Source organism: Sus scrofa, chromosome 14, assembly GCF_054392235.1.
Source record: "Sus scrofa isolate SSC_HxYL_T2T_F1_AM1 chromosome 14, Sscrofa_HxYL_maternal_Yorkshire_Landrace_v2.0, whole genome shotgun sequence".
Lineage (NCBI taxonomy): Eukaryota > Metazoa > Chordata > Mammalia > Artiodactyla > Suidae > Sus > Sus scrofa.
Genome location: NC_139396.1, coordinates 45,201,121 through 45,489,478, shown reverse-complemented (window position 1 = coordinate 45,489,478; position 288,358 = coordinate 45,201,121). Strand labels below are relative to the sequence as shown.

Below are 288,358 nucleotides of genomic sequence, written 5' to 3'. Positions count from 1 at the left end.
GAAAAAGAAGGGCTAAATGTTTTCTTTCTACAATGTAAAATCTGGCTGTTTTTTTTTTTTTTGGCTTTTTAGGGGCCCCCCTGTGACATATGTTAGTTCCCAGAGTAGGGGTCAAATTGGAGCTGCAGCTGCTGGCCTGAATCTGAGATATATCTGTGAACTACAGCGTAGCTCATGGCAATGCTAGATGTTTAACTCACTGAGCAAGGCCAGGGATCATACCCTTGTCCTCGTGGTTACTAGTCGGGTTCGTCACTGATGAGCCACGATGGGAACTCCTGTTTGGCTCTTCTTTTTGAGAAATAAATTGTATTTTTGACTTGAAAATTTTCTTAAAAATGAAAATAACCATTTTTGGGTTACTCAGTAGTAGGTATTAATTATATTAAAAATTCCAGAGAATGTGTATACATATAAAAGCCATTGGAAATCACATGCTCTGAGACAAACACCTTTCTTGGCCTCATGGCTCATGTTCTTTTTATCTTGCCCTTTAAAAAAAAGGACATTTTGTTTTTCTTCCATCCTCCCCGACCCGCTGAGGAATCAATCGTGATAAACCATTAAGTTGTCCTTCCTGAGCTTTCTCTATTACTATACTGTGAGTGTGTAAATACATCTAATGAATTTTCAATACTTTTAATGCTTTGAACAGGGCATACATAAAACACTCCTTTGTTCCAAAAGTGAAAATGTGCTCAAAAGCATCCTGTTGAAAACTCTTCCATCCTGGTTATTCTTGTCTAAGCACAGTGGGTTACAGCTTTTATTAGTGTCTTATATATCCCACTGTAACTTGTTTATGAATAAACAAACATACTAAACTCTTATTTTTCTACCTTTAAAAAAAACACAGGCGAGAGCTCCCATTGTGGCACAGTGGTAATGAATCCGACTAATATCCATGAGGATGCACGTTGGATCCCTGGCCTCGATCAGTGGGTTAAGGAGCTGTGGTGTAGGTCGCAGAAGTGACTGGGATCCTGCTTTGCCATGGCTGTGGCGTAGGCCGGCAGCTGCAGCTCTGATTAGACCCCTGGCCTGGGAACTTACATATGCCAAGGGTGTGGCTGTAAAAAGAAAAAAAAAAACCTAAAAACAAAAACCACAAAAGCATTTATTTGGCTTTTTCCACCTAGACCTGTGTATGGAGATCTCTCTTTCTCTCTTTTATTTTTGGCTGCACCCAAGGCGTATGGAAGTTCCTGGGCCAGAGACTGAATCCAAGCTGCAGTTTCAACCTATGCCACGTGCAGCAATATGGGATCTTTAACCCACTGCACCACTGCAGGAACTCCAAGATCTCTCTTTAAATAGTTGCCTCGCCTTACAGCTGTATGGATGAAGGATGATTTATTTAACTTTTGTCCTGTTGAGGGTATTTATAGTGTTACTGCCACAAACACTGCTGCAAGTGTATCCTTGTGCTTTTGTTATTTTGTGTGTGTGCTAATGTGTGTGCAGGATAAGTTCCTAGGAATGGAATGTGTAATCGTGGTCACAGATGAACTTTGACAGCCAGTACTTACTTGCCTTCCGTAGTGGCTGTTCCAGTGGACATGTCCCAGGGAAAGTGAGCTCTTATTTTCCCAGAGTTTCAATAACAGCGCATGTTATTCAACTTGTGTCATTTTGTCATTATGATCAGTGAAAAATGGTGATTCGAGGTGGTTTTAATTTGCAGATCTCTTACTAGCAGTGAGAATGGACCACTTTTCACCTACAGCTGCAATCATGTAGCGTGGAGTCTTTCAGGACTGGCTTTTTCACTTAGTCATAAGCATTGGAGGATCCTCCGTATCTTTTCATGGTTGGATAGCCCATTGCTTTTTGGTGCTGGATAATATTCCATGGACTGCAGTTTATCCATCCACTGACATCTTGGTTGCTTCCAAGTTTTGGCAGTTATGAATAAAGAGGCTATAAATATTGTGTGGACATAAGTTTTCAGCTCCTTTGGGTAAATACCAAGGAGGGAGATTGGTGGATTTAATGATAAAAGAATGTTAATTTTTTTCCTTTTTTTTTTTTTAGGGCCATACCTGACACATACGGAAGTTCCCAGGCTAGGGGTTCAATCAGAGCTGCAGCTGCTGGCCTACACCACAGCCACAGCAAAGTGGGATCTAAGCCATGTCTGTGACCTACACTGCAGCTGGCGGCAACGCTGGATCCTTAACCCACTGAGCAAGGCCAGGGATTAAACCTGAATCCTCATGGATACTGGTTGGGTTTGCAACCGCTGAGCCACAACGGGAACTGCAAAAGGGTGTTAATCTTTGTAAGGAAGTGCCAGACTGTCTTCCACACTGGCTGCACCATTTTGCATTCCCACCAGCAGTAGAGGGGGATCCTGTTGTGATGATTTATCCTCTGAAATCATACTCACCTGAGGCCATTTAGGGGGCTTTTTCAATCTTTTTTTTTTTTTTGGCTGTGCCAGTGGCACTCGAAGTTCCCATGTCAGGGATCAACCCCTCACCATAGAAGCTGCCCGAACAACAGCAGTGACAACACCGCATCTTTAACCCACTCAGCCAACAGGAACTCTTACTTTCTTAAATATCATATTTCAAGTCTTACAAAAGTAGTTTTGTTAAATTACATTTTCTATGAAAAATAAATATTTCATTCAGGTCTTCTAGTTTATTTTCATAGACTTAGATTGTTCCCTCCAGAAATTCCTGGGCCAGGGATTGAATCCAAGATATAGCTGTGACCTATGCCACAGCTGCAGCAATGTCAGATCCTTAAACCACTGTGCTGGGACAGGAATTGAACCCATGCAGCAGCAGAGACAACAGCTGAGCGGGAACTTCTTGTTTTTCTTAGATTTAAAAAAAAAACGTTGAAGTTCTTGGATTTTTAAGATAGCTCTCCCATTGTTATGCTTCTTAATATTTTTTTTTACTCTTTATTCCTTCTTTTCCTGGAATTTTTTTTATTTATTGCTAATTTCTTTAACTTTAGCTTTGATTTAGACATTTAAAATTTTTTATTACTCAATGAATTTATTACATTAACAGTTGTACAATGATCATCACAATCTAGTTTTATAGGATTTCCATCCCACAACCCCCGAGTATCCCCCTACCCCCCAAACTGTCTCCTTTGGAGATCATAGGTTTTTCAAAGTCTATGAGTCAATATCTGTTCTGCAAAGAAGTTCAGTCTGTCCTTTTTTCAGATTCCACATGTCAGTGAAAGCATTTGATGTTGGTGTCTCATTGTATGTCTGACCTCACTTAGCATGATCATTTCTAGGTCCATCCATGTTGCTAAAAATGCTGGTATTTCGTTCCTTTTAATGGCTGAGTAATATTCCATTGTGTATATGTACCACATCTTCTTGGTCCACTCCTTTGTCGATGGACATTTAGCTTGTTTCCATGTCTTGGCTGTTGCAAATAGTGCTGCGGTGAATATCGGAGTACATGTGTCTTTGCGAGTCATGGTTTTCTCTGGATAGATGCCCAGGAGCGGGATTGCTGGATCAAATGGTAGTTCTATTTTTAGTTTTCTGAGGAATCTCTATACTTTTTTCCACAGTGGTTGTACCAATTTACAATCCCACCAACAGTGTACTAGGGTTCCTTTTTCTCCACCCACTCTCTAGCACTTATTGTTTGTAGACTTTTTGATGATGGCCATTCTGGCTGGTGTGACGTGGTACCTCATAGTGGTTTTGATGTGCATTTGTCTAATAATGAGTAATGTTGAACATCTTTTCATGTGTTTTTGGCCATCTGTATAGACATTTAAAAATTAATTCTTATTTGTTAACAAATTATGTGAGACAATATTTTTGTCTAATGTTTTAGTTGGTTTCCATTGCTTATGTTTCAAAGTTATTATTTTCTATGTAATGTGCAAATTTATTTTGTGTGAACTCTAAATATTTGAGATATTTTAAAACAGTTCCCAAATGGCGGTGGTGTTTTTATTTTTTTTACAGCTTTATTGAGATATGGTTGATATATAACATTGTGTAAGTTTAAGATTTATACTGTGATAATTTGATACAGGTACCCATTACAAAATGATGAACACAACAGGATTAGTTAACACCTCCACCCCCTCATATAATTACCTTTTCAAAAAAAATATTTTCTCGAGTATCATTGGTTTACAATGTTGTGTTAACTTCTCCTATACAGCAAAGTGACTCACTTATGCACACATATATATTCTTTTTCATATTCCTTCCCATTATGGTTTATCACAGGATATTGAATAGAACTCCCCATGCTATACAGTAAGACTGTATTGTTTATCCGTCCTGTATATAATAGTTTACAACTGCTAATCCCAAACTCTCAGTTCATCCCATTCCCTCTCCCTTGCCCTTGGCAACCACAAGTCTGTTCTCCATGTCTGTGAGTCTGATTCTGTTTTGTAGATAGGTTCATTTGTGCCATATTTTAGATGCCACATATAAGTGATAGCATATGATATTTGTCTTTCTCTTTCTGACCTACTTCGCTTAGTATGAGAATCTCTAGGTCCATCCATGCTGCTGCAAATGGCATTATTTCGTTCTCTTTTATGAGGCTGCGTAGTATTCCATTGTCTACATGTGGATTTTTATTGTTGTTTTGTGATGGTGACATTTAAGATCTGCGCTTTCATAGCAAGCCTCAAGTATACAATATAGTGTTGTTCATTATAGTCCCCATCCTGTACATTAGCTCCCAGAAACTATTCTTCTTATGACTGGAAGTTGTGCCCTTGGGCCAACATCTCTCCATTTCCCCCACCTCCTGCCACCACTCGACTCTGTTTCTATGCACCCCACAGTATATTTTTCCATTTGTGAAAATATTATTTCATGTCTTCCAATAGTATATATTAAAATTCATCTTATACTTTTTTTTTTTTTTTTGGCTGCATGCACAGCATATGGAAATTCCCAAGCCAGGGATGGAATCAGAGCCTGAGCTGACACCTATGCTGCTGCAGAGACAATGCCAGAGCCTTAACCTGCTGTACCACAGAGGGAACACCTCATCTCACCCCTGACTCCCCAGGTTAGGGGTCAAATCAGATATGCAGCTGCTAGCCTATGCCTCAGTCACAGCAACACCAGATCCTTAACCAATGAGCAAGGCTGGAGATCGAACCCGAATCCTCTTGGACATTATGTCAGGTTCTTAACTCACTGGGCCACAGTAGGAACTCCTTGTTTTATACTTTTATTTTAACTTTATTTTAAAATTTGTATCCCTTTAGACAAATGGAATGTTTTTCTCCATTTTAAATTTTAGCCACTTATTGCTAAGATGCAGAACATTAAAAAAAGTTATTGTTAATCCAGTTGCTTTAATACACTCCCTTATTTAACAGGTTTTCCCCCCTTCTTTCTAGGTATTCAATCACATTTAGCAAAAAGAGACTACATTATGATGTTTCTAATATTTATATTGATTATTGTATCTTCTCATATTTTTAATATGCTGGAACCACTAATCAAGTTGAATAAAAATGACAATTATGGATATAAATACCCTGTTCCTTATTTCAATGGAAAAGGCATTAGTGTTTACTGCTTTATTTATTTATTTTGTATTAAAGTATAGTTGGTTTACAATGTTGTGGCAATTTCTGCTCTATAGCAAAGTGACTGTATATATATGTGTGTGTGTGTGTGTGTGTGTGTGTGTGTGTGTGTGTATATACACATATTCTTTTTTTCATACTGTTTTCCATCATTTTCTGTCCCAAGAGATTGAATACAGAGTATGTACTGCTTTAAATTATTTTTGTTCTTGGTCTTTGGCAAAGTATTTGTAGCATATTTAAGAATTTTAGGAAGTTCCCCTTGTGGGTCAGAAGGTTAAGGATTCACGTTGCCACAGCCGTAGGGCAGGTTGTAATTGAGGTAGGGTTTCGATCCCTGGCCTGGGAACTTCCACATCCTTCAGGTGTGGCAAAAAAAAAAAGAAGGAGAATTTTATTAGAGATGATAACTAGACTTTAACAGGTGTCTTTGCAGCATCTATTCCTAATAATCTTCCTCCTTTGTTTGATGTAACTGTTTTTTAAGGGCCGAACCAGTGGTACATGGAAGTTCCCAGGCTAGGTAGGGGTTGAATCGGAGCTGCAGCTGCCTGCCTAAGCCACAGCCACACTGGATCCTTAACCCACTGTGACGCCAGGGATTGAACCCACATCCTCATGGATACTGGTTGGGTTCCCAACCCACTGAGCCACAACAGGAACTCTAGCTTCTGTCTTTTTTTTTTTTTTTGTCTTTTTAGGGCTGCATTCTCAGCACATGGAGTTTCCCAGGCTAGGAGTCAAATCGGAACTACAGCTGCCGGCCTATACCACAGCCACAGCAACACCAGATCTGAGCTGTGTCTGCAACCTACACCACAGCTCAGATCCTTAACCCACTGAGCAAGACCAGGGATCAAACCTGTGTCTTCATGGATACCAGTTGGGTCCGTTTACTGCTGAGCCATGATGGGAACTCCCTGGCCTCTGTCTTATAGGTCATTAAATTGCAATATATTTCAGAAAGATGGAGGTTTCTTTTCCTGATTTATTTAAGCTAAGAGAGTTATTCTCCAACCTAGGAGCATATTTGTGTTTCTAAAACGAAGTCTCATGCTCACTCAGCTTTCAATATAAGGTCATGTGTAATAGGGGAGTTAGAAATGGAGAATTCAATTTTAGCTTAGCTCAGAAATGTCTTACTTAACCAGACAGTAGAGTCAAAACATTTTTTTATCATTTGAAAAATTTTTTTCAATATGTTTTTTCCTTTTTTTGAAGTAGAGTTATTTTTTTTTTAATTTTCACTGAAGTATAGTTGATTTACAATGTTGTGTTAATTTCTGCTGTATAGCAAAGTGATTCAGTTATACACTTTTGGGGGGAACCACACCTGTGAGATGTGGAAGTTCTGGGGCCAGGTATCAAACCTGAACCAAAGCAGTGACTTGAGCCACAGCAGCAACAACACCAGATCCTTAACTGCAAGGCCATCAGGGAACTCCCAGTTATACATTTTTACATCCTTTTAAAAAATATTCTTTTCCATGATGGTTTATCATAGGACATGGGATACAGTTCTCTATGCTCTACAGGAGGACCTTGTTGAACAGTAGTTATTTTTGAAACAGGGAAGCTAAACTCTAGGACCTAGTCACTCCCGTTGATGTCTGATGTCTCAGAATAACATATAAAGTCTTATCTTGACTCCAGTTTATTGGCAGAGACTGGTACGGCAGCTGCCCAGCAGCTCTGCACCACAGCGAATCAGCTCTGGCGACAGCCCTGTGGCTGTAGGGTACCAGCTCCAGCAGCTCTGTAGCTGCAGTGGATCAGCTCTTTCACCCGGCGAGAAACCAAGCGAGCACTCAGAGAGTTGGAGAACTCAGGTTTATTAGGCCGGCGGGCTCTCTGGAGCCTGAGCCCCGAGGAAGGGTTTCACAAGGCTTTTATGGGCTAGCTCTTCTGGGTCCGTGCTTGGTGGACCAGAGTGAGAACTGGCAAAGTAATAGATGTGGAAACACGTTTACAGAAGCAGATGCATGGGGGAGGGGTGGTGGGGGCAGTTGGCTGGACTTTGCTTAGTCTTCATGGTCGGTGTCTCTCCACATTTTTATCGGGACATTTTCTCCTACATGTCCACATCATTTTTCTCTCTTTCTCATGAATAGGCCGAGCTCATATCCTTCTTTCCATCCCAGCTGCCTGCAAGGTTTTCACGTGGCTGGCTCTGCACAAATGCACCTCAGGAGGATCCTTTCTTAATTCTTCCGTCTTCCTGATGACTTTATCCCTAGTGCCCAGCCTGTGGGGGAATAAATTAATTAGCTCACAGGGAGTTCTTGTTGTGGCCTCCCCAACCTAGTGTCCATGAGAATGCAGGTTCTTTTTTTTTTTTTTTTTTTGTCTTTTTTGTCTTTTTTGCTATTTCTTGGGCTGCTCCCGCAACATATGGAGGTTCCCAGGCTAGGGGTCGAATCGGAGCTGTAGCAACCGGCCTACACCAGAGCCACAGCAACGCAGGATCCCAGCTGCGTCTGCAACCTACACCACAGCTCACGGCAACGCCGGATCGTTAACCCACTGAGCAAGGGCAGGGATCGAACCCGCAACCTCATGGTTCCTAGTCGGATTCGTTAGCCACTGTGCCACGACAGGAACTCCGAGAATGCAGGTTCTATCCCTGGCCTCGTTCAATGGGTTAAGGATCCGGTGTTGCCGTGAGCTGTGGTGTAGGCTGCAGGTGCGGCTTAGATCCCAGGTTGCTGTGGCTGTGGTGTAGGCCGGCAGCTGCAGCTCCAATTAGACCCCTAGCCCAGGAATGTCCTTCTGTCATAGGGGTACCTATAAAAAGAAAAAAAAAATTAGCTTAGAATGGCTACCCTGTATCAGCCAGTGTTTTACATGGTGGGAAGCAAAGTGTCATGCTCACTGCAAAGTTTTGGAAAAAAGTATTCTGTGAAACAGTATGAAATTACTGATAGTGTATATTCCAACCTATAAAATCCTCAAGTTCCTATGACTGACCCTAATAATTTGGCACCTTCTGTCTCTTCATTGAAATATTTCTCACCATTACTCTCACACAGAACAAACCTCTTCCCTTTTTCCACCCAGGTGTATTTTACTCACAAACTGACCCTACTTCCTCTCCAGATTTCAGACCCTTTCTTTTCTTCCCCCTCAACTAAATTTTCCATTTTTAGTCTGGCTAATCTCGGTGGGAAGCCGTCAGAAACAATTAGCATTAATATGACAAAGAATTGATAGCTCTTTGCTCTTACTGGAAGTATTGACATTTAAAACAAGAATCTTCAATTGACATAATTTAAGACACTTTAACAAAGTGAAATGAAATAGTTCAAGATGGGCAACCATATTTATCAGGTTTTCTTTTTTTCTTTTTCTATGGTATATGACAGAACATCTAAAAGTGGCTTAAAGAGTATGTATTTATATGTAACAAGAAGTCTAGCTTTCTGCTTCTACCCTAAAGGGAGTGAGGAGAGGCTGAATTCCACACTCCCCGCTCCCATCCCTACACTAACACTTGAAACAAGTGAGAAGTTCGACAAAATAAGAGTTCCCTGGTGGCCTAGTAGTTAAGGATCCGACATTATCACTGCTGTGGCTCAGGTTGGATCCCTGGCTAGGAATTTCCGCCTGCTGCAGGAGTAGCCAAAGGAAAAGAAAAAGGGGAGAAAAAAAAGTCCCATTGTGGCTCAGTGTGTTAACAACCCTACTAGTATCCATGAGGATTTGGGTTCACTCCCTGGCCTTGCTCAGTGGGTTAAGGATCGTGGCGTTGCCGTGAGCTGTGGTGTAGGTCACAAACGTGACTACGATTCTGTGTTGCTGTGGCTGAGGTGTAGGCTGGCAGTTGTAGCTCCGATTACACCCCTAGCCTGGGAACTTCCATATGCCTTGGGTGTGGCTGTAAAAAAAAAATCATTTTAAAAAAAAGAAAAAAAATTGGACAAAATGGATAAAACAAGTTTGTCAAACTTTGAACTTTTTCAAGCAGTGAAAACCGATGATTTCAGAGAGATGAGGAACAAATGAGGTGAGCCTCTCAAATACTCCAGCTCACTGCCTGTGTTTCCAGGCTGTGACCTAGGGAGGGTGACCAGGAGGAGCCCCATAGTCCCCAAATAAGGGACGAGGACTTGGGGGGTCAAGGGAGCAGAAGCAACTAGAATGTGAGGGCAGAGTCCTGATGTGTGCATGTAGGGAAACTCTCCGAGGCAAGGGAAGGGATCCCCACTGGGAAGGGATCCCCCCACCACTGCCCCCGCCCCGAAGCCCAGAAGGACCAGAGAGAGCAAATCTCAGAGCACTCGCAGGGCTGGCCAGAGTTCCTACCCCAGCAGCCAGAAGGCAAAGCGCATGGTTGATGGGCTTTATATAAAGCCCTCCAAAAGATTTGCTTCCGAAATTGCACAAAGTTGGGCTGAGACCTCAAAGCTTCTCTAATTTTGCTGAAACACTTGAAATCAAGGCTAGAAGAGGGGAGTTCCCATTGTGGGTTAATAATGCAGTGGCTCAGGTTTGATCCCTGGCTTGGTGCAGTGACTTAAAGGATCCGGCATTGCGCAGCTGCAGCTGTGGTTCAGTACCTGGCCCAGGAACTTCCAGCAGGTGTCAGCCTGCTGATGAACAGACTTGGTTCCTGACATGGCTGGCTGCAGGGCCCTTGGTGTCCCAAAGCTGATGAATGAGGCTGGATGCCGAGGTGTCTGGCTGAGGGACCCAAGGAGTCCTGGAGCGGGGGCTGACTTCTGGTGGTTGGGCTGGGTCCCCACATGACAAGCTGCAGGGCTGTGGTGGTTCTGGGGTTCCCGGGCTAGTGCCACTGAACAGATGTGCCACACGGGGGTCCTGGGCCCTTGGTGGGCAGGGCCATGTCCCTGGGTCCTGTGAGCTCAGGGAGTCTTAAGGCAGTGGCTATGTCCAAGCCCAGTTGGATACTTGGCCTGAGGTGTCCTGGTTCTGGTGCAAGATGGGTCCTGAAGCTAAGAAGGTAGGAGGAATCATGAGGTTTCCATGATGCCACATACCAGCACCAGTGTCCCCTGGCTAAAAAGAGCTCCCCCCAAATGGCTGTGCCAGTGTCTGTGTCCCCAGGGGCAGTGCCCATGGCCTCCTGCTTCCTTGGGAGGCTCTCCAAGATCAGCAGGTGGGTCAGTCCCAGGCTCCTTTCCAAGCCCTGCTTCTGCCCCGAGTCCTGGAGCAGGTGAGTTTCCGCCTGGTCCCTTTAAGAGTGGGGTCTCAGGAGTTCATGCTGTGGCTCAGCAGGTTTAAGAACCCGACTAGTATCTGTGAAGATGCGGGTACAATCCCTGACTTCTCTCAGTGGGTTAAGGAGCTGGTGTTGCCATGAGCTGTGGTGTAGGTCACGATGCAGCTCGGATCCGCTGTGGCTGCGGCTGTAGCGTAGGCTGGCAGCTGCAGCTCCAATTGGACCCCTAGCCTGGGAATGTCCATAAGCTGCGGATGCAGCCCTAAAAAAAACAAACAAACAAACAAACAAAAAAAACGAGCAGGATCTCTATTTCCCCAAAGCCCTCTGGGTCTCTTTCAAAACCGAAAGTTGGGGGCCTTGTTTTCTGGGTGAGGACACTGGACTGAGGAGCTCAATATGGGGCTTGGACCCCTCACTCCTTGGGGAGAAACTCTACAATTGCAGTTATTCTCTAATTTGTGGGGCACCCTCCTGGGAGTGTGGGTCCTTGTTTTTTTCGTTTGTTTTCTTAAAACCAACTCCTTGCTTTTTATTTTTGACTACGTCCACAGCATATGGAACTTCCCAGGCCAGGGATGGAACCCGTGCCATAAGAGGAACTCAAGCCTCTAAAAGTGGCAACACTGGATCCTTAACCAGCTGGGCCACCATGAAACTCCTGTCCTTTCATTTTTGATGTCTAATGTTAGTGATGCCTACATGTAACATTTACAATGTTTTGTATCATTCAAGGCACTATGTATGTATTTTTTTCTTTTTATAGCTGCACCTGTGGCATATGGAAGTTCCTAGGCTAGGGGTTGAATTGGAGCTGCAGTTGCCTGCCTACACCACAGCCACAGCAACGCTGGATCCTTAAACCACTGAGTGAAGCCCAGGATCAAACCCATGTCCTCATGGACACTATGTTGGGTCCTTAATCCACTGAGACATAAAAGGAACTCCGTATTTTTTTTTCCATGTCTGAACCCACAGAATATGGAATTTCCTAGGCCAGGGATTGAACCCAGGCAACTGCTTCGACCTATGCCACAGCTGCAGCAATGCCAGACCCTCTCAATCCACAGTGACCAGAGCTGCTGCAGTAAGACATCATTTTCTTAGTAACATTTTCTTTTCTCTAGCTTACTTTATTATAAGAATGTGGTCTATAAAACATATACACAATGTGTGTTCATCAATTTTGTGTTTTTAGTAAGGCTTCTGAAAGTAGCTAAGTTTCTAAGGAGTTGAAAGTGATGTGTGGAGAGGAGGGGGAAGGGGTTAGTACCCCCAACCTCTGTGTTGCTCAAGGGTTCAACTGTAATTTGCTTTTCCTGTAATGTCTTCGTCTGGCCTAGAATCAGGGTAATGCTGGCCTTGTAAGATGAGTTTGGAAGTGTTCCCTCCTCTTCTGTTTTTTGGAAGAAATTTGAGAAGAATTGGTGTTAATTCTTTTTTTTTTTTTTTTAAGGGCTGCACTGCAGCATATGGAAATTCCCAGGCTAGGGGTCCAGTTGGAGCTGTAGCTGCTGGCCTACACCACAGCCACAGCAAGGCCAGATCTGAGCCGCATCTGTGATCTATGCCAACACTTATGGCAACACCGGATCCTTAACACACGGATCGAGGCTGGAGATCAAAATCCACGTCCTCATGCATACTAGTCGATTCATTACCACTGAGCCACAGGGGAACTCCCTTAACACACTCCTTGGTGTTAATTCTTAAGTGTTTGTGTAATTTACTAGTGGAGCCATCTGGTCCTGGACTTTTGTTGGGAGGTTTTGAATTACTGATTCAATTAACAACCTTTCTCATGATTAGTGTGTTCAGATTTTCTATTTCTGAATCATCTAGGGCATGGCTAGAAATTGTCAGGTCCTACCCCTGACTTAGTCAGAACTGTCCAAGGATGTGTCTGGGTATCTGTCCTTTTAAAAAAAGTCCCCAGGGAGTTCCTACTCTGGTGCAGTGGGTTAAGAACCCAATGGCAGCAGCTGGGGTCACTGCAGAGGTGCAGGTTCAGTCCCCAGCCTGGGAACTTCCATATGCCACAGGTGTGGCCATAAAAAAAAAAGTCCCCCAGAAATGCCCACCATCAGTCAAATTTGGAAAGTCATTATGATGATTCTCTTCCATCTAGTAGGATGAAGGGCTTAGTTCATCACACAGTTTGCCAGTGGTTGTATATACACTGGGCCCCTGCCTGGTGTCCTTGTATGGTGAAGGCATGCAGGACTATAGTGGTGACTCTTTCATAAACAGCATGTCTCCCTAGGCCTGGAAACACAACCCCATTAAAAAAAGAAAACCTTGCAAGTACTCTCTTTGAAGTTTAAATTATCTCTGTGGAGTTCCCTGGTGGCCCAGCAGGTTAAGGATCTGGCATTGTCACTGCAGCAGCTCGGGCCAGTTTGATCCCTGGTCTGGGAACTTCTGCATGCTGGGGCATGGCCAAAATAAATAAATAAATAAGACTCAAAAAATAAATTTTAAATTATCTCTGTAACCCCACTACCAAAAGCCCCCTGCATGTGAAACCCAGCCTTTCCATGGTTAGGGGCACAAAGGCTTCCTGACGTGGCCATTGCCTACCTCTCCAGAGTCCTGCTCTCCAGCCTGTTTCTTGGTCCTCAGATGTGCCAGCCTCCTGGACACCCCAGGTCTTTGCTGTTTTTTCTGCCTCGCCTGTGTTTCCTTGTAATCTCTCTCTCTCTTTTTTTCTTTTTAGGGCTGCACCTGTGGCATATGGAACTTCCAGGCTAGGGGTCAAATTGGAGCCGCATCTGCAACCTATATCAACTCACGGCAACGCCGGATCCTTGACCCATTGAGAGAGGCCAGATATCAAACCTGCATCCTCCCAGAGACTAGTTGGATTTGTTTCCACTGAGCCATGATGGGAACTCCTCTATCTCTTTTTAGTAGCTTAAAATAAATTCCATCTCTTACAGTTCAGCAGTCAAAAGTCAATGGGTTCAGCAGGGCTGCATCCCTTTTGGAGGCTTCAGGGGAGGTTTTCTCACCTTTTTCAGCCTGGGGAGATCCTCAGTCTGGTTCCTTGGCCAGAGGCCAAGCCCTCAAAGCCCCACCCACCCCTCTGCTTCTCTCCAGACCCTCCTCCTCCCTCCCACAAGCAACACTGTGAGGACGCTGGGCCACCAGGATGGTCCAGGACCCTCTCTCCTTGTGAGCTCCTGCCCATCTCTACCCTGGGGAGGTGACACTTCGTTGGTCCTGGGGATGGTGATACAGACCTCTTTGGGATCACAGCCTGTGCTGGTGACCTGCACTGCCCCCACCCCCAGGAGCTCCCACCCCTGTCAGGGTTTCATGCTGGGATCCAGAATCCCAATCTCAGCTCATGGGTATCCGGAGGGGCTCCTCTGTGCCTCTGGTCCCCTCTCTCTGGTCACACTCTGCTGTGGCAGCCTTCACGTGGTTCTTGCCTTGTTTACTTTCATGCCTCCATTTACCCTGTGTCAGGCTCTGTTGCAGACACTCAGGACCATCTGTGAGCAAAGCAGAACTGCCCGTCCCTGGGGGAATGAACTGGAGTGTCCATCCTATTCCTGCCAAGGACCTACTGTTCCTTTCCGTGGGCGCAGGGGGTGGGGTGGGGCGGGGCGGGAGGCACTGACGGACTGGAACCCAGGCATAAAGAAGGAGTCACTCGGGCATTTATTGGATAAATTCCCCTAAGAGCCACCAGGGGGCACTCGCGCTCCATGCTTGTGGCCACACACTTGGTGAGACTGGAAAAATACCTCCACCCCCCAACCCCGCAAACTTAAAAACAGTCCGCAGTCCATGGCAGTCATTTCTCCAGTTTATCTTCTGGAAAGGGGATGTGAATGAACCCCCTTTACAAATAACCGCAAAAGGGATTTGTAAGCTATGAGGGAAGAGAAGCGCGCCCCCGCCCTGTGTGTATCAGGTGGAAGCAGGGCAGTATAGCTGCCTGGGCTGGACCTGAGGACAGTGTTCCTCTCATTGTCAATTTCCTTAGTTCTCCCCCAGCCTTATTTGTTCATTGCCAGTGAGACCAGTTGGTGCTCCAGGGCACCCGGCCCGGTGGTAGCGCTGGGTTGGGGTTAAGGGGACAGGCTGGTTTGTCTTCTAAAAGGCTGGGCGGGGGCATGGTGACTGGAGATACTTTACACTCGGCCTTTAGGGAGGGCGGGTGGCGTGGGAAGCCCTGGTCTTGCACACAAGGTTGGTAAAGCGCCCAGGAGGAAAGCCGGATTCAGGAGGAGGCACTGGCTGTTCTTTGATGCTTAGAGGGGAGGTTTTTGGAGAGATGATTGTGCACTTTGAACCTGTGTCCTGAAATAATTTACTGTCCTCTGCCTAAATGAAATTGTGTCTCTGGCACACTAAAATCAAAAGTGAGGAGTTCCCGTTGTGGCTCAGTGAGTTAGGAACCTGCCTAGTATTCATGAAGATGTGAGTTTGATCTCTGGCCTTGCTCGGTGGGTTAAGGATCCAGCATTGCCATGAGCTGTGGGTAGTTTGCAGATGTGGCTCAGATCTGACATTGCTGTGGCTGTGGTGTAGCCCTCAGCTGCAGCCCTGATTCAGCCCTTAGCCTGAGAATATCCATGTGCTGCCAATGTGGTTCTAAAAAGAATAAAATAAAAATAAAGTGAAACAAAACAAAAACAAAACATTGGCCCAGGGAGCCAGACTCTGCAGCAGCTCTTGGGGGGGGGGGGGTGCCTGAAGGGATTCATGGGAGTGTGGTCATCTGGAAGCATCAGGTGAATATTTGAAGCTGGAAAATCCTTTGAGGTATCAAGGTGCTTTGTAGGGCAACACAGCCCTACTGCCCAAGGCTATTGCTTTGGGGATTCCTAAGATGTTGGAGGATGTTAGATGCTTGGAAAGAAGAAAAGGGCCAGATTGCAGCAAAAGGACTTGGAGACCAAAGCTGTAGCTTCTTCCCTGTTTACTGTGCTTTTCATTTTTCTTTCCTTTCCTTTCGTTTCCTTTCCTTCCTCCCCCCCCCCCCAGCTTTTTGCTGATTAGGGCTGGACCCACGGAATATGGAAATTCCCAGGCAAGGGGTAAAATCAGAGCTATAGCTGTCGGCTTAAACCACAGCCACAGCAACGCAGGATCTGAGCCACACCTGTGACCTACACCACAGCTCACAGCAATACTGGATCCACAACCCACTGATCGAGGCCAGGGATTGAACCCACAACCTCATGGTTCCTAGTCAGATTCATTTCTGCTGCGCCACAGCAGGAACTCCCTTCCTTTCTTCCTCCTTTCTTTCTTTCCCTCCCTCCCTCCCTCCCTTCTTCCTTCCTTTCTTTCTTTCTCCTTCCCCCTTCCTTCCTTCCTTCCTTCCTCTCTCTATTTCCTTCCTTCCTTCCTTTCTTTCCTTTTTAGGGCCACACCTGAAGCATATGGAAGTGCCCAGGCTACAGGTCAAATTGGAGTTACAGATGGTGGCCTATACCAGTCACAGCAACGCCAGATAGAGCAACGCCAGATCGAGCTATGTCTGCGACCTACACCGCAGCTCACAGCAGTGCTGGTTCCTTAACCCACTGAGTGAAGACAGGGATCGACCCCCCATCCTCATGGTTACTAGTCAGGTTTGTAACTCACCGAGCCACAATAGGAACTCCTACAGGGACCTAACCTTCAATCCCACAGCGATGGAGCATGGAGGAGGGCTGCAGACACCTGCAACAGCACATGGCTCAGAAATCAGGACGGAAGCCTGAGGTCTTCAGGATTCGGGGTGATGTGCCAGGGGCATCGTTAGGTGATGGAGGGTGGGTGAGGGGAAAGAGGCAGTCATGAGTGCAAAGCCCTGGGCAGGAGGGACACTGGTCTCTTCGAAGAGCTGGAGGGTCCATGTGGTTGGGGTGCAGCCTGGGAGGGAACAGCTGGAACCCAGGCCTCAGGGACCTGGTGAGATTCTCCTCCCACCAGAGCACCCGGTGGTACTGCCCATGTGGTCAGTGTAACCCCCTGGGAAGGGAAGAGGTGTCTCTCAGTGCCTTCTCTTTATAGCAAGTACAGCCTGTCTGCACGGGGCAGGCTTATCCCTGCAAAGTGGTGAGTGTGGGCACCTCTCCCAGGCCCTGGGAACGGGGCTGCGGGTGGGAGTCTCCACATGAGGGCAGCAGAGCAGCGGGCTGGTGGCTCCGAGGCCGGAAGTTGCACGGGACAGGTGTTGCCACCACATCCTGGCGCTGAGGGTCCAGCTATCTTGGCAGAAGCCCTCACAAGCCACCCACATGCGCTGTTTCCAACTGTCCTACTTTATCCCTCATGTTGGCTTCCAGGTGAAAATACTGAGGGCTGGGTGGGTGAAGGGTGGTGTGGTGGCTCCCTGTGCTGCAGTGGCTGGTTGTTGCCATTGTGATATGTTGCAGGGGTCCCGGCAGGTGCGCAGAAGTTCTGCCAGATGGTAAAAGCAATTAGATCTCGAGTTTGCTCTAAGTTAGGGGGGCCATGTGGTTTGGGGACAGGTGGCCAAGTATTGGACGTGCTGGGTTCCATGCTATTTCAGGGGCGTGAGGCTGCCCACTCCAGCTCTGGGACTCCCATCCTTCCTCCATTTAGAGGAAGAGCAGATGGCCAGCAGCTCTCCAGAGAGAAGAGAGGAAACAGCTTTCAGGTGACACCACTGCCTGCCGCTGTGAATGTCAGTGTTGTGATAGGGATAGTTTTAACCAGCATTCGAGGAAAATGGTTTCCTTTCTTCCCTTCTCTTCACTTCCCTTTTCTTTTTTCTTCTTATGACCACACCTGTGACATATGGAAGTTCCCAGGCTAGGGGTCGAGTTGGAGTTGCAGCTGCCGGTCTACACCACAGCCATAGCAACGCAGAATCTGAGCCGCGTCTGCAATCTACACCACAGCTCATAGCAACACAGGATCCTTAACTCACTGAGTGAGGCCAGGGATGGAACCCGCATCCTCACAGACACTATGTTGGATTCTTAGCCTGCTGAGCTGCAATGGGAGCTCCTCTTGCATTTTCTTTTGTTTGGGTGTTCAGGTGGAGACAGTGAGGTGGCTCAGATTTCCCCAGAATCTCAAGGCAGTGAGGGTGCCGGTTTCCCAAAGGGTGTCATGTTCAGGTGGACGCCACCCCACCAGCCTCCCTGAGGCTCACTTTCCTGGCACCTCAAAAAACTGCCCTAAAATCGGAGTGGCCAGTTGTCGTTACTTCTCTGTCATCCTGTCCTGAATGTGGCTCCTTGGTGTGGACAGGTGGCTAGCGACGTGCCAATCTGGTCAGATCATGTGCTGCTTAGACTGGGTGGCAGGGAGCGGCTGGCCCAGCCTGGGGTCCTCTTGGCAGGAAGCTGATGCTGGTCACACCTCTCCCTCCTCCGAGCCAGGGTCAGGTGTCCTGGCTTCCCGGGCAGGCAGGTGTGGTTGATACAAGTGAGCAAACGCTTCCAGTCCTGATCTGGAGATTGTCCCAACCAGCGGCCATTTCCTGGATGTCCTGTCCACCGGCTTGAGAGGGGGAAGGGTCAGAGGGACAAAGTCACCCGGGTCCCTGGTCGCTGCACGGAGGGCAGCTACCTGCCTCAGTACATCCATCACTGGGGGTCCACGGGAGCAAGAAGAATATTGTGTCTGCTCCCGGCTGATTCTGGATTTCCTTGTTCCCACAGCTGCCATCGTCTTACCTAACACGGAGTTGGGCTGTTTTTCAGATTCAGAGACAGAGGGCCATGGAGGGTGTGTGTTGTCCAAATTCCCCCTGGACTCGTGTTGGTGATACCATTGCAGGGTGGTCCATGTGATAAAACTCACCATCATCGAGGGTTCAAGGTCATGCTCACCTCCAGGGGCTGGGGGGAGGGGGCGTCTTCAGCCTTTGGTGTGGAGGTGTGAGCTCTGCTGACCGTTCTCCCCCTGGAACCAGGCTTTATCACTTATGCTCAGAAACCAAACGCTGCTCGCTGCTCGTGGAATTCAGCGCCCCCTTCACTTCCAATATGTGCTTCCCTCCAATATGCGTTTGACAGCAGGGGACCTCGCCTGGCTGTTGGGGACTGTCATAAATTCACAAGACATGTTTCTGCAGACCTTGCCAAGGGTGTGCTGCTTGGCTGGGGCACCCCATCTCGCCGTGGGGAGGAGGGCAGGCCGGCTTGGCTGAGGACAAAGTATGTGTAAACATTTTTTTCTCCCCCCACCCCCATCGGATATCAAGTAGATTAGTCAGGTACTTGGTTGCAAGCCATAGGCTGACTCTGGCTCTCTTGTGCCAAAAAGGAACGTTTTGAAAAGATTTTGAGGGTTCACAGAGTCACTGGGAGGGGGATAGGGTGGGGGGGTGGAACATCGGTGTCGGAAAACAGAACCCACCGAGGGGGCTTGGGAAGACCTGGCCGCAGAAACCAGAGCCAGGCCAGGGTGTGAGCACACATTAGCCATCACTACTGAGACGCAGGGGCCTGGGGAGAGGGTCACGTTCACAGAGCTGGGGTCATGGGCTTCCCAGACTGTGCCCAGATGAGGAAGTAAAGGATCTTGTCCCCTTCAGCCTTCACCACACCCATGTACAAAGGCAAATTCCTCCCCCCAAATTCAGATGAACATGGAGTTCCCATTGTGGCTCAGTGGGTTAAGAACCCAACTAGTATCCACGAAGATGTGGGTTTGATCCCTGGCCTCACTCAGTGGGTTAAGGATCCAGTATTTCCATGATCTGTGGTGTAGGTTGCAGATGTGGCTCGAATCTGGCATTGCTGTGGCTGTGGTGTAGGCCAGTATCTGTAGCTCTGATTTGACCCCTAGCCTGGGAACCTCCATATGCCACAGGTGCGGCCCTAAAAAGACAAAAAAAAAAAAATTCTGATGAACAAAATTTCTTTCTTTCCCATGTAAGAGTCTAGATAAGTGTTCCTTGTTGGCGATGCCCCTCCACAGAGATTCAGGGATGTGGGCCCTTCCAACTTGGGGCTTCACTGAGTCTCAGAGTCCTCTGCCTTCACACACAGAGAGAGACGGGAGGTGTCGGGTGCCTCTTAAAAGCCTGGCCTGGATGGTAGCGGGGGCATGGATGACATGCCTCCCTTGTGCTCACATTCTCAGAACCGGTGACCAGGATAATGTAACTGCAAGGGATGCTGGGACTCAGAAGCAAAAGGATGCAGGTGAACATGATCAGGCTGTGCTAGAGAGAGAGAGAGAGAGGATGCTTGGCTCCTCGACAGATAAAAAGGAATCAGGGAGTTCCTGCTGTGGGTCAGCAGGTTAAGAACCCAACTAATATCCATGAGAGTAGGTGTTCCATCCCTGGCCTTAAGTGGGTTAAGGACTCAGTGGATTAAGGACCAGTGGGTTAAGGATCTGGCCTTACCGTGACCTATGGTGTAGGTTGCAGGTGCAGCTTGGATCTGGTGTTGCTGTGGCTGTAGCGAAGACCAGCAGCTGCAGCTCCAATTCGACCCCTAGCCTGGGAACTTCCATATGCTGCAGGTGCAGACATTAAAAAAAAAAAAAAAAAAAAAAAAGTGATCAGTATCTGCCCCCAGGGCTGGACACGTGCGTGCAGGCGTCTGGGCACAGATGTTTGTGGAGGGGCCATCCTGCATGAGGTATTTTGCTAATAGAGTCTCACTTAATCCCCAGCACCACCCTTTGGAGTAAATATTATTCTTTCCACTTCGCACACGAGAACACTCCGTTCACAGGCTGCCGAGGGGTTCCATCAGCCAGCAAGAGATGGAGCTGGGATTCACACCCAGGTTGTCTGCCCCAAAGCCCGGCTGCCTTTCCATCACGGCCCAGTTTCAGCATCCCTGGGCCCCAGCCTTGACTTGGAAAACATGTTCCTTTTCACTCGGAGGGTTTGGAATGAAACGCTAGATTTGGATCAAGATAAGCCATGGGCAGTACAAGTCAGCAGAGGGGGGTGTCAGAGGTTGAATTTCCCCAGGGAGACAGGATGGGGGGACAAGGCTGGAAGGGGTGGAGGGAGGAAGAAGGGAAAGGGGAGAGTCTGGCTTGAGTGTGGGCGGTTATCATCAAATGTTTCCCTAATTGCCAAAAAAGTGAAGGACCTGAGGGATGCCAAGAAAATAAAGTACGAGTGTACTAGGGCGTTGGCTTTTTGGCAAAGCCGATTTGTCTGAAATCACTTTTCAAAGATATAAAAGGGATTGCCTCACACAAAGTGATCACTTCAGCCTGGCTTTAATCTGTTTCTCCAGAAACATTGCATTGGAAGGAAGCGCATTAGCTGAAGATGGTGGATTTGTCTGTTAATTGCTTTCGATGATAAATCTAAGCGACGTGGAACACCACAGGGGAAGGCGAAATGATCAGGAAAGCTAAAAGTAGACACGGTCTTTTCCTGAGTCAAGACTGCTGTTTTCAAGTTGAGAATGGATGGGGTAGCGTTCACAGGATATGGTTTTTGTTTCTTTTGGTGAGATTATGGGAATGGGGATTATGAAGCTCTGAGAATCACTTGGCAGGTCTTACAAAGAAGAGTCTGTGGGGAGTTCCCCTTGTGGCTCAGCAGTCATGAGCCCAACTATATCCACGAGGATGCAGGTTCAATCCCTAGCCTCGCTCAGTGGGTTAAGGATCTGGGGTTGCTGTGTGCAGTGCAGATTGCAGAGGCGGCTCAGATCTGGTGTGGCTGTGGCTGTGGCTGTGGTCTAGGCCGGTAGCCACAGCTCCAATTCGACCCCTAGTCTGGGAATGTCCATATGCCATTGCTGTGGCCCTAAAAAAAAAAAAAAAAAAAGAAAAGAAAAAGAAAAAAAGAAAGAGTCTGCAGATAAGTTGGCCTCCTTGGCAAGAGCATCCTGGTCAATATCAGTTCAAACAAAAAGTATTTGAGGAGTTCCCTGGTGGCCTAGTGGGTTAAGGATTAGCATTGTCACTGCTGTAGCTTGGGTCACTGCTGTGGTGTGGGTTCAATCCCTGGCCTGGGAACTTTCACACATCCCAGTCTGAGGCCAAAAAAAAAAAATGTGATCCTGAGCCAGGAATGGGAGAGGGGAGGTATAGCCACCCCTCTGGTGGTTCCAGCCTTTAAATGTCTGTGATGGTCCTTGATCCAGGTAGTGTTACTTTCTCTGTCAAATCCCTTTTGTAAACTGGTCAATGTCACTCTCTTACCGAGATAGAAAACAGATGGCCCCCAGGCCTTTTTTGGCCTGCATACATCTTTTCAGAATTCATTGTCGAAGTTGAAAATCAAGAGAGTTTTCATACAAGTTAGAATATCCAGCCTCGGGGTTCCTGTTGCGGCTCAGCAGGTTAAAAACCCCATGTAGTGTCTGTGAAGATCCTGGTTGAATCCTTCGCCTTTCTCGGGTTTAGGATCTGGATTTGCTGTGTGCTCTGGCTTAGGTCATAGATGAGGCTTGAATCTGGTGTTGCCATGGCTGTGGCATAGGCCTGCAGCTGCAGCTCTGATTCAACCCCTAACCGGGGAACTTCCATATGCTGCAAGTGCTGCTGTGAAGAAAAAAAGAAAAAAGAATTTCCAGATGCTCCAAGAACCCCACAGAAATTGGAAGATCTTGCTCAACCGAGCCCCTCATTTCTACCTGGCAGAAAGGACTGCATCCTCAGGATCCCCACGCAAGGCAGTGTAGCCCCCAGAGCAGGTACTGATTCCTTTCTGGCTTCCTCCATCAGTCTAGCAGACACGGTCAGGACCCCGCAGCACCATCAGCTCATGTTCCCAGCACTGCATGAGAGTCCAGACAGTTCCGTGTCCTCGCCAACACTTGGGGTAGCCAAGCCCTGCCGTTTTAGCCATTCTGGGGGTGTGTGGAGTGGGAAATCACTGTTGTTTTAATTTGCATCTCCTCATGACTAAGGATGTTGAGCAATTGTTCATGCGCTTATTGGCCGTTGGCAAAACTCTCCCTTTCGAAGAGTCTCAGTGCCAGAAATGGCTCCTCATGTTGAATTTTCCAGCTTCCCCCTGCCCTTCCAGAAGCACCTCATCACACCATCTCAGGGACACCAGCCCTGGCTGGGCAGCCTCCGTGCTTAGAGCGCTGACTCTAGCACCTTGGGGACCCAACCCAAGCCGGAGGCAAGGAGATCCCTTGGCGACCCCATATTCGCTCATCAGCCTCCTTCCACATCAGAGTGCAGGGGAAAACACAGCCTTGAGTTTGAACCATGTTTTGATTTTCCGTTGGGTGGCTCCAAGCCTTTGTCTTTGGCCTGGGAGCAGAGAGTAGCTTGGAAAGCTCATGGCAGGTGGGAGCAGGGGGCTGATGGGAGAGTGAACCTGTGAGTGAATGCTGCAAATATGATCCTACCTAGTACCAGGGCTCCTGGAGCCAATGAAATCCTCTGCTGAAACTCTAACCTTTAAAGAATACCCTTTGCCCATCCCTCACTGCCATGGCATCACTCTTCTTCCTACAGAGGATGTGTCTTGAGCAGAGATGCCCTTAGGTTGACGGCCACTCATTACTGGCTGCTCAACCCGCACCCCTTCTTCCTGGATCTTTCCTCTCGTTCACCTGAGTCCACGTTGTCTTTCCAGCAAGGAGTTGTCTTTCAGGTCAGGAGGCATCTGGTATATGAATCCGTGTTCCTTCTGGTTCTCAACAGTGAACTGTCTGCCATCCTGGGTGCTTGTTTCCGGCTGATGGCTGATTCCAACACGTCCAACCAGGCAGTAAAAAGTAGGGACTGTGGTTTTCCAAACATAGATCAGTTTCTTACTAAAGAAGGCAGACGCTGCAACAGCGCAGCTGATGTTGCCCAAACAAGCAGTTATTCATCTGAAGAAGCTCGAGCTAAATATAGAAGTAAATAGAGGTCAGACGTTTTCAGAACATAGGCCATTCTTTCATCTGCTATTTTAAAGTCTTCAAATTGGTAAAGAATATTCTTTGTTTTCTGCTTCAGAGCGTAAGTAAGGGATATGTCTGGCTTGTGTGGTTTGGGAGGATGTTTCTCTGCTGTTGCTGGATCTCCTTCAAGTTTTTGAACCTCGTATGGATGAATTACACATATTTGGAAAAACAGAAGATTAGTGAAGAGTTGAATCTATAATAACTAGGAGAATCTATAAGAACTAGGAGAATCTATAAGAACTGTTCCTGCTGTGGTGCAGTGGGTTAAGGATCTGGTGTTGCCACAGTTGTGGCACAGGTTGCAGCTGAGGCTGGGATCTGATCCCTGGCCCGGGGAACTTCCATATGTCATGGGTGTGATAAAAAATAAATAAATAAATAAATAAAATTCTTTATGAAAGACGAGTGCCACGCAGTGGTTAACGAATCCGACTAGGAACCATGAGGTTGCGGGTTCGGTCCCTGCCCTTGCTCAGTGGGTCAAGGATCCGGCATTGCCGTGAGCTGTGGTGTAGGTTGCAGACGCGACTCAGATCTCACGTTGCTGTGGCTCTGGCGTAGGCCGGTGGCTACAGCTCCGATTCAACCCCTAGCCTGGGAACCTCCATATGCCGCGGGAGCGGCCCAAAGAAATAGCAAAAGGACAAAAAAAAAAAAGAAAAAGAACAGTGCCACAAGCTGGTTTCTGAAAACGACAAGTCCTAATATGTGCTCTAAACTTTCATGAGACAGGGTTTGAGTAAGGTCATCGGCTGGGTCCATTCTTCTTGTAAAGATGTGAAATATTACAGGTAAGACTAGAAGGCCTCTTTGCCTTCCAGCCCCCTCTCTCCGGTTTCCAGATGTACATTCTTTTCTGAGTCTGCTGCTTATTCTTCTGGAAGGTTTCCTATGCCTTTAGGTGTATTTATACGTACCATGGATAAAGAATGTCACCTGCCATTTCAGTAAACAAAGGTGTTGCACCGATCAAGCTATCTGCAACCACCCTGAGGGGAATTCAGATTGGAGAAAAGCAAGATACCAGCCCTAGATAGTTAAGATGCATCACACACACACACACACACACACACACACACACACACACACGATGCATTACAAATGAATAATTTCAATAAGCCTATAGGAAAGCACTAATCATTAACTTGAGATATCTGGGGTTTTTTGTGTGTGAATAGCCATTATCTTTTGTGTGTGTGTGTGTGATTTTTTGGGCCGCTCATTCGGCATATGGAGGTTCCCAGGCTAGGGGTCTAATCAGAGCTGTGGTCACTGGCCTACGCCAGAGCCACAGCAACGAGGGATCCGAGCCACGTCTGCAACCTACACCACAGCTCACAGCAACGCTGGATCTTAACCCACTGAGCAAGGCCAGGGATCGAACCCGAAACCTCATGGTTCCCAGTCGGATTCGTTAACCACTGCGCCACGATGGGAACTCCAACTATAATCTTTTCATGTTTAACAATATCCTGGATTCTTCCTGACCTCCTTGGAGTGGTTCCCCTGAGCTATCTGAAAGGCTGTCTCCTGGGCTATAGTCCTCAGTAAAGCCAACGAATAAAACATAATTTTCAACTTTTAGGTTGTCCTTTTTTTTTTTTTTTTTTCAGGCAGTACCCAGAGAGAAGAGATTGTGTGTGCGTGTGCATGTGTGTGTGTTTAATTTTTATCTTTTACGGCTGCACCTGTGGCATATGGAAGTTCCCAGGCTAGTGGTTGAATGGGAGCTTACACCACAGCCATAGCAACACCATATCCAAGCGGCATCTTCAACCTACACTACAGCTCATGGCAATGCCAGATCCTTAACCCACTGAGTGAGGCCAGGGATTGAACTGGAATCCTCATGGACATTGTGTCAGGTGCTTAACCTACTGAGCCACAATGGGAACCCTGTGTGCAGTGTTTTACACAAATAGTGTCACTTATATTAATGGTCTGTGACTTGATTTTTTCATGTGGTATTTCTTGGAGATCTTCTTATGTTTGAATCTATAGATCTTATGCATTTTTTTTTGTCTTTTTGCCTTTTCTAGGTCCACTCTTATGGCACATGGAGATTTCCAGGCTAGAGGTCTAATTGGAGCCATAGCCACTGGCCTACGCCAGAGCCACAGCAACAGGATCTGAGCCGCATCTGCAACCTACACCACAGCTCACGGCAACACCAGATCCTTGACCCACTGAGCAAGGCCAGGGATCGAACCCTCAACCTCATGGTTCCTAGTCAGGTTCTTTCACCACTGCGCCATGATGGGAACTCCAGATCTTACGCATTTTTTAAGCAGCTACACAGTACTGCAAAATGAACCATGAGCAGGCATCTGTTTATTTAGCTACTTCTAAAGAATTGGAGGAATTCTGGGGCCTCTAAAATGCATATAATTTGACAGCTAGCTTCCATTTCTAGGGAATGAGTAATCTTGGCCTTTTTTTTTTTTTTTGGCTATGCCTGCAGCATGGGGAATTTCCCAGGCCAGGGATCGAACCTGCAGCACAGCAGTAACAATGCCAGATCCTTAACTGCTAGGCCACCAGGAAACTACACTTTGGGAGGGATATTTTAATTTATTAATTCATTTATTTCTTTTTCAACCACTCCCAAGGCACGTGGAAGTTCCTGGGTTAGGGATAGAACCCTCGCTGCAGTTGTCACCTGTACTGCAGCTGTAGCAATGCCAGATCCTTAACCTGCTGTGCCACGCAGGAACTTCCTGCACTGTTGCCTCTTGACTTCTCCTCCTTTGTTTCTGCCTTCTGTCCCTTCCCTGATAAACACCTGTTTTGAATCTGTCCTTTGAAACTCAGGGAAAGTCAAAGAGGCTGAATGAAGCCTATTTTGTACAAACAAGAACCAGGGGACCTAGAAAGAATTTGTGCCCCGGGAGCCCCAAAGGGCCCTGCTCCATTTCATTCTCCCCTGGGAGTCCCCCTTGTTCTCCTATATGTTCATTTGCCTAAATTAATTGGTTGCCACGCCCTCTCCCATTTCTTGATAACCGAGATTTAAATGGTCACCATTTCCCTATCATTTTTGTCAGAAATTGGTCTGAAGACATAATCACAATGAATCAGAGAGGGAACCCAGGTCTGGAGCTGCCAGCATCTTCCCACATCTCTCCACCGAAGGGACAGGGTCTGAGGAGACGACTGACTTTGGGAGGGCAAAGTTGCATGACAGGACAAAATTCAAGTTCCTGGATACAGCTGTGCCTGCAGCGAAATCTCTCCACTGGCCTTTTCCTCCAGTGGACCAATAGTATGTTTTCCATTTGCGTCCATCAAATGGGTTGATAATTTATATGGAGCTCACTGGCCCAGCTTTCACGTCAGATTTTTTTCCCTATTTTGGTATTTTATTTCTGGTTTCAGCAACTTCCATGGCTTTTTTTTTTTTTTTTTTTTTTTTTTTACTATTCCTTTCAAGCCTGCAAAAGACTCAAAAGGTCAACAATCTGTATACAGCTTAAATCATTATTTATTTGACTGCATAATGTTTACTGTGGATATTGTATATTCATATTTGGCGTAGGTAATATGACAAAGGAAAAAACCCTCCAAATCCAGCCAGAATTCTTTTCTCTACAGCTATAGCATAACCTATTTGGCAACACATTTTACTGGGAAAGTACCATATGGAGAAGTTCTGCTGCCTCCTCATTACATTTAAGTTTTCTTGTATTCGTCATTTTTGAGTTCTTGCCAGAAGTTTACATCTAATTGCCTCTACATCATATTTTCCCCTTCAAATAAAAAAAATTTTTTTTGCCTTATAAATTGTTAAAAACATTTTCACTGCACGTTGATTTTGTTTTCTTGTTCCACTTGGACTCACAAATTTAAAATTCTTCATAAGGCACTTCACACTCTATTTCAGGCAAGGCAAAGTGTGAGTGGTACTATTTCTCTCTTAATGAGAATACTCCTGGGCATGTTGGCTACAGCTATTTCCATGGTTTATTATCGTGGCAAAGGAGAAGGGACTATTGTTAAAAGGTTCAGACAGGGATGGAATATGAAAGGTTTTTTTTATAGGTTAGAGGAAGAAGCATTCTCTTGAGAGGAAAATGCTATGAGACTGGGAAGATTTCCAAACTCTTTGAATCATTGCACATGAAATCACTAAAAAACCCTTAATGCTTCAGTGGTGCATGTGATTGTGAGCCTGTGTGTTTATTTGAGAAGGAATGAAATTATGGTAGGAGTTCCCATTATGGCTCAGCAGGTTAAAAACCTGACAGTAACTCTATGAGGATGCAGGTTTGATCCCTGGCCTCACTCAGGGGGTTAAGGATCTGGTGTTGCCACAAGCTGTGGTATAGTTTGCAGATGTGGCTTGGATCCAGTGTTGCTGTGGCTGTGACGTAGGCCCGCAGCTGCAGCTCTGATTCAATGCCTGGCCTGGGAACTTCCATATGCTGCAGGTGGGGCCATAAAATGAAGGGAAAGGAGAGAGAGGGAGAAATAAAGAAATAAATAAATTAAGGCAACCACAAGTTGTGTGTGTGGTTGTGATAACTATGTATTTGCGCACTAGTGGAATATAATATCAGGATGATAGTAACCCTTAAAAATGTGTACTTTTTTATATAATGATTTTTATTTTTATTTTTATTTTTTCATTAAAAATGTATACTTTTTTATAAAACACTTTTCTTTGGAATATTTAGGACATAGAGAGGCTGTACACTGTAGCTGATAAGAATGTGGGTGCTAGAATAAGACTTCCTAGGTTTGAGTCTTTAGCCCACTACTCATAAACTGTTTCATCTTGGGCAGCTTCAAGTTTTTGAGTTCCAGTTCCCTCATCTGAAAAGCAGGGATTAAAAATAGCATATATCTCCAGCATCCCACTCCTGAGTATATACCCAGAAAAGATGAACACTCTATTCAAGAAGATAACACATCCCAAGGTTCATAGCAACACTATTCACAGTAGCCAAGACATGGAAACAACCCAAGTGTCCATCAACAGATGACTGGCTTCAGATGTGGTATATATACGTACAATGGAATACGACTTGGCCAAAAAAAGAATGAAATATTGCCATTTGCAGCAACATAGATGGACCTAGAGATTATTATACTTAGTGAAGTAAGTCAGACAGAGAAAGACAAATATTACATGATATCGCTTACATATAAAATCTTCAAAAAATAGCACAAATGAATCTATATACAAAATAGAAACAGACTCACAGACATAGAAAACAAACTTATGGTTACCAGGGGGAGGAGGGATAAATTAGGAGCTTGGAATTAACAGGTACAAACTACTATGCATAGAATAGATACATGACAAGGATTTACTGTATAACACAGGGAATTTTATTCAATATCTTGTAATAACCTATAATGGAAAGTAATCTGAAAAAGTATAACTGAATCACTTTGCTGTACACCTGAAACTAATACGATATTATAAATCAACTATATACTTCAATTAAAAAATTAGCATATATCTGGAGTTCCCGCTGTAGCAGAGTGGGTTAAAAATCAGACTGCAGTGGCCTGGGTAGCTATGGAGGTGCAAGTTTGATCCTTGGCCCAGCGTTGTGGGTTAAGGATCCTGCTGCAGCTGTGGCATAGGTTGCAGCTCTGGCTCAGATTCGATCCCTGGCTGGAGAACTTCCATATGCTGCAAGGGTGGTCGAAAATGAAAAAAAAAAAAAAAAAAAAAAAGCATATATATCATTAGGTTTGTTTTAAGGATTCAAAGAATCATTACAGGCAGGTACTTAGAACAAGGTCTGCACAGGGTTGTTGCTTCGTAAGTGTCTGTGTTGAGGAGGAAGATGGTGATGGTGACGAAGATGATGAGGTCTATCAAATGATGAAAATGATGGTGACGAAGATGATGAGGTCTATCGTGATGAAAATGATGGTGAAGAATTTGATGATGTCCATGAAGATGATGATGTTGCCCATGGTGATGAAGATAAAGATAAGGAAGAGGACTGCCAAGAAGGAGTGAGAGCTAATCTACTTCTCCCAAGGCTGTACTCTCTAGTAGCCAGCCTGCTTGAGGAGTTCTTCATGACTGCGGAGACAAAAAGCCAAAGCAAACAGAAACTATGCTCAAAAGGCTATTCTTTCAGATATATTTTATCACTTTCCAGAGTGCACGAATGTATCATTACTCCGCTCCTTCTTCTGTGGGTCTCAGAGGTCTTAGATTCTGGGTTCCCCTGTATATCCAGTTCAGCAGCTGCATAGATTCGAGGCAAACAGGACTGGTTGTAGACACAGTCATTCTTCTGTAGCAGGGCTACAGGCAAGGGCTTTTTCTCCCACTTATATAATGGCTGTTCTTAGAAGTCTGAATAAGATGTGTGGTAGTCTGCTTAGTAAAGGTCAAACTGCTTTGCTGGTTTATAAGCTGTCATTTATTCTTTTCCCACACAATACCCTTGTAGCACTTTGTGCTCCTTGGAAGTATTTTATTCTGACCTGCATAGTAACATTAAGGTCTGATTCTGACCTTACTGATGCTTTTGAGAAGATTTTCCTGATGTTGTCAGTGGATAGATTGGGAGCGTTTTGCCTTAGGACATACTCCAATTTTTCAAATGGACTTTGGCCAATCCACCATCCTCGACTGCAGGAGACGATTTGGAACCTGCTCTCAGAAGAATATACTGTTGGAATTCCCATTGTGGCTCAGCGTATCCATGAGAACTTGGGTTTGATCCCTGGCACTGCTTGGTGGGTTAAAGATCCAGTGTTGCTGTGAGTTGTGGGGTAGGTTGCAGGCATAGCTTGAATCTGGCGTTACTGTGGCTGTGGTGTAGACCAGCAGCTGCAGCTTCAATTTGATCCCTAGCCTACGAACTTCCATATCCTGCAGGTGCAGCCCTAAAAAGACAACAATGAAAAAAAAAAAAAAAAAGAATGTACTGTTGAGTAGTTTAATATCATTAAATAGATTAGAAATAGTATTATTTTCTACAATTATAATTGCTATGGGTCATGCTCTTTGATAATCTCTGAAAACAAGTACAAGGGAAATAAAGAAAAGGATAGTTCCTGCCATTATAAGAATAATTTGATAGAGAGACAGAAGAGAAATTAGGTGCATAAATGATGCCCATGTCACCTGCATGGTAACATTAATAATAGGAATTAACTGGTTTACAGTAACCTGTAAGAGATTACATTCAGGATTCAGGAAACAGGATCTTTGATAATTGCCCAAAGAGCAGATTTTTCTTCAAAGAGGCGGAACAATTTGCAATTGTTCAGTATGAGACAAACAGATGAGTTCAGGGCATAAAAACTTTGTAATTTCAAAAATTCTTCACATTCTGAGACCATGTCTTAAGTGTGGTTTAGAGACATCTACAATTTAGGGTCAAGGAAAGAAATAATTCTGACGGAGCCACATGAACTATTAGGTATCTTGTTTCCATGACCTAGAATACCCTACTCTGTGGCAAATGTGAAAATATCTAGTCATTAACATTAGTGATCACTTGACATATTTTTTCCACTAAACTGACCTCTTTTTGACATATGTTTCCTATTATCTGTTGTCCCCCCTGAGGCCAAGGTGTTGGGCCTCGTTTCAAAAGTACAATTTGAGCACTAGCATGCTTACATATTTCCTCTTCCCTCATTCCATCTCCCTTGTACCCCAAATCTATAAAAGCACTGTGGCCTTTGGTCCTCAAAACCACCCCCCCCATCAGCAAAATCATTCCAGTAACAACATCGTTTTTACTCCCTTTCTTATGAGACAAGTGTCTGACCCATTAAGCAGTCAATGGCACTTGTCGCTTCATTTTAGAAACGGCGCTATGTGAAATAGCCCTTCTTCTCTGGAATTTTTCGTGGGTTGTAAGTCTTTATGGGAAATGATGTTGACCAGGATGAAACGTAACAGCTGGAAGTTTGTTCAATTCTTTTCTCCCAGGGTTTACGGAGGATTTTAAGATCAGCACTACGTGGGGATCTCTTAGCTGTATTAGCATCTAAATTCCAAATGAAGTTGTCTTTTTTGCTTTTTTAAAAAAAATGAGGTGTTCCCGTCGTGGCGCAGTGGTTAACGAATCCGACTAGGAACCAGGAGGTCGCGGGTTCGGTCCCTGCCCTTGCTCAGTGGGTTAACGATCCGGCGTTGCCGTGAGCTGTGGTGTAGGTCGCAGACGTGGCTCGGATCCCGCGTTGCTGTGGCTCTGGCGTAGGCCGGTGGCTACAGCTCCGATTCAACCCCTAGCCTGGGAACCTCCATATGCCGCGGGAGCGGCCCAAGAAATAGCAACAACAGCAACAACAACAACAACAGACAAAAAGAGACAAAAGACAAAAAAAAAAAAAAAAAAATGAGGGATCCTGGAGTTCCCATCGTGGCTCAGTGGAAATGAATCCGACTGGCATCCACAAGGATGCAGGTTCAATCCTTGGCCCTGCTCAGTGGGTTAAGGATCTGGTATTGCCAGGAGCTGTGGTGTAGGTCTCAGATGCGGCTCGGATCTGGCATTGCTGTGGCTGTGGTGTAGGCCATCAGCTGTAGCTCTGATTGGACCCCTGGCCTGGGAACCTCTGTATGCTGTGGGTGTGGCCCTAAAAAAAAAAAAAGAGAGGGGTCCTACAGTACAGAACAGGGAAATGTGTCAATTGGGTTATTTTGCTGTACATCAGAACTTGAAGAAACATTGTAAATCAACTATACTTTAATTAAAAAAATGAAGCTATAGATGATCTTCTTTGGGCTAAAGTGAGATTCCCAAATCAAACCAAACCAAACCAAAAACCAAAACACCCTGATGAGATTCCCGTCAGCCGGAAAGGGAGAGCTGTAAAAAGTTCGTTCTTCTCTTCCCGTTGACATATTCATCAGCCAAAATCACATCTTATCTACTGAATTCCAAGTGATTTCATTAAAGAACAGAGTTTGGTTTTGGATTTGAGACTCTGAGATTGATATTGGGTCTAAAGATCTCAGAAGAAAAGATGAAAGGAAGGTACCTTATTCTGGAAAGATTAGTGACAAAGGAAGGGACACAGAGAGGGTGCTTCCTCCTTGTTTTTTTTCGAAAGTTACTTTTAAGGAATGGACTGTGGTGTCAGCCGCCTCCTTTCCCATCCTGTTCCAGCTCACTTGGCGAGGAAGGCACATTCCACAGACGCTTCGCAAAACACCACACCGAAAACAAACAAATATGGGTGAGCCCCTTAAAAGGATCCTAGGGAGGGGTCTGAGGGGCCGTGAAAGGCTCTTTTGTTAACAGCTGGGACCCAGGGACAGACGTGGTGGGGACCACTCCACGGAAGTAGAGAGAAACCCTGAAAGCCAATGAGCCTGGCTGTCTCCACCCTTTTACATTATAATCCCCCAAAGTCAAGAAGGACCTTTTGAGGAGTTCCCATTGTGGCTCAGTGGTAATGAACCCGACTAGTATCCATGGGGATAAGGGCTCCATCCCTGGCCTTGCTCAGAGGGTTAAGGATCCAGCATTGCCACAAGCTGCAGTGTAGTTTGCAAAGGTGGCTTGGATCTGGTGTTGCTGTGGCCGTGGCAGAGGCGTTGGCTGCAGCTCCAATTGGACCCCTTGTCTGGGAACGTTCATATGCCACAGGTACAGCCCTATAAAGGAGTGAAAAAAAAAAAAAAAGGACATCTTGAGTTATGCAGGCAGTTTCTGAAGTGGTTCTTGTGGGCACTGTGTGAATTCACGAGAGCTTCACCAGCCCACAAGGTGAGGAGCCCAGGGAGCTGTGACCTGTGCTCCAACATTGAGAGCCCTCAGAAGTCCTGTGTCCCTTCCTCTGCTTCCCGGACACGTATCCCCGGGGCTCTCGGGGTTCAGGCCACTCCTTGAGGACCCCCACATGGTGGCGGGGGAGGATGTGCCGTCGATCCGCTGTCACACCAAAGTGCACAGCTCTCAACAGTCGCCCTCAAAGGCCCTTGTGGTCCCTGGCTGAGCGCGGAACACCATGGAATCTGCTTGTCTATTCCATTCGGGATTTCTGGTGGGGTCCATCCCTTCTTCCCCTTGACCCCCGTCCCCTGCTTCCACCAGCTGGTTCCCTTTCAGCTGCTGCTTCAGTTACACCACCATCTACCTGGTTGCTCAAACCCCAAACCCGGGATTTGGTGCTGACTTTTCAGATTCTCTCCTTGGTCTCATCCGATCTATCATAAAGTCCCATCAGCTTTATCTTCAAAAGTAAATGTTCGTTCTCATTGCTGCCACCTGTCCAAACCACTGTCACCTCCTTGTGAGAAGTCTCTGAAAGATTCTACACTAAATGTCCTGTATCTGGGGGTACCCTGCCCTCCAAGAGTCTCTCTATACAGCCGCTGGAGCAGTATTTTATGTATTTTATTTTATTTTTTTCTTTTTAGGGTTGCATCGCAGCCTATGGAAGTTCCCAGGCTGGGGGTCGAATCGGAGCAGCAGCTTCCAGCCTGTGCCACAGCCACAGCAACGCCAGATCTAAGCTGCACCTGTGACCTACACCACAGCTCATGGCAATGCCAGATCCTTCACCCACTGAACAAGGCCAGGGATCAAACCTGCATCCTCATGGATGCTAAAGTTAGGTACTTAACCCACTGAGCTACAACAAGAACCCCTGGAACCGTCTTTTAAAAACATAAATTAGCTCATGTTCTCTCCTCTTCAAAATCTCCCAGTGGCTTTCCATTCCATGATGAATCCAGTCCAACTTCCTTTCCATGGTTTTCAGAGCTGGTCACGGTCGGGCCCCTGAATCTTCCATCCTCTTTTTGGACCACTCTGCCTTGGCTTACTGTGTTCTTGCCAGCTAAGGTTTTCTAATCTTGTGCCTTAGGGGGTTTGATCTTCTCTTCATCCGGCATCCTCAGCCCTCAGAGTTTTGCCAGTCCTGTTCCATTAAATTGCTCAGGGCTCAGCGCAAGTATCACCTGTTCAGCCAGGAAGGCCCTCCCAAGCCATCACCTAGAGTCCTACTCCAGTCCCAAACACCAAACGGTATCTTATTTTCTCTAAAGCACTTATCATATGAAGTTCCCCTTGTAGCTCGGCGGGTTAGGAACCCAACATAATGTCCAGGAGGATTTGGGTTCCATCCCTGTCCTCGCTCAATAGGTGAAGGATCTGGCATTGCCACAAGCTGTGGCATAGGTTGCATATGTTGCAGATGTGGCTGGGATCTGGTGTCTCCATGGCCATGGCGTAGGCCAGCAGCTGCAGCTCCAATTCCACCCCTTGCCTGGGAACTTCCATGTGCCACAGGTGCGGCCATAACAAGAAAAAATATATATAAATCACTTATCAAAAATTTGTTTTATTTTTTTGTATTTTTCTGGCCATGCTTATGGCATGCAGAGTCCCTGGGCCAGGAATCAAAACACATCAGCCACCCGAGCCACAGCAGTGACAATGCAGATCCTCACCTGCTCTGCAGAGCCACCAGGGAACTCCCAGTTTTCTTATTTTTTGTTTACTTGTGTGTTCGGTGTTTCTCCTCCCCGTCCACTGGAACATACATTCTTTGAGGGCAGACATCTATTTTTCTTATTCACTGTCCCACCCTCAGTACTCGGAAGAGTAGCTGGTATGGAGTAGGTGCTCAATAAAAGTTTAATAATAAATCCTCTGAAAAGAGAGTGGCAGAAGGACTGCAGAGGATGGGGTGTTTTGTGCAGGGTCTGCTAAGAAGATGGGTTCATGACTGTACATGAAGTTTACCCACAGACCACTTTTCATAACCGAGGCTGTGGTGAGGGTGTGGATGCACTGAAACGCAGTTTTCTTGCTGGGAGGGAGGTAGTGGTTGCAAGAAAAAAGGCTCTTAGTGGTGGGGGGAGGGATAAATTAGGAGTTTGAGATTAACACTACATATATTGTATATTTTATATATACACACTACTATATATAAAATAGATATTCAGAATTCCTGGTGTGGTGCAGCGGAAACGAATCTGACTAGTATCCATGAGGATGTGGGTTTGATCCCTGGCCTTGCTCCGTGTGTTAAGGATCCAGCACTGCCATGAGCTGTGGTGTAGGTCGCAAATGTGGCTCGGATTCTGTGTTGCTGTGGTTGTGGTGTAGACCGGCAGCTGCAACTCCAATTCTACCCGTAGGCTGGGAACTTTCATATGCTGCACATTTGACCCTTAAAAGAAAAAAAAACAAAAAGATAATCCACTAGGACCTACTGTAAAGCACAGGGAACTCTACTCAATATTCTGTAATAACCTATAGGGGGAAGAATCTGAAAAAGAATGGATATGTGTATGTGTATAAGTGATTCCCTTTGCTGGACACCTGAAACTCACACAACACTGTAAGTTGTGCTAAGATAATAAAAAAAAAGAACAAAGGCTGATACTGAGCCCTATCTTCTGATGTCTCCTGTGAGCCTTTTCCTTGTAATAAGTCAATCTCTCTCCATATCTCTCTATCTCTATACATTTATGTACTTATGAAAATACAGACTATCCAGGTGCGTATTTATTTGTTCAGTTTATCTGGAGAACCCTGACCAATACACCTTCCTTCCCTCCCTCCATCCCAGGAGTCTGTAATAAGCTTGCCTTAGATTTAATTGAAAGTTGATACGACTTGGACTTTGTGCTCTAAGAACTAATCATCTAATAAGAGAGTTAAGATAAGGACACAAAAACTCAATATTCATGGCAGGATTTAAGAGGTGGCAGGAGATAGGTGTAGCCACGATACTCTGAGGATTCAGAGAAGGGTGGCAGACCGTCTAGTGGTTGTGAGGATTAATTCAGGAGCCAGGCTGTCTGAATTCAATGACCTGTTCTCCTTTTTATTACTTGTGTCATCTTTGGCAAGTTATTTAATGGTCTGGGCCTCACTTTCCTCACTTACAAAATACAGAACCTATTAGTATCTGCCTCATACAATTATCAAAAATATGAAGTAAAATAATGCATATAAGACACTTAAGACAGCACTTTTTTTTTTTTCCTTCTTTGTTTTACGGATGCTCCTTTGGGTATATGGAAGTTCCCAGGCTAGGGGGCAAAGTGGAGCTTCAGCAGCTGGCTTATGCCGGGATCCATGACCTACACTGCTGCTTGCAGCAATGCTGGATCCTTAACCCACTAAGTGAGGCCCGAACTTGAATCCTCATAGACACTATAATAAAACCTGCTGAGCCACAATGGGAACTTCAAGACAGCATCTTAATATCAAGTATCCGCTATGAAGGACTGAGGATGGAGACTTTTTTTTAAGGCTGCACCTGTGACATACGGAAGTTCCCAGGCTAGGGGTCAACTCAGAGCTGCAGCTGCCAGCCTACACGACAGCCACAGCGATGAGGGATCTGAGCTGTGTCTGTGACCTACACTACAGCTCACAGCAACGCCGGATCCTTAACCCACTGAGTGAAGTTAGGGATCAAACCCAAGTCCTCTCGGATACTGGGTTGGGTTTGTTACCACTGAACCACAGGGGAACTCCAAGGATGGAGACATTTTATCTGAAAGTTAGGTAGGACCTAAATATTAGGTGTAGATGGGCATGGAAATTCCAAGTGGAGCCACATGAATAAAGGGAGCAGGAAGGGGTGAGTGGCAGTAGTTGGAATATTCAGTTTGGCTGGAAAACAGGAAGGAAAAATGATGATATTGGGATGATAGGTGAGACTATCACAGAAAAAGACATATTAAGAACCATCCTCTTTTTGGTGAGTAATTAAATATCACTGAAGATTTCTAGGCAGAGAAATTTTTCAAAACGCCTTAATTTCTGCAACAATTCACTGGCTCAGAACTCGTCAGTGACCTATACTGTCTTAGCAAAACATTTCTTTCCTTCTGGTTCTTATGGGTTTATTTTGCTCTTTCTTTTCTAGTCTTCTCATGGAAGTTTAGTTTCTTGATTTGGGATCTTTTCTTCTTTTCATATACTCATTTTGTGCCATAAATTTCTCTTTCTGTACCAGGTTGGCTGTCACCTACACATTTTTATATGTTGTATTTTCCTTTTCACTTCACGCAACACACTTATTCATTTCCCTTGAGTGTCCCTCTTTTACCTATGGATTCATTGGGGTATGCTGTTTAATTTCCTGTGCTGTTAGTGATTTCTAGTTAAATTTGATTATGTCCAGAAAGTATACTTTGTGTGAGTTCTCTTATGTAAATTGGTTAAGATTTGTTTAATGGCCTAGGATTTGGTCCATTTTGCTGACTGCTTCATGTGCACTTGTGTGTTCTGCTTGTGTTGGGTGGAGTGTCCCATAAATGCCAATTAGATCCAGATGGTTCCTCATGTTGCTCATTTCTTCTAAATTCCTTGCTAACTTTCTGTCTCCTGGTTCTATCTGTTACTGAGAGAGGAGTGTTGAAATCTCCAAATCTTACTGTGGATTTGTCTGTTTCTCTTTTCCATTCTGTCAGTTTTGGGTTTTAGGGGGAGGGCTGAAGAAGAAAAAAAAAAACAAAACTGGATTTCAATCCAAATTTCCAGTTCCATTCCATTTGTAGGAGCTTTAAGAAATTCAGGATCAGAATATTTGTTGGTATAGGGTCTCCTGGAAGAAATCTCTTAAAATGGCAGCTCTGTCTTTGAAGGTTTTTTTTATGGAGCTTGACAAGGTTATTCACTGAGACAGACAGTGAAGTATTAATGAATTGCTAGTCTGGCTGGAGTGGTCCAGCATGATTTTCTACAAGGGGCGTGGTGATGATCTTTTTCTCGGCTGCCGATGTCCCTTCTAAGCGGCAAATCCTATTGTTTGCTAGATGCTGTGCTCATAGGATGATGGTGGTGATAATGACAAAGGATGATTACTAAGTGCCTCACTGGCACTGGTCCCATCTGTTAAGGTTCAGGGTTGTTTGTTCCTCAGTTGCAGGTAGAGGAACATGAACGTGAACTTGGAGATAGGTCACCATGCCTGTTTAAGTGGCCGAGTTCAGAGACAAAGTGGAAAACTCACTCTGGATTGAGAAATCACCTAAGATGAGTAATCAACATGAGGTCCAAATCAGCATGTCATCCTGTATCAACTTGGAGAGTGTTTTCAATTACACGTAACTGAAGCTAGACGCCAGGGGCTTAGTTCTAGGATGTCATCAGAGACCCAAACTCCTTCTCACCTTTTGCCATTACAAGTCTGCAGGACTTTGGAGGCAGGCAGGTTTATTAGATATAATTCTTATGTAGAAAAAAAATCACCCCTTTTAGAGTACAGTTCTATGAGTTATGAGAAACACACAGAGTCAGGTAACCACCACCGTAACAAGATATAGAACAAGGACACCCCCAGCCCCCAATTCCCTTGTGTCCTTTATAGCTGACATCTCCTTTCAACCCCACCCTGACAACCACCAGTCTGCTTCCTGTCTCAGCTGCTTTTGTCTTTCTAAGAGAGCCAGGAAAATGAACTCATTCTTTCACCTGGGATCACGAACTTGAGATTTACGCCATTGTGTGTATCAATATTTTTCCTTTTTAGAAAAAACTGAGAAGTAATAGCTCTTTTATGGAAATAGCTTGGCTATCCATTCACTAGTTGAAAGATATTTGGTTGCTTCTAGCATTTGGAGATTATGAATAAAGCTGGTCTGAACATTAGCATACAGGCTCTCGTGTGAACATGTTTCATTTCTCTTGGGTAAATACCTAGCAGTGAGATTGCTGAGTCATACAGTGGGTCTGTGTTTAGGTTTATACCAAACTGCAAAATTATATCGCCTGTATGTGGAGTCTTAAAAAAAAAAAAAAAAGGATGCAAATGAATTTATTTGCAGAACAGAAACAGACTCACACACTTTGAAAAACTTATGGTTACCAAAGAGGACAGGTTGGGGGCTTTGGGAGGGATGGACTGGTGGTTTGGGATTGGCTCATGCCCACTGTGGTATATGGAACAACTGGCCAACAAGGACCTGAGGTAGAGCACTGAGAACTCTACCCAGTATCCTGTGATCATCTATGTAGGAAAAGAAGCTAAGAGAGAATGAATATGTGTATATGTAAGATAGGGTGCAGCAGAAGTGGTCACAACCTTATAAATTAACTATACTTCAGTAAAACTTAAAAAAAATGATGGACCATTCTTCACAGCAATGTCTGATAGTTCCAGCGGATTTCTCCTTACCATGCTTGATCTTGTTTCCTCCATCCAACAAGGGCTTCACAGTATCTCTTTGAGGTTTTAATTTGCATTTCCATCACAGCTAACATTGTTGAGCATCTTTTCATGTGCTAATTTTCCATCAATATATCTTCTTTGGTGACGTGTCTCCTTAAGTTCCTGCATCCATTTTGGACTGAGCTGTTTTATTGAGATCTGAGAGAATTTTATCGAAACAAACATTTTGCAAATATTTTCTCCCAGTCTTTTGTCTTCATTTTCTTACCACTGTCGATCTAAGAGCTTCAGTTTCAAATTTTGTTTAATAGAATGAAGTCCAATTTCCCATTTTTTTCTTCCATGGTTTGTACTTTTTGTCTTTTCTAGTAAGTCTTTCCTTATTCAAGGTCGTAAAGATTTTCTCCTATGTTTGCTTCTAGAAGTTTTATAGTTTTAGATTTTTTTTTCCCTTCATGCAAATGTCCAGTTATTTCAGTTTCATATGTTGAAGAAAACTATCCTTTCTCCACTGTGTTTCCTTTGCACTTTTGCTGAAAATCAATTAGCAATGCAGGTTGGGTTTACTTCTGCATTCTTTCCTTTTTTTTTTTTTTTTTTTTTTAATGGCCACTCTTGCAGCATATGGAACTTCCCAGGGGCTAGGGGTCAAATCGGAGTTGCAGCTGCTAGTCTACACCACACCCACGGCAACGCTGTAGCTTGTGGCAATGCTAGACCCTTAACCCACTGATGAAGGCCAGGGATGGATCCTGCATCCTCATGGACACAGTGTTGGGTTTCTTTACCCCTTGAGTCACAAAGGGAACTGCTCTTCTATTAGAGCCATACAAATGTATAACTTTTTGCTAATGTTAAACTCACTTGGTGACTGCAGATTTATACTAAGTCTTGAAATCAGGTGTTAAAGTTCTCCAACCTTTTTTTTTTTTTTTGGTGTTTTTAGGGCTGCACCTGTGGCATATGGAGGTTCTCAGGCTAGGGGTCTAATAGGAGCTGTTGCTGCCGGCCTATGCCAGAGTCACAGCAACACCAGATCCAAGCCTTGTCTGTGACCTACACCACAGCTCACAGCAATGCCGGATCCTTAACCCACTGAGCAAGGCTAGGAATCGAACCCACAACCTAATAGTTCCTAGTCGGATTTGTTAATCACTGCACCACGATGGGAATTCCTCGTCTGCTTTTGGATTCATTCAGAATTTGCTCTGATTCCATTTTATATATTATGATTAGTTTATTGTTTATACCTCTGTAATATTTTCCCCAGTTGTTGTCCTAAGGTTTACTACATGTTTTGTTTTGTTTTCTGCTTTTTTTTTTTTTTTTTCTTTTTTCCTTCTTCTGGCCACATCTGCGGCATATGGAAGTTCCCTGGTTGGAAGTCAAATCAGAGCTACAGCTGCAGGCTTATACCACAGCCATGAGCACACAAGATCCAAGTCACATTTGTGACCTACACTGCAGTTTGCAGCAAGGTTGGATCCTTATACCACGGAGTAAGGACATGGATTGAACCTGTATCCTCACAGAGACCACAGGAACTCCTGGGATTTATCTCTTTAATGGATCACAGGCTACCGTCTAATCATATTACACCACTAGATGTAGTGCAGACTCCTCATAATTCTATGCTCCCAATTTCTCCCTTCTCCTGTGATATTTTTATATGTTATACTTTTACATATGCTACCAACCTATAGCACATTCTAACTCTTTTTCTTAGACTATTTAATTTTCATAGCAATTAAAAATTTTAAAATGTTGGAGTTCCCGTCGTGGCGCAGTGGTTAACGAATCCAACTAGGAACCATGAGGTTTCGGGTTCGGTCCCTGGCCTTGCTCACTGGGTTAAGGATCCGGCGTTGCCGTGAGCTGTGGTGTAGGCTGGTGGCTACGGCTCCGATTAGACCCCTAGCCTGGGAACCTCCATGTCATGGGAAGTGGCCCAAGAAATGGCAAAAAGACAAAATAAATAAATAAATAAAAAATGTCTTTTGTATTTACCTCAGTTGTAACCATTTCTGGATGTTTCCATTTCTGTCTGTAGATCCACGTTTCTGTCTAGCATCCTATTCTTTTACATTTCTTGCAGTGCTGTTCTGCTGATAATGAGTTCTTTCAGTTCGTGTTTGTCTGAAAAAGTGTTTATTTACCTTCCATTTTTATTTTATTACTACTTTTTCTGGCCGTGTCCAAGGCATGTAGAAGTTCCCAGGCCAGGGATCAAACCTGTGCCAGGGCAACATCCTAAACCACTTCAGTGACAACACTGGATGCTGAACCCTCTGCACCACAAGAGAACTCCCTCTCTTTCATCTTTAAAATTGAAATATAGGAGTTCCCGTCGTGGCCCAGTGGTTAACGAATCCGACTAGGAGCCATGAGGTTGCGGGTTCGATCCCTGCCCTTGCTCAGTGGGTTAACGATCCGGCGTTGCCGTGAGCTGTGGTGTAGGTTGCAGACGCGGCTCAGATCCAGTGTTGCTGTGGCTCTGGTGTAGGCCGGTGGCTACAGCTCCGATTCGACCCCTAGCCTGGGAACCTCCATATGCCGAGGGAGCGGCCCAAGAAATAGCAAAAAGCCAAAAAAAAAAAAAAATTGAAATATAGTTGACTTACAATACCGTATTAGTTTCAGGTGCACAACATGGCGAGTCACTATTTTTATAGATTATACTCCATGTAAAGTTATTACAAAATATTGCCTCTATTCACTGCGCTGTACATTACATTGTATCTTATTTATTTTATACATAGTAGTTTATACATCTCCCCACCCCTCCCTACTGGTAACCACTAGTTTGTTCTACATATCTATGAGTCTGTTTCTGTTTTATTTGTTCTTTTATTTCTTAGACTTCACATTTAAGTGAAAACATAGAGTATTTGTCTTTTTCTGTCAGACATTTCACAAAGCACAATATCATCTAGGTCCATCTGACTCACTGTTTTAAAGTGCAAGATTCAGTGATTTTTAAAATTTTTTTGGCTGTGCCCATGGAATGACGAAATTCCTGGGCCAGGGATAAAACCTGTGCCACAGCAGGGACCCAAGCCACAGCAATGACAATGCCAGATCCTTAACTGCTATGCCATCAGGGAACTCCCAGTGATTTTTAGTATATTCACAAGGTTCTGTGCAACTGTCAGTGCTGTCTACTTTCAGAACATTTTCTTTTTTTTACTTTGTTTAATTATAATTGATTTACATTTTTTTTGTCTTTTGTGTGTTTTTTAGGGTCACACCCGCAACATATGGAGGTTCCCAGGCTAGGGGTCTAATCAGAGCTGTAGCCGCCAGCCTACACCGGAATCACAGCAATGCCAGATCTGAGCTGCATCTGTGACCTACACCACAGCTCATGGCAATGCTGGATCCTTAACCCAATGAGCGAGGCCAGGGATTGAACCTACAACCTCATGGTTCCTAGTCGGATTCGTTAACCACTGAGCCATGATGGGAACTCCTGATTTACAATGTTGTGCCAATTTCTGCTGTCCAGCAAAGTGATACATATATACAATTTCAGAACATTTTCATCATCCCCCCAAAGAACCTCTACACCCAGGACCAGTCATTCCTCACTCTACTATTCCCAGCTTTCTCTTTCATTTTGAAAATATTGTTACTAGATGTAGAGCTCTGGGTTGCATAGTCCCTCCTCCCCACACCCCAAACACAAGGTACTTCACTACATTGTCTTTGACTGGCATAGTTTCTGATAAGAAGTCTACTATAATTCTGTCTGTGCGCCTCTGTCTGTGATGTGTATTTTCTTCTTGCTGCCTTTGTGGTTTCTCTGTTCATGGTCCTGTGTCTGGGGTGTGTGGTGTGTGTGTGGTGTGTGAGGTGTGTGTGTGTGTGTGTGTAGTGTGTTTGGGATTTATCTTTCTTGGGATTGTCTGAGCTTTTTGAGTCTGTGGTTGAATATATTTCATTGTTTCAAACATTCTTGGCTATTATCTCTTCAAACATTTTTTTTTTCTGCCTCATTTTCTCACTCCTGGAATTTCAACTACATGTCAGTTAGATTATACATACATCAGACACTGCTCCTTCCTGCTCCGTTTTTTTTTTTTAATTCCTTTTTTCCACTTTGAGCTTGGATAATTTTAATCAACCTATCACAAGGTTCACTGATTTCTCTCCTGCCTGTATTGTCTGCTGATGAACTCATGGCATGAGTATTTGATCTATTATCTGTTTTATTTTTAGCAACAGCATTTCCATTTGACTCCTTCATATAATTTCCATCTCTCTGCAGAACTTTCCCTTTTGTCTACATATGCTGTTAGACTTCCCACTAAAGCATTTAATATTATTAGTCAGAGTTATTGGAAACTCTGTGGCTTATAGTTTTGATTGCTTTGTCTCTTGACAGGGAGCTGGTTTTTCTTGCTTCTTTGTGTGTGTGAAGTAACTTTGGGCATCAAGTGCAAAGCAGTGGAGGTGGAGGTCAATACTATACATGCTGGGAAACGAGTAAAGCTCTTTTTAAAAATTAATTGAGGGGAGTTCCCGTCGTGGCGCAGTGGTTAACGAATCCGACTAGGAACCATAAGGTTGCGGGTTCGGTCCCTGCCCTTGCTCAGTGGGTTAAGGATCCGGCGTTGCCGTGAGCTGTGGTGTAGGTTGCAGACGCGGCTGGATCCTGTGTTGCCGTGGCTCTGGCGTAGGCCGGTGGCTACAGCTCCGATTCAACCCCTAGCCTGGGAACCTCCATATGCCGAGGGAGCGGCCCAAGAAATAGCAACAACAACGACAAAAGACAAAAAAAAATAAAAAAATAAAAAAAATAAAAATTAATTGATTAATTTATTTTTAGGCTGTACCTGTAGCATCTGTAAGTTCCCAGGCTAGGCGTCGAACTGAAGCTAAGCTGCCATTCTACACCATAGCCACAGAAACCAGATCCAAGCCATGTCTGTGACCTACACTACAGCTCATGGCTGGATCCCCCAACCCACTAAGAGAGGCCAGGGATTGAACTGCATCCTCATGGATACTAGTCAGGTTCTTAACCTGCTGAGCCACAACGGGAACTCCAAATCTCTTTAAAAAAATATATTATTATAATGAATATTATGTTTTTATTTTTTTAATATTAATTTTTATTTTTATTTAAGTATAGTTGATTTATAATATTGTGCCAATTTTTTCTGTAAGCAATGATCCAGTTTTATATATTTGGATACATATATATATATATATACACACACACACATATATACACACACACACATACATATACATTCTTTTTCTTATACGTCTTCCATCATGGTCTACCCCAAGAGACTGGATATAGTTCCCTGTGCTGTACAGTAGGATCTCATTAGTTTGTATCTACTAACCCCAAACTCCCAGTCCACCCCACTGGGTAAAGCTCTTTTCTGCTAGGCTGTTAGTGTGTGTGAATACACACACGTACACACATATGTATCTACACATGTGTATGTAGGTGTACATGCATGTACGCCTGTGTGCGAGTGTATGTGTATAAATGCACGCATGTGCATGCATGTGTGTGTTGTATGATATGCATGTGTGCGTGTATGCATATGTGATGCGTATGCATGTACACACATTTAAATGTATGTGTGTCCAATGTTTGTATATACATGTACACATATGCATACATACATGTGTGTATGTATGCATATATGTGCATGTTAAGTCAATAGGATCAGGAGTGGAGCTGCCTTGGGTTCTGTCACCACGCATAACTTCATCGCTGCCCTGGCTGCAGGCTCCTCTGACATAGCCTTGCACTTAGGGCGGGGTTTGGTTTGGCAGAGGGAGTTCCTCAGTGCTCCTGCTCCACTTTCAGTTTTAGGCCCTTCTCCTTGGCCAGAACATTTCCTGAGGCTCTCGCCTCCCCTTTACAAGGCTGCTGTGTCCTGCCGGCCTGGAAGTGGGACCATGGGAATTCTGCTTTCCTGGTTAGCCTCAGGCTCAGGTGGCCTGTGTCCCTGTGTCTCGGGTGGATGTCCTTAGGGGCTTTGCCCTGCCCCAGTAGAAGGAGTGCTATCTGCCCCTCTCTGGGGACAGAGGGTGGTGTCCCTGGTCCTTCCATGCCTGGGGTATGGGGTTGCTTGTTCTTCTCTTGTGACTTCAGGACTTTGTTCCCTGGGGCAGAAGGTCCAGGCAGGCGTCATGCCTTTGCAGTGGTGGCCACTCACTCTTCCAGGGAGCCCTGCTGAGAGGCTGTCTCCAGGCTCCCACCTGTCCCATCTTTCTCTGAGTACCCTCTGGGGTCACGGAGAAGGGCCTGGGGTGGTTGTGATCGCCCCTTTATCTGCAGTAGCTGAGTCTCCGTGCTCTCACCCTAGGTCACACCGGACTTTCCAAATTCATTGCAATTCTTTTGCTGACCTCTCCTTACCTGCTTGGGCCCCAGTTCCCCCATGCCCTGCCTTTTGTGAGCTAATGCTCATGACCTCTTGCCTTAGAGGGGTCTGTCTTGCTCCCATTTCAGGACAGGTGCTTTCTCTGATCTCTGCCCACTAATGCCCCCAGGAAAAGTCACGATTTTGTAGATGAGGGGGCTGTTCTTGTTGTGAAGGGGTAATGCTCTTTCCAGCTTTCTCATCCTTTGAGAAAAAGCATGGGTTTCCTATCCCCATATTGTGCCATTATGGGACAGCTGCTCCCTCTCTTCTTTTTCCTTTTTTTTAAAGTTTTTTGCAGTTCCTGTTGTGGCTCAGCAGAAACTAATCTGACTAGTATCCACGAGGATTCAGGTTCGATCTCTGGCCTTCCTCAGTGGGTTAAGGCTCTGGCATTGCCATGAGCTGTGGTGTAGGTTGCAGACATGGCTCGGATCCCACACTGCTGTGGCTGTGGTGTAGGCCGGCAGCTGTAGCTCTGATTGACCCCTAGCCTGGGAACCTCCATATACTGCGTGTGCAGCCCTAAAAAGACAAAAATAAAAATTTATTAGAGTTGGCATATAATATTCTGTCAATTTCTGCTGTACAGCAAAGTGACCCAATCACACATATATATGTTTTTCTCGCATTATCCTCTATTGTGTTCTGTGCTGTAGAGGAGGACCTCATTGCTCATCTACTCTAATGGAATAGTTTGCATCTACTAACCCCAACCTCCCAGTCCAACCCATTCCTTCCCCCTCCCCATTGACAACCACAAGTCTGTTCTCTACGTCTGTGAGTCTGTTTCTGCAGATAGGTTCGTGTGTGCCCTATTTTAGATTCTACATATAAGTGATATCATATGCTCTGTCTTTTCTTATCACCTCTATGCTTTGGCCAGAAAAAAGGTCAAGGTCAGCAGGCTGGAGAAAGAGCAAGATCGAAAGTATTTTCTCAGAACCCTGTGTCAGAGATATTTCCCTACATGTTGCTGTGTGAAGTCCTCTGGCCACCCCAGCTGCAAGGGAAGTGATCACTTTTACCTGGGTTTATGGGCACCCAAATACACGGGATTCTGCCTGAGAAGAAAGGAGAGACTAGATTTGGGACAGACAACCAGCAATGTCTGCCATGCCCAGTCTTGCTTGGAACCCTCCTTACCAACTCAATAATTTCTTAAGTTTTTTTTGTTTTTGTTTTTTAAAGTGGGCAAACCCATGGCATATGGAAGTTCCTGGACCAGGAACTGAATCTGAACAGCAGCTGTGACCTGTGCAAGGCAGGATCCTTTAATCCACTGGGCCAGGCTCCGGGTGGAACCTGCGACTCTGCCTCTGCAGCAACTTCAGCCGCTGCAGTTGGATTCTTGACCTGCTGTGCCACAGCAGGAACTCCTTAAGCTTTTACTCCTTACCCCACCCCCACCCCTGCTTTGGAAATTGGATGAAATCTATGGACATGCTCCCTGTAAAAGTTCACACATGCGCATTCAACTAAGTTGTGCATGTGACTTCAGGGCATTCACTGACTTCTTGAAGCCTGTGCTTGAATGCTGAGACCCATGGGACAGACCAACTGGACCGCGGGCCTTATTCTTGGTTTTCCAGAAGCAGAGCCCTAAGGCCCACGGACGTGGTGGGAGCCAATTCTGGGGAAGGGCGGGGACCTGTTCACAGGGGGCTTAAAACAGGCAGGGGGTAAAGTCAATTCAAGGAGGTGTTATTGAGTTGACCTCACCGGCGTGGAAGAGAAGGAGGGAGTGTTTATCCACTGGGTTCTGGGCCTCATTGGGCCAGGCCGATCCCTTCAGGGAGCGCCCCTTCCTCCCCCTCCCCTTCATTTCTAGGTCCTAATGCTCAAGGCCCCGAGGGTCCCCCTGGGCGGCCTTTGTGCTGAGCGGCAGAGACCCTGTGCCAGAGGCACATCCACTGTGAAAGTGGCATAGGCCAGTGCGGGACTGATGAGCCCCAAGCATGTGGGGCAAGAAGTGAGGCGGAGGGGAGCCCTGGTGAGGCAGAGAGTCTGGTATGCAGGGAGGTCAGGCCGATGCTGCCTGCCTCTCTCTCCATTCTCCCTCCGCTCCCGCCCTCTTTTGCGCCTGTGTAAATGAACGCTGCAGCCTCTCAAATCCACCACCTTCAGGGACACCTGACTGCAAGGAACAGAAACCAAGCTCAAACTTAACTTGAGGCAAACACGAATTGATCGGAGTCTATCAGGGGAAATTGGCTTTAGGCATTGCAGATCCAGGAGCCCAGCATACACCAGGAGCCCAGCAGACTCTCTCTCTCTTTTTTCTTCTTTCTTTTTTTAACGCCGCAATTTGGGTAAATGGAAGTTCCCAGACTAGGGGTTGAATCTGAGCTGCTGCTGCCGGCTGACACCATAGCCATGGCAAGACAGATCCTTAAACCACTGAGCTAGGCCAAGAATCCAGTTTGCATCCTCACAGATACTAACTTGGTTACTTAACCTGCTGAGGCACAAAGGGAACTCCATCTATTTATTTATTTACTTACTTACTTACTTATTTTTAGATTCCACGTATAAGTGATATTAGGGTCCTATTTTATTTTTAAAATTAAAAAAAAAATAAATTGGCTGCACCCATGGCATGTGGAAGCTCCCAGACATTGAACCTGCGCCACAACAGCGGCCGGTGCCACAGCTGTGGCAATGCTAGATCCTTAACCTGCTGTACCACAGGGAAACTTTCTCCAAGGTCCTGTTTTTGTTTTTGTTTTTTTCCCCAGCCTGTCCCACTTCCTCCAATTTCCTCGGAACTCCAAGGTCTCAATTTATATGCTTAACATCTACCTCAATACAAACCTGATCTACTTTTACCAAAGCATAACAGTTTTTCCTTCCCTTAAGTTAAATGCACATACATTGCTTAAAATGATTGTTTGATTACTGAATATTGAATATCTATTAAGTACTAAGTGTGGGACTTCAAGGCCCCTTCAAGGAGATAGATCTCAAAGCCTCTGGCCAAGACAAGAATCCTGAGACTCTTGTCATCCCCCCACCCATCTCATTGTAACATGTCTCCCCTCCCTTGAGCACCCTGACCTTCTCCTTCCTGTCCCTGCCAGGAAAGGTATGTGGCCCACTCCCCACCCTGCCCTATATGCCCCCAACCAACCAGCAAGTGATCATAAGATCCCTTTCCCCAGCCAATCATCAGGTCAGCAGGTGTATCCTGGGACCTCTCCTCTCTCCTCGAGTTGCAAAAACAGACATGACCACACACTTGGCGTCCGCTCTCCGTGATCGTGAGAAAATTGTCCTGCTGTATAATAGCATCTCTCTTTTATCTCAATAAACTCTTCTTTCTCTTCATCCTGCTCTGAGTGTGGAAATTCTTCTTCCAACACATGTGCACGAATCATGATACGAAGGCCTCTTCTGTGGGCTGAGGATACAGAGTAAACAAGACAGAAAAATTTCCGTTCTCTTATGGGGAGAGGTCAACAATAAATGAAATAAATATTTAAGATACAGAGGGTATCAGATAGCAGTAAGTGGCAATGAGAAAAATATAACAGGAAAGGAGGGACTTTAAGGAGGGGAAGCTTTACTGTCAAGATGATATTTGGGACAGCCTGGAGGAAGTGATGAGGGAGGCACATACACGGGTCCATAGTGGTGGCATCCCGGAACCCATGCTCCACCAGCACCCATTTCCCAAGCTTCCACATATGGGCTGCTTTACACGAAGGTGGGCTCGTCTCAGCACCTGGAAAAGGTAAGTGATGTGAACCAGCACAAACCTACAGTCTGAGATAGAGAGCAAAAGTCAGTCTGTGGTGAGTGAGTTCTGCTGTTGCAGAATTGTAATCAGTTTTTATTTAAGAATTTTTTAATTTAAAGTATAGTTTATTTACAATGTCATGCCAATTTCTGCTATGTACAGCAAAGCAACTCAGTAATACATACGTACGTATATATAATATATAATATATATATATATATATATATATATACATTCCCTTTCCTATATTATCTTCCATCATGTTCTATCCCAGGAGATTGGATATAGCTCCCTGTGCTGTACAGCAGGACCTCATTGCTTATCCATTCTAAAAGGAATAGTTTGCATCTACTAACGCCAAACTCCCAGTCCATCCCACTCCCTCCCTGTCCCCATTAAAAATTTTTTTTATTAAAGTTTAGTTGATTTACAATTTTGTGTCAATTTCTGCTGTACAGCAGAGTAACCCAGTCATACATATACATACATTCTTTTTCTGATACTATCTTTGATCATGTTCTAACCCAAGAGACTGAACACAGTTCCCTATGCTGTACTGCAGGACCTCATTGCTTATCCATTCTAAAAGGAATAGTTTGCATCCACTAATGCCAAATTCCCAGTCCATCCCACTCCCTCCACCTTGGCAACCACAAGTTTGTTCTCTGTGTCTGTGAATTTGTTTCTGTTCTGTAAATAGGTTCATGTGTGTGATAGTTTAGATTCCACGTATAAGTGATATCATATGGTATTTGTCTTTCTCTGCCTGACTTACCTCACTTCGTATGAGAATCTCTAGTTGCAACCATGTTGCTGCAGTGTATCCAGTTTTTATTACTGTTATGGTATTACCGTTATTGTATTGGGATGCCTTTGATGATGATTTTTCTGGTTAAAGGAGGTCAGTCTAGGAAATGGGAGAGGTCCATTTAAATAGCAATCTGTCTAATTCTTTGTAAATTAAGACCTGGTCAGAGAAAAATCTGCATCTGCTGCCACTCCTCAGGCATCTTTCCTTTACTAGCAGAGGGAGGCTGGATGGAATGAAAACTGATAAAATGCAGAGATAAGGGTTGTAAATTAGTTTTCCCCGAGGCGATCAGCCTAGGTGACAGGATAAAGGTTGTAATGACAACGGTGTAATTCATCATTTTTTTTTTTTTTCAAGTGTGAAGAGATAGAGAAACATGTGCAGAAAATTTCTGCAAACCTGCTGCACCTGTGCAGGGACGGTCAGGCAATCTAATTTTCCGAAGGTAGTACGCTGCAGGGCACAAGTTAAAAATAATCACCTCATGGGCTTGACATTACATTTTTTTTTCTCCCCGGTGGAGACCGGAGGTCATTTTCATATCCTCTTTAGGAAATACTTGGACTCTGTTCCCATTTAAAGTCAGGACTAAAAGATAATAATATTAGCTAGCATTTAATGGTGTTATTTTCTACTTTGTAATAATAATAATCACAGCTAACATTTATTGAGTGATCTTTTTCTTTGCAAAAAATAGCTAGCATTTATGGAGTGCTGCATATTTTCTAAGCACTGCGTTGAGAGACTTATATGTATCATCTCATTTCTTGTTACAACCCCGGGGAACAGGAACTAGTACCTCCATTTTACAGATGAGAAGTTTGAAACAGAGAGGTTCAGTAACTTGCCTGAGAACACACAGCTAGCAAGTGTCGGAGACAGTACGGGGAGGTAAGTGTTAGTTTAATCACATGGCACATTATAGCTGTGAATAAAATTGTGTGTGTGTGTGTGGACATGGAAGCATTGTAGATTGTGCAAAGTTTTGGTCTCTAATAAAGTGGGTTTAGGCTGGCAAAGGATCTGATGCCCTGCTATTATTACCTTGAGAACACTATCCTGGATGTGGAGGGGGTGTAAACCCACAGTGTAATTTGTAAATAGTTCCATTCACCTCTGAAAGGGTTAAATAGAAAATGTGGTTAGTATTATGTGGAGGGCACAGGGGTGCGGTTTATTTTCTTTTTCCATCCCTAGGTCGCTTTATTTCTTTTCTTTGGGCAAACAAGATTCTGCTCTAAGCTGAGTTTATGGTTTGCTGTATGTTTTCTATGTATTCATATTTATGCTGACTTTGAGGGTATGGATGGATGGCATCTTATTTTTTAAATTTCTATTTCTTTTTAATCTTTTTAAGGGCTGCACCTGCAGGACATGGATATTCCCAGATTAGTGATCTAATCAGAGCTGCAGCTGCTGGCCTACACCACAGTCACAGCAATGCCAGATCCTTAACCCCCCAGAGTGAGGCCAGGGGTTGAACCCGTGTCCTCATGGATACTAGTTGGGTTCTTTACCACGGAGCCACGAAGGGAACTCCATGATGGAAGGCATCTAACACACACACACACACACCCCATGTCTGTCTGGTCTGCCTCCAAACCTCAGATCCAGAAAACCTTCCCAGTGGTTCTTAACAGACCGGAGTTAGGACCCAGGAAGGACCAGCAGCGCTGGCCGGGCTATAAATAGAGAAGCAGAACAGAACAAAGTTTGAGGAGAGCTCTTTCACCACTCACTCTCCCCACCCCAAGCAGACAGAGGGACGAGGTGTCAGCCTGAGTCACACCAGAAGGAGTTGGGCAGCGACGCCCCAGCCCAGGAGCCCACGGGAGCTCCAGACAGAATTCCTTGCGCTTCAAGGAAAAAGGAGAAACATCCGACTCCGAACCTGGATGGAGACAGATGAATTGTCTTGACATAAAAAGAAAACCTTGAGGGAATCACGATTGCTCTTGGAGCCTCTGTGCTGCATCTGTGGCCCGGGATTGCTTCTCGGGACTGTGACGGGGGCTGTGTTTCTTCTCCCAGCATCCCAAGGCTGGTCTGGTCCTTCCAATGTGTCTGTGGATCACTGAGGACTTTCACGTTTGGAGACGAAGAAGAAACACCCATTAACTCCCCACTACTGCCTGCGTTCACTCCCTGAATCTCACAGACTCTAGTGAAATACATGTTTTTTCTGTTGTTGTTTTGTTTTCTTTCCGGAACCTGTGAAGATGTCCCTTTCCCAAGGAAGTGAAAGTTAAGGGGGACATTTTGTCACGGACCCTCAGGAATCCCCCTGGGATCACATTTTCACCTCTGGAAAAAAAAAAAAAAAATGAGGAAGCTGCTGCCTCTTTGCTGCTGGCACTCCTGGCTGCTGTTATTTTATTGCGATTTTCAGGTAATGTCCCCAGGTGATAATTGCTGAGATGGGACTGGATCTCCACTGGGAGGTTCCCCTTGCGTCTTACAATGTGGTGTTTTGTGTGCAGGTGCATGGAGCCGATGCCAGGTCACAAGCCCATCCAGGTAAGGCGGCTTCCCTCTCATCTTGTGAGCTGGGGGTCTGGAATTAGTTTGTTTATTGTCTGTAAGACTGTGGGGCCTTCTTGGGTGGGGGTTCCCCTGACCCCTGCCAGCTGCCCTGACACCTTGCCCTCTGGGTCACTCATCATCTTCCACCTCCGACTTGGTGGAGGACGCTCAGCGCCTGGAAGCCCCTGGATCTGGGGCATCTGGAACCCTGTGATTCAGGAAATGGGGTGTTCTCAGGTGGGCATCTTCTGTCTTTGATTCACATCATGGGTGTCCAGCGGGGATTCATGTGAACTGACCGAGTGCTCCCTGCCTCGTTCTGTCCCTGTCCCTCCTGTGGGAGCTTAACTCCTCCAGCCCCTCCGAGGAAACCCCTCGCCCACTCCCTGGGTCTGCTTTCCCTTTGCCAGCTTGAGTCTTGAGTCTGGAAGCATCACCATGAGGCTTTCTTTGGGGAGGATGGAAGAGGTGTGAAACCTTTCTTGCCCCTTTGCAACTGGGTGGGGTGTGGGTGTGTGTGTGTGTGATGGTGGCGGGAACTCTCTTTGCTGTCACTTTTCCCCATTTGCTGCTTGGCTGGCATGTGCGTGGTGCGGAGGAGACCCCATGCTAATGTCCCCAATTCCTTGCTCAGCCTCAAGGTGGGTGGGGGGGGCATGTCTTGGGCCCTGATTATTACCACAAACAGCCCTGTCTGTCTCCATGTCCCACCAGAGCTTGTGGGCACAGCATCCCTGGTCCCGTCCAGGTGTGAAGCCAGGACCAAGAGACAGGTGGGGTCTGGTGGAAGAACCAGCACTGTGCTGGGTGCCGGTAGACATGGGATGGAGCTCTGTCCCCTTTGGAGTGACCCGGCACTCATGGTGGGTGCTGACACATCCAGTCCTCATCACTGCCTTCACCTGCCCATCTCAGTGGTACAGATGTTGCTGTCTCTCTTTCTTCCTCACGTTCAAGTGAAACCTTCTGTTGAAAAGGATGCCAAGGCAGTGAATTTCCACGGGCTCCCCTTTCCTCAGCCAAAGTACTGAAAGAAAGGTCTGGGGATAAATAAATCATCCAGCATCGCATTAAAGAGAGGCAGTGTGTGCCCCTCCGATCCACGCCTTGTGGTTCACACTGGTTTTCCGGGAGAGATGAGGGAGAAATCCTGGCCAGCAACATCAGGCAGAGTGACAAGGCAGCCATAAGACCCCTGGCACATGGGTGGAAAGGAAGTTGTGCCTTGGCCATGCCAGCCACGTCCACTCGCATCCTTCACCCTCAGCTTTCAAACTCAGTCTTAGTTCCACAGAGAAACTTCTTCTCTCACATCCTAATGCAGGGTTGCAAAACCTGATTCCTCAGTCAGCTAGCTACCTTAGAGAAATAATAATAATACTGACAATCATAGAAATACTACTAAAAAGAAGCCGTACACACCACAAAGCTGGCATGGAAACCGGGAGCTCTGGGGTTTGGGGTTCTAAAACTCTGCGCTGCCTCATCAGTTTCTTTCTCCTTGAATTCTGTCTCCAGCCCCCTCGCTCTTGTTCTTGTCCTCCCTCACTCCCACTTTTTAAACCGCTACTTTCTTCTCTTTCTCCCTCTCTCCTTCCTTTTTAGAATAAAGATGAAGCCTAACATTTATTCAACACCTAGTTGGGTTTTTTAACTCCCTGTGGCTGAAACCCTCCTGCCTCCTCTTCTTTTCATCCCTCCCTACTTCCTTCTTCCCTCCTGCCATCTCTTTCTGCCATCCCTTCCTTCCTTTCTTTCTTTCTTTCTCTCTTCCATTTTTCTCTCTTCCATTTCTCTTTCTTTCTTCCTTTCTTCTTTCTTTATTTCTTTGTGTCTTTCTTCCTTCTTTCCTTCCTTTCTTCTGTCTTTTCTTTCTTTCTTTGTGTCTTTCTTTCTTTATCTCTTTCTCCCTCCCTTCCATCCTTCATTCGAGTTCCTCCCTCGTTCCCTTCCTCTCTCCTCCCTTTTCCTTCCTCCTTCTCTCCCTCTCTCCTTTTCTTTCCTGTCATTCTTTCCCCTTATTTCCTTTCTCTCCCTCTCCAGTCCTTTTCTTTTGTCTTCTCTTCCTCCATCTTGGACTCCGCTCAGCCCCTTTCTTGCTGACAAGCTGACCCCCGTCCCCTGTGCACCAGCAGTACCTGGGAGGCCTGATGCCTGTCTGCTTCTGCCCCCTGGAGCCTGCAGCATCTCAAGAGGAGCCCCCATGGAGGAAACCCGATCCCCAGCCCTTCTTCCCAAAAGCATACACCCAGGCACACAGTCAACCTGCAGTGACCCTGTCCCTGAAAGGAAGACATCCGACAGTGTGGGGATGGCTACCTAAACTGCAGTGATTTATCCTAAGGGGCACTAAATAGTGGTGAATAAAGATGCCAATATGATGGCGTATTGGATGCTTCTGGGTAGATTCCATACAATCCACCCCAGTTCTTGGAAGCACCCTTTTCACTCTCTGCAGGTGAGGAACTGTTCTTCCCCAGAGAGTAAGTGATTTGCCCAAGGTCCCACAGCTCATAAAGCACAGTGGGAACTTAAGGACTCATGATCTGGAGGGAGCTGGGAAAGTCAGACTCATAGAAAGATTGTCAACTCATAGAGTGTTTGTTGAGGAGTTCCCATCGTGGCACAGCAGAGACAAATCTGACTAGGAACCCTGAGGTTGCAGGTTTGGTCCCTGCCCTTGCTCAGTGGGTTAAGGATCCAGCGTTGCCATGAGCTGTGGTGTAGGTTGCAGATGTGGCTCGGATCCTGCGTTGCTGTGTGCTGTGGAAGCTGTAGCTCCGATTTGATCCCTAGCCTGGGCACCTCCATATGCCCTGAGTGTGGCCCTAAAAAGCAAAAAAAAAAAAAAAGAGTTTGTTGAAAAGGAGAACAGCATGGTCAGTGAAGGTGGTTGGTGGAGGTACCTGCAGACTCTTAGGTGAGCCTTAAGCAAAGGTCTCAGTAGAGGCTGGACCCCTAGGGTCCTGAAGCACAGCCTATTTTCCAGCACAAACGTCTGGTTTCCCATCTAAGGTTCTGACAGGACTCATCAGCGTTTCCTATTGTCCCAGGATGACGCCTTCCACAGAGCAGGTCCTCAGGGACTATCTGTTGGCTGGACGGTGCATTCAGTTGATTTTGCTGGTTCTCTGATGAGCTGAGTCTGAAATCTACATGATTTCAACTCCCAGCTGGAGGGCTTTGGCTTTCTTATCTGGCCTACCTGTCTACATTAGCCCAGGTAACTAGATAGTCCTCTGTTTCATCAGTAATCGAAAAACAACTTCAAATCATGTTGAACCTTTGCGTTATCTGAGTTTGTCTGTCATTCCAGAGAAATTACAGCATGCTCTAGTTTGAGGAACCATCGGAAGCTTTTTAGCCCGCCTCCCCATTAGATAGTTGATGGAGATGAAGCCCAGGGAGGGGAAACTAAGGACCCCACCCCACATTGGAAACTTTTTCTCTGGCCCCAGGCTGCCCGCTTTCTTGCTCTGGCCCCAGGACAAGGCTAGGGAGCGACTTTGGTCTAAATCCATAAATGGCAATGGCCAAGACATTGGCACGTCATTTAAAAAAAAAGTTTATAAACATGCCCTTTAACAGCTAACTTTTGTAATGAGCAAAGGGGACTTCATAAACCATGTCATTAACCAGAAGTTTCCTGGCCTAGGGTCCACTGAGTGACTGGTTCCATTTCCAGGAGGTGGGGGTGGCCCCATTTAGAGTTGGTGGGGGTGGTCAACACAGGTGATGATGGTAACTGTAATTCCCTCTATTTATACAGTGATTCATTTTTCTGTGTGAATCCACTGTTAGTTTTCTTTATTTTTTATTTGAGATATAATGGGTATATAAAATCATAATGAGTTTCAGGTGTACAAGATCATAAATTGATGTTAATCTATACTGTGCAATGGTTGGCACAATAATCTAGTTGATATTTGTCACCAACATAGTGTAATGTAGCTTAGAAGGGACCCTCAGACCCCTGCGGTCAGGGCAAAAATGTCGTTCTGCATCTTCCTAGTGTAAACACAAAAGTGTTTCTGATGCAGAGTTCCCGTTGTGGTGCAGCAGGTTAAGAATCTGACATACTGTCCCTGAGAATGCAGGTTCGATCCCTGGCCTCGATCAGTGGGTTAAGGATCTGGTATTGCTGCAAGCTGCAGTGAAGTTCCCAGATGCAGCTTGGATCCAGTGCTGACATGGCTGTGGTGTAGGCCTGCAGCTCCAAATTGACCTCTAGCCTGGGAACTTATATGTGCCATAGGTGAGGCCCTAAAAAGAAAAGAAAAAAAAAAGTGTTTATGATGGACTTTTAACAAATCATGTTTTTGTCCTATTGAACATGGAAATTTGGCAAATAGAGATCTGAGAGCATCAGAATGACTCATACGTCTGTGAGTCTGTTTCTGTTTCATAGATAAGTTAATTTGTGTCATATTTTAGATTCCATATATTACAATCTTTCTGGTTTATTCTCTCTTTTTTTTTTTTTTTTTTTGTCTTTTTGCCATTTCTTGGGTCGCTCCAGCGGCATATGGAGGTTCCCAGGCTAGGGGTCGAATCGGAGGTGTAGCCGCCGGCCTACGCCAGAGCCACAGCAACGCAAGATCCGAGCCGCGTCTGCAACCTACACCACAGCTCACGGCAACACTGGATCGTTAACCCACCCAACAAGGGCAGGGATGGAACCTGCAACCTCATGGTTCCTAGTCGGATTCGTTAACCACTGTGCCACGACAGGAACTCCTGGTTTATTCTTTTTGCATTCATTATTGCATTCATCATTCATTCATTCATTTCACCTATAATTTTTTTTTTTTGGCTGCACGCACAGCACGTGGAAGTTCCTAGGCCAGGGATCAAACCTGTGCCACACCAGTGACAACACTGGATCCTTAACCCACTAGGGCACCAGGAAACTCCCCTACCTATACAGTTTCTTTCTTTCTTTTTCTTTTTTTCTTTTCTTTTTTATGGCCACACTGTGTGGCATATGGAATTTCCTAGGCTAGGTGCAAATCAGAGCTATAGCTGCTGGCCTACACCACAGAGCCAGATCTAAGCCACATCTGTGACCTACACCACAGCTTGTGGCAATGCCGGATCCTTAACTCACTGAGTGGGGCCAGGGATTGAACACGCGTCCTCACAGGCACTATAGTTGGGTTCTGAACCTGCCTAGCCACAATGGGACCTCCTATAGTTTTAAAAAATTAATTGCTAACATTAAAATTGGGGTCGGATTTCAAATGCAAAAACCTGGATTTCTCTCACACACACACACACACACACACACACACACACTAGGCTTGCCCTTTTTTGGACATGGAGATACGGTGCAAACAGAACAAAGTCTCCACTCAAGTTGCAAACTGTCTGATGTGAGACAGACAATAAACAAATGTACTAACAACAACAACAAAAACCCTTCCAAAGGATAGTGAGTGCCATGAGAAAATGAAACAACGAGTGGGGAATAAGAGCAGAGTGATGGTGACAAGAGGTGATCAGGGAAGGCTTCTCGGAGGGGGTGTTCTGTGGCTGATGCTTGAAGCACAGAGTTGGTTATGTACAGCAAGAGAAGAGCTTCACAGGCAGCAGGGGTGGGGTGGTGGAGTTGGGGGCGGGTGGGGGTGTGTGTAGGGGGTGTGGCCTGCTGTGGAAATGAGCTTGGTGTGTCACAGGCCAAGCCCGAGGGAGCCAAGCTCTGCCTAACGATTGGCAGGGCCCCATTTTCCTCTGTGATGTACCTTCTGCACTATTCTGAACTTTATTTATTTTGTAAGACTTATTTCATTGATGTGTAGTTGATTTACAATGTTGTGTTAATTTCTACTACATAGCAAAGTGACTCAGTTTTATACATGCATGTGTGTGTACATACACACACATATTTTTTTCATATTCTTTTCCATTTTGGTTTATTGCAGAATATTGAATATAGTTCCCTGTGCTCTATAGTAGGACCTTGTTGGTTATTCATCCTATGTATACTAGTTTGCATCTTATAATCCCAAACTCCCAGTCCATCCCACTCCCCCCGTCCCCATTAAAATTTTTTTTTATTAAAGTTTAGTTGATTTACAATTTTGTGTCAATTTCTGCTGCACAGCAGAGTAACCCAGTCATACATATACATACATTCTTTTTCCCGTATTATCTTCAATCATGTTCTAACCCAAGAGACTGGATAGATTTCCCTGTGCTGTACAGTAGGACCTCACTGCTTATCCATTCTAAATGGAATAGTTTGCATCTGCCAACCCCAAGCTCCCAGGCCATCCCATTCCCTCCTCCCTCCCACTTGGCAACCACAAGTCTGTTTCTGTTTTGTAGACAGGTTCATTTGTGCCTTATTTTAGATTCCAGACATAGGTGATATCATATTGTATTTGTCTTTCTCTTTCTGACTTCACTTAGTATGATAATCTCTAGGTCCATCCATGTTGCTGCAAATGGCATTATTTCATTCTTTTTTTATGGCTGCGTAATATTCCATTGTATATATGTACCACATCGTCTTACTCCATTCATCTACTGGTGAACATTTAGGTTGTTTCCATGTCTTCACTATTGTGAATTGTGCTGCTGTGAACGCTGGCGTGCATGCTTTTTTTTTTTGTCTCTTTGCCATTTCTTGGGCCGCTCCCATGGCATATGGAGGTTCCCAGGCTAGGGGTCAGATCGGAGCTGTAGCCACCGGCCTATGCCAGAGCCACAGCAACATTGGATTTGAGCCACATCTGCAACCTGTACCACAGCTCACGGCGACACCAGATCCTTAACCCACTGAGCAAGGCCAGGGATCGAACCCACAACCTCATGGTTCCTAGTCGGATTCGTTAACCACTGAGCCGCGACGGGAACTCCAGCATGCATCTTTTTGAATTAGGGTTTTATCTGGATGTATGCCCAGGAGTGGGATTGCTGGATCATACCGTGATTCTAACTTTAGTTTTCTGAGGAACCTCCATAGTGGTTGCATCAATTTACATTCCCACCAAGGGTGTAGGAGGGTTCTCTTTTCTCCACACCCTCTCTAGCATTTGTTATTTGTAGATTTTTTAATGACGGCCATTCTGACTGTTGTGAGGTGGTACTTCACTGTTGTTTTGATATGGATTTCTCTAATAATTAGTGATGTTGAGCATCTTTTTGTGTGCCTATTGGTTATCTATGTGTCTGAAGAACTGATTTATAATCATGTGATAATAGGTTAAAACTCTCTCTCTCAGTTTATTTTTTAGGGCTGGGGGATGTTTTGAAGTCCCTGTGTGAGCTGGGTTGTCACTTGACTGTTACCTTGTCTAAGTAGACATTTAGTGTCTGTGAGAGTTTATCTGGTGAAAACCAGGGTGATTATCCAACCGAAAGATCTCACATCACCTTCTTTTGGGGAAAATAGCCAGAGTGTCTTCCTCGCAAAAGATCTAGACCTTCTCCTTCTGACATTTTTAGGGCCATGGGTTGTTTACCCCCCAGGTTATAAAAGGGAGTCTGCAGGCTCAATTCCATTTTCGGGGCCTGTCTTTTAGCACCACACAGTGTTTTAATTAAAAGAACCTTGATTGCTGACATTAACACTTGGGGAAATTTCAAATTAAAAAATGTGGATTTCTGATTTCTCCCCCTCCGTTTTTTAATTGAATTTATTTAGCTGATTTACAATGTTGTATTAGTTTCAAGTGTATAGTAAAATGATTCCAGTGTATATAATATATACATTCTTTTTCAGATTCATTTCCCTTATAGATTATTATAAAAATATTGAGTAGAGTTCCCTGTGCTTAACAGTAGGACCTTGTTTTCCTGTTTTATATACAGTAGTATGTTACTCTTAAATTCTTAATTTATCCCTCTGCCACCTTTCCCCTTTGGTAACTGTAGGTTTGTTCTCGAAGTCCGTGAGTCTATTTTGTAAATAGGTTCATCTGTATCAGTTTTTTTTTTTTAGATTCCCCATATAAGTGATATCATATATATTATCTTTGTCTGACTTACTTTGCTTAGTATGATCATCTCTAGGTCCATCTGAAACTGACAGCACTAACAGCCTGATCCTAGCCAGAACACAGATTGGCACTTGAACCCACGGCTTTAATTTTTTTTTTTTTTAATCTTTTTGCCATTTCTTGGGCCACTCCCACAACATATGGAGGTTCCCAGGCTAGGGGTCTAATCAGAGCTGTAGCTGCCAGCCTACCCCAGAGCCACAGCAACGTGGGATCCGAGCCGTGTCTGCGACCCACACCACAGCTCACGGCAACGCAGGATCATTAACCCACTGAGCAAGGGCAGGGATCGAACTCGCAACCTCATGGTTCCTAGTCAGATTCGTCAACCACTACGCCATGACGGGAACGCCACGGTTTTAAATTTGAATCACTCACCCTGTGTCTGGACTCACTGAGGTTCAGTTTCTTCCTGTCTCCACGCAGAAGGAATTCAGTTAGAGACAAAGTGATAGATTTATTAGGATAGGACGCTTGTGAGAGATGCTAGTGGGCAGGCACGGAAGCTCTGCCCTGAGGATCCGGTCGGCTATAGTTTTACCATCCAAGAGGATTAGGGGTTAGAAAAGACCGCCTCTTACTTTCTCAGAGTAGTAGCTCTTCCTTAGTGTCCGGTAAGGTGTGTATTCAAATCAGCAGAAGGGTGGTCCTCAAACTCTTGCCCTTGGTCTGAATCTGAATGCAGCCCTCATTCCATTCCCGACCCAACAACCTGAGGCCATTCTCATGCCACCTCTAGTCAAGCAAGCCTGCTTTGGCTGATGACTTTTTTAAGCAATTTATTAACTTACAGTGATCTCCCAATGTCCCCTAAGTTTCCCTCATTATCTGTGGTCCTTTATTGGAACTTTTAAAACTACCTGTGTCTACTCCATCCCTATCACATCCATGTTGCTGCAGATGGCATCGTTTCATCTTTTTATGGCTGAGTAATATTATAATATGGCTGAATATTATTCTAATGAGTAATATTCCATTATAGCTGAGATAGATAGATGGATAGATAGATGGATAGATAGATAGATAGATAGATAGATGCAGATATATCACATCTTTATTCATTCCTCTCTTCTGGCTTCTTTTAGAAAGTGGGAGACCTGTAGAGCTCCAGTTGTGGCTCAGCAGGTTACAAATCTGACTTGTATCCATGAGGATGCGAGTTCGATCCCTGGCCTCGCTCAGTGGGTTAAGGATCTGGGATTGCCATGAACTGTGGTGTAAGTTGCAGATGTTACTTGGATCCCTCATTGCTGTGGCTGCGGCATAAGTTGGCGGCTGCAGCTCGGATTCAACCTTTAGCCTTGGAGCTTCCATAGGCCACACCTGCGGCCCTTAAAAAAAAAAAAAAAAAAAAGTAGGAGACCTGGGAATCCTGGGAAAATCTTCCTACAGAGTCACAACGGTTAGGTCTGGGAAGCAGCCGCTTTTTTTTTTTTAAAGATTTCTGACCTGCCCCAGCCTCCTCTGCCCTGAGACTTGGGGTGCTCCCCGTTGTTTGTTTCCCGCATCTGTTCTGGTTGTGCCTGTCCCTTCCAGGTCATGAACCTCATCCCCGGCCTCTGTCCAGATAACTGTTCATGCCCCTGACCCTTGTGGACACTTCATTTTGCACGCCCTCCATGACATATCTCCAATCTGTTGGACAAACTCAATGTTAATAATTTCAAGACATCTGTGCGATTTGGTGGGTGTTTAACTTTCATCTGCAGCGCAGTGATGTGGGATGGCAGGCCCTTTCCTGATCATAGACCGCCCCCCCCCATCACTAGGCACTAGCTGGGGTGTATGTGTGGGGGGATGCCTTTCTGTGTGAACAAGGCAAGGTTCCTTGATTATGTCAACCTTTCTGCCCAGCATGGATGTGGCCATTTGCAAATGGAGCTGATAGGGAGAGATTTATTACCACAGGGCTTACTTGATAAAGCTGAAGGTGCTAAAAATAAAACATCTGTTCTTTGGTCAACAGATGTTATTTCCTTTTTTGATTTTTTTTTTCCCCAGATGAGTGGAATAACAAGTCCATGAGGTTTTTTTGTCCTCATAATGAATGTCCCAGATATTAGGGGAAAAAAAATGGTAGAAATGAAAATGGATATTTTTGCTTTTTGCTTTTCGTATTCTCACTCTTGCAGAGCTGAGTGAGAATATGAACTGTTCCCAGCACATCAACTAGGTCTTTGACTGGTACAGGAGAGTTAAGTGGTTGGACTGCTGCCTCTCTTTGGTCCCTATTACAGAATTAACTTTGCTCTTGGCTTCCACTTTGGATGCATGCAGTGCTTCATTTTTCATCTCAAAATTTAGTGTGGACATTGAAGTTTCTTTGTGATGCAGTGGGTTAAGGATGGCATTGTCACTACAGTGGCTTGGGTTGCTGCTGTGGTACAGGTTCAATTCCTGACCAGGCATTTGCCTGGGGTGTGGCCAAAAAATTTTTTAGTATGGACATTACCTATGGTCTTTTTTTTTTTTTTTTTTTTTTGCTTTTTTTTAGGGCCACACCCGCAACACATGGAAGTTCCCAGGCTAGGGGTCAAATTGGAGCTACAGCTGCTCGCCTACACCACAGCCACAGCAATTAGGGATCCAAGCCACATTTGTGACCTACACTGTAGCTCACGGCAAAGCTGGATCCCCAACCCACTGAGTGAGGCCAGGGATTGAACCTGCATCCTTATGGATATTAAGTGGTTTGTTTCCACCGCACCACAATGGGAACTCCCCCTTTGGTCGTTTTAGTTGTGAAAGCAAGTCTGAGAATACTTTTTAAAAGAATACAGATCCAAACATGCAAATAGAACAGAAATAGAAACCTTCTCGCATCTTATACCCTGTTCCTCCATTTCCGCACTTCAAAACACTGTTCTCAGTTTGTAGGGTATACATCCAAGCCCCCCTTCCCTTTTTTTTAAATTGAAAAAATGTTTGTCTTTCTATGGCAGCACCCACAGCATATGGATGTTACCAGGCTAGGAGTTGAATGAGAGCTGCAGCTGCAGACTTAACGCCAGATCCTTAATCCACTGAGCTGAGCGAGGCCAGGGATCAAACCCAAATCCTCGTGGCTATTAGTCAGGTTCTTAACCTGCTGAGCCACAACGGGAACTCCAAGCCCCGAATCTCTTTATTTATTTTTCTCTTCCCACCCTCCCTGCTCGACGAACAACTCTACTTTGTACAAATATGTCATAATACATACATTTTTTTTCTCACCCTTGATTTTCTTTAAGGTAACAGTATAACTTAAGGAACGTTCTATATTAGTACATGTATATCAGCCTCATTATTATTATTATTATTGTTTTTTGGCTGCCCTGTAGCAAATGGAGCTCCCGGGCCGGGGATCAGATCTGATCTGTAGCTGTGAACTTAAGCCGCAACTGTGGCAATGTTGGATCCTTAACCCACTGTGTCAGGCTGGGGATCAAATTTGTGTCCTAGCATTCCCAAGAAGCTGCAGATCCCATTGTGCCACAGCGGGAGCCCCTCAGCCTCATTATTTATCCCAGCTACGCAGGAGACCATTATATAGATGTTCTATATTTATTTAGTCAGCCCTCTGTTAATGAGTATGTAGACTGTTGGCAGATTTTTTGATACTTAAAAAAAAAAAACAAAAACCTGTAGAGTTCCCGTTGTGGCAGAGTGGAAACGAATCCTACTAGGAATGATGAGGTTTCCGGGTCAATCCCTGGCCTCGCTCAGTGGGTTAAGGATCTGGTGTTGCCGTGAGCTGTGGTGGCTCAGATCATGAGCAGACACGGCTCAGATCCTGTGTTGCTGTGGCGTAGGCCGGCGGCTGTAGCTCCAATTAGACCCTTAGCACCTCCATATGCTGTGGGTGCGGCCCTAAAAAAAAAAAAAAAGACAAAAAACAAGAAACAAAAACCCTGCAACAAATATGCTTGCCCATAGGTCTTTGATCATATGCATAAGTTTATCTCTAGAATAAATTCCTACGAGTGGAATGACTAGGTCAAATGGAATGTGTTCTTAAAATTTTGATAAATGTTTATTGCCATATTGCCCTCCAAAAAGGCATACTGATTTGAACTCCTGCCAATAAAGTGGTAGAACTTGCCAACTTAGTACATGTAACTTTTTGTTTGCCAACCTAAGTGAATAGACTAGTTCATTGTAGTTTTAATATGGTTTTTTGGGGTGTTTTTTTTTTTTTTTTTGTCTTTTTGCCTTTGCTAGGGCCACTCCTGTGGCACATGGAGGTTCCCAGGCTAGGGGTCTAATCGGAGCTGTAGCCACCAGCCTACGCCAGAGCCACAGCAACACTGGATCTGAGCCGCATTTGCAAACTACACCACAGCTCACGGCAACACCAGATCCTTGACCCACTGAGCAAGGGCAGGGATCGAACCCTCAACCTCATGGTTCCTAGTTGGATTCATTAACCACCACTGCACCACGATGGGAACTCCAGTTTTAATATGCTTTTAAACTTTAGAAGTGAGACCGAACTTTTCTTTCTTTTCTTTTTTTTTTTTTTCTTTTTCTTTTTAGGGCCACACGCACAGCATATGGAAGTTCCCAGGCTAGGGATCTAATTGGAGCTACAGCTGCCGGCCTACACCACAGCCACAGCAACGCCTGATTCAAGCCATGTCTGCGACCTACACCACAGCTCACGGCAATGCCAGATCCTTAACTCACAACTCACTGAGTGAGGCCAGGGATCAAACCCACAACCTCATGATTCCTAGTCAGATTCATTTCCGTTGTGCCACGTTCTTCTGGGAACTCCAGCACTTTTCATATTTCTGAAAATAATTTGCATTTTTTTTTGAACTCTATGTCCTTAGCTCCAATATTCTGTCAGTTTTAAATTGACTTTTTTTTTTTTTTTTTTTTTTTAGGGCTGCACCTGTGGCATAGGGAAGCTCCCAGGCTAGGGGTTGAATCAGAGCTGCAGCTGCTAGTCTATGCCACAGCCACAGCAATGTCAGATCCTTAACCCACTTAGTGAGGCCAGGGATCAAACCCGAATTCTCATGGATTCTAGTTGGGTTCTTTACCTTTGAGCCATAAGAGGAACTCCTACATTTTTTTAACAAGAGGAGTTTTATTAATATAATAAATTTAATGCATCTAAAAATAAAATCAGTACATTTCTGTCCTATGTATTATATAAATATCATTCACCAGTTTTATTTAGCTTGTTTTAGTTTTTTGGTCCAACTATAATGGAAAAAAATCATTATATAAAAATAAATAAATAAAAAATTTTCTGCATGGAAATTTGAAAAATTTAAATTAAAAAATTTGTAATTAAAACATTTAGAAAAATAAAATTCAAATGAATAACCTCTTTTCCTCAGAACCTTTTATGTTTTGTTTAATTATATTTAAAATTTGATACATTTGGAAATTACTCAGGTATACAGACTGAGGTAAGGATCTTAATTTTTTGTAGATGGCGGACTTTTTTTTTTTTTTTTGCTTTTCAGGGCCGCACCTTGGCATATGGAAGTTCCCAGGCTAGGGGTTGAATCAGAGCTGCTAGCTGCCAGCCTATACCACAGCCACAGCAATACCAGATCCGAGCCTCATCTGCAATCTACAAACACAGCTCCTGGCAACACTGGATCCCTGACCCACTGAGGGAGGCCAGGGATCGAATCTGCATTCTCATGGATGCTAGTCAGATTCGTTTCGCACTGCCACAACGGGAAGCCCTGGTTTTAATGCTTTCTGTTAAATAGTTCTCCTCTGATTTAAAATACCACCTTTATAATAAACTAAATTATATATTTGCTAGGGAATATTTATGGATTTTTCCCCCCCGAACTGTCTGTTCGTCTGTGGCACCAAATCATATTCATTATTGTGACTCTACAATATGTCTTTTTCCTTTTTTATTATTATAGTTGTTTTACAATGTTTTGTCAGCCTCCGCTGTACAGCAGAGTGACCAAGACATGTCTTAATATCTGCTAGTGCTAACCCCCCCCATTATCTTTTGATGGTCCTTCTCCAGATTTTCTTGGTTATTCTTATTTATTTTTCTATATAAGCTTCATTATCTGCTGTCTCTGACACCAAAAATTCTCAGCATTTTTACAACAAATTTTCCTACTATTTATATATGAATTAAAGGATAGTAGATATTTGTATGATTTTTGAGGTTTTTTTTTAATTTAATCAAGAATAGGTTACATCCTTCGTTTATTCAAGGGTTCTTTTACATCCCTCTGTATGATCTCTGTATTTCCATCATGAAAATGTGGTATAGTTTTTATTCTTTTGTTCTTAAAATGTCTTCTCTTTATTGGCTACATTTATTGATGAAACTTTTATTTTTCAGCATTATAAATTGGATGCAGGAGAGCTGTTGACATTTGCATGGTTAGTCTGTATCAGCCTCCATACCAAATTCTTATGTTTGTAACAGTTTTTCACTTACCAAATTTTCTTCTTATTTGTCATAGTTCTTCATTTTCATTATCAGGCATACCTCATTTGAAAATAAGGATCATATTATTTCCTCCGAAAAAAGAATCTTTTTAAATAATGAACACCACCAAGATATGTTTATTAATTTTTACTCTTCTCTGATCTGGCAGACACTTGAGGCAGTTGATTATTTAGTCATCTGGCCCATTAATTCCACTGCTGGGAATGGTTCATGGAGAACGCATCCAAGATAAGATTCAAGTTAGGAGAAAGGCTGAGTGCGTGATGGTGCTGCCACTCAAGGGACGATTACCAAACTCCCTTAGGAGGCTTTGGGAGAAAAAAATAAATGAAATAATTCATCTGGTATTATGTGAGGAGAGCAGAATAGGAAAGAACATATGTGCACAAAATGAGGTCTATTCCAAGTATAAGGATCATAAAGGAAATTCTGAAAAGATTAATTTGTAGTATGGAGAGAGATAACCGAGAGATCCGGAGCACACATCGGGAGACTTTACAGAGGACTGCTTCTCAGACCAGCCAGCTGAGCAATGGCTGAGGGGCCATTTTGCTCCTTGTTTTAACAGATAGGCTAAGAGTACGATTCATTATCTTCTAGATTATTGTTAGAGTGAAATGAGGAAGTGTCTGTAAAGAAACTCACACAGGAGTTCCCGTCGTGGCGCAGTGGTTAACAAATCCGACTAGGAACCATGAGGTTACGGGTTCGGTCCCTGCTCTTGCTCAGTGGGTTAACGATCTGGCGTTGACGTGACCTGTGGTGTAGGTTGCAGACGCGGCTCGGATCCCACATTGCTGTGGCTCCAGTGTGGGCCAGGGGCGACAGCTCCAATTAGAACCCTAGCCTGGGAACCTCCATATGCCATGAAAGCAGTGCTAGAAAAGGCAAAAAAGACAAAAAAAAAAGAAGCTCACACAGCGTTCTGCACAATTTTGGGGTTGGTTTCCTCCTCCTTTCAATCTTATTTTTTTTCTCTTATCTGATTGCATCAGCTGTTTCTTCTAAAATGCCTGAAGTGATAATAGGATGATGGACGTCCTTGCTTTTTTTCTGACCCGTGTATGCTTCTCATGTCGCACCATTAGGCATGGTGGCTTTTATTTTCTTTGGTTAAAAGTTATCTCTTGGGGTTCCTGCCATGGTGCAGAGGGTTAAGAATCCGACTGCAGAGGCTCTGGTCGCTGTGGAGGTGTGGGTTTGATCCTGGCTGGTGCAGTGGGTTAAAGGATCTGGTGTTGCTACAGCTGCCACATAGGTTGCAGCTGCAGCTTGGATTCAGTCCCTGGCCCAGGGACTTCTGTATGCTGGAGATGCGGTCATTTAAAAATTAAAAAAAGTCTCTCTCTATTCCTATTTATTATGTTTATCCTGTAGAAATATTCATTTTTAAAAAATTTATTGAGTTTTTTGTTTTTCTTCTTAGGGCTGCACCTGCGGTATATGGAAGTTCCCAGGTTAGGGGTTGAATTGGAGCTACAGCTGCCGGCCTGTGCCACAGGCACAGCACCGTGGGATCCGAGCCGTGTCTTCAACCTACACCACAGCTCACGGCAACACCGGATCCTTAACCCACTGAGTGAGGCCAGGGATCAAACCCGTATCCTCATGAATCCTAGTCAGGTTCATTAACCGCTGAGCCATGAAGGGAACTCCCCCTGTTGAGTTTTTTGAAAACCAAGAGTGTGTCTTGAATCTATTCAGATGCCTTTTGACTACATCCCACAGCCTCTGGGACACTTGAATTCTTCCCCCAATTCCTGATGTAGGTGGTAAGTGGTTCCTTATGTTCAGCCCTTTCTTTCCTAATGGTGATGTAACATTTTTATCCTTCCCCCCTCCCAGGGTTTGAGGTCTTGGCTTCTGCTTCCTATTACTGGCCGTTGGAAAATGTGGACGGGATCCACGAACTTCAGGAAACAACTGGAGGTAGACAGGGGTGGGGACAGTAACTGGGGCCCCAGGAATGGGCGTCTCCCTGGAATCAGGGACTGTCGGGAGGGACAAGGGAACAGCGTGCACTCTGAAGCCAGGATGACGGAGATGAATAGACATTTGCTTAGCTCCCCCCAGTCACTGCCGTGGCAAATGGTTTTTACTATGCTTTTATATATTTGTATATATTTTATGATTTATCAAAAATCATATAAGATATAGAAATCACATAATATAAAAATCATAAACTATATAGACACAAAAGTATAGAAAAGTATATTAAAATGTGAGCTCTTATGTATTTTTATGATTGAAGGACAGAATGTATGACTCGAAATATTATTAAGTTGTGCCTTTTCTCCAACTACCTGAAAACAAAAGCAGCTGTTTTCAGCTTGAAGCGGTCCATGACGGGTCAGTCTCTGTAGGAATCTGGATGTGTGTTTTCTAGATAGATGCAAATGTCGTAATCTACACGCCTGCGCAGACAGGGGCCCGTTGGAAGCTAGCGCCAAAAGTTGTGCTAGCAAAGACTAACCCCCCTGTTAACAGGGTCCCTGTTTCACTCAGCAAAGTTAGCCCCGCCTACCTGTCAGCGCCTCCACATTATCACCAGCAGTTCTCTTTTAAAAAGATCAGACATTCCCTGAGATTCTTCCAAGGGTCTCCAGCTCCCCGGGAAGTGGAGTTTTCCTGTGACTCAGTTTTGACCTTGGCCAGAGGAGAAATCTCAGACAGCCCTGAGCCCTTTTTTAAAGTCTAAGTGTAACTCCAATAAGAAGCTTTTTAGAAAGTCTAAGTTTTGAGTGATTTGGGATACTTTTCCATTTTATTTTATTTTATTTTTATTTTTATTATTTTTGCTTTTTAGGGCCACACCTGTGGCATATGGAGGTTCCCAGGCGAGGGGTTGAATCAGAACTACGGCTGCTGGCCTATGCCACAGCCACAGCAACACCGAGCCCTGTCTTTGAGCTATGCTGCAGCTTGTGGCTACACCAGATCCCTTACCCCCTGAACGAGGCCAGGGATTGAACCTGCATCCTCATGGACACTAGTCTGATCCATTTCCATTGCGCCACAGTGGGAACTCCCTGCTTTTCCATTTTAATTTTGATTTCCTTATTGCTCTTGATTATGTCCAATGGCTGATGGGTCCGGTAAGGGATTCTTGGACAGCTGTGCTAGTGCAGGCTTGAGGTGTCTATCCCGGTTCTTGGTCATGGATTACAAAAAAGAAAGAAACCTCATGTTGCTGATTACATGTTTGCCACATCAGCACACTGATATTTTCCTTATGGCTGACACCTAAGGTGCTGTCATAGATTACCACCTCAGATTCTGTAATGTTCCGAAAATCTGCTATTCGAGAAGCATTACAGCTGAAGTCTGGCCTTCTTGCAGTAGCTCAGTCAAGGGGATGAGTCAAAAGATGCTGTTCTCATCCTGCCTTCGTCCAGCACAGCCTCTAACTTGCCTGCCTCTTGGGCAGCAATGGTGGCCACAATGAAAACCTGCCCAATAAATCCATCTTTTCTTCCAATCGTCTGTACCATAGGGAATGTCCCCATGGAATTTTTTTTTATGACCAACTCACTTTAAAATCAGTGGTTTCCCCTTGTTATGATCTAATGTTCTTTTCTCTGGGCCTTTATTTTAAAGCCTTTGAAAGGAGATCATTCCACCACATGGAAAATGCACACCAGTAGGACACAGACGCTTGTATTTTAGGGATGACTTCAAACAAGAGCTCAAATGAAAAATAAAAATTGAAAAAAAAAAAAAAAGAGAGAGAGCTCAAATGATGATCAGGCTATGTGTCTCCTCACCCCCCTCAACTCAATTCAATGTTGTAGATTATCAGATACAGTCACACTGGGGTTGAGTTTTGTTCACCCAAAGCATCAATTTCTGGTAAAACTCCAACTAGATGGATGCATGCCCCAAAGCACTCAAATGATGAAGGTTTCACTGCCTTTTCTATTAGATCCATTCTTTATGCTATAATGCTATGCTGGCGTATTTTAATTTGATTCCAGGATTCTTAAGGGGGGAAAAAAAGGAAAGAAAGAATAGAATCCACCAGCATAATTTACCACTGGGGATAGTTGAATGGCACCGAGAGTCATTTCGTGGATGTACTGCTTTGCTATTTGTTGCTGAATTCTCTGTTTTGTCCATTTGTCACCATAATGTGCCATTGTTTTCATGCCATGCTTCTGTTTCATCAGTTTCTTGTGACATCACCATCATTAATCCTTTGGTTAAGGCTACTTGATGGCTTTGTTCAATTTCATATCTCTCAACTAAGTTTGGAAGTCGGAGCCAGCCAACTGGACCCACCATTTATGGCCAAGTGCCACAGCCATTGGCCTAGTTCTGGCATGGGACCGGGCCACTGGTGTCAGCCGGGGTGTCAACGGAATAAATAAGAGGGAGGTTGGGTCGGAAGAAAAAACCCAAGATGTCTGTTGGGAGAAAGGCACACTTCTCCGTGTGTGTTAAGTTGAGAGATATGTTGGTTCCATTTGTTTTTTTGTGTGTGTCACTCATTCATGGTGTTTTTTTCTTTTGTTGTTTCACCCAGCGTTGCGAACCCACAACCTCACTGTGCTTCCTTCTCATAACTCTACCTTTGTGTATACCAATGGCTCTGCCTACTCAAATTTCTCTGCAACTGTAGGTGAGCACGTGTTCCTTCTGTGTTCTGTCGTATTGGGATCTGCAATGAATTTAAAGGCCAGTCTAATTTGGATCTATCGCGAATTTGCTATAGCCTGAGTAGCAGATGAGCAAGTATCCCCGCAAAGAGCAGAAGATCCAGGCTATTGAAGATAAATGACTTTGAGTTCAGTCTAAAGGAAGTACAACAGATTGCAGTATACCAGGAGGAGTATATACATATATATACATGACCTCAAGCAACCAGGGTCTTCCAAACCAGCTACTTGCTTTCAGAACAATACAGACACAAGATGATATGTTTTCTAAAAAGGAACTTGTTTGGATTTTTTTCCCCAGTGTCAGGGATCAAACCTGAGCCATAGCAGTGGCAACATCAGACCCTTAACCACTAGGCCACCAGGGAACTCCTTGTTTGGATCTTTACATGGATTATATATAATTTTTCTTTTCTTTTTTTTTTTTTTTAGGGGCACACCCACAGCATATGGAAGGTCCCAGGCCAGGGGTCAAACTGGAGTTGCAGCTGCCAGCCTACACTGCAGCCACAGCCATGCCAGATCCAAGCTTCATCTACTACTTAAGCTGCAGCTTGTGGCAACACCAGATCCTTAACCCACTGAACAAGGCCAGGGATCGAAACTGCATCCTCATGGACACTATCGTGTCCTGCTGAGCCATGAAGGGAACTTCTGAATTATATTCTTTAGGGAAGGAAAAACATGCCCTCTTAATGGAAAATTAAAATTGATTTTCAAAATGCCTCATCAAACACTTGATCTCTTACAAACAGTAAAATCAGCATTTCTTCTGTAGCCAGAATTTTTTTAATTATTAGAAGCTGTTTTATAAAACACACACCCACAAGAGTCATGGTTAAATTATTATCTTATTTAATAACCTCCAGGGCCCATATGTTTCAGATTTTTCTAACACAGCACAGAGCAGAAGAAATAGTAACAATTTTGCTCTCTCTCTGATCAGTGACAAAAGTCAGTTCAGATAATTTAGGACCCGCTCCTGGTCTTTTCTCAACATATAACCTGATCGCTCTTTCAACTCTGGGGTGTTTAGCTTCCAAAATTAATTTTGCCAATTGAGCAGTATGGTGTAGGGTTTATACAGCCTAATTCAATTATGTAACTGCTATTTGCCCACATAATTAAAAAAAATTGGGGGGATGCCCCAAGCATGCAGATCCCAGGCCTGGGATTGAACCTGACCTGCAGCTGTGACGATGCCAAATCCTTAACCACTAGCCCCCCAGGGAACTCCTGACCATGCAATTTTATAATATATAGATTTTCACACACCCCCAGCAATAAAAGATATAGATAAAAAATGAAAGAGTTGAGGAGTTCCCACTGTGGCACAATGGGATCGGAAGCATCTCTGGAGTGCTGGGTTGCAGGTTCCCTCCTGGGGCCGGCACAGTGGGTAGGGGCTCTGGCATTGCTGCAGCTGCAGCGTAAGTTGCAACTGTGACTTGGATCTGAACTCCATATGCTGCGGGGCAGCCAAAAAAGAAAAGATATTAAAGAGTTTAAAAACAGTAAGGAAAAACGCTGAAGCCCTTCACGTTGGAATCCACATGCCCATGGTTGTTAGAAAACCCGAGCCTGGGAAGAAGAGGTCGGGTCAGAAAGCCCCCAGGCAGGAGGCACATCCCCACAGCTGAGGAGGCATCTGGGCAACCTTGACCCCAGTTAGCAAGATGTGACTAATCACCCTTGTTTTTATAGTCCTCACTTATCAGTTCTGTAAACCATTTATATCACACTCATACCATCAGAGAGGTTTGCTGTGGGGATGGGACCAAATAAGACCATGACGGAGCTCGCGTCCCCGCCGCCACTGCTGGCCTGGAGGTCTTGCTGGTGGGTTCCTCTGGGATGACTCTGAGTTTTCCTCCCAGAGTCTGAGAATACATTCTGTTAAAATCATGGGTTCCCATGTCTAGGGTCAGGGGCTTTCAGAAGGAGGGGGCGGGAGTTCCCATTATGGTTCAGTAGGTTAAGAGCCAGACTAGTAACCATGAAGTTGTGAGTTGGATCCCTGGACTCGCCCAGTGGGTTAAGGATCTGGCGTTACTGTGGCTGTGGTGTAGGGCTGCAGATGCAGCTCTGATTCAACCCCTAGCCTGGGAACATCCATATGCCTCAGGTGTGGCCCTAAAAGGAAAAATTTAAAAAAAAAAGGAGAGAGACTTCAAGTGTAGCTTTATGTTTGAACTTGAATCTAAGTGTTTCACTTGGAAAGTCTCCTCTGAAGGTGGGGGTGGAATGATGCAAGAGGTGGATGGAATGAAATTTTAGGACAGCAGGAGATTCTGATCCTATCAATCCTGGAAGTTCAACTCCCAGGGCAACTGTAGTAATTCTAATATCATATTACAGTGCATATTATACAGTGGCATGATATTCATATGATAACATATTAATAGGATAGAATATTTATATATATATCAGAATAATTAATAGGATAGAATATTTATATATATATCAGAATAATTAATAGGATATTTATTAATATTCACACTAATAATGTTTATAATTTAACAATTAATATTTAAATGATTTCACATGATATAATCAATAATGTTAGAAATGCTTTGTTATAAGTACAAATAATACAACATATTTAGAGGTAAGTTGTTTGTGAGCCTGACATAATCATGGTAGAATGTCTTTAAGACTAGTGATTCTTAAATTTTATTCACTTTTAAACCCCTCCTATAATTTTTTTGCCATGTACACATACCACTTGAAATATATTGTAATACTTTTTCTTTAAATTTTACTTACTTAGCGTCAATTGAAAAGGAAACTTTATACCACCAAGAATTGATAGAATAATTCATAGGATAGAATATTTGTTATTCAACATTCACACAAATACATACTGTTTAAATTGAACAATGAGTGTTAAATACCATTATGTGATATAATCATTGATAACATTAGAAAGGCTTAATTATAAGTACTAATAATACAATATATTGAGATGTTCATTGTCTGTAAGTCTGACACATCTTTGGACTTTTAATCTCATGAGATTATTAACCTGTGATGTTGACATTCTTCTCACTTAGATATTGTAGAAGGGAAGGTCAACAAAGGCATTTACCTCAAAGGGGAAAAGGGAATCACACTTCTCTATTTCGGAGAGTACAAACCTTCTTGCATCTTTAACCCAGCACAGTGCAGCCCTGAAGGTGAGTGATGCGGTCGGTTTGTTTGTTTTGTTTGTTTTTTTTTTTTTTTTTTTTTTTTTTGGTTCATTTCATTGTCAGGTGGCATCTGTTCCTGTGGGCTGTGGCAGATGTGAATGTGAAATTCTCCCCTGTAGGATCTGTGCAGACATCACACAGGGGACAGGAGAGGGGGAGGGGTGGGGATGCAGACACCTGAGAATGCTATTGGAGACAGAATTAAAACACCATCTCACGGAGGTGGGAGAGCAAAACATTTAGTCATGTAATGCAAAAACAAGCTGACAACAATTTTTTTTAAAAAAGAAAAAACCCGAAGAGAAAAAACAAAAAGTAACCCTCCCTAAAAAACAGACCCAGTGATGTCACAGTGGGGTTGGAGAGGGCCACGGCATTTGTGGGAAGTAAATTGATGGTGTGGTTGCTCACCAGTGATATTTCTGGCTCCAGGATGTTGGCCATGGGTCTGGGCGGGGCAGGAGTCTGTTAAGACTCCTGCCAGGGGTTTGCTTCTTTTGTATCCATCAAGGTAGGGGGAGGGGACCAGTGGAAACAATTGTTCAAGCAGAAAGTTACAAGCCTGTGGTTAAAATAATGTCCTGGGAGTTCCCTTGTGGCACAGTAGGTTAAGACCCTGGTTTGTCACTGCTGTGGCTCTAGTTACTGCAGTGGCACAGGGTCGATCCCTGGCCTGGGAACTTCTCTGTGCCACAAGTGTGGCCAATAAATCCCTTGGCTCAGCAGTAACAATCCCGACTAGTATCCATGAGGATGTGTGTGCAATCCCTGGCCCCACTCAGTGGATTAAGGATCTGGCGTTGCCATGAGCTGCGGTGTAGGTTGCAGAAGTGGCTCAGATCCTGCGTTGCTGTGGCGTTGGTGTAGGCTGGCAGCTGCAGCTCTGATTAGACTCCCTAGACTGGAAACTTCCATATGCCATAGGTGCAACCCTAAAAAGCAATAAATAAATAAATAAAATAATGCCATGGATAAAACACATAGATGCAAAAGAGAAGTTCTGTTCTTCTTTGTCTATGAAAAGTAACCTGCTCTCTAGTATTTAGACCTCAGACACTAGATGTTTGGGCCACATTTCAAAACTTTCTGGGAAATTGTTCTCTGCCATCCAAATCAGCTTCAAGTCTCCAAGTTTCATGATCCTAGGCAAATGAACATTTTTCTTTCTAGGGAAAAAAAAAAAGTTTTATGTTAGCTGGTCTGAAAGCCCTAAGGCTTTTTGGACATCTGATGGCCTTATCAAAACAGCGCTGTGATGAATGCATTGCTCTCGATGCTGGACCACATGGACTCCGTTCCAGTAAAAGTAAACAAAAGCTTAACAAGGCGATCACACATGGGAGGATGCATTTTGGACTTTGAAGAACCCGGAGTTTTGAGAAATGGTTTGAGGTCCAGAACCATGGCCAGATTTACAAATCTGCAGTTCGAGGTGTTCCTGAGTTCAAACAGCCCTATAAACACAGCAGGCTTGTTTACGTCTCTAAATTTAAAACAGCCTTGCCTCAGCTACAATGACTAAGGCAGCCAGGAGAGCCTTCGGTGCCTGGGGGCAGGGAGGTGGGAGTGGGGGAGGGCAGGGAGGGGAGCTCTTCCCTGGTTTGTCTCGAGGTCTGAGGGAAGGGCTTCTCTCTCAAAGAAAGGTGCCTCCGCTGTAACTGACTCACATGGAGGTCCCAGGAATCGATGATTAGGGATTATCACCAATGACCAGCCCTTGAAGGGTGACTACGATGGGACGAGTGGGGAAGCAGGGCTATTGGAAACCAGAACTACTTGCGAGTTTTACCCGAACTCTGAGATCGTCACCTAGAGGCCTCTGAACGACTCTGGCCTATGGCTGGGTTTGGTTTTGCCAGCATGGAGTTAACACTCTTGAATGAACTGCTGGCTTTGAAAAATAGGAAAATGGGACATAAAAATCTGGATTTCTGGGAGTTCCTGTTATGGCTCAGCAATAATGAACCCAACTAGGATCCATGAGGATGCGGGTTCGATCCCTGGCCTCGCTTAGTGAGTTAAGGATCCGCATTGCCATGAGCTGTGGTGTAGGTCGAAGATGTGGCTTGGATCTCGAGTTGCTGTGACTGTGGTATAGGCTGGCAGCTGCAGCTCCGATTCAACCCCTAACCTGGGAACTTTCATATACCACATGTCCTCAAAAGGGAAAACAAAAAAGTCTGGATTTACAATTTCTCCTGAGAAATCTGCACTTCCTCCGGTGGAACTGAATCTCAGGGATGGACCTTGCCCTTCCATTCATCACAGACTCCTGAGCCTCTGACCATGGGGCCAGTTGGACACAGAGCACCTTAATGGCCTGGGCTTTGGGGCCAAGCAGCCTGGATTCCAGTCCCCATCCTGCTCCTTTCTGCAGTGACATTAGCAACCACTTAACCTCTGAGTCCAAGTTCTGTATCTCTACCTTGGGTCCGTTGAAGTACCTTCTTCCCCATGGGGTTGAGCGCTGATGTGTTCCCAGCATGTGGTTGGTCCAGAGGTCATAGCCAGTGTGCGTGGCCCCAGACTTCCCTCCTGTCACTAGGGTCTGGGTCCTAACCCAGTCTGCCTGCTTGGGTATGACCCTCCTACAGGAGCTGACATGCTTGGACCAATCACAATAATGACCTACATTTGTGGAGTTCCCGTTGTGGCTCAGTGTGTCAGATGTGGCTTAGATCCTTCATTGCTGTGGCTGTGATGTAGGCTGGCAGCGGTAGCTCTGATTCGACCTCTAGTCCGAGAACTTCCATATGCCGCAGGTGCAGCCCTAAAAGAAAACAAACAAAAAACTTGTCCACATTGGATTAGCCTTTTCAAATACAACGACTTAGCCTCCTCCATGTTTTTTGGGGGGACATGCTGGTGGGAACAAATGTATAACCATTATTCTTTTTTTTTTTCATTTTCATTTTTAATTAATTTATTTCCTGGGTAGTAGTCAACTTTTATTTTGTATTATTTATTTTTTAAAAATTATGGTTGATTTAAAGTGTCGTACCAATTTCTACTGTAGAGCAAAGTGACCTAGTCATACATATATATATATATACATTCTTTTTCTTATATTATCTTCCATAATGGTTTATCCCAAGAGACGGGATATAGTTCCCTGTGCCATACAGGTTTTTTTTTTTTGTTTCATTTCTAAAAGTTTTATTGCAGTATCATTGATTTCAACCCATTATTCTTCTCAGAAAACCAGTGTTTAAAGAAAGAATGTTAAAGAAACCTTCCTCACACCCAGTCCAAGAGGTCAGCTCTTTTCCTGTTTGTTATTTCCCACTTCTCTGATGGTCTCTGTTGATATTTTCGACTATTTTGTTTTTTTTTTTTAAGAATGTTTCAGAGGACAGAGTTGAGGTTAGGGCTTGTCAGAAAAGGATAAAACATCTGAGCTATTTAGCTCTTCTATCTCCGAGGTCTTAGATAGAACGTGGAATCTTCTTTCTCTGCCAGGCTGCTCACTCCAAGCCCTTCTGCCCACACCCTGCCCATCCCAGGGAGTCTCTCCACCAGCTCTAGTCTCTGAATTGACTGTAGCACCTGCTTTTTGGTCAGTGGTGCCTCCTGGGAAGTTTTCTCATGGGCACCGGGTGCAAATGCAGGGGAAGTTTTTGAGATCTTTATGGTCTCAAGGTCTCCCCTTGTAACTACACAGCCATTTCAGACTCCAGCCAATCCTTGCTTAACAAGCACCGTCTTGCCAGCTCCAGTTCTCCTTCCTTGGCCTTTAGCTCTGTGGGGGCTGTGTCTTGGTTATCGCAGTATCTTCAGGGATGAATATCTGCATCATAGATGCTTGATCCACCATTGACTGAACAGATACTTCCAGTCTTTCTTTCTTGTTATTTTAAAAAATCATAGTTCACTTACAATGTTCTGTCAATTTCTGCTGTTCAGCAAAGAGACCCAGTCACATGTGTATTTATGTGTATGTATATATTCTTTTTTTCATATTATCATCCATCATGGTCCATCCCAAGAGACTGGATAGAATTCCCTGTGCTGTGCAGCAGGACCTCATTGCATACCCATTCTGAATGGAATAGGTTGCATCTGCCAAGCCCAAACTCCCAGTCCATCCCGCTCCCTCCCTCTCCCCCTTGGCAACCATAAGTCTGCTCTCCATGTCTGTGAGTCTTTCTGTTTTGTAGATATGTTCCTCTGTGCCATATTTTAGATTCCACATATAAGAGATATCATAAGGTATTTGTCCTTCTCTTTCCATTCCAGTCTGTCTTTCTGATGCTTCAGTTCCTTTGAATGCCTCTTCGGGGCCAGTGTCTGATGGGCCCCCATTTGAATAACACCCACCATGTGTCCTTCTCCATTCCTAAAGGGGCCTGAACCATTATTTGCATTCCTCTGACTTTCAGAAAGTTATTTCTTCTTTTTTTGGCCACACCCTAGGCATGTGGAAGTTCCCAGGCCAGGGTTCAAACCCATGCCTCAGCAGTGCCCCCAGCCACTGCAGAGACAATGCTGGATCCACAGCAGGAACTCCAGAAAGTTATTTCTGATATTGAGCTACATTGCATCTTGAGTCATTACCTCGAATGCAAGTTCAACTCTGCATCACCTTGGCTCCCCCCAAGAAAGACATTCTTCCTGTTTTACTCATTAGCTTTATCTTTCCTGCCTCTGGAGATTCACCCTTGGTTTTGTTCCCCTTCTCGAGCATTAGAGCTTCCTCCATTTGTAAACACCAAGAAGCCTGTTACAGCTCCAGGCAGCAGCTGGGAAATGTCACCATCCACAGTCCCTTGTCGGCGTGGAGAGGACTTTTTGCATTAGGTTACTAAATTCAAAATACTTCGACATAACCCTAAGACATGTGCAGGATGGAGTTTCAGGACAGAAATTTCCAGCAGGGTCTGGCAGAGACAGGCCAGCCAGGCAGGGAGTCAACTTCTGTCTTCCTTAGATGATCAGGGGTTACAGGGATGTTGGAATCTACGGTGGGGACTCAGAAGTATTCATTCAGGACACCCATTTCACAGATGGGGAAACTGAGGCCCAGAGAGGGCTCAAGACTGCCTAGAGCCACACCACGATTTAGTGCATAGTATCCCAGAGGATTGTTTATAGACCATCAGTAAAGGGTCTATTGCAGAGATTGTTAAAAAGGAAAGTTCTCAGGTTCCAGCCCAGGACCCACTGAAGCAAAAATCTCCATGGATGGGGCCTGGGAATCTGGGTTTTTAGTCAGGCCCTCCAGGTGATTCTCATAGACTGTAATGTTGGAGCTGACTCTAGCCCACAGATATGTTTTGTTGGCTGGATTATGTTGGTTCTCATAGATTTTACATCTGAAACAACTTTCTAAACTGTTTTTGGCAAAATGGGTGGATCCAAATAGCCTGGCTTACTGTTTGCAGAAACAGCCTCTTTCACAGTGATTAATTTCATTTTTAAAAGTTAATATCCAAAAGTTTCCTGTAAACTTTTCACTGGTTGCCTAGTGAAAAGGATCCAGTGTTGTCACTGCTATGAATGGGGTTTGATTGCTGGCCTGGGAACTTCTGTATGCCGTGGGTGCAGCCTCCCAAAAATGTTCATAAAATTAAAAACCAACTCCTCTGTAAGAGAAAATTCATTAAAAAACTCCACTTCTTTAAAATTTTTTTCTTTTTTTAATTGGAGGTATAGCTGATGTGTTAGCTTTAAGTGTTCAGCAGATTCAGTTATACATATACACACATGTTCTTTTCTGGATTCTTTTTCGTTGGAGATCATTACAAGATATTGAATATAGTTCCTTGTGCTCTATAGTAGGTCCTTGTTGTTTACCTATTTTATAGATCATAGCTCTATCTGCGAATCTCAAACTCCTAATTTCTCATTGCATTTCACACAGCGCTTGTTCTACCCTTGCAAACTCAACTATGGCTAGAGATGGAATTCCTCAGCGTTCACCCAGTGTCTCTTCTGTTATCCAGATCCTCAGCCACTATGACCGTCAGATCTTTTTCTCTCCAGATTTTGTTCTTTGCTAAGTCATTTTTCCTACCTCACTTAGTTGTTACTTCCTCATCTTGGAATCATGGAGCTGGGGGAAAAAGTCTAAGGATATGGTGCTGAAGCTTTACATCTTCCCAACTTCTCTTTGTCAAGTAAAGAGCAGACAGCATCAGAGAAGACAATGAATTCTGAGCCTTGGAGTTTATCTCTTTTAATGTTTCTACTTTAAGAGTAAGTCTCTCTTGTGTAGCCTCACCCTTTGCTCCTCAACTGTTCTGTGTTTTTTAGGATGATTGAGAAAGTCTTGGAAACCATTCTCTTTGTGTTTTTTGGCCCATGGGTCTCCACCATGTTGAGTGGATCATAGTAGATCATTTGAAGATTGTACCCAAGGGGACTGACACAGCCAGACATAATTCTATCCTCATAGTCCTAAAGTGGGCCAAAAATGGCACATCATCCCCTTAACTCAACTTAGGCAACTTAGGCTATCAAGGCATTGAGGCAGGATGTGTTTATGCCAAAGTCTTAGAGTGGATTATTTACTTTAATTGGTGGAAGTTGAAGGATGCAATTATCTAAATTTCCAATCATAATAGAATGTCTTTAAGACTCCTGATTCTTTGCTGGAGGTTGACTCCAACAACAACCTCATTGCTGTTCAGCAGGTTAAGGACCCAACGTTGTCTCTGTGAGGATGTGGGTTCAATTCCTGGTTTCGCTCAGTGGGTTAAGGACTTGGCATTGCCTCAAGCTGCGTCACAGGTCAGAAATGCTGCTCAGGAGTTCCTGTCGTAGCTGAGCGGAAACACATCCGACTAGGAGCAATGACGTTGCGGGTTCGATCCCTGGCCTCCCTCAGTGGGTTAAGGATCTGGTGTTGCTGTGAGCTGTGGTATAGGTCACAGACACGGCTTGGATCTGGTGTTGCTGTGGCTGTGGTGTAGGCTGGCAGTTACAGCTCCAATTAGACTCCTAGTCTGAAAACCTCCATATGTCGCCGTGAGGCCCTGAAAAAAAAAAAAAATGTGGCTCAAATCTGGTGTTGCTGTGGCAGCTTCAGCTCAGATTTGACCCCTGGCCTGGGAACTTCCATATGCTGCAGGTATGGCCCTAAAAGGAAAAGAAAAGAGTAGCAATTCTTAAATTATACTCTTAAACTGCTTTTTATGTTTTTTTTTTTATCCGTGTACCACAACTCTATTATAATACTTACTCTTTTTCTTTACATTTTACTTAGAGTCAATTGAAAAGGAAACTTTATATCACCAAGAATTGAAAACCAGTAATCATCCCCTAAGTGGAAGATACCTGTATTGTTGAATTCTGTTGGTTTCCCTTACCTGCCAGCAGCTCTCAATTTGAGCTGTGGCATTTCTTTGTTAAAATGGCAATTGTTCCTTACCATCCAATGGACTTTGTCCTTGTCACAATCAGAACTGAGAAGGAGAGGAACTTCTCACACTGCGATTTGTGGGATAAAGGCATATCTATATGCTAAAATTCCCTTGGAGAAAGTGTCCAAGACCAGAGTGGGTGGAATGATCAGCTCTTAGGAAGATGTGGGTAGAAACTGTCACGTCAGCCAGTACTGGGCTGAAATGCAGAGGTACAGAGTATACTTCAGGGTCCTACAGAATCAGAGTACACGTCTAGGGCCATGATCTTGGTTGATTGCCACTAGGTGTCTGGGTCTTTTCTCAGCTTATACAGAAAGTCTGAATCTCCCTCTCTTTCTCTGCCCCCCCCCCCTTTTTGGCTGCGCCTGTGGCAGGAAGAAGTTCCCAGGCTAGGGATCAAACTGCCCAGCAGCAGTGACCCGAGCCTCTGCAGTGACACCTGATCCTTAACCCACTGGGCCACCAGGGAACTCCCAGTCTGTGTTTGTGTTTACCCCCTCCGCCGCCCACCCCCCCAAGCCCTTGGCAGGATCTGCTCCATTACCAGATCCCTACACAGTTGCTTCTCTCTCCTCCCCAGTGGCCATACTGCATGGAAAACCCACTTAGAATCCTCTGGTTGGTAGATTCCCTTGACATCTTCTGTTCCTTTTACAATAAAGAAACCAAGGGCCCCTATTCTGGATAGCCTCTCTTCACCCCAAACTGGGAGAACATCCAACTCCCATGCCTGAGAAACGCTGTAATAAAATTGGAAGTGGAGCCAGCCAGATCAGATTAAAGGCCTTCCCGGCTGAGCAAGAGCTCCTTTCTCTTTTTATGAAATCTTTTTTATTTTGAGATAATTGTAGATTAACATGCACTTGTAAAAAATGATACACAGTGATCCCACATAATTTTTTTTTTTTTTTTGCTGGCCCTAAGGCCTATGGAGTTCCCAGGCCAGGGATCAGATTGGAGCTGAAGTTTCGACCTATGCCACAGCTGTGGCAATGTCAGGTCCCTAACCCACTGTGCAGGGCCGGAGATCAAACCTGCGTCCCAGAGACACTGCCAATCCTGTTGTGCTTCAGCGGGAACTCCTCTTTACCCATTTTGCAGTGGGGGAAGGTGAATGATTAAGGCACATGAGATGAGGAGTGTCCTGATTGGCATTTAGACCCAGGATCATCACAGGTATTATTATAAAGGGAGGGGGCAGGAGTTCCCGCTGTGGCTCAGCAGGTTAAGAATCTCACTAGTATCCATGAGGAGGCAGATTCAATCCCTGGCCTCTCCCAGCTGGCTAAAGATCTGGCATTGCTGTGAGCTGTGGTGTAGGTCACAGATGTGGTTTTGATCTGGTATTGCCATGGCTGTGGTATAGGCCGGCAGCTGCAGCTCTGACTCGACCCTGAGCTCCAGGAACTTTCATAGGCTACAAGTGCGGTCCTAAAAAGAAAACAATAAATAAAAAATAAAGGGAGGGGGCAGATAGGCAGAATCCGAGAGAGAAAAGTGATAATGGCTTTGAAGATGGTGGCAGGGCCAGGAGCCATGGAATGCAGGCATCTCTAGAAGGTGGAAAAAGGATGGAATAAATTCTCCTTGGAACTTCCCCCAAGACACAGTCCTGCCCACACCTTGATTTTAGCCCAGTGAGACGTCTCAGCTCCAGACCCCTGGGAGAGAGGACTATGTTCTTACGAGGCCCAGGTTTAGTGGGGGGATTGGGAGGAAAACCATACAGAGGTACAATCTCAGATTTCCCTTCTAACCTAACCCAGCTCTCAGACCCAGGTCTCTCCTGGCCCACACTTACCCCATGAGCCGAATTCTGCCTCCCTTTTACAAAACGTCCTCACCCCATCTGTTCACAAAGCTGGTGGGAAGTCTGTTCCTTAAAGGGCCTGCTGTCCTTCCTCCTGGGCCATCTGTCATCCAAGTAACACCCATTCCCTTCAGATCTCAGGCCTCAAAGCAACTGGCGTCTCAGGACCTTAAGGTTAGAGGGTGCCCTATTCTGTGCCTTGGGGCCCACGGGTCTCCACCTTAGCCCTTGTCACAGCTGTCCCTGTGGAGACTCCTGTGTGACCACTCATGTCTGTCTCTCTCCTGCCCTGCATGGTACCAGGTCCAGGAGTCCAGGAAGCCTGTGGGTCTGTTCACTTTTCTGTCTGCAGACCCTTGTTCATAGCGTCTGTCGTGTATCAGCCATGGAATAAATGTTTGTTGAATGAATAACTGAAAGACTGAGTGAGGTTTTTGCTGTGGACTGAATGTGTGCCGCGCCCCCCCATTCATAGGTTGATACCTTATCCCTGATGTGATCGTATTTGGAGGTGGGCCTTTGGGAGGTGGTTAGGCTTAGATGAGGCCTTGAGGTGAGAGATCAATGCCGTAGAAGAAGAGGAGGGAAGCCGGGCTCTCTCTCCCTCTGTGTGCATGTACCATGGGAGGCCACATGAAGATAAAACCAAGAAGCGGGTTTTTTTGCCAAGAACTCAATATGCTGGCAATCTGATCACAGCCTTCCAGCTTTCAGAACTGTCAGAAAGAGCTGTCACTTCAGCCACCTGGTCTGTAACATTCTGTTATGGCAGGCCAAGCTGACTGAGACAGGTGTTATCCGAGGGCAGACCTCAGCCAGGAAGTGAAATGATGGCTTTGGTTACGGTGTCCCCAGCTTCATACTCCAGAACGTCCTCAAGTCTGCTCTTGGGGCTCTGAGTACTCCTGGTGGACACTGGCTGGAAAGCCGGCACTCATCATCGACAGGTGTGGATAAGCCTGAGGCCCCTCACACCACTACGTGGAAGGTGGATGTGGGCCTCCCTCAGGTGGGGGGCCTCCCTCAGTTGGGGGGCCACCTCATGCTTGACCCCTGTCCACTTGGGAGCAGGAAAAGATGGAGTGGTTCCTTGCTACGGTCTTAACCCTGTAGCAGCCTCTCCCCCGAACGCGCTGCCCAGAGTAGTGATTCAGAGGGACATCCTTGTGGTGGCCTCTGGGAAGGACTTCGGGGTGAGGAAAGGGACTCATTCTCTGTGGACTGCCCAAGGTCTGCTGAAGACATGTAAGATTAGTTTTGGGGGATTTATCAAGTGGCTCCAGGTAAGATTATGTTCTGGTTATTGGCGGCTGTGCAGCAAACACCCCCTCAATTTAGCAAGTGAAACACAACTTAGGGAGATTCTGTTGTGGCTTAGCTGGTTAAGAACCCAGCTAGCATCCATGAGGACGTGGGTTCGATCCCCAGCCTTGTTCAGTGGGTTAAGGATTTGACATTACCGTGAGCTGAGGTGTAGGTCACAGATGTGGCTTGGATCCAGTGTTTCTGTGGCTGTGGCGTAGGCCAGTGGCTACAGCTCTGATTCAACCCCTTGCCTGGGAACCTCCATATGACAGGTGTGGTGGTAAAGGAAAAATAAAACATTTTTAAAAATGGGAACTATACTGACACCTACTTCATAAGGTTGTTAGGGGGATTAAAAGAGTTAATGTAAAATTCTTGGAGCACCTTGCCTTGCTCAAAGTAGGTTCTCCTTAAACGTTAGTGATCATGCTTTTCTTTATAAAATGTTCTTTATATAGTAAGGACATTCATTTCTTGTTTGTTAAATGTTTTACAAATATTTTTTTTCCTGGTTTGTCATTTGTCTTTTGATTTTGTCATGGTAAATTTTTTGCCTTGCAGAATTTTATAATATTTATGCACTCGAATGTATCCATCTTTTCTTGGGACAGCTGTATATTTCTTCCTTTTTTTTTTTTTTTTTTTTTTGGTCTTTTTGAGAAAGAACTTTCCTAACTTTTTTTTTGGCTGTGCCTGAGGCATGTGGAAGTTCTGGGCCAGGGATAGAACCCTTGCCACAGCAGCCGCCTTAGCTGCTGCAGTAATAATGCCAGATCCTTAACTTGCTGCCCCATAAGGGAACTCCCTCACTTTATTTTTTGGATGAATAAATTTAATGCTCATAAGGAAAGGAGTTCCCATCGTGGCTCAGTGATAATGAACCCTATTAGTATCCATGAGGACACGGGGTCAATCCCTGGCCTCGCTCATTGGGTTAAGGATCCAGCATTGCCAGGAGCTGTGGTGTAGGTCGAAGTCATGGCTTGGATCTGAGTTGCTGTGGCTGTGGTGTAGGCCAGCAGCTTCAGCTCCAATTTGACCCCTAGACTGGGAACTTCCATATGGTGAGGGTGCAGCCCTCAAAAGACAAAAAAAAAAAGAAAAAAAAAAAGCTCATTAAGAGGCAGAAAAGTGTTGAATCATCTTGTCAATATGGCACTTATTTTTCTTTCATATTTTTTTCTTCTTTGTAATGATAGTCCCAGGTGCATGAAGCAAAGTTCCTGAAAATAATAATATTAGGGGGCCCAGTGTGAATCTTTTAATACTCTACGAAGACGTAAATTGATATTTAAGTGTTAGTTGTGGAGTTCTCTTGTGGTGCAGTGAGTTAAGGATTTGGTGTTTTCTCTGCTGCGGGGAGAGGTCGATCCCTGGCCTGGGACCTTCCACATGTCCTGGGCGCAGTCAAAAAGATTAAAAAAAATCCAGGCTGTCCATCAGATAGAAATGATTATTATAAGCTGAATTAACAAAAATGAAAAGCTCGGCTTCTGATTTGTTTTGAATTTTTCTTACCTAACACCAAACCGAATGTTCGATTTTTATTTTTTCTTCCTGGACAGAAAGACATTTGGCCAAGACAGGATGGAGTGGATGGAGTGAAAGGAATTTTTAAATGCAGCAAAGTGTTTGGGAAAAAATAGGCTTTTGTGCATCCTACTGGGAATTTGTTTCATAACAGAAGTTTCACAATGTGCTGTGTCTGTTTCTCCATGAAATCGGTTGTTGCCGAGTGGAGGGGCCCAGCAGGAAGGTGTGGGGGGTTATTCTGGACTCTGCACCACTGCAGTGCAAGGCGGGCAGAGGTGCTGGGATACCCCCGGCCTGGAGTCCCCTCCCTCCACCTGCTGCCTTTGCAGGGAGTGGGCTGGAGAGGGATAGTGTCTGGGACAGCCCAGCAGCCCTTGGAGAAGCCTGTCAAGTCCCATCTTCTTGTTGGGGTGACCCCATCACAGGGCACGTTTGAGGACTTTTTCTCTCCTCAGTAGCCCTAAGAACATGTTCCGGGAGTTCACTGATGGCTCAGTGGGCGGGTTAAGGATCCTGGTTGCCACAGCTGTGGCTCTGGTTACTACTGTGGTGTGGGTTTAATCCCTGGCCTGGGAATTTTTCAATGTCATGGGTGTGGCAAAAAAAGGGGGGGGGGGGCGTTCGTGTTGTGGCTCAGTGGGTTAAGGACCTGCCTGACTTTGTCTCTGTGAGGGTTGGGGTGTGATCACTGGCCTCGTTGAGTTGCCACAAGTTGAGGGGCAGGTCACAGATGCAGACTGGATCCCTTGTTGCTGTGGCTGTGGTGTAGGCTGGCAGCTGCAGCTCCAATTTGACTCCTAGCCCAGGGACTTCCATGTGCTACAGGTGTAGCCATAAAAAAAAAAAAAAAAAAGACCATACTCAGCTAAAGAAAGGTCCAGACCCCATCCATTATCTGGAGGTTCCTCTTAATATTTTTTTTAAAATGGAGACATTCCAAACCAGGCTTATAAAATCATGCCATGTCAATTTTAATCATATTAAGGCTCTGGCCCCACAAAAGTACAAAGCAATGCAATTGTCACCATGATATCATCTGAAGACCTTTGGACAACTTGTAGCGAATTTGTCCACTCATAAGGCATTACGGCCAGGACGGTTGGTTTTTGGGACACACGTTTGGGACTGGGTGACAAATGCTTTCTTTTAATTCAGTGACTCAGACTCTGCCCATAACCTCAATTGAAGATAAGATTCAAACTGTGAATTTGGTGCCATTTATATAAATAAGGCTCAGGACACCCCTTCCACCCCCATTGTGGGCCTGCTTTGATCATCTCAGAGCAACATCTTTTCCCAGCATCCGTGAAGCTTTCCCATCCCCCGCCGAGCCACGTTGCTGGGGTAGCGCTGACCCTTGTCTTTCTAGCTTCCGCATGCAGCGTCCAGGCAGGCTGCGTGCATGCGTACGTCCGTACGCACGCATGCACACACGCACGGCATTTACTCAAATGCAAAGAAAGAGTAAATGTGACTGGAATCGGAGAAGCAGAGTGGAGGCAGTTAGGGAACTCCGAGGGACAAGGGCAGGAGCTTCCAGCCGCGTCCGGCCACCTTTACTCCTCCCTGGGGAGCCAGTCCCCAGCCTACCAGGTGATCATGGGTCAGAGCTGGCTCTGCTCCTCACGCGTGTCGTGTCCCCTCCTCCCCGCCCCCCCCTTCTGGTGATGGAGACACACCCACTGAGGAGCCTGCTCATTTACATTACCATCCGAGCCCAGACCACTTAGTCCTTGAGAAGTGTGGGTCCCCCCGCTCAGCGCTTGGGAGCCTGCAAACCAGGTGTTTTGAAATGAATGGCCGCCAGAACCCCTGTGTACCCCACTTTGTTGGAAATGAATGATTGTAGGTATCAAAACTTTTCAATGTGGTCTTCCTCTTTGCTGAGAAATTCTGTGCTGGGAATTTATCCTAAAGGCATTTAATCCAAGATGTGCAGAGAGGTTTAGCTTCCAGCTCTTTTTGGAAAATTAAAAAGTTGAAAGACATTTTAAGACCTAACCATGGGGGGGAGTGGCATTTTTTTTTTTTTAATTTAAATAACAGGAGTTCCTTGGTGGCTCATTGGGTTAAGGATCTGGCATTGTCACTGCTGTGGCTTAGGTCGCTGCTACTATGGCGCAGGCTCGATCCCTGACCAGGAACTTCTGCATACACACACACACCCACACACACCCACACACATATATATACACACACACAAACACATATATATGACAGTTCCTGATCAGAATGTGATGCTGTGTGGGTATAAACGATGACATAAAGGTGTACTTATGGACCTTGGAGGGAGTTTATGATGCAGTAAGTTTTTTAAAAAATGTGGCTTATAAACTAGTATGTGTAAGCTGGTTCCTTTCTTTGTAAAATATGTTTATGGAGGAGGTTTTGGAAGGTAACAGATGCTGTCTGTGGGGGTTGACTGAGTTTGAATCTCATTAGAGTCTGTCCTAGTTCACGGACTCTGGGCAAATGGTCCTCAGTTTCTTCATCTGCATAATGGGGGTGACAGCCAGGTTTTGTAATATGTAAGTGTAGAGACTGTTCATTTAAAACTTAGAAAAGTGTCTAGTACTTAACGAGCCCTTAATAAACATTACCTGTTCTTGCTGTCTGTCTTTTCTGAATTGAACCCGCATGGTTTCTAGAATGAGAAAAACAAACAAACCAAAAAACTGCTTTTTAAATGAAAAATGAAGAGCTGGGAGAGGGCTCTGCTTCTGTGAGGTGAAGTCCCTTTTGCTTTTCATGAATAATAACCCCAGGCCTTTCTTGTCCTCAGGGGTCACGTTCTCTTTTTTCTGGAAGATACAAGGAGAACAGTCCAGATCAGCTCCGTTTGCGTATGGGGGACAGGTCATTTCCAACTTGTTCAAAGTCTGCTCCAGAGGCGGCAAGGGCTCTGTGGAGCTGTACACCCATGACAACTCCATGACATGGGAGGCCACCTTCAGCCCCCCAGGTAAGGGTGCTGCTGCTGAGGGATGCTCAGGGAGGCGGGGGTGGGTGGTGGGGAGTGGGTGAGGGGGTTGGGGGGTGGGGGTTGAGGGGGAGCAGGGACAAGGCCCTTCCCAAGTTGGGAAGTGGTTGAACCCAAGGGCACAGAGCTCTCGCCCTTTGGCCTCTGGGCACATGAGCCCTTTCCTTCCTCTGAGGGGGTGCTTGGGAAGAATTACTGCAAAGGGCGAGATCATGTCCTTTGCTGAGATGTCCCCATGATGGTTAAGGGCCAGGGTCTCTTTGATTGCAGACTGTGTCACCACATCATGTTATTTACCACCCCAGCCTCATTGCTGCCATGTGAAGACATTAATAGTACTTACCCCGCAGCTTGGGGGAAAATAAATGGACTATCACATGCAAAGTGCTTTCCACACCTGGTTATTGTTTCTCTTTCTTTTCTTGACCCCCCATCTTCCTCCTCCCCCACCTCTTCTCTTCCTCCTCTCCTTCCTGCCCCTTCTCCTTCTTCTTAGTGGTATAAACTTGGAAATGTTTATAAGCTATGATGTACAAAAGCTTTTGGAAAAGAGGGAGGAGCTGACGATTGAGAGAAAGAAAAGATGCTGGAGGGGAGGCGTGTGGGTACCAGTGAGGGCCTGGGATTCCGGAGGGATGCTTGGGGACGTGTGGGGACCAGGTGCGTGCAGCTGTGGCTGAGTGTGAAGATGGGTGGTGGAAGGCCACACAGTTCTGTCTGATGATTCCACCTTGTGGGGAGCTCCCCTCACATCTCTGGGGCACAGGGTGATGGGTGGCCACCTGGCATAGGCCAGCAGCTGCAGCTCTGATTCAAGCCCTCGCCTGGGAATCTCCATATGCTGCACATTTGGCTATAAAAAAAAGAGAAGAGGGTTCTATGTCTCTATGTTAAAAGCATGGACTCTGGCTGGGACCACATCCTGCAGTGCACTTACTCTGCTAGCTGTGTGGCCCTGGGTGCCTTACTCACCCTCTGTGTGTCTCAGCATCTGTAATGGGAGGGAGCACAATAATGGGATTAGGTCGTAGGGTGGCTGTTAGTGCACAAGGAACCTGGAGTCGCAATGTACAGTGAGTACTGAACTGTATATGCTTGATTCTCTGGGTGCTGTGAGCATGGACCACGTTTCTACCCCCACTCTGGAAAAGGGGAACATTCAATGCACACTGAATGTTTGAAAGGATGAGTTGGAGAGGATCTGCCCTTTCTGATCTGGAGGCCAGAAGGCATCTCTGCCTCCCTTTCCTGGGAAGACCTGCTGGTCCTGTAGTTTGTTCTTGGCCCTTGTCACATCCTACCCACTACCAGCTTCTTATGTAAGGGCCTCATCCCCATGCTTCTTGGGGCTGACACAGCATCAGGCACCAGGCAGGTTTTTGGAACGTGTTTTAAAGTCAGGTCTGCTGAACCTTGGCTATTCCTCCACCCAGAGAAACAGGGAGAACTGTAAACATTTCTGCCTGGCAATGAGCCCTTTATTTGTTCATTGAAAGATGTGTTATCCTTGCCTTCACTCTCAAGGGCCATGATAACTTTGGACCTGTCTAGATCCAAGTGTTCTCGCGAGACTCACAGTTAGAAAGTTGCCCAGTCCCCAGTGGGAAGCCTGGCCTAAGTGCTGGGTGATTTAAGAGGAGCACCTGGCTTGGGTGACGGGCAAGTCAACACACCTGTGCGAGGAAGTGGGGCTCTTTGTGGATCAAGCTGCTGTCAAAGTCTGCCCAGCTTTCCTCTTGTGGGTGAATGTGATTCTCATGCCGGAGTGACCAGTCACTGCAGCGGCTCCTGAAGGAGGATCCTGATGGAGCCAGGGGTGGTCTGTCCTCCATGGTGCCGCCATGATGGTTGATGTCACATGGACAAGGTCAGGGCTGAGGTGGACCCCAGTACCCTGCAGGCTGCATGAGGCCCTCAGATAGGTCTCAGTGACCTGCACTGCAGTCACTGGCTGGATTAAAAGAATGTTTTTGAACAAGTTATGACCATGAGTTATTATTTCTTTTTTTGTCTTTTTAATTAAAAAAATTTTTTTTAAAAGACTTACAATGTTGTGCCAATTTCTGCTGGGCAGCAAAGTGACCTAGTCATATATATATATATATATATATATGAATGTGTGTGTATATATATATATATGAATGTGTGTGTATATATATATATATGAATGTGTGTGTATATATATATATGAATGTGTGTGTATATATATACATATATATATGAATGTGTGTGTGTATATATATATACATATATATATGAATGTGTGTGTGTGTATATATATATATATATATATATATATATATATTCCAAGAGACTGGAACCTCATTGCTTATTATTATTTCATTTAATTTAAAATGGAAAAGGGTTGGAGGTCCCTGGCAGTCTAGTGGTTAGGGATTCAGTGTTGTCACTGCTGTGGCACTCGTTCGATCCCCCGGCCCGGGAACTTCTACATGCCACAGGTGCGGCCAAAATAAAATAAAATCATTAAAGGAAAATCAAATGGCAGAGGGTCTCTGAACTGCTTCTGGGATTTGGGGGATGGGAGTGGTTTCTTTCCTGTGCACCAAAGAACTGAGGCAGGTCAGATGTATATTAGGACCTATCTTTAGGTCGCAACCAAAGGCAGCAGTGACCAGTCATCATAAGCAAGAGGGATGCGCTGAAAACTGGTAGGACCACCTCGAGTGCCGCTCCACCCACATCATCAGAAACCTGTCTCTGCTCTTTTTCAGGCCCCTACTGGACTCACGTCCTGTTTACCTGGAAGTTCAAGGAGGGTCTGAAAGTCTATGTCAACGGGACTCTGAGCAACTCAGACCCGAGTGGAAAAGAGGCTCATGCCTACGGGGAGCCCAATGCCAACCTCGTGATAGGGTCCGAGCAGGACCAGACCAAGCGCTACGACAACGGAGCATTTGACGAGTTCATCATCTGGGAGCGCGCCCTGACTCCGGACGAGATCGCCATGTACTTCACAGCCGCTGTTGGTCAGTGAGGGGCACCGGGCTGCGGGTGTGATGTTAGCTCCAGCAGGGTCGGGGGTGGGGTGGGGACCTTTGAACTGCCTCCCCTTCCCAGCATTTCTCCCCACTCTCCTGACACAGCTGTGTCCTAATGAATCTCATTAATACAGTGGTTTTTTTCTAGAACATTCGCTCCCTAAGATGAAGGAATCAACAACTTACCAGAAACATACTGAGATGGATATTCTTGCACTGGTTGGGGGGGGGGTGCTTCAAGGTGCACGTGACAGGTGGTTATTCACAGTTGTTGTGGGAAGTCAATAGTCCAGGCCCATTAGTGCATTTCATGCACAAATGTTTACCCTATGCCTCCCACGTGCTAGGCCCACCCACAGGCCCTTGGAGAGCCCCAAGGACGCTCAGCATGGAGCAGTGGTTCAGATCAGGGACTTGGAGGGAACCTGGGTTCACATCCTACCCCAACCTCGATAAGCCCTGGGACTTGTGAAGTGACTTTTAAAAACTGGTGGTGGAATTCATATAACACAAATGCAGCCATTTTACAGTGTACAATTCAGTGGTACTTACTATGGCCACAGTTTGTACGGTCATCATCCTTCAAGGAAGCAGCACCATTAGCAGTCACTCCCCGTTTCCTCCTCCCCCAGCCCCTGGCAACCACTCATTCACTTTCTGTCTCTGTGGCTTTGCCTATTCTGGAGAGTCCGTATACATGGAATCATATGTATGTGGTCTTTTGTGTCTTAATCTCTCCAAATCACAGTTTTTTCCTCTGTGAATGAATGAAAACACCACTTCCCCTGCCCTGGGATGTTGGGAAGATTAAATGGGGCAAGGGTGTCAGGCCATTGACTTGCCTGAATAAGGCACATTGTCAATACATTTTAGCTGTTTTTAAAACTAATATTTATACATTCCCTACAATTCCATTTTCATTCTGCCCACGAGTGAACACACTGTTTCCTACCTACCTATCTGCCTATCTATCCATCTATCCATCCATCCATCTATCTAATCTCAGAGCCGCTGTGCAAGCCGAGTCGCCTGTGTTCATTGCAGCCTTTCACTCAGAAAAGGGACTTCATTTCCTTTCACAGAAGTGACACAGGACGTGTAAAATATACCATGCCCTAGGAGAAGAAAGGACATCCGTCTCTTGCATTTTATTGCCCAAGATTCAGAGATTGGTCACTTTGAGACTAAGAAGTCATTCATATTTGTGTTAACTGAGAGCCTCAAACAGATCTTGCCTTCCTTATTTTTTCTTTAATTTTAAGTAAATTTTTGTTTGTTTGTTTGTTTTGGCTTTTTTTAGGGCTGTGTCTGTGGCATATGGAGGTTCCAGGCTAGGGGTCAAGTCAGAGCTATAGCTGTCAGCCTACCCCACAGCCACAGCAACACAAGATCCAAGCCACATCTGAGACCTACACCACAGCTCTCAGCAATGCCGGATCCTTAACCCACTGAGCGAGGCCAGGGATTGAACCCAAATCCTCATAGATACTTGTTGGGTTCTTAACCTACTGAGCCACGATGGGAACTCCCTTTTTTTTTTTTTTTTTCATGGTCTTACCCGAGGCCTATGGAAGTTCCTGGGGCTAGGGATTAAATACAAGCTGCACCACTGGATCTTTTAACACACTATGTGGGGCCAGTGATCTAACCCACAATTCCACAGTGACTTAGGCTGCTGCAGTCAGCTTCTTAACTCACTGTGCCACATGGGAACTCCCCAGTCCTGCCTTCTTGATAGCTTATTGTTTTACAACACTGGAAAGAGGGATTGGTGTCTCTGGCCCTTGTAGCTGTCCCAGCAAACCCCTGTCACAGGACATGTCTGGGCTCAGGGATGTGGTGCGTCATCCCCACCCCCTCCCGCACCCCACACTCGGGAGGGTGCTGAGTGATCCTTTCGGGGTTCAGGAGAGGTGTTCTGTTAACACTTTGGCATCTCGCGGGGTGGCGCACGCCCTCACTTTTGCTGAACCAGAGCAGGCCTCCTGTTTGTCCCAGCCCGGTGACAAACCACACTGTATTTTATCTCTAACTAGTCCAGAAGCCATGGAAATCCATTTCTTTTGCTTCTTTCTTTGCAATCAGTAAAAGTGTGTATCAAGCCATCTTTTTATATGATTAAGAGTGTTCCCAAGAGATTTAGAATCAAAATAGAAAAATAACTTGACCTGCGAAAATCCATACAGTTTACCCATTCAGCCAATTTCTGAGCCCTTTATCTTTCTGGCAACGTTCCTACTCAAGACATTCTTGGCTTCTCTTAGTTGGGGTATGAAGCTGGTCGATTTTTGAATGAAGACAGGCCTTCTTGAGGGTGGACCAGGGGACTGTGTTTTAGTCCTTAATTAAGCATTATCGATGTTTTTCCAGGAAAGCATGTTTTGTTGTCTTCAGCATCACCAAACTTCTTCATGACACCCACAGCAAACACCATGGTGAGCAGATGCATTTCTCTTTTGCCCTCCCCACCCCACCCCCTCACTGCCCCATCTTGGGATGTCTTTTTTTTGCTTAGACTATATGCCAGGAGAGTCTGGCTCACAGTTACCAGCCGTATACTGTCTGGGAAGATATAATAAATGGAGGAGAGGTGTTCCCATCATGGCTCAATGGTTAACGAATCTGACTAGGAACCATGAGGTTGTGGGTTCGATCCCTGGCCTCGCTCAGTGGGTTAAGGATCTGGCATTGCCATGAGCTGCGGTGTAGGTCGCAGATGCGGCTCGGATCTGGCATTGCTGTGGCTCTGGTGTAAGCCGGCAGCTAGAGCTCTGATTAGACTCCCAGCCTGGGAACCTCCATATGCTTCGGGAGTGGCCCTAGAAAAGGCAAAAAGACAAAAAAACAAAAAACAAAAACAAAAACAAAAGTAAATGGAGGAGAAGATAATGTGGGCACTGATTCTTGATGCTAGAGTGAGTGAAGGAAAGAGCCTCTGCTTCCTGTGGCCTGTAGCCTCAGGCCTATGTAGAGTGAACAAGCCTTCGCAGGGACCACTGGCCCCCAAGGCTGTTTCCTGGTGCCCTTGGCACCCTGGGCAGAGAGCAAGGAGGAGCTGATCTCTACACTTGGCTCCTCTCTGTGCCTCTTTCTTCTGAAGTTTGAGGAAAGGATCGATTCATTGGCAAAATGTTCCCCTCTAGAATTAGCTTTGGTGATCCAACAACAACTTTCCTTCCACAGAATTTTAACAGTGAGTGAACAGGGAGTTCCCCTTGTGGTTCAGCCGTAATGAACCCAACTAGTATCCGTGAGGAGGCGGGTTCTATCCCTGGCCTTGCTCAGTGGGTTAAGGATCCTGTGTGGCTGTGGCTGTGGCTGTGGTGTAGGCCAGCGGCTGCAGCTCTGATTCAACCCCCTAGCTGGGGAACTTCATATGCCCCAGGTGTGGCTGTAAGAAAACAAAGCAAAACAAAAAGTGAGTGAATAAATTCTCGAACTATCTGTGTGGGTTCAGATCCCAGTGCTCTCATTTATTTCCACGTCAGCCTCTCTGTGCTTAGTTTCGTCTACTAAGTGGGTGTGTATTTGATGGGGTTGGTATAAGGATGAAATGTTAATATATGTAAAATAGTCACCAGGGCGCCAGGTAGAGAGTAGGCGCCATAATCATGATTATTCTGGTGGAAGAAGCATGAGGCCCAGAGGAGGCATTGAACTTCTGGAGAACGTCTCGGCTTAACGTTCTTAATAGCAACTCATGTCGCTGAACTCTCTTCAGGTGCCCACTGATGCCTACCATCCCATCATAACCAACTTGACAGAGGAGAGGAAAAACTTCCAGAGTCCAGGAATTGTTTTGAACTACCTTCAAAATGTGTCGCTCAGCTTACCCAATAAATTCCTCTCGGAGGAGACAGCGCTGAATCTCACCAAGGTGAAGCCCTCTGATTTCTGTGCTGAGTGGACCAGGGATGGATCAGGGATGGTAAACTGCCAGATGTGTCTTTTTTTTTTTTTTTTCCCATACCCACAGCATGCAAAAGTTCCCCGGGCCAGGGATCAAATCCTTGCCCCAGCAGTAACAATGCTGGATCCTTAACCCGCTGTGCTACCAGGGAGCTCCAACTCAGACGTGTCTTGTTTGACCTACACAGAGTTTAAAAAAATGAGGAACCTGTATATGAAAGTCTGGGGTTCAAGGAGTTCCCGTCGTGGCTCAGCCATTAATGAATCCAACTAGCGTCCACAAGGACATGTGTTCTATCCCTGGCCTTGCTTAGTGGATTGAGGATCTGGCATTGCTGTGAGCTGTGGTATAGGTTGCAGACGTGGCTTGGATCCTGTGTTGCTGTGGCTCTGGTGTAGCCTGGTGGCTACAGCTCTGATTGGACCCCTAGCCTGGGAACCTCTACATGCCAAGGGTGTGGCCCTAAAAAGACACACACACACACACACACACACACACACACAAGTCTGGGGTTCTGAAGTCTCCTGAACAACCAGATGATGTGGCCACTCCAGCCGGCTCAACACAGCTCTGTGGTCTCTGCTGCATCCCCTTGGATGGGACTCAACTCTTTGTTTTCCTAGCGCCCAGACAGCCTGGCCCACTTCTCCATCTATCTGGCCTCTGGAGGCCTTTGAGTTTGAAACTCCCATTTTATTTTATTTCATTTTTATATTCCTCAACGAGTTTTTTACATTTATAGTTGTACAATGATCATCACAACCCAATTTTATAACATTTCCATCCTAAACCCCCGGCATCCTGCCAACCCCCCAACCTCTCTCCTTTGGAAATCATAAGTTTTTCAAAGTCTGTGAGTCAGTATCTGTTCTGCAAAGAAGTTTATTGAGTCCTTTTTTCAGATTCCACATGTAAGTGATGCAACTCCCATTTTAAACTCGGCTTACTTCCCTTAGCTACAGGTTAAAGTTGGGTCTTTGGCAGATTTAGCTGTGGGTCCACAGTATGACCCAAATGCTGTAACTTGTATCTCAGTGGGTGTTCCCAGAGTCATCTAAAGCACTTAGTGAATGCACCACGTATGATATTGGAATCAAGGTGCTTTCTTTTTTCCTTCTCAGAATCTTTCTGGGATCAAAGTAGAGGATGATGCTGGGCTCTTGGGGCTTGACAGCTTCAATCTCAGCCCACGGCTTTTGGCTGATATGGAGAGAGAAGGGATGTTTGAGGCTGTTTCACCTCAAAAGTGCAGCATATGGGTTAGGAGCAGGATGTATCTTAGGGTCTCACTGCCGGGTTGTTACTTACTCTCTGCTCGTTACTTACTGCACACCCTTGGTCATGTTATTTAGCATCTCTCTGTCTCATTTTGCTCATCTGAGATATAGGGGAGATGATAATAGTACCCACCTAATTGGGGACCAGAACGGTTCCCATGTTCATTGTACCGTGTCTGGCACTTGGTGAGTGCTTTTTAAGGGTTCTTAATTCTTACTGGATTCCTTGTTGAAGAGGGGCCCAAAGAAGCACGTGAAAGCATGTGTTCATTAAAACAAGACATCCTGAAATGCAGGGAGGGTCCTGGGAGCTTTCCTGCGAAGGTGAGAGAAACAAGAGTTACACTTCTTAGATTTCTTTGGTTCATTCATAGACCATGCTAGGTTCTGGGGATCTGGAATGACCAAGAACCACTTTGTTTCCAAGAGGCTCAGGGTTGACAGGGTGAAGATGGACTGTGGAGTCTGAAAAGTGCTATAAGGGGATATCCTGAGCTGTGAGAGCTTATAATTCTGGAGTCGGGGAAGCTGGTCTGACCTTCAGTTATGTCCTTGGCCACGTTTTTAACCTCTGCAAGCCTGTGTCCCAATCTGTGACATGGGGATAATTTGATTACCCAAGTCTCTGTTAGAATGGTATTGACTGCAAATAACCAGTAATAGGACTGCATTTTTTTTTTTGTCTTTTTAGGGCTGCACCCACTGAATATGGAGGTTCCCAGGCTAGAGGTCGAATCAGAGCGATAGCTGATTCGATCCCTCTCTAAGCATTCTGCTGTGTTTCCAAATGGCTAGGACAGCTCCAATCACCACACCTCACTGACAAAGACCAGCAGAGAGAGGAAAGGCAGGAGGCACCTCCCTCTTTACAGAAGAGGAAAATCTTTCCCATGGTTCCTGCAGATATCCCCTCACATGACCTCAGCTAGACCAATCATTGGCCAAGGGGAGTGGGCCTGCTCATTGGCTCAGCCAATCATAAGGTGTTATGCACGGGGCCAAGGCAGCTGTGTCGGAGCACTTCCAGTTCTCCACAGGAAGCACTTCTGGTCTCCCCACCTGAGCTCAGGGAGTGGATGTGAGGATACTTAGAGGAACAGGCTGTTCAGAAGGTTGAAGGGGAGACTGGGGCTCCTTCGTAGCCTTGAAGGAGATTCACATGTCTGTAAGGGAACATAGAATCCAATGAAGATCAACATAGGAAACACTTGCTTTTTAGACTTGGTGATTTCCTCTTTCCTTTGGCTCTCCTCCCCTCAGTTATACTGAACAGCCTCGGAAAGTGCAAACTCAGATGCATGTAGGGGCCAGACAAATGGCTGATTGGGTCAGACAGACAATAGGGAGAAGCAGAGACTGGGGCAAACTGGAATGAGCCCACCCACAGGGAGTAGCAGCTAGATGCTCAGAGCCACTTGATTTTAACCTTTAGGGTTACTTCTTCTGATTTTGCAAGCAAAGTTCTATGGCATTTTTCAATTTTTTTTTTTTTTTTTTGGTCTTTTTGCCTTTTCTAGGACTGCTCCCGCAGCATATGGAGGTTCCCAGGCTAGGAGTCTAATCGGAGCTGTAGCCACCGGCCTACACCAGAGCCACAGCAATGCGGGATCCGAGCCGTGTCTGAGACCTACACCGCAGCTCACGGCAACCCCAGATCCTTAACCCACTGAGCGAGGCCAGGGATCAAACCCACAACCTCATGCATGGTTCCTAGTCAGATTCGTTAACAACTGTGCCATGATGGGAGCTCCTCCATGGCATTTTTAAGTGGAAAATCATTCAATTTTAAAAAAGTGGACAGCTACCTGAAATTTAAAAGCAATTATGTACAGGAGTTCCGTCATGGCTCAGCAGAAACGAATCTGATTAGTATCCGTGAGGACACAGGTGCGATCCCTGGCATCGCTCAGTGGGTTAAGGATCTGGTGTTGCCGTGTGCTGTGGTATAGGTTGCAGATGCAGCTTGGATCCTGCGTTGCTGCAGCTGTGGCGTAGGCTGGCAGCTGGAGCTCTGATTCAACCCCTAGCCTGGGAACCTCTGTATGCCATGGGTGCAGCCTTAAAAAGACCAGACACACTAACAAAAGCAATTATGTGTAAACCAAATAAAAGACATTTATGAGGCAGATTCAGCCCATGGGCCATCAGGTTGAGACCTCTGTTGTGGGTCTTTGTGGAGAAACCTGATTCTGGGTGTCCTGGGGAGGAATTATGCAGCTTGACCCCAAACTCCACTGATTTCTTTTTTTTTTTTTTTTTTTTTGTCTTTTGTCTTTTTTATTGTTGTTGTTGCTATTTATTGGGCCGCTCCCGCGGCATATGGAGGTTCCCAGGCTAGGGGTTGAATTGGAGCTGTAGCCACCGGCCTATGCCAGAGCCACAGCAACGCGGGATCCGAGCCGCGTCTGCGACCTACACCACAGCTCACGGCAACGCCGGATCGTTAACCCACTGAGCAAGGGCAGGGATCGAACCTGCAACCTCATGGTTCCTAGTCGGATTCGTTAACCACTGCGCCACGACGGGAACTCCTTTTTTTTTGTTGTTGTTGTTGCCAAACTCCACTGATTTCTGACTGGATGAGAAATTAAAATCTTTGGCATCCATTTTCCAATTTTCCATGATGTCTTGCTTCTCATCACTAAGAGTTGAACAGAAAAGTGATGAGAAGTCATTTCCTGTGCCAGGTAATAAGGTAGTCATTAGCTACCCATGGCTTTTGAGCGCTTGGACTGTGGCCAGTTCAAATTAAGATGTGCTGTAAATATAAAATACATGCGGGTTCTCTAAAATTTTTTTTTAGAGTTCCTGGGCTAGGAGTTAAATCAGAGCTGCAACTGCCAGCCTACACCACAGCCACAGCAACGCAGGATCTGAGCCACGTCTGCGACCTACTCCACAGCTCCCGGCAATGTAGGATTCTTAACCCACTGAGCGAGGCCAGGGATCAAACCCACATCCTCATGGATACTAGTCAGATGTGCTTCCACTGAGCCACAGGGAGAACTCCAGGATCTCTAAAATTTAGTATGACAGAAGGTTGTAAAATACCAAATTGGTAATTTTTATGTTAGATGATGAAGTGATATTTTATGTTGGGCTAAGTAAAATTAATTTCACCTGTTTTCTTTTTACTGTTTAAAATATGGCTACTAGAAAATTTAAGATAAAAATGTGGCTTGGATTATATTCCTGTGTCGGCAAAGTATAGCCCTTGGGTCAAATCTAGCCCATTGCCTATTTTGTAAATAAAATTTTATACAGTCATTCAGTTATGGATTGTTTGTGCTACCTTTGCACTAGAGTGGCAGAATTGAGTGTTTGTTCCACAACTGTATGGTGAGTAAAGCCTAAATTTTTTACTAGGTGATCCTTTTAAAGAAAAGTGCAGACCCCAGCTCTAGATTAGAAACTAAGCCATTGGACCTCAAACCCAATGAGGGCAGGAATCATGATTCTTTTTTCATCTTTAATTTTTAAGGCATTGCATTTTAGAGTCTTATGAGTATTTATCAAAGATAAATGAAAGTATGAGGCATTTTGATGCTGTATTCTGTAAATATTTAGCATTTAAAAGTGTATGAGGAAACATGATTTTTCTGGAGAAGCTGTTTGCTGGAAATATGGGAGGTTTAGACTGGGTTCTAAGTTTAATTCTGGTGTCTATAGTGGAAGATACATAGTTAAAAACCTACTCAAGTAATGTAAATAAGTGAAACAGACTAAGTGTAAGGCAACAGGGAGTGGTGAGGACTGAGGTAAACAAGGGACACACAACTAACTAAGGAATCAGCTGCTGTTCAGTTTTGGTCAGTTGTGGCCATGTGGGTCTGTGGGCTATGGCTTGTCCAAGCTTCTTGTTTTTTCAGAAGGAGGAGGAAATTCACATAATTTCATTTAAACCTCCCAATTTGAAGATGTTAGAAGCTAACTTCACTTTCTTAGAATAATAGCCAAACCAAACATAGTGTTAAGGCGATTTGACAAGTGACCCCAAGTAATTTCTGCTTTATGGAAAAGTAAATTCTAATTAAACAAGTGTTTATTTTGTGTCAGTTTAGCTTTCCATTCAAAGAAAAGCATATAAAGGAGGCCCTGATTTGTTCATTCATTCATTCTTTTATTCATTTATACATTCATTCATTCAACATGCCTTTCCTGAAGGTCAGTTATTATCTCCCAGACATTGTGCTCAGGGCTTCTGCTGTCACTAAGCTGTGAACACACATCTAGCAATTAATGCTTGTCACTGACTAAAGGGTAGTCACAGGGAGTCAATAAGATAACATCTATAAAAGGGCTTTGTAAAATGTAACTTGATCCACTAATGGGAGCTGTTTTCCTTTACTACTGTATATATAGTAGTATAGTATATATATGTAAAACCCAGCCAGTGGGTGATAAAAATAGGAAGATCCAAGGTCTTATGACTATGAGGCTTAAGGGTACATATTAAGTAGTGTTGTGTTGTTTGCTTTTAGACTTTCTTAAAAGCCATGGGAGAAGTTCTTCATTTGCCCAGTTGGAGTGCTGTGTCAGAGGTAAGAAAAAAGAACATTTTGGTCTTAGAAAACGTAGGTACTTTGGGAACCATTTTGTCTTCCTTGAAGTGGCATAAACATGGCCCAATTCACATCTGTCAGAGAAATGGTGCATCTCTCGGTCTTGAAATCTGGGATAGTAGGGCTTGTTTTGACTGGATAGACAACTGATTTTCTGTGCCTTCTGTCTGCATCAGAGTTCTATGAGTGTAAGTATCATGGTACTGTTATCAATGCTGAGCAGGGGAGTGGTTGGATTTCTTCATGAGGGATGTATGCTTGTTTATCATTTTAATTATAATTATGCATAATTTTTCTTTTGGCCTCACCCGCAGCATATGGAAGTTCCCAGGCCAGGGACTGAATCTGAGCCACAGCTGCACCCCACACCATAGTTGTGGCAATGCTGGATCCTTTAACCCACTGCGCCAGGCTGGGGATCAAACCCGTGCCTCTGCAGTGACCTGAGCTGCTGAAGTCAAATTCTTAACCCACTGTGTCACAGTGGGAACACCAATAATACATATTTTTAACCATAACATTGTTCTTGAGTGATAATAAAACACTTATTTGATGTTTAAGGATTACTATATTAAATGGAAAAAGTTGAATGTGTGAAAATATTCATGATTACAAGTGTAAAAATCAAAATAGCTTCTCTTTTTCCCAACTTTATTGACCTGACTTATTTAAGAAATAGAACAAGTGAATATGTTGTGGCGAAGTTAGAAAAAGCAGATAATAAACATATATGTAAAATAAAAATCACCTGAAATCCTCAGGCTGAGCAATTATGATTGTAAGCGCTCATATATATACCTCTTAACAATCTAGTTTTCAGTTCTCTTATATGCATATCATATTCTGCAAATATGCTATATATCTAAATTTACCTGTTTTTTTCTTTAATTATGTCAAGAACATTTCCCAGGGGTATTAAGTATTCTTCAGCAATGCTGTATCAGTCAGTCTAGGCTAGGTTGTGCTGCAGTAACAAATAGGCCCTACATCTCAATGGCTCAGCACAGTGCACATTTAATTCTCACTCATGCCAAGTCCACTGTGGGTCAGAGGAGCGTCATCTCCACCCAGTGACCTAAGGATCCTGGCTCTGCCCATTTTCTGATGCTGCTGTCTCAGAAATGTCCAGGTTTTCTGTCAGGGGTGGGGGAGGATGAGGAGGACTCTTAACTGCCTTGCCTAGAAGGGCCATAACCACACTATTATTTAAAGTACTCCTCCTGAACTCCTATAATGTTTAAAAAATATTTGCCAGTTTGAGGCCGAATGCCATCTCATTCTCTCATTATTAATGAGACTGCTCCATGGTTTGCATGTGATGAAATTTATTTGCACAGTTTCAAAGGGAATGAGATTGGACTTCACATTGGCAAAGGAAGAAAAAAATGGTCATGAATTTCAGATTGATATAATCTTACCTAGAAACAAATTCATTTTTGTTTGTTCGTTTTTTTTGTTTGTTTGTTTTTTTTCTTTTTTGGCCACCCCAAGGCATATGGAGGTCCTGGGCCAGGGATGTGATTTGACCTGCAGTTGTGACCTATGCCTCAGCTGTAGCAAGGCTGGGTCTTTTACCCGCTGTGCTGGGCCAGGGATCTAACTTGCGTCCTGGGGATGCAGAGATGCCACCAATCCCACTGCACCACAGTGAGCACTCCACAAATTTGTTTTGAAAAGGCACAGCCCTCCAGAGTTCATGACGTTGTGTACATGGCTGCAGCCTGGGAAACACCCAGAGGATGGCCAGTGCAGGACCTGAGCAGATGTATTTTCTGCATCATTTTACATTAATTTTTTTCTGAAAGCTCTGCCACAAAATATGAATAATCATGAAACTATTCAGACTCAGGCAGGCTCTACTGTGCATTAAAGGGAAGGTATGAATCAGCCGCTACAACAGAAGTGCATGCCAGAAACACAGATTGTCATGTGCTTAGCTATGCTTGGCTGATTGAAATCAGGCCAGAGGCCTGAAAGAAAATGCCTAAAATTGGCCTCAATGTTCTATTTCCAGCTCATTAGACTCTCATGGAACCTGTGTTTCTGAGAGAATGCCGAGGACGCCTAGCAACAGGCAGATGCTTTTTCAGAAAGGCGGGAAGGAGAACTGGAGTGTGATGGCAGAGATTTATAAACTGCACTCCTGGTGGGGGGGTTGAGACTCCTCCTCCCTGCTAGACGTGTGTCTGATGATATGGGACCATCAGCCTAGTCCTGGGATGGCTGCAGAGATATGGGGTGACCAGGAGGGATCCCTGCCTTCCCGGGTCCTCTCTGCTGTGGGGACTCAGAGCGAAAGGCCCTTGGAGGGGAGGGGACATGCCAGGCACATCAGGGAGGCCAGGGGTGCCCTGGAATGCTGGCACCTCTGTCCCTTCATGGAGACTAGGATTATACTGCTGGTGTCCTCATCCTGGAGAATATTTGGGAACTTTTAGCCCCTTCCTTGTGAAACAGAAAGGGATGGAGTTGGGAGGGCAGGTCAGAGACTTGCCAAGGTCCCCATTGAGTTCAGAGTGGAAGGAACTAGGATCAGGAAGGTCTCCCCGTGTCTGAGCGTAGACACCTTGGAGCTGATGGCCTGGGAGACCAAAGTCAAACCTCGGCCGGCATCCACATTCTGCAAACTCAGCTGGGCTGGGTGACCTCAGAGGTCACCCCGGTGCCTGTGAAATGAGGTAGTGGTGTGACTGCCTCTCCTCTCGGCTGGTTGTTGTGAGAACAGAGTGGCTGCTGGGCGTTGGTTCCTCCTCTGCAGAAATGTTGGCAGTCTGATCTTGTGAGTTTGATGCTTCAGTGTGGGGCACTTGCGGATGGAGTTCCATCTTCATATCTCTGTGTCTCCGTTGCTTCCAGGATGGCACCATGGTGCTGGGCTTGATTGAAACTGTCGAAGCTGTCATGAGCCACATATCTTCCAACCTGCAGCCCAGAGAGGCCCATGTCACCATCGTGGGCTCCTCGTCCATGGCAGGTAGCCTGGCAGCCTGGGCGCGGGCAGTGACTGGCAGTGTGGTGGGAGGAGCCAGGGTGGGGGTGTGGCCAGTGCCGCCTCGATGTTGAACTTTGCTGTGCTCCTGCACTTTGTCATGTGCTTACGGATGTGCACAAGCTTCGCACACTATCGGTGGACTTGAACTTGTGCATTGCCTGCTGGACAGTTACATTTTGGAGGAAGACAGAGTTAGGTCGGGGAGGCTGAGCTCAGCTGTGATGTGGACACCAGACCATGTGAGCCTTTTATGTGTCCTTGGGGGCCAAATTCATCTCAGGTGACAACTGGCCTAGTTCAGAACAGGAGGCGAGAAGCAGCAGTATCTGTGGGGTGACAGGTGCACAAGCAGGTTTTCTTGGGTCAGCTGGAACCTTTTCCAAGCTAATGGTCATGCAGTCCCATACAAAGCAGGCATCGCGGCTCTTTTATTTTAAGAGTCTGTGTCTAGGGAGCGTGGTGCATGAGTACTTTACCACCAGAGCCAAACTCTAGAAAGTAAGCTTAATTCACCCATTTGCATTAGGTTTTTTTTTTTTTTTTGGTTTGTTTTTTTGTTTTCGTATGTGTTTTATTTATTTATTTTTTTCATTTTTGGCTGCCCGGTGGCATGTGGAATTCCCAGGCCAGGGATCAGATCTGAGCCACAGTTGCAACCAATACCGACAGATCCTTTAACCCACTGTGTGGGGCCTGGGATTGAATCTGTGTCCTGGTGCTGCAGAGAGGTGGCCCATCCCATTTGTGCCACAGAAGACACTCCCACTTGGGTTAGTTTTAAGGGGAGTTTGTTGGCTGAGTCATGTCCTTCCGTGGGGAGCTGGTGTTTGCTTCGAGTCAGGGGTGACTGTCTCAGGTTTTTGTTTCCCTGTGTCTCGGGGGTCCGTGACATGGAGGCAGAGCCCCCCAGCACAGGGGTCTCCGCAGGCCTGGAGGTAGTCAGTGCCCAAGGCATCTGGAGCTGTCGTCTTGCTCTGAGGGCAGAGAGGTCACCTCAGGCCCGGAGTGCCTGCAGGGCCTGGTGGGGCAGGTGGTGGGGGGTGGATATCAGCCACAGGGTTGCAATTACTGCCCTGGACACTTATTTTGGGGGTCCTCTTTCCCTAAATGTAATTATACTCTCCAGGAAGTTCATTCTATTAAAGGAAAAAAAAAAAAGAAAAAAAAAAAAAAGCGGGGGTTTTACAGTCTGAGGTCCTTCCCTGGAGTTGACAGCTTCTTTTCATTGGCTTGTTGTAGACTTTTCTGTGGCCAGACTGCTCCCCAAGACCTTGAATTCCTCCCACTACCGCTTCCCGGCCCGGGGGCAGAACTACATCGAGATCCCCCACGTGGCTTTCCACAGCCAAGGTGAGCTGGGTGGGGGCGGCAGGGGGTGTGCCCCAGGGCCCTCAGTGAGGGCCTCCGCCCAGCTGAGCCAGCACCTAGGGGGAGGGAGGGGCTGCCCTTGCTCCCAGGCCAGGTTTCCGAGGTGGGAACACAGTGTGTCTTGGGAGGATCCTAAGATGTTGTGTTGACAGTGGACGGGGCTGTGGGGGAGGGGCTGGGAACCTGCCTTCTAAACGGATTGCTAAGTGATTCCTAGCAAAGCCTGAAAGGAGGTGGCCACTTCCCCTCCCTGTTAGGGTGGCCCTCAGGCTGGGAACAGGGCTTCTCTGCCCAGGGCCCTGGGCTTTCCTCCTGGGCACATCGAGGTGAAGGATTATGATGAACCAGTGGCCGAGGTGACCCCCGTTACTTCCTCTGGCCCTGGAGGAGCTGCGGGGCTGGGTGGCTCTGGCCATTTGGGCTGCAGTGACTGTCCCCTCTGACCTCACACAGTGACTGTGTCTCTGCAGTTCTGTTCCTCTCCCAGGGGCCTCTGACTGTCACAGGGGTCATGAGTTCTCAGTCCTAACAATCTGGTTGGAGGTTACATGCTTCCTGGTTCTGTCTTAGAGTCTGGGGACCAAGCCAGGGGGTGTAGGACTGTGGTGTTCCCTCCCCAGCATGGAGTGCTCCCTCCCCAGCCCTGAGAAGCCCACCTCTGCTCCCTGCACCCTCTCGTCTGCATGTGTGAAGGGTGCTTAGGGATGTCAACATGTCCTCTCAGGGGACTGTCCCCCCACGCTTGGGGGGAGCCACAGAAATGTGGGTGGAGGGCAGAGACAATGCTGAGGTTAACCTTTTCTCATCTCTCACCACCTGGCTGCATGATCTGTTAGAAATCCTCAGTTTTTCAAAATCGGCAGGGCCACAGCTTCACCATCTCTGTACCCATGGAGACGTCTCACACTTGGGGGCAGGATGTGTCGATCATAAGCACTGATTCCTGGGCTCGCATCCTGGTTCAGCCACTTTTTTTTTTTTTTTTAGTGGCCTCACCTGAGGCATGTGGAAGCTTCCAGGCTGGGGGTCGAATCAGAGCTGCAGCTGCTGGCCTACACCACAGCCATAGCTACGCAGGATCCGAGCTGCGTCTGCCACCTACACCACAGCTCCCAGCCATGCTGGATCCTTAACCCAAAAAGTGAGGCCAGGAATCGAATCTCCATCCTCAGGGACACTCTGTCAGGTTCTTTCGGCAACTACCCGGTTCAGCCACTTACTGGCTGTTGGGCCTGGGCAAGTTACGGAACCCGCCCAGGGCCCCTGTTTCCCCATCTGTGAAACAGGACAGTCTTAGTACCCATCGCAGTGTATGGTGTGAGAATCAAAAGGGCAACACTCTCACACTAGTACCTGGTGCACAAGTGTGATGCGAGTTGTTAAATACATTCCTGAAATTTTAACATACTTAACAGATACCCCAATGAGCTCAGAGGTCCACTTGCGGCTTGCTCCTCCCAGCCTCCTGTTAAGCTAGTGGAGGGAGGTGACAGAATAGAGGATTCTTGTCTCATATCATTGTGGTCATATCATAGCGAGGTGGGCCCTGGCTGAAGGCGTGACGGACATCTGTGTGGCTTGTAAATCCCGCATCTGCTGCCTCGCTCAAGTGCTAGCATTGCTCTAAATCCTCCAGATACTGACAGCCACTGCTGTCCACTGGCTCAATGGGGCTCATGCTGTGCCTGGTGAGTCTGACTCCCCTAGGAGCTTCAGCATCTGTGTGTGCACAGCTGGCTCAGGGTGGAGCAGGGAGTGGTTGCCGCAGTTGCAGTTACAGTTACAGTCAAAGGGTGGAGTGGAGGAGTTCCCTGGTGGCGAAGTGGGTTAAGGATACAACACTGTCACTGCAGTGGCTCGGGTCGCTGCTGTGGCTTGGGTTCGATCCCTGGTCTGGGAACTTCTGCATGCCGTGGGTGTAACAAAGAAGAAGAATTAAAAAAAAAAGGAGTGGAGTGGAGTCTCTATTCAAACTCTGTCCTCATGGCCAGTTCTGTGCCTGAGTGTCCCTCCCCTTCTCCCCCAAGGGGCTGCCCGGTTCTTGGGTGTGAGGTCTGAACTGTGTGTTGCCAAGGAGTGGGCTTGCTGTGTATACAGGTGTCGGGGGTGGTGTTTCTCCTGCTCGTCTCCTGGAGTGCTGACAGGTGCCTGCTGTCTGCTCTTTCCCCAGCGTGGACCACCATCGTGGGCCTTCTGTACCACTCCATGCACTATTACTTGAGCCACATCCAGCCGGCTGACACCAGGTGAGTCTCTGGGACCCACACAGCATGGTGCAGGGAGGAGGTGTGCTTGTTTGCTGGGTGGCTGACTGCTGTGACATCCCCATGTCCCCACCATCACCAGTACACACAGTCCTGTGTCAGAGGACTTGTGATGCCAACACCTGGTACTTCACTGTTAGAGCAAAGGATGGAGATGCAGGGACCCCAATACTGGGGAGGCCGACAGTGCAGTGGTCAGGAGCACAGGCTGAGTGACCTTGGACAAGTCAGTTGACCTCCCGGTGCCTCAGTTTCCACTTCTGTAGAATGAAAAGCCAGCAATGTCTACATTGGTCAAGAGTATTGGATACATCAACTTAGGCCAGGAAAATTCAGGGAACTGAGGGTTCTTGGGACTAAGAAGGGCAGGACTCAGTCGGCTTCAGGCACAGCTTGATCTAGGGACCCAGAGGATGCCACTCTGACTTGGTCTTTCTGTCCCCTGCCTCTCTCTCCTCTATGTTGGCTCATTTCCAGCAGGCCCCTCCCTAGAGGCCTGACTGACTTCATCAGTTTCAGACCCACATGGGTTTGGGTCCTGAGATCTCAGGAAGGAAAAGCCAATCTCTTTTTTGAATGAAAAGCCAGTTTCATTCGGAACCCAGGAGGGTTGTGATTGGCCCACTTGAGTCATGTGCCCATCCTGACTCCATGGTATGAGAAGATCCTGCTTTCTCATTGGCCAGGTCTACTCACATGACCCTCGCGGGTTTGGGGGTGAGTCAGCCCTACTCAGACCAGGAGAAATTAGGGGAGCGGGCCACCCTTCCCTTTCAGGGAGTCCCTAAGAGGGGGCAGGGAGATAGAGCCCAGTGCTGGAGCAGAAAAAGGGCCAACACTGTGTAAGTCCATGGACCTGTTTCTGCAGTTAGTGTATGGAAGGTGAAGTGTTTCTGGGGTGGCAGACCCGCCCTAGATGAGGGCTCTGCAGAGAGCAGCAGGCAGGCTGTGTCCATCTCTGTTCCTGGGCATCTGGCCCAGTGCCTGGCTCAGAATGGGAGCTCTGAAAATGTGCCTGGAGAGAACCACACGTCTCAGAAAGAGCCACACAGACCTCCACCCCTGGCCCAGACGCCCTCCTTCCCTCGCCAGAGCTTGGGAAAACTGAGGGTCTGAGGAAGGGCGTTCCTGCAAGTTCACTATCTGCCCGTGGGAAGGAGTTCTGGATGCTGGCTCTGCAGCTGGGTCTTTAGAGTCCTTTATGATGGAAAACAGGCAGCTATTTTTACTGCCCACAGATACACGATCAATGATGAATACCTTCTAACGCTGCACATACCTGAGCCCTGATATCATGTGCTCTCAGAAGAGACTCCTCTCTCTCCAGATGGGTGGGACCAGCCCTGGGCGGAGGGTGGGGGAAGCACACAATTGTGGTTTAGCTGTAGACCTGGAGGAAAGCCACGTCTGGCCTGATGGCCTTGGAGGGCCTGCTCTGTGTCAGGTCCCTTTATAGCTAAAGAAAGCACATTCTCTGGGTGTGCTTCCAGAATTCTTCAGGAAAGTCACCAAGGAAGATGAAGCCTGCTTTCCTTGGACACATGCCTTCCCCATGATTTGGGGGAGATTTTTCCAAATCTGGATTATGAATGAAGAGTGGACCCATCCTTGGCCCCTGGTTGCTTACTGCTTTCACCACTGGTGGTTCTACTGAAACTGATTTCTTTCTGTCTTACTTTTTTTTTTTTTTTTTTTTTTTGCCTTTTCTAGGGCTGCTCCTGCGGCATATGGAGGTTCCCAGACTAGGGGTCTAATCAGAGCTGTAGCCTCTGGCCTACACCACAGCCACAGCAACTCAGGATCCGAGCCACATCTACGACCTGCACCACAGCTCATGGCAACGCTGGATCCTTAACCCACTGAGCAAGGCCAGGAATTGAACCTGCAACCTCATGGTTCCTAGTCGGATTCATTAACCACTGAGCCACGAGGGGAACTCCTGAAACTGATTTCTCAATGAAATCCACGAAGTTGTATTTATGAGGATGGCTGAGCCCTTCCGTGGGCCGGGGTAAGGGCATGCACAGCATGGTGTCTGTACCATATCCACAGCTGCCCTCGCCCCCAGGAAAAGGGACAAAGTTAGGATCTCGAGGGTTAGAAGTGTCAGCAGGCACTTTGCGTCACTTTGATGGTTAGAGAACCAACACTCGAACTGGGTGTCAGCTAACTTTTTAAAAATTAAAAACATTTTTTTTCTTATTAGGGCTGCACCCCTGGCACATGGGAGTTCCCAGGCTAGGGGTCAATTTCTAGCTGCATCTGCGACCTACACCATAGCTCATGGCAACGCTGGATCCTTAACCCACTGAGCAAGGCCAAGGATTGAACCCATATCCTCGTGGATGCTAGTTGGGCTCTTAACCCGCTGAGCCACAACGGGAACTCGGGAACTCTGTTTTTGTTGTTATTTTTTTTTTTCCTAAATTTTTATGGCCGCACCCGTGACATATGGAAATTCCTGGGCCAAGGATTGAATCTGAGCTGCAACTGTGACCTAGGCTGGGGATTGAACCTGCACCTTTGTGGCAACCTGAGCCGCTGTAGTCAGATTCTTAACCCATTGTGCCACAGTGGGAACTCCTCAGCAGACTTTTTCATAAAGGGCCAGGTGGTAAATATTTTTGGCTTGATGGGCCATCATGTCTCTGTCCCAACTACTGTGGGAAGGCAGCTCTGGTCGATACAGAAAGAAATGAAGGTGGCTGTGTGCTGTTAAAACTTTATTTAATAAGACCAGGCAGGGTCTTGGCCCATGGTGGACAGGCTGTGACATCAGTGTTGGCAGCAGTGGGATAGGGCTGAGTTTTCCCTGCTTTGGGTTGAAGGCTGAACTTGAAACTTAACCGACTGGGTACTGTTCCTTGCGTCCTAAGGGCTCCAGCCTTCACCTTCCCGCCACCATCCTCACTGCCCAGGTGTCCCCAGGCAGGACTCCTGGAAGCCTCAGGACCCAGGGTGCCAGGATCAATGCTCACACCCCCTGCAGATTGTGTGCTTTGAGACCCTTACAGGCAAAAAAAGCCCCCAAAAAACCTTCATCCTCACAACCTTCTCCTCATGAGCGTTGACACCATTGACCTCTGAACTCTGTCAGTGGCAAATTTCAGTTTTTTTCCTGAAGTCAAACAGAATGTTGCACAGTGATGATGGCATATACTCCTGGTGTTGAGTCAATCAGCTCTGAAATCAACAGCTAATGCAAAGGTGACTTATTGTCAACATTAACCCCAAAAAACCCACCCCTATAGCTAGCTCATCAAGTGTGGTCTCCGTATTTGCTGTACTCATTCCTGTAGCACAAGGGGACACAGAGGTGACCATTACCAGCCGTGTTGTGGTTCACACAGGTTCAGGAGCCAGGCTCCTGGCTTTCTTCCCCCAGCCAGGTGCCCTCACCAGCTGATGAACTTGGCCCATCCATGCCTGGCGGTCTCTCTGCCTGTGTGCTCTTTTCTTTTTTTAATTCAATGAATTATATTAATCAATTAATTTTATTTATTTATTTAGTCTTTTCAGGGCTGCACTTTCGTCATATGGAGGTTCCCAGGCTAGCGGTCAAATTGGAGCTACAGCTGCTGGCCTACGCCACAGCCACAGCATCTCGGGATCCGAGATGCATCAGCGCCCCACACCACAGCTCATGGCAGCACTGGATCCTTAACCTGCTGAGCGAGGCCAGGGATCAAATATCGCCCCCTCTCACGCCCCCCGCCCCATCCTCTTGGATACTAGTCTGGTTTGTTACTGCTGAGCCTTGACAGGAACTCCAAATTTTATTGTATTTATACTTGTACAACCGTCATCAGCAGCCTAATTTGGGCACTTTTCCTTCAAGGGCTCTTTCCTAAGAGGGATGATGACCATCCCATCTCTGAGGGTCTCTGAGTGCCGAGTTGGTGGTTTAATCAAAACCTGGTGTCCTTGAACATGATCCGTAAGTGCTCCCTTTATCATTTCCTCAGAGGGTTGCACGTTCTCCCATTACCTGCCTTTAGGATAATTATCAAGTTCCACGCACGATTAGCAGTAAATGAGTGTAGTCGCCTCGAGAGCATTTTGGTGTCCCCCTTCCGAACATTTCAGTTTTGTGCGCGATCATCTTCACACTTTTATGGATTTTTTGCGATACCGAAAGGACACAGTGGAGTCGTCATGTCCTTTTAAATCTCCATGGCGGGTGTGGAGTCAGCATGTGAATTTAGTGGAGTCAGGGCTGGACTGTCTCTCCATCACCACGCCGATCCCTGTGCAGATGCCTCAGGGCCCAAGTGTCTGCCTGGGTCAATGCCTGATGATCCACAGGTCCTGGGCAGGGGGCTTTGCTGGTCTCTATGTGGCTAGAACATAGGGGGACCTCCAAGTCTGCTCTCCCCTGGCCTTGAAGTAACAGCGAGTGTTCAGTGCCTACCAATTCTCATGCGGCCCAGGCAAGCGGTTGTTTCCTTCAAACCAGCAGTCTGAGCTGGGTGGGTAGCAGAGTTGCTCCCTCCCACCCCTCCTCCTTAGAGAGACATGGGACCCAAGGGGGCAGGGCTCCAGGGCTCCAGGGGCAGAGGCAGGGCTGGAACTTGTGCCATAGGCTTTCAGCATCTCCTTGGCGGAAGCACATGTGCTTCAGAAGGATATGCCCCGGAGTTCCCCTTGTGGCTCAGCTGTTTAAGAACCCTACTAGTATCCATGAGGATGCAGGTTTCAATCCCTGGCCTTGACCAGTGGATTAAGGATCTGGCGTTGCCACAAGCTTCGGCGTAGGTCACAGATACAGTTTGGATCTGGCATTGCCATGGGCTGTGGTATAGGCCGGCAGCTGCAACTCTGATTCATCCCCTAGCCTAGGAACTTCCATATGTTGCAGGTGCGGCCAAAAAAAAGAAAGAAAAGATAGATGTTTAAAGTGTTTAGAGGTGGAGTGTCATGATGAATTTTCTAATGCTTCAGCAAAAGGAAGTGTGTGTGTGTGTGTGTGTGTGTGTGTGTGTGTGTGTAAAATCTATTCTATATCCACTCTGTTGTGAGAGTGCTGTTTTTTTCTTTTTTTGATTAAGGTACTGTTGATTTACAATGTTGTGCTAATTTCTGTACAGCAAAGTTACTTAGTTATACACATATATATATTCTTTTTTATATTCTTTTCCATTTTTTTCCTTTTTGGGGGGGGGCAAACCACGACACGTGGGGGTGTTTCTGGGCCAGGAATCGAATCCACAGCGTGGCAGTGACAACACCAGATCCTTAACCTGTGAGCCATCAGGGAAGTCCTCCATTATGGTTTATCCTAGAATATTGAATATAGTTTCCCAAGCTATACCATAGGATATAATGAACTTTCTAGTGTTTTAACGAAAAGAAGGTGTGTGTGTGTGTGTGTGTGTGTGTGTGTGTGTGTGTGTGTTTGTGTGTGAAGTGTATGAATTGCCAGATAAAGCAAATGTGGCTGAATAGTAGGAGATTCTAGGGAATCCAAGCTTCTAGCAAATTTTCTGGTGGTTTGACTCACATGAAGCAGCATTTGGGGAGGAGGGGTCCTGGCTTAGGCAAAAATTCTGGCTCCTGCTGGTGTCTCCTGAGAGACTCCGCTGAAGGACTTTTGACCCAGGGAGCTCACCTGCAGAGCCACCAAGGTCGTGTCCGCGTCCAGGTAGGTCCCCTCCTTCATTGTCCTCAGGCCTTGTGTCCACTGGAGAATTTTCCCGAGCCACTCCAAGACCCTTGCACCTGTTCACCATGTGCAGCATCTTTCACGAGGAGGTTGAAGTTTCCTTTGCTTGGCGTTTCCTGCACCTTGTTGCTACTTCCCTGGGGATCAGTGAGAACGAAGCTCTTCTGGGATGGAGGAAGGTAGATGCCTGAGGGAAGTGGGGCGTTTTAGTGGAGCGCGTTAGAAAAGTAGTTCGTTTTAATAGGGAATCGTTGCTTTAAATTTTTTTTTTCCCCCTTTTTTGGCCACCCTGAGGCATATAGAGTTCCAGGGCCAGGGACCAGATCCAAGCGGCCGTTGCAGCCCACACCTAGGATGCAGGTGTGGCAAGGCCAGATCTTTTAACCCACTGTGCTGGGCCAGAGATCGAACCGGCATCCTGGTGCTGTAAAGATGTCACCAATCCTGTTGCACCACACCTGGAACTTCTAAATTTTTTTTTTTTTTTATTTTGTACGACTTGGTTTAACTGTGGAGCCCTAATACTCTGAAGGGTCTCTTCGAGAGGCCCCTTTTCTTATTCCACTTGCGCGAACATTTCTTGCTGAAGGACCAGAGCTGGCCCCTCCATGTGCTGGGAAGTCTCAGTGTTTGGCTGGCTGATTTCAGAATTTTCAGACGTGGCCCTGAGATCCTGGAATCTTACCTCCTCTCTGTGTTTAACCAAAGGCGGACACGACCAGCAGAGGGTCATCTTTAACCCACGGCTCAGCTATGCTGAAATCTGTGAGGCTGAGTCAGCTCCCTAGATGGGTAGTTTTGGGGGAAGTTTAGTGGAGGGGCCCTTGGCAAGGCTATGGTCAGGGCGTGCCCCCCGCTGTGAAGAACAGAGTGTAATGACGGGAAATGTTCTCAGAACGAGGGAACGGGGCCTGCAGCCACCACCCTGGGGTGATGGGCTCAGGAAAACGTGGTTCCCTGAGCGGAGGTGGAGGGGCATGGGGAGGCCACCCAGATGGGCACAGTGCCTTTGCGGGCCAGTGCGAGGTGACCCCACAGGGGCAGCACTGTCTGTGCTTCACTCTAGCCTCTGACCATCTCTGCTTTCCTATCAGTGCTCCCAATGGTTGACGGCGCCACAAACGAAGCGGGTGGGGCCTGCTTGAGGCAGCGCAGCACGGGGGGGGGGGGGGGGGGGGGGGTTGGGTGCAGCCTCTGCTCCCTGGTTGTCTTCCTTCCCGTCCCCTCCCAGGATGAGCTGGCTTTCCCATCCAGAAAAGGCCCCCGAGCCCCGGCCCAGTCATCTCAGAGTGACAGCCTCCCAAAGTGGTACTGTTTCCTTCCCAGATGACAGATAAAAAAAAAAAAATCAAACCTGGATCAGATTTATGAAAACAAAGCGAAACCCTTATTAAAATTTGAGGTAACAGAGAGATTAAATGAAGTCATAAAAACACCCTCTTTGTATGATGAAAAATGGCAAACATCTGGAAAAACAGAGAGCCGGTCATCGCTGGGTTACACGAGTGACCACCCACCGCCCTTTGGGTGTCCTCCGGACACTCTGTCCCTCCCCCACTCCCCATCCTCCCTCCCCATCCCCACACCTCCCCCACCCTGCCCCACTAGTTATTTTGAGGCAGATCTCCGCCATCATGTAGTTTTTCATCTGTAAATATTTAGTCTCTATTTTTAAAAGATAAAGACTCTAAAGAATACAGAGTAAACTACATGCCATTATCACATCTGAAAAGTAAACGGGAATTTCTCAGTCCATCTGACTTCTCATTATCCTCCACTTGGGTGGGTGGTGATGTGGTGGCTCCTCCTGGATCCTGGACCCCAGACCCTGGCGGCCCTGGCTGGAGACTATTGGTGTAAGCCTGTCTCTATGGGGAAATAGCATTTTTCCAGAGAGAAAATGTGATTTCCTGAGCCTGGTATCAACTTCTGCCCTGAAAGGAGGTGTTTACCAGACTCCATCTGTCTGAATGCACGTGTTCCTGGAGTGGAACCAGGAACCCACACTGGATTTGCACTGTGTCTGTTGGGAGACGTTTCTCCATATGTTTTGCATTTTTTTTTCCAAGTGTTTTTCTTAAGACTTTGCTCTAAGTTGTCACTGTCTGCTGATGAGAACATTCAGTTATTCCACATGTATTAATTGAATACCTACTGTGTGTCAGGCATGGTTCTAAGATGGGGGAGCAGGGAGAGCAGTGAACAGAACTGACAAGAATCTGGCTCTGGGGTTCCCTGGTGGTGCAGTGGGTTAAGGACCTAGTATTGTCACAGCAGCAGCTCTGGTCACTGCTGTGGTGCCACTTTGATACCTGGCCTGGGAACTTCCACCTGCAGCAGGCACTATCAAAAAAATAAATAAAAGGAGTTCCCACTGTGGCTCAGTGGGTTAAGAACCCAGCACATTATCTGTGAGCATGTAGTTTCAGTCCCTGGCCTCCCTCAGTGGGTTAAGGATCCGGCATTGCCCTGAGCCATGGTGTAGGTCCCAGACACAGCTCAGACCTGGCATAGGCCGGCAGCTGTAGCTCTGATTCAACCCCTCACCTAGGAACTTCCATGTGCTACACATGTGGCCCTAAAAAAAAAAAGGAATCCAGCCCTGATTCTTATATCCCAGTGCAAGATGACAGCTGGCCAGATGAATTATTAGAAAACATACCTGGAGTGGGAATGGGTGGGTGACAAATGATGCTGTATTTTAGGGTCTTATGCACATGGTTGTGATTTCATTGTTGACTAATACATTATAGTCCTAATTTTTATTATTTTTTTATTTTTATTTTTTTTTTTCTTTTTGTCTTTTGTTGTTGTTGTTGTTGTTGCTATTTCTTGGGCCGCTCCCGCGGCATATGGAGGTTCCCAGGTTAGGGGTTGAATCGGAGCTGTAGCCACCAGCCTACGCCAGAGCCACAGCAATGCAGGATCTGAGCTGCGTCTGCAGCCTACACCATAGCTCACGGCAACGCTGGGTCCTTAACCCACTGAGCAAGGGCAGGGACCGAATCCGCAACCTCATGGTTCCTAGTCGGATTCGTTAACCACTGCGCCATGACGGGAACTCCCTAATTTTTATTTTTTTATTATTTTTTATTTTTTTGTCTTTTTGCCTTTTCTAGGGCCGCTCCTGCGGCATATGGAAGTTCCCAGGCTAGGGGTCTAATTGGAGCTGTAGCCGCTGGCCTAGGCCAGAGCCACAGCAATGCCAGATCCGAGCCTCGTCTGCAACCTACACCACAGCTCATGGCAACGCCAGATCCTTAACCCACAGAGCAAGGCCAGGATCGAACCTGCAACCTCATGGTTCCTAGTTAGATTTGTTAACCACTGAGCCATGAAGGGAACTCCCCAATTTTTAAATGTTTCTGTGGCTTCACCAGTAATATATGTGGGAATTCCTGGGCCAGAGATTGAATGCAAGCTGTAGCCATGACCTACTCCACAGCTGTGGTAACACCAGGTCCTTTTTTTTTTTTTTTTTTCTTTTTTCCTAGGGACACACTTGGAACATATGGAAGTTCCCAGGCTAGGGGTCCAATTGGAGCTGCAGCTGCTGGTCTACACCACAGCTACAGCAAGTTGGGATCCGAGCTGCATCTGTGACCTAATACACAGCTTGAGGCAACTTGGGATCCTTAATTCACTAAGTGAGGCCAGGGGACCGAATCCGCATCCTTACAGAGGCAACGTCGAGTCCTTAACCCACAGAGCCATAAAGGGAGCTCCCTTTTCTGGTTTTTGTTTGTTTGTTTGTTTGTTTTTTAATGTGTGTTTCTTATTCCATGTGTGTGTCAGGCTTGCACCAGTGACGTATCCCTATAGAATAGCCAGATAGACTATAAGATGTGTTTTCCGAATTTCCAGTGGCCCTTCAGGGTTGCAGCCTTGGTGATATTCCTGGGCACCGGGAATCCATGCCTCTGTTTTTTGACAGACCTGGGCTCTTGCTGACATTCAGAAATACCCTCTTGCTTTAATGAAGGCAGGGCTGGAGTATTCAATCATTACGGCGTTATTTTTGTAAACCTCTCCTGTTTATGATTCCAGGAATAGTTCTGCCAGCTTCTAGAGGTCTGCTCTTTTTTAAGGGACTCCTGTAAGGAGAGTGTGTGCAGAGCTGGTCGGGGGTGGCAGCCGGGGTAGGGGGTGGGGGGGACCGGGACCTGCGTGGGTCCCCCTGGCTAGTTCATAGGGAAAACCAGATGAAGGAGGAAAAGATGGTCCCAGATCCCAGAGCCTGCTAGATAGCATGATGACGGTTCTGTGGGCGTCAACACAGAAGTAGCAGAGTCTTCTTTCAGGCTTCAGTGAGTGAATAGGAGGCATGCAGAGTCCAGATTAGGCAGGCAACCAGCAGACCACTGGGCGACCCCAGTGACTCCATGCCTCAGGCATCCTAGCGTAGCCATCTGAAATTCAAATTCAGGCAACAAACACTTGCTGGTTACCTGCCACGTGCCAGGGTGAGGGCTAGGGGAGCAGACACCAAGAACACAGCATTCAGTGCCAGCTCACACTTGGAATCATTCAAGTGACGCAAGTGCCAGACCCTGAATGTGAGCACCTCCTAAAATGTTGCACCCCAGTTTCCTTGCTTGCCTCACACTAGTCCTGGCCCTGAATATCATTTCAGCTTCATAACTCCATGAGGCCAGTACTGTGTATATCAGTCAGGATTCTTTTGATTGGTTTGTAAGTGGCAGAAACCTTAGCTTAAGCTATTTTAAGCAAAAGGGGAGTTTGTTGGATCATATCAACTGAAAGTCGATGGCATCAGGAGCAGCTTGATCCGGCATGTGCTTGATGTTACTCAGCTCCCTCTCTCAGCTCTTCCATGGAGTGGACCTCCCTCCAGTCATTACTAGGACCTCATGCTTCAGGGCTAACATCTAGCAGAGAGAGTGAGAATCTCTGATCCAGCATTTCTACCTGAATCTTGTTGCTTCTCCTCAGATCTCCCTTTGCCCCCTCTGAACAGTCAGCATGGTCTGAGGAATGCAGCGCACTGATTCAGTCAGGAGGGCATAGCAGGGTTTACTCTTGAGCCAAGGATGGAATTTGCTCCAAGGCACCTGGGCTGCAAGTGGGGGAGGGGTGGCCACCTGGAGAGAAGCTGGGATGCCTTTATCAGGAGAAGAATGAGGAGATACTGGGTGACAAGGCCACAGGTGTCCAGCACACTCTTTACCACACCGTTTTATAATTAGGGCAAGTAAACTTCCCAGAGGTAAGTCAGTTGTCCAGGGTCACACAGTAAGTGGCATTGCTGAGACCCAAACTCATTTCTGTTCTTTCCCCACTCCCTGGGCCCTGTCCCCTTCTCCCACTAGATTCTGGATTCTGAGGTCAATGGCTCTGTCTCACTTTTTGGCACCAGCATCAAAGCCTTAACGAGAGCAGTTTGTACTGGTGGAGAGGAATCCAAGATCCATCCAAAAAAGATTTCAGTCTCAAAAATCTCAGGCTTGGAGTTCCCGTTGTGGCTTAGTGAGTTAAGAACACGACATGGTGTCTGTGAAGACATAGGTTCGATCCCTGGCCTCGATCAGTAGGTTAAGGATCTGGTGTTGCCGCAAGCACGGCTTAGGTCACAGATGTGGCTCCGATCTGGTGTTGCTGTGCCTGTGGCGTAGGCTGGCAGCTGCAGCTCCAATTTGACCCCTGGCCCAGAAACTTCCATGTGCTGTAGGTGTGGCTGTAAAAAGAAAAAAAAAAAAAATCTTGGGCTTAACTTTAAATATTAAACTGAAGGTTTTTTGTTTTTTGTTTTTTTTCTGTTTTGTGATGATTTTTCATGTGTCTTCAAGGATTGCTGAGGCAACAAAGTACAAAAATTGCTTGCTGTCTGCCACCAGCTACCTGATCTCCCTGGAGGCCTCCCCATCACCCAAGCTCTCCCAGAATTTATCGGGTTCTCCTCTTATCACCATCCGTCTCCGGCACCACTTGGTGAGTGAAAGTGAATTTGCCATCGTTTCTGCTCTTTGATTTGGTTTTGCCACAAGGAATATTTGGTTGTCTGTACGACTGCCTAAAGAATCTTAAATGGGATTGGTGCCGGCCAGAATTAGCATTTTTCTCTAGCGTTCCTTTTCTTGTGGTTATTTTTTTAAGTTTATTTTATGGAAGCATAGTTGATTTACAATGGGTTAATTTCTGCTGTACAGCAAAGTGATTCAGTTACACATTTATATTCTTTTTCATATTCTTTTCCCTGATGGTTTATCCCAGGATATTGCATCGCGTTCCCTGTGCTCTACAGTAGGACCTTGTTGGTTATCCATCCTGTCTATAGCACTAGACATGTAATAGTTTGTATCTACTAACCCCAAACTCCCAGTCCCTCCATCCGCACCCTTGACAACCGCACGTCTGTTCGCTATGCCCGCGAGTCTGTTTCTGTTTCCTAGATAAGTTCGTTTGTGCCATATTTTAGATTCCACATAGAAGCGATAGCTTGTGGTCATTTTTGAACTGCTGTGGAAAGTCCCTGGATGGCGCTGGGGGGTGGCCAGGCAGTATTGACACTGGGTAAAAAGGTCTCTGAGGCCAGATGTCACTGTCATAGATGGGTGTGCAGCAACCATGGTGTTTCTTATTTACAATGAGTGTCCTTTTCAGAGGCGTGGGATGCAGCAGTTCTTTTTCCCTTATCTGGATAACAGCCATTAGCAAGATGGAGAGCTTGGTTCTCACTGAGAAACTCACCTAGAAAACACTTTGAAGAGACCATTTTTCACGTTTCCCGTTTTGAGTGATGGGCTGTTGGTCTTGTCCTATCAGAACCATAATTCTCTCTGCCTTCACTTTATCTTCGTTGGTGGTAATGACAAATGTGTTGGGAGTAAGGATGCTCCCCTGTCCTTTAAAAAGCATAGCTGGGAGTTCCTATCGTGGCTCAGTGGTTAATGAACCTAACTAGTATCCATGAGGATGTGGGTTCCATCCCTGGCCTTGCTCAGTGGGTGAAGGATCTGGCGTTGCCGTGAGCCGTGATGTAGGTCACAGACATGGCTTGGATCTGGCGTTGCTGTGGCTGTGGCGTAGGCCGGTGGCTACAGCTCTGATTAGACTCCTCGCCTGGGAACCTCCATATGCCGCAGGTGTGGTCCTAAGAAGCAAAAAAATAAAAAAAGTAAAAAAAAATAAAATAAAAAGCACAACTTTCCTGGTGCCAAGATCCCGTCCTGTGATATGGTGTTGATTCAACATCTAAAGGTTGTGGTTTCTCAAGGAATTTATAAAAGAATTCAATAAATGTATTATATGTAATTTTAAAATTTATTTCATGGAAGTATTGTTGATTTACAATGTTGTGTTAATTCCTGCTGTATAGCAAAGTGATTCACATTTTGATGCAGCAAAATGTGAATTTCCGCTTACAGAAATATTCTGTATATTCTTTTTCATATTCTTTTCCATGATGGTTTCTCCCAGGATATTGAATAGAGTTCCTTGTGCTCTACAGTAGGACCTTGTGGGTTATCCATTCTCTATGTAATACGAACTCAATATATTTTGGGTTGTGGGAAGTTATACAAGAATGCTTGCTGCCAGGATTTTCTACTTAATTCTGTTTTATACAGTTGCATCCCATTCTACCAACACCACCTGAAGACCTACTGTGTGCCAGTCTCTGTATTCCCTGCCTCTCTTGCTTGTACACCTGTGTTTTCAATGCTGAGCCACTGCAGCTCCCTTCTCACTCTGCATGCCCCGTGCCCCCCAGCCCCATCTTTCCCAGGACGGTCCGGCCCTTTCTTGGTGCCCTCAGAATCCAGCCCTACCCAGTCGCCTACACCTTCTGGCCAGTGTCCGTATTGTGCTCTGCCAGGTCAGCGGGTGCTGCCAGATGGCCATTGGTCCGTTACCTCCTTCATCCTGACCATCTCCCGCCGCTGTCCTCACTTTCTCCTTCCCGCTCTGGTTCAGAGGCCACCTTTCTGCAGGAACGCTCCCTCTCTGCCTGCTCCATCCCTCCCTCTTGTGGTCCCTTCCATCCACCTGCACACACTCCTGATCTGGATCTTCGAATGCCCCCTCATCCTGCCTCTCTCTCTCTTCTTGAAAAATCACAAAATATTGGAGTTTGCGTTGTGGCTCAGTGGTTAACAAATCCGACTAGGAACCATGAGGTTGCGGGTTTGATCCCTGGCCTTGCTCAGTGGGTTAAGGATCCCACGTTGCCGTGAGCTGTGGTGTAGGTTGCAGACGAGGCTCGGATCTGGCGTTGCTGTGGCTCTGGCCTAGGCCAGCGGCTACAGCTCCGATTCGACCCCTAGCCTGGGAACTTCCATATGCCGCAGGAGCGGCCCTAGAAAAGACAAAAGGGCAAAACGACCAAAAGAAAAAAAAAGAGAAAAATCACAAAATATTAAAAAAATTTTTTAAATTGTGGTAAAAGACACGTAACATAAAATTTACAGTTGAACCACTTCTAAGCCTACCGTTCAGTGGTCTTAAGTACATTTCACATTGTTACGCAACCGTCACTACCATCCACCTCCAGAAATCTGATCTTGAAAAACTGAAACTCCGTCCCCATTCAACATGAACTCCCCTCCCCTCCCCAAGCCCCTAGCACCCACTATTCTCCTTTCGGTCTCTGTGGTTTTCACTGCTCCCAGGACCACATGTAAATGGAGTCACACACATGGTTTGTCCTTTTGCGTCTGATATGTTGCATGGAGCATCAAGTCCTCAAGGTTCATCCACGTTGTAGCCAATGTCAGAATGTTCTCTCTCTTTTTTTTGGCCACACCCACATGTGGAAGTTCCCGGGACAGGGATGGAACGTGCACCACAGCAGTGACAATGCCAGATCCTTAACCTACTGAGCCACCAGGCAACTCCCAAAATGAATATCCTCCTTTTTAGGTCTGGACCATATTCTGTTGTGTGGACAGACCACATTCTGTTTGTTTGTGCATCCACTGATGGACACTGGGGCCGCTCCCACCTTTAGGCTGTTGTGAGTGATGCTACTGTGAACTTAGGTGTGTAAGCATCTCTTCCAGACCCTGCTTTCTGTCTTTTGGGGGCTATATGCAGAAGTGGCATCGTTGGATCCCAAGTTCCAGAGATCTTATGCGATCACCTCCCCCTTCTCTTCTGCACACTATTTAAAGTCAGTTTTGACTGTTTCCACTTTCTATACAGTTTCTTTCTCTCTTCTTTGGCTATGCCCATGGCATGCAGAAGTTCCCAGGGATCCAATCCTCACCACAGCAGTGGACCCTGTCTGCTGCAGTGACAGTGCTGGATCCTTAACTCCCTGAGCCACCAGGGAACTCCTCTGTATACATTTTCAAATGCCAGAAATGGCCTCACAAGTCTCCAGAGACCTCGCTCACTTGGACCCCATCCAGGCCCCCACCCGCCGGTTTCCAGGACACGTCCCTGTGCAGGTGCCGCCCTTTCGCTGCCCCACCTTCTCAACCCCCTAAACATAGGTGTTCCTTTAGCTCTGCTGCATGCACGCTTATTCCCCTGATTCACAGGAATGACAGAGAGATTTTAGCCACCGCCTCTGTGCAGATGTCCCTGATGACACAGAACCCACTTCCTCCCTCAGCCTCGACCCAGAGCTCCTGTTTCTGGGAAGGCTTCTCCGCTCCAGGTTTGCAGCGTGGGCACCTTTACCTTTGAGCCCGAGCATCCTCTGTGTCCTCCTGCCACAGTTGCCGATCTCTCTGCTCTGAGTCTGGCTCCGCAGCGCCCCCTTAGGACCTGGTCTTCACGCAATAGGGTGACCCTATTTTCAGAGGGTCCCTAGCAGGCGCTCCCTCCAACCAACCCTCCCCTTGCTCCGTGTCTCCTTTCTGATTGGGTTCAGCCCAAGCTGGAAGCTTTCTGACTGTTCTCTCTGAGTTCCCAGGCTTATCTTCCAGAAACACACACCAGATGGTCTTTCTCAACTGCTTAAAACCTTTCAGTGACTCAGGTTTCCCTGAAAAAACAGTTCAAGTCCGGGCTTTGGGGTCAGTCTCTAGCCGACCTTTCCAATCCGACTTTCCGTATGAACCTTTGTCTAGCGGATGCTCGCTGTCTTGTGAAGTCCAGTCTCACCCACGTCAAGGTCATTGGAGTCCGTCCCACCTTCTCCACCAACCCCTCTCTGACCTTCCCAGGGAAGAACCGCTTTTTCCTCCAGCCCATCTCTGCGCTGCATCAGTACCACTTCTGAGGCCTGTCTGACATTATTGCTGCAAATCAGCCATCTCTTAAACTAGCATGTCTGTTTCTGAAGAAGCTGCCTTGGACCGTATTTGGGATCATCTGTCCTTTCCTCATGACGCCTGGCCTTGAGCTCTGGCTCAGAGCAGCGGCTCAGTAACCATTTGTTGAGCGATGCCCAGCTCAGAGTCAGCCGCACCGTATAAGTAGCCTCGACTTAGAGCTGTGTGGTCATTTGTGTGTATTTGGGCGGCCCCCCCTTTCAAAGGCGAGGATGCTCATCCTCGGGCAGAGACGCTGCCCTTGCCGTCATTGTGAGGATGTCGCTAATCCCCCGAGAGTGAACTCAGCGGACTCAGCCTGAGTTGGGGAAATTTGGTCCCAGCAGGAAGCAGAGGGATTTTAGTGCTTGCAGTGTTGGGGGTTTTATTCTGTGGCCTCCAGATACTGCATGTCTGTAATCAAGAGTGTGGAAAAGCAGGGAAGCCTCGCTCTGCAGGACTCTGGAAGCAGCCAGTGTTTGAAGCTGAAGTTGCCCTGGGGAAGGGGGCTGCAAGTCATAGCAGACCTGGGGGGCCAGGCCCTGCTGGGCCTGTGGCTGCCGGGGGAGCAGGAGGGTCTCAGGACCAGACAGGAGGCAGAGCGGGAAGGGGAGGGAGGAACTGCAGGGGAGGTGGGAGAGGATGGACAGCCTGAATGTGGGGCTTACTGGGGCCCAGACCCCCACTGAGTGTGCAGGGGCATGGATGTGTCCATGGGCACCCACACAGCTAGACTCAGAATGCATACAGACACACACTCACTCAGGACACACGCTGACACATAAATACACACACCCAGACCCACCGTGTGTGCACACACACACACACACACACACACACACACACACGACACACACACCAACATGTAAATACTTCTAAATACCCAGACCCAGCACACACACACACACACACACACATACTCACACTACACACACTTACACACATGAGTACATGCACACACCCAGACTGACAACACACATACAGACACATTCATTGATGCATATGTGTGTGCGCACACATTCAGGAGACATACTGAGACACACACACACACACACACACACACACACACACACACACACAGACTCAGCACACAGACATACACCTACAGACCTACCCAGACCCAGCACAAACACACAAACACACATATGTGCCCACAGCTCCCACGGCCACCGCCCATGTTAGATGAGGTTGGTGTGAGCCCGGAATTTGAAGCAGGGAAGTGGTTTGGTTTTGTGTATCATGGTTCCCTCCCTCCCTCCCAGCCCCCTTCTGGGGAGGACCATCTCCAGGGCCCTCAGGACCCTGCAGCCTGTCTGCTGTCCCCCCACGAAACCCTCCTCCCGCTTCCCCTCCTTCAGAGCGGGCTGCCCACCTTCCCATCCCGCAGAACCCCCAGCCAGCTCCCAGCTGGTCAGCTGATCCCATCCTCAGGCTGTGGGCCGCCACTTGGTGTTCCCAGGGGCCGCGCATCCGCAGTTTGCTCATTGGCTTGTGCAGTCAGCTATTCACTGACTCTACAAATACCAGCTGTGTCATCACCGCCCCTTCGGTTATAGTTTGTCATGATGGGGTAGTGACGTGGATACCGGGGTTAGTTAGTACTGGTTCAGTTGATAGTCTGTGGTGCAGATTCCAGCCTTGCCTGACTTAAGCAAAGAGGGAATTTTCCAGGACAGTGCACACCTCATGAGACTGGGGGGAGCTCTGCTGGGGGGTGGTCAGGGCTGGGCAGGGGCCCTGTGCTGGTGCTGCCTCTATGTCTGTGCCTATGTCCCCTCTTCATGATGCCAAGCCCCAGGAGGGAGCAGGAGGGAGGCTGTGTGTTGGCCTTTGTGCATCATGTGCCAGACCCAGGTACACGAACCCCAGGCCAGAATGGGGCAGGGAAGTAGCTGTCGTTCCCCCAGGATCACCTGCCTGGGGTTCGTGTACCTTGACAACTGCAGCATCTAAATGGTGATACAGGGACTTCCCGTTGTGGCTCAGCAGGTTAAGAACCCAGCTAGTATCCATGAGGATGTAGGTTCGATCCCTGGCTTTGCTCAGTGGGTTTAGGATTCAGTGTGGGCGTGAGCTGTGGTGTAGGTTGCAGATGTGGCTTGAATCTGGCATCGTTGTGGCTCTGGCCTAGGCCGGCAGCTGCAGCTCTGATTCAGCCCCTAACCTGGGAGCTTCCATGTGCCATAGGTGAGGCCCTAAAATGAAGAAATGAAAAAATTCCTGGTGAGATGCAGCCTCACAAGCTGTGGACCACACCAGCAGAAGCTCTGATAAATTCCAGCACCTGGACTTTCACCTGAGTCTCAAGACACCCATGTGTTGTGGACAAGGGCCCTGAGGGAAGCTCCTGGGCTGTTCCCCGTGAACTGCTGGGACCCTGGTGCCATCAAGATTTGGTACCTTCTCAAGCCCTCTGAGGGCTCAGGGCTTGGCTGCGGATGGGAGTGTGTGATGCGGCTTCCTCAGAGGTGGTGCCCCAGCTTCTGATATTTGGAGGGAAGCCACACATCTGGATTGGAAATTATACCTCTGGATTTGTACTGTTGGCAGCTCATTCAAATCTGCTTTGAGCATTTTCAGCCAAGACACATCTGATTGAATTTGGCCATATGGTCACCAGTTTACAATCTCTATGTTGTTTTCTTTTGAGATTTTTCTTTGAAATGATTTTAAGGAAAAATTGCAAAATAGGACAGAGTTCCCATACACCCATCACACCCTAATGTTAATATTTTAAAGCATACTTTTTTCTTTTGGTGGCACCTGTGGTGTATGGAAGTTCCTGGGCTAGGGATCGAATCCGAGCTGCAGCTGTGACCCGTGGCCGTGCGTGATCCTTAACCCACTGTGTCACAGTGGAAAGTCCTAAAGTATAATTATTAAAACCAGGAAATTAACCATGATATAAATTAGTCAATGGATCTTGCTTTGGATCCTGTCAGTTTTCCTGCTATAGGCGTTTTCCATCCAGAACCTCACCTGTCTCCTCACCTCCCAGCCTGTCGTGGTTCTTTAGCCTCTTGGTCTTTCAGCACCTTGACAGTTGAAGAGTCCAGGCCAGTCATTTTGGAAAACATCTCTCTGCTTGGGATTGTCTCGTATTTTCTCACAATGGGTTTGGATTATGCATTAATTTTCTTTAATTTTTAAAAAGATTTGGTATTTTTAAATTAAAGCATAGTTGATTTACAATGTTATGCCAATTTCTGCTGTAGCCCAGTCACATATATATGTATATGACATTCATTTTCTCATATTATCTCCACGTGCTGTACAGTAGGACCTCATTGCTTATCCATTCTAAATGTAATAGTTTGCATCCCACTCCCTCCTGCCTCCCCCTTGGCAACCCCAGGTCTGTTCTTCATGTCTGTGAGTCTGTTTCTGTTCTGTAGATAGGTTCATTTGTGCCACATTTTAGATTCCAGATATAATCGATATCGTATGGTATTTGTCTTTCTCTTTCTGACCTACTTAGTAGGAGAATCTCTCGTTGCATCCATGTTGCTGCCAATGACATTATTTCATTCCTTTTAATGTCTGAGTAGTATTCCATTGTGTATATGTATCACATCTTAGGGTTATGCATTTTTTTTTTTTGGTCTTTTTGCCATTTCTTGGGCTGCTCCCACAGCATATGGAGGTTCCCAGGCTAGGGGTCTAATTGGAGCTGTAGCTGCTGGCCTACGCCAGAGCCACAGCAAGCCAGATCTGAGCCGCGTCGGCAACCTACACCACAGCTCATGGCAACGCCGGTTCCTCGATCCATTGAGCAAGGCCAGGGATCGAACCCTCAACCTCATGGTTCCTAGTCGGATTTGTCAACCACTGAGCCACAACAGGAACTCCATGGTTATGCATTTTTGACAAGAGCCCCACAAGAGTGAAACTGTGGTTTCCCGACTGCGTCACACCAGACCGTGTGAGTTTTCTGTAGCTGCTGTAACAAAGTAGCACAGACTGGAATTGGGGGGTGAGGGGCTTAGACAGCAGACATTCATGGTCTCACATCCTGGAGGCAGGGAGTTGTAGATCAAAGTGTTGGCCGGGCTAGTTCCTCCCAATGCCTTTTACCTTGGCATGTAGATGGCTGTCTTCTCTCTGTGTCCTCATGTGGTCTCCCTCTGCCTGTCTGTATCCTCATCTCCTCTTCTTATAAGGACATCAGTCCTAGGGGATTAGAGCCCACTCCAATGACCTCACTGACATTAATCACCTCTTCAAGGCCCTATCTCCATACGCAGCCACATCCTGAGGTTCTCAGGGCTAGGACTCCAACATAGGGTTTGGGGGTGGGGGCACAATTCAGTCCAAACACAGGCAGTAAAGGATGGTATTTATAATCACTGGCGAGGTTCTCTTTTGAGTGCTTGGTTGAGGAGGTGTCCACCAGATTTATCCGCTGTAACACGGTTTTTCCCTTTGCAAATTATAATATCGTCTGGGAGAGATATGATGAAACTGGCCTTCATTTCATGATACTTCCTCCATGAATTTTAGTCTTCCATGGGTGGTTATTAACTGCAGAAGTTATTACTGTAGTGTTTTGGCACTTTTCTATTTCCATCAATCCTTTTACAGTCATTAATTGGAATTTTAACATAAGGACAAATAGTTATTTATATGTTCAATTACTTATTCATATCAGTACGACTCGAATATTTGGTTTATTGCATAGGTTATACTCCAATATTATCAATATTTATTTTGTTACTCAAATTGTCCCAGCTTTAATCATTGAGAACTTTTCCTGGTTGGCTTCTGTGTTCTTTTGATATGCTTTCCTTCTTTTTGAGTTTTGCCTTACTTTCTGGCATTAAAGATAGTCTAGGCTCATGAAATTCACCATTTCTCTAAGGAGCCCTGGTTCATTTTATCAGTGAGTGGCATGTAGAAACCTGGGTCTGTGTGGTGAGTGTGCTTATTTCTCCTGGGGTGTCATTGCCTCTTGATCTTCTGAGCAGACAGAGCTGGGAAATGTACATCGGTACTTAAACAAGCAAATGCACACATTTGTATATTTATCTGTATTTATCCATCTGTGTATGTGTATGTTAAAAAGTGCGAGTCCATTCTACTAACTCTTTCCAATCTAATGCCACAGGATTCATTCGACCCTTTTCTTAGATCCTTCATTCTCCCTATTGGCTTTCACTATTCTTGGTATTTTTACTTGTTTATTTAAGCCCATTACACATACAGAGTAGTTGCAGGATTGCTGATCCATAGCCCTGTGGGAAAGAAATGTACTAACTAGGGGACGCAATTTGTTCATATTCTTTTTGTCATCAGCTTACAGTATACAGTTGAAATTCTGTTTTCCGAAGTTATCGAGGTTGCTTCTTTTCTTCCCTGTTAGATTCATCTCTGCTTGTTTGTATTTGTTATGGATGTGCCTGTTCTGGTTGATTTTAGCTATTGACTTATTTGGGGAGTATGTAAAATGTTACCATGGCCCCAAGGGGCAAGGCTACACAAGCAGGTGCATGCAGAGGCGTGGAACACCACCCTGCCCTGCTCCATTCTGTGTTCTTTCCACTCCATCCCCACCCACGCCCTCTAGGTAAGCAGTTCTCGTCTCTGGCTTATCCTGTGTTTTTGTTCGTGCCAAACCAATACGCAATGTACATTTTCTTATATCTCCTTCTTTCTCCCATGAAGGGTAGTGTGCTAGGAAAACTCTTTTGAACCATGCAATTTTTTACACAGTCATCCTGCAAATCACTCTAAACCAGTTCATAGAAATTGTCCTCTTCTTCTTCTTCCTTTAACCTCCCCCCCACAAAAAAAAACACAGTTGCCTAGTATGCTGCTGTGTGGATTCATTCAACCCTCGTGTGGTTTTCAACTCCTCTCCTGTATCTGGGTGTTTGAGTTGCTTCTAGTATCTTGCAAGCAATTTGCATTTTCCTGTTGTGAGAGGTGCAGCCTCTATTCCAGGCTCTCGGGAGAGTTGGTCCACTTGCAAATGGACCTCCCTCCTCAGGCTACTTCCTCCCTCCCTTGTTTTGTTCAGGTGGCAGTGAAGGGGCAAAGAGGCGAGAGAATGGAAGGAGCTCAGTCTCCACACCTGAGGTCGCTCTGAGAATGGGCGCTGCCAGCGGGATTCCTTCCCTTCATGATCCATGTGTGTGTTGAATTCATTTCTAAGGTTGCAGCAGTATGACCTGTTGGTCATAGATAATACAGAATGGATCTCAATGATTAACTATCCCGCTACAGTTATTATCCAGGTGACCCAAATGAAGAGGGGTTTGGGGAGCAGCAGAGCTGAGAATTAGCCGCCCCCTCAAGGGACAGCGCTATCCCACCAAGCAAGCCTGTAACAGAGAGTCTCCAGAAGGTGTGGGCAGGAAGCAGGTGCAGATGCTCCGCTGAGCTGTCTGAGCTGGATTCTGTGACCTGGGTCCTGGCTGGAGGGGCGCGGGGGATGGCTTCCAATGGTGTTGAAAGCTGCTGGGTTTCAGGTGTGGCTGGAGAAACAGTGCCAGATGAAATGGAGTGTCGCTGTGCTTTTTGAGGACACGATTTTCTTTTCTTTAAGGACCCCACCCTTCCAGATCTTAGAAGCTAAGGAGAGGTGTTTGGACGACATCTCTTTGATATGGAAGACTCTGGCCAGGGGCTCTCTGGGACACTGTCTATCGCTAGTCCTTGACACCGTCTTGTCACAGGGGTGTCTTGATGGTCCAGAAGATGGTGTGCCCTGGGAGGGGGGTAGGGGTGCGGTGCAGGGGGGGGGAGAGAGGATGGAGGGGGTGAGAGAGGGCATGTCCTTCAGAAACACTTCCTCTCCCTTCCCTGCTGCCTTTGCTTGAATTCCGGCTTCTGCTGACCTTCCTGCAGCTGCTGGACATTTTGTAGAAGTTGCCTTTTTCTTTTTTTTCCTTCTCTGAAATCAGAAAGGTGCCAGTTTGGAGAACAGCAAAAAAGAAAGGGTGGATTAAAATGCAATCCCCGTTTTAATGGTTGGTTACTGTCGTTATTTTTAAAAAAGAAAGTTTTTGAGTGAAGACTCTGGTCCAACGGAGAGGCGGAGAGGAATTTTTATCATACCAACGGAGGACGGTAATTGAGGCTTGTCTCAGCCAAGCGTTCTCTAGGGTTTTGGAGGTTTTTCTTTTGAAGGTTGCTTTTACATTTCCGAGGACGTTTTTTGGGAGGCGTGCTTTTTTGAGTTTAAACGATTTTTGAGTTTGTCCGATGGGAAACATCTTTTGTAGAGGCCTGCGCTGCAGGCAGGCAGAGTGGAGGGGACCAGGGAGGCTGGACGATGTCCCCAGTATCACTGGGGGCTGCGTGGTGAAAAGTTGCTGCACTTTATCCGGACAGCGGGGCCAAGGAGGATGTGGCTTCTTTTCCTGGCCCTGTGGGATCTCTGAGGGATGGTGGTCGCAGCGGGGTCCTGCCGAGGGCACGCAGTGAAACCCTGGGATGGGGGTGGCCACCAGAGACACTGGACCCATGTTTCTGGGACACATGACCTGGGGCCTGTCCCCATGCCCTCCATGGGCTGGTGACTGGTTTCATGCTTTCCCTTCTGAGCCTAACAGATTTCTTTTCCCAAAGTACCTATTTTCATGTCTCGGGGGCACTCTGGTCCCTGAAAATCCCGCATCTCATCAGCCACAGCATTTGAATAGATAACCATGGTGCGGGGCGGGGGGGGGTGGTTTGGACTCCAGGTGGCTCCTGAGTGACACCTAGCTTCCAGGAAGAATGTCCCCACTGGACAGAACCGTGGCTCAGGCCTCAGACACTTGAAGACACTTGGCCTTTGAAGTTTCTTTTCCTTCGACGCTTGACCTCCACACTGAGATGGTCCTGGCTTCTGCTCAGTGTCAAACTGATGAGATTCATCTGGGACAAGGCTTTTTTTTTGTTTGTTTTCAGGGCCACACCTGCTAGGGGTCGAATCAGAGCTGCAGCTGCTTGCCTGCACCACAGCCACAGCAACACTGGATCTGAGCCACATCTGCAACCTATGCCCAGTTTATGGCCATGCCAGATTCTTAACCCACTGAGCAAGGCCACAGATTGAACAAGTATCCTCATGGATACTAGTCTGGTTCTTAACCCGATGAGCCACAAAGGAAACTCCTAGGATAGGGCATATTAAATGCAGCGCAGTTGTTGTGGGGCATCCTGTGCATTTGGGGGTGTTGGGCAGCATCCCAACAGGATACCCGTAGACACCCCCCCCCCACCGCCGAGTTGAGACAACCCAAGGCATCTCCTGAACGTGCCCAAGTCCCTTGGCAACTCCCGCCTGTGGTTATTGCAGCAACAGCCCGGCTCATTCTCACTGCTGAGTCACACTCCATCCAGTCTGTGTCTCCAAAATAAAGGGATTGGATTGTTTCCCACTTTGGACTATTAAAAAAGAGTCACTTTTCTTTACTTCTTAAATTATAATATTCAGAACCAGATTTAAGAGCTAAGCAAGCAGGGAGTTCCCTGTGGCTCCAGTGGGTTAAGGATACAGCATTGTCACTGCTTTGGCTCAGGTTCGATCCCTGGCCAGGGAACTTCTGCCGAGGGCTTGGCCAAAAAAAAAAAAAAAGAGAGAGAGAGAGAGAGAGAGAGGCAAGCAAGTGAGTTGATTTTGCTGTAAGGCATGAACTCTTCTGGCAAAGGATATGCTATGCAACTGTTATTTTTCTAGCAGTTGTTGTGACGGAGAAAATGGTTTATTTTGAGTGGGAGAAAAAAGTTTTATTTTTTTTCTCAGGTCATTCTTCAGTGCACTAGGGGCCTGGGATATTCCTGGTCTGCAGGCTGCCTTGCACACCTGGGTGTCCAAGTGCAGCTATTTAAAAAAATACTACGTGTGCACACACAGACATGTGCACTCAGTACACATTCAGGCACAAGCGCACACATCCACAGCCACACATGCAGCCATAGCTCAGAAACACCACCACCCAGATGTCACTGATGTGAACATTTTAATGTCCTCCCTGTGGGAGTTTCTGTAGGTACACAGGAGTCTCAGCGGCGTCATGTTATCCAAGCTGTACTGTAGCTTCTACTTTTTTTTTTTTTGTCTTTTTGCTATTTCTTGTGCCACTCCTGCGGCAAATGGAGGTTCCCAGGCTAGGGGTCGAATTGGAGCTGTAGCCGCCAGCCTACACCACAGCCACAGCAATGCGGGATCCTTAACCCACTGAACAAGGGCAGGGACTGAACCCACAACCTCATGGTTCCTAGTCGGATTCTTTAACCACTGAGCCATGACGGGAACTCCTGTAGCTTCTACTTTTTAAAAAATTTTATATTAATTTATTCTTTTTTGAAAAATTTTCATTTTTTATTATAGTTGATTTACAGTGGTGTGCCAATTTTTGCTGTACAGCAAGGTGACCCAGTCATATGTGTGTGAGAGTGTGTATACACATTCCTTTTCTCATATGATATTCCATTGTGTTCTATCACAAGAGACTGGATGGAGTTCCCTGTGCTGTACAGCAGGACCTCATTGCTTATCCATTCTAAATGGAGTAGTTCGCATCTACAAACCCTAAATTCCCAGTGCTCTCCCCGCCGCCCCTCCCCCAGCAACCACAAGTCTGTTCTCAATGTCTGTGAGTCTGCTTCTGTTTTGTCTGCAGCTTCCACTTTTTCATTTAACTTGTGTATGTTTTCATGCCAGTAGCTACAAACTATATAATCATTGTCATGGCTGCATAATAGCCTATTTATTTGTCATACTTCCATTGTTGGCCATTTGGTCCCTGTTTTCATAATAAACACACTGTAATGAGCCTTCTGTGCTCTTGTTCAATTATCTTTTCAGGAGAGTTTCTTCTTCTTCTTTTATTTCTTTTTAGGGATGCACCCACAGCATATGGAAGTTCCCAGGCCAGGGGTCGAATTGGAGCTACAGCTGCCAGGCTACACCACAGCCACACCAATGCCAGATCTGAGCCATGTCTGTGACCTACACCATAGCTCAGGGCAATGCCGAATCCTTAACCCACTGAGCAAGGCCAGGAATCAAACCCTTATCCTTATGGATACCAGTTGGGCTCCTTACTGCTGAGCCACAATGGGAACTTCCAGGAGAACTTCTTATAAGTAGAATTGCCCTGTTAAAAATCTACCCATTCTTCTTTTCCTTTTCAAGTTTCAGAGCTCCTGTTGTGCTTCAGTGGGTTAAGAACCTGGCATAGTGGAGTTCCTCCTGTGGCGCAGTGGGATTGGAGGCTTCTTGGGAGCACTGGGATGCAGGTTGCATCCGCAGCCCAGCACAGAGGGTTAAGGATCCAGCATTGCCACAGCTGCAGCTTAGGTCACCACTGTGGCTCAGATCTGATCCCTGACCTGGGAACTCCATATGCCATGGGTCTACGAAAAAAGAAAAAAAAAACAAACAAAATGGTATGGTGTCCATAAGATGGACACCATCTTATGGTGTCCATAAGATGCCAGTTCGATCCCTGGCCTGGCTCAGTGGGTTAAAGATCCAGCGTTGCCGCTAGCTATAGTGTATGTCGCAGACGCAGCCCAGATCTGGTGTTGCCATGGCTGTGCTCCCATGGCTGTAGGCCTCAACCGCAGCTCCCATTTGACCCCTAGGCTGGGAACTTCCATATGCCACAGATGCAGCCATAAAAAATTTTTAAAAAATTAAATGAAATTTCTTTTGGCTGTTTATGCTAGATCTCCATTTCCTTACCGGAAAGGAGGTGAAAACAAGGAATCCAAATGTTAGGGCTAGGAGTTCAGATTTTTCAAAGCAAGCTTCTTCTCACCTCCCAGTTTGAAAAGCAGACATGTTATTAAAGCTTTAACACACTTAGAGAGACGAACACACATGCAGTACTGCATTGTTGCAGAGAACGCATTGTCGGTGAAATCATCTTCCTCCCCATCAAGAAACAGGGCGTGGCCAACATTCCAGAACATACCTCCTGGACGCTGCCCATTGGTCAGTTTGGGGCATTAACAGGTAGTGCTGCTTGGGAGTTCCCGTTGTGACACAGCAGAAATGAACCCGACTAGTATCCTTGAGGATATGGATTCAATCCCTGACCTGGACTCACTCCATGGGTTAAGGATCTGATGTTGCCCCGAGCTGTGGCGAGGGTCACAGATGCTGCTCAGATCCCAAGTTGTTGTGGCTCTGGTGTAGACCAGCAGCTTCAGCTCCAATTTGACCCCTAGCCTGGGAACTTCCATATGCCCTAAAAAAGCAAAAAAAAAAGTGCTGCTTGAATGTGTCTGTGCCTTTTGGGGAGGCATTTCTGTTTGATGCAAGCTTAGGAGAGGAATCGCTAGCCGTAGGGTGTGCATGTGGTCATTGAACAGGCAGTGCCAACCCATTTCCCGCCAGTGGATGCTGGTTCCCACCCCTTCGTTAATGTGTAAGAACCCCAGCTGCCAGCACTTGGCACTGTCTGTCCTTTCCAGGTTAGCTGTTCTGCTGGCTAACAGGGTATCATTTTGGTTTTCATCTGCTTCCCCCTGGTGATTAACATAATCCATCACCTTTTGATATGTTTGTTGACCCCTCTGATTAGCTATTTTTGTCTATAATATTCTTTTGCCCATTTTTGCTGTTGGGATGTCTGCTTTTTTTTTCTTACTGATTTTTAGGGAGTCTTTATATTGTTGGGTATATACCACTTGTGGGACATATAAATTGCAAATATCTTTTCTGACTGGGTCTTGCCTCTTTACCCTCAGGGTATCTCTTAAAAACTGGAGTTTTAGGTTTTATCGTGTCCTTTCACGCTTCCTGTTTTTGTGACCTGTGGAGGTCCCGTCATGGCTCACCCGACTAGCATCCATGAGGATTCAGGTTCGATCCCTGGCCTCGCCCAGTGGGTTAAGGATCTGGTGTTGCCGTGAGCTGTGGTGTAGGTCGCAGACGAGACTCGGATCCCGAGTTGCTGTGGCTGCGGCGTAGGCCAGGGACTACAGCTCCGATTAGACCCCTAGCCTGGGAACTTCCATATGCTGCAGGTGTGTCCCTAAAAGCCAAAAAAAAAAAAAAAAAAAAAAAAAAAACCCCAAAAACAAAGCCTATTTTTATGACCTGGTCAGGGAATGTTGCCTCACTCAAGGTCACGAAGATAGGGCCCTGCGATACCTGAAAGCTTTATTGTTTTCTCCCTCACTTAGATCTAGTCCTTCTCTAATCGTTGCGGTGTGTGCTATGAAGTTGAGGTCAAGATTTATTTATTTTTCCCAGGTGGGTATCCAATTTACCTCGCTCTATTTGTTGAAGAGATAAGCTCCCCCCCTTTACACTGCACTGTCACCTTTGTCATAAATCAATTCACTGTTTACAGCGATTCTCTTTCTGGACTCTGCTCCCATTTTTTCCTGGTGCTAACACCTCACTGTCCTAACTGCCACAGATTTCCAGTTGGTCCTGAGATGGGCTGGGGGTGGGGTGGGGCGGGCAGCTTAGTTCTTCCAGGCTGCTTTGGCTCTTTTTGGTGAGATACACATTTTATCATCCCATACACATTGACAGACACCTTTGATACACAAAATGCCCTTCAGAAAGCTTGTAACAATTTATACCCTCCCCATGAGGCATTGATTTTGCCATAGAGTTATAAACCCTGATGGCAAGAATTCTCCTAGTGTTGTCATTTCTGTTTTTGTATTTGCATGTCTTTGATTAGGAGTGAGGCTATGCAAACTGTCCATTTGCATTTTTATTGCTTCTATTATCTGGTTCCTTGTTGTTTTCTAAGAGCCAGGCTGCACTTCGCAGCCTCTTGGGGCAACCTACCACATTTATGTTTCATCTTGACTACTTTAGCCGTGTGCAAGGTAAACATTTTTATATTGTCAAATGGATACACTGCTTTCTCCAGGAGAAGGGTGTGTTAGCTACTACTGCTGCTGTAACAAATCAAATGGAGTTGTTTAAAACACAACTTTATTATCTTGTCACTCTGGAGGTCAGACCTCCAGCATCTGTCTCCTTGGGCTAAAATCAAGATGCCAGCAGGTCTGCGTTCCTTCTGGAGGCTCTAGAGGAGATCTGTTTCCTTTCTTCTGGAAGCTTCTAGAGACACTGAATTCCTTGGCTGTCTCTCCCTTGCCTCCGTAGCCAGCAGCGTAGTTTTGCAGGAAAGGGGATCCCTTCCAGGTCCCAAGAGTGGGCTCTTGTCTCACACTTGGAAAGGAATTGTCTGAGGAGACACACGTGCTGACTGGGCAAGAGGCTTCACCTGGGCAGAGAGCAGCAGGTGAGGGAACCCAGGAGAGCTTCTCTGTCACGTAGCTCGAAGTCTCTGGTGTTATGGGAATGGGCTTAGTTTCTGGGCTGTCTCTGGCCAGTCATCTTGCTGGGTCCATCTGTGGTCTGGCCCAGGGTTCTTCCTGGTGGCGTGAGCATCTCTCTCAGCCAAGATGGATTCTGGTGCCAAGGATCCTGGGAGGCTGGTCCTCTCCTCCCTCCTATTGACCCCTCCCAAATTAGTTCGTTTTCAGGACAGCACCAAGTTCCCTATCAGGGCCTCCTGTTGGGAGACAACTCATGTAAGCAGCTATTACTGTAGCCCCAAGGTGGGCAGTTTCCGTCAGTGGTCCCCTAACAATAGCATCTTCAAATCTCTCTCTCTTTGACCTCTGCTAATGCTGTCACATCTCTGTCTCTCAACCTCCTGCATCCCTCTTATAAGGACCCTGGTGGTCCCATTGGGTCCTTAGGGATCATCCAGGATAATCTCCACATCTCAAGCGCTTTAACTTAATCCCACCCACAAAGCCGCTTTTGCCCTGTAAGCGAACGTTACAGGTTGTGGGCATTAGGACATGCAGACAGTAGCTCAGGAGTCTCCAGGAAGCCCCTTCCAGGTCAGTGCTACTGAACCCGGGCCAGGTTCCTGGGTGGGCACAGCCACCATTGCAGGTGAGTGGACATCTCCTCTTAAGTCATGAGATTTCCTGTGTCCAGACCTCTCACCCTGATTGATGTGATGGAACACCGGGGCAGGTAAATGCTCGCCACACCTCATTCCTCCTCCCACTGAGGAGTCTGCTCAGCTGTGTATCAGGGCCAGGTGGCGGATGTCAGCCTGCAGTCCCTAAGAATAGCGGTCCGCTGCTTCCATGGAACAGCAGAAGCGCTCTCCCCAGGCTTTTGTGGCAAAACGTGGATCCTGATAATTCAGCCTCTAGCACCTATAGCATGTCACGGTCACACTGAAAAGAAATATAAGCTCAGTAATCAAACCCTCACGTAAAAGCCCATCACTTGGAGTTCCCCTTGTGGCTTAGCGATTAAGAACCTGACTAGTATCCATCAGGATGCAGGTTTGATCCATGGCCTTGATCAGTGGGTTAAGGATCTGGTGTTGCCCCAAGCTGCAGGGTAGGTTACAGATGAGGTGGCTCAGACCTGGCGCTGCTGTGGCTGTGGTGCAGGCTGGCAGCTGCAGCTCCAATTCAACCCCTAGCCTGGGAACTGCCATATGTCGCAGGTGCAGCCCTAAAAATCAAAAGAAAAAAAAAGAAAAAAAATAACAAAGCCCATCACTTCTATTGTTCTGAACAATAGAACATGTCTTGTGTTCATGGGAAACTGAGAGCCCATTCAGCCAACTGGGTGGTCCTGGGGCAACCTAGGTTCCAGGCATCTCTCATCACACAGCATGTCTTAACTACATGGCCATTCTCCTGTGATGAGTTTCAGGCTATGCACACCACTTCTCATTCTGTATTTTTGAAATTGCTACAAGGACACCCTGGGAATGAGGGCCCGGCAAAGCCTTTGTCCCCACCACCTGCAGCTCCAGTTAAAAGTGGGTGGAGGGGGCCTCAGGCTGCACAGGCAGCCTCTTTGAACTCCCCGCCTTTTAGTTGTTTGCCTTTTTGTTGGAAAAAACTGCTGAGATTCAGTGTCTCCCTCGTTTGTGTCTTTCCAGCCTTTTCTCCTGGCCCTTCCTGCCTCCCTCCCTGCAAACTCACTGGGTGGTTGCCTCTGGGAGTAGAACCAGCTCTCTTGTGAGCTGCAGTGTTTGCCCAGCTCAGCTAAGACTCTGGGCTACCGCTTTCTTTTTCCCCTTCTTCTCCTCCTTCCTCTTCCTCTTCTTTTTCTTTTTCTTTATCTTCATCTTTTTTTGGGTTGGAACCCCATGGCATATGAAAGTTCCCAGGCCAGGAACTGAATCCAAGCCACAGCTGTGACCTACATTGCAGCTGTGGCAACGCCAGAACTTTAACCCACTGCCCCAGGCTGGGGATAGAATCTATGCCTCCTCAGTGACTCAAGCTGCTGCAGAGACAATGCCAGATCTTTAACCCACTGAGCCACAAGGGAACTCCTCTTTGCCATCTTCTTATTCCCTCCCTTCAGGCCTGGCTTACTTTCTTCCAGGATCTGAGTCTGTGAGTCCCAGTGGATTTTGTGGGATTGATGGAAACTCTGGGACTTGGCCAGAATGCAGCTACTTTTTGACCCATTATTGGGATGACTCAGTCCACAACTTGAGACACCAATATGGTCACATCACACACATGTTCTTTTCAATTAATCACCACCTCCCCCCCATACACACTCCAGCTCCCATATTCTCAAATGCTCAGATTCATTCTTATGTGCTTATTATTTTCCAAAGGGTTGGGTCTCAGCAAATACCAGGCCTCCACCCTGAATTCAGTCCTCATTTTAAATTAGGTCATTGGTTTCAGGGGCCTCAGCCTAGACCACCCCTCCCTCAAGTCAATGATGCTTCTGGGCCCCATTTTCTTTCTTTGCCATTGGCCTTTCCTGAGCTTCCCACATCCCTTGCCCAGAGCTCTGGGACTTTGCAACTCATGATGGGGAATGGGGGTGCCAACTCCATTTCCCCAGAGACCTCAGGCTTCTTAGGCAAAATGACCTACCTTCCTTCCAGGGACCAGCTCTGCTTCCCAACAAGGGGGTAGCTTTGCTGCCACTCAGAAACCCAAGATATTGTTTCCCCTCCCCACCTCCAGAACCTGCCTCACCTGTATGAAAGCAGGTGGAAGTGTTCAAGTGACTCCTCTGTGAATTGTCACCAGACAGGATGCCTTTGAAATGACCCCGACTGGCCTTCTCTCCTGGTGTAGGATCTGCATTTGGCCCCGAATTCCCACCTCTTTGACCTACAGAGAGAAGAGGTGATGGATGTTTCTGGCTAAATGCGACCCTTAGCCCTCCAGGCACAAGTCGCAAGAGCTCCCCCCAGGGACCCAGTACAAGCTCATACTTCCCACCTACTGAGACACCCATAAGCCTGCCACGCTGCTCCTAAAGCAGCAAGATACCTGTCCACCAGGGGTCTTTCTAGGACTCAGGAGCTAGAGCTAGCTTTTTTCCTCAAAAACAGTGTCGAAAAGAAAATCCATCCTTTTTTTTTTTTCTTTCATTTTTAGGGCCGCACCTGCGGCATATGGAAATTCCTAGAATAGGAGATGAATCGGGGCTGCAGCTGCCGACCTACACCACAGCTCACGGCCACATCAGATACTTAACCCACTGAACGAGGTCAGGGATCAAACCCACATCCTCATGGATACTAGTTGGGTTTATAACCCACTTAGCCACAATAGGAACTCTGAAAATCGGTCTCCATTGTTTAACTTGTAACTCCTTTGAGACCCTCCCCATGGATGAGACCCTCCCCATGGATGAGTCGCCTGATGGATCCTATTCAGCTCTGTGGTAGGTTTCACCACCCAGCTTTGTGGTGTTTGGTTTGCTGAAAATCTATTAGATGCCTCATGAGAAGCTTCCAGTCATCATTCTGTGACCTATACGGTGAGGAACGGCAGCCAGATGGCTTACTGGGGGCTCATTTGAGCTCTGACCACACATCTCCCTGTTCCCCTTCCAGGTGGTGGCCAGCAGAGCAGGGACCCTGTGGCTCCGGTAGCAGACAGGCTTTCATCACTCTCATCCCTGCTCCCTGTCCCGAGGCAGTTATGTTTATCAGAGAAACCCTGAGACTGTCACAGTGCCCCGCTTCATTAGCCTGGTCCCTCTTCTCTTCAATTAAATAAAACTGTCATTAACATGAGTTCCTAAAGCTCTTGACAAGTCTGTGGTTTGTGCAGAGAAATGTGGCGAGGTTTGACTGCATTTATCACTCCCCGGAGCAGAGCCTGTGATTGCTCAGTTTTCTGTTTTGTGCCAGTGGGGCTGTGGGGTGGGTCCCCTGAACCGCATCCAGATGGGTTGTGGTTTTGTGCAGCAGGGATTGGGAGTGGGGGTGGGAGGAGTCTGAGGAAGCAGAGGTCTCCAAAGCGGGCTGCTCATGTACTGGTTGGGAGTCACACAAACTGACGATGCAAACATTCATTCATTCATTTGTTCGTTCGATCTGTACTGATTTAGTGCCACGTCATTGATCTGCATCCTTGTGGGCTCTGTGGACACAGATGAGCGGGACAGACCTGTCCGAATATGGGATTCTCGTCCCCACTGGGCAGGGGTGGGGGGTGGCGTGCAGAATCAGACAGTTGGTCTCTCCTCTTCTGAGGTTTGCCTGGGCTCTTGGGATTCTTGTTCGCAGCTGGGTTGGGAGTGTGTATGGGAACCACATCGTCTAGACAGGTCCCTTTCTGATGGAAACGTGAATGTGCGTCCCTCTTGTCTAGTTAATGGAAGATGGGGTGATGGGGGCACAGGCTGCCTCTCTACCTGCTGTGGGGAGAACAGACTGAGGGCTGGAGGTGACCCACAGAAAGGGCTTGCTTCCCAGCTCAGGCCCCAAATCCCTGTCCAGTTTCCACTGTCCTCGCCCAAGACTGTCAGCTCCCCTCCAAACCTCTGTGACGGTCTCCTAACTGCTCTCCGGCTGCCAGGCTGGACCCTGCTACCTGCACCATCCAGAGCGATGTAGTCAGAATGCATCCGCTGCCTCAGCATCTCTGGGTTCCATCAATCTCAGATCAGAAATATTAGAAAAACAGGAGTTCCCGTCATGGTGCAGTGGTTAACGAATCCGACTAGGAACCATGAGGTTGCAGGTTTGATCCCTGGCCTTGCTCAGTGGGTTAAGGATCTGGCGTTGCTGTGAGCTGTGGTGTAAGTCGCAGACGTGGCTCAAATCCTGAGTTGCTGTGGCTCTGGTTTAGGCCTGTGGCTACAGCTCTGATTCAACCCCTAGCTTGGGAACCTCCACGGGAGCGGCAGCGGCCCTAGAAAAGACAAAAAGACCAAAAAAAAAAAAAAAAAAAAATTAGAAAAACAAATTCCAGAAAGTTCCTAAAAGTGAAACTTGAATTTGTTGTGTGCTACCAACTATTTACATAGTATTTACATTGAATTTACAATTAATTGCGTTTGCATTGTCTCCGGTGCTCTAAGTCACTTAGAGATGATTTAAAGTATGTGGGAGCATATGAGTAGGTTTTATGCAAATATGCCATTTTATATAAAGGATTTGAGTGTCTGCAAATTTTGGTGAGGGTCCTGGAGGCAATCCCCTGTGGATACCAAGGGTCAACTATTCGACCTGTCCATCAAATCTTGTGACTCATGCTTAAAACCCTCTTCTGCCATCTTTGCATTTTGAGGAAGATCTCAATCTACAGAGCCTGGTCCTTTCTCTCAGCCCTGCTCTGGGCCACCCTCCTCTTCCCTCTCTGCCTCAGCCACACGGCCTTCACACATGCTGTGTCTGCCCACAGCTTAGCTCAGCTGTGTTGTCACACTCTGAGGGGCCTTTCCTGACCCACCTGCACCAGGTGGGGTCACTGTTGTGTCCCATTCTTTGGTGGTCTTTTGACCAATGCTGGTTTTTTCCTGTAGACTTTGCCCTTTGTGCATTGTTGCTGGTCATGCACAGTTGAATATTTTGATGACAAGGACATTGAGCTTAGAAAAGCGAAATGACCTTCTCCAGCTTATCCAGCTGGGGAGTGCTGGTTACTGGTGTTGAATCCACTTTGCCTTAAAATGAAACCTGCATTCTCTGCAGAATAAATGCAGCCCTCAGTTGGCATCTTAGAATTTGTTCTGTATTTTATGCTGCAAGTAAGAAAAATAGGCTGCTCAAGACTTCGCTTTTCTGCACTTAGTTGTTGATGTGATGTTGATAGCTAGCCCCCAAACATGGTGTTACTTAATTGTTTGAAGATCTGAAAATAGAAACACTGCAATGGTCAATCACTTAGCTACTGTGATACTGCTGTTATTTATTTTTTTAGGGAACCATATTACAACAATGTTAATGGAAGTCAAAATAAAAGAAGAAAGAGTCACCCATTTTCCTAGCTATAGACCTATTAACGCCTTACAAACATGCATGCATTTTGTACAGCGAGACTCACAATGTGGATGAAGTTTTTATTCTCCCAGTTAATTATTTTCAGTGTGTCTGTAAAAGGCAAAATGATTGCTTGGAGATACATTTACATCAAAACCAATAGAGAAAAAAATTGCTCCACTGTTAAGGGCTCTCCTTCTCCTTCTCATTTAGCTGCTTAAAACATAAAAATAAAATAGCAAAGCTTTGAGAACAAACCAGCGTTGGGAAAGCATTGACCTGCACATGTCTCCAGCTTGCTTGCGTCGGTGTTTATTTGCAGGTGCTCCCTGTCCCTATGTATAGTCCCACTTTCCCAGGGCAGTTGAGGGTTTGGTGACCCAGTGATTTGGCACCTGGACTGACCCTCCCTCCCTGCTGACCAGGCAGGGTGGGGCTGAGCCCAAGCAGCGTCTTTGCTATTTTATGGGGTTCGGGAGCGGGGGGTGGATTCTGTTTAATGGCGAGGGTATATATTTTCTAAACTAACCTTGATAACTCTTCCACTTTTTTAAGAGAATTGAGAATTTTTATTATTTATTTATTTTCATTTTTGGCCACCCCGTGGCATATGGAGTCCAGGGATCAGATCTGAGCACCGTTGCAACCCAAGCCGCAGCTGCGGCAACACTGGATCCTTAGCTTACTGTGCCAGGCCAAGGATTGAACCTGTGATCCAGGGCTCCCAAGATGCCGCCAGTCCCATTGCACCACAGCGGGAACTCCAAAATTGAGGATTTTTAAACTGAAATTTTCCTAAATTTTGGAACACTGTTCAGGCTACCTACACTACATTGGGAGACAAGGGTGGGCCGGCTGCAGGACTGCAGTTCCCTTGGGCTGCTCCTCCCAGGTGCTTTGCTCTGGAATCAGAGCAACACAAGCAGGAAGGGGGCTTTCTGGTGAAGTTTCAAGGAGGGGGCTTGTTGGGCTGGGACCTTGGTGAGATGTGGACAAGAAGTCCAGAGCAGGTGAGGAGGGTGGGGCTCTACAGTGGTGGCAACTCCTTTCTGTCCTGAGGGGGATCTAAGGATGCTGGGGGAGTTCCCATTGTGGCTCAGTGGGTAATGAACCCAACCAGTATCCATGAAGATGCGGGTTCAATCCCTGGCCTCACTCAGTGGTTTAAGGACCCTGCATTGCTATGAGCTGTGGCATAGGTGGCAGATGCGGCTTGGATCCTATGGTCCTGTGGCAGTGGTATAGGTCTGCAGCTGCAGCTCCAGTTCATCTCTAGCCTGGGAACTTCCATATGTCATGGGTTTGGCCATAGAAAGAAAAAAGAAAGATGTTTGGGATGATAGGGGATCAGATGGAGGAGGGAGAGGGCCTGACCTCTCAGGAGGATGGGCATCACCCGTGTAGCCTCCGTTGCCCCCACCCCCTCCACGGTGATCATGACACAGCAGCAGCAGTTTACAACTCCCGAGCACTTCCCCAGATGAGCCCTGTTTTTCCCACCAGGTTGTCCAGCTGTCCATCCTCTCCGCTTCCCTAATGAGGCCAGACAACTGAGGGGCTGGCACTGGGGATCCCAGGGCAGGTGTGATGACCTAAGGCTCCCAGGGGGTCAGCTCTCCAAGTGGTCTAGGAGTGAGACACATGGACTCTCATCCCCTGTGAGATCTGCTTTCACCCAGTTAGAGTCAGAGGTGATGGACAGGCCACCATCCTCTAACTCTATGACAAGAACAGGGGCCCTGGCCACAGTGCCTGTGACTGACCCTTGACCCCAGAGTCAGGAGAAAACTGGACGTGAGTGGGGACCCCTGCACCCCACTGATGGGGCAGCTGGAGGAGCCCACCTCCTGTCTCCCCAATGTGCTTATTTTCCCAGAGAAGCTTCTGGGTTTTTTTTTGTTTTTGTTTTTTTGTCTTTTTAGGGCTACACCTGCAGCATATGGAAGTTCCCAGGTTAGGGGTTGAATTGGAGCTGCAGGCACTGGCCTACACCACAGCCACAGCAATTAGGGATCAAAATCACATCTGTGACCTGTACTGCAGCTCAAGGCAATGCCAGACCCCCAACCCACTGAGCAAGGCCAGGGATAGAACCCACTTCCTCATGGATACTAATCGGGTTTGTTACCACTGAGCCGAAACAGAACTTCGAGAAGCTCCTGTTTTTCCCTACTTGTGCAACAATCAGAAAAGACACAAGACAGAATGCAGGCTGAGCTCCAGGGCAGGTGGAGGAGGGGCCGGAGAGCCCTCCGGAAGGAGGAGCGTTGACTTTTCTTCAGATGCCTGGAGGCAGAATTCCAAAGAATGCAAGAGTGGGGAAGACAGCTCCTTCTGGGCATTGCAGGGGCTGGACAGGGCAGCTCCCCTCAGGGGAGCCTCAAGGAGGGGCTGCTGGCCATGGGCCCTGGATCCCCTGCCTCCTTCTCCAAGGTCTCAGTGAGCAGAGGTGGGAGGCAGGAGGTGTCGGTGCCTCAGCCCCAGCTCTTCAGGAACCTTACAGCAAACACAAGTGCTCTGGTCTCCAGTGGCCTGAGCTGGGGTTTCCATAAGGACAGGTTTGATGAGGACTGTGTGTGGTCATCATCTGGAAGGGCTGTACCCAGAGCTGGTCTGAGCCTACATTAGCCCTTTGGAGACCATGGAAAAGAAATGGAAAAACAGGGAAACAAAGGAGTCCAGTCACACCCCTGCAGAGATCCCAGATCCAGGGCAGGGTGGAGGGGAGAGGGAAACACAACTGGACTTGGACTTGCGAGGCTGATTTTGTTTATCAGGAGGGAGTTGCTTTTCTCCCCATAGCACTTCTCACTTAAAATGCCTTGGCACCAAACCCAAACCAGCCACTGTACCACACACCTTGGCCCAAGGAAGAGTATCCACCAGGTGAAGGTTGGCTCTGCTCTGGGCCTAGAGAGGTTTTCCTGCTTTATTTTATTTTAAAAAATATTTTACTAAGAGTTCAGTTGATTTGCAGTGTTGTGTCAATTTCTGCTGACAGCAAAGTGACCCAGCCATACATACATATATATATATACACACACACACACATTTTTTTATCTTATATCATCTCCCATCATGGTCTATCCTGACAATGGATAGAGTTTCCTGTGCTGTACAGTAGGGCTCATTGCTTATCCATTCTCAGTGGAATAGTTTTCATCTACTGACTCTAAACTCCCTGTCCATCCCACTCCTTCCCCCCTCCCCCTTGGCAACCACAAGTCTGTTCTCTATGTCTGTGAGTCTGCTTCTGTTTTGTAGACAGGTTCCTTTGTGCCGTATTTTAGATTCCACATACAATGATATCATATGTCTTTCTCTTTCTTTCTTTCTTTTCTTTTTTTTTTTTTTTTTTTGTCTTTTAGGGCTGCATCCACAGCATATGGAAGTTCCCAGTCTAGGGATCGAATTGGAGCTACAGCTGCTGGCCTGCATCACAGCTTATGGCAACACTGGATCCTTAACCCACTGAGTGAGGCCAGGGATCAAACCTATGACCTCATGGATTCTGGTCAGATTTGTTTCCATTAAGCCACGATGGGAACTCTTGTCTTTCTCTTTCTGACTTACTTCAGTTAGTGTGAGAGTCTCTAGTTCTATCCATATTGCTGCAATGGCATTATTTTGTTCTTTTTTATGGCAGAGTAATATTCCATTGTATTTATGTACCACGGCTACTTAATCCATTCATCTGTTGATGGGCATTTAGGTAGCTTCCATGTCTTGGCTATTGTGAATAGTGCTGCAGTGAACATAGGGGCACGTGGATCTTTTTCAATGAAGATTTTGTCTGGATATATGCCCAGGAGTGGGATTGCTGGATCATATGGTAGTTCTATATTTAGTTTTCTGAGGAACTTCTGTAATGTTCTCCATAGTGGTTGTACCAATATACATTCCATCAACAGTGTAGGAGGGGGGTTCCCTTTTCTTCACACCCTCTAGCATTTGTTATTTGTGTTTTCCTGCTTTAAAATAGTGGATTTGTTGCTCACACTTGAAAATTGGGAGATTTTGTATGACAATCTATATTTCGCCCTTGGAGAATAATGGATCTGAGAAGGGGGCCCATACTCACATCTGAGCCATGTTCTCTGGGTGCTGGGCCCCTGCAGAGGCTCACCTTTTGCAGGTGGGATAGGGTTGCTCTGGCCTCCAAAGGTGTGTCACCACCCTGGCCCTGCAGGAACCCTTGTATGAGACCTGTGAAGTGACTCTTCCTCTCCTGGGAGGGCTCTGTCCTAGCTCCAGGGTCTGGGTGAGATGGATGGGGTTTGTAGTTAATCCACCAAGATTTGGAGGAGTTTATCAATGAGACTGTCTTCTGGTCCTCTCCCTCTTCCTCCCCTTCTCCTCTCTCCCCCTCCTCTCTCTCCCCCTCCTCTCTCTCCCCCTCCCCCTCCTCTTCCCTCCCCTCCTCTTCCCCCCCCCTCCTCTTCCCCCCTCCTTTTCCCCCTCCCTTTTCTCTTCCCCTTCCCCCTCCTCTCCCTCCCCCCTTCTTTTCCTCCTCCCTCGCCCCTTCCCCCTTTCCCCTCCCTTCCCCTTCCCTCCCCCTCCTCTCCCTCCACTCCCCCTCCTCCTCCTCTTCATTCAGAAGGAGCCAGCACTCATTAAAAGGAACATGTTTGTGAATCGCGGTTTTGATTACATATTTTTGGTTACATATTTTTAGATGGCTCATTCACATAAATTTATATTACTTCTTAAGATGAGGGGAAAGTCTTAAGCAATAATATCCATAAAATCTTGTGTTCAGCGTACATTTTTCAAGTATGCTTGAAAAAAGATGAATACCTACTAAATTGAAAAAGCTCGCATTTCTCTTACTCATAGGTAGAATCATCTTGCAGCACCTGTGGTAGATTGCTGGCCCCCTGGGAAACCGTGTGAACTGCCAGGGGTTGGGGCAGGATAGGTCAGACAGCTCTGGAAAAGCCCCAGAGGTACCACTGGACTTGGGGTAAACTCTGAGATCTTGGGCAGATGGACCGCCTGCTGAGGCCTGTTGTCCATAGTGTGTCCATAATCACAGTGGTAAGGTCTGCTCCAGCTTCATGGGGCCATGGGGTGGGGGTGGGGGTGGGGGGTCCCATGACGATGTGGTCGTGAAGCTGCAAAGTCCTGTTCACTCTAAGCGTGCAAAGTGGCTTGCCCTTGTACCACCTTCAGCCCACAACTGATCCGGGTCGTGTTTCATACAGTTCTGCAACCTTGGCCAATATTCAAAACCACGGGGTTTTCACCTTAACATCTGGATTTCCAGTTTCTCTCCGGAAACCCAAGTTTCTGGCCGTGCAGATCCTGCTGCCTGGTGGGATGGTTGGGGCTGAGTGGTGGCTGTGCACCTGGTCCCCTGATGACATGGCCCATCTCAGCAGAATACCCACCTCTTGGCGCCGCAGACTGTGGCCCTGCTAGAACAGAGCCAGAGCTGCAGGACCGCTAAGCCTTAAAAAGGCTCAGTGGGTTAAGAACCCAACTAGTATCCATGAGGACATGGTTTCCATCCCTGAGCCTGCTCAGTGGGTTGAGTACCCAGCGTTGCCATGAGCTGTGGTGTAGATTAAAAATGTGGCTCGGATCTGGCGTTGCTGTGGCTGTGGTGTAGGCTGGCAGCTGCAGCTCCCATTCAGCCCCTAGCCTGAGCACTTGCATATGCTGTGGGTGCAACCCTAAAAAAGTGTGTGGGGGTGGCTGCAGGGCCAGAGGCTTGTGTGGAATTGCTTTACTTTAGAATGTTGGCAGCTAATCCTTGCCATCCTGCCCCGCTGATTCCTCCATTTAATTTTTCTCCGTAACACATACCAGAGTCTAAATATTATGTCTTTTGTAGGTTTGTCTTGCTTGCTGTCTGTCTCCTTGCACTGGCAAAGCAATTCCTTGGTGGCAGGAAATATCTGTTTTGCTCACACTTGTGTTCTGGGCTCATAGCAGATACCTGATAATGTTTGTTGAATGAATGATTGATGTGTAGGTTAAAGAAAAAACCCAATGTAGTTTATGACTTAATGTGTTCTCCATCTGCAAAAAAAAAAAAAAAAAAAAAAAAAAAAAATATGACTGGCCACGTTCCAAATGGAACAATAACAAAAACACAAAACCAAAAAACCCAAGCTGAAGGCATTTTGATTTTGCAGGGAATGCCCCAGCACATTTCATGGGATGTCCCCTTACTTCTTGCTGTGCTGTCTCTGGGGCCCCTGGTGGGAGGGCTCTCTGTTTATAGGGACTCAGGAGACCAGGAGGAAGGGATGTGGATCAACAATGTCCTGAGCAGGTGGTTGAATGAGTCCTGGGGTCCCCTGCTGCCCACCCCCCACCCCCTGCCCCTGCCCCGTGTGTGCATGCAGACAGGGCACAGCCATGGGCATGTAAATGCACGTCACCCCGGGGCAGGCGTCTTGCCTTCTGCAGTCAAGTGTGCAAATAGCACTCAGGTTACGGGGATGGGCAGACGCAGGAACTCCCGGATGAGCCTACATGGTCATCAGTCACATATACTCACGGCTGGGGAGTGAGCTACACGCAGGAGCAGAGTGAAAACCAGGGGCCATGGGAGGCAGGCTTATTGTACAAGAGGATGGGAGACCCTTGGTTCCCTGGATGGGTGAAGGTGGGATTGGCTAGGATGATGACCCCACAGCCTGGGTGCCCCAGCTTCCGTCCTCACAGGCTCCCTGGCCAGGGAAAAGCAAGGGTCCCGCAGCCAAGAGGCACTGATGGCTCTTTACTGCCCAGTGCTGGGGGGGTGGGGTGGTCCAGGGACCCTCTGCACCCCCACCCCGGCCACTGGGATGGAGACTTAGAGGGCAGGGTCTGGTCAATGGCCCTGAAAAGAGCGGTAGCTGACCCCGGGGGATTTCATCTGTGAGATGCGGAAATGGCCAGCGCCACCTTCATGTCACCATCAACTGCTTCCTTCTGCTGGGTTGGGGGTTGGGGGCGTTCTCCAAGCTGCAGCCCTTCCATCAGAAGCCGGTGGGTGTCCCTGGGGGGTGGGGGGCATGCCCCCACGTTCTGGGTGAGTTCCCCACTTTGGTGCTTCCTGGAAGGCGATGAATCAGTGGGAGGAGGTCTGGTTTCGTGTAAAATGACACGATCATCCCCCCAACCCTCACGACAGCAGCTTAAACAGCGGCTGTTTATCTCTTTGAGGGCAAATAGCCTTGCCGTGTGGGGCCCTAGGGACTACCCCATCCAGGATGCAGACCCGGTCCTCCAAGCCCAGGATGGCACTCTACTTGTCACCCTGCATGACACACGTCACAGGAGGATAGTCAGCTCCATTCCTGGCACCTCCAGGCTGTGTGTCTGCTAACATCCCTCTGGTCGGAATTCCATTACGTGGCACCTCCAGCTTCAAGGATTCATGGGTGGGAAGCATGCTTTCTGCCGGTGGTTGGGCAGAGGCTCCTTTCTCTGCACAATGGAGACCAGATGTCCACCTGTCACATTCCTCTGTCCTGATCCCCGCCTGGGTGCTCAGGGCTGTGAACTGTCTTTGCTGAGTGCGAGGTTCAGACACAGGGTCAGTCCAGGGCCAGAGGAGAACCACACATGGGTGGAGACCCCCGTCATCTCTGAGGCTCCCCCTCCCTGGGGAGGGCGTTTCCCTTCAGCCACTCCACAGCTGGCTGGGAACATGCTGGAATCATGGAGAGCTGGAAACAGCCACCTGTTCTCCGGGCTTGAGGGTCAGCTGCAGTTCTGGTGTGGTGCAGATGGGTGTGGGGCTCACCCAACCATCCCGGGTTTGAACCCCACTTCTGGGAAGCGCTGAGAAGGGGTGGGAGGAGGGGGCGGACACTTGGAGTGTGGCCCTGGAGGGGGTTCTTGGGGACTCAGGCTCCTTGGAATGGCAGGGTGGAGCGCGTTCCAGGCACATCTCCCAGCTGACGCTCAGATCAGTAATTCTACAATGATAATAGGTTGTTGATCCAGGAACTTTTTATAGCTCACATCAAAGACTCTTCCATTCCTCGTTTGTGGGCAAGACCAGATCACTTTCAGATGTCAATGGGGCCCTTCTGCCCAGCATTCAAGGGGCCTCGGTATCCAGAACAGGGTCGGTCATGTTGAAGCAGCCTGCCCAACCCCCACCTCCTTGAGACCCTAAAGGACCCAGGCCTTTTCCTCCATAAGCCCCTCCATCCTGCTGAGTGTCCCAGAGAGAGTGTGAGCTCTGAAGATAAGCCACAGAGAGAGTGTGAGCTCTGAAGCTAACACCCTACTCCATCATGGGTGTGTGACCTTGGGCTAGTGGCTGAAGGTCTCTGCTCTCCACTTCTTTCGGTGATGATGTCTGCAGCCAGGTACACGGGCTCTGTGAGCTGACAGGTGTGAAGCAGGTGCGGCAGCTCTGGCTGGAGAGGTATGGGCTGTTAGGAGGGAGTGAGGTCATGCCCTGTCCTCAGCATCATTCACTCACTGCCAGTCTGCCCTTGTGGTTTTTGCCTGTCTGAACCCCATGCTCCTCTCTGCCTTTATACCGATGAGCTTCCTTTCAACCTACACGCCTGCCTTTCTCTCGCTCTCCTTATAGCCAGAAATTCTGGGAATGAAATGCTCAGCATTGCATTTTCTTCTTCTTCTTTTTTTTTTTTTTTGGTGAGGGGGTAGGGCTGCACCTGCTGCCTATGGAAGTTCCCAGGCTAGGAGTTGAATCAGAGATACAGCTGCCGGCCTACCCCACAGCCACAGCAACACGAATCCAAGCCATGTCTGTGACCTATGCCACAGCTTATGGCAACACTGGATCCTTAACCCATGGGGTGAGGCCAGGGATTCAAAGCCCATGTCCTCGTGGACACTAGTTGGGTTCATAACCCTATGAGCCACAAGGGGAACTCCCACCATTGAATTTTCTAATCTGTGTTAAATGCAAACGTAGCGAAGATCCAGGGCTCATCCATGACCCCCCACAAAAGATCAAATGCAGGAGTTCCTGCTGCGGTGCAGTGGGTTAAACATCCAACAGCAGTAGTTTGGGTTGCTGTGGAGGTATGGGTTCGATCCCCGGCCCGCCACAGTGGGTTAAGGAACCAGCGTTACTGCAGCTGTGGCATAAGTTGCAGCTGTGGTTTTGATTCAGTCCCTGGCCCGGGAACTTCCATATGCTGCAAGAGCAGCCACCAAAAAAAAAGAGGATCAGTTCAGCTGAACTGGTTTCTGGTTCATACTGGGTCTGGACAATCACAGTTCCTGTGCACCACATGGCATAACCGTGAACCACCTTGAACTTGGGGTCCCTGGGTCGGGTGTGATAACAGGGCAGACTGTCCGAGAACGAAGGTGAGCCTGGTACCCGGCTCTGTTGGGGAGAAAGATGTGAGGACCACAGGACTGGCCATGTCTCTCCTTGGGGCTGTGGGGAGATGGAAAGTCTGTCATCCCAAGGAGTGGTGTCTGGGGGAGGTAGAGCCGTGGGAGGGGCAACAGGAGACCTGAGCCAGCCTGACCTTGAAGCCCAGGAAAGTAAGGGAGTCGTGGCCATGGGGTCACCCTGGGTGGTCCAGGAAGGCGTCCTCCCCCTGCTTCTGCTCTGTCTGGTCCCTGTGAAATTGGGCAAAGGTACTGCATGTGCAAAGTGTTTGGAGCGTATATGGTCACCAGGGAATTCTAGGAATCTGTGCAGGAAGGTGGGGAATTCAGCGAGTCCCAGCTGGGACAGCCCTGTTCTCCTGGCCGTTGGTGGCCGGTTACAAAACAGAACAACAGATCCCTTGTCTTTTCCATGAGAATCACCATCCTCCTCCTCCTCATCGGGGTTCTCAGGACACACTGGCCACATTCGTGGCAGGAAGTGCTGTAGGTTGGGCGGGCCAGGTGTTCTGGAGTTGCTCCCACTGAAACTGGACTTGTGTTTTTCTGATCCGGATTTCCGGAGGCCATGGACCACTCCCGTGGCTACTGCACTTCAGATGTTCACCATCTGTGTTTAGATGGAAGGATGAGGACACAGTTGCCTGGGCGATGACCGTACCTAAGGTTTAGGATTCTGCCCCCAAGAAACAAGGATTCCTTGTCTCTCTCTTTTTTTATGGACGCACCCATGGCATATGGAAATGCCTGGGCCAGGGATTGAATCTGAGCCGCAGCTGTGACCTACGCCGCCACTGTGGCAATGCCAGATCCTTTAACCCACTGAACCGGGCCGGGGATCCAACTGGCGCCACTGCAGTGACAGTGCCTGATCCTTAACCTGCTGAGCCATGCGAGAACTCCTCAAATGGTTTTTTACCTTGAGAATGACAGGTGTTCATTTCACAAGTCATTGGCTATGTTCAAACTTCAGGACCTTGTGATCTGACTTAAGAAATCATCTTCTCCTAACTGTTCACATTTAGATCTTGAATTCTGTCCATTGAAATGCAGATGTTGTCTGGCAGAAATGAAGAGTCAGTTGAATGATTATTTCCCTGTGGATATCGACCAGTTTTGCTAGATTTGTATCTCTTATGCAAATTTGTTTCAGCTTTCCTGATGGCCTTGGAGATGGACGATTCTTTGAATTTTCCTTTGAAGTGATACTAACATCTTACGGGTTGCTTCATTCATTAATGCGTTGAATAATAGAGTTAAGAGGAGTTCACTTTGTATCTGTTTGAAAGTCATAATTTTACCCTTTTCAAATGTAGTCTTTTAATATGTGGGAAGAGAATTTCAAGGGAGAGGCTTTATATATTCTCTCTTGTCTTAAGAAAAGGATTTTCTTTTTGAGTGTGTGAGTTTAAGGCCTGGGGAAATTTGGGTTAAACTGTTTTCTCTGTGAACTAATAAGATAGAGTAGCAAACGGGAACATGGGAAGCAAAGATGATTAACAGGAATTTACAGTGCTCACTGGGGAGAGTTCACTGAACACATCTTTCCTTAGACTATTCTGGAATGCAAATGATGAGCTTCTAAATTCCTCCTTTCTTTTCTAGGTAAAATTGCTCATCATTTATGAAAATATAGTATCATTTTTAATGTGGCTTATAAGAGAGTTCAAACCACAAACATGATTTATTAACAGTCCAGAACCACTCTGTAAAACAGATCAGAATTTTATAACCTTTAAATCCCCCTGATTATTCGCATAGAAATAAAAGTATTTCCCAGGGGCATATCTGCCATTGGAATTTCCTGATTATCTGCAAATCTGCAAACATTTATGTTGAGAGTTGTGCTTTGTAGTTTGCATTATGAAAATAATGTTTTTTCTGGAGTTCCCATTATGGCTAAGCAGGTTAAGAACCCGATATAGTGTCCGTGAGGATTTGGGATCGATCCCTGGCCTTAGCTCAGTGGGTTAAGGATCTGTCACTGAAGCAAGATGTGGCCTAGGTCCAGATGTGGCTCAGATCCAGTGCTGCTGTGGCTGTGGCATAGGCCTGCAGCTGTAGCTCTGATTCGATCCCTAGCCTATGGCTGTAAAAAGAAAAATAATATTTTTCTTCTCCCACCTGAGGACACTGATACTACACATAGAGGCAGCATTGACCTGTTTTGATGGCAGACTCTTTTCAGACACACATTCAAGGTCATAGTTGAGTTTATAATCCTAGGAGGCTTTTTGGCTATAGGAAAACATTCCAATAGGTGGCGTTGGAAACAAGAGCCAATGTGGATGCCTGATGGAGGGACCACTGCCATTCCTATCCCCTTCATGGAATAACATCTTCAGAAAGCTCAGGCCCAGTGCACTGGGGTCCCGGCTCTGCCAAACAAGTCAGGGCGAGAGGGAAAGGCAGAGGTCATTCCGGGAGGATCAACCAGTTCAGTGTTGAAGCCATACAGATATGTTTGTCTTTTTATGGCCACACCTGTGGCATATGGAAGTTCCCGGGTTAGGGGTTGAATCAGAGCTGCAGCTGCTGGCCTACACCACAGCCACAGCAACGCAGGATCCGAGCCATGTCTGTGACCTACACCATAGCTCACAGCAATGCCAGATCCTTAACCCACTGAGCGAGGCCAGGGTTCGAACCAGCATCCTCACGGATACTAGTCAGGTTCATTACTGCTGAGCCAAAATGGGAACTCCTTGAGGCCATATATATATATATATTTTTTTTCTCTTTGTATTTTTAGGGCTGCACTGCAGCATCTGGAAGTTCCCAGGCTGGGGGTTGGATCAGAACTGCAGCTGCCAACCTACATCACAACCATAGCCACAGCAACTCAGGATCCGAGCCACGTCTGTGACCTACACCACAGCTCATGGCAACACCAGATCCTTAACCCACTAAGGGAGGCCAAGAATCAAACCCGAGTCCTCATGGATACTAGTGGGTTCATTACTGCTGAGCCATGATGGAAACTCCTGAAGCCACAATTTAAGTCTAGCTTCCTCTCCCCCCTTCTTTTTTTTAACCTCTCCCCCTTTCTTATAGCACAGTAAAATAACATGAAAATTTGTGAAACATCTTTGGAAAATGCAAACTGGGAGTCTGGGGGGTTAAAAAATATTCAACACAAATATTCCATGAGCAAGAGGCATCTGGGAAGGAAAATACTCCAGACAGAGACCTGGAGGCAAAAGCACTTTGATGTGGGTGGAGAATGGATTCTGATACGGAGGGTGGAGGGCTGTGGACTGACCCTCTGTGAAATCATCGCTTCCCTTGATTCTGACCCAGACCACACAAGAGCTACTTGTGCTTCAAAGTGGGAACAGAACACCCACTTCGGGATGCTAAGGGGGATGTTACTATGGCAACCAGGACCCCAGGAGGAAGTGAGGGTGCCCACGCCTGGGTCTGCTGTGTATCTGGCTGTGCTGGGGTTGCCTGATGCTCACACCTGATGATGGTGGACACAAGGGTGAGACCTGGGGTGCTGGGGAGGGTGAGGGGATAGTTATGAATTGTGGTAGTATTGTCCCCGATGATTAGAGTAATAGTGCATTACCTGTGTCCCCTTAGCTGGCTCACCCACAGAGTCCATACTTCTGTGCAGAATTCAGCTCATCAAAATGAGACTTAAATATTAAAATCCAGGGCTTAATGATAGGAGACTTTTGATTTCCTGCCCAAGTTGTGATTCCTCCAGCTAGAAAGCTTGGCTCTACACCTGTTGATCTGATGCTGGGCTTAATTCTTTTAAAAACTTTTTATTTGGGAATAATACTAGATTCACAGGAACATCACTGACATCAAGGTACAGAACCATCTTACCTCTCAACTTTGATTTGATGCTGGCTTAACTCTTTTAAAACCTTTTTATTTCAGAGTTCCCATGTGGCTCGGCAGCAACAAACCCAGCTAGTGTCCATGAGGATGTGGGTCTGTTCCCTGACCTTGTTCAGTGGGATAAGGATCCGGCATTGCCGTGAGCTGCAGTGTAGACCGCAGACATGGCATGGATCCCGCATTGCTGTGGCTGTGGTGTAGGCCGGCGGTTACAGCTCCAGTTTCACCCCTACCCCGGGAACTCCCATAAGCTGCGGATGTGGCCCTAAAAACAAAAACAAACAAATAATATTGCTAGATTCTTAGGAACATCACTGAAATCAAGGTGCAGAACCATCTTACCTCCCCAAACATCTCTTTTGGGGGCACCCCTCTCCCACCTCTAACTCCTGGCAACCAACAGTCCGTTTTCCATCCTTATGATTTTGTCATTTGAAAATGGTGCATAAATAGAATCATACAGATGTCGCCTTTCAAAATTTGCTCTTTCCAGTCAACCTAATGCCTGCGAAATCCATGCAAGCTGCTGTGTGTATCACTAGCTCAAACGTTTTGTTGCTGACCCTGTGTTCCAGAGTCGGGATAAATTGCAGTGTGTTTACCAGTCACCCACTAAGGGATGTTTTGGTTGTTTCCAGTTTTTGATGATGACACGTAAACTGCTGGGAACAATTGGGTATAATAGGTGTTGGTATGGAAACGGTTTTATGCCCAAGAGTGCAATCGCAGGATCAAGGGACAAGTATTTTCAACATTTTTTTTTAAAACTTCCAAACCATTGGGAGTTCCCATCGTGGCTCATTGGTAATGAATCCGACTAGTATCCATGAGGATTGGGTTCGATCCCTAGCCTCGCTCAGTGGGTTAAGGATACAGTGTTGCCATGAGCTGTGCTGTAGGTCGAAGGCGAGGCTTGGATCCGGAATTGCTGTGGCTGTGGTGTAGGCTGGCTGATTTGACCCCTAGCGTATGCCGCCGGTGTGGCCCTTAAAAAAAAAAAAAAAGAAAAAGAAAGAAAGAAAGATTCTAGACTATTTTCTAGCATGGCTGTACTATTTCATTTTCCTACCAGCAGTGTCTAAGTGAGTGCATTTCTCTGCATCTTTGCCAGCGTTTGATAGTCTTTTAGTTAATTCTCATGGTGATCTGAATTTGAACTTCCCTAAGGGTTAGTGATGTGGAAAATCTTATGCTTATTTGCCATCCTGGAGATCCTCTTCAGTGAAGTGTCTTTCTTCATCCTTTCCTCGTTTTCTAACCAGATTCTTTTTTTTTTTAAACAATTGAGTTCTGAGAATTCTTTATATAGTCTAGATATGACTCCTGTGCAGATTTGTGGTTTATAAATATTTTTTACCAATCCCTGGCTCATCTTTTTATCCTCTTGATAGGGTCTTTCACAGAGCCTGAAGTTTTTGGTTTTTATGAAACCCAATTTATTGATTTTTTAAAAATTTTATGGACTATCTTTCTGCTGTCATAGCTAAGTAACCTTCAATGAACTGTAGGTCCCGAAAAGAATTTTTAGGTTTTTATTACATTCAGAATGGATAAACGATGAGGTCCTGCTGTATGGCACAGGGAGCTATGTCCAGTCTCTTGGGATAGACCATGATGGAACATAATTTGAGAAAAAGAATGTATGTGTATGTATGACTGGGTCACTTTGCTGAACAGCAGAAATTGACAGAACATTGTAGATCAACTGTATTCTAATTGAAAAAAAGAAATGGGAACTTGGAAGACAAGAAAAAAAAGGTTTATAGTTATATGTTTAACATTTAATGTAGGATCTATTTTCAGTTAATTTTTGCATAACATGGGACATTTTGGTTGGATATTGATTGATTGATTGGCCCGTGGATGTCCATTCGCTGCAGCATTATTTGTTGAAAGAACTTTCCTTCCTTCGTTAAGCTACTTTTGCTCCTTTGTGAAGCATTAGTTGACTGGACAACAGATGTGGGGCTGTTTCTGAGCCACTGATGTGTTTGCATATGGAGTTCCCAGGGCAGAAATCAGAATGGAGTCATAGTTGCGACCTCCTCCACAGCTGTGGTGACGCTGGATCCTTAACCCACTGTGCCGGGCCAGGGATTGAACCTGCGTTCTGGAGCTGCAAAGACATGGCCAATCCCACTGCGCCCCAGCAGGAACTCCTCTTTCTCTTTCTCTCTCTTTTTTTCTTTCTTTTTGGCTGCACCAAAGGCACATGGAAGTTCCCAGGCCAGGTATTGAACCCAAGCCCCAGCAGTGACAACACCGAATCTTTAATCACTAGGCCACCAGAATTCCAAGACTTTTCTTCTTTTTTTAAAAATTTTTTTGGGGCTGTTTTGACATGGCTTTTACTTTTGTTTTGTTTTGTTTTGTTTTTGGCTTTTACTTTTGTTTTATTTATTTATTTTTTTGGCCACACCAGAGGCATGTGGAAGTTCCCAGGCCAGGGACTGAACTTGCGACACAGTAGTGACAACGCCTGCTCCTTGACCCACTGTGCCACCAGAGAACTCCAAGACTTTCCTTCTTTTAAAACAACAATCTTTGCAGCTCATTCATGTGAAAAGGGGACAAATGGGGACAGAGGCTTCTGGAAAGAACCCCAACCTGTACGCTGACAGGAGCTCACAGCCACCCTCATCCTGACAAAATCCTGCCCCTTTCCTTTCCTTTCCTTTTATCTTTTTCCCTTTCCTTTTCTTTTTCTCTCACACCCGGGGCATATGGAAGTTCCTGGCCAGGGATGGAACCTGTGCCACCACAGAGGCAATACAGGATCCTTAACCTGCTGACCATAGCGGGAACTCCATCCTGCCTCTTTTCTGCTAGTTTCCTCCTCCTCGCTCCGCCTTCCCTGTGACCCATCTCTGCTCTCTGAGCCGTCCCAGCTGTAAACGCCAAGCGCAGCAGCAGGACTGGCCCGTCTAGCCTGTGTCCGTGCATTTTCCCCCGAGACCTGAGACCTTCCTGACTCGTGTTACCTGGGCCACGGGGACGATTTGAAAACACTTGCTGTGCAATTTTGAGGCAGGCTGTGGTAACTCCAGATCCCCCTGTAACTGCACAGGGTTTTTTCCTTTGTTTTGAGCTGGAAGCAGCACCACAATCTCCACTCTGTGTGTTTCCCTCACCTGCCCTGCAGGTTTACACGCTGAATAGAAACCCTGGGCTGAGCATGAGATCCGGAGCCGGCAGGTCCCGTTCCTCTCCAGCTGGGCCCGTGAGGTTTAACAGAGGAGGGAGGATGTGGGAGACCACGGAGGGAGCGTGTTTAGAATTTAATTCCCTTTCTGTCACCACCCACCCCTGGGCTCAGCATCCCATAGGGACAGTGAAGGTGGAGTAACTCATTTCCTGCAGGTGTCTGATCATCATCATCTTGATTAAGTTCAGTTCATCTTCAGTTCCAGGGTCGGTTTGTTCCCATTTCCTTGAGGCCAGTTTTTGGAAGTGTGGCAGCTTATGTCCTGGCTACAGTTTGGTCATCACTTAGTTAACTTCTTCCACCTGGTGGGGGTTTCATTATCTACAAGACAGCTCACAAGACATGGCTCAAGATGATCTGTAGCCTCAGAGCTCCCGTCATGGCTTAGAGGTTAATAAATCCGACTAGGAACCATGAGGTTGAGGGTTCAATCCCTGGCCTTGCTCAGTGGGTTAGGGATTCGGCATTGCCGTGAGCTGTGGTGTAAGTTGCAGCCATGGCTCAGGCCAGTGGCTACAGCTCCGATTCGACCCCTAGCCTGGGAACCTCCATATGCCGAGGGAGTGGCCCTAGCAAAGGCAAAAAGACAAAAAAAAAAAAAAAAAAAAAAAAAAATGCTCTATAGCCTTTGAGGAGGAACTAAAGGTCCCTGACTTTGCTTAAAGACTAAACTATGTTTTTTTAAAATTTTTTTAAAGTATATCTGACTTACAATATTGTACCAATTTCTGCTGTATAGCAAAGTGACCCAGTCATATATATACACATTCCCTTTCTTATATTATCTTCCATCATGGTCTATCTCAAGAGACTGGATAGAGTTCCCTGTGCTATACAGCAGGACCTCATTGCTTATCCATCCTAAATGGAATAGTTTGCATCTACTAACCCCAAACTCCCAGTTCACCCCACTCCCTCCCCCTTGGCAACCAAGTCTACGCCCTATGTCTGTGAGCCTGCTTCTATTTTGTAGATAGATTCATTTGTGCCCTATTTTAGATTCCACATATAAGAGATGGTGGTTGTCTTTCTCTGTCTTACTTCACTTAATATGAGAAGCTCTAGTTGCATCCATGTCACTGCAAATGACATAATTTTATTCCATTTTATAGCTAAGTAATATTCCATTTTGTATATGCACCATATCTTCTTAATCCATTCATCTCTTAATGGATATTGAGCTTGTTTCCATGTAAACTATTATTATTTGGTCTTGTTAGACTATTTTCCTTTGCTTCTGCATTTTCTTACTTTTTTGATTAAACTTATTCTTTTAAGTTTTTCTATAGATAAAAGACAGGCGGAGGACATGGTGGGGTGGGGAAGACCATAGGTCCTGCTCTGTTTCATTTCCAACTAATGCATAAATAAACTACATGCAGTCAGCTGTAGCTGCTGGCCTATACCACACCCACAGAGTCAACCAGCGTTGGATGGAAAATATTCAGAAAAACATTCCGGGAGTTCCCACTGTGGCTCAGCAGGTTAAGAACCTGATGTGTCTGTGAGGATGCGGGTTCAATCCCTGGCCTTGCTCAGTGGGTTAAGGATCCAAGGTTGCCACAGGCTGAGGCATAGGTTGCAGATTCAGCTCTGATCTGGTATTGCCATGGCTCTGGCATAGGCCTACAGCAGCAGCTCATATTCCCTTTACCTGGGAACTTCTATATGCTGCGGGTGTGGCCATAAAAAGAAAAAAAAATTCTGAGAAGTTCCAAAAAGCAAAACATTGATTTGCCACACCTGGCCACTGTTTATATAGCATTGGCATTGTATTAGGTATTGTAAGTAATCTAGAGATGATTTAAAGTATCCTGGAAGTTGCATTAATTATATGAGCATCCATGGATTTGGGTGTCCTCGGGGGTCCTGGAACTAATTCCCCATGCATACCAAGGGACAACTGTACCTAAATAAAAAACAAACAATTTTTGGAGCTCCCGGTTGGCTTCGCGGGTTAAGGACCTGGTGTTGTCATTGCTGTGGCTTGGGTTTAATCCTTAGTGGAACTTCCACATGCTGTGAGTGCAGCCGAAAAAAACTAAGACAAGGAGTTCCCGTTGTGGCACAGTGGTTAACGAATCCGACTAGGAACCATGAGGTTGTGGGTTTGATCCCTGGCCTTGCTCAGTGGGTTAAGGATCCGGCATTGCCGTGAGCTGTGGTGTAGGTTGCAGACGGGGCTTGGATCCTGCGTTGCTGTGGCTCTGGCGTAGGCCGGTGGCTACAGCTCCAATTCGACCCCTGGCCTGGGAACCTCCATATGCCATAGGAGCAGCCCTAGAAAAAACAAAAAGACAAAAAAACCAAAAAACAAAAAACTAAGACAAAAAAAGCAGGCACATTTCTAAAGAAGGAATGTTCAGAGGTTTGTTGTCAGGTAGATTTGTCTCCTCTCTCGATGTGCATCTCCCAAGAGACCCATTGCTATACCTTGGCCATGAACAGCAGACAGTGAAAACTTGACCAATCCCATTTTCCTCTCCCCCAGTGGAAAGTCCATTTGGCCATTTACGGAAGTCTCAGTTCTGCAGAAGAGAGTCCCTGGGCCCCCATGGAACTGGCTTCCCCACTGCACAAGTTTAGGGGGAGAGGGCTGGTGAAGAGTCAGGACTTCCCTGGGGCCCACAGGGCTCTGTGGTGGTGCTCCATCCAGAAGGGCTTCAAGGTGGATGCTGCTTGCCCCCCCAACCCCTACCGCCTCGTGGGGACACCCAGTTCTGGGGCCCTGGTCACTGATGCAACGGTCTGGAATGGTGTTCATCATCTCCCAGGGAATGACGGGATGCTGGGGAGGCTGATGGGCAGAGGGCACCCATCACAGCACAGGTTCGGGACACAGATGCCTTGCCTTCCCTGCTCTGGCAGCACCATGGCCTGGGTGTTAGCACATGGCTGTTCTGTCCAAATTGTGCTCCTGGGACCTGTCTAGGTCATCTTTCCTGGAAATGTGCTTGCTGAGAGCCTTTTTCCCCTTCCGGCTGCAAACTCCAAACTCAGAGGGAGGGGATCTGCTTTTCCCATCGCAGGCATGGAGCCTGGAGGAACCAGACGGAGGCAGGAGTTTCCCGTCTGGGGTGTGATCCTGGCTCCAGACCCAGGGAGCGCCGTCTGTCTGTTCTCCACCCTGCCGACCACACACGCTCTTGGCTCGTGGATCCTGCCTGGTTTTTATTTATTTTTTACTTTTTTTTAAGTTTTATTGAAGCATGGTTAATTTATAAGGCTGTGATAATTTCTACTGTACAACAGAGTGACCCAGTCACACATATACACACATTCATACGCTCTGATTCTTTTCCCACATAGATGATCACAGAATACTGGGTAGAGTTCCCTGTGCTCTACAGCAGGGCCCTGCTGGCCAGTCATCCCATACACCTTGGTGTGCATGTGCCAATCCCAAACCCCGAGTCCATCCCTCCCACCTGCCCCGACCTGTCCCCTTTGGTAACCAGAACATTTTCAAAGTCTGTGAGTCTGTTTCTATTCCGCAAATAAGTTCATTTATATCCCCCGCACTTTTTTTAAGGTTCCACTTCTAGGTGATATAATGTGACGTTTGTCTTTCACTGTCTGACTAACTTCACTTAGTATGACCATTTCTAGGTCTATCCATGTTGCTGCAAATAGCATTATTTCATTCTTTTTTATGGCTGAGTAATATTTCATTCTACACACACACACACACCCACACACACACACACACACACACACACACCCACACACACCACATTTCTTTATCCATTCCTCTGTTGATGAACATTTTGTTTGCTTCCATGTCTCGGCTATGTAAATAGTGCTTCAGTGAACATTGGGGTGCATGCATCTTTTCAAATATGGTTTTCCCTGGATAGATGCCCAGGAGTGGATTTCTGGATTGTATGGTAGTTCTATTTTTAGTTTTTTTGTTTGTTTGTTTTGTCTTTTTGTCATTTCTAGGGCCGCTCCTGCGGCATATGGAGATTCCCAGGATAGGGGTCTAATCGGAGCTGTAGCCACCAGCCTACGCCAGAGCCACAGCAACGAGGGATCTGAGCCACGTCTGTGACCTACACCACAGTGCACGGCAACGCCGGATCCTTAACCCACTGAGCAAGGCCAGGGATCGAACTCGCAACCTCATGGTTCCTAATTGGATTTGTTAACCACTGAGCCATGACGGGAACTCCTATTTTTAGTTTTTTGAGGAACCTCGACACTCTTTTCCATAGTGGTTGCACCAATGTACATTCCCACCAACCCTGTAGGAGGGTTCCCTTTTCTCCACACCCTCTCCAGGATTTATAATTTGTAGACTTTTAATGATGGTTATTCTGGCTGGTGTAAGGTGGTACCTCATAGTTTTGACTTGCATTTTGTCAATAGTGGTGATGTTGAGCATCTTTTCATGTGTCTTTTGGCCATCTTTGCTTGGTTTTTAAATTCCCCTTGAAGAGTGATTTCCATCTAGAGTCACAGGGTTCGGAACTCAGCCTCTGTGCTGCCCACACGTGGAAATTCTTCCCTGCCCTCCAAACAGGACTGGCTCCACGTTGGAGGCAATGAGGGAAGGGGGGACCCCCTTTTATTTTTTTAACACCACTCAGCCATAAAAAAAGAATGAAATTTTGCCATTTGCAGCAGTGTAGACTTGGAGGGCATTATGCTAAGTGAAATAAATTAGAGAGAAAAACAAATACTCTATGCTATCACTTATATGTGGAATCTAAAAAAAAAAAATACAACAAACCAGTATAAAACAAAAAAGAAGCAAGAGTTCCCGTTGTGACTCAGCGGGTTAAGAATCCGGCCAGTATCCCTGAAGATGCAGGTTTGACCCCTGGCCTTACTCAGTGGGTTAAGGATTTGGTATTGCCGTGATCTGGTGTTGCTATGGTGTGGTGCAGGCTGCGAGCTGCGGCCCCAATTTGACCCCTAGCCTCGGAACTCCCATGTGCTGCAGGTATGGCCCTAAAAAAAAAAAAAAAAAAAAAAGAAAAAAAGAAAAAGAAAAAGAAAAAAAGATGCAGACTCACAGAGATAGAAAACAAACTAGTGGTTACCAGTGGGAAGAGGGCAAGTAGCAATATAGCAGTTGGGGGGAAAAGGGGGAAAAAGGCATATAGTACAGAGGATTTAGTGCTTCCCTGGGGCCAAAGAAGCCTTGCTGATGCCGGGTGAGGGGGTCACTTCCAGGTTCTTATTTGTATATTCGATTTTGTGGGTTTTGCACATTGCAGTTTCCCTGCTAGTGACCTCCTGTGGTACTGAATGGCTGCAGCCACAGGGTGCTCTGTGTCCGAGTATGAAGGTCACGGCAGCCTGAGATATTAGGAGAGGATAGAAGAAGAAGCCTCTTTCTAGCGCCCAGTGGAGCTCAAGTTCGTGTACGTCACGTGAAGGGCCTGTGAAAACTCAGATGCTGGCTGCACCCCTGGAGTTTCTGATTCTGCAGTGGGGCCCAGTCTGATGGCCAGTCCAGGCTCCCAGATGATGCAGAGGCTGCTGTGGGGACCACATTTTGAAAATCATCCTTGGCTTTGAATGTGGGAAGGGGCACCTGCCAGGGCGGGGTTGGGGGGGGTGTTCAGGTGGCACATGAACAAGGTCAGGTATCTCAGATACAGCTGAGAAAAACAGGATGAGAAGAATGAAGGCTTGATGGTTTTGCAACTGAAAACACCTCTGACTTGACCCTAGCAAGAACCCAGATTGGGACTTGCTACCGCGTGCCAGCACTCAAACCCAGCTGAAAGCTAGACTGGGACTTGAACCCACAGTTTTTAAAATTAGAATCACTCACCTGGTGCCTGGACTTACTGAGGTTCAGGTTCTTTGTGTCTTGGCACAGAAGAAATTCATTGAGAGACAAAGTGATAGGCAAGAAATAGAGTTATGGGAGTTCCCATCATGGCTCAGCTGTCACGAACCCGACTAGTATCCATGAAGACATGGGTTCAATCCCTGGCCTTGCTGAGTGGGTTAAGGATTTGGGGTTGCCGTGAGCTGTGGTGTAGGTCACAGATGCGGCTCGGACCCTGAGTTGCTGTGGCTGTGGTGTAGGCCGTCAGCTGCAGCTCTGATTTGACCCCTAGCCTGGATCTTCCATATGCTGTGGGTGTGGTCCTAAAAAGACAAAAAAAAAAAAAAAAAAAAGAAAGAAAGAAGGGGAGAGAGGAGGGAGGGAGGAAGGAAGGAAGGAAGAAAAAGAAAAGAAAGATTTATTAAGATAGGATGCTTGTGAGAAATACAATCAAGCAGGCAAAGAGAACTGCCCTGGGATTGGGTGGGCTACATTTTTATAATCCAAGGAAAGTGGGGAGACAGAAAAGCCGCCTTCTTCCTCATTCTTTGAGTAGATGTCAGGCTTACATCACTAGCTCCTCCTTTGTATCCACTAAGAGAGTATTTGACCCTATGAGGTCAAACCAGGCCTGTCATGGCTCTTATTCACCTCAGCGGAAGGGGAAGGGTGGTAACATGCTAAACTAGGTTGAATCATCTCAGGTTTCTGTACAATGAGGGTCTCCTGCTTTGGAATGTCATCTTTCCCTTAAATTCCTGTCCTCGGTCCTAAGGGTCATTATCTTGCTAAACTTGAATGCAGGCCTCATTTTGTCTTTCATTTAATGACCTGAGGCATATCTTGTACTTTTATTTATGTTTTTATAGTTAAGCAAGTCTGCTTTGTTCCATGAAGTTCTGATGGCTTTCTGGAGCAATGGTTAACTTACAGTGATCTCCCAAAGTCCCCTACATTTCCTTTATCTGTGGTCCCCTACTGGGACACCTGCATCTACCCGTGTAACTGTCCTACTCCATCCCTATCAGTTTAAGATTTTTTTTCCCACTGCCCTGACTTTCTTGACCCTGAAGTTATGTTGCTTGAGCTCCCTGAGTTTCTTTCTTTCTTTTCTTCTTTTCTTTTGGATTTTTAGGGCTGTACTCACAGCATATGGAAGATCCCAGGCTAGGGATCTAATTGGAGCTACAGCTGCCGGCCTACACCACAGCCACAGCAATGCCAGATCAGAGCCGTGTCTGTGACCTACACCACAGCTCATGGCAATGCTGGATCCCTGACCCACTGAGCGAGGCCAGGGATCAAACCCACATCCTCATAGATACGAGTCGGATTCATTTCCGCTGCGCCACAACGGGAACTCCCTCCACAAATTTAGGGTTTGAGATTCAGGTAGATTCATTTCCCTGAGCCCCAGGTCCCTCTCTCCTGAACCAGTGGGTGCTTGGAGAGAGGGTAGTCCTTTCAGTTTCTGACTCACGTGTTTCTCCTACAGCCTGGCACGGTGGCCCCAGGGGTCTGGGTGTGTGTCCAGGACACCCATCAGTGTGACTGCAGGTACTCACTGCCTGCTGAGGACGGCAGATCTTGTCTGTATGCGTTAGAGTAGAACCCATGGAGAGAGAGCCCACCATGTAGAAAGGGGCTTCTCTGCTGGACTGGGCTCAGGCTGGTGTGGCCCTGGAGGCGGGCCGGGGTCTTGCTCCCGCAGTGGAGGCCCATGAATTGCGGTGTTTGCAGATGACAGTAGAGTAAGCCTTGAGCATCAAATAAGAGGCTCTTTTTGTTTTGTTTTTTGCTTTTTTTTTTAAGGACCTCACCTGAGGCATGTGGAAGTTCCCAGGCTGGGGGTCGAATCGGAGCTGCAGCTGCTGGCCTGCACCACAGCCACAGCAACATGGAATCTGAGCTCCATCTGTGACCTATGCTGCAGCTCATGGCAACGCAGATCCTTAACCCAGTGAGCAGGGCCAGGGATTGAACCATGTCCTGTGGATACTTGTCGAGTTCGTTACCACTGGGCCACAACGGGAACTCAAGAGGCTCTTGACTTGATTGGGAACTGATTGGATACCATTGATCCTGGTTTCCTGTGGAGCTGCCAGCTTCCTGAACTTCCTGGCAAGACTCCTGGAGGAATCTCTGCATCTTTGGAGCTCAGGGCAGCTCCTGCCAGGTGTGCAGAGCTGGCAGCCAGGAAGAGCCCAGGGACTGGTCTTTTTCCCTCTCGGGGGAGCAAGAGAATCCTAGGAACAGAGTCATTGATTGATCTGTTCATGTGTTCATTCTTTTTTTTTTTGTCTTTTTGCTATTTCTTGGGCTGCTCCCGCGGCATATGGAGTTTCCCAGGCTAGGGGTCCAATTGGAGCTGTAGCTGCCAGCCTATGCCAGAGCCACAGCAACTCGGGATCCAAGCCGCGTCTGCAACCTACACCACAGCTCACGGCGACGCCGGATCATTAACCCACTAACCCGCAACCTCATGGTTCCTAGTCGGATTCGTTAACCACTGCACCACGACGGGAACTCCCATTTGTTCATTCTTTTGTCCATTCGTTCAATAATTATTTACTGAGGGACTGCTGTGTGCCAGACACTAGGGTTGGCACTGGGGATACAGCAGTAAAGGAAACAGCCAAAGGCTGTGGACCTTCTAGAGAGAGACACCAAACAAATGAGAGGTAAATACATAGCTTGCTGCTTGGGGAGCAATGCAATGAAAAAACAGTAAGAGGAAGGGGTTGGTTGGTATTATTTTCAATGGGCAGGCGGGGTCTCACTGGGGAATTGAGACCTGGGGGAAGGGAGTGAGGGAGCCATGTGGTTGTCTTGGGAGAAGACCCGTCTAAAGGGAGGACACAGCAGGTGCAAAGGCCCTGCAGTGGGAGCCCTGGTCTGTGGGCTGATGTGGGTGGAGAGCGCGGTGAGAAGCAGGGCAGGATGACCTCTCCTCTCTGACCGCAAAGATTGAGATGGAAAGTCACAGTCTCCTGGGTCCTGAGGGCAGGGCTCTCACTTCAGTGTTGGGAACTTGACTTCTCTGGCTGGATCCTGAGGTGTGCCCATTCTCTGTCATTTCAGACGCAAAGGCAGTACATCGAGGCCACCAATGAGAGCAACCGAATCTTCCTATATTGTGCCTTCCTGGACTTCAGGTACTGTCTGGGTGGGAGGCTCCCGCTGGAAGGCAGGGCAGAGAAGGGAGGGGGGCAGAGTGGGAAGGGGATGGGGAGGGGTCAGGAGAGAGGAGAGACGGAGACAAGGGAGGGGGGAGGGGCAGGAGAGGGGAGGGGTGGGGGAAAATGGGAAGGGAGAGCAGGGGGTCCAGGCCCAGGCTTGGTCACATGACAGTCCATCTGGCTTTTTGTCTGTTTCTTGTCTTCTCTTTTTCTTACTTCATTTGGATTTTTGGGTGTATGTCTGAGGCTGCTTTATCTCCCCCCTTAACGTCCTTTGCATTCTTCCTTTTAATTTTTTGGAGTGGGACTTGGAGTATATACTTTCATTCAGCCTTGTCTACCTTCCAATCATATTATATCACCTCACATGTACTCTGAGACGTTGCAACACCTTTTCACCATTCTCCTGTCATAGACTTTACCTTGACAGATGCCGTAAATGCACAATACATGGCTAGGAGTTTTGCTTTAGATAATTAGTTATCTCCAAGAACAAATTCAAATTCAGAAAATAATAATTGCATATTTCCCTTTTTTTTTTGGCCATGGCTGAGGGTGAATAGAGTTCTCAGCCCAGGGATCGGATCTGAGCTGCAGCCGCAACCTCTGCCACAGCTGCAGCAACTCCGGATCCTTAACCCACCGTGCCACAGCGAGAACTCCTCCCTTCATTTTTTTTTCCTTCTCCAGCTATTTTATTTCCCTGCTTGGATCACAGTTTCTGTCTCCTCTATTCCTGTAACTTTTCTCATAGCGCGAGTCTGCTGTCAGAAAGTTCTGTTCCTGTTTTTCTGAGAAAGCATTCTCTTTTATTTTTGGTAGATAGTCTCCCTGGGCTTTGAATTCTAGGTCATTTTTTTTTTTTCTAGATGTATGCTTGAAGAAATGATATGAGCAGTATATCAATACATTATTCTTTTAAAAAGTAAAACTTTATAAAAAAGCACATGTCCCATTGGACCTTAGATCTTATCCTGGTTTCTTCTCCTCTCTCTCACAGTAGCCACAGTGGGGAGATTTTTGTGAGTAGTTTTCAATAATTTAGGCACCTTTATTATTTATGTTCCCGGGAAATAGATGACTTTGTTTAGTTCTGTGTTCTGACATCATTTGATCACCCTTTGTCCTGTGTTCTGCCTACATCTCTTTTCATTGACGTGCAGTATTTTTTCATATTTACTGTTCTTATTTTTTTCTTTTTAGGGTTGCACCTGCAGCATATGGAAGTTCCCAGGCTAGGGGTCCAATCGGAGCTGTAGCTGCCGGCCGACACCACAGCCATAGAAATGCGGGATCCCAACCATGTCTGCGACCTACACCACAGCTCATAGCAACACTGGATCCTTAACCCACTGAGCAAGGCCAGGGATTGAATCTGCATTGTCGGGGATACTAGTCACGTTCTTAACCCCCCGAGCCACAGCGGAAACTCCTTTTTTCACATTTGTATAGACCCCGAGTTTCACTTCTGTGTGTGAATGAACGTTTTTCTGCTTAGATGCCAACTTCCAGGTCACAGGAAGACACACATATCTCACTGTTATTTGCTATCGCTTGGCCCAGCTTGCGCGACAGATTTATTTATGCACAAGCCAGGGAGCAGGCCTTCTTGGTTTCACAGGCTCCCTGGGACGTGGGTCTTTATGCCCACCTGGAGGTGATGCCACGTGGGGCTCAGCTTCCCTGGCTAATTAAGGCATCGTCAGGCCTCTGTGGCTCCATTTGGGAGAATGTGACTTTCACACTTTTCAGTTCGAAGTTGCTCTTGGCGTAAGCAGTGCACTTTCCACCCTGGGGACCACGCTCCCCTAAGTCCCTACCAGCTAGTTTTCAGGTCACCCTGTAATTGAAACGTGGCACTGATACATTCAATAGACAGAGGTCAGATATAACCTAGCAGCCAGCGTCACTGACTCCCCTCAAGGATTGGGGGCAATTAGCCTTAACGGGTGGTATCGTGGGAGGGAGGATGTGCCCATTTTCATTAGGGGGGGGTTGTCCTCTTAAACCGAGACGTTTGAGTGGTCCTGACTGTGCTGTCTTATCTCTGCCACCTAAGTGAGCAGAGCACTCATCATGAACCTCCAAAGCCACTGTCCCCGAGTCTCAGCCCTCGGGCTCAGTGCCACCTCCTCCAAATGACCCCTCCTACCCCACCCACAGGGTCCACCCACCCAGAGTTACAGTCACTCCATGTCCTCATAGGCACACTCTGCCTCAGGGATGAAAATAAAAACGCCGCCAGCGAGTGCTTGGTTCATGGACGCCGGCAGGAGTGGAGTGGGACTGTCTCTACCTGTCACCCCTCCGGGACAGCTACGCTATCATTTGCTCCACCCACGGCTGACATTGCAGTGACAACTGAATATAAGGCAAAGAGAAGCTAGAGCCTTTATACTTCTTCAGCTTTATAAACACTTTCCCTAGGGCTCCCGCCTTTGGCCAGAGCAAAGATCTAACTTTGCTGATAACTCAAAGTTGCATTTTCTGGGAAGAACCATTTGAGCATCTTTTTTTAGGGGGAATTTGAAAGTAGAGACAGAGAAGAAAATTGTAGCTGCCAACGTTCTCACCCTAAGAATGAACCATGGTTAGCATTTGGGCCTATTGGCTTCAAGTCATTTTGTCTTGGTTTATACTTTTAAGACATGATACAAGTAAAATGTCAAAATGTTATTCTTTAGAAAAGTAAAACATCTTTAAAAAGCAAATGTAAGGAAGACTTTTAGGAGTTCCTGTTGTGGCTTAGCAGGTAAAGACCCAGACATAGTTTCCATGAGGATGTAGGTTCCACCCCTGGCCTTGCTCAGTGGGTTAAGGATCTGGTGTTGCCACAAGCTGCAGTATAGGTCGCAGATGTGGCTCAGACCCAGCATTGCTGTGGCCATGGCATAAGCCAGAAGCTGCCCCTCCGATTTGACCTCTAGCCTGAGAACTTCCATATGCTGCAGGGGCCATCCTAAAAAGGAAAAAAAAATTCTGTGGTTATGTTCATAGAAAATATATGATCTTTTTTTGCATTCTACTCTTGCATCATTATTAGAAATTAAACATTGCACTTCGTTTTCGAGTTTTATCCACATGGATACACGTTACTTTGGACAAATGTATATACCCTATCATATTTGCATCTGTCATTCATGTTTTATTTATCCAAGTCTTCAAGGTGGATATTAGGTCAGTTAAAAATGTTCTCTAGGGAGTTCCTTTCATGGCTCAGTGATAATGAACCTGACTAGTATCCATGAGGACGTGGGTTCGATCCCCGGCCTCGCTCAGTGGGTTAAGGATCAGGCATTGCCCTGAGCTGTGGTGTAGGTCACAGATGCAGCTCAGATCCTGTGTTGCTGTGGCTGTGGTGTAGGCCTGCTGCTGTAGCGCCAATTCAACCCCAGCCTGGAAACTTCCATATTCTGTGGGTGATGCCCTAAAAAAAAAAGACCAAAAAAACGTTCTCTAGGAGTTCCCTTGTGGCTCAGCATGTTAAGGATCCAGTGTTGTCACTGCCCTGGCTCCAGTTGCTGCTGTGTCTAGGGTTTTATCCCTGGCCTGGAAGTTTCTGCATGCCACAGGCTTGGCAAAAAAAGAGAAGTGTTCTCTAGTGTCATCCATCATTTAATAAATACCCCAGACACATCCCTGTTCATATAGCTCAGAATTCTCCAGAAGTGGGTTTGCTGGGTGGCCAGATTGGCACTTTTCATTTTTACGGGACCAGGCATTTTCCAAAAGGATCGTGCCAGAGTGGTTACATGGTTTTCCTCTCCAGGCAGGAAACCGCTTCCCTGTGGCTTGATCCACACCAAACCACCCTAGTCTCATCAGCCTGGTGGGCGAGAACACTTTCTCAGCCCACTAGGCCCAGGGTAGGCTCTACCCGCTGCTGACCGTTCCTCCTGTGTCCTCAGCTCCGGGGAAGGCGTCTGGTCGAACCAGGGCTGTGGTCTCGTGGAAGGGAACCTCAGCTACTCCGTCTGCCGCTGCACACACCTCACCAACTTCGCCATCCTCATGCAGGTGGTCCCACTGGAGGTAAGCACCAGGCAGGGAGACTCCTGGATGGTGAGGAGGTGCCCTCTCTCCATCAGTCTGCCAAGGGAGTTGGGTGGCCTGTCAGTGTCTATGGGGCAGACAGGAGGCCTCTGCTGATAGAGAAGCTCAGTGGTTAAGGACATCTTGGAGGCTCCACCTCTTGGGCAAAACAAAAGCAAAAAGAAAAAAACCCCTTTGCTCCAGGTTTCCTTGGGCAGCTCCCCTGCAGACCGGGGTCCCTTTGGAGGATCCACCTGCAGCCTGGGAGGCAAGCATCTTCTGCCTCCAGTCACTGGGCTTCAAAACCCTCCCTGTGCTGGGGGTGTCCAGAAGAGTGGGGGGTTTGTAAGCAGTGTGCATGGCTGTCCAGAGAAGGTGTCACCAGTGGTGATGTATGGGGGCATCTGTGACAGGGTGGCCCCACTGCGTCCTCTGAGCACTTCTGCCATGACGCAGGAGACACTGTTGCTGAAACTCTGCCTCTGTGCACCAGCACTGCATAGAAACTCAGAGACAGAGTTTGGGGTGAAGGAGAAAAATAGTTTTTATTGCTTTGTCAGGCAGAGGGGGCCACAGCAGGCTAATGCCTTAAAGACTGTGCTCTCCTTTGGGGAAGAACTGCAGGGAGTTTTATCATATAAAAGGAGAAAAACAGGGTTTCAGGTGAGAATCAGGACTGGGGCAAACATGCATTCTTCTTTCTTTGGGGGAATCTTAGTCCTTGAAGCTGGAGGCGTGAGATCTCCATGTGATCCTGGTGATGGTCTTCTGGGTTATTGCCTGGAATAACAATGCTGGCAAAAGGGAATATTGATCAGAGATGAGAACCAACTGGGAAAGTTCCTGAAAAACATCATGTGCTAATCATCTTTCACCCACAGGCAGTCATGCTCAGGGTGCCTCTTCTGTAGTTTATGGGTGATTGTGTTTAGTGTGCAGTCAAGTGAGGGTGAAGCCCAAGGAAGGGCTCCAAACCATTCAGTTTTAAAGCGTTCATTTATAAAAGAAGCATAAGGAATATCACTTTTCTCTTAGGTGTATAAGATGCCTGTGTCATGTGTCTCCCTTGAGAGGGAACCAGGACCCTGCCCCAGGGCTGCTCTGTTGTTGCTTAACTGCTCCTCCCTGGTCTCTGCCTCCCTTCCCTTCCCTGATCAGCAACTGTCTGAACCTGCCCCTTGGAGCTCAGGGAAGGTCCTGGAGGCTGAATGAGGCCCATTTCCTAAAAATAAGAAACAGGGACACGGAAAAGCTTTTGTGTCCAGGAGCCCCACAGGGCCCTGCTTGGTTGCAACACTGGGCTGAGGACTGACCCTGAACCTGTTTCATTCCAGCAATATCATGAGTGAGCCTTGTGATGGGGAACGGGATTTCCATCTACCTTCTGGGCCCTCCTTTCCAAACAGGGGCCAGGAAGTCTACCCTCAGGTTAAGGATGGAAATGGCCCCTTCTGGTTGGGTTTCTTTGCTTCAGAATATTTAATCTTCATCACCTGTGGGCTTCATGGTCAGCCCTAAGGACTAGAGATTCATTTCTTTGGTTGAAGGCAATCATAGCTTGTCAGAGAAGAAAGAGTGTTCTTTGTAAAAAGGCAGATGCCCTTGGGTGGGATCCTTTGAACTATTATCAGTCCCTGATACCTGTGTGTGAATGAGTTCTGTCATGGTCTGTGTACATGGGTTGGAAAAAGAATTTTCCAGATTCAGGAGTTCCCATCGTGGCGCAGTGGTTAACGAATCTGACTAGGAATCATGAGGTTGCGGGTTTGATCCCTGGCCTTGCTCAGTGGGTTAAGGATCCGGCATTGCCGTGAGCTGTAGTGTAGGTTGCAGATGCGGCTCGGATCCCGCGTTGCTGTGGCTCTGGCGTAGGCCGGTGACTACAGCTCCGATTCTACCCCTAGCCTGGGAACCTCCATGTGCCTCAGGAGTGGCCCTAGAAAAGGCAAAAAGACAAAAAAAAAAAAAAAAAAAAAAAAAAGAATTTTCCAGATTCAAAGCAAAGTGAAGAAAAGACAAGTTTATTGAGGCAAGAGATGCTGCAGTGGGCTGACTTCCTGAACATCAGGGAGCCCTGACCCCAGGCACATGATTGTTTCTGTTTTTGTAGCGGAGAGAAAGGAGAGAGAGGAGAGGTCTTGCCCATGCACCTGCTGACCTGCTGACTGGTTGAGGAAGAATGGGGTCTTATGACACAATCGCTGGTTGGTTGGGGAAGGATGGAGTCTTGGATACACTTGCTGGTTCACTGGGGGCATATATTGCCCCTATAGGGGCAGGGTGAGGATGGGCCACATACCTTTCCTAGTAGGGGCAGGAAGGAGTAGGCCAGGTGGCTCAAGGTGGCAGAGGTGGGGGGCGTCATTAGGAACATTATAACAATGTAACAAGGGTCTTGTAATTCTTATCTCAGCCAGAGGCTTTTTGAGTTTTATCTCCTTGGAGAAGCCTTGAAGTCCCACAAACTCCTTGGCTTCTAGGCCCCCAGAGGAAACTGAATTTCCCTGGTGGGGGTGGGGTCGGTGGCAAGGAGAGCAGGGGAGAAGATGGGGCTTCTTCTAGGATCTCCTAAAGACCCCAGAAAGAAAGCCAGGCAGAGAGACAAGTTTGGTTTCATCCCTACTGGGTTTTGAATATGGAAAAATTTTTATTTACGACTAAATTTCTGGCTTCTTTAGGAGCTTCACACGTGGTGATGTTGGGCAGGAGTTCTTCCTTGAAATGGTGAGGCTGGGGCTCCCTGAGCAGGCTTCCTGCTCTTCCATCAGTAGAGCTGAGCCCTCCACCCACTGGGCACACTGGCTGCTTGTCCAAAAATGCTCTGAGCTCCCTGCTCCCGCGTGCCTGAGTAAGGGTGATGGAGATGCTCGCACATGCGGAGTCTCCCTTGCTCTTTTGCGCTCTGGCAAATCCGTTTCCTGTAATGGGGGCCCGCCCTCTCGTGGCGCATCCACACCACAGGGTCTGTTTATGATCCGACTCCTTTCTCCTGGGTTTTGTAGTCCAAGGGCTGAATGTATTGCGCGTCGGTAAATATTCGATGAGCCCACGATTGCATCGATTTTGTTTTGGTGTGATTCCTCTGGCCGCACCAAGATTGCAACAGGTGTTTACCTAAGGATTGATCCCTCATCCACCATTATTCATCAAATACCTGCCAGGCACCTAAGCTCTGCCAGGCTGGGAGGTTCATTTGTAAACAAGAAAAACGGTGTGTGCCTCTTTTGGAGTAGTTAATATTCTAGTGGGAAAGACAGGTAATAAACAAATTAGCAAATAGATAGGTAATTTCAAATGGCAAGAAGTGTAGAAAGAACGTTGGAGAGAGGGAGGGAGGCGGCAGGTGGGGAGGGAGGAGGACACCTTTGGAGAGTGCGGTGGGGAGTGGTGTCGCTGACGAAGTGACTGAAATTGTTGGGGCAAGTTCATGTGCCTGTCTGTTGCACAGTGAGGCCAAACAAACAGAAACGTGGCATTTGGAGCAGACAAAGGTTTATTGCAGGCCATGCAAGGACACAGACAGGTGGCTCATGTTCCCCAGAAATCCCGAACTCACCAAACCCAAAACGGTAAAGGATTTTTTGAAGTCAGGTGAGGCGGGAGGAGGGTGGCAGGGTAAGTGATCAGCATGTGCGCAGTTCTCTGATTGGCTGATGGTGAAGTCCCAGGGGTTATCATCATCAATCCTTAGGCTCCAGGAGGCCTGGGAGCTCCATACTTGGGGGTCATCAAGCAGTTTAAGCCTTTCATTTGGTTGGGGGGCGGATTTTCACATTTGTCAAACAACTCAGGAAATGCATATCAGATACTGTTATCTAGGTACTTCAGAGAGGAGCTGCAGCAGAGGAGTTGGGATAAGGGCCTCTCCCCCCCCCCGCCCCCGCAAGACCCTTTAGGATCCTACTTGGTTATAGAATGTCCAGCAGAGGCTCATCTCTAGAAGGTCTGGGAGAAGAATATTCCAAGCTAGGAAACAGCAAGTGACAAGGACAGGAGGCAGGGGTGGATGGGGCTGGAGTACCATGGATGGGGGGCCGTGAGCATGGGCATCTTTCCCTCTGCAAAGTGCACCATGGATTTTTATAAACAGACTACAAATTACTCATGGAGAACCCAGAGCGGAGTTCCCCGCTATCCCTAAGAGGATGTGGAGGCCTGGCATCCGCCCCCCACCTCAACACTGTCCATCTGGACAAATGACCCCTTTGCTTGTGGAGAAGCTTCAAGTGAGAGTGAGGTGGGCAGACTTCTCAGCAGCCCCATCAGTAGGAGTCATCTAGAGTCGCCTGGGTGATGCCTGGGAACCATGACGACACAGGAAATGAAGCCAGGCACTGACGCATCAGGGTCCTCAGGCTGTGAGCTTTTAAGAGCTTTAGAACGGGTGGGTCTGTTCTCAGGTGTCTGTGCAGTGAGAACGCTGACCCCCCAACCTTTGGATGTACGTCCCCAGAACTTGTCCCTTTGGAGAAAGAATTCAGCAAAGAGACTGAGGGTAGTGAGGCAAATAAGTAGAGAAGAGAGAGGAGATAGACATGGAGAAGGCCCGGGCAGGCTCCGGTTGGTGGGGGAAGAGGGAGAGAGACAGAGACAGAGAGAACGGGGAAGAGCAGGAGAGAGTGACGCAGGCTTGGGAGGTGGTTTAAGTCATTTGTATGGGGGCCGTCCTTCCGGCTTCCTCTGGCCAGTCACCTTGCCTCGTCTGGCCTTGGCCTGCGTCAGGACCCTCCCCTGTGTGTGCTCGTGCATCTTTTAGCCAGGATGGATTCTAGGGCAAGGGTCTCTGGGAAGTCGACAGACCATATTATGGTCTAGTTGCCCCCTCCCTCTCTGACCCCCAAGGAACCTTTCTGCACATGTGTGATTCCATGTGTTCTTCAAGAATGAAAAAGAGAGGGTCTCTCTCTTTTACGCAAGCGGGACACAGCTCCTCGCTGCTCCTGCCAGAATCTTGGTCTTGAAGCATCGGACCACAGGGGACAGGTTCCAGTTGCTCAGCCTAGGACCCATCTACCTCCTGCCTCAGTTCTACCCTAGACTTGAGGGGTGGGTGGTCATCTGTCCACCCAGCACCCTTAGGGGTAGGTCTCTGTCCAGGCAGGTGTGACTCCCCCAAAGTTCCAGTGGGAGTGTTTTTTTGAAGGTGTGACATCTGGGGAGGCTGTCAAGTAATTGGCACCCCTCCCTTTAAGTTTCCATCCCTCCCATGTGCTCCGGTCAGAACCCGCTTTTCTTGATGTCTGGCGGCTCTTTTATTTTAAATTGGGGTGCACACTCAGCTGTGAGCCCTGGGCAGCTGGGAGATCAGGGCGGCGGGCTGCCGCTAGTGGTTTAAAGAAAAATGAAGCAAGGTGGACAACACGCCAGAGTGCGCTGAAGTGGGGCAGTAAGGCCCTGTTCGTGAGGGCCTCGTCTATGGGTTACCCTGACACACGGGACGTCGGTTCCACGGGTCCATCTGCCCAGTTCTTCCTCCGCCACCCTTGCTCATCCTGGTCCACTGGCCTGACATCACCTAGCACATCAGGCCCAGGAAGGCAAGGAGCACGGCCTCAGGCCTCCACCTCTGTCCTCCGCCTGGGCCTCCTTGTCCTCCCGCCTGCTGGGGCCTGGCTTAATGTGGCCCACTCAGTGCCTCCCTGGTGTCTGGAGGGAGGGGGGCGCAGAGGCCTGCCACTCTGATCTCGGAAAGACAACAGTGGGTGAGGGCTTGGAGCGGGATCTTAATTCTCTGCTCAAGATTGAACCAGGGCAGCCAGGGTAAAATTCTCTGCTCAGGAATTGAACCAGGGCAGCCAGGGTGACAACTAGGAATCCTTGTCACTAGACCAGCTAGAGGCTAGAAGCAGAATTGCCCTGATTCTTCTTCACCTTGAAAACAAGAATGTTTCAGGGAGGCAAAGACTAAAAGCAGGTTCAGAGTTTATAGTTAGAGTCGCAGTACAACGGGTGGGAGAGCACACAGAGAAGGAGTCTGTTTATCTAAGGTAGAAGCAAGGCAGTAATACACACCCAAAGGAGGAGTGAGGGTGTGGGCGTCCCCCCGAATGAGGAGCAAGCTGGAGAGGTGATTTAAACGACTTATATAGAACAGCTCTTCCGGGTCTTTGTCTTCCTTTGGCCAATTATCTTGTTTTATTTCTCACATCTGACCAGACCCAAGATCCTTCCTGATATGTGTGTGCCTCTTTGGGCCAAGACGGATTCCAGAGCAAAGGGTTCTGGGATGGTTAACAGGACTTATGGCCTGGCGCCCCTTCCCTTTTTGACCCCGGGAGCCTTTCTGTGCATGTGGCGTTGGGGAGCTCTCTTTGACCCCAGGAATGACAGGTGTGGTCATCTTAGCTTTCTACTCCAGCAGAGCTCAGCTCCTGCCATTAACTTTCTCCTTGAGGTGTCAGAGAGAAGCAAGGCCCAGTTTACTCAGCTTGACAAGTCCCAGCCCCTCTCAGCCCAGGACCCCATCTTTAGCCCCCGACCTCACCTTTAGTCCCCTAAAGAGGCTCTGGGCTGCCTCCATGCAGAACATATGTCAGTAGGGCCGGGAGAGTCTGAATGGTTCTACAGCCAAGCCTCCTTCTTGATGAGTGGAGGAAACGAGGCCCAGAGAGCAAGGTGGCCTGGCCCATGGTCACTCATCCATTTGTTAGCATATTCGAGAATTTCTGGTAATGGAATTTTAGGCATTATTCTGGAAAGACCACAGCGTTCATGATCTTGAGTGGAACGGAGACAGCACATGAAGGCGAACATTCTAGGGTCAGTTGAGAAGACAGAGGTGGGGCCTCCCTGATTCGGGGGCGATGGGTAGAGACCCCAGAGGGGTGAGGCGGGGAGCCATGTGGACACAGATGGGAGGAACCACAGGCCGGGGGGCAGTGGGTGTGGGGACCTGAACAGGAACAGCAAGGAGGCTGGGGTGGCTCCCAGGAAAGGCGGGGTCAGGGATGTTGGGGACAGAGAGGCAGCAGAGGTGACGGAGGTGGGGGCCATCAGGAGGGTGGGGACGGGATGAACTGAGAACCTGCTCCCTGCTGATGGGGTAGCTACTGCAGACACAGACCCGATGCTGCCCCCGCTTTGATTGAGAAAAGCCAGAGCTTGGTTTTGTGCAAAATCTGATTTTTAGACATGCCATTGGTTATCTTTCCTCAGCTCTGTGGGAGAGCTGTGTCTCTGGCCAGTTCGATGCCCACAGGCCAATAGCCCAGACCTTATGCACTCAGGAACCACTGAGTCTTATGCAAATGCTGACTGGGATTCTGCAGGCCCGGGTGGTGTCCAGGCTGGCCCCGGACCACTCCCTGAATAGGCTCTAGACGCGGGCACCTGGTTGTAAAAGGCAGATCAAGCTTCTGTTCATGTCTCATGAAAATGGCCGGGCTGATTGTTCCAGATGTGAAGGGTGAGTTAGGGTTAATCTGATTCCAAACGTGTGCTGTGTAGCACATGGAGACATGACCTTGACTGGGGCTCGGGAGGGAGGACCTGGGACAGATCACAGGCCAGGAAATGAGATACAGAGGAGTTCCAGGGAGAAAAGGAACAATGTGGTTCACAATAAGCCATTGGCAGACTGAGAGCCAGCCTGAACGGGATTTTGCCTGTGGGCATGGCCTTCATGCCCATGGGCGTGGCCTTCATGCCTGTGGGTTTTGCTTCCAGGATGCTCCTCCCACAAGGGCAGCTCCTGCGGGGGGACTGAGGGTCACCAAGCAGACCACCTGCTAGTGACAACACAGGAAGACATCTTTTCTCGGGGTGCCTTCCCTCCTTCAGGCCCCACCACATATGCCTGAAGAGGGGCTGTGACCATCTCCATCACAGATAAGGGTATAGGGGACTTCCCCAGGTCCCTCATGGTGCAGAGTTCAGGCTGGTGGCCGTGCCCCTGGAGGGTCTGAAAGCGGAGCTTCCTCCTCTGGACCTTTACACCCGGAGAACTAAATGCAATTTACCCTGTGACGTGGGTGGCTTTGCCGACCAGTGGGAGTGTGCAGAGGGGCGAAGGGCTCAGCGGGAAGCTGTGTTGGTGGGTGTCAGTGGGAGAGGGGGAGGGAAGCAGCTTGGTCCAGGAAGCTTAAAAAAAAAAAAAAAACATAGAGTCACAGAGCATCTGTGATTACAGATCTGTCACCATTCAGTGGCAACACCAGATTTAGACTGTCTGTGGGTGTCTTTGTGGAAGCAAATCGCATCTACTCATTGCCAGGAAAGGTTGATTTGAAAGTGGTTTAAAATGATCCATGCTAAAAATGAACCTTTTCATGAATGTTAGAAATAATAAGGTGGCACCTATCACAAGTTGATGCCAAATTCACGGGCATTTGGAGCATTAGCAGCAGCAGGAATGCCTTGCCTACCCTGATGCAGAGCCCACCTTTCCCAGAGCTCTGCATCCCAACCATGGTCTCTGGGTCTTTCCTCCAAGCTTACATGTGCATAGCAGACCTTCTCTCTGCCTGTCTCTCCTGCCTCCTCTCCAGCCCAGCTTTCTACTTGGTGATCTGCCCCTGGAGACCCTTCCTCTCCAAATGAGCAGGGGAGCCCTCCATGGACATCCCATATCACACAGCGTTTCACCTGTGCGGTACCTTGGGCAGCTGGGCTGGGATCCAGAGGGGAGATGGTCCAGGCGCCAGGACAAGGCCCACCTGGGCTGTTTCTGGCCCTGCCGGCTCTTCTCTGTTTGAGTGTGACATGGGGTCCTAGCCCTGTCCCCTGCCCCTTCCATCAGCAGTGATAGGCAGCCAACCACAATACCCAGGGGCCGGGGGCAGGGCGGTGCTGTGTCAGCGGGTGGGTATCCCTCAAGTAGATGGGGTGCACTGGCCTTCGTGCTCCTGCCAAGGCAAGTAGGAAACAGGCCTGGATGCCCCCCTCCGCTTCCCCAATTCCTCCCTCCTTCAAAAATGCTGATCAAGGAGAATCTTGTCCAGGAGACACAGTAGGGACCCTGAGCAGCTGGTACCAAGACCCCCTTAATCCAGAGCATCTGGTCCCCCAACTGTGGCTGGCAGCTGGTTTTGGTTATCTTTTTTTTTTCAGTTTTGGATGCCTTGAGGCATATGGAGCTTCCAGGCCAGGGATCAGATCCAAGCCACGTCATGGCCTAAGTTGCAGCAGCGGCAATGCTGGATCCTTTACCCACTGTGCTGGGCTGGGGCTCAAACCCATCCCAAGACACCGCTGATCCTGTTGTGCCACAGTGGGATCTCCCGGCCTTGGTTGTCTCTACCTAACCCCGGTCTTACATCTTTCTTTTACTAAAAATATTTTAGTTAATGTTTAGCTCATCCATAGTGTGTTTAAAAGCATCATGCTGTTATAAAGTAGCAATGGAGTGTGAAGTCAGCCCTTCCCCCACCACGTCCCAGTCTCCCAATTCCACAGCTCTGGGAAGACCACAGCTGTCACCAGAGTCTCACGACTCCTCTTCCAGTGTGGAGGGCGTGCCCTCTCGAGCCAGGGCTGTCACTGCAGGTGAGGCCCTATGCCGTCTCCCTGCCCCTTGCCCCCCACCATCTGCTCAGTGTGTGCCCACGCCTCCGCCTCATCCTTATCACGCCTAGTTCATGGCACGATTCGGAGCCCGGCTCTGAGGGCGTTTGTCCAGTCACCTGCTGATGGCACCAAGCTTGGTCAGTCTTCAGCTTTTTCCAGCGGTTCGGTCTTATGTCATATTTGTCCAGAAGAAACTCCTGGCAGGTGAATCCTTAGGCAGAAGGCACAGGTATTTAAATTTGGAAAGACACCGCCATATTGCTCTGGGGATCCTGTACCAGTGTATCTTTCTCAACAGTGGACAAGAATGGGTGACTTTGGAGTTCCCATTGTGGCACAGCAGAAACGAATCCAACTAGGAACCATGAAGTTTCAGGTTCGATCCCTGGGCTTGCTCAGTGGGTTAAGGATCTGGCGTTGCCCTCAGCTGTGGTGTAGGTCACAGATGCAGCTTAGATGCTGTGTTGCTGTGGCTGTGGTGTAGGCTGGCAGCTGTGGCTCTGATTTGACCCCTAGCCTGGGAACCTCCACATGCTGTGGGTGCGGCCCTAAACAGCAAAAAGAAAAAAAAGAAAAGAAAAGAATGGGTGACTTTAATTTAGACAAGAATTACAAGAGCATGGCTCCATTGCTTGGGGCTTCTGGCTTCCGATGTAAGTGCATCTCACATGAGAGGGAGGAGCCCCTGCCTGGACTCCATAGATCTGGGTCCAAGTCCATCGCTAGGGGTGCCAGCTGGGTACCTCCCTCCAACCCACTTTCCACATCTTTAAAATTAGCAAACCCCAATCCAGTAAGAATCCCAAGAAATTAATTTGCTTTCTATTGGTTAAAATTATTTTAAAGTTAATTTGGAAGTTCCCATTGTTGCCTAGCAGGTTAAGGACCTGATGTCTCTGTAAGGATGAGGGTTCATTCAATCCCTCGCTTCACTCAGTGGATTGAGGGTCTGGCGTTGTCATAGTGGTGGCGTAGCTAGCAGGTGTAGCTTGGATCCTGCATTGCTGTGACTGTGGCTGTGGCTGTGACTGTGACTGTGACATAGGCCGGCAGCTGCAGCTTTGACTCAACCCCTAGCCTGGGAATTTCCATATGCTGCAGGTGCTGCCCTCCCTCCAAAGAAACAATATGCAATTATTAAAGAATGGATTATAATTATGCCAAGTGATTTGGAGGGATTTTCAAGGTATTGTTATGTGAAAAGGGCAAGATGCAGAGTAGAATGTGTAACTGTCTCACTTTTAGGAGATGGTGTCAGATTGCTGTGTGTGTGTGCACACGTGAAGTTATGTCTCAGTTGTGATAAGAAGAAAGGTGTGGAAGGTGCATTCTAGGCTGTTAGCAGGGTCAGAGGCTGTGTGGGTCCACTAGGGGCAGAAGCTGGGGGTGGGTCTAGTAAGAGTTGGGAGCGATCAGATGGAACCCCTGGCCTGTGATGCTTTCCCATTGATGCTTTTGTGTGGGCCTAAAATGACTGAATAATACAGTTCACGGCTTGGAGAGGTCTGAGAGCACACGGCTTACGGCTCCTTCTTACTCCCAATTTACGGCTCCTTCTTACTCCCAATGCCTTTAGCCTGGCATAAGGCAGGGGTGGTATGAACAAGTATGTGAATGAGTGAGTTAGTTCCACAGGGTGGAGGAGCTTAGGGAATTAGGGAAGTGTTCTCCCTGGATGACGGAGTGCCCAGTGCATGCTGATTTGGTCCGTAACCCCGACTCCCAGGCACAAGGGTTGCAGGTGCATAAGCGCAGATAGGGAGTTGCCATCGTGGCTCAGCGGGTTAAGAACCTGACTAGTATCCATGAGGATGTGGGTTCGATCCCTGGCTTTGCTCAGTGGGTTAAAAGATTGGGCTTTGCTGCCAGCTGCTGTGTAGGTTGCAGAGGCGGCTGGGATCTGGTGTTGCTGTGGGTATAGTGTAGGCCGGCAGCTGCGACTCCAATTCGTGGACCCCTAGCCTGGGACTTCCGTATGCTGCGGGTGCAGCCCTTTAAAAAAAAAAAAAAAAAAAAAAAAGAAAAGAAAAGAAAAAAAGAAAAGGCAAGTGCAGGTAGTCAGGTTCTAGAACTTTGGGTGTCTCTAAAGATGACCAGCAGGGGGCGCCAAGGACCAAGGAACAGAGGCTCCCACTGTGACGGATGCTGTGGTGGGCTGATCCAGGCAGGATCTGGAGAAGAGGGCTGGAGGGTAGCACCCTGGCTTTCTTGCTGAAGCAATGGTAGCCGCCGTGGCTGACTTATGAATGCAATTTATGGGAAGGGAAGTCAGAACAGTCAGGATTTGGAGGAAATGAGAACTGGAGGGCTCTGGGTGCAGGGCTGAAGCTATGGAAGCCTCAGGGATAACTCACTTCTGCCTGTGTCTGGGATCCCCACCTAAGGTTCGTGCTCTGGGGGCACAGTTTAGTCTAATGTGTGAAAAGTGAGCGTGGTGACCAACAGCCCCACCGAGGCTGCATTTGGTGGAGAAGGGTGATGCCCAGGTGGTAGTGGGCATGACCCCAAGCTGGCAGGGGCACCTGAAGCCCACACAGCACAGCCAGGACTTCTTCCAGGGGACATCCCCCTCTCCCTCATGGGCTCCTTGAGAGCAGCCTGCGACTCCAATTCGTGGAGATGCATGAGCATCTGCCCAGGGACTTCCAGATGCATGAGCATCTGCCCAGGGGAGGGGCTGGAGTACTGTGCCAGGACAGACACACCTGGGAAAGCTGATCCCCAGGAACCTCCTTGCCTCCCCATCAGCCAGGGAGCCTGGGGCCAGGGACCCAGCAGCCATGGGGAAGGAGTAGTTCCATAAGACAGAGTCACAGCCTGTGATCTGCAGGCCACCTTTGGCCTGTGGACATGTTTCATTTAGCTCATTTGTCAATATTTCAAAACTTGGAAAGATTATCTAAAATTTTGGATTTATGGTTTTATGGGAAAAAAAAAAAAAGAGGAAGAAGAAGAAGATCTGCCCACACAGAGCTTTCATTCCTAACCAGGTAGCCCTGCCCCCTGCATGTGGGGGTGTGCACTGCAGTTTAGCCACAGTCCCCACCACTCCCTATAGCCTCCCTCACACTAAAGGGCCATTCATCATCATGTTCATATGGTTGGTCCACTTTTAGGAAGACAGTAAAATGTATCTTGTTCTTTTCTAGGGTAGGAAAATGACATATTCACAAAGAGGAACTTTTGGAAAAGAAAAGAAAGATAGAGATATTTCTTTTTAGAAGAATAGTCTCTTTTGTTTATAACGTATGCAAGTTCCCAGCTGGCCTCATGAATTTCTATGAGATGCCTCTCTGGAGGCACTGGAGTTTGTGGTCTCTGACTCAGAGGAATCCGTGTCCTCAAGCAAACTCTAGGCTTTTCTGGGTATTTCTAATCTAGTCCCTGGTGGGGAAGGAAGGGCACGGCTGGGGCATACCATGCCTCCCTGAGGCTAGAGCTGCCATGGGAAAGCCCTTCTTCACAGGACTCCCTCCCCCATCTTTCAGGGTCCATGTCCACTCTGGGCAGATGGTTATAGGACCCTCTGAGCGGCCTGAAGCCATGCACCCAGGCTCCAGCTTCGGGGTGGGAGTGGGGCATGCAGGACAGGTGGAGCCTAATTACAAGGTGGCTCTGGGGCTGGTGAAGTGCCCCCTCTCTGGGCTGTATTTGTGGTCCCGTTGGGTATATCATGGATGGGCCAGACCAGCATTTAATTGGTGCTGGAAGATTATACAGTCTACCATGGGAAACCAGATTTCTTCCTCTAGGGTCTCCATGTATGTGTCACTTAAGCAGTGAGCACTTCCTATATTTGGCTCTGTCCCTGTCACTGACTGTGGTCAATAGTAACTCCATTCTGCCTCCCAGTCAGCCAGACACTCAGCCCCTCCCCCAGCACAGTGCATGGGCTTGGCTTTCCCATCTGGGAACCCCTTCCTCGTGGAGATGTGGAGGGGGTGGTGTCAGATGCCTCCCAGCCCTGAATACTGAGCTCCGAGCACCCAGCCACCTGCTAGTTCACCTGCCAAGCCCTCCAGGCTGCAGAACGGTCACTTCCCCTTCTCACTCGGCACCCTCCACAGGTGCCTCCGAGATGAGGCCAGGCTGACTCCTTCAGGCTATGTTTGTTGTAAAGATGCTCCACACACATGGGAAACTGCGACAACACAGAAGGCAGAGGTGAACACGCTGGCCCCACCCCGTCTCCCATCTCCCATCTCCCAGCCCCCTGCCCAGAGCAGGGGTTCCTTCTGTCACCTCAGAGACAGTCTGTGTCACCTTCTGTTCTTTAAACAAAAGGCAGCCTAGTGTAAAGACTGTTCTGTGCTTTTAAAAGACATATTGATTCGTCTTAGTGACCGGTCTACCTCTGTCTGTGCATATCAGCCGCATTCATTTTAACCACTGCGTCCCTCTCCCCCTGCGAATTCTCCAAGCCTCTGGGTGTGGATCAGCTTTAGGTGATGACAGTCTTTGGCCACTTCGAACAATAAATATCTGTGCGCGGACACCCTTCCCTTCACTATGTGTACGTCTGTAGGACAAATCACCACAGTGGGCTTGCTGGGTCAAGCAGTGAAGGGTTTTAAATTCCCACAGATGCTTGAAGCTACCATTTATTGGGGGTGGGGGGTGGGGGGGCTTGCTCTAGCCCTAGCTCCATGCAAAGTGTCGAGGCAGCTAGTGTGTTTGTCAGTGTCAACCCACTGTCCACCTGCCTCCTCCAACAGAGACTGTGTCTACTTTGCAATCTCAGTGTTGTTACCCTCCCCTAACCCCACATATAAAGTCAGAGGCCACACAGCTTCCAGTTAGTGTCTTGGGGGCTGTCAGCCTCAGGGACAGGGCCATTGGCTCCTGGGGCTGGGCACAGGAAGGACCCCCCCCCCCGCCCCCCACCACTGGGCTTGGCATCGTGGGGCAGAGAACCCTGCTGGCTGGCTTCCCAGCTCCCTGCCACTTGGGGCTCTGGCAGGAGATATGGGGTGAGGGCAGAGGTGAGGTGCCCCCCTCTCCCGAGAGCTGGGGGCAGTTTTCCTGGCACTGGCCTTATCTCTGAAGCCTCCAACTCTGGATGGGCCACTCCTCCAGGCAGGGACCCTGGCTTTCCCCTGGTGACTGTGGGCTGAATTAATCCCTCGGTTGCGCCACCATCTCTGGGGCCCCTCTCTTCCCCTCTCCGGTTTGTGAACACTTCCTGGAATTAAAGTTCCCACTCCCTGAGAGGCCAGAGTGGTTACTGTTTTCCCATCTAGCCCCAGACTGAACCACAAGCTGAGTTGAGTGGCTGAGGGGAGCTGGATGATGAGACATGCCCAGGAGTCTGGATGGGGTAACAAGGGGATGAAATAGCTCAGTCCTTGCCCCTGCTGACTCCTTTAATGAAGTAACTACCCTGAGGGGGTCGGGGCAAGTCATTTTTTTTTCCTTTGGCCACACCTGCAGCAGGTGGAAGTTCCCAGGCCAGGGTTCCAACCCACACCACAGCAGTGACCCGAGCCACTGCAGTGGCAATGCCAGATCTTTAACCTGCTGAGCCACCAGGGAACTCCAGGCAAGTCTTTCTTTTTTTCTTTTTTGGCTGCCCTGCGGCCTATGGAGTTTCCAGGCCAGGAATCAGACCTGAGCCACAGCTATGACCTAAGCTGCAGCTGTGGCAATGCCAGATCCTTAACCCACTGCACTGGGCAGGGGATCGAACCTTCATCCTAGTGTTCCCAAGATGTCAACGATCCCATTGCACCACAGCAGGAACTTGCAGGCCAGTCGTTTTAAAGACATTGGAGCCAAGCCTTCATGTATCCGCTGGGAGAAATCCTCCACGGTGCATCAGCACCAATACATGGCTTCAGGTGCCCAAGCAGGCCACCACATTGCCACCCAAGCAGCCAAGAAGCTTGTCTCTGCCTGTCCTCAGGGCTGTGGTCTCATTTCCAGTCCGGGAACGTGAAATGTGCCCACAGCCTGGACTCAGTGCAGAGGGTGTGGCTGGCAAAACCCACAGCTGCTTAAGCCCGGGGACTGTGGCCAAAGCCGGAGCTGCCCAGGGAGCCACGTGCGCCTCCCGTCCAGGGTCAGAGCACCACCCAGGGGAGCGCAGCCTCCCCCAGAGCCTGGATCCCAGCAGAAGGGAGCCCAGTAGGCAGGGCAGAGCTGGGGGTGGCAGAGGAGGCAGCTGAAACAGAACACGGCGTCCAGGAGCAGCGAGGCACTGAGAGTGTCCACATCCGGGCTGACCCAGGAGCAGGCTGCATGTCCAGTGTGCTCTCCATGTGTCCCCACTTGTCCTTCACTCCGCTCAGCCCAGGTTCCCTTGACAACTGGCTTCCAGCCAATGAGAGACGGGCACTGATGGGATGCACCTCTGGTCCCTGCTGCGCAATGCTCTGGCTCTGCTTGGTTTCCCTCCGTGGTCCCTGCTCCCCCTGCATCGCCCTCCCCACTGACCCCAGCTCGCCAGGGCGCCTTGTGTGTTTTCCGCTCTGCCAGGGGCCCAGGCTCTGCTCACATCATCCCCTCCCACTCTCCTTCCCTCCCGACAAGGGGAGAGCTCTTGCCATGGCTGTTCTCTGGGGAGCCTCCCCATTGTCTCCTATGGCAGTGGTGCCCATACTTTGTGGCCACCATCCTACACTCAGTCCCCTCTGTTGGCTCCCTGTGAGGGCCTTTCTTCCCCGCGGGGCCCCTCCTGACAGAGCCACTAAGGTGGTGAGGCAGAGGTGAAGACAGGGCAGATCATGCAGGGCCTTGGCGGCCCCGGGAGGGAATGTGGATTTCATTACAGGCTTGAGGTTCCCCAGGAGGAAGATGGGTGAGCTGGGAGCCACATCTGCTGAGTGCTGACTTGGCTGAAATGGGGTACTCCAAGAAGGTCCATGGAGTGGAGGGGGTTAAGGCAGAGGCTCTGGAATTCTCTGGGGAGAAAGAAGGATGACCTATGGCTATGTGATAGCACAGGAACCAACAGAACATGGTGGCAGATGGGCTCTGAGGGGAGAGGAAGGGCCGATAACAGCTCTCAGATCAGGGCCCCCCACTCACACCCTACCCCCCAGGTCACCTCTACGACAGCCCCTGTTTGTTTCCATCACAGCGCGGAAACTCTCTCATGTATTGATCTGTTTATGTTTTTGCTAGTGATCTGCTTTCCCCGCTGCAGTGTAAGCCCCATGCTTGGCATACAGTGGGTGCTTAATACATGCTGGAAGCCCAGGCTGTCCAGGGTCCATCCAGTGCTGCCTCGCCAGCTGTGCAGTGTCAGGCTGTCGTGTTTCCTCATCTGTACGTGAGAACCAGGATGTCCATGCGCAGGTTGCATACAACAGGCGCTCAATAAAGACAGTGACATTCCTCCCATCTTCTGTGAATGCTCCACTCTCCTAGATAGGTGTTCTGATCTTTGGTTCTTCTAGAGTTTTCTGGTCCTCTGTCAGACTCTGGGGATTCTGACTTGAGCAAAAACAATAACTTTTATTTTATCTTATTATGCTTATTTTATTTATTTTTCTTTCTAGTTTTATTGAAATATAATTGACATACAGCCCTGTCTAAGTTTAAGGCATAAAGCATAATGATCTGACTCACATTCATCATGAAATGATGATCATAATAAGTTTTATGAACATCCATCATCTCATATCGATCCAAAATCAAAGAAATAGAAAGAATTTTGTGTGTGATGGGAACTCTTAGAATTTACTCTTCTTCTTCTTCTTCTTTTTTTTTTTTTTTTTTTTTTTTGCTTTTTAGGGCTGTACCCGCGGCATATGGAAGTTCCCAGGCTAAGGGTGAAATCAGAGCTGTAGCTGCCAGCCTAGCCACAGCCACAGCAACATGGGTGTCAAGCCGTGTCTGTGACCTACACCACAGCTCGCGGCAATGCCAGATCCTTAACCCACTGAGCGAGGCCGGGGATTGACCCTGCAACCTCATGGATACTAGTCAGATTTGTTTCCGCTGCACTACAGCGGGAACTCCCCGATCAAATCTCTTAGCGACTTCCATATCGAACGTATGTTACTACGTGAAGTTAATTATATTTATCGCATTGTACATGGCGCCCTTATTAGGACTTCTTTATCTTGTAACTGAAAGGTTGTACCTGTTGACCACGTTCCTCCAGTTCTCCCTTCCCTCACCCCCTGCCTCTGGTAACCACAAATCCGATCTCTTTTTCTTTGAGTTTACTCATATGTTTGTTTTGGAAGTGTCCGACCCACCGACCTACAGCGCTATGCTAGTTCCCGTTTCACAACACAGTGATTTGTTTCTATACATTTCAAAATAGTCCTCACAAGAAGTCTAGCGATGATGTGTCACCACAAAGATACTACTTAGTTCTTGACCGCATTCCCCACACTATGCATTTCAGACCCCGCCTCATTTATTTTGCAGCTGGAAGGCTGTACCTTTTAATCTCCCTCACCTCTTCCTTACCCCTCCCCGCTGACACTGTAACCGCTGGTTGGTTCTCTGTACCAAAGACTCTTGTCTCCACGGACCTCCCCCTCTAGAGCTCCAGCTGCTTCCAGTGTATGGGGGAGTGTGGCGGGGGGTGCTTTCCTGTCCTCTCTGTCAGCTTCTGGCCACCAGTCGGGGTCTGTGTGAGGATGCCCACCCCCCCCCATCCACTTCCCGAAAAGCACAGACTGTTTGCAGGTTACAGCGGGACCCCATTTAACACGGGATGCAAGGTCACTTAATACCCTGACCAACCCTGACTAACGCAGGCTGAGCATGTGTCAAAGTTCGAAAGCCCTTCTATAAAAAGGGAGGGAAGTAAATCCTTTGGACAAGCTGAGTCTCTCAGATTGTCCCCCGCCCCATCCTAGTACACACCCCATTCTGCTCTGTGGATTGGACAGCTGTTTTAAACCAGAAAGGTTTGGAGACCCTGACTGCTGCAGGCAGCTTCCTCCTGGCCCCTCCTGGGTCAGCCTGCACAGAATGGGGTACCAGGTGACCTGCACAAACCATGGATACTCCAGTTTATGGGAGATCCTAGGGGTTTTCAGAGGTCCTCTTGATCACCTCTCATTTTCTTTTTTAAAACATTTTTAAAATTATAGTTGATTTACACTGTTCTGTCAACTTCCACTGTACAGCAGAGTGACCCAGTTATGCGTATGTATCTACATTCCCTTTCTCACATTATCCTCCATCATGTTCCATCACAAGTGATACCTCTCATTTTCACCTTACAGGCTCATTTTACAATTCAAGTGCCATGGAAAACGCGACCTGCCAATATAGCTTGCCTTATGTCCTGTCTAAGCATTTCAAGCCTGCCTGGCCAGGATGTTCACTCTGCTCAAGAGAGGGGCCAAATGTCATGCTTTTCAGTGTTCCCTGTTGTGCCTGGCATGAGGCTGGCATTGGTTGGCCTTGGTAAAAGTTGTGATGAAGAGTTGATTGCTGGTGGTTTGATCGATAGTAGGGTTGGTTACTGGTAGAGTTGGTTGGTAGTGGGTTTGGTTGATGGTAAGGTTGGTTACTGGTTAAATTGGTTGATTGATGGTGGGGTTGATTGACGATGGGGTTAGTCAATGGTGGGGTTGGTTGATGGTGGGGTTGGAGGGCGTATGGTACAGGATTGGTACAGAAAGAAGTCTAAGCCTAGGGCTGGAGCCGCATTTATCGGAAGCTCTAGACGGATCGGTAAAGACTTCAGTGGGTGTGGCTGACCAGGTACAGCCCTCCCACCTGGAAGCGTCTCCCTTATGCAGTGACCTCTCACAGGAGCCCACTGGAACCTCACTACAGATCTGTGAACGGAGGAGGTAAAGTCTTACTATCTCTCTAAGAGGAGTGATGTAGATTCAACACATTTGTTATGGTGAATCAGTCGGGGAGTCAGGGAGTCAACTCCAGGGGTCTCTCTACCCTGGAGCCTTCAGCAAATACCTCAGGGAAACCATCTCAGCAGGATCCTGCTTTCTCCGAGCTGTGGGTGATGAGACAGTGGAAGGTCTGCCCACGTGATCTCTGTCCTAAAGAGCTCACCGTGTCTCTGGGAGAAAGAAGACGCCCCCCCGGAAACGGCAAAGAGTGGGGCACATCCCACTGGGCAGTAGAGAGGTGAACAGGGCTGGTGTGGAGGACTCATGCAGAGGACCTGGCCTCAGGGAGGGGACTCCCCCAGTGGCAATGGGGTGAAGATGTCACGGGGGCCAAGCTAGCTCTGGACACAGGCATGTTGCTCTCCTCCATTTGCTGACATTTCCACTGGTTACTGAAGTTAATTTCCGTCTGGTGAATGCTCTCGAGGTGGACCTTAGCTTCCAAGAGCCGTTGATGGTCTGCCGATGTCCATAAACTCTGGTAACTGATAACGTCCCTCTGTCGCTAGGGCGAGATCATGGTCCTGTCATAAGACTATGCAGTCGTCTGCTGAGACAGCAAAGAAAGATTACCTGTCCAGTTTAGTATTAGTGTTTCCTCATTTGGTTTTGGTCTGTTTCTGAAAAGCATCACTTGAAGTAGGAGCTCTTCCAAAGAGTTTGAGAAATGCCAAGTTTAACATATATATGTAGGAGTTCCCGTCATGGCTCAGTGGTTAACGAATCCGACTAGGAACCATGAGGTTGCGGGTTCGGTCCCTGGCCTTGCTCAGTGGGTTAAGGATCCAGTGTTGCTGTGAGCTGTGGTGTAGGTCGCAGATGCAGCTCGGATCCTGCGTTGCTGTGGCTCTGGTGTAGGCCGGTGGCTACCGCTCCGATTAGCCCCCTAGCCTGGGAACCTCCATATGCCACAGGAGCAGCCCTAGAAAGGGCAAAAAGCCAAAAACAAAACAAAAACAAAAACAAAACACACACACACACACACACACACACACACACACATATATATAGCTATATAGACACATACATGTATATACACACATACCTATATATGTATACATTCATATACACACATACCTACATATACATACCTGCCTACATGTATATGCACATACATATATACACATACATGTATAGGTAAGTATATACTGTATATACATGTGTATGTGAATATGCATGTGTGTGTGTGTGTATTTACTTTCAGAATTTCTCAGAAGCCTTAAATTGCTTATATTCACCAAAAAATCTTGAAAGGCAGAGAGTGCATCTTTCCTCAAACTTACCTAAAACCGGAAACATCATGTCACAGAAGACCAGCAAGAATATCTGGCAGGAATTAGATGCTTAGAGTGATACGGTGTGGGACTGTGGCTCAAGGAATATCTTTCCATGTGCTTCCTGGGGTGTTTGATGACTCGGAACACCGCTTGGTCTGTCCATCTGCAGACGAAGTTTTTGGTCCAGACCTTAGGGCCACTCAGGAGCGCACTGTCTGGGAAGCTTGTTTCATTGTACAGACTTGGGGGTTACCCCTCCACACCTCCCACATCCAGGGCTGCTGGGCCCAGGCTTCTCCCTCCCCTGCCTCCACCCAGAGCCATCTTGATCCCCCGGGAATGAGTTGAGTGGCAGTGACTCACAGATCAGGAGGAAGTAAAACGCATTCAATTAGGAGTCCTCAGGCACAGACCTGCTGGCTCCCAAATTACTCCCTGTGACCCACTTTCATTTCCTGGTGGGGCCTCCTAGGTCTGTAGCATTTCCATGGTTCTTGCCGACAGGCCCTTTACGTACCCAGTGGTGCCTCCTTTTGCTCCTGATTAAGTCCCAGTGAACAGGCAAAAGGGTGGGTTAGCTGGAGGCCAAGGTCCCTGGGTGTCCTGGGCAGGGCTGGGAGACCTTGATGCCAAGCGAGCTCCAGGCTGAGTCTCTGCTGCTGACAGAGCCACGAGCCACAGCTGGAAGATCACGGCAGCAGCCTCTGCAGGAACAGGCTCTGGGAAGTTAGTCTCTTAGGCACCTGGCTTAGGGAACATGGAGCTTCTGGGACCCCAGGGTCCAATGTGTGTGACCTTGAATCGCCAGCTCTTGGAGCCCAGGCAGCTGTTGTTTTTGTGTTATGCTGTCAGATGAGCTGTGGTTTGTCACCGTCCTTTGTGGCCTTGCATCCACTTAATTTACTATGTTTCTTTACACTCTCCTTGACCTCTGGGCGACCATGGAACTCTTCCATTGCTCTAATAGGCACTTTACATAGGTGAATTCACTGAATCCTCATAGCCACAGTAGTCACATGTCCTGGGTCACCAGCTGGGACAGGGTCATGCTTGGACTTGAACCAGGGTGCATGGGTCTTGGGTCAGGCTCTTAAGCAAACCCTGCATCTCCTGTGCAGCTGTGGCTGTCACACTCCAGATAAGGAGATCTGGAGCAGGCGGGCTGTGCAGGGATAGATGGGGGAGGGGAGGCAGCTGGCAGATTCTGGATGAATGGGGGCGCTTGAGTGATTGGTGGAGCCATTTGGAGCATCTGAGGTATGCAGAACCAAGGGCCAACTTCAAAGTGTGGCAACAACAGGGAGTCTGGGGGAGAGGCAGGGACAGGTGGTCATCACCCACTCAGGACAGTCCAGTGGCTGCCTCATGTTCAGCTGTGCATTAGCCCCGGGACCCTTGCTAGCCTGAAGTCCCCCCCACCTCCCATCAGGATGGGGCCACACTAACCACAGGGCCAGTCCCCCTCCAGGACCTGGATGGGCTGACCACCTCTGCTCTGCTTCCCGCACAGCTCACTCATGGACACCAGGTGGCGCTCTCGTCCATCAGCTACATCGGCTGCTCTCTGTCAGTGCTCTGCCTGGCCGTCACGCTGGTCACCTTCGCGGTGCTCTCGTGAGTCATCTGCTCTCCCCCGGGGCTCAGGAGGGTGGGCGGCTCTGCGTAAATGTTAGGGCTACCTCTGCCCACTGCGACTTCCCTTCCTATACTTGCACCCTGGAGGCAGCAAACACCGGCCCCTGTTGAGGTTATGCACAGGGGTTACAGCTGGACCGCTATTCCTCACTTATTTTGAGATCTGAGGTCCCGGGAGGGAACCATGGGGTGCTTGAAAAGGGAGAGGATGGAGGAGGGGCTGTGGAATTGGAGGGCGCCAGCTTTAGCTAAGCTGGGCAATTCTGGAAAGGTCTCCAGCCCACAAGGTTGCTGGCCTTAAGCCAGGTGAAAGCCAGAACTGAGGACCTCCCCCCAAAGATACCCAAGCAGCCAAATCCTTGTGGGGCTGGGCTGTGGGAGGCCCCGGGGGTGAGAACATTGGAGGGACCCCTGCCTCCCTGCCCGCTGAAGCCACAGTGTCTGGTCAGAGGTCGTGGGGGTCCCTGCAGCGGGGCTGGCAGTGAGTCCATCTTCGGTCTCCTCTGAACTGGGACAGAAAAATAAGATGAGAGCTGAGTCGGAGCAGACAGCCCTGGGGACATGTTCGCATCCACCCCCACGGGGCTTCAGAACATCCCGGGAGGATGTTTTACTCAAACCTGGATGGGCCTCTCTCTCCGGGGCTGCTTGGGAGTTTCTCTCCCCTCCTCCCACTGCCTCTTCCAACCTGGACACCAACATTCCTCTTCACCTGCCCTGTTCTGCAAGGACACCTGTTACCTGGGTGGCTCTGTGACCTGGGCGGGGCGGGGGGGGTGGTCCCAGGTTTGGTTGGTTAGGGCCTGTGGCAGCATCAGCAGGGGAGGCTGCCAGCTTCCTGGCCCCTCCCTCACTGTGATCCCTCCCTTCCTCAAACCCAGGTGATCTGGGGGATGAAGGCAGGTATGCATGAACACAAGGGGTGCTGGTGGGATCTCAGCCAGATGAGAGGAGCCGGCTGAAGGTTTTTTAGTTTGGTTTGGTTTTTTTGTCTTTTTAGGGCCACACCCACGGCATATGGAGATTCCTAGGCTAGGGGTCTAATCAGAGCTATAGTTGCCAGCCACAGCCACAGCCACAGCCACACCAGATCCGAGCTGTGTCTTTGACCTACACCACAGCTCACAGCAACGTCAGGTCCTTAACCCACTGAGCAGGGCCAGGGCTCAAACCCATGTCCTCATGGATCCTAGTGAGGTTCATTACCGCTGAGCCATGATGGGAACTCCTGGACTCGGGTTTGTAGCGACGTTCCTTACACTCAGGACGTTCCTTTTTTCCCCTTTTTTTGGCCGCCCCTTCAGCATGTGGAGTTCTCCAGGCCAGGGATCAGATCCAAGCCACAGCTGTGACCTTAAGCCACAGCTGCGGCAATGTAGGATCGTTGGCCCACTGTGCCGGGCCGGAGATCCCAAGGCACCGCTGATTCCATTGTGCCACAGCAGGAACTCCAGGATGTTCCTTTTTTGAGTCCCTGGCTCTTCATCCATTCGCTCAGCAAGCCCACCTCCCAGCCCTACCCCCCACTCCATGGGCGGTCAGCTGTGAGGACACAGCTGCACCCAAGATGGATTAAAACATGCCAGGGTGGGGGCTGGTTGAGGAGCAAGTACTCAAAGGCCTGAACACACATCTGCACAGACCTCAGAGCAGGGAGAGCCGTTTAGAGAAGGGGCGGAGCACCTTTAGGCTCAGGAAGTTGTAAGGGGAGGCGAAGGAAGAGAGTTTACATACTTTACCGCAGAGGAAGGCAGGTGTCAAGGCCCCGAGGCTGCAGCAGGTTGGAGGAATTGAAGAACCAGAAAAGGGGGTCAGGAGCAGACGAAAGGAAAGAGTTGACTCAGAGCCATTGCCAGGGCCCACGGAAGATCATTTCTAAGAGCAATAGGGAGCCATAGAGGTTTCACAGCTTCCCAGGAGTGACAGCCTCAGGGTGGGCTTATCAAGACCTCTTTGGTGGCCCTTGGGGGAGTGGCACAGAGCAGCTTTGGCTGGGCCCTGGCCTCACCCCTGCCTCTCTGCCCCCCAGCTCGGTCAGCACCATCCGGAACCAGCGCTACCACATCCACGCCAACCTGTCCTTCGCCGTCCTGGTGGCCCAGGTCCTTCTACTCGTCAGCTTCCAATTTGAACCAGGCACGGTGAGTGGGCCCTCTCAGTCCTGTTGTGTCCACAGGGGGCCTCCCTCGAGACCCCCCCTTCCTCATGCCACCAGAGTGGCACCTTCTCCTCCTGGTTTCCACTCAGAATTAAGACCACAGCCCCCAGAGAGCGAGACAGTGATTCCTCCAGGAGAGACAGAGAAGATGACAGGAATGGGCTGGCTTCCCTGTTCATCATCATTCTCAGTAATGAAGACTTTTAAGGCCCTGACTGGCTACTGTGCCTTGGGCTTACAGAGAGTCACTCAGTTGATCCTCATAAGAAGCCCATGAGGTGGTGCCATGTAGATGCAGCATAAGGGGTTACAGGGACTTGCCCAGGGCAACCTGGTAAGTGCTGACCAGGGTCTGACCTCAGGCAGTCTTGCTGCAGATGATGCCCTCTGTCCCTGCTCTGACTGCACGCAGCTGCACCCCTCTGCCTGCCAAGGGCCAGCGCTCTCTGCCAAGGCACTGCAATGACCCAGACCCACATTTCCCTGCCCTTTGTATCAAGCAGGGGGTTCTCTGGGGACCTAGGAAGTCTCAGATTTCACAGAAAGTAAAATGCTGAGACCAAGGTGGCTCAGGCCTGGGCAATGTGAGTTATAAACCCGGTTGATGGGCAGGAGAAGCAGAGGTGTTCTTGGTCCACACTAGGACAGAAGGAGAGGCTGGTGCTGGGGGAACCGAGCAGTGGAAGTCAGTGGTCCTGGGATGCAATCAGGATGGGCCAAAGGAAAGTGAATCTTTATCCCACAAAGTGAGTGGGTCAGCAGAGCCTCTGTCCTCACTGCTCAGCAGGGCCCTCAGCCCACCTACCTGTCTTGGGATTGAGGGGTCCAGTCAAGCATCTGAGAAGCTCCCGGCTGTGCCGTGGATAGAGGAGGCCTGTACCAGCCTCATCCCCCACCCCCAGCTGGATGCTTTCCAAAGTCTACTATGAATCATTGCACGGAGTTTTCTCAAATGCAGACTTGGGTTCAGCAGGCCCGGGGATTCTGTGTTTCCCTCAAGCATCCTGGTGCTGCCAATACCACCTGTCCACAAGCCACCCTGTGAGGCATGAGATTCCACTCCGTGATGGCAGCAGGAGGGGAAGCGGTCCAGGCATCCAGCATCCAGATGAATTCTCCCCCAGGAGACCAGGAGAATTCTCCCCCCAGAACCCATGTGTCTGAAATCCCAGGCAGGGCACCGCTGAGTGATGTGCCTGTTGGGTGACCTCTGTGGCAGATGAGAGGTGATTGTTGGGGCCGGTCTCACCAGAGCCTCTGCATGGAGGGGGGCTGCTCCCCGCACCAAAGGGGCAGCTGGTCCTAGAAGACCCAGGGCCACTGGTGCCGGGACCACAAAAATAGTAGATGTGTCCCATATTTGTATCTAAATGTTAACAGATCCTGATGACAAGAAACACAGCATTTCGGTAACTTCTACCTTTTTCCCCCTGAGAATTAACTGATGCAGTGGCGGGGGGAGGACAGGACATGGAGCCCCCCCCCCATAAAGATGGTTCTCTTTGATTTTTCATATTTGTTTTCCTCCCTGGGCTTCTGGTTCCCTGGACCTTTTATCTGAGCTTAGGGATGAGTGGCTGTGGACTCACAGAGAGCACAGGGAAATGTCTGATTGGGGCTCTGGGACGAATCTAAGGCCATGTGGCTGAGGCTGACCTTGTGGCCAAGACACTAAGGAGCAGGAGGGACCAGCAGACCCTTGACGCCCTGAACAGGATAGATGAGCATGCAGTGCTGAGCAGGCCCTGCCATCATGGGCTCATCAGAGAGAAGGTGGGGGGCCTTGTGGAGATCAGTGCCCTGGGCAGCCAGAAATAACAGACATTACAGGCAGTTTGTGCATCTCTGTTCATTACACCTGTTGAGAGTAAACTAGAGGGAAGTGGTTGTGTCAGGCGGGGCTTTCAGTTCCAGGTAGGTAGGTAGCCAACACCTTGAAGTGGAGAACTGAAAAAGCCACATCACAGGCTGCTTTCTCTCTGCCCCTCAAGTCCCTTCCCCATATGGGCTCTGCTCTGCAGACCTCCCTCTCCTAGGTCAAGGTGGCTCTCAATTCACCAGGCTTGTGTCCTTATGTCTGGAGGGAGGAGGGAAACCTGCTTAATTGGTGGTTCTGCCCACACAGAACCCACCCCAATGGGCCAGGTGGATCACGCCCCCGCCCCAGCCAATCCTGCTGCAGGGATGGGGATGTTTATGCTGATTGGGCGACTGATTCCCTGCTTTCTCCTGAGCCAATCACTGTGCCTGGTTGGGGGGAGTTGCTGGTGCAGTGATTGGCTACTGCATGAGTCATGTGCCCCATGCAAATCACTCCACCTGGAAAGCAGGCCGTGAAAATGAGGCCAAGTGTCTAGAAGGTGCCCCTAGAAAATTGGTGCAGGGAGGTTGGAACGAGAGCCCGGCTCACATCCTGTGAGAGCTTAACGCCCTGTGCCATTGCTTTGATCCTAGACCCCGTGCCAGGTGCTGGCCGTGTTCCTGCACTACTTCTTCCTGAGCGCCTTTGCATGGATGCTGGTGGAAGGATTGCATCTTTACAGCATGGTGATCAAGGTCTTTGGATCAGAGGACAGCAAACACCGCTACTACTACGGGATAGGTTGGGGTAGGTGGGGATGGGGTGGGGCAGATCGGGCAGGTGGGTTGTGATTTCATCTTCACGTGACACACCTCCAAGAGGCCAGGTGCTCCTAGGCTTGCATTTCCCCACACTCCTTCAAAAACTCACTTCCCTTAGGAAGTGCTTTGGGGTTCTCTGTTCTAATGGCCTGCTTCCCTCCTACCTGGGAAAAATCCTGGAGGCATGACTTCGGAGCTGGTACAGGGACAGTGGCCAGCTTCTTTTTGGATTGACAACCTAGCTTTAGTGCAGGAACTCATCTCACAGTGTCTGGGAGCCCTAGGGTGAGGGCAGTCAGAGCCTGTATCCTCAGCTAGTCGCACCTGGGATGGACCCCGTACACGGTGGGTTGCGGTTGGAGGGAGGAAGGGAACTCTGATCTCTTGGTTGCTCTTACCTGGAATAAAGTTTCTGCAGCGTGGCACTGGGGAGAATGAGCAATGCAGACAACCTGCTCCCGGGAGATGTTATGGCTCTGAATTGGGCCCTGGGGGAGGGAGCCTGTCTTGTTGGCCAGACCTGCCTGGAGGAGAGCAGGTTGTGGCCCAGGTGTTGCAGCCGCTCTGTTTTACCCAGACTTAGTAGGTTTTCTTGAATAAATTTGTCTCAATTTTATGTATGTCCAAGGACAGTTTACAGAGACTTTAAATGGTTGTGTTCTTTTAAAAGCTGATTTTCACCAGTTCTGGTGACCTGTCATTCTGGGAGTCACCTCCCCACTGACTTGACTCTTCGTTTAACTTCCTTTTTGCCCGTCTGGAGGAGGGGACCTGAGGCCATGCTTCCAGCCAGAGTAATTGACACCTGGCATTCCTTTTTTTTTTTTTAATTAAAGTATGGTTGATTTACAATGTTGTGCCAATTTCTGCTGCACAGCAAAGTGACTCAGTTATAAATATATATCCCAGGAGATTGGATAGAGTTACCCATGCTATACAGTAGGACCTTACTGCTTATCCATTCTAAATGTAATAGCTTGCAGCTACTAATCCCAAACACCCCGTCCATCCTACTCCCTCCCACCTCCACCTTGGCAACCACAAGTCTTCTCTATGTCTGTAAGTCTGTTTCTATTTTGTAGATAGGTTCATTTGTGCCATATATATATATATGTATATTTATAAGTGAGTGAGTGAGTGTGTGTGTGTGTGTGTGTGTGTGTGTGTGTGTGTGTATGGCCACACCTGCTACATATGGAAGTTCTCAGGATACAGGTAGAATTGGAGCTGCATCTACACCAGATCTGGGCCATATCTGAGACCTACTCAGCAGCTTGTGGCAATGTTGGATCCTTAACCCACTGAGCAAGGCCAGGCATCGAACCTGTATCCTCACAGAGACTATGTGGGGTCCTTAACTTACTGAGCTACAACTGGAACTCCCATTTGTGCCATATTTTAGATTCTACATGTGGTATTTGCATCAACACCTGGCATTCTTTTTTTTTTTTTTTTGTCTTTTTGCCTTTTCTAGGGCCGCTCCCTCCCTCAACATATGGAGGTTCCCAGGCTAGGGGTCTAATCAGAGCTGTAGATGCTGTCCTATGCCACAGCCACAGCAACACAGGATCTGAGCTGCGTCTGTGACCTGCACCACAGCTCACGGCAACGCTGGATCCTTAACCCACTGAGCAAGGCCAGGGACCGAACCTGCAACCTCATCGTTCCTAGTTAGATTCGTTAAGCACTGAGCCACGATGGGAACTCCAACACCTGGCATTCTTTTTTTTTTTTTTTCCTTTTTATGGCCACACCCGCTGAATATGGGAGTTCCCAGGCTAGGGGTCCAACTGGAACTGCAGCTGCCAGCCTACACCACAGCCACAGTGGATGCCAGATCCAATCCACATCTGCAACCTACACCACAGCTCATGGCAACACCAGAGCCTTAACCCCCTGAGTGAGGCCAGGGATGGAACCCACATCCTCATGGATACTGGTCGGGTTTGTCACCGCTGAGCCGTCATGGGAACCCCCAACCCCTGGCATTCTTGCATCTGTTAGAAAGCATTAATCTCACATTAGGCACCAGCTCTTTGTTTCTGGTTTTCTTTTAATAGATTGACTTCTCACAGTCCTCATTGTACAGGGAGCAGACCAATGTTTTCTTTTGTGTTTTGAGTGAGCTAATGTAATTTATTGGGGCAGCAGTGGAGGTAAATCACGGACCCCCTCCTGGCTTCCTTGGGGAGCCTGGAGAGTCTCACCTGGGCCCCGTGGAGAGTGGAGACTGGCGTGGCCTCTCCGGGAACTCCCCGTGGTCGCCACTGACGTCCTGTGCCCAGCCTGTGGGTTGGTTTGCTGTCTGTGCTATGCTTTTCTACCCGGGATACCTTTGCCCACCCTGGGCTCTCAGAACAAACGTCCTTTCCTCTTCCGTCTCCCCGTGGTGAGCCCGAATCAAGCACGACCTTCTCCTTCCATCCTGCCTTGACTCCCTGAGGGAGGAGTGTCATTCCTGCCTCTAACTTCTGACTTCTTTTAGTAAAGATTTACAGGATGATATGTGACCAACCGCCTCTAATTACTAGTCTCTTTATGGAAACAGTCACACACACACACACACACACACACACACACACCCGTATCAAGGACAGGCGAAATAAATTAAAAGTGTGGGATTTGAAGTTCCTACTATGGTGCAATGGGATCAGTGGCATCTCTGCAGCACCAGGACGAAGGTTCAGTCCCCAGCCCAGTGCAGTGCATTAAAGTATCCCCTGCTGCCTCCGCTGTGGTGTAGGTCACAGCTGTGGCTCAGATCTGATTGCCAGCCTGGGAACGTCATATGCTGAGGGGCGGCCAGAATAGAGAACTTTACAGTATAGGGTTCCTTCCAATGATATCTCTGTATTAATTAAGATAAATATTGCAGCTGGTATGACAGATAAACTATCATATCTCAGTGAAATAGACAAAATAGGTCTCTTTCTTTTATGTCACAGTCCAACGTGTGTTGGCAGAGAGCCTTTTTCCTGAAAGATACTCGGTGACCCACGTCCTTCGCACCTGTGGCTCTGTCTTCTTCCAGATCCTCTTCATGAGCCAGTGCGTGGAGACGGGGAAAGAATGTCAAGTTCAGCAGAGTTTACAGGGCATGGCTAGGGGTCAAGTTCAGCAGCATTTTCGAGGCGTGCCTAGGGGTGTGTGTGCCAGTTCCCCACCTTTCCTTGGTCACTATTCAGGTGCGTGGCCAGGCCCACAGTGAGAGACGCCATCTCTACTGGTTCAAGGTGGAGGTGGGGGTAATCCTGTCCAGTCATGGAGGATGTCTTATTGGGTCTGCACAGAGGTGGAGAAAAAGAAAGGAATTGTTTTTGCTGGTATTTAAAAATGGAGAGAATTGGGGAGTTCCCGTCGTGGCGCAGTGGTTAACGAATCCGACTAGGAACCATGAGGTTGCGGGTTCGGTCCCTGCCCTTGCTCAGTGGGTTAACGATCCGGCGTTGCCGTGAGCTGTGGTGTAGGTTGCAGACGCGGCTCGGATCCCGCGTTGCTGTGGCTCTGGCGTAGGCCGGTGGCTACAGCTCCGATTCAACCCCTAGCCTGGGAACCTCCATATGCCGCGGGAGTGGCCCAAGAAATAGCAACAACAACAACAACAACAAAAGACAAAAAAAAAAAAAAAAAATGGAGAGAATTGGAGTTCCTGTCGTGGCTCAGTGGTAATGAACCCAACTAGTATCCATGAAGATACAGTCTTGATCCCTGGCCCCACTTAAAGATCCGGCCTTGCTGTGAACTGTGGTGTAGGTCGCAGATGCTGCTTGGATCCTGCATTGCTGTGGCGGTGGTGTAGGCTGGCAGCTGCAGCTCTGATTCAGCCCTGAGCCTGGGAACTTCCATATGCTGCAGGTACAGCTGTAAAAAGACAAAAAAAAAAAAAAAAAGAAAGAGAGAGAATTTATATCAAATGATAGAGTCCATTTGAAAAATGAGGTGATCAGGGAACCCTGAGTTTCCGTTCCTACTTGGCAACATTGGCTGCTACTCCATGGTTTCTGATGCCAGCCTCTTCCCTGTGGATGTCTGAGCGAGCACCCTCTGTCAGAGGCTCTCTGCGAATGGAGGGCTGGGCTGGGCTCCAGCAGGCCTGCCACCTCTGACTCCATCAGCTTCCCCTTAACTGATTTCATCAGGGCTTGTGAAGTGCATCCTCCCTTCTGACGGGGCTCGAATTGGCTCTGGGCCTGAGTACAGACCGTCTGCAGGCAGCTGGGCCTCTACCTGCAGTTATTGATGGAGAAGGAGCAGGGAGTGGATCCAGGGCACCGGGAGGTCACGCTGCAGGGCTGGGGGAAGAGAAGGGCTGCATCCCTGGACATTTCCACCTGTTCCTACCTGACCATCCTTTTCTGAACCTCAAGGACTATGCTTTTAGCGGAGCTGGGATTGGAGGCATCTCATTAACAGCATACTTGAGGCTTTGCTGTATGTCAGGTCCTGTGCTCATACTTAAGGTGAGTGATATGCAGTTTCTATCCTCAAGGAGTCCACAGGGGAATCAGGAGAACAGGCGAGCGCTAAACAGTTGAGTATTTTTACGCATTGGTGCAGCAGGTGTGCAGCCCTGACCACAAACTGTAAGAAGTGATCATAAACTCCGAAGCCAAGGAAATGCAACTTGCTTTGTCTTTCTCTGTTGCTTTGTTTCTTTCATGAGAACCTATCCCTGTCTGGGGGCTGAAAACATCATCACAGTTCTCTCCGGACCCTGCCTTTCTCTGAAGTTGCCCTGGCGCTCTGGGGAGGTGACTCCATGCCAAGACCTTGGGAGGTGCATCAGTCAGGGCAGGCTTGGTGATGCTGCCATAACAAGCAGCCTCCAGCTCACATCAGCTGAAAACAATAGCATTTATTTCCGGTTTACACTGTGTGTCTTCAGTGGGCCGGTGGCAGCAGTGGGGGTGGGGGGGTGGGGGAGTGGGCCCCCCATCTCCCCAGGCCATTTCCACCCCCCTCCTGACCCCCATGGCCCCAGGGGTGGAAGTGCCAACTTCCTACGTGCCCAGAGCGAGGCATCCAGGAGGTGGCACTGGTGACTTCTGCAGGAGGGTGGGCCACTTGTCTCCTGTCGTTGTCACCCTCTGCCCCTTCTCTGTTGAGACATCCATCCCCTTTTGTTGGGTTTCACACCATCCATCCTCTCAGGACGGGTGTGTCTGGGGTTAATATTTCATAGCAAAGCTTCTCATGGCCACTCTCACTGTCACCCGCTTCTTTCCTGGAGTTTAGAGGGCAGCAGCCACGAGGCAGCAGTGTGGTCCCTCCCAAAGGTCACTGCCTCCCAAAGAGAGTCTTTCTGGAGCTCCATAAAGTAAACGTCCATAGGACAGAGCCAAAGGGACCCCAGATTGCCTGCAGAAACAGGTGACATGCCAGGACAGGTTATTGGGGTGGGGATTTCAGATGACAGTAGGACGGGCATCTGAGTTGGTTAATAACAGTGGAGGCTGTTATACCGAGGTTGGCGCCCTACATCAGCGCCTCCTTACTCGCAAACACAGCCGCATCTCACGGGACCCTCACAGCAGCCTGATGGGGAAGTACGATTATCTGCATTTCCAAAGTGAGATTGTGGTGGCCCAGAGAGGTCCGTCTGGGTCCCTGAGGCTACACAGCTGATCCAGGGTGGCCCTGGGAATAGAACCAGGTGTCATTTGGCTCCAAAGCCCAGGCTTTTCCTACTGGATGATTTCTCCATCCTGCTCCACCTGTGCACATTATCTCTGCCCACCCCCGCCCCCCGCCGGCTGTGCCCACGGCATGAGGAGGTTCCTGGGCCAGGACTTGAACCTGTGCCATAGCAGTAATCAGAGCCCCAGCAGTGATGCCAGATCTTTAACCTGATGAACCACCAGGGAACTCTGAACTTTTTCTTCTCAACAACACACACTCATCAGGTCCCTGTGGCTCCTGCAGCGTGTTTGAGAAAAGCAGAGAGTAGAGCCTGCCCGCTTCTTAGACAGACACTTCTGGTCACTGTCCCCCTGGCCTGTCCAGTGCAGGACATAGAGGATAACACAAGAGATGCAATGGCAGAGGAGCTTCAGTGTTGTTGGGAGGTGGGAGGAGGTCAGAAGAGGACAGAGTCAGTCATGAAGGCAGGAAAAGAATCGTTGACTCCCTTATTTGACTTTGGGCCGCAAAGAGGTGCCAGTCCCTGATGTGTGCCCTACTGTGGCCAGGATCAGGGAAGACGGGCACAGTGTTGGCTCAAAGTGAAGCCTCAACCACCGAATTTGAAAATCCATCTTTTGGGGAGTTCCCATTGTGGCTCAGCATGTTAGGAACCAACATAGTGTCCATGAAGATAAGGGTTCAATCCCTGGCCTCACTCAGTGGGTTAAGGATCTGGCATTGCCATGAGCTGTGGTGTAGGTCACAGATGTGGCTCAGATCTGCCGTTGCTGTGGCTGTGGTGTAGGCCGGCAGCTGCAGCCCCAATTGAAACCCTAGTCTGGGAACTTCCATGTGCCACAGGTGCGGCCCTAAAAAGGAAAAACAAAACAAAACAAGAACCAAAATCTGATCCTCAGAAGGGCAGGTGTGGGGCTGACTGTGCCACCAGGGGTCGCTGGAGGGCTGTGACCTTGAGGTACCCAGGCCTGGGGCTAGGAGCAGGCGACCCCCTGGGTCCTGGGGTCCTGGCAACAAGAATTCCTGTGGGCGGAGTGGGGCATAAGGAGCCACCTGCACTGCTGTATTTTGCCACCTGCTCCCTTTTATTCTAAGAATCTGCAGAACACGGGGTCCTGGCCAGGAGCCCTTTCTCCTGAGCACCCTTAGGAGGGGAGGGTCCTGGATGGAAAGGCGTAGTTTTCTATCTCTTCCCCACCGCCCCCTTCACTACAGGGGTGGGAGGTACAGAGGCTGTGCTCAGGCCGCTGATCAGACAGAGGCCCTGAGGATGCCCTTTCCAGGCAGCCAGAAATGGGTTGTTTGCAGATACAGAATCAGATTTCTAACAGATCAACCCTAAAATGCACGTGTGTGTGAGTGTGTGCATGCATGTGAGTGCGTTTTATCTCTAAATGACTCAAGTTCTTGGATTTCAGCGTCTGTTCTGTGTCCTCAGCTCTTTGCACATCACTCTTTATATATCAGATATAAAATGAGTAAGTGAAGAGTTCCCATTGTGGCTCAGCGATAATGAACTGACTAGTATCCATCAGGACTTAGGTCAGTGGGTTAAGGATCCGGCGTTGCTGTGAGCTGTGGTGTAGGTTGCAGACGTGGCTCAGATCTGGCGTTGCTGTGGCTGTGGCGTAGGGCTGGAAGCTGCAGCTCTGATTTGACCCCTAAACTGGGAACTTCTGTATGCTACAGGTGCAGCCCTAAAAAGAAAAAAAATTTTTTTTTAGTTAAAAAGAGAGAGAGAGTGAAGGGGGCTTGGTTGTACCCTACAGACTGAGACTCTATTTGGGGGGTGAGGAAATTGAAGAACAGGGCATAAGATGCGAGAAGATTTCCATTTCTGTTCTGTTTGCATGTTTGGACCTGTATTCCTTTAAAAAGTATTTTCAGACTGGCTTTCACAACTCAAATGACCATAGGTAATATCCATACTTCTCCCATAAAATGAAATAAATAAAATAACATTACAATAAAGTGAACAAATGAGTCCAGGAGACTGGAGCAAGCTAATACCATACTCTGCTCTCATTTTCTGCAGGTTTTCCTCTCCTGATCTGCATCATTTCCACAGTCTTTGCCATGGACAGTTACGGAACAAGTAAGAAGTAAGTAAAGGGGTGATCCCCGTGTGGACAGGACCCCGTGGCAAGGATCACTGTGAGGTCCCCATGGCCCCGGCTTCTTGTCTTCCTGTGTTCTTCTGGGCGAGGGGACGATGCATGGCTGGCATCCTCCAGCCCCAGCAGTGAAAAAAGGCCTAACAGAGAGTGAGAAGCACCCCCCAGCAGTGCTCTGGGCATTTTCCCACCTCAAAACTAGCAAGGAGGGGCGGCCAGTGGCAGTTTCAGATGGGAACTTTTACCGGTGTGGTTTTCCTAGACACATAGTCTGGTCACCCATGGAGCCCAGTTTTGTGACCCTTGAGCCTCATCTTGGACAGACAGCGGTGGGTGAGGGCTTGGAGCGAGATCTTAATTCTCTGCTCAGGAATTGAACCTGGGCAGCCTGGGTAAAATCCAGAAATCCTAGTCACTAGACCAGTTAGAGGCTAGAAGCAGAATTGCCCTGATTCTTGCCCCCTCTTGAAAGCAAGAATGTTTCAAGGAGGCAAAGACTGTAAAAATAGGTACAAAGTTTATTGCTAGAAACACAGAGGGCACACAGAGAAGTAGTTTATTTATCTAAGGCTGAGGCAAAGCTGTAATACACACCCTAAAGGAGTGAGGGTGTAGGTGTCCCCTTGAATGAGGAGCGTGGCAGAGAGGTGACTTACACCACTTATATGGGGCAGTTCTTCCTGGTCTTTGTCTTCCTTTAGCCAGTTAACTTGTTTTATCTTTCACACCTGACCAGACCCAGGGCCCTCCTGGATTTGTGTGTACATCTTTTGGCCAAGATGGATTCTAAAGCACAGCATGGTGGGAAGGTTATCTGGGCTTATTATGGCCTGGCCCCCCCTTCCCCCTTTTAGACCCAGAGAGGTCTCTCTGCACGTGTGTAGTTGGGGTCTCCCTGACCCTGAGGATGGGGAGTTCATGACCTCTTTGTTCTTCTGTCCAAGCAGGGCTCAGCCCCTCTTTGGATCCTGTCATTACCCTTGTTTAAAAAGGTGACAGAAGACAAGGACCAGTTATCTGCCTTGTGCCTGTTGTTATTTCTATCTTGAAGTATAGACAGGCGGCTGGTTGTTAGTGATTATCCTGGAGCCCACCTATCTCCTGCCTTAAGCTAGTGCCTGGTGCATAAGAAGTCCCATTAAGTTGCAGCCGAGTGAGTACACAGCTGTGTGAATGAGTGTGTCGAGCATCCACCAGGCAAGTGGGCCCCAAGATTCCCATCCCTGGGGCAGCGGCAAGTGCGACTTTGTATGTGGCCGCTTTGGAACTGCAGCTGGTGTGTTGGATCCAGAAGAGGACGGGTTGGTGCTGTGTAGCCGAGTCAGGTGTCCATGTTCCGGAAACGTGACTTTCCTTCCTCATGAGAGAAAAAGGCCTTAGTTCAACTCTCTTTAGGCAGCCGCCCCTCCCCTCAGCCAAGCTGAGGAACCTTGAAGGGATAACGCCAAGGAGAGGATGGAAGAGAGAGGCAGGCAAACATTGGTACAGCTTCAGCATGAGATGATTTCTCAGCCGCATTGCTAAACAGGGACGAATCTGGCTTTTTCTACCTTAGGGCAACAGTTTTCTGAAGATGAAGCACTTTAAGAAAGCCATGTCTGAGCGACTATCGAAACAAGGCTGATTAAACAACCATTGTTCTGACCCATTCCTTACAAGCCTGCTTGGTATCCGAATGTGAGGCGCTAATTAAAGAAGAAACTTCCTCTCAGACACTCCTCACTGGCATTCCTTGCCTTTTATCCCGAGGGGAGCTTGCTGACGCCGGGCCACCCACAGTGCGGGTCTCAGCTCAGGGGTCTGTCTCTGATACCAGCCTGGAGCCAGGCAGCCCAGCAGAGGGTCCGGAAGCTCACGGAGTGTCTGGCGAGGGCGGGGATCTGAAGATCCTCTTGAACTTGATGTTCTGAATGAAAACAATGGGAAGCACAGGCTTCCCCTTGCAGACCCGTCACGCTCTCAGGGAGCCTGGGTTTGAGCCGCCCCTTGGCAGAGGGTCCACCAGACTGGCCGTGTGTTTCCATTTTAAGGCTCTTCTCCCCAAGCTCTGGGTTCCAGACATGAATGAGCCTCTGACAGGTGCTGTTCCCTGTCCGAGGCATTTTGTGTCTCCTGGTCCAGGAGGTCTGGGGGGAAGACAGGGGGCAGAAAGGCAGGGCTCAGGTGAGTGGACATGTGTTGCCCAAGCTCCTTGGGCCTCAGTGTCCTCTGCAGGGTGGGCTTCATCACAGCCCAGCCTCGGGGACCATAGGGGCTTAGGGGCTGATGCAGCTCCTGGGGCTGCTATGTGGGGATGAGGGCAGAGGGGGGCCTTCATTGCTCAGTGAGCGGCTGGAAGGAGTGACCACGTGGTCCTGCAGGGACATCTTCATCCTGCATCAGTGAGGGAGCACCACATGCCTGGCCAGCCCCTGGTGAATGTGCCAGGCCCCCAGGGCTGCCCTCATATCCAGGCAGGTGACATGGCCCAGGGACCTGGGCTCTTGGCAGTTCTGAAGCTCTGGAGGGAAATGAGGTGGTATAGGGCCAGCTGTCTTGCCTGAGCCCTTGGGATCACGTCTGGAAAAGCCAGGAGGAATTTCACATCCTCAAACTGGACGCTACTTCCCAGACGAGGTGTCTCTAGAAATCAGAGCCATGGTTGCCACCCACTGGGACCTTTCCTCTTGGTTAGGGGACATTGCTGGGGGTGGGGGGTGGAACTGATCGACAGCCAATGAGCAGATAAAGATGGTCTGTCCTGTGTCACACGATGTCTCCTCATTCCTCTAATTCCCTATAGGAGACACTGCTTAGGCCAAGATTTGAAATACTCTGGAAAAAGCTGGTCCCTGGCAAAAAGCCTATTGATTTATTTATCGTAATCAGAATGAAACCGCCTTTGGATTTTGGCTAGACTCTTTGAGAGACTGCGAATTTTTCCACTCACTAGGTGACCTGTCAATGCCTTCTCTCCCCCGAACCTGAGCTGGTCTGCAGACCAGGAAAATTCTTCCCAAGAGTGGAAGCCTCGAGACCACCATGGATTCAGACATGTTTTGAGGATTAACTGTTCTGGTGACTGTGCCCCTGGCTGTCCCCATAGCATCTTGACAAACTCTTCTGCTGACAGCTCTTCTGGACTAAGGGCCCCAGTGCCTGGAGCAGGTGGGGTGATGCAATGACATAACCTTCTGCCTTCCTCCACAGCTGCTGGCTGTCGCTCGGGACTGGTGCCATCTGGGCCTTCGTCGCCCCTGCCCTGTTCATCATCGTGGTAGGTCCCCTGCCCTGTGGGAGTGGAGGAAGCACTGGGCTTTGTGGAGATGGGTCTTGGCCCCCTGACAGCATGTCCTTATCTGGGCAGCATCAGTCCTTTACAGTCCCCAAAGGGGGCTGTGACCCGGGGTCTGTTTCCCTGAATGATACCCAGGAAGGTCAGGCATGTTTTCAGGTTTAATGCAGGTCCGTTTAAGGCCCTTCGTGCTTTTCCTGCAGAGGCAGCAGGTGTGGTTGGGCATCCAGGAGGGGGCAGGGCACATCTGGCTGGTTCTTTCTCTTCCCGATGCTCATCTGTAATTTCCTCACATGCACATCTCTGTGATCAAGGAGATGTAGGATTCAAGGCTGAAACAGGAAGTTCTAGTCAAGGCCTGCTGGGAACCACACGTAACAGAATTCCTGGGATTACAAGGGCCAGAAAACCCTACTCAAAGGGGTTGACAGAAAGCGGGGTTTAGAAGCTCATAGTCAAGAACATTTGCTGTGGCTGCTGGGTCCAGGGTTCAGACAAGGCTGTCTCCATGTGTTTCTGGCTCCCCACCTCTCAGCTCTGCTTTCCTATAAGTTGGCTCCATTCTTATGTTGCCCCAGATGCTGATAAGAAACTCTATCATGTCAAACCCTCCCCTTTGTTATTCTTGCTATTTCTCTACTGGCATGACCCACACAAGTCCTGAGATGGAGCTGCATCATTTCTGATGGGCCTGGCTTGGGTCTCTGCCCATGGTGGGCCCCTCATTGAGGCCAGAGGAGCAGAATGTTCTGATGGGCCAGCCTTCACTGAGGTCTGGGGAATGAAATACTCTGATTGGCCACAGGACTGGAATGCTCTGATTGGTCAGTCCTAGGTCACATCTCTATCCCCAGGTCTTTTTTTTTTTTTTCCTTTTATTTTATGGGCCACAGCCATGGCATATGAAAATTCCCAGGCTAGAGGTTGAATCAGCTGCAACTGCTGGCCTACGCTACAGCCGCAGCAATACGGAATCCAAGCCAGGTCTGTGACCTACACCACAGCTCATGACAACACTGGATCCTTAACCCACTGAGCAAGGCCAGGTATTGAACCCAAGTCCTCATGGATACTAGTCAGGTTTGTTACGGCTGAGTCACAATGGGAACTCCCTAACCTGGGTTCATATACTTGGTTTCCCATGAAGTTATTTAACATTTATAGTAAAGGCTCAGATTTACAGAGCATCTTTTTTTTTGAAGATGTGAGAGTGTTTTAACATTAAATCTTCCTCTTACATGCCCCTAAAATAGAATGCTTAAAGAGATGGTAATTTCTGTTTTATAGACGGGCAAATTAAGATGCAGGAGATAAAGATAAAATCCTGGCCCATGATGGCAGCTGTATTAGTTTAAGTGTCCCTTTTCTCTCCCCACTTCTTCCTCTCACCATCCGACTCTTGTTCTGTCCCCTCCATCTTCTCCTCAGGTGCTAGTAAACCAGCCTGAGAGTTGAGTAGAAAAGACTCAGTGCTGGGAAGCACAGGGGAATCAGGCATGGCTAGTTCTAGGCACTCAGTGATGTCAGCAGTTATCTTCTACTCAGCCCATGGCCCCATTGCCTCCATGTTGGTTCCATCTCAGGCAGCCTCTCCTGGGTGGGGACATGATGCAGCTGGCACCTTGACACATCCTCCAGCTCTGCTGTTCATGGGGGTGGGTGAGGGAGGCACTGTTCCCAATAGTCCCAGCAGAAGTCCCAGGCCAGATTCTGATTGGCTCCTATGGATCATGTGTCTGTTTCAGAGCCAATCACTGAGGCTGGGATGGAGGCAGATGATTGGCCAGGCCCAAATTACATGAGTGCCCAGGGGCGGGGCTTATTAGATCATTCCTTGAGTTCCAGGGATTGGAGGTGGAGATCCCCCAAGAAGCTGTGGGGGATGGGGGCTATGGGAGACGGAGATGCCAGCACCCTTGCACCCTGCTCAGTAACTGGGTGCTGAGCCTGGCTGGGGTCCAGTCAGCATGTTCATGCTGTCCCAGTTGGGGCATCTCTCCCTATAGGTGTTGGGGGCTGACATGAGGGAACCCCCCACATCCTTCCTGCCCACTTTGTGCAGATCCACAGAACGCACTCTCCACACTCTTAGCTGGGACCCCAGAATGTGCTCTTCACACTCCCCAGGGTGGGACTCAGGCCGTGGTCACTACTCTAAGCTGCTGCCTTGGAAGGGTGTGGAGGCCCCGGATGAATCTGATCCTGGAAGTAAGGGAAGGGACTCCAGCCAGAGACACTTGGTGCCTTTGTGTCCTCCTGTGTCACCTCTCCCATTGGTGTCAGCCTGCCATGCCCGCAACCAGGAACTGTCTTTCCAATCCTGATGACAAATTAGATTTCCCATGTCACCAGTGATGGCACAGAAGATGGGCTTACTGGAGGAGGGTGTGTGGATGGTGCTGGGGCCCACTGCCCATCCCCATCCACTGGATATTTCATCAATACAGTGATGTCTGCTCTCCTTTCTCTCCTGCCCCCCCCCCCCCGCTTCCATTCGCCAACTGCTGATTTGAAAGCTTCTTTTGACTTTGTTCCAAATTTGGTGGCACCGACGGAGGCCCTGGTGGTTAATTAGAAATGTATCCAAGGGAAGATGTTAAAGACATGGTTTATTCCTTCTTAATTAACATTCTGCTCAGACATTCTCATGCCACACAGAGTTGCAGCAGCGTCTTCCCGGAAAAGGGTTCCCAGAGGACAGAGTGGGGGATGTTGTTGTCGTGGTGTCATCGTCTGCTTGGGATGGGGGAGGGAGGGGTGGATGGGTGGTGCCAGCCCCACACACGATCCCCTTGTCCTGCTGCATGGACTCTGCTCCCCTCCTACGGGTGACATGTGCTCCGGGGCATCCATAGGGACAAGAAGGGGATGGGGGACTCCCTTCATGAGGTGCTGGCCCTGGAGCCTCCCTGGATCCTTCACTGCCCCAGCACCTGGGCCCCTGCTCTCTGCAGGGTCCTACGTCGGAGGAATGGGTGACAGGGAGACGGGGTCTGTCGGGTCAGCTGAGTGCCCCTCCTGATGCCATCCCCTTCCTGCCCTCGCTGTCCCCAGGGCTGGTCTGGATGGACATGGACCAGCCTGGAAGGTGGGGGTGGGAGGCCAGGAGTGCACCCCTGCTCCCTAGTGCCAGCTGTGGGTGCGGGGGCCACTCCTTCCTCCACAGACCACACTCCTGTCAGCAGCCCCAGCCACAGGCTTCCTGGGTCCCTGACACTGCCCTTCTGCCCTCAGCTCCTGTCCCACAGGAGCCAGTATCCCAGGCCCCCTGTGAGCCTGACCGTCTCTCTGGCTGCTGTGTTTTCTTTCTTTCTTTCCTTTCATTCTTTCTCTTTAGGGCCACACCTGCAGCATATGGAAGTTCTCAGGCTAGGGGTTGAATCAGAGCTACAGCTGCCAGCCTACACCACAGCCACAGCAACTCCAGATCTGAGCTGCATCTGCAACCTACACCACAGCTCACGGCAATGCCAGATCTTTAACCCACTGAGCGAGGCCAGGGATCGAAACTGCGCCTTCATGGATACTAGTTTGTTCCACTGAGCCTTGACAGGACCTGCTGGGTGTTTTTTTCCTTTGTCCATCACAAAGGGTCAGAATCACATTGAGGTGTCACCTCTGCGAGGGAAGGGAGCACAGCAGTCTCTGCCCATCCAGGGCCGAGCGCACACCTGTTCTGTAAGGAGATCTCCTTCCAGGAGAGGCTCAGGTCAGGGAAGGGATGGGACTGTGGTCTCGGACCCTGGTCCATCCTTTCCATTCGTTCTGAGCTCTGAGTACAGGCCTTTCAGCTGTGGGAGGTGGCAAGTTGTCCTGTTAATGTGTCCCTGAGCTTTCAGTCCAGGCTGTCACCTGTCCCAGGGCTGCATGAGGATCCTCTGCAGTCACTTTACCACCTGGCCTTTCACCGGTGACAGAGGCCTCACTGAGGGACCCCACGTGTGGCCTCCCTTCCTACTCTGGGGTCAGGAGGACAACCACCTTGTCCACCAGGGGGAAGACATGGCTGAGACCATACTCCAGTCCCCTGGACAGTACACCCTCGTGGTGGGAGCAGGGACAGTGGGGAGGGGAGGGGAGTAACTGGATTTGTAAGGCCATGCCCCTGGTTCTCTCTGTCCTGACTCCACCCCCAGCTCTGGGGGTCCAGCAGGATCGCCCTGTCCCAGGCTCCCCCAGGTCACCTGGGTGTGTCATCAGACTGTGGGCAGTGACAGCTGGGGGTCTGGAGGCTGCCCTGCCTGCATCCTTCTCCCCACCCAGGCAGGCATGGGGTCCGACAGTGGGGTCCCAGCACCCTGTGTCCTCTGGGCTCGCTGGAGCCACACCCACCAACTACTGTCATACCTGAGGGAGCATCACCTCCAGCCCCATCCCAGCCCCTCTCCTCCGCATCAGCCACCAGCCCTAGAGGACTGCAACTTTTCAGACTTATCATTAATGGAGCTCCCACCTGAGCCCCACCTCTGAGGTTCTGAGTCAGGTTCCAGTAAGCCCGGGCTCCGGGGCCCTTCGGTGCTCCAGGTGATTCCAAAGTGGGCTGAAAATTGTTCAGGGACTTCACGGTCAAGTGCAGGGTCAGATGGTTGTGGCCCAGGCGGTGAAATCATATTTCTTGGCCCACAGGCATTTATTTACAAATCGTCTTTGGGGATTGTCATGCTGCAGGTGATGAGTTTAGTTGTTGCACTAAGACCTTGTGGCCTGAAAAGCCAAAAGTATCTGCTCCCTGGACCTTGGCAGAAAAAGCATGAAAACCCAGGGCTGGGGGATGCAGCCAAGGGATCCCGAGCACTATCCTATCCCACTGCCAGGACTCATACTGGCCGGAGCAGGGGTGGTGGGGCGTACGTCCCTGGAGGACCCTTGGTCATGGCATCTTCGGTTCTGTCCCTTTGTTCCCAGAGGCCCCCTGGGAACTTGCTCTGAAGACAGCAAGTTTCAGAATCACAGGTAGGACCTGACCAATCTGTGTAAAGAAAGCAAAACTCTGTTGGGGGTTCATGTTCACCTGAGTACATCCGTGGGACGGAAAGTTCTGGAAGGATGCACATGGGCTGTGGTTCCCTAGAGACAGGTTTGTGTGTTGGGGGTGCACGCTAGCACATCCTGTACATTTAATAACACCCATATGTCACTTGCATAATTTTATTTATGTAATTATTATATTTTATTTTTTTGTCTTTTTAGGGCCGCACCCACGGCATATGGAGTTCCCAGGCCAGGAGTCTAATCAGAGCTACAGCTGCCAGCCTACACCACAGCCACAGCAACACAGGATCCGAGCTGCGTCTGCGACCTGCACTGAGCAAGGCCAGGGATCAAACCAGCAACCTCTTGGATGCTAGTCAGATTTGTTAACCGCTGAGCCATGATGGGAACTCCTTATTTATTTATTTTGTCTTTTTAGGGTCTCTTGCATAATTTTCAACTAAAACACTTTGGAGAGGTACCTGTTCATGTTGGGCCATGTGGTATCTGTGTGTCATGGTGAGGTTGGTCTTGGAGGGGCAGGAGTCTGGGGAACACTGATTGTCACTGTGGGGCCTTCTGGGCCCAGGGCTGGGGAGGAAAGGGCAGAACCGAGCCCCTTCCTGTAACGTCTCACCCTGTCACCTCACTGCCAAACACAGCCATCAGCTGTCATTTCACAAACTGTTCTCCCTGAATAAGAAGGAAAATGGGAGAGTTCTGGGTGTGGGTCAACAGGTTATAAACCCGACTAGTATCCAGGAGGATGCGGGTTCCATCCCTGGCCTCAATCAGTGGGTTAAGGATCTGGCATTGCTGTGGCTGTGGTGTAGGACACAGATGCGGCTTGCATCTGTTGCTGACGTTGCAGCAGGAAGCTGCAGCTCTGATTCGACCCCTCACCTGGGAACTTCCATATGCCGCAGGTGCGGCCCTTAAAAAAAAAAAAAAAAAAAAAAGTGGGGGAAGGGAAATGGATGTTGTTCCCTGGGCGACACCAGTGAGGCTGAGTACAAACGTGCCTTTGGGGCCCCAGGTTTAACAGACACAGGAATGCTCTGGCCACAGGGGCAACTTAGCCTGACCCCTCCCTCTCCCCATCTTACTGCAAGGGGTTTCATTCCTGCTGGCCTCATTAGGGGGAGGGCCTCCAGGGAAGAGAAAATTCTGGAGTTTTAAAATCCTCCTCTCATGTGAGAAGCCAGGGTAATTGTGTGACTGACTATACAAATACAGTACATAAATAAAGATACCTAATTAAAGATAAGTGGATCCAGAACCAGTTACTGATTCCTAGAAACAGATGCCAGCTGAGCATGAATATAATTACAGTTCCAGATGTATAGATACAGAATCATAAATACATGTAGAAACAGGTACCATTACATACCAAAGGGTTTATTCTGTGTTTATGTGTGCGTGTATAATCTATTCCATCATGGCCCAGAGGGTTAAGAACCAACTGGTATCCATGAGGACTCGGGTTCAATCCCTGGCCTCACTCAGTGGGTTAAGGATCCAGCGTTGCCATGAGCTGTGGTGTAGGTCGCAGATGTGGCTCGGATTTGGTGTTGCTATGGCTGTGGCGTAGGCTGGCGGCTACAGCTCCAATTCGATCCCTAGCCTGGGAACTTCCATATGCTGCAGGTGTGGCCCTAAAAGGAAAAAAAGAAAAAAAGAAAAGAACCTTTCACTGTGAAAGCGTTTATACATCCCAATGATTTTTCACGAATACCTGAGTGGCCTTTAGTCAGGTCAAGAAACAGAGGGTGATCTGAACCCCAGAAGCCCTGCCCAGTGGTTTCCTCCTCCCAGCAGAAATCCTTATGGTCTTGAGTGTCTCCTCTCCCCCACTTTGCAGAAATTCGGCCCATGAATTATTGTTTTGACACCTGTCATAAGTAGCTTGTTGACTGTTCTAACGTGGAGGTACTTAGCTGGTGAAATGCCCGACATTCACATGACCAATGCCTCACCCAGGGCCTCTTCCAATTTGCAGCCAGGCACAAGCTAGGATGAATGAAATGGAGCGAGGGGGCCAGGCCTGCTTCTGTTTTCTGTTTTCATGAAACGCCAGATTTGTTTCCCCTACAGCCGCCGTCTCCCACTTAATTGTGCATTGAAATAGGATTGGAGGTTAGTTGCGCCTTCCCTCGTGATGCCTTGGCAAACGTGACTGTCTTACCAACATGGGAAAAATCAGATACCCACCCCCACCCCCCGCAGCCGAAAGGAGGGGGGGGATACACATACCCCAGCAAAAGCCGTGGAGCAATGAGAATGATGATGAAGTGGAACAGCCAATAATGTGAGCGGCTTAAGCAACAGGGAGAAGCATCAGGGAGATGCTTCCTTCTGGGTCTTAAATACAGAGGCCAGGAATTAACAAGAGAGACCTGAAATTGAATGAAGCGCTTGGAGCGTTTCTGTGTCTGTGAAAGAGTTTGCCACAATCTAATCATCTGTTCAGTGGCTGTGTCACGGAGTCTGCAAACAGCAGTCCATGAATCCGCTGGCTTCCCACCCGAGGTGTGGGGCAGAATCACGTGTTTCAGCCCCCAGCCAGCCAAAGGGGGGAGGGGTGGTGAGGAGCCCTTTGGGATCACCTGGAGTGTGGGAGGTGAGACCTCTGGGCACAGGTGGGGTTTTGCATGACGAGTCCTCTGAGGTCACTTGGGGTGTTCAGCCTCCTCCCCCGAGGCCGCCTGGCCTCCATCTCCGGGGTTCCCAGGTCTGGTTTCTCTGTCCCCTTCCCTGAATCACCGGGGTGCTTCCCACAGTTAAGCCTCTTTTCCTCCTGAGCCCAAGAACAATACGGAGACATTCACAGCAAATGGGATTTATGTTATTTCCCTTTCATCATTTAATTACGTGCTCTGATTTTTGAAACTGAACACACATGGTGAAAAATTTGAAAGCCCAGCTTCATAATACATGTCAACAGTCTCTGCCCACATCTCTCTTTCCAATCCCTGGTTTCCACTCGTGCCCCCAAACAGACACCCCCTGACGTGAACTTCTTCTGTATCCTGGGGGTGCCACGGAGATGTGGACGAATATAAATATATAATCACCTTGTTCTGTGCCTTTTCCGCCCCGTGTAAGTTGGATCTCTGGCTTGATCAGCACTGAAAGGGCTGCCTGGGTCCACAATACATCCACGGAGCAGGCTGACCACAGTAACCCCCAGACCTGCTCTCTCTTGTAACAACTCAAGTAGTTTCCAGTCTTTTCTTGTGACCAACAAGGCTTCGGCTTTGGCCAGTGTGTGAGGAATCCAGGATACAAATTCCCAGAGGGACAGAGGGCCTAGGTAAACATTCCCCCCACCCCCACCAGAAAGTGCAAAGAAGCCACTGGAAGCATTATACACAAAGCAAACCCAAACATCTCAGAACTCCAGAAATCACCCAAAGGCGTACAAAACTGAAAAGCATTTGTTCAAGAAAAACTGCTGAGTTTTGGCGAGAGCAGCTGGATCTGTGGCTTTTCGACTTGGCCACTCCAGCCCCATGTCCCAGCTTCATGACCCAGCTGTTGCCACTGGGTACAGAGACGATTTGGGGGGGTATGTGTGCCACGCCTGCCTGACCTTAGAATAAACTATTTGCAGGCTTCACTGAGCCTCAGTGTCTGTCCCCATCCTTGAAGCAGTAATCAGTAGTTCCCTTGCTTTGGTCACTGTCCCAGTTGAATGGAGCATCCCTGTGTTTTAACCCCTGGCGTCCGTGCTGGCCCACACTTTTCTCACTTGCTGAGTGTGACTTTCTTTCGGGCCGTACCCACAGCATATGGAGGTTCCCAGGCTAGGGGTCGCTTCGGAGCTACAGCTGCCAGCCTACACCACAGCTCACAGCCAGATCCTTAACCCACTGAGCGAGGCCAGGGGTCAAACCCGCAACCTCATGTGGATTCGTTTCTGCTGTGTCACAACGGGAACTCCGAGAGTGACTTTCTTGTGGTTGTGACCCAGTCAGCCAGGGCGGAGGGGTGGAGGGTGCCGGTATTGCTGCATATTCCTATCTGTTAGCTTCTTCCATCTTCCCTGATCTCTGGAGGCTTCCTCATCACAGGTGAGAAAAAGAGGGCCGATGAGGCAGCCCGGCTGTCAGGAGCTGCCAGGTGAGGAGGTGGTCAGTTAAGGTGAGAGCCCCGCTGACAGCGTTTATTCTCTGTTCATTGTGAGGGCTAATCATCAAAGTGTTATTCACGTATCTCAATAGGAGAAGCAAGGGGCTAAAGAGGCAGAGGAACCAGTTTCCCCGTGCTCTGCTCCAGGGACCAGCGGGAACACTAATGGCGCATTGCTGAGTGGGGTCAGAAGGAGAGCCTCCTGCTAAGTCATGGGCCCTGGAGCCGGGGAGCGGGAAGTGGGAGAAGGGCTGGGAGTGGGCGGTACTGACCTCTGAGGCAGAGCAGGAATGAGTGTCTGCACGGCCCCAGGATAAGGGGGCTCAGCAGAGGTGCTTTGGAAAGACCCCAGGCTGGGCCCCCATAAAGAGGCCAGGAATGCAGGTGTCCAGGCCAAGAATGCAGATATGTGGGTATTGTGACCCGCCAGGGTAGGATCTGCCCTGAAACTCTCTTCAGAGCCTGGGCTGCTCCGCTGCACCCCATGTCTCAGATGGGGCCGCTTTTCCTGTGAGGCCTGCCAGGTAAAGCCTTGTCACTGCCTGTGGTCAGACCTGAAAGGTCCCACGTGGCCTGGAGCTGGTCTCCTCACCGACTCTGTAAACGACCTCAGGACCCTGTAGGGGAAGGAAATCAGGGCGGTGGGGGAGCTCATCCACTTCTCCTGCTGTCATGTGCCTGGTTGGGCTCCTGTTCTGGACCTTGGAAAGCTGCCCATGAGAGGGGCGGGTTGTGCTGGAGCCTCTGCTGAGACCCTTCCACCCTCTAGGGGGCTCAGCCCCCCAAGAGGAGCCTTCCAGCAGGTCCCCAGCAAGGAGGGAGCGTTAGGCCGAAGAGGAAGGGCCCTCTGCCCTGGCTTCAGTGCATCCCACAGCTTAGGCCCTGGGGCGGGGGCAGGAAGTGAGAGCCAGGCTGTGCCAGGGGCTTTGCAGACATGGTTTCTTACTGTTTTGAGGCTCAGATCACACTTGAGGTAATTACTGCTCTTTCTCATCAAATGAAGAAACCAGGTTCAGAAGACTTCAGTAAGCGACCCAGGGTCACACCTGGGAGCACATGCCAGAAGGAGGTTGGCACCAGGTCTGTCTGAATCTGAGGTCGCCCTCTGCTTGCCCCGGTGCTGGGCAGAGGGTTGCTGGCTTTGATGTGCTCCTGGAAACTAAGCCCTGGGATGGTTGGCTGTCTTTCCTCAGAAGCACAGATGTGGGCTCCCAGAAGGCAGTCTTGCAGGTGGTCTAAGTTCAAGACATATCTTCTCTTGCTCCTGGAGACCCACCAGTGTGGTGGGCGCTGCCGGGTGGACTCAGATGTCCTACAGGTGCGGCGCCGGCCCTCACCTGTGCTTCTCCTTGTGCAGGTGAACATTGGCATCCTCATCGCCGTGACCAGGGTCATTTCCCAGATCAGCGCTGACAACTACAAGATACATGGAGATCCCAGCGCCTTCAAGTAAGCTGATCCCTGGGCTCTCAGTCCTGCCACCCCCCACAGAGGCTGCCCCGGGGTTAGCAGGAGGGCCGGTCACACTCCCAGACTTGCTTGGTGTCCTCTTGATGTCATGCGGAGCACGGGGCTCGTGTCCCCATCAGTCTCTGACCAGGATCAGCCTCCTTGCCCAGCTCACTGCCAACCTTTGTGAAAGAGGGGCATTTATTAGATGCTGCTTTGCCCCCTGGTGAGGGGAGCTTGCCCTGGGGCAAGAGGGTTCTGGAGCCCGATTGCCCTGCCTGTCAGTCCTGCCTCAGCCCTCATGTCCACTGGGACCTAGTGAGCTCTTTCACCCCTCCATGCCCGGCTTTCTCCTTCTGTGTGATGGGGATGATAGTGTGGTCTCCCAGGCTGTGTCCTGAGGAGGGTGGAACTTGCTGATCTGCTCTGGGGCTGGTCCATCTGGAGAAAGAGCACGTGTCTCTGGGACGGATTCCACCCCCACACTAGCTGCCTCCTGTGCTTTCCTGGCTCTGCAGATTGCAAGTGACAGAAAACCCAACACAAACTGGCTAAAGCAAAAGGCGTGGAGTTCCCTGGTGGCCCAGTGGATTAAGGACCTAGTAGTGTCACTGCAGCAACTTGGGTCGCTGCTGCAGTGCAGTTTTGATCCCTGGCCCGGGAACTTCCACATGCCATGGGCACAGCCCCCAAAAATAAAGAAATAAAGCAAAAGGCACATGTATCAACACAGGCAACCTTAAGTCCGGTAGTGTGTCTAAAATGGCTTGGTCCAGGGGATCAAATATTATCACCGAGACCCAGTTCCTTCTGCATGTCTCAGCACTACTGAGTTGGGGCTGCACTTCTCAGCCCTTCTCAGCTTCATGCTGGGGTGGACTCTGCCTCCTGGTGACAAAATGGCTGCAATAGGAGGTTCAGGTCCAGGGAAAATTGCATCTCTTTCCAAAACAATCAGAGGTCCTGAGCCTGGAAGCCAAGACTCAGCCTGAGCCACTTGGCCATCTCTGAATCAGTCACAGTGGATGGAAGTCACCAGTTAACCCAGGCCTGAGCCTCATGGTCCACCCTGTCTCTGGGGTACAGTTAGCACCCCCAAACCACAGGGTCAGGAAATGGGGGAGGTGGCTGCTCTGAGGGAATTTGGGGCTGTTATATAAAACAGGGCACCCCTGTGGGACAGCTGCCATTCTGTAAGTTACTTTACCTGCACTATAACTCTTCTGAAAGGGAGAACAGTAAATACATCAGCAGCAGATCGATAAGACAGTTATTCCGTAATGAATTCCAAACACTGTAAATTAACCTGACAGGTGGCTACAGCTCTCTTGGGCTTTTTCAGCCCCTGGAAAACTTCTAGATGCTCTGGGGTCAGGGGTCAGTTCCCCTCCTCTTACATCAGGGAGAACAGTCAGCGCTGCCTGGTGAGGCCGCCTGTCCCCCGCAACCCTGCGGGGCCTGGCCAGGGAGGAGCCCCAGCCTTCCTTCCCCCAACCTTGGCCCCCAGGCCCTCCCCTCGAGCTCAGGGCTGTGGTTCTCACTGCCACATCTGACCTGTTGTTGCTGCACCCAGAGCGTACCCGCCCCTTCTTTCTGCACCGTGGCCCTGGGAGGCAGCTGTGCCCATGACACCTCTCGCTCTCTGTAGGGGCCTGGTCCCCCAAGTGGGGGCTGACATGGGGGAGGTGGGGGCCAGGATCCTGCCTCTGGGGAACCATGGCTGGTGGCCCTGCCGCTGTGGCCTTCTGTGTCCTGCACGTGACACAATGCCCCAGGACCAACCTTCTGGAGAGAGTCCTGTCCACCCCTGACTCTCTGCTGTCACCCAGGGTGCCCCCTGCACTGGCTCCTCTTCTTCAAGTGGCTGAGCCAGATCCTGGGTCGCTTCCTCCCTCCCTTCTTAGTCTTCCTATGTGACTGTCCCCTCCCCAGGCTGGTGAAGCAGGAGCCCAGGAGCCTCGGGGGTGGGAAGACAGAACTCCGCCTCCTCCCCTGGCATCTGGGCTTCTGGCTCCTCCCTCCTCGCCTCCTGGTTTCGGGGTGGCTGCTTCCTTCATGCCCAGCAGCTCAGGGCTCAGAGACTAACCAGTGAGGAGCTTCCTTAGGAGCTGGTAGCAGGCTGCCTTCCACCTGCTTTCTAGCCTCTGTTTATTGGCCTTGATTCCAGACTCCCCAGGAGGTAGCAGAGAACATTCAGTTTGCCCAAATGAGGCTGGGGGTGTGGTATGGGGTAGGGAGAAAGGTGAGAGCCATAGGGAGCTGCAAGGAGTAGAGGACACAAGGGGTGAGGACCTGAAGCCGGCGTGGTCCTGGGGGAAAGGGGGGAGTGCTGGGGAGTAATATAGGACTGGCCAGCGTCCCCCACATGTCCAGGCCACTTGTGCATGGATCCTGCTTACTTCTGCCTGTGACAAGGGGACCTAACAGCTCTGGATCCGTTAACAAGAGTCTTCAGAGAGCCTCAACTGGAGGAACTTCCCCTGAGATTTTTATCACTTATTACTTTATTTTTCAAGTAAAAATGAACCATCACTTTCAAAGTAGCACATTTGATACCTACTTCTTAGCAGCTGCTCCTTTCAATTATAGGTTTTCCAGAATCTAAAGACTGAAGTTGACTAATTCATGATGGTTTGTTTCCCAGACTCAGGTTTTTGAACTGTATTAACTTTATGAAAACGCACGACTACAGCTTCCCTAAGAGCTGACATGTGTGAACAGCCCTCTGTTTTACAGGCATTTGCCTCCAGGACCTGTAGGTGCCGGGAGCTGGGGCTTCTGACCAGGAGGTGCCTGGATCCGTGTATGGCACTTTTGCACATTCATCCATTTGTCCACCTTCATCCATTCAGTGGTCACTTCCTGAGAGCCCGCTGATCCTGGCGCTGTGCTGTGCTTTGTGGCTGTGGAGATACAGAGAAAGTCCAGCCTTTAGAGAACTCACAGTCATGTCAGTCACTGAGCTAAGGGATGAGGGATGCGGCAGTTGCTGAGCTGTGCAGCATGGCTGCCATCATTTTTTTTCTTCTTAGGGCTGTACCTGCAGCATGAGGAAGTTCCCAGGCTAGAGGTTGAATCTGAGCTGCATCTGCCGGCCTATACCACAGCCACAGCAACACGGGATCCAAGCCACATTTGCATCCGAGCCACCTGCACTGCAGCTCGTGGCAATGCCAGATCCTTAACCCACTGAATGAGGCCAAGGATTGAACCAACATCCTCATGGATACTAGTTGGGTTCTTAACCCACTGAGCCACAGTGGGAACTCCTAGGCTTTTCTCTAATGCTCACACACAGAAAACCCCTCATGGAAACAGATGTTTCAGGAGTCAGGATAGCCTGGGCTTCAGTTAGCATGAGATGATTTGCATGGTGTATCAGAGACAGCTAGGACTGAGACAGCCTTGTGAGCATGGCCCCCATGCCAGCTCTCTTCTGGGCTCTGCAGACACTGGGGCACCAAGATCCTTCCTCTCTCGGAACTCACCTTCCAGGGCTGAACCTACAGGTGCCCCAGGGCTGGATGTGTCTCCCACCCACTGAGCTCCCAGGCTCTGCTCGCCTTCATGGCACTGGGATAAGCATTTCTATCAACAGGGCCACCGGCCAGAGCCCATGCCCAGTACAGCAGGAGCGGAGTTGTCAGCTTGGCCCAGAGCTGGGGACCCTGTCTTCTTCGTCCGAGGGGGTCAGTTGCTCATCACCCAAGGTCACCTGCAGTGAGGAACCCATGTCTTGCCTCAGCAAGGGCTATCTACTCCCATCCAGAGCCTCGCATCTAGATCCACCCTGCCCGCCCACCATCCCGAGTGGCCACCCCTGTTTCTCTTGCAGATTGACAGCCAAAGCTGTGGCTGTGCTGCTGCCCATCCTGGGAACCTCGTGGCTCTTTGGTGTGCTTGCTGTCAACAGTGAGGCCGTCGTCTTCCAATACATGTTTGCCATACTCAACTCCTTACAGGTAAGGGCCCAGTAGCAAGGTTGGGTAGGTGAGCTGGTGCTCAGCTTTGCAAGTGGACACTCCGTTCCCTCCATACACACAGCTGGTGAGCCCGTAGTGAAACTGACAGCACTAACAGCCTGAACCTGGCCAGAACAGATTGGGATTTGAGCCCACGTGCTGGGACTTGAACCCAGCCAAAACCCAGACTGGGACTTGAACCCACGTGCTGGGACTCAAACCCAACCTAAAGCCAGATTGGGACTTAAACCCACGGTTTTAAATTTGAGTTTCTCACCCTGTGTCTGGACTCACTAAGGTTCAGGTTCTTCATGTCTCCACGCAGAAGGAATTCAGTGAGAGACAAAGTGATAGGCAAGAAATAGATTTATTAGGATAGGCTGCTTGTGAGAGATGCTCGAGGGCAGGCCCGGAAGCTCTGCCCCGAGGATCCGGTGGGCCACAGTTTTATCCTCCAAGAGGAGAGGGGGTTGGAAAGGCCTGCCTCTTCTTTTCTAGGAGCAGCAGCTCCTCCTTAGTATCCCATAAGGTGTGTATTCAAATCAGCAGAAGGGCGCTCCTCAGACTCTTGCCCTTGGTCTGAATCTCAATGCAGGCCTCATCCCGTCCCCCAGCCAAGGACGTGAGGCAATTCTCACACCTCCACTAGTCGAGCAAGGCTGCCTGGTGCTGATGGTGTCTTGAATTTACAGTCGTCTCCCAGCATCCCCCAGGTTTTCCTCTTTATCTACAATCCCCCACTGGGACTTCTACAACCACCTGTGCCTACACTATCCCTATCAATAGCACGGGGGGCGTTCCCAAGGACCAAGCACAGAGGCACCGAAGGGGGTGCAAGCCAGAGGCTCTGAGCAAACAAGGCATGCTGGACCCCTTTCACAGCAGGGCCACCTCATCCTCTGGTCAGAATCTGGGGGAGGCACATCCAGGCCTGAGTGGAAGACGGTCAGCATGTGGACAGCTCCGCAAAGGGAGTCAGGCGTGGAGAGGTGGGGTGTGGGGGGATACCTCGAATTCTGAGTTCTCACCTGCTCTCGAATGAAGGACAGAAAGGGTGACAGCCTGGAAACCAGGGACTTGGGATCCCTAGAGTCTGAGTCCCCAAAGGCAGGGCAGCGGTAAATGCCCATGGCCATACACAGCCCACACCACCAAGCCACAGGTCAAATCCTGGCAAATACCACTGCAGTGCAACCCAGCCCTCACTGTGACAGCCTCAGTGGATCTTCACAACCAGCGACTGTTGTCAGGGCTTCTAATCTGTAATACGCCCCCATCCCTAGTTTCTGTCTGGTTGTTTGCAGTGAAAGGTGACGCAGTCCTGCTGCAGCCCGTACACACTCCAGGTCCTGGGCTCCCCGTTTCTCCTCTCTGTGTCCCAGTTTCCTCCTCCATAAAGCAGGAACAGTAATAGGACCCACTTCACAGAGCTGTTTTTAGCACTAAAAGACATGACGCGTGCGAAGTGTTTGCCTGGTACCTGACACAGAGTAGCAATCTCTAGATGTCTGGGGACACCCTCTCCTTGGGTCTGTTTTCATTGTTATCATCATCCTCAGTCTGCAGGGGGGGAGGATCCCAAGGCTCAGTTTAGCTGATGAGCTCATGTTCTCCCCTAAGTCCGTCCCCAGCACGTTTGTTCCTTTTCTGGGTTAAGCCTGTCTGGGAATCCACCTGTTTTTCTTTCTTTTTTTTTCCAATGGCTGCACCTGCAGCATGTGGAAGTTCCCAGGCTAGGGGTGGAATCAGAGCTGCAGCTGCCAGCCTACACCACAGCCACAGCAACGCCGGATCCGAGCTGCATGCACAATCTATACAGCAGCTTGCTGCAATGCCAGATTCTTTACCCACTGAATGAGGCCAGGATTGAACCCGCATCCTCATGGAGAAAACATCAGGTTCTTAACCCACTGAACCACAATGGGAACTCTGAATCCACCTGTCTTTGGATCTTGGTCCAAGTAGCAGAGCCACCTCTGAACCTTGGTTATGGTGGCTGCCTGCATCTAGGTTGTATTCCAGGCTGCCCTTCCCCTCATGGGCTCCAGACCTTAGGACCCAGCATCACAGCTCACTCTTCAGCTCCCCAACACCCAGCCCCACTAGCGCCACTCCCAGAGTCCCTTGGCGGCATTGGGAAGAACCCTCAGAAAAGTTTGTAACAAAATGCAAGAGGCTCTAATTCTGTGTTTTTCTTCTTTTCCTTCCCAGGGATTTTTCATCTTCCTCTTTCATTGTCTCCTGAATTCAGAGGTATGTCTGCTCCACTTCCTGAGCTGGTTTTTCAATTCAGAGAGCAGAAACAGTGTCGTTCCATCAGGCTGGTGGGTGGGAATATGTAATCCTGAATAAGCCTTGGTATTGGTGACAGGTTGTGTGCAGGGGGCTGCTTTCCATCAGGTCTTTCTCCATCCCAGTTGCTAAGCAACATACATCCTCCCTCACTGATGTCATGCAGACACTGCTGGCTGTGTGGAGGACCAGGGGAGATGGAGACAGTGTGGAATAGCTGATTTGGGAATCAGGACCTTTCTTGGCATGTGGCATATTAGGGAGAGTAAAAGACAGATGTGCTCCCAGCACATTCTCCCCAAAGGCTTTCAGGAAACTGGCTGGGGGTGTAAGGACTCCTGACTGCAGGGGTGAGAAGGGACTTTTGTGATGTGGCCTCTAAGGGCACTGGCGTACCTGGAGTGGGCTCATTCTTCTCGGTGCTGTCTGGGGGCATTGCACCTGCCACACCTTTGGCCCTGGGGATGGGGGAGGCTGCTCTAGACCCTGTTTCTAGGGACTCATAATCCATGGGAAAAGTTTTGTCCTTATTGTAGGCTTGGCCTATGTTTCTTGGCCTTGGAACCCCTTCCAGGCTGCGGTCATGGGGAAATGCCTCTGGAATGGTAACTGAGAATGTGCAAAAGCATCGCCACATGTGTGCTTTTCCAGGAGAGTCCATCCTTTTGCAGGAGGATAAGTCAGACAGGGAGGGAGGAGATGTGGGGGTGGGGTGGGGCAAGATGAGGATGGTGGTGGCCCGTGGAGGAGGGGTCATGTGATTGCAAAGACCAAGGAACAGCCCATGCAGAGCCTGAGACCAATCCGCATGGCAGAAGGCAGGGCAAGGATGCAGCCTCAGAACCACCCTTGGCCCGCCCCTGCACGCATTTTCTCCATTTACTTCTTTGTGTGGTTTCTGCACAGGTCACACACCTGCCCCATGCTATTCATTGTGGGGTGTGTCCTGTCTTCCTGCCCAGAACTGTGAGGTCAGCAAAGACCAGGCCAGATCCAGCTCTTTCTCCCCCTGCAGGGCTGGATACAGTGGTGGGGACAGTGTGTTTCTGCCAGATGAGCACTCGGCTCCGCAACCACTGGCTCTGCTTGGACCTGATGTTCTCAGATCCTGCCCTCATCCTGCATTTGATGTTCCAGGTCTTATATTGGCAGCGATTCCTCAAGACTGGTTAGAGTGACTTCTTACTGTTGCTTTTTTCAACTTCTGAAATTGCTTCTAATGAGCTTTCTGTTCTTCCTTTGAAGGTGAGAGCGGCTTTCAAGCATAAAACCAAAGTCTGGTCCCTCACGAGCAGCTCCACCCGCCAGGCCAACATGAAGCCCTTCAGCTCCGACATTGTGAGTGCATGTGGGGTCTTGTCTACACCCCTCCCGTGCTGGCTGATCCTGCTCTGAGTCTCTCCCATCCTCAGCCTGCAGGGACCAAGGGCTCTTTTTCTCTGTCCTCATCAGCCCCAGCCGTGGACTTGCTCCAGGTCCACTAAGCCTCTGCCTTATGGAGGACCAAGTGATGCTGAGGCTGCGTCTCTTAAATCCTAAGCCCCAGTGCCTCCCTCCCTCCTTCCCTGAGCTCCATCATCTGCACCATCAGTGTTGGAGGCCCGGCTTGGGTGCTGGTCCTTGCTCTTCAGTCTTTTCACACCTGACAGGTTTGCAGGTGGCACGACTTCTGGACTGATGTCACACCCAACAGGGTCCCTGTCCTTGCAAAATCATTCAGCCCTCGCTCCTCCATTTCCCAGGGCCAGTACTTCTTATGTTGACTTAGGGGGATGGAAGACGGATGGTGGTCATGCTGATGATATCCCCCGGAGGCTAAAAGTCACAGGGTGCAGCCCTCTCTCTACATCAGGTCTTTTCTCCTACAGATGCCTGAGAAATTGGGTCTGGATTGTCAGAGGTCTGAACAAGCTGCCTCCAGTGCTGGGCTTGATTCACCCTCCTCCTGGGGGAAGTGGTCCCTCCTCCTTCGGCCCTGCAGACCTGCAGTCCGCCCCCCTCCCCCCGTCTTCGGGCCACCTGGAACAGGCGAGGCTGTGCTTTCTTACTGCACTGCTGCCTCAAACCCATCATTCAGGCCCTCATCCAGGGGCCCCATCCTGTCCGTCCACAGGAAGTTCTTTGCAGACAGCCCTGAATCAAAGTGTGCCCAGCCCATTCCAGCATCCGGTTGCCATCTCTGCAGTTGCTTTGCTTATTCATTTGCTTGACGGCCATTCTCTGCCTCCCTGGTTGGAATGTGAGCTCCCTCAGGGCCAGGGTCTGGTTGACTTTGCTCACTGATGTGACCCCATAGCCCGCATCCGTCTCCCCCATCCGCTCGATAATCAATGTAGAAGGAATGAGTAATAGATGGATGAATAGAGGAGAGAATGAATGAATAAATAAATGAACAGAAGGATAGATGGATGAATGAATGACTGCGCGGGTGAGTGCACCCTGGAATCTGGGAACCACAAGAGAAACCCTAGCAGAGAGGGAGGGAAGTGCGCCCTCTAGAGCTCAGGGGCCTCATTTTTCTAGGGAGCCGTGCCCCGCCCCCGCGTGGGCGGAGCCTCAGGCAACTTTCTGGCGCCCAGCTTCCCGCGCTCCCTTGGGGCTTGGGTTTGCGTCTTGGACCATAGTTTTCACTTCTCGCTCCTTTGTGGTTTGCAGATGAACGGGACCCGGCCTGGCACAGGCTCCAGCAGGCTCAGCCCCTGGGACAAGAGCAGCCACTCCGCGCACCGCGTGGACCTGTCCGCTGTGTGAACAGAGAGGCCGCTAACCCGGCCGGCCTGCCTCTCAGAACCCCTCCACCCCCTGCCAACAAACCGCAAGATACTCTATCTTCGCCAGCGGGACCCTCACCTCGCTGCTGTCTGAGCCCCCGTGACAGCCCTTCTGGCCCGTGACCCGCCCCTTGTGACAGAGCCCACCGTTCAGCCTGTAGCCCAATACACAGCGACTGGCGGTCGCCTTGTGGGCTGAGTGACTGCCTCCAGGGTCCTGGAACACACTGCATCCCTTCCCCTCGATCACTGCAAGGGCACCCAGCATTGGACCTTTCATACTGTGCACACACAAGATCCGGAGGCCATGGCACTGGGAGGGAAGTTTAGCCTCTGCACAGCAGCGGTGGGGGCTTTGGGCTAGAGAGGTCCTGCGGGGGGAGGGTCGGGCGAAGGCAGCTGAGGGGGCACATGGGGAAATGTAGGAGTGTTTTCCACCTGCTGATTCCACCCAGCATCCAGGCACCCGCCAAAGAGTGACTCTGCAGGGTGACGCTAGCGTTGGCCACCTCTGGTTGTGCGGCCGTGCTGGGCCTCCACTGATGGCCAAGGGCTTTGGGCTGGAGGCTCCGGCGGCCTAGGCTCTCTCTGTGCGCGTGCGCGGGGGTCTCGCCAAGGTGAAGAGCCAGGTGGGGTCTTCCACTTGGAGAGCTTCTCAAGAGGGTTGGCTCCTTAGATTCAAAATCAGCCTTAAAATCTCCCCCTTTTCTGGAACCCGAGCCTCCTCTATGTTCACGGTGGCCCAGCAGAGCCACCGTTTTCCAAGACATAATTTCCCCTAGAAAGTTTCTTCCTCATCACTTGTAAATGCTTTTCCGGGTGTCTAAAGAGCAGATTACAGTGGAAGGTAGAAGTGAGTTCGGTCCTTGATTTCATGTTGCTTCAAGGGGAGGTCTTGACATGCAGGCACAGAGGCTGCTTGGGGTAGGCAGGGCGGTCTCAAGGACCTCGGTCCTGACTGACCTGGACAGGGAGGGGGTGACAACAGCAGTGTGTGCTGAGTTAATGTTAACTTAACAGACCCGGACACAGCCCAAGAGGAAATGGAATAATTGTTACAGTTCCACGTGCGGGTAAGATCCCTCAGGATCGCCATGGTTGGTCAACATACAGATGTGAAGCGAAAGGCCACTGAAATATGGGAAATACAGGCTGAGGAAAGGTCAGACTGTGATGACAGCATTAACAGTGTTTGTGAAAAGTGTGGGTGAGAAATTCCAACCTATTTTTGATACTGGAAACTCTTCCTTTAAAACTGTGAAGGTGAGAGCATTGAAGCCCCTTCCCCGCTTGCCCCTCTCCTCCCTTTGTGCCTGCTTCCTTTCAGAGTGAGGTTTTACAGCATTTTGCAGACCTTTTCCATCTTCAAATGCCACCTTTGTGAAGTAACTCATGCCCCAATGGCCGTAAGTGTGACAGTCACCTTCAGGCATCTCCTGCGTGGGAGGGGACTGTACCCAGATCTGCAGGTCGATGTATGGGTTAATCTTTTTTCCCTCCATCCGGGTGAGGTCCCAGATGCACCAGCCAACCAGTGCACTGTGACTGTGCTGTGTGCCCTCCCCATGGATGTGCCATGGTGGTGAACCTGGCTGATGCAGGCAGAGACCCCGGGTTTGGCGAAAAGTCGGAGCGAGCCTGACCCCTGCTCCAGGCTTCTTGTGATTCTAGAAACCAGACCACCTGTAACGCGGTCTTAGATCCTTCTCATGCCCAAGAGCACCTAGAAGTGAGAACACTGTATAACTAAGATTTACACTTGGATTTTTTTTTTTCTTATTTAGTTTTCTGGTGAAGCAAATCAAATAAGGAACTGTCTTTATTTTAGGTGGAATTCTTTGTTTTTTAACTCTCAGCATATTCACCCTACATAGATAATATATCAGGAAAAGTAATGAACAACCTTTTTTATTACTAAAGAATGGAAGTAGTGCTTTATTTATAGGCTTTAGAGTTTGGCTTCTGCAGTACTTTATTATCTACACGTAATTTGGCCAGAGATAAGAAATTGGAAAGAATCGTGTGGTTAGTTTCTAGCCCAGGAAAGATGATGAATGCCACTGATGAAATATGCTGTGACTTTCACGAAATAAAATTTAATGTCCTTCAAATAAAGTGTGGTCTTTAGCGCCTTTTGCTAGTGGAGGGTGAGCTGGACTGTGGGTTTCTTGACAAAAATCTAAGGAGAAACAAACATGAGTAAAATCCTACCCTGGGATTCACTCGACAGACTTTTTTTTTTTTTTTTTTTTTACTGCTTTCTCTGTGTCCAGCACATTCTAGCTCTGGGGACACTGAGGGACCATGCCCCGCCCTCTCAGCAGCCTTCCTGGTGGGGAGTGGGGAACACCAAGCATCCACATGGGGAAAAAAGACAGGTAATGGGGTTTATGAAGCCCGTGTTCCCCCCAGGTTAATGTATTGCACAGAATACTGGTGGTTCTTTTTGTTGTTGTTGTTGTTGTTGTTGTTGTTGGCTGTGCCCATGGTATGCGGAAGTTCCCAGGCCAGGGATCCAACCAACGCCACAGCAATGACTGAAGCCAAAGCAGTGACAATGCCAGGTCCTTAACCCCTGTGCCACTAGGGAACTCCCTGGTCTTTTTTAAAAAAATTAACAGTATATTTTATTTAAGCTAATATATCAAAAAATTATTTCAGCATATTAATATTAAAAAGAATAGTGAGCTATTTAGCATTCTATATCTATACTAACTCTTTAAATCTGGTTTATTATTTTTTATTTGTCTTTAACATTTAAAAAAATTTAATCCTTTTTTTAATTAAAGTATAGTTGCTTTACAATGTTGTGCCAGTTTCTGCTGTACAGCGAAGTGATCCAGACATACATACACATTCATTTTTTTTTTTTTTTTTTTTTTTTTGGTCTTTTTGGTCTTTTTAGGGCCACACTCAAGGCATATGGAGGTTCTCAGGCTAAGGGTCTAATTGGAGCTGTAACTCCCGGGCTACGCCAGAGCCACAGCAACACCAGATCCCAGTTGTGTCTGCGACCTGCACTGCAGCCCATGGCAATGTCGGATCCTTAACCCAATGAGCAAGGCCAGGGATGGAACCCGCAACGTCATGGTTCCTAGTTGGATTCGTTTCTGCTGAGCCGCGACAGGAACTCTGCATTCTTTTTCTTCTATTAGTTTCCATCATGGTCTAGCCCAAGCAAGAGATTGGATATAGTTCCCTGTACTATACAATAGGACCTTATTGTTATGCTTTTTTTTTTTTCTGGCTTTTTAGGGCCGGACACTCGGCATATGGAAGTTCCCAGGCTAGGGCTCAAATCAGAGCTTCGGCTGCCTGCCTACACCACAGCCAAAACAACTCAGGATCCAAGCCATGTCTGTGATCTACACCACAGCCTGCTCATGGCAACGCTTGATCCTTAACCCACTGAGTGAGGTCAGGGATCGAACCGACATCCTCATCGATACTAGTCAGATTTGTTACCACTGTACCATGGTAAGAACGCCCTCTTTTTTTTTTTTTTTTTAAATGGACACGACAGCAGGATATGGAAGTTCCCAGGCCAGGGAGGGGTTGAATCCAAGTCGCAGCTGTGACCTATGCCACAGTGTGGCAATACCATATCCTTTAATGACTGTGCCAGAGCAGGACTTCATTGCTTGTCCATTCTGTGGAATAGTTTGCATCTACTAACCCCTACACTCCCACTTGATCACATTCCCTCCCCTCTCCCCCTTGGTAATCACAGGTCTGTTCTCTTATGTCTGTTGAGTCTGTTTCTGTTCTGTAGATAGGTTCATTTGTGCCACATTTTAGATTCCAGATATAAGCGATATCATATGGTATTTATTTGTCTTTCTCTTTCTGACCTACTTAGTATGAGAATCTCTCGTTGCATCCATGTTGCTGCAAATGGCATTATTTCATTTTTTATGTCTGAGTAATATTGCATTGCATATATGGGCCACATCTTCTTAATCCATTCCCCTGTTGATGCACATTTAAATTGTTTCCATTTCTTAGCTATTGTGAATAGTGCTACTATGAACATAGGGATGCAGGTTTTCATACATTGTAAAGTGCACACTCCATCGACAGTTATTACAATATACTGCTTTTATGCCCTGTGTTGTACAATACATCCTTGTAATTTATCTTCCACCCAGTAATTTGTACCTCCCTCTGCCCCACTCCTATTTTTTTGTTTGTTTGTTTTTTTAGGGCCACACCTGCGGCATAAGGAGGTTACCAGGCTAGGGGTGGAACTGGAACATAGCCGCAGGCCTGTGCCACAGCCATACCAGATCCGAGCTGCATCTGCAACCTACACCACGGCTCACGACAACACTGGATCCTTAACCCACTGAGCAATGCCAGGAATGGAACCCGCATCCTCATGGATACTAGTCAGGTTTGTTACTACTGAGCCACAATGGAACTCCTCAACCACCCTATATGCCACCCTCCCCATCCACTGGTAACCACTGGTTTGTTCTCCACATCTGTGAATCGGCTTCTTTTTTGTTATCTTTGCTAGTTGGTTGTATTTTTTAGATTTGGCCTATAAGTATGGGTGTTTCTTCCCAGGAGGTACAGAGAAACTATAAGTATACGCCATCCTTCCAGTTGTATTTGTTCATTTGCTTTCCCACATGCTTTGGCTTCCCTGTACATAGCAGACATCACCTGCTTGGTCCTACAATCCCACGTGCTTTGCAAACATTTGCTTTTCAACTTGACATTCTCTTGAAACTATTTTTCACATGGCTAGCCATTCTAATTTATTGAGATGATAATATGATTTTATCTTTTATTCTATGAATGTGGTGTATCACATTGTGTATTTATTCACATCTGTTGAACCATACTTGCATCCCAGGGGTAAATTCCACGTCATCGTGGTGTATGATTTTTTTTTTTTTTTCTTTTTAGGGCCGCAGCCTTGGCACATGGAAGTTCTGGGCAAGGGGTCAAATCGGAGTTGCAGTGCTGGCCGACAACACAGCCACAGCAACACAGGATCTGAGATTCATCTGTGACCTACACCACAGCTTGTGGCAACACTGTATCCCCAAACCACTGAGCAAGGCCAGGGGTTGAATCCACATACTCATGGATACTAGTCAGATTTGTTTCTGCCATGCCACAATGGGAACTCCTGTTTTTTGTTGTTGTTGTTGTTGTTTTGTTTGTTTTTAATGTGCTGTTGAAATCAGTGTGCTAGTATTTTGAAATTTCTTACATCTTTTTTTTTAATTATTTTTATTTTTTTTTGTCTTTTGTTGTTGTTGCTATTTCTTGGGCCGCTCCCGCGGCATATGGAGGTTCCCAGGCTAGGGGTCGAATCGGAGCTGTAGCCACCAGCCTACGCCAGAGCCACAGCAACGCGGGATCCGAGCCGCGTCTGCAACCTACACCACAGCTCATGGCAATGCCGGATCTTTAACCCACTGAGCAAGGGCAGGGACCGAACCCGAAACCTCATGGTTCCTAGTCGGATTCGTTAACCACTGCTGCCACGACGGGAACTCCCTCTTACATCTTTATTTATCAAGGATATTGGCCTGTGTTATTTTTTTCTTGTAGTATCTTTATCTTGCTTTTGTATCAGGGTAATGCTGGCCTCACAATGTGAGTTTTAAGAGTCCCCTTCTTTTCAATTTGTTGGAAGAGTTTGAGAAGGGCTGGTGTTTTTATTTATGTTTGATAGAAATCACCAGTGAGGAGTTCCTGTGGTGGCTCAGTGGTTAATTGTCGAGAGACATGTTTCTCTGAAATCTCCGTCTTGTCCTTCTTTACTTTATCCCATCTTCCTGCTTGGAAAAACAGTCAACAGTGCTGATAAATGACTTAAGCTTAAGAACTGTTATATGCCTAGAGGTCAGAGTAAGAGCTTAGTTAACCTTTTACCAGTTAAGTGGTTTTTTAGTAAAAGAACTTATAAAATAGTAAACAAACCCTATATCCTCCACCCATAGCCCCTCCTCACTTAATCTCATCTAAAGGGCACAATAAAAGCTGTGGTTTCGTGAGGCAGTGCTCTTGGTCCCTGAGACCTTGAGTCCCCCAGTTTCCACCTTTATTGTCTCTGTGTCTTGTTTTATGTTAACTTTTTTCCTTAAATTCCATAGCACCTGTTCTTCAGCCCCATCCTGCTGAGCTGGTCTCGGCAGTTAATGAATCCAACTAGGAACCATGGGGTTGTGGGTTCGATCCCTGGTCTTGCTCAGTGTATTAAGGATCCTGCGTTGCTGTGGCTGTGGTGTAGGCTGGTGGCTACAGCTCCAATTAGACCCCTAGCCTGGGAACCTCCATATGCCATGGGTGTGGCCCTAAAACGACAAAAGGAAAGAAAAGAAAAAAGAAAAAAAGAAATCACCAGTGAAACATCTTTTGGTTCAGGCTTTTTTCTTTTGGAAGGTTTTTGATTATTGATTCAACCCTGTTACTTTATATTGGCATGAATTTTCTATTCTTTCATGATTCAATCTTGGTAGGTTGTATCTTTCTAGGAATGCATCCATTCTTCTAGATTTTTCCAATTTGTTGGCATACCATTGTTCATAGCACACCCTTAACATTCTAGCATTTCTGTGGTATCTGTTTTCATGTTCCTGCTTTCATTTTTTATTTGCATCTTTGATCTTTTTTTGGTGATACCTTCTCAGCCCTAGGTATTCTGAGCCTTTCTCGGGCCTTTTCTATGGATACACCTGCTCCATACTTATGTTCTCTCTGGTGGCAGAATTCTTAAGCCCATACACTTTCTCTCCATCCAGCTGGGCACCAGGTGAGTATTAACAGCCTCCCTTTTGCTGTCTCTAGGGCAGTGCCAGTTGCTCAGGTTTGTGAGGTTTCTCCCAGGCTCACATAGTCAGGCTGAATTTGTGTACATAACAGCCATCTTTCAAAGGCCCACTGCCGGGCTCTTGGGAGTGTGCATGGGAAACCTGCCATGAAATGGCTGTGCGTGTGCATGGGAGGCACGGAGCCTTGGGGGTTCCTGTGGGCCAGTGTGGGGGATCATGGCCCAGCCTCCTAATGGAGTCTGTAATGTGGTTGGTAGGGTCTGTGTCCTTTCCATGTCCTGTGAGAGCCCCATCTCCTGTTCTCCCAGTTGCCCTCCACCCCAGCCTCAGCCCCTGGGAAGGCAGCACACCCCAGGATCCAGATAGGAGGAGAAAGGCAGGGCTCTCCCAGCATCCACAAGCCTGGGGAAGCCAGGTGCTCACTCACATACCCTCCCACTCCCAGTTTACCCGTGGGAGAAAGCAATGTCAGAGACGATCTCTGGAGTTCCTATGGTGGCTCAGCAGGTTAGGAACCTGACTAGTATCCATGAAGACGTGGGTTCAATCCCTGCGTAGCTCAGTGGATTAAGGATCCAGTGTTGCCATGAGCTGTGGTGTAGGTCACAGATGCAGCTTGGATCCTGTGTTGCTGTGGCTGCGGCTGGCAGCTGTAGCTCTGATGTGGCCCCTAGCCTGGGAACGTCCAGGTGTCACAGGTGTGACCCTGAAAAGTGGGGGAAAAAAAGAGAGGTCTCTCTTGGCCCTGAGTTGTGACAGGAATGGATCATGTGGGTAAAGTGAAACTGCTCCTCTTTCCTTTTCACAGCATCCAACTTCAGATTGTTTTGCTCCAGTGGAGTCTAGAACTTCTCCCGCTGGGTGCCTAGACCTCCACAAAGCTCTCTCATCCATGCGTGACTGTTTGCAGCAGTGTCCTTCAGAAGAAAGATAGTGGAAAACTCTTAGTCCATATGATGATGGCGTCACTCCAGAGCAAATGTTTTATTTTGAGGAGATGCAGTGTATCCGCGTTCGCTTTTGTCAGTCGTACTTTTGGTGTCATTTCTAAGCACTCTTTCACAGATCTTAGGTGGAAAAGACTTCCCCCTGTATTTTCTTCTTTTTTCTGTTTTTAAAGTTTTATTGAAGTAGAGGTGACCTACAACGTTGGGATCATTTCTGCTGTACGACAAAGTACTTCACTGATGCAGGAATATACATTCATTCTCTTTCAAAACATGATATAGTTTGGGATTTAAATATAATTATTTGATCCTTTTAAAGTTAAATTTTGTGTAAGGTTTGAGGTTTAAGTCTAGACTCAATATGTTGCCCATGGATATTCTTGAGGATGTTGGTTTGCACCAGCGTGACTTGTCTGAGGCTCTGTCCTTTCACTATTGAGTTGTCTCTGCTCCTTTTTCAAAGATCAGTTGACTGATTCGCTTTCTGGGATCTATGGAATATGTCTGCTGTTTCCTTCTAGTTCCATCCTGTCTTAATTACTGTAGCTTTACAGGAAGTTTGAAATTCCCAAAATGGAGTCCCTAAACTTTGTTCTGAGAAAAGGGAGACTTCAGGATTGTGTTGGCTATTCTAGGTATTTTGCCTTTCCGTATGGCTTTTAGAATCAATGTAGAATCAATTTATCAAGATAGCATAGCTTCCAGGGATATTGGTGGGGATTTCAATGAACCTGTGGATCAGTCTTGAGCAGTTAATTACTTAACGCTATTGAAACTTTCAATCCATGAATATGGAGTATCCATTTATTTGAATCTTTAGAATTGGTCTAACTGCTTTAAATGTCTGGTAAAATTCAGACTGACTGACTTTGGGATTTCAATATATTTTTAAACTATTTTTTTTTCTTTTTATGGCTGCACTTGAGCATATGGAAGTTCCTAGGCTAGGGATCGAATCAGAGCTGCCCCTGAAGACCTATGCTATAGCCACGGCAATACCAGATCCAAGCTGCAATTGTGATCTATGCTGCAGCTTGTGGCATCACCAGATTCTTAACCCACTGAGCGAGACCAGGGATCAAACCTGCATCCTCATGGAGACTATGATGGGTTCTTAACCTACTGAGCCACAGTGAAAACTCCTAATATGGTATTTTTAGGTTGTCTGTCTTTTGTTGTTGTTGTTGTAATTATGATTATGATTCTGCTTGGTGTTTGCTGAGCATCCTAAATCCACTGTTTGATGTTTTTGTTAATTTTGGAAAGTTCTCAGCCATTATTATTGCTTTTTTTTTTTCTTTTTTTTCTTTTTAGGGCCAAGCCCTCAGCATATGGAGATTCCCAGGCTAGAGGTCAAATCGGAGCTACAGTTGTTGGCCTATATCACAGCCAGATTCCTATGGAGACTTTGCTCTGCCCTGGGACCCAGTTCACGTGAAAGCGTGTGTGCGCCTTTTAAGAATGGGGTTTATGTTTCCCCAAGTCCCGTGGAGCTCCTGTGCACAAACCCCACTGGCCTTCAATGCCAGATGCTCCAGGGGCTCTTTCTCCCAATGCCAGATCCCCAGGCGTGGGCGCTTGACATGGGGCTCGGAACTTTCACTCATGTAGGTGAGTCTCTGTGAACCAGTTACTTTCCTGTCCATGGGGCTTCCCACCCAGGAGGTATGGCATTGCTTATATTGCATAATCGCCCCTCCTGCCTCTTGATGTGGCCTCCTCTTTGTCTTCTGAGTAGGATATTTTTTCTAAAGTTTCCAATATATTTGGTTGAAGATTGCTCAGCATTTGGTTGCGATGTTGTTGTTTTTAGGAGAGAAGTTGAGCTCCAGTCCTTCTATTCCACCATCTTAATCTCGTCTCTCAACTCAGTTACTGAGATGTGGAAGCTCTCTGAATCCTGTCCTGCCTTCGTGTCCATCCTCTAGCATGGAGCCAGCACTCTGTTTTGTTTTCCTTGTCTTTGGGTATGTCTTACAGTTTTTTCTTGGTGTTAAAATATGCTAAACCTATTTGTCCTGGGTGTTAGAAACTGGGCTAAATAGGACTTTCGTGTGAGGATTTATGCCGATCTGTCTATGTGTTGGGCTGTGTTGAATGTTTGCTGTAGCTGTATGTGCTTGAGGCTTCAAATTCCTTGGTTTTCCTTCTGTACTCTTTTTAAATTTTATATTAAAGTTTAGTTGATTTACAATGTTGTGCCAGTTCTGCTGTGCAGCAAAGTGGCCCAGTCATACATATACATACATTCTTTTTAAAAAGAAAGATTATCTGCCATCATGGTCTATCCCAGAAGATTAGATGTAGTTCCCTGTGCTGTAAAGTAGGACCACATTGCTTATCCATCCTAAATGCAATGGTTTGCATCTACTAACCCCAAACTCCCATCCATCTCACTCCCTCCCCTCCCCAACCCCCTTGGCAAACACAAGGCTGTTCTCTATGTCTGTGGGGTCTGTTTCTATTCCTGAGATAGGTTCATTTGCGCCTTATTTTATTTTATTTTATTTTAGGGTTGTACCTGCAGCATATGGAAGTTCCCAGACTAGGGGTCAAAACAGAGCTGCAGCTGCCAACCTATGCCACAGCCACAGCCACAGCAACGCAGGATCCTTACCCACTGACTGAGGCCAGGGAATAAACCCACATCCTCATGGACACGAGCTGGGTTCATTACCACTGAGCCACAACAGGAACTCCCCATTTGTGCCATATTTTAATTCCACATAGAAGTGATATCATATGGTATTTGTCCTTCTCTTTCTGACTTTCTTCCTTCTGTACCCCTGACTTTGGACGTTCCCTATGGACTGTACTTCTCATAGACTCTGCATCTTTCAGCTCTTTCAGCTTAGTCTGATCGTACACTGGCTCCTTTTTGCTGGGGTGTTAATATGCATGGTAGAAGAGTTCTGTAATATTAGCATAAATCTGCATCTTTTAGTGGGTCTGTGTCTAGGGTACAGAAACACTGTGTCTAGGAGCTAGAAACACTCAGAAGCATTTCTCTAGTGATAAAGGATTTACCCCTCTTTGGGGAGACAGGAAGCCCAGAGGGGGATGGGAAGGAAGGAAAGCCCTTCCCCCAGATAGAATAAGGCTTTGATAAAGTACTTCCCATGGAAAGTAGGGTACTTGTTGGCCATATGATGCGGGTAAGCCATGGCTCCTGGTCCCCTGTCTGCCAGCTTTCCCCTGTCACTTCACCAAGGGACACTTTCTCTGCAATGAAATTGTTCTCTCTCCTCCAATCACCTGACCTCTTTATTGCCTCCTTGGGGACTCAGAGGACTTAGGAAGAAGAAACCCACATGCAGCCTCTCCACTGTAGTTTCCCGGGCTCTGATCTTCTCTCCTTGCTACTTTGGTGCTGCATAAACTCCCTGGAACTTGGGTTCAACTCCAGAAGAAAGGTAGAAAGATGGTGCAGCATCCTCACATCATCCAAGGTTAAGTCGCCATGTGGGCAGAAAGGAGTATGAAACAGAAAAGGATCAGTTTCTTCATATCAGGGTGACTCTTGAGGCCCTTTCACTTCTGCTGAGGGTTTCATTCCATAGAATGAGCTGTAGCAAGTCTGGATCCACTTGCTGCACAGCAGTGAGAAGCAGGTGCAGCTGACACAGGGGTCTCTTCAACACCTCAACTTCTTCCTGGTTGAGAGAAGCTGATTTAAGGTTCTTGAGGAGCCTCTTCTTTGTGACTCAGGGAAGGGTGACCCGGCCCCAGTGCAGGGGCAAATGCTGATTGGTCTAAAATGGCCTTTGGGGTCCCATTCTCCTTCCCAAGGACTGACTTTACACCAAGGCAAGGGAGGCACCTCAGCCACGATGTATGGGGGACACTGCAGTGTCTGCCCAGGAAGTGTGGAACCGTGATGGGACATGGGGCAGGTGGCCCAGCCACAGCTAAACCCAAAGAGAGCTGTGCAGAGCATGAAGAGAGCTTGGGCCCCTGATTGCCAGCAGAATAGCCTTATGGATGGCTCTGGGGAGGCGCAGCTGGGAGAGTCAGCTGGCAGATTTCCTATTACTCACAGCCGGGCCCCGGACATCCCTTGTGGCCAGGAGGGCCCCGTGTGCCTCTTGCTTGCGGCTGAGGGAGGCTGCAGTCCTGGGAGGCATCATCTGCTGCCCTGGCATCTTTCCAAGCTCCTGGAGAACTATTCCTCCATCTGTCAGACATCCTCAGAGGAGATTTAATCAAGAAGAGTAGCTGGCCTAATGGTATCTGTCCAGACAAATAAGATAGTGGCCTGACTGCTGCATCCCCTGTAGCCTATCCACATAATTGGATAGGTTGGAACCTCGTCTACTTCTGTTAGGGTAGCAAGCTGTGTTTGCCAGTTAAACAGCAAACGGCCCTAACCCCCAGTTCTATTCCTAGTTTTACAGATTTCCTGGGTTGAGAAAGTTTTCGTAAGTATATTGACTTTCTTCCTTCTCTCCCTGCTGGGCCCTATAAATGGACACTGGGTCCTAAGATGGATACATGCAGGCATCCAAGCGGAGTGGGAAGCATGGGGCACATGGAATGCTCACACCTGACCTTTCTGGGAGAATTACTCTGACTTTCTCAGTCCTCATCCCGATACCCTGGCTGCAGCTGCTATGGCTTTGAATAAAGCTGGTCTCTAAGCCTGGAGGTGACTAGAGAAAGTCCTGAGAGTAGAGTCAGATGAGGACAATGCAGCTGGAATGTAGATGTGGGGGCTGGAACTCAAGCAGCCATTTTGGAACATAAGGAGGAATCAGACATTAAGGAGCTCCTATTACCAAATCATTCATGATTCCTTTCACCCAATGTGCAGCAAAGATAGTCTACTGACATTGGGTTGTGGTGAAGGACAGCACAGAATTTATTGCAGGGCACTAAGCAGGGTGAATGGGCAGCTCATGATCAAAAGACTGGAACTCTGCCATGGCTTTCAGGGGAGAGTTTTTAAAGACAGTGGGGATGGGGAAGAGTCACAATGTGCTTGATCATCTTGTGCACAATTCTCTGATTTGTTGGAGATGTTTCAGGAATCTCAGTCACTCACCACTCACTCCAACCAGTCTTGGGTCTATGTGCTAGTAGTCAGCATGCTGTTAACTTCTTACACCTGGTGAGGGTGTTAAGTATCTGAAAAAGTACTCAAGGCTATGGCTCAGGATATGATCTATAGCCCTGAGGAGTAACTTGAGGTCTTGACTTGACTTGTTGTATGGCTAAACTGTTGCCACACAGGGAGCTGGGGTATCGCTGGATCCTGTGATGAATCCTCAGACTTTGGCCCATACTTGTGCAGTTTTCCTGACTGGTTGAAAGATTTCTGTTACTTTGTGTATGAAGCATCTCCATGCATCATTTTTTTTTTTGGTGAACAATGAATCGAGTTTTAGAGAGTTCATGTATTTGCTTAAATGTGCATTTACAAATTTTTATTTTTTATTTTTTGCCTTTTTAGGGCCACACCTGTGGCATATGGAGGCTCCCAAGCTAGGGTCGATTTGAAACTGCAACTGCTGGCCTACACCACAGCCACAGCAACACAGGATCTGAGCCTGGATACTAGTTGGATTCACTACTGTTGAGCCACAATGGGAACTCTGCATTTATGAATTTTTAAAAAACAGTTTCTTTTCTTTCATTTTTAAAAAGTTTTATTGGAGTTCCCATTGTGGCTCAGTGGAAACGAATCTGACTAGCATCCATGAGGATGCAGGTTCAATCCCTGGCCTTGCTCAGTGGGTTAAGGATCCAGCATTGCTGTGAGCTATGGCACAGGCCACCAGTTGCAGCTCCAATTTGACCCCTAGCCTGGGAACCTCCATATGCTGTGAGAGCAGCCCTAAAAAAGACAAAAAAAATTTTTTTATTAAAGTTTAGTAGATTGACAATATTATGATAAAAAGAGTAGGTTCTTGAGGAAGAAGTTTCAAGATCAGGGATTATGACAAAAAAAAAAAAATCAGCCAGTCGATGTTAGACTCCAGGTACACAACTTTATGTAAATTAATTTCCAACTCTCATCAATGTCCACAGCTGCAGTCTGTACTAAAACTGTTATTTGGGAGTCTATGGTTTTCTTCTCATCATAGCTGCAACCTATGCCACAGCTCTGGCAACACAAGATCCTTAACCCACTGAGTCAGGCCGGGAATTGAACTTGTGCCTCTGCAGCAGTCCAAGCCACTGCAGAGAAAATATCAGATCCTTAACCTGCTGAGCTGCAAGGGCACTCCCCATCCTCACCATCTTTTATGTTCCTCCCCAAGGATCCGAATGCCAACAGCTTTGGATGATAAGAAGCACTTTTAAAATGTTATCCCTGTTTATTATAAAAATACATATTTACTGTAGAAAATGCATTAATTATGGATGAGAAACAGAAATGAAAAAACCACCTATAATTGTGCCACTGGGAGAACAGTGGTAAATATTCTGTTGCTTTTCAGGTGTGTGTTTGTGAGACTGAGTGTGTACACATCTTCCTGGGCATGCAACTATCTTTATGAAAATGGGTTCTTATTGCGCGCCCTTTATTGTACTTGTTTCTTAACAATTAAATGTATCAGTAGAGTGTAACTATTTTTAAATGACATCCATCCTTCTTCTCCAGTAGATGTTGGCTAATAGAGTCCCCTGGGACTTCTTTAAAAGTATCACGAATCCAAGGCTCTCACAGGAGGCTCTGATGGTGGTTGTGCCTATTGTCTTACCTTATGGATGCCCATGTTCTTATATTTAATCAATTCTAGGTTGTTGGATCCTTTTCTTTAAGGGCAGCACCTACGGCATATGGAAGTTCCCAGGCTAAGGGTCAAATTGGAGCTGCATCTGCTGGTCTACGCCACAGCCACGGCAGCACAGATCCAAGCTGCATCTTTGACCTACACTGCAGCCAATGGCAACACCAGATCCTTAACCCACTGAGAGAGGCCAGGAATCGAACCCGCATCCTCAAGGATGCTATGTCATAGTGGGTTCTTAACCTGTTGAACCACAATGGGAACTCTGGATTCTGGAGAAATTTCTGCCACTAGAAGTATATATGGGATACAATTGCCATTATGAAATGTCTGTAGTTGTGCCTTTGCATACATTTACTATTGTGGATGAATTGGAGAAAGTGGTCAAAAGTATCCACTCTCTGTTGTGAACTGAGCTGTCACTCACTGCAGAAGAAACCAGGGGAAACTTCATGGGAGGGAAGGGCAGTGCCCTCTGCTCACAGCTTAGCCAATGCTGGGAAAGCTGAGAGAGACGCTCTGGATGTAAGGTCCTGGATGTAAGCTCTCAGCTCCTGGATGTAAGGTTTCAGGTGGGGACACAAAGCCCCTGGGTCCAGGTGAGGCTAACACAGTCCCATGGTGATGAGCCCGTCCTTAGTGGAAAAATTCCCAGACTGGCTTCCCTGTGGCCCACCCTCCATGCTGCTGAGGAGAATCCACATCAGTGGTTAAGGAACAGGAATCTAAAAAGGCAAAGGCTGAGCCCACACAGCACTCAGACCTCCCTGCCTCCAGACCCATCTGAGGCTCAGCCCGTCATGACCTCCTTTCCATGCGCGAGGCTGCCGCATCTGAGCACCTTGGGAAAACCTCCCAGACCCCTGGCTGCCCTCCATCTCCTCAGCACAGGATGGTGCCCCATTGGACAGCTTATCTCATGGCTATGTTTTTTTTTTGTTTTTTTGGGTTTTTTTTTGTCTTTGTTGTTGTTGTTGTTGTTGTTGTTGCTATTTCTTGGGCCGCTCCCGCGGCATATGGAGGTTCCCAGGCTAGGGGTTGAATCGGAGCTGTAGCCACCGGCCTACGCCAGAGCCACAGCAATGGGGGATCCGAGCCGCGTCTGCAACCTACACCACAGCTCACGGCAACGCCGGATCGTTAACCCACTGAGCAAGGGCAGGGACCAAACCCGCAACCTCATGGTTCCTAGTCGGATTCGTTAACCACTGCACCACGACGGGAACTCCTCATGGCTGTGTTTTAATTAATCTCACCCGCCTGGAATAACATTGCTGGATGGAGCTCATGACTCACTTCTATCCCAGAGCATTTGACGTCCTTGTCAGGCTCCTCCCCCTCTGGCATGGTGACTGGCAGCAGCTGCCTGGGTCCTGGGGCGACTGTGGTGAGTGGAGCACCCGGGCAGTCCATAACTGACATGAAGCACAGGTAAGAAATGGACAGTTGTTTTAAGTCCTGAGACGTGGGTGTTTTTTTTTTTGTTTGTTAGTTTTTTTGATGTGACCGCTGCAAACCTTTGTGTGCATCAGTCAAAAGCAGCTTTTATTATTTATTTATTTACTTACTTACTTATTTATCTTTTTAGGGCCACAATGGCAGCACATGGAAGTTCCCAGTCTAGGGGTCGAATTGGGGCTGCAGCTGCCTGCCTGTACCACAGCCACAGCAACGCCAGATCTGAGACGAATCCTTGACCTACACCGCACTTCATGGCAATGCCGGATCATTAACCTACTGAGCAAGGCCAGGGATCGAACCTGTATCCTCATGGATATCAGTCGGGTTCTTAACCTGCTGAGTCCCAACAGGAATTCCAAAAGCAGCTTTTATCATAGACTAGGAGTGTTGGGCAGCAGACATTCCTTCACAACCACATGTAGCTGTCACCCTGTTATCTTGCATTCCAGGGCTCAGAGCTGGAATTCACTTTTCTCAGAGCATTCTGTCCTGCAAGGATTAGGATTTATTTTTTTATTTGTCTCGGGTACATCTGTTACATTAGTTCTAACGTGCGTAATCTTCCTATTAAAGTTTTGTTTCTATTTTATTTTTGCTTCAACATTCCCTCTTTGTATCATAGAATTAGCATTTCATTGTAGCTTTGTTGTCCATTAATCTTGCCTCTGGGCTCTCAAATGGTTTTTTAAAGCTAATGAACATGATTTGGAGTGTTTTTTTTACTGAGTGTTCTCATTTCTAAGTGGATTGGTCACAATTTATAAACAAGGGACCTGATGCTCAGAAGAGTGTGCCACTAACCACCATTACACTGGCAATTAGGTCAGTAAGATGGCATGGGGTTGGGGTGGGGGTGAGGAGTGAGATATGGCCATCTAAGCTAAATGCTCAACAATAAAAGCTAAAACATTTGTTGGCACTGTATAAATCTAAGAGAGGACACATGTTTAAAGACATACACTGTAGTGATAAATCTAGAAAAGATGCAATAAAACAAACATTCAGAATCACATTCAGACTTTACCAAGAACCACCCCACAGCTACCACTGATGGGTGAGTATCCAGGTTCATAAACTGACACAAGTGGTTTCCATGAATCACAGGGATGGTACATGCTTCCTGCCTGGAGTGATCAATGAAAACTGCCCTGCAGACCCTGGGCACAGGCTGGAGGATGATGTGTGGGAATAACCAGCAGTGGTGAGAGCTGGCAGGTGTCACACAAGGTCTCCATCTTCACACCATTAGCCCTCATTTATACGAGGAAACTGAGTCCCAGAGTTTGCCCTGGTCTTGACTTAATGGGGAAGACGGGACAGGTCTTTGGTAACACATATCACAAGGGTACTGCAGTCAGAGTGGTACATGCAGAATTGGAGGAAGGGGACAGGATGGCGTTCAGTGGGTGTGATGCAGCCCCACCCTGGGGTATGGGGTCACTGCTACAGCCTCTGGACCTTGTAGAAGAAGAGGCCTCTCTCATCATCCAACACATGTTCATGGAGTACCTGCCACATGGTAGGGAAAGTTCTAGAAATGGTGGAGGAGACACTGAATAGGTCAGAACATTGCCTTGCTAGAGATGACATTCTAGTGGAAGAGGCCAACGGGGATCAAGTGACTGGACAAAGGACATGGTGACTCCAGCAGGTGATGTGTGTTATGAGGACAATGATGAGGGGCAATGTGATAGACTGTGTGTGTGTGTGTGTGTGTGTGTGTGTGTTTAGGAGTAGGTATATGGAAACATCTAGAATTTGTGGGTTTGCAAGTGAGGAGGTGTATGTATGGGTATAAGTGGGTACGTTTCTGTGAGTGTGGGTGCATGTGTGTGTCTATGTGTGAAGGTGTGCATTCATGTGTAAATGCTGAGGGATAATATGGGTGTGATTGTGTAGGTGCATGTGTTTATACATGTGAGTGTGTGTGCAGGCTAATCGAGAGCATCCAAGGGTTAGCCAAAGGCTTGGGAAAAGGATGGAAGAAGGAACAAAAAATGGAAAAAGTTGCCCATCTAAGATTATGGGTATTATTAGTATGTTCATCTTTGTAAGGGTAAGTTATTCCCAACATAATGGGGCTTTGGTGCTCAGATGCCCATAACCCAGTGTTAACCATTTTAAATCTGTCCCATCATTGGAGAATGGTCCTCCTTAAAAGACAAGAGGTATCATCCTTCTGTTCTGACATCCTAGTTCTTTCCTGAGATTGGGGCCTTGGTAGCATCAAGAAAAAACAAATACTCATGTCCAGAGTCATTCAAGGTTCGATTGATGGGCCATTGATGTGAATTCCAATGAGTAAAATCCATGGTTTCCAAAGCAATTATTTTTTTCTACAATGAGCTTTCTTTTTTTTTTTTCTTCTTTTTTTTTCTTTTGTCTTTTTACGGCCCCACCCTCAGCATATGGAGGTTCCCAGGCTAGGAGTCTAATTGCAGCTGTTGCTGCTGGCCACAGCCATAGCCACAGCAATGCCAGATCCGAGCCGTGTCTGCAACCCACACCACAGCTCATGGCAATGCGGGATCCTTAACCCACTGAGCAAGGCCAGGGATCAAATCCACAACCTCATGGTTCCTAGTCAGATTCATTTCCGCTGTTCCACAATGGAAACTCCTACAATGAGCTTTCTTAAAGTCAACCGGTTGAATCCTTATAATGGAGATATCCACCAAGGTTAATCAGAAATGCTGGACAAGGACAGTTTCCACAAGTCCAACATAGGATTCATTTTTTAAAGTATATGATCAAGCCCATAGGAGAAAAATGTTAGAATTCAAAGCACTGATACGTGGGAAGAGGCAAATAAAAAGGAAGATTCGACAGACCTTGTCCCAAATCTTGGGAAAGCTATTCACAACAGATTTTGTTTGCTTCAGCACCCTGGCTATTGTCTGGTTAATTTGAGTTTCAGGAGTCTTGATGGTTGTGAAGTCTTGACAGGAGATGTTGCCTTCCTTACATGAGAAACAAGAATCCATGAGTCAATGTCCTTAAGTTTAGTGGCCCAAGGGTCAGTTAACAATACCTGGTAGGGTCCCTTCCAGTGAGGTTGGAGGGCATCTTTAAGAAGGTGTTGTTTCCAAAAGAATGGTCACCAGGCCACGATGTTAGAGCTCTTCATCTCCCAGGAGTGCGCTGTGAACAGTTTGCTCTACAAGCTTTGGATTAATTTTAAGGGCTTTAGTTAATTCTTGGCAGGAGGTGGGAGAACTCCTTTAATCATAGCAGGTTCATATATTCCTTCATCTAGTTGCATGGGCCTGCCAGTAACAATTTAAAAGGATGACTGTCTAGTTTTCCTGAGGGAGTGGATTTGAGATTGAGCAAAATCAAAAGCAGCGCTTTGGGCCAAGGCAGCTTGAAAGGGTCAACTAATTTTCAAACGAATAGTTTACATTATTCTGTCAGTGCCTTCTACCAATACAGAGATGATAGGTGCAGTGAAATTGCAGCCTAATGAGCCAAATGTTACAGACAGACTATAAAATTTGTCCTACAAAGTGGGAGCTTCTGACCCTGGTAGTTCAGAGTGAATTCAAGTTGGGATAAATTGTTCCAGTAGCATTTCACTAACTGCTGTGATTGTAGCTCTGTGACGAGGAAATGCTTCTACCAGTGAGAAAAACATGAAGTCATTATCGGAACATATTCATACCCTTGAGAGGGGAGCAGTTGGATAAAATCTGTTTGCTGAATTTCCCAAGAGGAGAGGACGATGTTTCATAGATGTATATGCAGGTTTCCCTGGGTTATATTTAGGACAAATTTGACATCCCTGATAAACTCAGGATAAATCATCTTTGGGGATAACTTCCAATAGCATTGCTTTCCCATTTTCACCAGTAGTCCAATGAGTTAATTACTACACATGTAATTCAAGAGTTGTTCTTATATTAAGACTCTGATTCATTACAATGGAATTACCATGGAAATTGGTTATCTCTGTGGCACACATTATTTTAAAATAATAGGTAGAATCATGACCGATAACTTTATACTCGGATACATCCAGTGGAGCTGTCTGGTTCTAGGCTTTTCTGTGGTGGGATGTTTTTGATTACGGATTGGATCTTCTTACCTGTTACAGGTCTATTCAGATTTTCTTATTCTTCCTGGTTCAATCTCAGAAGTTGTGTGTTTCCAGGAATTTATTAATTTCTTTCTAGGTTATCCAATTTGCTGGCCTATGATTATTCATAATGTTCTCTTACGATCCTTTGTAGTTCTTTGGTATCTGTTGCAATATCGCCTCTTTCACTTCTGATTTTATTTATTTGAGATTTCTCTTTTTTTGTTAGCATAACTAGTTTTGTCATTTTGTTTATCTTTGTTAATTTTTATTGTTGGAAGGGGACAAAATTGAGGGATGTCTTAGGTCACGGTGACACAGACATCACCCTCCAGCTCATTTCTGTTTTCCACGGAATAATATCCCGTTTTCTGTGTTTATCACAGTTTATTTATCCATTCGTGTACTGAAGAACATCTATCTTCATTGCTTCCAAAAATTGGCAATTATTATTTTTTTTTTATTTTCCCACTGTACAGCAAGGGGGTCAGGTTATCCTTACATGTATACATTACAATTACATTTTTTCCCCCACCCTTTCTTCTGTTGCAACATGAGTATCTAGACAAAGTTCTCAATGCTATTCAGCAGGAAAAATTGGCAATTATTAATAAAACTGCTATAAGCGTCTTTGTGGGGGGTTTTGTGTGGACATAAGTTTTCAGCTCCTTTGGGCAAATACAAAGGCGTTTGATTGATTGTATGGTAAGACTGTGTTTGGTTTTGTAAGAAACCCCCAAGCTGTCTTCCAGAGCGGCTGTACCATTTGACGCTCCCTTCAGTATGTGAGGTCCTGCGGCTCCACATCCTCTCCAGAAATTGGAATTGTCACTGTTCTGGACTTTGGCCACTCTGATAGGCGCGTGGTGCTATCTCATTGTTTTAGTTTGCATTTCTCTGATAATATATGATGTGGAGCATTTTGTGTATGCTTATTAGTCAACTGTATATTTTCTTCGATGAGGTGTATGTTTTGGTTTCTGGCCTATTTTTTAATTGGGTTTGTTTATTTTCTTATTGTCGAGGGGGTATTTATTTATTTCAGGGTCCCACCTGTGGCATATGGAAGTTCCCCAGCTAGGGATCCAATTGGAGCTTCAGCTGCCAGCCTACACCACAGTTACTGCAACGCAGGATCCGAGCCACATCTGTGACTTACGCCACAGCTCATGGCAGCACCAGATCCATAACCCACTGAGTGAGGCCTGGGATCAAACCCGTATCCTCAAGGAGACCATCTTGGGTCCTTAACCCACTGATCCACAATGGGAACTCCTATAATAAGTCTTGAAATTTGGTAGCATCGATCCTCTAACTCTGTTTTTCTTCAACATGATATAGGCTATTTGGGGTCTTCTGCTTCTTCATATCAACCTTAGAATCAGTTTGTCAATAGTGACAAAATAACATGCTTGGCTTTTCAATGGGACCGAACCGAATCTATGCATCAAATTGGAAAAAAAAAAAAAAAAACCTAACATCCCAACAATGTTGAGTCTCTCTGTTTATGAAAGGGAGTATCTCTCCATTTATTTAGTTCTTCCTTGATATCACTCATCAGAGATGTTTAGTTTTCCTCCTATTATATTTTGTTAGATTTATACCTAAGTATTCCATTTTGAGGGTGCTAAAGTAAATGGTGCTGTGTATCAGATTCCCCTTGTTCAAAGTGGGTCATTTTATGAAAAGTGAAAAAAGCGTTAGCCAAAGCAGTGATAGCGGTACAGGGTGCCAAGCTTGAGGATGAGGATGATTCGGACCTGTGATCGTCCCGCCCCAAAGCCCAGCCACTTGTCAAGTGCACAGAGCACATCCACGTGGTTGACGCAACCCCAATTAGCTCATCAGTTCACTAACCTGCCCATCCTACCTCACTCCCAGTCTTCCTCCCAGCAGGAGCCCCAACTCCCTCCTTCCCTCCTTCCATCCTCCCTCCTCCTTCTCCTCCTCCCTCCTCCTCCTTTCACCTGCCAATCAAGGTGCTCTTTAACTCACCCCATCGCTGCTGTCTCTCCCCCAGAAAGCTTTCCCCCTGTGCCTCTTCCCCATGGGGGGTCATCCAGCAGCACAGGTAAAAGGCACCACCAACCTGAGGACTGAGGTGGGGGGGCAGGAGAAGGAAACAGGGGTTGGGGAGGGAGGGACCTTTAAGGCTTCTGGTCAGAAGTGACGTGCACATTCCCTCCCACATTCTTTGGCGAAGCCAGGTGGCCTGAGCACACCTCAGCTGAGTGGGGGTGGGGGTGGGGTGAGGGAGTGGGGGTGTGTGTTCCTGGTCCCCTCCCAGGAATGAGAAGCTAATAAAACAATGGGACCCATCCCAGTCCCTTTCTTAAAAGAGCGCATCCTGGGAGTTCCTGTCGTGGCACAGTGGTTGGCGAATCCGACTAGGAACCATGAGGTTGCGGGTTCGATCCCTGCCCTTGCTCAGTGGGTTAAGGATCCGGCGTTGCCGTGAGCTGTGGTGTAGGTCACAGACGCGGCTCGGATCCTTCGCTGCTGTGGCTGTGGCGTAGGCCGGTGGCTACAGCTCCGATAGACCCCTCGCCTGGGAACCTCCATATGCCGCGGGAGCGGCCCAAGAAATAGCAAAAAAAAAAAAAAAAAAAAAAAAAATAGCGCATCCTTGGTTACCTCAAGGAACGACATTTTTTCCTTGTACTGCAATTTAATGACAAATCTCAAGCGTTCAGCCCAGGAGCTTTCTGCAGAGTGCCCGCCCCTGGGTGACCTGCGCTCCGCTTAGGAAACAACCTGGCGAGGAAGACCCCTCCTGCCCCCTCCCACTTAGGACTGGCTTTCCTCGGAAACCCGGCAGATGTGACCTCAATCAGAGAAGCCACAATTCTGTATGTCAGGGAGACGTACTTAGAGGCAACAGACAGACATGCAGAAGCGCCTGGGTTGACAGAAGTGCAGTTCTGGGGAAGAAGGGTCTCTGGGATCCGAGCCTGAGATGCGTTGGTTCCAATGACAGTTCCTAATGGGCTCTGTTTCCAGAGGCCCTTTCAGTGTCTAAGATGGGGCTTCATGTCTCCTCTTTATTCACAAGGACTCAATCCACCAGAGGAAACAAATAAAAACCCAAAGAGATTAAAGGACTTTGCTGTTGCCACGTGAACATTTCCAATAGCACTGGGAATAAACAGCTTAAAACCCACTCGCATTAAAATTAAACAAATACTTTACACTTGGCCCTCATCTCCTGGGTTGGATTTTGTGTTGTTTCTATGGAGACAGGCAGCACTTATGCTAAATGCAGCCCCCTTCATGGGTGATGTACTTTTATGCCCAGCTCCGGGTTCTTCCCCTAACACCCAAGTTCTTCTTCTGGAAGCCGTGTCTGATGAGTGGCGTGCCATGTCTACGGTGGCATCATTTTCAGGCAAGTTTCCTGGTAGGTGAACAGAAGTTTGACCTCAGGGGCGTCTGTAACAAGCCTTTCGGGGAGCAGAACCGTGTGTATCAGGATTCCTTCTGGGGCATGGCTTTGTATCTTTGCAGTAAATAGGAAACAGGCTTTTCAATGGCCTGCCTCCAGGGGGATGCAGGGTCTGTCCCAGTTCTCACTCAACCAGCAAGGATAGCCCTGAATGCCAGTGGACGGCGGTGAGCTCAGGGAGCTTGCGGTCAGAGATTGGAAAGAAAAAGCCAAACCCCGGACTCTGTTTCAGAGCCAGATGAGTATGTTTAAATAACACTGCTGAATCGAATCTGGACCCTGTTGCCTCAAAAAGCAGACATTGGTATAAGGAGTGGGGCGACCCCTCTGAGGAGACCCTCTGAGAATAGGGGCAGCTGCTGTGGGGTCCTGGCAGGAAGGCCATCTGAGCCTCTCCCACCTCCCCCCAGCTCAGTCTTGGCAGCGCAGTTCACCCCAGAAAGGAGCTGGTTACAGCGATGCCGTGATCACGAGAGGGTCAGACTATGCGTCCATACCAGGGAAGCTCTGGGCAGCTTGGGAGCAAATTATGAGGGATGAGACATGACCTGCTCCTCCTTGCTGAGTCCCTGGTCCTGCGGGTCACACAGTGTGGACACTGGGCTCTGCTGAGCGTGTCTCTATCATATAGAAACCGGAGTCTTTCATGCAAAGCAGCTCTTTAATGCAAGGCGTCTCCCTCATCTGATGCTCAACTGGAAACACAGGGATCTGGTCCATCCCTGCAGGAAAACTAACCATGGTGGGCGCAGCGAGAGATGCTGTGGCCTCTCTAGGGTGTAACGTCCAGGGGAATTTTTTTCTGTCTTTCCTTCCTTCCTTCCTTCCTTCCTTCCTTCCTTCCTTCCTTCCTTCCTTCCTTCCTTCCTTTCTTTCTTTCTTTCTTTCTTTCTTTCTTTCTTTCTTTCTTTCTTTCTTTCTTTCTTTCTTTCTTTTTTCTTTCTTTCTTTCTTCTTCCTCTTTCTTATTTTTAGAGCCACACCTGTGTTATATGGAAATTCCCAGGCTAGGGGTTGAGTAGGAGCTGCAGCTGCCAGCCTGCACCACAGCCATGGCAATGCAAAACCTTAACCCACTGAGCGAGGGCAGGGATTGAACCCACATCCTCATGCATATTAGTCTGGTTCTTAAGCCACTGAGCCACAATGGGAACTTCTGGGAAATTATTACTCAAGATACCATCCCATGTCCTGACTTTAAAACTTTCTTTCGAAAATGATTTATTCACCTATTCTATTCAAAAAAGAGTAACCTTTAAAAGCGGCCCTACTGCCTGAGGGAACCCTCTGTAATTCCAGGTCAGAACTAGCGCTTCAGGCCAAGTGAATAGGAATAGGAAAAACTTGGCAGAAATAACGGACATATTCATAAAGCAGACTTCCATTACCTCCATGTTTGAAGGATGAGAATGTATAATAAAAGCTAACAGAACACATTATGTACCAGCAGTGCTCAAACTAACCCACACAGAAGCTTGCTCTGCAGATAAGGAAGTGGGCACACAGAGTGATGAAGGAACTCCCCACTGCCCCATAGATCATAGAGTGGGTATAGACACCAACAGGCTGGCTCCAGAATCTGTGGTCTTGACCAAGACAATCTGCCTGTAGAAGCAGAACTCCAGGTCATGAATTTATTTATTTATTTATTTTTATTTTTTATTTACTCGTTTGTCTTTTTAGGGATGCACCCGCAGCATATGGAAGTTCTGAGGCTAGGGGTTGAATTGGAGCTGCGTCTGCCAGCCTACACCATAGCTACAACAACGCCAGATCTGAGCTGTGTCTGTGACCCACACCACAGTTCACGGCAATGCTGGATCCTTAGCCCCCTGAGTGAGGGCAGGGATCGAACCTGCGTCCTCATGGATACTAGTCTGGTTCATTACCACTGAGCCACAATGGGAACTCCCTGATTTGAGATATTTCAAATGAAGGAAATAAAATCCAGGAAATTGATGATGGAAGGACTTAGAAACTAAACAGGGGTGGGTAAGGCAGGCCAGAGTTTGGGATGGACGAGAAAGATGCAGGCAAAGCTGGAACCTCAGGAAAGACAAAGATACTTGGAGGGGAGCCAACCAAACTGCCAGGAGCAGCAAAATGGAGATGGAGGGTGGGGGTGTCCTAGCTTCTTCCTTTTCCACCTTCCAATATCCAGCTAGTGCTTCCCATTGGCCAAGATGCCCAGAAGCACAGGACAAGGCAGCCAGGGGAACTTTTTCTCTGAGAAATAAGGAGAGCAGAGAGCATCATGGAATCACGGGTCTGAGGGCAAATATGAATGACCGCCACACCCGAGCATCTCTGTGGTCTTTGAAAAGGTAACTGACTTTCCCTCTGCTCCAGAATACTGTTTCTCAAAGTGCATTCCACAGACCTGATACTTTTAAAATGTAGATCTCCAGGGCAGTGACCCTCCTGAATCAGACTCCAGCCGCAGGACCCTGGGCACTGCGCGTCAGCCAGCCTCCCGTGACTGCTACACTGACCTTTCAGAGCAATTGCTTTTGAGCTGCATTCCTCAACCTGCCTGGTGCGCCTGGAACAGCTCTTACATGTGCACAGCCTGAGCCCCCACCTCTGGAGATAACGGATTCAGAACCTCTGGGAAGACCCCAGGAACCTGTCTGTTAAGCACATGCCCCCGATTCTTACTGTGCAAAAATTGGGGGAAGCTGCTTTAGAAGACTGCCTTTAGAGGGTGCTGAAACTCTTCAATCAAAGGCCAAAGTACACGCCATCAGTTTCCTGGGGCTGTGATAACAGATAACATCACAGCAGGTCTGTGACAGCTGGAGGCTGCGCAGCTGGAGGGGGCCAGGTCAGAGTGCCCCCTTCCTTCTGCGTGTCTTTTGCTGCTGTTGCACCCTGGCATGATGGGCAGCAGTTGTGTCCTGCAGACCCTTTTCGCTTTACGTGTGGGAGCTCAGTTACTAGGAGTAACAGAGGGGCCAGCAGGTAGCTAGGACACGCTTGACTGTTCAAAATGAGTGATATTCTTTCTGAAATTCCACTCACGACCTCTGCTGAGCTGCATCATGAGCCCGCGTCTCTCTTCTTGAAATTAGCTTCCCTTTTCACCAGATGGCATTGATCATTTCTCTCACTGATTTTTTTTTTCTATTCTGCTTTCAGTTTCTTCTCCACATGAGAAATGAGTTGTCTAAAATTTGCAAGATTGAGGATTGCCCAAAGAAATGAAGAGCATCAATGAATGCACTTCCGAAGGCAAAAGCACTGCTGGAAGACACCCAAATGGCCAACAAGTACAGGAAAAAGTGCTCAACATCACTAATTCTCAAGGAAATGCAAATCAAAACCACAATGAGATATCACCTTGCACTGGTCAGAAGGGCTATGAGCAAAAGTCAAAAGATCGCAAGTGTTGCTGAGGATATGGAGAAGAGGGAACCCTTATGCACTGTTGGAGAGATTGTGGCTGGTGCAGCCACTGTGGAAAACAGTACAGTGATTCCTCAAAAAGGTACACATAGGAATACAATGGGAACAGAATTCCAGTTGTGGCTCAGTGGTAACAAACCTGACTAGTATCCATGAGGATGCGTGTTCGATCCCTGGCATCTCAGTGTGTTCAGGATCCAGTGTTGCCATGAGCTGTGGTGTAGGTTGCAGATGAGGCTTGGATCCCATGTTGCTGCGGCTGTGACTTAAGCCCACAGTTGCAGCTCCAATTTGACTCCTAACCTGGGAACTTCCAGGCCACAGGTGTTGCCCTAAAAGGCCAAAAAAAAAAAAAAAAAAAAAAGAAGAAGAAAAAAAAAGAAAAAAAAAAGGAATACCATGGGATCTATCAATTTCCCATCTGAGATATATCCAAAGGTAATAAATAAAATCATTGTATCTGTAAGAAGAAATACCTGTGCCCCTGTGTTCATTGAAGCATTATTCACAATAGCCCAGACATGGAAACAATAACAGATAGACAAATGAATTTTTCATTACACATATATAATGAAATATTATTCACATTTAAAAAGAAAGAAATACGGCCATTTACAACAGGATGAATGAACATGGAGAACATCATGCTAAGTGAAATATGCCAGACACAGAAAGTAAAAATGGCATAATCTCATGTATATATAGAATCTTTTTTTTTTAAAAAAAAGCAGTCCTCCTAGAAACAAAGAGTAGAATGGTGGGTGCCAGGGGCTGATGGTAGGGAGTTATGGGGAGTCACTGTTTAATGGGCAGTGTCAGCTGCAAAGTGAAAAGAGTCCTGGAGCTGGATGTTCACGATGGGTGCAAAACAATACGAATGTTCTAGATACCATTGAATGGTAACTTCAAAAGACTTAAGATAGTAGCATTTTTTACCTTGTGTCTCCAATGCAGTACTTTTTTTTTTTTGACAATATATCCACACTTATTATTCTTTTAACAAAAGGTATACATTTTAGAAAATATATAAAATACAAGAGTTCCCATCATGGTGCAGCAGAAACTAATCCGACTAGGAACTGTGAGGTTGTGGGTTCTATCCCTGGCCTTGCTCAGTGGGTTAAAGATCTGGTGTTGCCTTGAGCTGTGGCGTAGTTTGCAAATGTGGCTCAGATCCCGCATCGCTGTGGCTGTGGTGTAGGTCGGCAGCTGTAGCTCCAATTGACCCCCAGCCTGGGAACTTCCATATGCCACAGGTGTGGCCCTAAAAAACAAAATAAGTAAATAAATAAATAAAAATATAAATAAAAAATTTAAAAAAATAAAACACAAACATTGAAAAGTTTAAAAAATTATTACCCACAACCCAGAAAAGCAGTTATCAATTGCATGTATATACATATATTTCTGTATTATTTTTACATTTACTATTTAAAGTATAATAAGGAGGAATTCCTGTCATGGCGCAGTGGTTAACGAATCTGACTAGGAACCATGAGGTTATGGGTTCGATCCCTGGCCTTGCTCAGTAGGTTAAGGATCCAGCGTTGCCGTGAGTTGTGGTGTAGGTTGCAGACGTGGCTCGGATCCTGTGTTGCTGTGGCTCTGGCGTAGGCTGGCAGCTATAGCTCCGATTAGACCCCTAGCCTGGGAACCTCCATGTGCCTTGGGAGCGGCCCTAGAAAAGACAAAAAAAAAAAAAAAAAAAAGACAAAAAAAAATATAATAAGGAGGTTATATTGTACATATTATTTTTAGAAGTTTTAAGTTAAAAATAGGTCATCATTATTGCATATCATTCATTACTTTTCTACAATATAGTTTCAAAATAAAATAGCAAATTTTAAGTTATATGTGTTTTACCATGTTAAAATTTTTGGAAAAAAAGAACCGGCCAATGCATAGTTTTTCAGTTAATCTATATTCACCTCAAACAGCACATAAATGTGTGTAATCAGTTTATATGTGTGTACCTATGTAAGATGTATGTATATATAATCTTTCAGTGCACACAGGACAATCTCTCTACTTTTAGTAACTATTGCTCAGCATTTCCTGGCATAACTGTGCTCTAGTTTATTTACTAGGTTCCTTATTTGTAGAACTGCTTACTCTTACGTATTTGTTTCTCTCCATTTCTCTTACAATTCTCCCATTAATAATCTCCAAAACACTTCTTTGCATAGTTGTAAGAGAGGCACTGTCCAGTACTGGTTGCTTGGTTGGGACCAGGCTCAAGAATTAGATGCCTGTTTAAATCCTGACTCAAATACTTACGAGCTGTGTGACCTTGGACAAGTTACAGGTTTCCCGATTTCTCGGGGAAGAGGAAACACCCTTAGTCCCTAACACTTGCTGTCTTCTCTGTTTAAGAGAGGGGTTCAGCCCAAGATGAGCAACTCTTGGCTCTAAGGCCAAATGCTCAGTGCGAGAAAGGACTCTGGGGAGTTCCCGTTGTGGCTCAGCAGGTTAAGAGACCGACTAGTATCCATGAGGATGCAGGTTTGGTCCCTGGCCTCGTCAGTGGGTTAAATATCTGCTGTTGCCATGAGCCGAGGTGTAGATCAAAGACACAGCTCAGATCTTGCATTGCTGTGCGACCCTAAAAAAAAAAAAAGAAAGAAAGAAAGGGCTCTGGTTAGACTGGCTCATGTTAGATGCTCCTAAAGATAGTTCATCTTGTGCCCAGGAGGGTGGGATTGACCTGTGGGCACACGACAGCTGGTCCACCCCTGAGCATCTGTGTCCCCAGGTCCTCAGACACACTCTCCAGTGGTCACTCCCCCAAACTTTGCCGGGAGGTGCCCTAAAGTGTTAATAATTGCTTAGAAGTCTGTTGCAGTGCAGAAGCCCATTCACCATTGCAATTCCACAAGGTGTGCCATTAACGGATGCAAATGGCCAGCAGAAGTTCAGCCCTCAGGCTACAGACAAGTCCCAGAATTTTCCCCTCCACTCAGACAGCCTCAGGCTAGAACTGAATCTTTCACACTGCGCTTCTGTTCAGGCCAGCCTAACAGACATCGTTACATTCTCTTACTGAGTCACCCAAAGTTTTGTTTTTGCTTTTTGAGTTTTGGCCACACCCACGGCATGTGGAAATTCACTGGCCAGGGTCTGAACCCTTGCCGCCGCAGCAACCTGAGCCACTGCAGTGACAATGCGAGATCCTTAACCCACTGAGCCACAAGGGAATTCCGAGTCACCCAAAGTTAATCTGTCATGGACCCATGTCGGGACTACCCTCCCAGCAGAACAATAAACACTCTTTTTGAGCAGAGTTGCTGTAGGAAGGGGGTCCACTTCCAGGTCCCGAGAGTGGGCTCTTGTCTCACACTTGGAAAGGAATTGTCTGAGGAGACACACGTGCTGACTGGGCAAGAGGCGTCACTGGGAAGGGGCGCCTGGGCAGAGAGCAGCAGGTGAGGGAACCCAGGAGAACTGTTCTGTCACGTAGCTCGAAGTCTCTGGTGTTATGGGAATGGGCTTAGTTTCTGGGCTGTCTCTGGCCAGTCATCTTGCTGGGTCCATCTGTGGTCTGGCCCAGGGTTCTTCCTGGTGGCGTGAGCATCTCTCTCAGCCAAGATGGATTCTGGCGCCAAGGATCCTGGGAGGCTGGTCCTCTCCTCCCTCCTATTGACCCCTCCCAAATTAGTTCGTTTTCAGGACAGCACCAAGTTCCCTATCAGGGCCTCCTGTTGGGAGACAACTCATGCAAGTGGCATTATCACGCCTGGCCAAGGTGGGCCATTTCAGTCAAGCGGGCCGTTTCAGCCGATCATTCCCTGACAGAATGGGTGTGTCTAATAAGAATGCCTCTGAAATATAATGTGCACTCTGTTGCTTCAAAAAGCAGAAATTGGAATCAGGATCAGAGTAGTTTTCAGTATACTTTCTGAGCACCGGGGGAGTTGTTGTGGGGCCCTGGTGGGGAGACTCCCACTGCAGGAGGGAGACGCATGTTTACAGCCTGGTCCTTGTCTTTCACTTAAAAAAAAAATTTTTTTTTTTTAAGTTTTTGCTTTTTAGAGCCACACCTGCAGCATATGGAAGTTCCCAGGCTAGGGGTAGAATCGGAGCTGCAGCTGCCAGCCTCCACCACAGCCACAGCCACACTGGGTCCAAGCCCCATCGGTAACCTACACTGCAGCTTCTAACAGCACTGGATCCTTAACCTACTGAGCCAGGCCACGTATAGAACATGCATCCTTACAGAGACAACGTCGGATCCTTGAGCTACTGAGCCACAAGAAAATGCCAAGAAAGTTTTGGATGGAGAGGTTGATCATAAACCCAGCAGGGGCACTCAGTTTCAGGAATGACAAGACTGCAAGATGACTCCCCCCTCTCCAGATTAAATAACCAGGCGGTGGGAAGATACCTCAGGAACTTTTGTGGTTAAAGGCTGGGAAATTGGACCTGTGATTTATGGCAGAGATTGCATTTTCTGCGCCCAGCTGGAGGAGGATGGAGCCCGGCTGCTCACCTCGTTTCAGCCTGCTGCTCACTTGCTCACATCTCACACTGTCCCTGACCAGCCAGGATCACTCCTACGCTTTCAGGACATCAGAGGGGACGTCTCTTTCTCATCATCACACATGTCCCCTCCCCAGGAAGGCCCTCAGTCCTCTGTCACCTCCTGGTCACCTCTCCTCACCCTGCATTTTCTATGGAGCACTTCTGTCTTCCCAGGTCTGCAAGCTCTTGGACTTCGAAGCCGCCAAGCCTGGCCCTGTGGGGACAGCAGGTGTGTATGTTGAGGGGGAGTTTGCCTGAGTCCAGAGCCCTGCCAGGGAGGGGCTGGAATAAATGCCCACCACCTCATCCTCATTCCCTCTGTTCTCCTGCTGTCTCCCCCAGGATCGATCCCTGCAGAGGTCGGAAGGCTGGGAGCTAGGGTACACCGTCCTAGGAGGCAGCCCCTCCGTGCAGGGCAGAGGGGGTGTGGAGGAGAACGGAGGGAAGAAGGCAGAGCCCAGGGCAGAGGGGGCAGAGTTGTTGCCGAAACTTGGCCTCTGTGCTCAGGTGCTGAATAGAAACTCAGAGACAGAATTTGGGGTGAAGGAGAAAAAGAGAGCTTTTATTGATTTGCCAGGCAAAGGAGGCCACAGCCACAGCAGGTTAAGGACTTAAAGACTGTGCCCCCTTGGGAGTGATTAGGAGGTGGTTTTATAGTTTGGGGAGTGGAAAATAGGATCAGGGTAGAGGCAAGTTTGCATTGGTTACTGGCCCCAGGACTGGTTCTGGGGGTCCTCCTTCTTTCTAGAGCGAAGTCTCCTCCATCAGGAAGTTAACATCCCCCACTTGCTGGGGGTCTTAGTTCTGCTGAAGGGCTCAAAGACATTATGTATATTCCTTGAAGAGGAACCTAGACCCTGCCCTGAGTGTGGAGGTTCCCAGGCTAGGGGTCCAATCTGAGCTGCAGCTGCCAGCCTACGCCACAGCCACAGCAACGCGAGATCCTTAACCCACTATTTGAGGCCAGAGATCGAACCACATCCTCATGGATCCTAGTTGGATTTGCTACCGCTGAACCACAACAGAACTCACTGCACTATTGTTTCTTTTCTGTCCGTCTTTCTTTTATTAAAAATTTTTTTATTTTTTTTAATGATTTTAAATTTGCGCTATTGTTTCTTGTCTACCCCTCCTAGGTCTCTGCATCCCCTCCCTTCCTTGATGAGCAACTTTTGAGCCTGCCCTTTGGAACTCAGGGAAGATCATGCAGGCTGAAGCTTATTCCCTAAAATCAAGAAATGGGGGACACAGAAAGCCTTGTATCCCCAGGAGCCCACAGGGCCCTGCTCGGTTTCAGGGTCTCTCTGCCCCTCCCTCCTCCTGCACCCAGCCTGCTGCCCCCCTGCATGCCCCACCTGACCCCCAACCAAAGGCCCAGAAGCTGACCCTTGCACACCTGCTGCAGGAAACCACAATTGACAGGGGGAGCGTGTTTGCCACCTTCACCCCTGCCTGCCTCCTTCTCCTTCCTGGGGTGATGGGATGGGAGCCCCTTTCCCTGATGACCACACAGATGCCCACCCAGCAGATCCTTCTGCACTGGGCGCCTGAGTATCCGGGACCCACTGCAGAAGTCAGGGCCCTCAGAGCCTGAGGAATGCAGCCTCTCTCCATCCCCTCCCTCCCCTTCATTAGGAAACCAGAACTGCCACGAATTCCCTTTCCGAAATTAATATTCATTAAAAATCTAATAATGTGAATTTATGGTTGTATTGGAGGGCAAATTAAAGGAATAAATAATCCGTAAGTCTTTAAGTGTGCTGTCCTCAAGCAGAAATATCTCCAGCTTGATTTCCAAGCTTCCTACTGAATTATTTAACTTTCCTCAGTTCTGAGGAAATAGTCTTAATTTTAACAATTCCAGCAGCCTTTTTTATTCATATTAGCTTTTTCATGCAAAACATGATTTTAATGTTTTATTGAAAGTGCAGTAAACTCCAGGCAAATCATACTTTTTTTTTTTTTTTTTTTTTTTGCTTTTTATGGCTGTACTTGTGGCATATGGAAGTTCCCAGGCTAGGGGTTGAATCGAAGCTGTAGCTGCCTGCCTATACCACAGCCACAGCAACACTGGATCCGAGCCGCATCTCCAGCCTACACCACAGCTCACAGCAATGTCATATCCTTAACCCACTAAGCGAGGCCAGGGATCAAAGCTGCATCCTTATGGATACTAGTCAGTATGGGAACTCTCCTCTATCTTGAGTAGACCTCAAACTTCCATCATTAGCTCCTCCTCCACGTCGGGCAGAGGAGTTTTCTTGTCCCTACGTGGTCAAATTGGGGCCTTCATGGCACCTTGGAAATGAGCAAAAAGGCAGTAACATATACTAAAATATGCACAATCATCTTAGGTTTCGGCATGATGTCACCTTTCCCTGTATTTTTGTTTTTAGTGCTCTCAGAGAAGCCTGTCCTAGGAATCATTAACTTGCTGACCTCACTGGACAGGATGTGGCTTCATCCCACCATTATTTTAATGTTTGGGGGCATGTCTCATACTTCTGCTGGGTGGTTGTGTTGCTAAGCAAGCCTGTTTGATTTTGTTGTTAAGCAAGACCACTTTCTTAAGTGATCATTAACTTACAGGGTCTCCCATACTTTTTTTTTCTACTTCCAATCCCCGAGTGGGATTCACTATTTAATCACCTACTTTGTCCCTTTACTCTGTCCTAATCACTTACAGTCCCCAAACCCCTCCTGGGCACACTTCCTCCTATGGGGCCACCCCCGCCTGGGCCGGTTCACAGTTCAGAGGAATGCTCGATGGGGGAGGCAGACCTGGTATTTGTCACCAAATACCAGGGGATCATTTCCATGTGGACCACATGTCTTCACGAGGAGATGCCCAGCACTCAGCAGCTCTTAGAATCAGTCCTGAGCAGAGCTCAGCTTTCAGCTGTGATGAGTTCAAACCTTAATGCACAAAAGCAGAGCATGCTGGGCAGCTTCCCACTGAAACCTGCGGGGGCCCTATCCTGTTTATTCCCCTGAAGGTGTCTTCCCAGAGGGGGAGCATGGGTGAGAGGTGCTGCTGAAACTCAGCCTCTGTCTGCAGGTGCCAAATAGAAACATGGAGACAGAGTTTTGGGTGAAAGAGAAAAAGATAGCTTTGTTGCTTTGCCAGGCAAAGGAGGCCACCGCTAGTGTTTTGAAGACTGTGCCGCCTTTGGGAGAGATTAAGAGGTGATTTTATAGTTTGGGGAGTGGAAAACGGGGCTGTCGATAAGGATCAGGGTATGGGAAATCTTGAATTGTCTTTCAAAGCTGGTGTTTAGTGCCCTCAGGTCTGGTTCGCCTGGTCCTCTTCCTTCCTGGAAAGAAGCCTGCTTCATCAAGTAGTTCTTCCATTTGCTGGGGGTTTTAGTTCTGCAGAAAATCTCAAAGATACTGTTACCTATATTCCTAGAGGAGAAACCAGGACCCTATCCCAAGGCTGCACTGTTGTCTCTGGACTGCTCCTCCCTGGTCTCTGCATTCCCCCCCCCCCCCCCCGCCTGCTTCCCTGATTATCACCTGCCCTTTGAACTCAGAGAAGGTCATGGAGTCTAAAGCTTATTCCCTAAAAACAAGAAATGGGGGACACAGAAAGGCTTGTGTACCCAGGAGCCCCACAGGGCACTAGCTCAATTACCAAGGGAGCTGGGCCAGATCGTATAGCTGATCCTCCCTGCGGATGTGATAATGAAACTGACAGTACTAATGGCCTGAACCGAGCCAGAACCCCGTCTGGGATTTGAACTCACGACCTGGGACTCGAACCCAGATTGGAACTTGAACGCACGGTTTTTAAATTAGAATCACTCACCCGGTGTCTGGCCTTACGAGGTTCAGATTCTTTGTATCTCAGCACAGAAGGATTTCAGCAAGAGACAGTGATGGGCAAGAAATAGATTTATTAAGATAGGAGGCTTGTGAGAGATGCAAGTGGGCAGGTGAGGAGGCTCTGCCCCGAGGATCAGATGGGCTATAGTTTTATCATCCAAGGGGAGTTGGGGGGTGGAGACCACATCTTCCTCTTTCTTGGAGTAGTAGCTCCTCCTTGGTATCTGGTGAGAGAGTATTTGACTCTATAAATTCAGACTCAGACTGTCATGGTGCTTATTCAAATCAGCAGAAGGGTGATCCTTGAACTCCTGCTCTTGGTCTGAACCTGAATGCAGACCTCACCCCATCCCTCACCCAATGACCTGAGGTATATCTTATGCCTCCACTAGTCAAGCAAGCTTGCCCGGTTCTGAAGGCTTTCTTGAGCAGTTATTAACTTACAGTGGTCTCCCAAAGTTCCCTAGGTTTCCCTCTCTATCTATGGTCACTTATTGGGACTTCTACAGCTACCTGTGCCTGCTCTATCCCTATCAATAAGACTGGGTCACAGGCTGCCCAAGCTTGGAGGATCCTCTGCAGCAAAAAACAACCCCAGTTAGAGAAACCACCTGGGAGGATTGGGCTGGGATGGCCAGACACCTGGATGAGCTGAGAATTAATTTGAGAACCATCAATACTCCCTTCGTGATCGAGTTGTAAACCCCCCTGAGCATCAAAACCATCCATTCATGGACTCAGCCTTTCTCCCAGCCTTGACCCTGAAACTACAAGGACTGGTCTCTCTGTTTTCAGCTCCCCAGGGGGCTTCCCCAGTGGCACAGGCACCAGGCGCTGCAGCATCGGGAGCAGCTTAGCCAGGCTGGCTGGTTCCAAGAGGGTAGGATTGCCCATCATCCAAGAGGTGGCTGATGTCCAGAGCCTGAGGTTGGCTCACTAGGGATCTAGTCTGCTGAGTGATGGGGAGGGACCATGAAAGGAGGTGCTGGATCACGACCCTCCAGAGGAAAACTGGGAACACTGTGGGTAATCCCTCCACCCTTTTGGAGGTTCCAGCTGGAGTGGTGATTCTGTAGGAGGGGCACATGGCTCCCTTTGGGCATGGGGGAGTCACTCATGTCCTACTCATCTTTCATTTATTAATTGAATGACTGCTGAGAGCTCCTGTGCTCTGCCAGGCAGTAGTCTCTATAAAAGAGGAACTCTGTAGCTGCTTTTCCCAGCTCTTCCCAGCCCTGCTCCTGCAAAATTCAGAAGAGCACAAAAGATGCTTTTTCACTTAGGCACTGGTGATACAACCAGGCCAAGGGTTGTTAATCAGTGTAGTATCTTCCTGTATCATCTGTGAGGATGCTATAGCTGCTGCTTTAGATTTTATGGTCCACCAGCTGATAGGGATGGAGTAGGATCATTACACAGGTAGTTGTGAAAATCCCAATAAGAGACCACAGATAGAGAGGGAAACTAGGGAATTTGGGGAGACCACAGCAAGTTAATAACTGCTCAAGAAAGCCATCAGGGAGTTCCCGTCATGGCTCAGTGGCTAATAAATCTGACTAGGAACCATGAGGTTGCAGGTTCGATCCCCGGCCTCGCTCAGTGGGTCAAGGATCCAGCATTAACATGAGCTGTGGTGTAGGTCGCAGATGCGGCTCGGATCCCGAGTTGTTCTAGCTGTAGTGTAGGCCGGTGGCTACAGCTCCGATTAGACCCCTAGCCTGGGAATCTCCATATGCCACGGGAGCGGTCCTAGAAAAGGCAAAAAGACAAAAAAAAAAAAAAAAAGAAAGAAAGAAAGAAAGAAAGAAAGAAAGAAAGAAAGAAAGCCATCAGAATGTGCAGGCTTGCTTGACTAGTGGAGGCATGAAATAAGCCTCGTGTCATTGGAGGGTATGGGGTGAGGCCTGCATTCAGTTCAGTCCAAGGGCAGGAGATTAAGGACTGCCTTTCTGCTAATTTGAATAAGCACCATGACAGTCCTAGTTTGACCTTATAGAGTCAAATACTCTCTTACCAGATACCAAGGAGGAGCTATTACTTCAAGAAAGAAGACGAGGCGGTCTTTTCCCACCCCCCACTCCCCTTGGATGGTAAAACTGCAGCCCATCTGATCCTCGGGGCAGAGCCTCTTCACCTACCCACTTGCATTTCTCACAAGCCTCCTGTCTTAATAAATCTAGTTCTTGCCTATGACTTTGTCTCTCAGTGAATTCCTTCTGCGTTGAGACATGAAGAACCTGAACATGAGTGCAGATACCAGATGAGCGATTCTAATTTAAAAACCGTGCATTCAAGTCCCAGTCTGGATTCTGGCTAGGTTCAAAAGTCATCACAACCAGCCACTCAATAAATGTCATTGAGCACCTACTGTCTACCAGGCTGTGGGCTGGGTACAGTCCTTGAGGTGACTATAGTCTAATAGGGAGACAGTCGTGGAAATAGGCTGAATTGTCAGAACGCCCGGTTTCAGGCAATAGAAACACAACTGCAAAGGTCAGGTCAAAGTGAAGGACAGGGAGGAAGTGTTCCCACCGTCACTCTCTGTGTCCCTCAAGTTCCATTCCTCACCCCTCCCTGCCCTGATCTGTCCAGGGAAGCTGATCCCAACTCTGCCTCAAAGCACTTCTTCACCTCTCAGTTGGGTTCGGTGGGGGGAGTTGGCAGGAGATCTGGGGAGGGGGTGGGAAGAGAGAGGTTGGGGTAGAGAGGTTCTTCTGCATCTGTCCTGCTGGCCTGGGGCTCTGGAAGAGGCTGCATTTCTCTAAGCCCACAAACCCTGCCCATGGACCCTCTCCCCAGGCTACAGCTTCTCCCTGCTTCCAGAAACGTTGTCTCCTCACTTGTCACTCAGAAGGTCCCAGGGACAAACCTGCTACTCTTTCTAGTCCCCAGAGAGCTCCAGCAGCCCCATGGATCCCCTTCAACTGCCTGCACCTCTGAGGATAACTCTAGACAAAGCTTGGTTCAGTTGCTCACACTGCGTGTGCCATATGCTCCCACCTGGACCCTACCTGACTCAGGTGTGTCAACAGCACTGCAGGAGGCAGGTGGTATCAGCTTCAGGTGCAGCAGGAACCAGGTGATTTCATACCCCTGAGTCCCCTTCATTCCTGCCCTGACTTTCTTCTCTCCCACAGTGGATCAGCTTCTCCAAGTGGCAGGAAACATGGGGTCCACAGCCCCAGAGCCTCTTTTCAGAGAGCCTCGGCCACTGGAGAATGGCATCAACTGGGAGAATCAGTGGGGAGGACTCCGATTGGCTTGGCCTCAGTCAGGTGACCACATATCAATAAAGGAATGGTGGCCATGAAGGTGGGCTCACGCGTCCACTGTGAGGTGCTCATAGCACGTGGTGAGGTGCATGACTAGGAGTTCCTCCAAGACAAGGACCATGCCACAGTCACCTTTCCATCCTCAGTGCCCAGCACAGGGCGAGTGCTCAACAAATGTTGAATGAATGAATGAATGAATGAATGATGGAGAGAAGCACCTGGCAACAGGAAAAGGGCTTCTACCTGCCTGGGGCGGAGGCTTTACTGAGATGATGTCTGAATTGAGCCTTATACGTAAAAGTTATCCATACAGAACAATGGAGTTAGAACAGGGGCTGGAACAGAATTCTAGAGAGGAAACAGAATGAATATAGAGAAGGAGGAAAATGAACAAATATGGTTAAATTTTGCTGCAGAATGAAGGGATTTTTGTAGCAAAGCTAGACAGTAAAGATCGGGAGGATATAGAAGCCACTTGTAAGATGTACTGATGAGAGAGGACTTTCTCCTGCATGGAGAGAAAAGGGAAGACAGTGAAGGGTCATGGTCAATGCCAGGGTCTGAGTGATGCACCCCGGAGCAGAAATGGAGCACTGGGTGAAAGTGATGGGACTCAGGACCAACCCCCCAGATGAGGTCAGGGCAACATCCTCACCGTGCTGAGGCTCAGAACAGGGACCCTGACCTGTCTGGACTTCATTCCAGGCTCTGACACTTATTAGAGTGAAGGCCCTGGGTGAATCACGTAGGCAGAGAGAGCAGCCAGTGGTGATGGATGGGGTGGTGCTGAGCATCCTTTATTCCAGCCTCACTGGATTCCACAGAGGGAGCCTCGGGTCAGCTGGTTGCTGCTTCTGCAGGTCACCTGGGAACGATATCATGTGCAGTCCCTGGGTAGGGGAGTTACCAGAAATGGGACATGGGTGCTCCCTTCCTGGACCCCTGAGGGCCTTGCCTGGACAATGGGAGGGAATGGACCCTGCATATCCCATGACCTACAGAGTGACCTGCAGAGAGCCCACACCGTGGAGACCTGGCTGTCCATGCAGAGCCCTGAGTTCTTCAAACAGGGTGCAGGGTGCCTGAGTCATGCTGATCTGGAGGATCAGGCCACAGGGTCCAGGAGGAGGGGACCCCAGGAGAGTAGGATCCTTATGTGACCATCAGCTGGGGTGGGGACATCCCTGAATGTGCTCCTGGGTCAACAGCTTGCCCTGAGCAAGGTCCAGTTTCCCTGAGAACATCGCAGAGATGGTACCACCAGTTCCAGGATCTGTTATGGGGACAAAGGGTCCTTTTGTCTTTTTAGGGCTGCACCCGCAGCATATGGAAGTTCCCAGGCTAGGGGTCAAAGCTGAGCTTCAGCTGTTGACATACACCACAGCTCATAGCAACGCAGGATCCTTAACCCACTGAACAAGGCCAGGGATCAAACCTACATCCCCATGGATACTAGCTGGGTTCTTAAGCCACTGAGCCACAATGGGAACTCCTCTCTCTTTTTTTCCTACACCCACAGCATGTGGAAGTTCCCTGGGCTAGGGATTGAATCTGTACCACACAGCAGTGACCAGAGCCATAGTGGTAAAAACACAGTACCCTTAACCCAATAGACCGTCAGAGAACTCCCTTTTTTATTTATTTATTTTTTTAAAGTATAGTTGATTTACAATGTTGTACCAATTTCTGCTGTCCAGCGTAGTGACCCAGATGTATGTATATACATTCCTTTTCTCATATTATCTTCCATCGTGGTCTGTCTCAAGAGACTGGATAAAGTTCCCTGTGCTGTACAGAAGGACCTCATTGCTTATCCACTCTAAATAGAATAGTTTGCATCTACTGATCCAAAATTCCCATGGGTGGCCTTCCTGGAATGCACGATTAGAAGCAAACCTGGGTTTTTACTTCCTAGTTCATCACCTCCGATTTGGGTGCAGAGTCTGTGTGTGCCTGGGCTTCCTGGACAGTAGGTGTCGGCAGCATAAATGTTGGGGCTGGTTCAGAAAGATGAAGCAGATGCCTGAGTGTGGAAGCACATTATTGCATTCCTGGACTGTGTCGTGGAGGCAATTTTATCTGACACTCATGTGGACAGTTTTTCCTAGAAGTGAAAGGCAATTTAGAGGCTACTGTGCCCATAAATCACCCCTAAATAGAGGTTTGACCTCACACCGCAGGCAGCATTGACTTCTCAGTTTGCAGATAAGGGGGAGGCTCGTTTTGAGATGTCTCAGCAGGACGAGGGTCAGACTAGCTCCACTCCCCATGCATTTCTCATGAAAACTCTCCTGCATGGAGCCTGGGTCTGCTGTGCGTGTTGAGAAAAGGCTTCCCGTGTCCAGCTGATGAGATCTCTGTGCGTAGCTGGTCAGAGCGCCCTGTCTGCCCCACCATGAGCTTCAGCAGGTGGGGTCAGAGATGGATGAAGGGAAAGGCTGTCTGAGGGAAATGCGTTTGATTTACATCGGGGTGGTGTGGGGGAACAGTTGACACATGGGTCTTGTGACATGCACTAAATGGCTTGTCATTGTGACAGATAATAAAAGCCGTGACTGTTAAGGGGAATCCAGCAGCACAAAACCTACTAAAAATATTATCAAACATTCCTGTGGGCTCTCCTGGCTGCCACAGGGTGAATGTTTTAAGAAGCAACTTGCATCACCCTTTTATGTGGAACTTGATGTTGTCTTTTTGTTTTTAAATTTTAAATTTGTCTCATCCCAGAGTTCCCATCATGGCTCAGCAGTAAGGAACACAACTAGTATCCATGAGGATGCGGGTTCCCTCCCTGGCCTCGCTCAGTGTGTCAAAGGATCCAGTGTTGAGCTGTGGTGTAGGTCGCAGACGAGGCTCAGATCCCACGTTGCTGTGGCTGTGGTGTAGGCTTGCAGCTGTGGCTCCAATTCAACCCCTAGCCTGGGAACTTCCGTATGCCATGGGTGTGGCCCTAAAAAGACCCCCCCATCCCATCACTTACGGATCTCATGGATCTAACATTCCTTTGGTTTGAGGTCCTCTGTCTGAGTTCTCTTCCTAACTTTGTCTGTGATCACCTGGACCCAGCTGAAATCACTCAAGTTCGGCCTCCTTCCTCTTTGTTTATTTAGCCATGCCATTTATTGTATTTTATCAATTCACTATTTTAAAAATTTTATTAAAATGCTTTAAACAGAAGCATAATTGATTTACAATATCTTATAAGTTTCAGGTACACAACCTAGTGATTCATAATTTAAAGATTATACTCCACTTATAGTTAATATAAAATACTGGCTATGTTCCCCGTTCTGAATGATATATCCTTCTACCGTATTTATTTCATACATGGTAGGTTGTATCTTCATCCCCTATCCCTATCTTGCCCCGACCCCTCCCCTCCTGGTAACCACTAATACGTTCTCCATGTAGGCAAGTCTGTTTCTATTTGGTTATATTCACTAGTTTGTTTCAATTTTTTTTTCTTTTTATGGTTCATCTATGTTGTAGCCTGTGTCAGTCCTTCCTTCTTTTTTATATTCTGCTATATGGATAGAAGGCATTTTGTGTATCCATTCATCAGTTGATGGACATTTGAATTGTTTCCACTTTTTGATACGGCTCTGAACATTCCTGCAGGAGTTTTGCACAAACATACGTTTTCATTTCTCTTGGGTAGACACCTAGGATTAAATTGCTGGGTCATATGGTAACTATGTTTAGCATTTTGAGGAACTGGCCAAATTGCTTTATACAGAGGCTGCACCATTTTACATTTCTACCAGTAATATATGAGGGATATGAGGGTTCTGATTTTTTTCAATCCTCACCAACACCAATTATCTTACATTAAAAAATTATAGCCATCTTAATAGGTGTGAAGTGGTATCTCTTTGTAGTGTTTTTTTTTTTTATTTGTTTGTTTGTTTTTTTTAGGGCTGCACCTGCGGTATATGGAGATTCCCAGGGTAGGGGTTGAATCGGAGCTACAGCTGCCGGCCTATGCAGCCACAGCAATGCAGGATCTGAGCCGTGTCTGCAACCTACACCACAGCTCACGGCAATGCTGGATCCTTAACCCACCGAGCGAGGTCAGGGATCAAACCTGTGTCCTCATGGATGCCAGTCAGGTTCGCTAACCGCTGATCCACAATGGGAACTCCATGTAGTTTGTTTTTTCTTTTTATGGCTGCCCCTGCGGCATGTGGAAGTTCTGGGGCTGGGGTTGAATCCAAGCTGCATTTGCAACCTACACCACAGCCAGAGCAATGCCAGATCCTTAACTCATTGACTGAGGCCAGGGATCAAACCTGCACCCTCATGGATGCTATGTTGGGTTCTCAGCCCTCTGAGGCACAGAAGGAACTATGTTTCAATTTTTTTAGAATCCACATATAAATGATAACATAGAGTATTTGTTGTTCTCTCTCTGACCTATTTCACTAAACATAATACCCCCCAAATCCATCCATGTTAATGCAAATGGCAAAATTTCTTTTTTATGACTGAGTCTTGTCCCTCAGTATCTGCTAAGTGAGGGAGGACAAACCCCCCAGTATCCCAACAAATCTGCCCTCGGCCTCTGCAGGGACCAGAGCAAACTTCTCATGGGTTCTTCTTCTTCACTCAAGTCAATGGTCCTCTGCAGGGTTTGCTTCCTGCCTGGGATTCTGGAATGGTCCAAGTTCATGGCCTCTACAGTCTTCCAAGAGCTGGCACTGGCAGCTGCTGGATGGGGTTCACAGAAGGACAGTTGTGTCCCGGCAGCTTCCCCACCCCCACCCCGGGCTCTGTGCCCAGAAGGCTGTGATGGGGCTCTCGTCCCAGGGAGCTGGGATTCTGGGCTAGACTCACACTGTCACAAAGGCTGCTCAGGATAGTAAGCACATTAACTGTGGGTCGCAGTCTCAGGTGCGCTAGAAAGTAACATTTAGGGTTGCTTTTCCATAACCCTATAGATGCAGCTCATCTCTATCTGAGGCTCTCCTTTGTGTCCTTGGTGGAGATGTCACCTTAGCCCATTCAGGTCTCCCTTTTCCCTGGTGCTCTGAGTCCTCCAAAGTGAGGTGGGCAACTTCTTATCTCATATATGTCCAAGGCCCTTTAAATACATTGATGTGATTGGCAAGTTTCCAGACATAGGATTATGAGCTGAATCAGGAAATGCAAGCCCCCCCAACCTGCATCCAGGGTGGGCTGGGAGCTGGGCAGAAGTGGCAAAGGAGGCCAGTTCCTTGTCTGGCCCGGTCAGGTTGTTGTTCCTACACTGACCTCCCGTCCTCCCAACAACTCAGTGCGGACACCAGGATCTTTTCCATAAACCCACTTGCTGCCTCGTTAGCCCATCACCATCTGAGATGCTGACTGGTGCATGATGCTGTGACGTTGTGGGCAAGGGGTACTTGGCTCATTGGCACGTCATCACACCTGTGAGTCCCTCAGACTGGTCCTTACAGGTCCCTGTGACCCTCCTCCCCTTCCCTGAGGGCATCTCCAGGATTGATGTCTCTCTCTCTCTGCCCTTTCACCCCCTCCAGGAGCCACCAGCTGCCCCCAACTCTGAGAAGGCCTGGGGACCCCATGACCAGAATCGCAACTCTGTCTGGATGCTCTCTGAGCAGCTTCTCCTCAGCTGCCTGTCAAGTGCCCTCTAAAGTAGAGCTCTGGGTCACCCCAGAACAGTTCATGCCTAGGATTCTGGAGGCAGTGACCTCATAGAGGACATGGCTGGTGGGGCCTCAGGGCAGAGAAGACCCAGGAGAGACCCTTTGGCAGCTGCTGGATGGGAAGAATGTGCTATACACAGGGTCCCACAGAGGACAAAGTCCTACAGTCAAGGGAGGGATGGGGTACCAGGAGAGCTCTGTGGGGTCAAGGGTCATGACATCAGGCACACTGGGCATTGTAGGAGCAAACCCTGAGTGAGGATGTGTCATCTTCCCAGGACAGATCCCCTCACCCCATTATGTCCTCTTCCTGCCTCCTATCTGTAGAAAAACTTTAGCCAAAGAATAAACTTAATTAAAGTGAGAAAACACAGAACACAAGGAAAACAAAAAAGACAAAGTAATAATAGTGCAGCCATTAAACAAGTCAAGGACCTCCTCAAGGGTGCTAGGTAATATTCTAAGCCATGTCCTTTGTGATGTTTTGCAGATACTAAAACCATCACTGGGTGGAAGAAGTGAATTGTGTGCTGCCCACAAACATGTAGATCCTAGTTAGAACTAGAAAGACTAGCTGACCAGAGATTTATGGCTCAGATAATGTGCCAATCACAAGGGAAACATGACAGCTACTTGGGACCACATGATGGAGATAATCATCTCTGAAGATTGATTCCCTCTTTCCCAGGACAAAGCTCTTTCATCTTCTCCCTATATGATCTCTGAACAAAACCTGTGGTAAAGGGAAATAGTTCTTTGGGACATGAGTCCACTTTCCCTGGGATAGTCAGCTTCCTCAACAAAGCTGTCTTTCCTTTTACCCAACACTTGTCTCTCAGTATTGGATTCTTGGGGAATGAGCAGTCAAACCTGAGTTCAATAATAGATGTGCTTGGTCAGCACCATGGGAGGTGACAGCTGAGGGTTCCACCCTGACTGCATATGAACGAGTAACTTAGAGCCACCTAAGATGGGAGAAAGAAAATCCTCAATTGTCTAGAAAAAGTATCTATCAGCTTGAATTGATGCCATTCACCTGGAAGTGAATCCATGTGTTTTACCACTAGGCAGAGTGAGGGCTCTAGAGAGAAACTATATTTAGTTAGAAAAGAGTCAAGTTACTTTACACACTTGAGTTGATGGCTTAGAAATCTGTGCCATCTTAGCGTGCTTTGAGAGAAATGGTTACATGCAATGTAACAAATGTCAAATTTGCCTTAGCACCCAGGAGGAACAAAAACCTTTTTCCTTAGGCGGAAAGTAGGGTGTGCCCAGGGCTGAGGTTCTTCTGGATCTGACATCATCCTGAGTCTGGAGGGTGGGTCAGTGGGGACATTCGGTCAGTTCAGGGTGGGCAAAGGGGCTGCTCACCCCAAATCCTGGGAGTAGCTGAGCTGGGAGGAGATGGGCGAAGCAGAGGGCAGGTGGAGGGAATAGGAGGAAGAGAGAAAAGGAGGAAGAGACAGCTGGGCTGGGAGGAGGAGCTTTGGGTTGGGGACACCACAGGTACAGTCCCGACCCTTTCCTCAGCCTCCTGACTTGGGGGCAGCTGCCTCCCTACAGTCTGGGGAGGAGGGAGAAAGACATCAGACTGATGGAGGGAAAGACAGCAGACCTTCTCCATCAGACTCGTAAAAGCTTTTATAACCCACTGGATCCTTCGTACACTCAAGGGAGTTTTATCATCGTCCACCATGGCCCTGACATGGCTGATAAATGGATAACAGAGATGATCAAGGGTGACAAGGTCCCTGCCCTCTGAGGAAACAGACAAAAATCAATAAAATGAGAAGAGAGCCAAGATGATTTTAGGTAGCGATGGTAGTAACTGTACCCTGGTAGTAACTGAGTTTGCTGCTCTGAGCCCTGTGACATAAGTTTTTTTTGTTCCATGGGTGAGAGAGAAAAAGGATCTGGAAAGGGTTTCACTCCTTTCCTGCAGTAACAACCACGTCCTCACCCAGGCTGACACCATGGTGATGCCGCCAGTCTTCTTCTGGAGTATGTGGCATGATATGCAAAAAAGGGACCCCAAAACTCCCCCGTATGTCTACCGCTCCCAAGATTTCACACTCATGGACTGGTTCCCAAGATTTCACACTCATGGACTGGTCCTTACTGAGTGTTAGAAACCTGTTCGTCTTAGCTGAAATGCCCTGTGCTAAACCTATGAAAAACGTGTGTGGCTCCCATTCTGTGCTCAGGGGGCCATCTCTCCTTGGAGGCACCCATCTTCCTTTTTTTTTTTTTTTTTTGTCTTTTTAGGGTTGCACATATGGAAGTTCCCAGGCTAGGGGTTGAATCAGAGGTGCAGCCACTGGCCTATACCACAGCCATAGCAATGTGGGATCTGAACCGGGTCTGCTATCTACACGACAGCTCATGGCAGCATAGGATCCTTAACCCACTGAGCGAGGCCAGGGATTGAACCAGGATCCTCATGGATACTAGTCGGGTTTGTTACTGCTGAGCCGCAACGGGAACTCCTGCACCCATCTTCCTTAATTTCAGGTTAGCTGGTCACCCTGCAACCTCACCTCTTTAATGAATTCAAGAAAAGTAACAATTTGGTAGATTGTTACTGGTTTCTTCTTATTTCTGTGTGGAAAGGATCCTCTGACAACACTCTAAACTTAAGTGGAAACCAAACATGACCCTTCCCTTAAAGGACATAGACAGTTGGTCAGAAATGAATCGCATGGCTGAAGAGAACACTGAAAATGTAGTTTGCCTTCTGGACAGCAATGTATGCAGATAAATATTTTATGACTGTGGAAGACGTGAAGGGTTATGGAAGGGTGACTAGCAGGCTCTGCCACACTTTACCGTCTTCTCGGTTTTCGCATTTTAGCCTTGGCCTTGATAAATAGAAAGGCTGGCGTTCAGTGAAGTGGCATCCTTTGCCCCAGTCCCATGGTCCAAAGAATCAGCGTTCAGGCAAGGACTCTTCATTCTGGATACAAACCCAGTCAGGGGGAATGTTGGTGAGGACAGACCTGGGGGGCGGCTGCAGCTCCTCACAGCTTCCTCCCAGAGCCCATCAAGCCCTGGTCTCCCTCCTGAGCTGCCTTCTGGTTGGCATTTCTTCAGTTTCCATGGGCATCAGGAGGGTCTTGTCAACTTCCTCCTGGGTGAAACCCCAGGTCACCTAGAGACCTGGAAGTACTTCTGCAAAGTGGATGGGCAGCTGGCCCCAGAGGGGATGTAGATTTTCTAGAGAAAGACTGCTGAAGTTGGAGCACACGGTGGATGCACCAGGAGGTGGCAGAAGACAGCTTCAGGGAGAAGACTGTGGGGTCTGGGTCTGATGGAGGCAAACTCTAGGAGAAGGCTCACTCTTCGCCTTGACCCGTGAGGTGGAACCTGACCTGCCCCCGTCTGCTCCAAGCTGATCTCATGGGATGTGCTCATTGGTCACATGGTTTCTTGGCACTCTACTTCTCTGTTTATCAAAGTCTCTATGCTGTATGTATCGATCTCATGGAACTTGAATTTGCTCTTCCTTCTGTCTAGAATTTCTTCCTGTACATTGGCATGATTGGTTCCTTCTCTCACTCTCAGCACAAAAGTCACTTCACAGAGACTTCCTGTGGCCCCGTGGAAGTGGTCCCCATGTTATTCTCAGCCTCCTCATCGTCTTTATTCTTGTTGGAGCAGTTGTCACTACCTAAAATCGTCTTGGCTCTCTTCTCATTTTATTGATTTTTGTCTATTTCCTCAGAGGGCAGGGACCTTGTCACCCTTGATCATCTCTGTTATCCATTTATCAGCCATGTCAGGGCCATGGTGGACGATGATAAAACTCCCTTGAGTGTACGAAGGATCCAGTGGGTTATAAAAGCTTTTACGAGTCTGATGGAGAAGGTCTGCTGTCTTTCCCTCCATCAGTCTGATGTCTTTCTCCCTCCTCCCCAGACTGTAGGGAGGCAGCTGCCCCCAAGTCAGGAGGCTGAGGAAAGGGTCGGGACTGTACCTGTGGTGTCCCCAACCCAAAGCTCCTCCTCCCAGCCCAGCTGTCTCTTCCTCCTTTTCTCTCTTCCTCCTGTTCCCTCCACCTGCCCTCTGCTTCGCCCATCTCCTCCCAGCTCAGCTACTCCCAGGATTTGGGGTGAGCAGCCCCTTTGCCCACCCTGACCTGACCGAATGTCCCCACTGACCCACCCTCCAGACTCAGGATGATGTCAGACCCAGAAGAACAGCCTCCTCAGCCCTGGGCACACCCTACTTTCCGCCTAAGGAAAAAGGTTTTTGTTCCTCCTGGGTGCTAAGGCAAATTTGACATTTGTTACATTGCATGTAACCATTTCTCTCAAAGCACGCTAAGATGGCACAGATTTCTAAGCCATCAACTCAAGTGTGTAAAGTAACTCACTGTGTGCGGCCCATTCTAGAGGAAGGAAGCAAAAACAATATTCCCAAAGGAAAGCCCCACCCCCACCCCCACCCCCAAAAAACCCCAGGCCCAGATCATAAGATAACTTTCTGCCGAGGAATGGCAAGAAACTCTCACAAAAGCCCTTTTGAAATAAGGCAGATTTGACTCCCTCAGCAGAGGAGGTGTAGGATCCCAGCAAAAGCCCCACCCTCTAGACCCAGCGATCCTGACACTGAATGAGACGAGAGGGAGTGTCCCACTGCATCCTTCATCACAAGGCTGGCGGCCGTGGGTAACTGGTAAGTGGGGATTGGCACCGGCCGGGGGACAAGTGTGGAGAGAGAAACTCCCTCTGAGCATAAACCCAGAGATAAATTCTAAATCTCAGGATGGAGTTCCCATCGTGGCTCAGCAGTAATGAACCCAACTAGTATCCATGAGGATGTGGATTTGATCTCTGGCCTCACTCAGTGGGTTAAGGATCTGGTGTTGCCATGAGCTGTGGTATAGGTCTCGGATAAAGCTCAGATTTGACATGTTGTGGCTGTGGTTTAGGCCAGCAGCTGTAGCTCCAATTTGACCCCTAGCCTGGGAACTTCCATATGCCAGGGAAGTTTAGGGTTTGGTCCTAAAAAGACCAAAAATAAATGAATAAATAAATACAAAAAAAAATAAATAAAACCTAAATCTTGGAGTGGACAGGAACATTGAGAAAAAAATTCTAGGAACTCAATCCTAGGTGCAAGGTAACAATATATGTGTTTGAGGCCAGTGGTGCACTGAGGCTAGCCATAGAAAAATATTCAAACACAGCTCGACTCCCATCAGGAGTCACTTAGCCCCATAACAAAGAAATACCTCCTAAAAGAAGAGGCATGCACAGTTCCAATTATAAATAATATTTACCTGCAGTTCCCATTGTGGCTCAGTGGGTTGGGGACCCAATGTTGTCTCTGGGAGGATGCAAGTTCAATCCCTGGCCTTGCTCAGTGGATTAAGGATCCAATGATCCCTCAAGCTGTGGTGTAGGTCGCAGATGTGCCTTGGATCTGGTGTTGCTGTGGCTGTGGTGTAAGTCAGCAGCTATAGCTCCGATTTCACCCCTAGCCTGGGAACTTCCATATGCTGCTGGTGTGGCCCTAAAAAGATAAAATAAAATAAAATAAAATAAAATAAAATAAAATAAAATAAAATAAAATAAAATAAAATAAAATAAAATAAAACAAAATAAAACAAAAAACAAAACAAAACAAAACAAAACAAAACAATGAAATAAGGGAACAGGAAGAACAGGGGAACAGGAAGATCTGACTGTAAAGTGCTTGGGTCAGGAAGAAACCAATTCCATACTTCCCGCGTGGCTCAGTGGTTAACGAATCCAATTAGAAACCATGAGGTTGTGGGTTCGATCCCTGGCCTTGCTCAGTGGGTTAAGGATCCGGCATTGCCGTGAGCTGTGGTGTAGGTTGCAGACATGGCTCGGATCCCGAGTTGCTCTGGCTGTAGTGTAGGCCGGTGGCTACAGCTCCAATTCGACCCCTAGCCTGGGAACCTCCATATGCCGCAGGAGTGGCCCAAGAAATGGCAAAAAGACAAAAGACAGAAAAAAAAGAAAAAAAAAAAAAAGAAGAAGAAGAAGAAACCAATTCCAAGGTGTTATAAGAACCCAAGATCAGGTAGTTCCCTCTGTGGTGCTAAGGGTTAAAGATCCCTCATTGTCTCTGTGGTGGCATGGGTTCGGCCTGCCCCTTGGTGTAGTAGGTTAAGGATACAGCATTGCTGCAGTTGTGGCAATAAATAAATACTAGTAAACACAGTTTTGTGATTTCCTAAGAGCAGGAGAGGATTGGATTAAAGGGGAGTAAAGAAATAACAAAACAGGATGGATTCCACATGCAGACAAATGACATACACTCTGCTCAGTGTTATAAGTTCACCCCATTTTTCTTGAGGTTCCCTAAAGGTGAAGATGGGAGCAGTGAAAGAGGGGCCGTGAGACCCACGGAGCCCCATCCGAGGTGGACATCACTCTGTCTACACCCCAAAGAACAGTGCCCCACCCCACACTGCCCCCCACACTGCTCCCTTCCCTCCTGGCCCCGCCCCCAGCCTGGCCCCGCCCTCATCCATCCCAGTGAGCCTTCCCAGCTTGGCACAAGCACACCTGCTGTAAACACAAATGATCTGGCCAAGGGTGTGATGGCCTTTCCTCTAGGGTGCAGTCCAGAGCTTTCATAGCCCCCGATCTGCACAGGTCTGAGCAGGGGTCCGAGGCCCCTTTACTGATGCAAACCCAAACCCACACAGCTCTGGGACCCCAGGCATTTGCTAAGCCTTTAGTCCACCTGTAAGGAACCCCAGAAAGAGCAGTGTCTTCCTAGGGAAGCACCTGCAAGGATAGGGTTCCCCGGAGTGCCCTCCCCAAAATCCCCACCACTTCCCTGGGCCTTGCTGCAGGGAAACATGGGGACATTGCCATTCTGTGCACAGAGACAATTCTGTGGAAACTGTAAAAATGATGGATGATGGTTGGAGCCAGGCCAGTGGTGTCAGCAACTTTTTGTGCATTTCTCATTTTGTTTCAATTTTGCCTCAAATAGTAAGAATTTAGAGTCAAGATAACGAGGCACCATCTGCGGAGGAGGCCATGAGAGAAGGTGGGGTGAGCAGGTGCGGGCGCTGGACTGGAGGCTGGCTCCGTCTCTCCATGTCCAGGGTGGGCTGTGCTGGGGGTGTGACTGTGTCCCCTGGTCCTCGGGGTCTCCTGTGGGACCCCTGTGGCATGTGTCCACTTTCATCCATCTGCACTGCTACTGAGAAATAAAATACCACTTGCCACCTCAGTCAACAAAGAATGCTGCAGTCATCAGCAATGGCGGCCACCTGTGACACTGCTGAGCCCCGAGGGAACTTCGGAAGGAAACAAAGAACACCTGCCATCCAGCAGCCCTCAGGCTGCAGCCCCTCCCCTTGGTGAGCCCTCAGGATGTGCAAACACAGGATACTGGTCCAAAGGGCTGGGGTGCATATCAAAGGAATGATTTCAGGAAGCCTGGACCTTTGCATCTTCCCATACTTAGAAAAGCGCTGAAGTCCTTAACTTGAGAGGTCTAGTTTTCTGTTAATAGCAGTAATCTTTTGTTCCTACTACCTGCCCTTGGTTGCAGAAACTCCTACATATCTTAACTCCCCTTCTGCCTCCTCAGAGCTGTTTTCTCAGGGTTACTTGAGATGCTGCCCCAGGGCTAGAGTCATCAGTTGTGTCTACCTAACTTTTAGGTTGCGCTTTTTTTTTTTTTTTTCAATGCAGCACTCCCCTCCCAAGGCCCTGTCACCTTTGTCAGGTCACCTGCAATCTCCTGGCTACCTTCCAACCCATGCTCTGCTCAGTGGCCAGATGTCATCTTTTAAAGACCCTGAACTGAATAAAGGCCTCTTCTCACTTGAAATCCCTTTGGCAGTTTCCCAGCGCAGAGACCTCAAATGCAGTAAAAGCAGGTTCCAGACTGGAGAAAAGTGAAGACTCAGTCACACCTGCGGGTCACACCTGCAGTGACAAAGCTGGGAGGGCAGGGGAGGTGACTTGGGCAGGAGGAGAAACTGCAGGACACCTCCCAGTCAGGGGAGCGAGGGGGGAGCAGGGTCTAAGCACACATTGGGGCCCTGGACCACCACCTGCCTTGGAAGGACACCCTGGAGACCCTAGGACTGTGGGGGAGGAGCTCTGGCCGGGGCTGGGAACCTCCAGGAGGGGACTCTGCAGGTCAGCTGGGGGAGCTGGAGGGAGGCCACCTTGTTCAGAGGCCCGCCCACCTCAGGTCCGACTAGAGCCCTTGCAGGCAGGAGTGGGCGGTGTCCTGCTCAGGGGAGCATGTTCACAGGCCCCAGCCCCCTTTACAGAGCAGAGCAGGATGGGGGGCTGTGTCAGCAGGACCTCTCTGCACAGAGGCCGGCAGGGCCCTGGGGGGCTTCCCCCACCCTGAGCGGAATCTCCCCACTCTCCCCGGGGCGGGGGTGGGGGTGGGGGGCTGTGGTCCGACCTCCCTAGACCTTTTTAGTTCCTAGGTCACCAGGTCCCTCCACCTCAGGCCCTGACCTCTTGCCTCTCTGCCCTGGCTGGCCGTCCTCACCCCTCCCATCTCAGCTCCAGCCTCCCTCCCCAGGGAAGTGCTCCTCCCTCTAGTCCCCCAGGCCACGCCCCCTGGGCCGTCCCCTCCCCCCTCCCTCTCTGCACAGCTGATAAGGTAACACACAGCAGGTCAGTACCTTCCCCTCTAGACAAAGGTCCTCATGCTCAGGGACCTCCTTTCCCTGCCGCCCTGCACACAGTAGGTGCTCATTAAATAACTGTTGGGCGAATGGATAGTAGGTTACTGGGATCTTAGAGCTGGGAGAGGGGTCCCGGTCCGGCTGGACCTTCAGCCACAGCCCCGAAGGTTCCCACAGGGAGCCAGTCCTGGCTGCACAGAGACCACATGTCGGTACAAAAGGAATCCACCGAGGGGCTGCGCCCTTCTCGGGGAGCCTGGAAACAATTAGGGGCCGAAGCCAGCGTGACACTGCGGAGGTGTTCGCACCGAGAAACTCTGCACAGCTCGTGTGTCCAGAGGCTCATGGGGGGCTCCGTCGTGGCGAGTGTGAAAGTGGACACTTCTCTTGCCAAAGAGTCTGGGGCTGCCAGGGAAGTATGGGTGCGGAGCTGGTGGCAGGAAGCATCTGGACAGACGACAGAAGATGGAGGGGGTTATCCATAGGGAGCCCTCCTTCACTCGTGGGCAGGAGGGACAGTGATGGGCTGGAGGGGTCGTGTCCTCCCCTCTCCACCCCTGCCTCCCCACGCTGTTCCACCATCGAGGTCTGAGCCCCACCCAGCTGTGCCCCCCCCCCAGGCCCCCTGCTGCCATCCTGGTCCAGCTACTGTCCTGTCCACCAGGACTTCTACAGTGGCCTTGCTGTTGCAGCCCAAGACTGTCCCGCATCCGCATTCAGTCATGTGAACTCAGATACTATACGTGCACTTGTGGGGAAACCAAGAGTCAGGTACTTGTGGGGGGAGTTGGGGGGTGGAGACTCAGATGCGGGGTGAGGGGGAGCTGCCTGGGGGGCTTGTTGAGCATCTTCATGCTCCCACTGAGGTACCAGTGGCTGCTCACTTATACAGGGGCTTCTTGCATCCCGGGGCCACGTCACCTCATGGGCACAGGAGGGGGTTCGGTCAAAACCGCCTTTGCAAATCTCCGAAGTCCCCCGTGAAACCAGCACCCAAGGGCTTTGTGGAACATGTCTGGAATAGATGCAAATATATTCAGAATACAAAATACATACTGCCATGAACAGCACGTCTTAAATAGTACATGTGTAAATTTAATCTTACAGTTTCATTTGAATTATTTCTCTCATTTTTTTTCTGGAAAAATGCATATATTTGAATTCTTATGAATGGAAGGTGGATTTGGTGAGGACGCAGACAGTCAGCCTCAGAAGGGCCAGCAGAGAACAGGCTCCATGTCACACCATCTGGCATCAGCCACAGGAAACAGTGATGCTGTCCCCTGGCCTGACAGCTCCCTGGAGGAAGCCCCCGTGTTCTCAGAGATTAGAGAAAGCTCTGCCAAGTGCATCACCTCTTCTCCCAGCCCAGATGAATGATTTGAAGAAAAGGAGTCTTAAAGCCCTGTCTCTCAGTTCCTCTTATTTTATCCCTCATCCCTTATTTTAAAGGTACTGAGTTCTGCATAAACAAAGGCATTCACTTTGTTTAATCTAGTATTTCTCCAAAAAAAAAAAAATCACAAAATGTTATTTTCATGCAACAGGTATTCATATGTGCAGAATGAGTGTTTGTAGATGAGACTATGAAAAAGGCAGGTCTGGGAGTTCCCATTGTGGCCCAGGAGCTTAAGGACCCAACATACTCTCTGTGAGGATACTGGTTCAATCCCTGGCCTCACTCAGTGTGTTAAGGTTCCATTGTTGCTGCCAGTTGCAGCACAGGTTGCAGCCGCAGCTCAGATTCAACCCCTAGCAGAGGAACTTCCATATGCCACAGATATGGCCATTAAAAAAAGAGAGAGAGAGAGAGAGAGAAGAAAAAAGAAAAAGGCAGGTCTGTAAGATGAAGTCCAAACCTTTCAGCCTGGCATTCAAGGCCATCAAAAATTTGAATCCTTTTATGACAGCCTACATGAAGTTGTCACTGCCTTTGCAATACACAGTTCTTAAAACCTAACCTGGTTAGCTCATTTGAGGGAAGGATTAGTGTTATTATCCTGTTACCACCATCATCACCGTCATCATCATTATTCTCTTTGTACATGAGCACAGTAAGACACAGAGAGTTTATAAGACACATTGAGCTTGGGGCCCTGGGTGTGTGATCCCTGTAATAGTCAGCTTCTGTGGCAGTAACAAACATCTCTGAAGTTTTAGCACGTAATGTGGGGTAGTTTCTCGAGAATCACATGAACACAGCAGGCTGGGAAAGGCTCAGCTCCAAGCCACGCAGGGTCCTGGGCTGACAGAGGCTCTGGCCCCTCATAATCACACTCTCAGGAGCATATAGTCCCTTTGTTGTGACAGCAGGAAAGATGTAGGGGGAGGGGCACACACTAGCTCTTCTCTGGCTCATCTCAGGTGTCACCATGCCCTCCTGCCCTCAGCCTATTGGCCAAGACTAGTCACATGGTCCTATCCATCAACAAAGAGGCAGGACATATGGGGACAAATGGAGGGACCTCTACCCTCATCCTGCTCAGATTTGGAGGGATGGGACTTAGAGGTCCTCCCATTTCTGCTCTTGTTCCTCTGACTTCTTGGATTGCAAAGCCCACAGAAAAGAGTGCATTTAAGTAGCCTTGTTAGAGTTCTCTTGTGGCACAGCAGCTTAAGGATCCAGCATTGTCACTAGGTTGCTGCTGTGGAGTAGGTTTGATCTCTGGCCCGGGAAATTTTGCATGCCATGGATTCGGCCAAAAAAAAAAAAAAAAAAAAAAAAAAAAAAAAAAAAGTCATAAGTAGCTTTGTTATTTATTTATTTTTTTACCATGTCTTTAATTTGTGGGGAGCCCAAGCAGTAGGGAAAGATTGCACTAAAGGAACAGAGAACTTCTACCAAAAGTAGCCTTCAAAATCCCCAGGTGAAGCTCAGAGTATGTCTTCTGAATATCAGCCAGAATGGATGCAGAGAAAGGCTTTGTTGAATGCATGGCAAACTTTCTCCTGCTCTATATGTATTAAATACAAAACAAAATGAACAAAAAGCAAAAGTGATGGGCTTTTGGTTGTTGTTCCTGGTGCTATGTGGTCCCAGAAGACAAAGAAGCTGCCTGAGGCCAGGAGCAGAAAGAATAAGCAGTAGGAATCTGTATCAGTCAGCTCTTGCCACGTATCAACAAATGGCAACTCTCAGTGGCACAAACAGTAAGGACTCATTTCTCCTGGGTCTGCAGGGAGGCTGGGGTGGCTCAGCTCAGCTCAGTGGGGCTCCTTCAAGGACCTGGGGGTTGGCTGCATGTCAGCTAATCTCAAGGAGGCTCAGCTGGGCAGCTGCACGTCTGCCTGCCCATCTATGATCAGTTCTGCCTCACGTGTCTCCTGGACCAGCGGCCTGTTCCAGGATGACGGGAGAGGCACAGGGAACACAGCTTACTGTACAAGCCTGTGGTGACCTCCAATAATATTTCATTGGCCAAACACCTTAGATGACCAAGCCCTAAAGTTCAAGGGCATAGACATTCCATCCCAAGAAGTGGGGGCAAAAGGAATACAATATTTCTGAAAAGCTGTCTAATCTCCCCCAGAACACAGCATTGCATGGGTCTGGAGCCACTTCTGCACCACTCCCAGGCTGGACCCACTGTGTCCTCAGCTGGACTCAGACATCAAGCTCCCACTGCCCACCCAGGGTTGGATGTGGTGATTTCTGATTCATTTGGTCTTGTCTCTACCTCCCATGTTGATCAAAATAAGCTTAGAGCATATTTCTCAGTCCTTGCCACTTCAGGGACCCCCAAATCTCTGAGTCCAGTGCTGCTTTAGATAATTAGAGGGAGTTCCAAT

At 48.0% G+C, this 288,358-nt stretch overlaps 1 protein-coding gene across 7 annotated transcripts; it reads left to right on the top strand.

Moving 5' to 3' along the window:
• The first annotated feature begins 52,278 nt into the window (after positions 1-52,278).
• On the top strand, positions 52,279-233,926 carry ADGRD1 (adhesion G protein-coupled receptor D1). Of its 7 annotated transcripts, XM_021072216.2 has the most exons (26): positions 52,279-52,952; positions 53,044-53,080; positions 69,362-69,445; positions 72,039-72,134; positions 75,225-75,347; positions 90,157-90,336; positions 93,090-93,344; positions 95,727-95,791; positions 97,078-97,233; positions 103,025-103,084; positions 105,962-106,079; positions 107,337-107,447; positions 109,636-109,711; positions 121,199-121,340; positions 170,058-170,131; positions 174,064-174,187; positions 196,303-196,406; positions 198,457-198,568; positions 201,040-201,193; positions 208,883-208,949; positions 212,151-212,217; positions 222,695-222,786; positions 226,622-226,748; positions 228,960-229,001; positions 230,286-230,378; positions 231,696-233,926. In XM_021072216.2, exons 1-26 carry the CDS (start codon positions 52,887-52,889, stop codon positions 231,789-231,791), a joined length of 2,721 nt encoding a protein of 906 aa, XP_020927875.2. In that variant the 5' UTR covers positions 52,279-52,886; the 3' UTR covers positions 231,792-233,926. The 7 variants fall into 7 exon arrangements, 2 of the variants coding, with proteins under 2 accessions (XP_020927875.2, XP_003483456.4); XM_003483408.4 differs by lacking the exon at positions 72,039-72,134; XR_014828481.1 differs by lacking the exons at positions 72,039-72,134; positions 222,695-222,786; positions 226,622-226,748; ... (1 more) ...; positions 230,286-230,378; positions 231,696-233,926 and adding exons at positions 217,554-217,944; positions 221,093-221,147 and having other exon boundaries at positions 212,151-213,281.
• Positions 233,927-288,358: the final 54,432 nt, after the last annotated feature.

Coding starts and splice junctions, on each gene's coding strand:
- ADGRD1 (XM_021072216.2), top strand. CDS start 52,887: ATGAGGAAGCTGCTGCCTCTTTGCTGCTGGCACTCCTGGCTGCTGTTA. Junction 75,348..90,156: donor AGCACAGTGCAGCCCTGAAG/GTGAGTGATGCG, acceptor TCTTGTCCTCAG/GGGTCACGTTCTCTTTTTTC. Junction 95,792..97,077: donor CACCCACAGCAAACACCATG/GTGAGCAGATGC, acceptor AACTCTCTTCAG/GTGCCCACTGATGCCTACCA.